At 51.4% G+C, this 213,015-nt stretch overlaps 56 protein-coding genes across 56 annotated transcripts; 33 read left to right on the forward strand and 23 right to left on the reverse strand.

Moving 5' to 3' along the window:
• Window positions 1-15,497: 15,497 nt before the first annotated feature.
• Window positions 15,498-16,676, forward strand: MIND_01393700 (MYND-type domain-containing protein; the record flags this gene model as incomplete). The annotated part of the gene is made up of 8 exons (XM_037370348.1): window positions 15,498-15,657; window positions 15,711-16,080; window positions 16,139-16,166; window positions 16,216-16,237; window positions 16,294-16,329; window positions 16,385-16,409; window positions 16,460-16,538; window positions 16,596-16,676. The coding sequence occupies 8 exons, from the start codon at window positions 15,498-15,500 to the stop codon at window positions 16,674-16,676; spliced, it is 801 nt and encodes a 266-aa protein (XP_037213349.1).
• Window positions 16,677-16,950: 274 nt separating this feature from the next.
• Window positions 16,951-18,846, reverse strand: MIND_01393800 (Ankyrin repeat family protein; the record flags this gene model as incomplete). Its single annotated transcript, XM_037370349.1, has 4 exons — window positions 16,951-17,579; window positions 17,632-18,244; window positions 18,287-18,445; window positions 18,490-18,846. The coding sequence occupies 4 exons, from the start codon at window positions 18,844-18,846 to the stop codon at window positions 16,951-16,953; spliced, it is 1,758 nt and encodes a 585-aa protein (XP_037213350.1).
• A 1,667-nt stretch (window positions 18,847-20,513) lies between these two features.
• On the reverse strand, window positions 20,514-21,693 carry MIND_01393900 (L30e-like protein; the record flags this gene model as incomplete). The annotated part of the gene is made up of 4 exons (XM_037370350.1): window positions 20,514-20,939; window positions 20,985-21,247; window positions 21,294-21,471; window positions 21,691-21,693. 4 exons carry the CDS (start codon window positions 21,691-21,693, stop codon window positions 20,514-20,516), a joined length of 870 nt encoding a protein of 289 aa, XP_037213351.1.
• An 865-nt stretch (window positions 21,694-22,558) lies between these two features.
• Window positions 22,559-23,849, forward strand: MIND_01394000 (uncharacterized protein; the record flags this gene model as incomplete). Its single annotated transcript, XM_037370351.1, has 2 exons — window positions 22,559-22,838; window positions 22,888-23,849. The coding sequence occupies 2 exons, from the start codon at window positions 22,559-22,561 to the stop codon at window positions 23,847-23,849; spliced, it is 1,242 nt and encodes a 413-aa protein (XP_037213352.1).
• Window positions 23,850-24,484: 635 nt separating this feature from the next.
• Window positions 24,485-28,105, forward strand: MIND_01394100 (Glycoside hydrolase family 92 protein; the record flags this gene model as incomplete). Its single annotated transcript, XM_037370352.1, has 24 exons — window positions 24,485-24,647; window positions 24,698-24,716; window positions 24,764-24,791; window positions 24,836-24,875; window positions 24,924-25,004; window positions 25,055-25,156; window positions 25,207-25,531; window positions 25,587-25,917; window positions 25,971-26,054; window positions 26,108-26,211; window positions 26,260-26,281; window positions 26,331-26,509; window positions 26,562-26,587; window positions 26,646-26,701; window positions 26,749-26,835; window positions 26,889-26,937; window positions 26,988-27,103; window positions 27,157-27,174; window positions 27,230-27,243; window positions 27,293-27,341; window positions 27,386-27,421; window positions 27,471-27,594; window positions 27,646-27,726; window positions 27,771-28,105. The coding sequence occupies 24 exons, from the start codon at window positions 24,485-24,487 to the stop codon at window positions 28,103-28,105; spliced, it is 2,469 nt and encodes an 822-aa protein (XP_037213353.1).
• Window positions 28,106-28,182: 77 nt separating this feature from the next.
• MIND_01394200 (Calpain catalytic domain-containing protein) lies at window positions 28,183-31,619 on the reverse strand (the record flags this gene model as incomplete). Its single annotated transcript, XM_037370353.1, has 21 exons — window positions 28,183-28,441; window positions 28,496-28,588; window positions 28,633-28,780; window positions 28,821-28,903; window positions 28,949-29,145; window positions 29,173-29,352; window positions 29,398-29,427; window positions 29,477-29,652; window positions 29,700-29,722; window positions 29,775-29,874; window positions 29,924-30,010; window positions 30,056-30,148; window positions 30,201-30,256; window positions 30,303-30,344; window positions 30,393-30,413; window positions 30,461-30,498; window positions 30,544-30,684; window positions 30,741-30,860; window positions 30,908-31,106; window positions 31,154-31,256; window positions 31,301-31,619. 21 exons carry the CDS (start codon window positions 31,617-31,619, stop codon window positions 28,183-28,185), a joined length of 2,508 nt encoding a protein of 835 aa, XP_037213354.1.
• Window positions 31,620-32,039: 420 nt separating this feature from the next.
• Window positions 32,040-33,445, forward strand: MIND_01394300 (uncharacterized protein; the record flags this gene model as incomplete). Its single annotated transcript, XM_037370354.1, has 9 exons — window positions 32,040-32,150; window positions 32,203-32,306; window positions 32,355-32,513; window positions 32,567-32,793; window positions 32,842-32,923; window positions 32,970-32,995; window positions 33,046-33,118; window positions 33,173-33,209; window positions 33,257-33,445. The coding sequence occupies 9 exons, from the start codon at window positions 32,040-32,042 to the stop codon at window positions 33,443-33,445; spliced, it is 1,008 nt and encodes a 335-aa protein (XP_037213355.1).
• A 374-nt stretch (window positions 33,446-33,819) lies between these two features.
• Window positions 33,820-35,124, forward strand: MIND_01394400 (Glycoside hydrolase family 76 protein; the record flags this gene model as incomplete). Its single annotated transcript, XM_037370355.1, has 1 exon — window positions 33,820-35,124. One exon carries the CDS (start codon window positions 33,820-33,822, stop codon window positions 35,122-35,124), a length of 1,305 nt encoding a protein of 434 aa, XP_037213356.1.
• Window positions 35,125-35,625: 501 nt separating this feature from the next.
• MIND_01394500 (L30e-like protein) lies at window positions 35,626-37,602 on the forward strand (the record flags this gene model as incomplete). Its single annotated transcript, XM_037370356.1, has 5 exons — window positions 35,626-35,659; window positions 35,703-35,780; window positions 36,002-36,132; window positions 36,178-36,565; window positions 37,151-37,602. 5 exons carry the CDS (start codon window positions 35,626-35,628, stop codon window positions 37,600-37,602), a joined length of 1,083 nt encoding a protein of 360 aa, XP_037213357.1.
• A 2,524-nt stretch (window positions 37,603-40,126) lies between these two features.
• On the forward strand, window positions 40,127-41,571 carry MIND_01394600 (Arrestin-N domain-containing protein; the record flags this gene model as incomplete). The annotated part of the gene is made up of 5 exons (XM_037370357.1): window positions 40,127-40,348; window positions 40,397-40,762; window positions 40,811-41,233; window positions 41,280-41,473; window positions 41,523-41,571. 5 exons carry the CDS (start codon window positions 40,127-40,129, stop codon window positions 41,569-41,571), a joined length of 1,254 nt encoding a protein of 417 aa, XP_037213358.1.
• Window positions 41,572-41,763: 192 nt separating this feature from the next.
• MIND_01394700 (F-box domain-containing protein) lies at window positions 41,764-43,482 on the forward strand (the record flags this gene model as incomplete). Its single annotated transcript, XM_037370358.1, has 1 exon — window positions 41,764-43,482. One exon carries the CDS (start codon window positions 41,764-41,766, stop codon window positions 43,480-43,482), a length of 1,719 nt encoding a protein of 572 aa, XP_037213359.1.
• Window positions 43,483-43,652: 170 nt separating this feature from the next.
• Window positions 43,653-46,404, reverse strand: MIND_01394800 (uncharacterized protein; the record flags this gene model as incomplete). Its single annotated transcript, XM_037370359.1, has 7 exons — window positions 43,653-44,048; window positions 44,100-44,809; window positions 44,855-45,057; window positions 45,107-45,243; window positions 45,340-45,901; window positions 45,948-46,248; window positions 46,302-46,404. The coding sequence occupies 7 exons, from the start codon at window positions 46,402-46,404 to the stop codon at window positions 43,653-43,655; spliced, it is 2,412 nt and encodes an 803-aa protein (XP_037213360.1).
• Window positions 46,405-47,647: 1,243 nt separating this feature from the next.
• MIND_01394900 (Ankyrin repeat family protein) lies at window positions 47,648-49,407 on the forward strand (the record flags this gene model as incomplete). Its single annotated transcript, XM_037370360.1, has 3 exons — window positions 47,648-48,004; window positions 48,053-48,211; window positions 48,265-49,407. 3 exons carry the CDS (start codon window positions 47,648-47,650, stop codon window positions 49,405-49,407), a joined length of 1,659 nt encoding a protein of 552 aa, XP_037213361.1.
• An 890-nt stretch (window positions 49,408-50,297) lies between these two features.
• Window positions 50,298-52,367, reverse strand: MIND_01395000 (MFS general substrate transporter; the record flags this gene model as incomplete). Its single annotated transcript, XM_037370361.1, has 16 exons — window positions 50,298-50,384; window positions 50,435-50,552; window positions 50,603-50,660; window positions 50,711-50,769; window positions 50,813-50,946; window positions 50,990-51,051; window positions 51,104-51,138; window positions 51,188-51,379; window positions 51,429-51,435; window positions 51,482-51,627; window positions 51,672-51,682; window positions 51,726-51,768; window positions 51,820-51,939; window positions 51,990-52,038; window positions 52,079-52,112; window positions 52,158-52,367. The coding sequence occupies 16 exons, from the start codon at window positions 52,365-52,367 to the stop codon at window positions 50,298-50,300; spliced, it is 1,365 nt and encodes a 454-aa protein (XP_037213362.1).
• Window positions 52,368-53,186: 819 nt separating this feature from the next.
• Window positions 53,187-54,093, reverse strand: MIND_01395100 (IZH family channel protein; the record flags this gene model as incomplete). The annotated part of the gene is made up of 5 exons (XM_037370362.1): window positions 53,187-53,407; window positions 53,462-53,564; window positions 53,615-53,765; window positions 53,821-54,022; window positions 54,069-54,093. 5 exons carry the CDS (start codon window positions 54,091-54,093, stop codon window positions 53,187-53,189), a joined length of 702 nt encoding a protein of 233 aa, XP_037213363.1.
• Window positions 54,094-61,903: 7,810 nt separating this feature from the next.
• MIND_01395300 (uncharacterized protein) lies at window positions 61,904-63,154 on the forward strand (the record flags this gene model as incomplete). The annotated part of the gene is made up of 5 exons (XM_037370363.1): window positions 61,904-61,963; window positions 62,020-62,026; window positions 62,077-62,384; window positions 62,439-62,535; window positions 62,583-63,154. The coding sequence occupies 5 exons, from the start codon at window positions 61,904-61,906 to the stop codon at window positions 63,152-63,154; spliced, it is 1,044 nt and encodes a 347-aa protein (XP_037213364.1).
• A 1,079-nt stretch (window positions 63,155-64,233) lies between these two features.
• Window positions 64,234-66,623, forward strand: MIND_01395400 (Palmitoyltransferase; the record flags this gene model as incomplete). Its single annotated transcript, XM_037370364.1, has 5 exons — window positions 64,234-64,338; window positions 64,390-65,229; window positions 65,274-65,403; window positions 65,455-65,716; window positions 65,765-66,623. 5 exons carry the CDS (start codon window positions 64,234-64,236, stop codon window positions 66,621-66,623), a joined length of 2,196 nt encoding a protein of 731 aa, XP_037213365.1.
• Window positions 66,624-66,929: 306 nt separating this feature from the next.
• On the forward strand, window positions 66,930-67,547 carry MIND_01395500 (uncharacterized protein; the record flags this gene model as incomplete). Its single annotated transcript, XM_037370365.1, has 3 exons — window positions 66,930-67,244; window positions 67,298-67,435; window positions 67,485-67,547. The coding sequence occupies exons 1-3, from the start codon at window positions 66,948-66,950 to the stop codon at window positions 67,545-67,547; spliced, it is 498 nt and encodes a 165-aa protein (XP_037213366.1). The 5' UTR covers window positions 66,930-66,947.
• A 1,372-nt stretch (window positions 67,548-68,919) lies between these two features.
• On the forward strand, window positions 68,920-70,611 carry MIND_01395600 (Serine/threonine-protein kinase hal4; the record flags this gene model as incomplete). Its single annotated transcript, XM_037370366.1, has 6 exons — window positions 68,920-69,384; window positions 69,433-69,519; window positions 69,563-69,718; window positions 69,769-69,945; window positions 69,997-70,114; window positions 70,166-70,611. The coding sequence occupies 6 exons, from the start codon at window positions 68,920-68,922 to the stop codon at window positions 70,609-70,611; spliced, it is 1,449 nt and encodes a 482-aa protein (XP_037213367.1).
• A 172-nt stretch (window positions 70,612-70,783) lies between these two features.
• Window positions 70,784-71,696, forward strand: MIND_01395700 (Clathrin light chain; the record flags this gene model as incomplete). Its single annotated transcript, XM_037370367.1, has 4 exons — window positions 70,784-71,050; window positions 71,099-71,223; window positions 71,279-71,431; window positions 71,483-71,696. 4 exons carry the CDS (start codon window positions 70,784-70,786, stop codon window positions 71,694-71,696), a joined length of 759 nt encoding a protein of 252 aa, XP_037213368.1.
• Window positions 71,697-72,174: 478 nt separating this feature from the next.
• MIND_01395800 (Hydrolase-4 domain-containing protein) lies at window positions 72,175-73,308 on the forward strand (the record flags this gene model as incomplete). The annotated part of the gene is made up of 5 exons (XM_037370368.1): window positions 72,175-72,849; window positions 72,895-72,945; window positions 72,990-73,019; window positions 73,068-73,142; window positions 73,192-73,308. The coding sequence occupies 5 exons, from the start codon at window positions 72,175-72,177 to the stop codon at window positions 73,306-73,308; spliced, it is 948 nt and encodes a 315-aa protein (XP_037213369.1).
• A 151-nt stretch (window positions 73,309-73,459) lies between these two features.
• On the forward strand, window positions 73,460-74,339 carry MIND_01395900 (Glutathione S-transferase; the record flags this gene model as incomplete). The annotated part of the gene is made up of 3 exons (XM_037370369.1): window positions 73,460-73,877; window positions 73,933-74,092; window positions 74,135-74,339. Exons 1-3 carry the CDS (start codon window positions 73,469-73,471, stop codon window positions 74,337-74,339), a joined length of 774 nt encoding a protein of 257 aa, XP_037213370.1. The 5' UTR covers window positions 73,460-73,468.
• Window positions 74,340-74,462: 123 nt separating this feature from the next.
• Window positions 74,463-76,208, reverse strand: MIND_01396000 (Ankyrin repeat family protein; the record flags this gene model as incomplete). The annotated part of the gene is made up of 4 exons (XM_037370370.1): window positions 74,463-74,944; window positions 74,996-75,605; window positions 75,653-75,814; window positions 75,870-76,208. 4 exons carry the CDS (start codon window positions 76,206-76,208, stop codon window positions 74,463-74,465), a joined length of 1,593 nt encoding a protein of 530 aa, XP_037213371.1.
• A 1,270-nt stretch (window positions 76,209-77,478) lies between these two features.
• Window positions 77,479-79,806, reverse strand: MIND_01396100 (Ferric-chelate reductase; the record flags this gene model as incomplete). The annotated part of the gene is made up of 13 exons (XM_037370371.1): window positions 77,479-77,485; window positions 77,537-77,654; window positions 77,703-77,930; window positions 77,986-78,087; window positions 78,132-78,565; window positions 78,614-78,673; window positions 78,725-78,736; window positions 78,791-78,852; window positions 78,898-79,019; window positions 79,069-79,163; window positions 79,211-79,322; window positions 79,372-79,639; window positions 79,687-79,806. 13 exons carry the CDS (start codon window positions 79,804-79,806, stop codon window positions 77,479-77,481), a joined length of 1,740 nt encoding a protein of 579 aa, XP_037213372.1.
• A 1,265-nt stretch (window positions 79,807-81,071) lies between these two features.
• On the reverse strand, window positions 81,072-82,619 carry MIND_01396200 (Cysteine synthase; the record flags this gene model as incomplete). The annotated part of the gene is made up of 9 exons (XM_037370372.1): window positions 81,072-81,211; window positions 81,260-81,528; window positions 81,583-81,643; window positions 81,696-81,958; window positions 82,018-82,028; window positions 82,076-82,266; window positions 82,320-82,385; window positions 82,440-82,479; window positions 82,533-82,619. The coding sequence occupies 9 exons, from the start codon at window positions 82,617-82,619 to the stop codon at window positions 81,072-81,074; spliced, it is 1,128 nt and encodes a 375-aa protein (XP_037213373.1).
• Window positions 82,620-82,886: 267 nt separating this feature from the next.
• Window positions 82,887-85,214, forward strand: MIND_01396300 (Efflux pump FUS6; the record flags this gene model as incomplete). The annotated part of the gene is made up of 15 exons (XM_037370373.1): window positions 82,887-82,979; window positions 83,026-83,159; window positions 83,207-83,299; window positions 83,346-83,403; window positions 83,452-83,550; window positions 83,598-83,668; window positions 83,714-83,812; window positions 83,860-83,923; window positions 83,970-84,105; window positions 84,152-84,319; window positions 84,376-84,428; window positions 84,478-84,614; window positions 84,668-84,733; window positions 84,782-84,835; window positions 84,890-85,214. 15 exons carry the CDS (start codon window positions 82,887-82,889, stop codon window positions 85,212-85,214), a joined length of 1,650 nt encoding a protein of 549 aa, XP_037213374.1.
• A 1,293-nt stretch (window positions 85,215-86,507) lies between these two features.
• On the forward strand, window positions 86,508-88,549 carry MIND_01396400 (Cysteine synthase B; the record flags this gene model as incomplete). The annotated part of the gene is made up of 11 exons (XM_037370374.1): window positions 86,508-86,576; window positions 86,624-86,723; window positions 86,775-86,974; window positions 87,022-87,032; window positions 87,083-87,203; window positions 87,256-87,346; window positions 87,399-87,459; window positions 87,513-87,790; window positions 87,837-88,325; window positions 88,378-88,455; window positions 88,506-88,549. 11 exons carry the CDS (start codon window positions 86,508-86,510, stop codon window positions 88,547-88,549), a joined length of 1,542 nt encoding a protein of 513 aa, XP_037213375.1.
• A 680-nt stretch (window positions 88,550-89,229) lies between these two features.
• Window positions 89,230-90,483, forward strand: MIND_01396500 (uncharacterized protein; the record flags this gene model as incomplete). The annotated part of the gene is made up of 6 exons (XM_037370375.1): window positions 89,230-89,408; window positions 89,486-89,523; window positions 89,711-89,883; window positions 89,955-90,166; window positions 90,218-90,404; window positions 90,457-90,483. 6 exons carry the CDS (start codon window positions 89,230-89,232, stop codon window positions 90,481-90,483), a joined length of 816 nt encoding a protein of 271 aa, XP_037213376.1.
• A 2,473-nt stretch (window positions 90,484-92,956) lies between these two features.
• On the reverse strand, window positions 92,957-94,441 carry MIND_01396600 (Arrestin-N domain-containing protein; the record flags this gene model as incomplete). Its single annotated transcript, XM_037370376.1, has 6 exons — window positions 92,957-93,005; window positions 93,056-93,240; window positions 93,289-93,720; window positions 93,771-94,136; window positions 94,181-94,235; window positions 94,281-94,441. 6 exons carry the CDS (start codon window positions 94,439-94,441, stop codon window positions 92,957-92,959), a joined length of 1,248 nt encoding a protein of 415 aa, XP_037213377.1.
• Window positions 94,442-96,765: 2,324 nt separating this feature from the next.
• On the forward strand, window positions 96,766-97,611 carry MIND_01396800 (RNA-binding protein; the record flags this gene model as incomplete). Its single annotated transcript, XM_037370377.1, has 4 exons — window positions 96,766-97,015; window positions 97,074-97,210; window positions 97,259-97,362; window positions 97,413-97,611. 4 exons carry the CDS (start codon window positions 96,766-96,768, stop codon window positions 97,609-97,611), a joined length of 690 nt encoding a protein of 229 aa, XP_037213378.1.
• Window positions 97,612-97,627: 16 nt separating this feature from the next.
• MIND_01396900 (uncharacterized protein) lies at window positions 97,628-100,804 on the reverse strand (the record flags this gene model as incomplete). Its single annotated transcript, XM_037370378.1, has 24 exons — window positions 97,628-97,705; window positions 97,756-98,060; window positions 98,116-98,175; window positions 98,225-98,430; window positions 98,479-98,515; window positions 98,571-98,701; window positions 98,748-98,786; window positions 98,834-98,856; window positions 98,906-98,964; window positions 99,009-99,103; window positions 99,153-99,166; window positions 99,220-99,353; window positions 99,400-99,440; window positions 99,491-99,567; window positions 99,615-99,649; window positions 99,699-99,717; window positions 99,762-99,864; window positions 99,925-99,985; window positions 100,041-100,156; window positions 100,210-100,361; window positions 100,409-100,425; window positions 100,476-100,531; window positions 100,578-100,698; window positions 100,744-100,804. The coding sequence occupies 24 exons, from the start codon at window positions 100,802-100,804 to the stop codon at window positions 97,628-97,630; spliced, it is 2,040 nt and encodes a 679-aa protein (XP_037213379.1).
• Window positions 100,805-100,942: 138 nt separating this feature from the next.
• On the reverse strand, window positions 100,943-101,954 carry MIND_01397000 (RAD26-like SNF2 family DNA-dependent ATPase; the record flags this gene model as incomplete). Its single annotated transcript, XM_037370379.1, has 4 exons — window positions 101,814-101,954; window positions 101,648-101,772; window positions 101,331-101,600; window positions 100,943-101,288 (listed from the first exon to the last, which is right to left on the reverse strand). The coding sequence occupies exons 1-4, from the start codon at window positions 101,946-101,948 to the stop codon at window positions 100,943-100,945; spliced, it is 876 nt and encodes a 291-aa protein (XP_037213380.1). The 5' UTR covers window positions 101,949-101,954.
• A 135-nt stretch (window positions 101,955-102,089) lies between these two features.
• Window positions 102,090-103,539, forward strand: MIND_01397100 (uncharacterized protein; the record flags this gene model as incomplete). Its single annotated transcript, XM_037370380.1, has 4 exons — window positions 102,090-102,351; window positions 102,401-102,814; window positions 102,860-103,410; window positions 103,459-103,539. 4 exons carry the CDS (start codon window positions 102,090-102,092, stop codon window positions 103,537-103,539), a joined length of 1,308 nt encoding a protein of 435 aa, XP_037213381.1.
• A 35-nt stretch (window positions 103,540-103,574) lies between these two features.
• On the reverse strand, window positions 103,575-104,207 carry MIND_01397200 (RAD26-like SNF2 family DNA-dependent ATPase; the record flags this gene model as incomplete). Its single annotated transcript, XM_037370381.1, has 6 exons — window positions 103,575-103,633; window positions 103,684-103,710; window positions 103,763-103,874; window positions 103,920-104,069; window positions 104,113-104,154; window positions 104,205-104,207. The coding sequence occupies 6 exons, from the start codon at window positions 104,205-104,207 to the stop codon at window positions 103,575-103,577; spliced, it is 393 nt and encodes a 130-aa protein (XP_037213382.1).
• Window positions 104,208-104,438: 231 nt separating this feature from the next.
• On the forward strand, window positions 104,439-106,476 carry MIND_01397300 (AA-TRNA-LIGASE-II domain-containing protein; the record flags this gene model as incomplete). Its single annotated transcript, XM_037370382.1, has 8 exons — window positions 104,439-104,777; window positions 104,824-104,974; window positions 105,004-105,200; window positions 105,247-105,557; window positions 105,601-105,694; window positions 105,744-106,298; window positions 106,344-106,402; window positions 106,452-106,476. 8 exons carry the CDS (start codon window positions 104,439-104,441, stop codon window positions 106,474-106,476), a joined length of 1,731 nt encoding a protein of 576 aa, XP_037213383.1.
• Window positions 106,477-108,635: 2,159 nt separating this feature from the next.
• On the forward strand, window positions 108,636-110,963 carry MIND_01397400 (uncharacterized protein; the record flags this gene model as incomplete). The annotated part of the gene is made up of 4 exons (XM_037370383.1): window positions 108,636-108,738; window positions 108,788-109,088; window positions 109,135-109,929; window positions 109,979-110,963. The coding sequence occupies 4 exons, from the start codon at window positions 108,636-108,638 to the stop codon at window positions 110,961-110,963; spliced, it is 2,184 nt and encodes a 727-aa protein (XP_037213384.1).
• Window positions 110,964-121,088: 10,125 nt separating this feature from the next.
• Window positions 121,089-121,538, forward strand: MIND_01397600 (CxC2 domain-containing protein; the record flags this gene model as incomplete). Its single annotated transcript, XM_037370384.1, has 4 exons — window positions 121,089-121,173; window positions 121,226-121,336; window positions 121,395-121,472; window positions 121,522-121,538. 4 exons carry the CDS (start codon window positions 121,089-121,091, stop codon window positions 121,536-121,538), a joined length of 291 nt encoding a protein of 96 aa, XP_037213385.1.
• A 16,483-nt stretch (window positions 121,539-138,021) lies between these two features.
• On the forward strand, window positions 138,022-139,775 carry MIND_01397800 (uncharacterized protein; the record flags this gene model as incomplete). The annotated part of the gene is made up of 3 exons (XM_037370385.1): window positions 138,022-138,546; window positions 138,596-138,653; window positions 138,703-139,775. 3 exons carry the CDS (start codon window positions 138,022-138,024, stop codon window positions 139,773-139,775), a joined length of 1,656 nt encoding a protein of 551 aa, XP_037213386.1.
• A 1,938-nt stretch (window positions 139,776-141,713) lies between these two features.
• MIND_01397900 (uncharacterized protein) lies at window positions 141,714-143,564 on the forward strand (the record flags this gene model as incomplete). Its single annotated transcript, XM_037370386.1, has 5 exons — window positions 141,714-141,820; window positions 141,865-142,315; window positions 142,370-142,427; window positions 142,477-143,123; window positions 143,169-143,564. The coding sequence occupies 5 exons, from the start codon at window positions 141,714-141,716 to the stop codon at window positions 143,562-143,564; spliced, it is 1,659 nt and encodes a 552-aa protein (XP_037213387.1).
• A 118-nt stretch (window positions 143,565-143,682) lies between these two features.
• On the forward strand, window positions 143,683-144,837 carry MIND_01398000 (uncharacterized protein; the record flags this gene model as incomplete). The annotated part of the gene is made up of 4 exons (XM_037370387.1): window positions 143,683-144,150; window positions 144,197-144,506; window positions 144,555-144,578; window positions 144,626-144,837. Exons 1-4 carry the CDS (start codon window positions 143,689-143,691, stop codon window positions 144,835-144,837), a joined length of 1,008 nt encoding a protein of 335 aa, XP_037213388.1. The 5' UTR covers window positions 143,683-143,688.
• Window positions 144,838-144,943: 106 nt separating this feature from the next.
• On the reverse strand, window positions 144,944-145,657 carry MIND_01398100 (uncharacterized protein; the record flags this gene model as incomplete). Its single annotated transcript, XM_037370388.1, has 3 exons — window positions 144,944-145,490; window positions 145,537-145,560; window positions 145,611-145,657. The coding sequence occupies 3 exons, from the start codon at window positions 145,655-145,657 to the stop codon at window positions 144,944-144,946; spliced, it is 618 nt and encodes a 205-aa protein (XP_037213389.1).
• A 999-nt stretch (window positions 145,658-146,656) lies between these two features.
• MIND_01398200 (uncharacterized protein) lies at window positions 146,657-147,499 on the forward strand (the record flags this gene model as incomplete). Its single annotated transcript, XM_037370389.1, has 2 exons — window positions 146,657-146,903; window positions 146,952-147,499. The coding sequence occupies 2 exons, from the start codon at window positions 146,657-146,659 to the stop codon at window positions 147,497-147,499; spliced, it is 795 nt and encodes a 264-aa protein (XP_037213390.1).
• Window positions 147,500-148,191: 692 nt separating this feature from the next.
• On the forward strand, window positions 148,192-151,157 carry MIND_01398300 (uncharacterized protein; the record flags this gene model as incomplete). The annotated part of the gene is made up of 11 exons (XM_037370390.1): window positions 148,192-148,475; window positions 148,522-148,936; window positions 148,988-149,228; window positions 149,275-149,906; window positions 149,938-150,042; window positions 150,099-150,167; window positions 150,218-150,474; window positions 150,523-150,757; window positions 150,810-150,882; window positions 150,932-151,030; window positions 151,084-151,157. The coding sequence occupies 11 exons, from the start codon at window positions 148,192-148,194 to the stop codon at window positions 151,155-151,157; spliced, it is 2,484 nt and encodes an 827-aa protein (XP_037213391.1).
• Window positions 151,158-155,597: 4,440 nt separating this feature from the next.
• MIND_01398500 (Kinase-like protein) lies at window positions 155,598-157,068 on the reverse strand (the record flags this gene model as incomplete). The annotated part of the gene is made up of 5 exons (XM_037370391.1): window positions 156,809-157,068; window positions 156,232-156,755; window positions 156,063-156,184; window positions 155,849-156,017; window positions 155,598-155,800 (listed from the first exon to the last, which is right to left on the reverse strand). The coding sequence occupies exons 1-5, from the start codon at window positions 157,063-157,065 to the stop codon at window positions 155,598-155,600; spliced, it is 1,275 nt and encodes a 424-aa protein (XP_037213392.1). The 5' UTR covers window positions 157,066-157,068.
• Window positions 157,069-159,143: 2,075 nt separating this feature from the next.
• On the forward strand, window positions 159,144-159,484 carry MIND_01398600 (uncharacterized protein; the record flags this gene model as incomplete). Its single annotated transcript, XM_037370392.1, has 2 exons — window positions 159,144-159,319; window positions 159,376-159,484. The coding sequence occupies 2 exons, from the start codon at window positions 159,144-159,146 to the stop codon at window positions 159,482-159,484; spliced, it is 285 nt and encodes a 94-aa protein (XP_037213393.1).
• An 82-nt stretch (window positions 159,485-159,566) lies between these two features.
• On the reverse strand, window positions 159,567-160,987 carry MIND_01398700 (Kinase-like protein; the record flags this gene model as incomplete). Its single annotated transcript, XM_037370393.1, has 5 exons — window positions 160,785-160,987; window positions 160,212-160,735; window positions 160,040-160,161; window positions 159,826-159,994; window positions 159,567-159,778 (listed from the first exon to the last, which is right to left on the reverse strand). The coding sequence occupies exons 1-5, from the start codon at window positions 160,910-160,912 to the stop codon at window positions 159,567-159,569; spliced, it is 1,155 nt and encodes a 384-aa protein (XP_037213394.1). The 5' UTR covers window positions 160,913-160,987.
• Window positions 160,988-161,548: 561 nt separating this feature from the next.
• On the reverse strand, window positions 161,549-162,858 carry MIND_01398800 (Kinase-like protein; the record flags this gene model as incomplete). Its single annotated transcript, XM_037370394.1, has 6 exons — window positions 161,549-161,754; window positions 161,803-161,971; window positions 162,024-162,145; window positions 162,194-162,255; window positions 162,296-162,679; window positions 162,731-162,858. 6 exons carry the CDS (start codon window positions 162,856-162,858, stop codon window positions 161,549-161,551), a joined length of 1,071 nt encoding a protein of 356 aa, XP_037213395.1.
• Window positions 162,859-164,117: 1,259 nt separating this feature from the next.
• Window positions 164,118-165,506, reverse strand: MIND_01398900 (SET domain-containing protein; the record flags this gene model as incomplete). The annotated part of the gene is made up of 4 exons (XM_037370395.1): window positions 164,118-164,745; window positions 164,780-164,916; window positions 164,968-165,404; window positions 165,452-165,506. 4 exons carry the CDS (start codon window positions 165,504-165,506, stop codon window positions 164,118-164,120), a joined length of 1,257 nt encoding a protein of 418 aa, XP_037213396.1.
• A 3,525-nt stretch (window positions 165,507-169,031) lies between these two features.
• On the reverse strand, window positions 169,032-170,154 carry MIND_01399000 (SET domain-containing protein; the record flags this gene model as incomplete). The annotated part of the gene is made up of 3 exons (XM_037370396.1): window positions 169,032-169,046; window positions 169,103-169,658; window positions 169,904-170,154. 3 exons carry the CDS (start codon window positions 170,152-170,154, stop codon window positions 169,032-169,034), a joined length of 822 nt encoding a protein of 273 aa, XP_037213397.1.
• Window positions 170,155-178,556: 8,402 nt separating this feature from the next.
• On the forward strand, window positions 178,557-179,128 carry MIND_01399100 (uncharacterized protein; the record flags this gene model as incomplete). Its single annotated transcript, XM_037370397.1, has 4 exons — window positions 178,557-178,733; window positions 178,785-178,892; window positions 178,958-179,069; window positions 179,121-179,128. 4 exons carry the CDS (start codon window positions 178,557-178,559, stop codon window positions 179,126-179,128), a joined length of 405 nt encoding a protein of 134 aa, XP_037213398.1.
• A 224-nt stretch (window positions 179,129-179,352) lies between these two features.
• MIND_01399200 (Aldehyde dehydrogenase) lies at window positions 179,353-180,779 on the reverse strand (the record flags this gene model as incomplete). The annotated part of the gene is made up of 5 exons (XM_037370398.1): window positions 179,353-179,416; window positions 179,464-179,589; window positions 179,647-180,249; window positions 180,330-180,409; window positions 180,465-180,779. 5 exons carry the CDS (start codon window positions 180,777-180,779, stop codon window positions 179,353-179,355), a joined length of 1,188 nt encoding a protein of 395 aa, XP_037213399.1.
• Window positions 180,780-189,137: 8,358 nt separating this feature from the next.
• MIND_01399300 (uncharacterized protein) lies at window positions 189,138-189,565 on the forward strand (the record flags this gene model as incomplete). Its single annotated transcript, XM_037370399.1, has 3 exons — window positions 189,138-189,314; window positions 189,366-189,489; window positions 189,540-189,565. 3 exons carry the CDS (start codon window positions 189,138-189,140, stop codon window positions 189,563-189,565), a joined length of 327 nt encoding a protein of 108 aa, XP_037213400.1.
• Window positions 189,566-190,225: 660 nt separating this feature from the next.
• On the reverse strand, window positions 190,226-191,374 carry MIND_01399400 (Aldehyde dehydrogenase; the record flags this gene model as incomplete). Its single annotated transcript, XM_037370400.1, has 3 exons — window positions 190,226-190,844; window positions 190,925-191,004; window positions 191,060-191,374. 3 exons carry the CDS (start codon window positions 191,372-191,374, stop codon window positions 190,226-190,228), a joined length of 1,014 nt encoding a protein of 337 aa, XP_037213401.1.
• An 8,352-nt stretch (window positions 191,375-199,726) lies between these two features.
• Window positions 199,727-200,295, forward strand: MIND_01399500 (uncharacterized protein; the record flags this gene model as incomplete). The annotated part of the gene is made up of 4 exons (XM_037370401.1): window positions 199,727-199,903; window positions 199,955-200,062; window positions 200,125-200,236; window positions 200,288-200,295. 4 exons carry the CDS (start codon window positions 199,727-199,729, stop codon window positions 200,293-200,295), a joined length of 405 nt encoding a protein of 134 aa, XP_037213402.1.
• Window positions 200,296-200,811: 516 nt separating this feature from the next.
• On the reverse strand, window positions 200,812-202,200 carry MIND_01399600 (SET domain-containing protein; the record flags this gene model as incomplete). Its single annotated transcript, XM_037370402.1, has 5 exons — window positions 200,812-200,826; window positions 200,883-201,429; window positions 201,464-201,600; window positions 201,656-202,098; window positions 202,146-202,200. The coding sequence occupies 5 exons, from the start codon at window positions 202,198-202,200 to the stop codon at window positions 200,812-200,814; spliced, it is 1,197 nt and encodes a 398-aa protein (XP_037213403.1).
• A 654-nt stretch (window positions 202,201-202,854) lies between these two features.
• On the reverse strand, window positions 202,855-203,598 carry MIND_01399700 (uncharacterized protein; the record flags this gene model as incomplete). The annotated part of the gene is made up of 7 exons (XM_037370403.1): window positions 202,855-202,888; window positions 202,935-203,018; window positions 203,067-203,116; window positions 203,168-203,236; window positions 203,289-203,387; window positions 203,438-203,506; window positions 203,557-203,598. 7 exons carry the CDS (start codon window positions 203,596-203,598, stop codon window positions 202,855-202,857), a joined length of 447 nt encoding a protein of 148 aa, XP_037213404.1.
• Between the last annotated feature and the right edge of the window lie 9,417 nt (window positions 203,599-213,015).

Raw genomic sequence — 213,015 nt, forward strand, 5'->3', positions numbered from 1 at the left:
GATGGGTGATAGGGAAGTTGAAGATGAAGATACGGATGGTATGTCTCTTCAACCAAGTATCATCGAGTCACAAGTTTATCGAGTTCTAGAAACTCGAGACCCTCCACGCCCTCGTGATTTCTTCATGAGATGGAAGTTTAATCGGATTCTTCGCCTCCACGAAGAAGGGAATATAGACGCTGCAAGTGAAGCATTCGCAGACGCTATCAAATTCTGTGCTTCACGTGCAGCACGACCCTTCCCGGCTCTCGAGGATTTAGACCCCAAAGACGACAATTATTTCTTCCACGATGCTGAGGAATCGGCGGGGGAATCTGAGAAGAGCGACGAGAGTTCTTTGGAATCTAGTGCTCGCGGAGCTGGAAATTATCCTCCAATGGATGTAGATGTCCTTCCTCTTCGCACACCCGACTATCCGTCGTCAAACATATTCGCTTACACACCGTCCATCTCCAACGACACCATTTTGGTGCGACGCTCAAACTCTGACCCACCCATTGCCGCCTATCGAATTCTTCCCATGGGCATGACTAACTCGCCTACCCTCAATGACATTCTTCTGCCTGCTGTGCGGCGCCGCACGGGTTTCGCTGTTGTCACCGACTCCGAAGACCAAACTGCCCCGCGCCCAGCTCTTAAGTGGAAGAGAACAGATCCCCGTTTCGAGAAATTTAACCCGGGATTCCGTAACTACCATCCGCCACGGGTCGTGGACCCATACTCCTTACCTTCCGATGCATCGATATGAAGAAGAGGGAGTATTTGTTATTGCACCCTACGACGGCGATACACTTCCGTCTCCCCGTCTCGATACCCCACCCAACTCGACAAACCCCTCATATCCCGACACGCCCGTCACCATGTACAATTCGGCTATTGGAGATTCAACGCTACACTCGCATTTGGAGGAGACTGCAGATGAAATCGAGGTACGAGAAGGATTTTATGGGCTGGTACCGGCGATGAAGCGGCATGTGCAAATTTATCGATATGTGCGGCAGCAAGAGATGGAGATGGTCTTCGCTCCTCTCCAAGAAGCCCACGACATGCTATATGGGAATAAGGGATTGGCAACCGTATACGACCCCGTGACGTGCCGACACCCCGATGGACAGAAGATCGATTTTGTCATAGGAGGACTGGTGCATATCGTAGAGGATGCTGAAATTAAGGAGGGTGAGCGTCGTGCCTTCGGTAAGCTGGAGTTATTTCAGAGGAAACCTCATTTTAAAGACTCTCCAGCTGGCCCGCATTTCGATTTATTGCGCAAGGCATACACGTTTAACCAACTGGCGATCGCAGGCATTGCGAATACTCTTTCTATGGGTGCGCGAGCAGGCTTGGACGTTTATGAAGACGTCTATCAGTACATTTATCACCACCAATCTGAACTCGCCACCGCCTTCCATTACTTGCATCCCATTCTCTCGCCATTGTATCAAGCACTTGGCGAACTCGCTTACCAACAACTCCATCGAATGGGCTTGTTCGCCCAAGCCGAATTGTTTCGACGAGTTCTTCGCGTGCGATTTCTGCCTCCCATCGAAGCTCAACTTCAAGAGTTACGTGACAATGGTGTCTTCGACCAACCTGACCTCCCAGATGAACAACAACTCTGGACACATTCTATCCCCCACTTCCGTAGCACACTCGACAACTCGCCTGCTACTCAAGCATCCGCTAAGGATGGAGATAAGTCTGAGAAGAATGGGAAAGCTGGCGACTCGGACGATGAAGGATCAGGCTATTTTCGTTTTGCCCCGACTCCAGACAACCCCTTCAACCCAAGAATTTATGGTGAGCCGCCTTCTCCGTTTTCTGACTATTCGTGGTTGGGAGGCGCTAATTCCGGAACAGTGCGGGACTCGCCGGAATCTCCAGGCAGCGATGGCGAATCTGTCTATTCGGTCCGCGATTTTACTAATGCCGAACTGGACGAGATGGCCTCGCAAATGGTCTATTCCCGCTATCCAATATCCGAAGATGAGGAAGACATTGCTTCGGAATCTTCCCGAGAGTCTAGCGCCAAGCCAGCAGAGGATGCGGAGAGCTATAGGTATTTTCCCAAGTTATCTGGCCACAATTCTGAGGCAGATGAACCGGGGAAGCACTGGGATATGGTATAAGAGTGAGTCGCTAACACATCTGTTCGCCGCGGCTGCTTTAACTTACCAAACTCCGAAGAACATCAACTCACTCCGAACAGGCGGCAATGGCAATGGCAAGTCCTATGCTATTCTGTTTGCTGCGGATACTTATTCTAATCCCAGAATGAACAATGAAGAAGTCTCTTTCCGTGCACCAATATTGATCAGAACACCTCCTTTTTACTTTTCACACCTTCCCAAACAGATATTCCCTTTCTTGACTCTGCTATCCCTTCTACCTACTACTTCTGCTTTTATCTTGACCCCATCTTGTTCAACCTCCTTTCATCTTGATTTCTTGAATAATACTTCCTTCACCTGCCTTGTTACAATCTTGTTCTTCACTTCTCTCTTTTTACTTACCTTTTTACCCTTACACACTAGAACACTGGTGTTCTTACTCAGCAAATTTGATATTTGTTTTGAGTATCTTGTGGTGAAACTAAGGGATCAGACTGGAACCAAACGTCCAACTCCAGTTTATTCCTGTTATGCCTTTTCAAGTCCAACTTGGAATCAATCCAGTATTGTTTCCGAGTCAAGTCATAAAATATTACTGAATAATCTCCAAGAATCCAGTGAATCACAGAGTGAATCATGGGTCAATATTGAACAAAAAGACAGACAACTAGGATTTACACCAGAAGGAGATGAAGATATTTTGGAAGATGATGATGAATTAATTTTCTATCCAGTTGAGATGGAGGATTCTAAGGGAAAGGCCTACCAAGCTTTTACCATGTATAAGCAGGTGGACAAGAAAATACGACCTGTATCAACAACATTCTCCCCTGATTACGAAGTCAAGCGACAAATTCCTGAAGATCCCTTGATCACACTTCCCAAATTACCCTTTCATCCCCCTGAATTCATACCCACGGAACGAATTACGGCAGAACGACTTCCTGTTTTGGAAGTAAACTCAGATGGGTTTCTCTCAAAAGAAGAAGAAAAACTGATTCTACACGTGCTTTCATTAAATGACCAAGCTTTAGCATTTGAGGATAAAGAAAGAGGTTCATTCAAAGATGAATATTTTTCACCATATAAAATAGCCACTGTTCCTCATGTGCCTTGGGAGTACAAAAATATTCCAATTCCACCAGGTATTTTGGATAAAGTTATTGAAGTACTCAAACTTAAAATGGAAGCAGGTGTGTATGAGCTTTGCCAGTCTTCATATCGTTCACGCTGGTTCTGTGTAATGAAGAAAAATGGAAAGTTACGCATAGTCCACGATCTGCAGCCATTAAACAAAGTTTCTATACGTGACGCCGGAATGCTACCTATTGTGGATGATTTTGTGGAAGGTTTTGCAGGACGACAATGCTATACTGTTTTTGATCTCTATTGGGGTTTTGATGCGCGAAAAATGGAGCCTGAGAGTAGAGATATGACAGCATTCATGACCCCATTAGGACTTTTTGCGTATAACTTCTATGCCTACTGGATACACAAATTCTCCAGCTGAGTTTCAAAAGTGCATGGTTTACATATTGCATGATGAAATTCCTCATGTGGCTAATGTTTTCATTGACGATCTTCCTATCAAAGGTCCAGCATCTGCTTACTTAGACCAACATGGACAGCCAGAAACCCTTCCCGAAAACCCCGGAATACGACGCTTTATTTGGGAGCATGCTAATGACGTTCATCGAATCATGCATAAAGTCAAGCTAGCAGGGGGAACATTTTCAGGTACCAAGGTTCAGATCTGCCGAAAAGAAGTCTTGATTGTGGGGCAGTTATGCTCACCTGAGGGACGCACGCCAGATCGGAAAAAGGTTTCATCAATCTTAGACTGGCCACCTTTGACATCCCCAAAAGAAGTTCGCCGTTTCCTGGGATTATGCGGAACCGTCCGAATTTGGATCCCTCAATACTCAACAATAATTCGGCCGCTAACAGAACTATACCGGAAAGATGTTGAGTTCATATGGGATGAGAGACGAGCACAAGCATTTGAAAATATCAAACAGCTAGTCGCTTCAGCACCTGCTCTTACTCCTATTGACTATAAGGCTGGACGTTTAGTCATTTTATCCATTGATTCCAGCAAGTATGGAACAGGCATGGTTCTTTCTCAACTTGATGCACAAGGTCACCGCCGTCCAGCGCGATATGGATCTATCCCAATGAGTGAGCGTGAATCCAGATATTCTCAGCCCAAGCTAGAGCTTTTTGGAGTTTATCGAGCACTACGACACTGGCGTCTATACTTGGTTGGTTTACCTCTTCTACGCTTAGAGGTGGATGCCAAATTTATCCAGGGTCTTCTTAACAGCCCCGATCTTCAGCCAGATGCTGCAGTAAATCGATGGATTCAAGGCATCCTTATGTTTCATTTTGAACTGGTGCACGTGCCTGCCGATAAGTTTCATGGACCCGATGCATTATCTCGGAGAGGTCTAGCACCAGGCGAGAAAGCAGAAGATGATGATGATACATGGTTAGATGAAATTGCTCTTTTAGTCCAGAAAGTCAAACCTGAGACCTATCCAAACCAAGCTCTGAATTTACCCTCATCAAATTTGGCTCGAAGTACACAAGAGATTGACCTACGCAATATTGAGCATTTTCTTAAAACATTAGAAGCTCCAATATTTTCCACTCCACAGAAACATCAACGGTTTTTACGACAAGCCACACAGTTTATGGTGAACAAAGACTGCTTATATAAGCGGAACCCCCATGGATCACCACTTCAGGTTATAACGGATCCCACTGTTCAGCTTCGAATCTTAACACAGTCCCACGAAGACTTAGGACATAAAGGCGTGCGTGCGCTATGGGAAATGCTACGGACCCGTTTCTGGTGGCCCCGAATGCATAATGATATTTCCCATCATGTAGCCTCATGCCATACCTGTCAAGTGCGTAATACACGAAAGATGGAGAAACCTCTAACCGTTTCTACACCAGTCGCAGTCTTTCAAAAGGTTTATATCGATGTTATGAATATGCCAAAATCAGGAGGGTTCACAAAGATTGTGGCCGCTCGAGATGATTTGACTGGTACTTGCGAAGCCATGGCTATAGAAGACGCTACGGCATCAACACTAGCACGTTTCTTTTGGACACACATTTACTGTCGCTATGGATGCCCTCGCCGCGTAATAACCGATAACGGACCAGAAGTTAAAGCAGGATTTGGCGAACTTATGCAGCGACTCAGGGTACCACATGTGCGCATCTCTGGGTACAATAAACATGCAAACGGTGTTGTTGAACGAGGACATTTTACCTTACGAGAAGCAATTATCCGATCATGCGGTAAAAACTTAGAAAATTGGCCAGAAAAGCTTCCGCTGGGCGTTTTCGCTGATCGCATCACCGTTAGTCGTGTGACTGGATTCTCACCTTATCAGTTACTGCATGGAACAGACCCCATCTTGCCTTTTGACCTGTTTGAAGCCACATTCCTGGTATCTGGGTTTAGAGCGAACATGAGTACCGTAGACCTGCTTGCTTTGCGAATACGACAACTGGCTAAACTCAATACTGATGTGAAACGTGCTGCTAACATGCTTGCACAAACACGGTTCAAGTCTAAAGCTCATTTTGAGCGGCGATTTCATCACCGATTACTGAAGAAAGATTATCGGCCTGGAGAACTTGTCCTTTTGCGTAACATTGGAATTGAGAATCAGATGAGTATAAAGCGAAAAACAGAGGATCGCTATTTGGGACCTTACCAAGTATTGCGAAAGAATGCAGGAGGAGCCTATCTCTTGAGCGAATTGGACGGAGCAGAGTTTGCACAGAACCCCGTTGCAGCCTTTCGTCTGTATCCGTACATCACTAGACGGCATCCATTTATGCAAAATGGCAGTGGCGAGAGTTCATCGGATACCGAAGGTTCCAGCGAGGCGGAAATTGACTCTGATGATTGAAAAGGAACACCACCGTCACTCAATCGAAGGCAACTAAACCTGTAAAGGCACCACCATTATTATAAAAGTAACCAGCACGAGTTCGTACCAGTATGGCTTCCGCTTCCCCAACTCCTGTTTTCAACCCCCCTACGCAATCACCTGAGACGGCTATTACTGTGTGTCGGCTACCCTCCACACAGTCCTCGTCACCTCCAGTTACCAAGCCCGTTCTCACCTCAGACCCACTTCCTTCGTCCCCAGACCAGGATACTTGCTCCCAAGAGGAGACCCCCGTTCCCCATCTCTCTACCAAACCGCTCCCAAAGATCATTCGACGTCGTAACCGTACCAAGCAGCCAAAGGTTCCCCAGGATGTTGCTGTTGAGAACGACTTGTGGCAGCAGTTATTATTCTCCCCAGGATCCTTTGCAGAACCTGCATTCCCCGGACAACTTGGGACCCATCGACATGACTCGTCGACCAATTCCTCTTCTGACTCTTTGACTTCGTCATCCACTGCCACTTGTATCGAACCTCCCTTGGAAATGGCCCGAGCCTCCACGCACAATGCCTATAACCTTGACCTTCCGGAAATGAACGCTTTTTGGGAAGCAAACGAAGAAGGACGAGATGAAGAGCATTGGCAGAGTCTGAGTGCGGTATGTCACAAACTACTCAAATTTGTCCGATTATCTGACATATACGGAAAGCTGTTGAATCCCTTCGCACAACAACTCACTGGGCTTTGTTCTTGGGAAAACAGAGTGGACTTGGCTGACATTTCTGGCTATTCTACCCCTCGTCCATCGCCCAACACCCCCGTTCAGATCAACACACAGACGGAGATCACAGAAACTAGCGAACCCATTTTTCAGTACAATATCGACACCCCTCCCGATTTACGTAGCTCAGAAGGAGGAAGTAAATGGAGTCATCCCGAGCCCGTCTGGCAGCATCGTTTCTTTCGTCCTGAAGCCACTGCAAGTGTTTACAAGCCAGTGTCCCGGGTCAATCGTATCCTTCAGGGTCAAGACCATAAATTCGATATTGTACCGGCTTCATTCGCCTCTCAGTCTCAACTCCCCGAAACTGTTTCGCCCCGCATGCGTTCACAGATATTTGGGCGCAGAAGACCAAACGACCAAGTAATCTACTCTGAAGCAGTGTTTCACAAAGGCTCATACTATGTGGCTGTTACTGCACGTGTCGACGCCAACACTGGGGATTCCTACTTCGTTATCGAGTCAACCTTGCCAAAATTGGTAACCAAAGGGATGAAATTAACGACGTATGACCACTTGTGGGGTACCTGGGACGTAAACGACGTCTGGACATACGACTTTTGGTGGGCCTACGTTGAACTCTTCAGACGCGACAGACAAGACCGAGTTGTTGTGCGCATCAGTTATCAACAAGCAGATGCACGCTTACGACAAGGAGTCATGGTGCGCCATTGGCTTCAAGACGAGGTGAATCGTACACTTACCTATATCTGTCGGGCAGGGAGAAAGTTAACAAACAAGGTATTCTCTATGATCGCATAAGTTGGATAGATGTTGTTTTTGTTCTTGACATTGCTTTATGGACGTTTACATATCAAATTGTCTTGATTTGAAAAAGAAGTACTGTTTTCACTAATGTTTTTCCCTCTGTCAACTGAGGACAGTTGAGAAATCTGTTTGCCGCGGATGTCAGGCCTGAAAAGTGTTTGGCATGAAGATGGAAAACATTAGTTACTACTGCTTTCTTTTTAAAATCACCTAATGATGCACACAAAGCCTTGAAAGTTATGAAAAGTCGTATTATTGAGAAATGATGTCATAGCTCCGCAATGACATCATAGCTCCACAATGACATCATAGCTCCGCAATGACATCATAGGCTGGCAACAGTATATAAGGGACTCTGTTTCCACTCACAAGAAATCATCCTATTACTAGCTTTCTTCTATCTACGCTCTCTTTCAAGTAGACACTCTCTGTGTTTTTATCTTGAATACATCTGATCTAGCACACAATTGTTTTTGATCCAATCATTGATCTCATCATATTAGTGGTGAACCTTCTTATTGGATATTGGATATTGGAAACTATCTTTGAGTTTTTCTGGTATTCATATACGTCAAGCAAGTCTATGATAGACTTGAACGAAGTACAAGTAAGATTTTAGTCTGTTGTTTTACAGGAACTACGATAGTTTTCTGTTTTACAATCTCTGCACTCCCGTTTCTTTTAAAGAATTCGCTTTGCCCTGGTGCGCATAAGGTCTTCTTTTGTCTTGGAAGTTATTGTCATATCATAGGCACCTAGTGGGCTACTTGATCAATTCATTAAATTGACTCATCATTTAGACTCCTGTGTTGTGGTTTTCATATATCTCCTTGTTTCTATTCAGAGTAAAATCTGAATAATTTCTTTACATCTTATCTCACGAACTACTCGTGAAGTTCTTGGACAAAGTCGCTCCCAGAGCTTTACGTTGGAAAACAAATTTTCCAGTCGACACCGTCTCCGTCGACTTCATCGTCGAAGCTTCCGGAGGCCCATGGGTACGACGCGATCATGGTCGTCGTCGACACCCTTGGGAAGCGTGCCCACTTCTCGGAGTGTCACACCACGGTCGACGCAGTAGGGGCGGCTCGCCTCTACTACCGGAATGTCTGGCGCCATCACGGGACTCCGGAGAAGTACGTCTCCGACCGCGGCTCGCAGTTCATCGCGGACTTCACCCGAGAACTCTGGCGTCTAATCGGCATCAAGCCTGCCACGTCCACTGCGTACCACCCGCAGACAGACGGTCAAACAGAGCGCGTCAACCAGGAGCTGGAGCAGTACCTGCGGATCTTTACCAACTATCAGCAGGACGACTGGGATGAGCTGATTCCGGCCGCGGAGTTCGCCTACAACAACCACGTTCACTCCTCCACGCAACAAGTCCCCTTTATGACGGACAGGGACGACTCCCGCGCATGGGCTTCGAACCCGGAGTCCGTTCCGCTATGGAGTCCGTGAACGAGTTCCGCGACCGGATTGCCACTGGTGTTGCCGAGGCCAAGGCCGCGCTCACTAAGGCCAAAGAGGAGTACAAGCGCTACTACGACCGGAGAGGCACTCCGTCTCCGGAGTTTAAGGTTGGCGACCGTGTTTGGCTGGATGCCTCTGACATCAGGACGACTCGCCCCTCGGAGAAGTTCTCCCACCGCCGCCTCGGACCATTCAAGATAGTCGCGGAGATCAGCAAAGGTGCCTACAAGCTCGACCTCCCTCCGCGCTACTCAAAGCTCCACCCGGTCTTCCCCGTCGTCAAGCTCGAGCTCGCCCAAGACGACCCCTTCGACGGACGCCCCGGCTACGACCAGCCCCCTCCGGACCTCGAGGACGGAGTCCCGGAGTGGGAAGTAGAGGAAATCCTGGACGCAAGGGTGAGGTATAAACGGCTGAATTACTTCGTCAGATGGAAAGGCTACGACGCGTCGCATGATCAGTGGGTCCGCTTCGACCGCGTCTTCGCCCCGGAGAAAATCGCGGAGTTCTACCGTAAGTACCCTGGCAAACCACGGCACATCGCCTCTGCAACCTTCGACTCGATTCCATTCCGGTCTATGCGTCGGGACGCCGCATTCAAAGGGGGGTGATGTCAGGGGAACCTCCCTTTCGGCCCCTCGGAGACGATTCCGATTCCGGTCCGACTCCGGCTCCGACTCCGGTGATCGCATCACCGCCTCCGTCAGGCGCATCGCCCCCCCCGCCTGGCGATCCCCCTGGGACCTGGCCTGCGACATGGCGCAGGCATACTGCACGGAGCAACGATCAACCTTGGCGCGTCAAGAGCGCAGTATATAGTTCCGCTACCTAGCAGGCGGACCCTTAGAGTTTCTTCTCTTTGGATCCTCCCCTGCTAGGTCAGCCTCACTTGTATTTGCTTACTTCTATTCACTCTTTGGATCCTCCCCTGCTAGGACCTTGATCTCAGGCCTCCGGGGTTGCCCTTACAGAGACTCCAAAACCGGGCATCAAAAGATATCGAGAAACTGCAAGTTGCTCCAGCTCCAGGAGCTCGTAACATCTATGTCCATGCCCTTCCAATTGTTCCAAACATGGCCGAAGGCAAAAAACAGCTTGGGGTTGCGGCACGGCAATTCACAGAAACAACAACTTTTGACGGTGCGTAATCTGTCTGTACCTGTTGGTCCATTTTCAATATATAACCTTGCAGAGGTTGCCACTCATCTCGTTGATCGTTGGAATGTTGGATGGGTGCGACACAGCTCAGAGCGTCTGACACCGTAGGCTTTGTTCGCTCACTTGACTATTTGTCTGATATTTTCAGCGAACATATTATCTGGCGCTTCCTTAATGGTATGGCGACTGAACCGAACAGCACGCTTGGAACACTGGGAGAGTTCTACGATATTCACAACAAACTACCCAATACTCACCGGAACAAATGTTTCGCATTGCCGTCGGGAATGAAGCTTCCGGGTCTTTGGCTTTATCTTGAAGGACTTATTCTGATCACGGAGGTCTGTTAGCTTTTTGCTTGCTTGCTCTCTTGACTTTTTTTCAGTTTCAAAATGATAAGAACTGTCTTGCACCGGATTTTGTTCTCAAACAAACAGCCCTGAATAAACGGAAGAAGAAGTTGCAGAACGAAGACGACGGTACCAAAAAACGCTTCCGATGTACGTTGCACTGTCTTGCGCATGGTAATGGCTCATATTATTGCAGCTGAAGTATCTTTATGCTCATCACTGCCACCTCTTACATCCTCGTTCCGCCCAACCGTTTTTGAGGAAATCGAAGTTCTCTTCGCCAAGATAGCGGTCGACTCATCTGGTGGGGTTACGATCGCACTCCCTGACATGAATGAGTCTCGAGAAACCACAACTCTTTCAATCTCAAAAGAACTCTTTGCTCAGGGAGAGAGTCAGTACGTTTATAAGGTCGGAACACTTCAATTTATTAGCGTTGGCTGATTTGGGAAGTAGGGTCTCTTCAAGGGCCAGGTTTACGCTTTCAAACGCTTCAAGAATACAGGTCTCGGAAGAGATGTAGTCTCACTTAAGCAGAACCAGTCGGAGCTCATACTCGAGGCAGAACGACATGTCCAGATTGGTTGGTTTTACTCTGAATTCAAGAAAAGAGCTCGCGAGGTCAATGTGGATATTGAAGGCACCTTCAGTTCTTCTGTTTTTTTTCTGTATCGTTGACGTGGCATTTCAGAGATTTGTGTGACCGAATGCCTTCTTGCGTTTGAGGTTACGCCTCAGAAGACCGACCCAAGCACTGCCTCTGGATACAAGGACGACGATATTGCTATTGAGGATACGCCAATGGTCTGGCTTATGGAGCCATTCCGTCCTGGAGCTTCAAAGAAGTGGAGTGGAACCAACCAACACCCTTCTTACTCGGACAATGCTCTAGGCAACACGCTCAATGCATTCGCACACTTCGTGTTTGCTACAAGCTTCGGGGGCATAGCTATTGCCGATATCCAAAGTCAGTCATATCTTCCCGCTTTATGCATACTCATTCTCATAGCTTCTCATGCTCGCCTTGGAGATAAGGCCGCTGATATCATGTTTGACCTGACTACGCACACTACCCAAGGGTGAGTGGTACTTGGTCAATTTCTTCTCGTATCTTATTAACTTGAGTAGCAAAAGCGGAGTCGGAGATCATGGATGTGATGGACTTGACACTTTCCGCAAGCAGCATATTTGCGTTTCTCGGTGCCATAGTCTCAATTTAGGTACTATCGAGAATGAGGAGTTGACGGAGACAGATGGTGATGAGTACAATTAGCTATTGTTCAACTTGTCCTCTTATGCAAGCATGCCCCTTGTTTCACAACAACAGAGACGCAGCGTCGAGGAAGAGCAGTTTTGCGCAAGCTTGGTATATGACATGTGACCTCTACACAAGCTTGCCACGAATGAGTGGCTGGAAGTAATATGTGGATTCTACTAGCAACTTGAACAGGAAGAAGAATAAGGGATGGACTCGGCAGGAATGACCAGTAGGCACTGGGGCATCTAGTGAATACATCTATCGACATTCAAAGTACTCCAGACTCACCATTATCCACATCTTCCGTCCACCAACAGTCTTCATGAGACCTCTATCCATCAAACCCTCAGTTTGGAGCCGTCATAGAGGAGTGTGGTTGACTGCAAGGTGAAGGGTGGCAAAGACAGATGCTCGTCCCCACGGCTGTCGTCCCAAAGGACCCAACCGGCTGGCTTGATGACAGGGTGCTTTCGCTCACTCGTTACGGCTACCCATGGGGAGATGAGCAAGTGGAAGAGAAAGCCAGCTCTTATATACCTTGTGTCACGGGTATGTGTGACTCAACGCGACGCGACCGACGTGTTGTCAACAAACAACAAGCTGCCTAAATTCTGGCGGAGTTGTCATGTGACTTCAAAAATCCGCCAGAATTTAGGCAATTGAAATGTGTCAGGCTACCGCTGTCAGCAGACTCCAAGAATCAAAAAGTAACCTTGGCCTTCCGGCCGACGGTACCCATTAGGACCCTTGATTATGCCCTACGAGGTCAGATCCCGGAATCCGGACAAATTTTTAAGATTTCTGACCAAGGTTTGACCCGAATCCGGACAAAAAACTGGCCCAAGCGAAAAAGGTCGAAACCAAAATCCGGACAAGACGTCTTGACACAAAACAGGTCGGATCATGAATCCGGACAAAAATTTCGGTTGCGGCTGCTCGCACTCGCAGCTATGACGCGCAGCGTTGTCGTAAAATAATTATGTACTAGGGTAGATCAGGCAATGTTGCTGGTGCTGAATAGTACGATTATTTTGTCTTGAGCTCACTATTCCCGAAACCAACACCAAACCAGCCAGCATGTCCATTGTCAACCCAACAAAGGACCGACTCGGAAGAGCCTTTCGATTTCAGTGCTCCAAATAGGGAATGGAATCCACAGGAATGGATTGGATATGGTCGAAAAATAAAGGCTTTGCTATTGTTCTAAGTTATATTACTCCTTTTCTTCTCCTTTCGGTACTTTTTCAGAGGTTGGAACCAAATCCGGACAAATTTCGCCCAGTTGGTACAGGTTTGTTCTGAATCCGGACAAATTTTCCTTTCATCTAGCGTCCAAAAAATCCGGACAGATTTTTGCCAAAGCCGATTTCAGAATCCGACCTCATAGGGCATAATCAAGGGTCCTGTCCCATTCCATTACTCTCTATCCTTGGGCTATCCTACAACTGTGAGCGCATTTGACCTAGAATTTTTCCCCAAGTCCACACGGCTGTGACTGATGTCGATCTGTCCATAATTCAAAATGGCGCCATATGACACCGTCACATTCCATTGCTCCTCTTCCGCTTTCCCCCACCATCTCTCCCTTCTGTCTTCCTCCAGCCTCCGAACTCGAAGCTGACTTGAGTGCTTGAGCTGGCGGTGCACATGTTAGCTTTGACCAGACAGGTAGGCTACTTCCAACGTACAATCTCCTGTAAGCTAACCAGAGCATCCAAGCTGTTACTCAACTCAGTCTCTCTTCCGACTTGCTGCTTATGTACCCATCCCAACAAGTGCCTCTCTGGTATGTCATACATCGCTGTCTGTCATATGCTCTTGACTAACTTTCCTTCAATTCAGTGCTCTGCTCCCCTTGCCTCGACCACTCCCGTTCACCCACACTACTGTCATGAACCACTGTCGGACTCGAAGAAGGTTAGAGTTTGGGACTGGGTATATAGCTATGTAGCTTTTCTTAAACTGTACTGTACTACATACCATGCAATATTAATGATAGCGATGGCCAGGTCCGGTTCGGGATTTCGGTTCGAACCCGAACCGGACCGGACTGAACGCGCGTTCGGCGTTCAGGTTCGGCGAATGCCGTTTCGGAACCGAACCTGGCCCTCGGTTCGGCCAAGTTCGGCTATTTTGGGCTAAAAAGTGCCGGTTCGGGGCCGGTTCGAACCGCCGTTCGGCGTTCACGTTCGGCCAAATCCGATTTTGAACCGAACCGGCGGTCCGGCGTTCGGCCAAACATGGCCAAGAACCGGACCGAACCGGACTTGGCCATCGCTATCGCTATGCAATGAATTCTATTCTTTTGCATTCTGTCCATTCCAATGCATGCCATTTAATTTTGACCAAATCATTATTGCACACATCACATGTCACCGCCAGCTATGAAATAAATGCTCGCATCGTCTCACTAAATCACTGGATTTGACATTCACCTCGTTTTGTCCCGCTGAATCACCAGATTTTCGGACATTTTTGTAACGGAATGCTACATATTGAGATCAACTGTGTATTTGACATGTGGTTTGAATTTAGTCCCATTACATCTCATTTGGTGACACTGACTTTTCACTGGGGTCGAAGGACCATTGATGTCACGCTGTCACAACTATGTCAACGTTAACTCTTTCCAGCTCGTCATCCTCTTTCGAAATACCAGTACTTCAGGAAGGACGGAAATATACTTGCTGTGACACGGAACTCTTAGACTCCGCGCGAGAGGCCTTAACAACTGCGGGACGCGAAACTTGATGGTGCTACTTGGTTGAACTGCTCAGGCACAATCGGCTGTTCATTCATGACAGTAGCATTACAAGTTCTCCTCAGTTCAGCCCGCTCTGAATGCCGAGCTAGACCGTAAGCTGGATAGCCATACGATGAGACTGTGGTAAGATGCATCATTAACATATAAACTATATGTCAGGCCAATTTTAGGCTGCGGGGCGTCCGGCGTTTGCTTTAAAATCTCTGCTTGAAGTCAGAGTCCACGCAATGCATGCTCCCGTGAATGTCGACAGTACAGTGGGTAGGCCGTATGCAGTACCTGTTTACATAGAGACTGACCGGAATTCTCAGGTTAGGGCTTGGTTTATATAGGGATGTTTGTAAACCCGTTTATAAACACCCCTGTTTTATTTGTTTATAAACAGGCATTCTGGGAAGAGGGTGTTTGTAAACAATGTGACACTAGTGTGACAGTCAGCCAAAGTGTGACATCTCTGCCATCAAAAGTATCCTACACTATAAAATTTAGCTGAGATAGTAGATATTGAAGGGAAACTTCTCAGCCTCACCTGGCACCACTATTAGTAGTATTTCACCTTGACAAACATATGAAAATTACATGGCGTGAGGCTGCTTAGCCTGAAGTGTTTATAAAACCTAAAAACCGGTTTATAAACAGGGTTTTGGGGAGATTTTTTTACAAACCGTTTGTTAAGGCCAAAATTTTTATAAAACCAAGCCCTATCTCAGGTGCTCTCCAGATCGGCACACTCGTGTCTTTCGCTCTTTATGGAGTCACTGTCGTTCAAGGCTATATTTACTATGAACGGTTTCCTAATGATTCTTTTTGGCTGAAGTCTCTGGTTTGTTCTCTCATTCACGGGAACTCCAGGTCCTCATTGACACTCACAGGTTGCAATCATGTGGTATAAGCTCTAGCTCCGGCGATGTCGCAGATATGAATGACCGATAGTGCCCTCGAGACTGGGCATGCAGCATGTTTCGGCCACTTGGCGTATTACTATTCAACAACAACCTACGGACATCCAGAGAGTCTCTTTCTCAAGGCCCCAGGCTCCTTGGGGGCTGCGATTATCCTCTCTGCCTTCATCGTATTCTGCGGTTCGGCGCTGAAAATGCTCGTGAGCCTTACAAATGTACTCACCCTTGATCAGTCCAGTCGTTCTTTACCTTCCGGATATACATTCTCTCAACGAGCAAGCCCCTTGCGCTATTATTCGCCGTACTCACCGTAGTCTGGTTCGTCATCAGTGCGGCAATCGGAGTGGGTGCCGCGTTGGAGCCAAGCATCCCTATTTATAAGGTCAAGTGGGGAAATGTCGCCCTTGCCTCCTTGGGCGGCAGTGCTGCAACCGACCTGCTCATTGCGCTGACCTTGGTTTGGCTGCTTAGTCGTGAGCGCTCAGGATACAAGAGAACGCACGATCTTGTTGCGCATCTCATCAAATGGACCATTGGTGTGAATCCCACTCATCTGTTGGTCTTGTCGCTAACTCTTGGTCTAGAGACTGGCTTGTTGACAAGGTTCGTGTAATTGAATGTGGTTTGTGCGTGTCCTGCTCGATCCTGACTCCTGCAACAGTTTCTCCAGCCTGTTGACAGCGATCTTGGTATGTGACTCTCAACGCGTTATAGGAGTCGCAGCTAACAACCAAAAAGTATGGGACGATGACAACAAATTGTTCGTTTCATTCTATCGACTTTCGGAGACACATTGACCAAGATGTACTTCTGCAGTGATCTGGCTTGCCTTGTTTGCCATCAAGGCTCGACGTATGTACTACTTCTACTTCCCCCACCTGTTGCCTAATACCAAGTTTCCGCCCAGTCTTTGCCAATTCATGTTTTGCAAGGTGACAGGTTTGGTTCAGTCGCATTCAAAATGGCTCTGACATTTCGCCAGTCTCAATGCTCGAGTCTTCCTCCGCACCCAGGCCGCATTGCCGATGTCCATCCAGGGAATCTCTGTAGCCGTATCAGAGGTATGGAAGCTACTCGGTTCATTTTTTTTCTCGACAAAAAATGATCCCACTTTCAAGATTGTGATATCCTCTCAACATAGTAGCAAACCTCACGACTCCGAGCAAGCAACGCAGAACTCAAAAGCTATTGCATGTTAATATTCAGAGTCCAGTCCTGATCAAGTTTTCGTGGCTGAAGCTCGCGCACACTTCTCGACTTCACTTTAAAATTTTCTGTGATTGCAACATTGTGAGCTGGCGCTGGATTCTGAGCCGATTTGATAGAATGCAAACCAAAGCATAGAATGATCAGCAGGTCAACTGTGCCAGAGCTCAATGTTATTCATGTCTTCGATTTTATTGGAGAATAGGTTCGCAGGTTGAACAAATCAGGACTTGAGCTCGAAGAACACTGAACGCGCTACTTAGTCTCTCAGTCATCGTCATCGTCTGTGTCAAGTTCCTCTGCTGAATCTTCTTCAGTCGATGTGTTTGACTCTTCCGACTCCATTTCCACGTCCGACTCTTCAGACTCCATCTCCGCATCCGACTCCTCCAAATCGCGATCAAGACTTTCTCTGAGCCCTGACGCAGTGGGTACATCGTACGGGCCCCATCGCTCTCGCGGATTCATACCCAGCATCAACCGGACAAGATGGAACTCGAGATCATTTGCGCAGGTCGGGAGAGTGGTCCAGTGTTCGTAGTCCGCGAATATGCGTTCATGCTCGCCATCGCCAAGGGAAGACTGCTGGAAGGCACTGTCCGTTATAGCGTCAAAAACATACTCCAATCGGCCACCCTTGCGGAAATAGAAGACAGAGTCGTTGGAAAGGTATCGTTTGACGTTGGCAAGCGAGAAAACTTCATTGGTGGAGCTGAGGAGCTCGTAAACGGCATTGAACACATCGCAGTAGCCCTTGTAGAACGAGAGATAGAAACTTGACTGGAAACGACGAGGGATGTAGTCTGAGTGCATATAGTAGTCAAAGCTAGCTGGTTGGCGGGGCGTAAAGTCGTCGTAAAGGTCCGGCATTGTATCTTTTGCGTAAGCCGCTTGACCTGAATGGATGCTATCAAGCGATGAGAGCGAAGACGCGGAAAGGTTACTCACACTCGAGCTGAAAACGCATGCGGGGAGACAGCCAGCCGCCTGCACAACGGCCGCAGGTGCAACCATACTTGTTCTTGGCAGTATACTGCTCGACTGTGCTTTGAACTAGCATACCCATACTTTGTTTGAGCAAAAACTCTGCCTCAAGCGCATCCGCCGAATATCCGCGCCAGTTGTCGAGCAACATTTCAGAAAAGTTACGGCTTGAGCTCATCGTTGACTGCAAAAGTTCCAAGGGGGTGGCGCCGTCCGAATTAGTGGCGTTCAAAAGGTCCGAGCTCATGTCCCAGCTCAGCAGTTTGCGAATAGCGATAACATTAGCCTGCCCAGCCGCAATGTGAAGAGGTGTGAAACCAGTCAAGTCGGATGTGTGGACACTAGATGGGTCGCTATCATAGCAGGATTGAATCAAGGTGGCGATCTGGCCGGTTTTATCATCAAAGATCGCGGCATGCAATGGATATTCTTGTCTCGTTTTGGCAGGGTCGGGAACGGAGGAGAAGATTTCGCTCAGTGCTTGAACATCGTCCTTGACAGCAACACGGCGCGATGGATGGTTGTTGTTCGGTGAATAAGCAAAGAAAACGGTGCGGCCAATTCGGCGGAAGTGGTTCTGAAATTGAGTATGCTACACCAAAGAAGGGTTAAAACACACCTTGCGAAAGAATGCAACCTGACGATTCTTGGCATCTTCCCAGAGCTCTCCCTCGATACCCATAGGTGTTGGCCAGCAAGTTACGGTATCATTTTCTTCGACGTGTTTGGAATGGAGAAACTTGTCAAGCATCCACGAGCCAATTCCTTGACCACGGAGCTATATATAATCAGGATTAACGACAAGGCCAAAGAAGCACTCACAGCCTCCTCCACAGAGACCCAAAAGATGTAGAACAACACTCCCTCATTCAACTCTCGGCCCCAGCATCCACTCCCGCTCCGGTACCCTGGCTCGACGAGATGTGGCTGGACGTTACCATACTTGTCGAAAAGCGTCGCAGAAAATTCATGCATTTCGTCTATTTCTTCGTCAAGTATTTGAAGGAAACGGTCGCAAAAGTAGGGCCGGTCGAGCCGCCAGGCAGATAGCGTTGCAACAGTTTTGTGTTGAGGATGAGTTACGGTGACGGAGACTTCTTGAATCGCACGTGGATGCTCACGGTGGTCTTGGAGTTTGGTGCGTATCTTGAGCTCGTTTTTATTGAGGATGGGGTTCATGATGAAGTTTTTAAGGATCACGTGGGTATCTGATTGCTTTCCCCAACTTCTCCCATTGCCTGTCTCTATGCGGATCGGCCCGGCAGTTCTCTCATCACACACGAATATGAGCTGCAGACTCGATTTTATACATACAAACAAACAAACAACACAATAAGGTTGAAAACGAAAGTGTAGTGTAATCTACGCGGTACTTACGATTCAGAGTAAGGAGGCCGCGAAACGCTTGTTGGGATTAATGGATCCTCTCACCCAGGTCGGAGAACCATGACTTTATGCCAGTTTGTTGTGCGTTTAATAAAGCTAAGCTTACCATCCAGCAATCACTCTGGAAGACTGCAATCGCACTCAAACAAATTGGGATTAGTGTCCGGACTCCACATTGTGCCCTTCATTCGTGAACACGTTTTAGGGGACAGGTGATCCTTCTGCTCTCGTCGCCGTCATCACACACGAATATTGAGCTGCAGACTCGATTTTATACAAACAAACAAACAACACAATAAGGTCGAAAACGAAAGTGTAGAGTAATCCACGCGCCAAGCGCGCAAAACCGGGTCGAGGAGCCAAATGCCGATTCTGCATTTCGTGTCGTTAGTGAACAAGTCAAGCAAGTCAAAGACGCACAGATGTTAACCGTGGTAGTAAGAGCGCTCATGCGATAACGCAGCTGCCGCTCGAGCCGTTTCCGCCGTCCTGGTTGACTGGCGCAAGGGAAGTGTCCTCCTTGCAGACGACACAGCTTCCGCTGGAGCCGTTGCCGCCGTCTTCGTTGACGGGAGGGACGGTGATGTCCTCGATGTTGGCGGGGATGATGGTGTTGGTGAACGCGTCCATTGAACAAGTGAGTGAGCGAGTTGTAGGCGAGCCTGGTCGTCCTCTCAATTCCGGCGAGGTTTTATACGCTGGAAGCTCGCAGCGGCTGGATGCGTTTAGCCGACGATGGCCAAAGCTTTGTGCGGTGATGCGCGAGAACAAGAGATTGAGGCTGATCGAATATTTGCGAAAATGAATGAGCAGACAATAACAAGTGGATCGAGTGTCCCCAGCCAAGTAACAAAGAGTGTGTCTGAAGATGTCGGGCTTTGAGGCGGGCTTGAACAGAACTGAGGAGCAAATCGGGGATTCCGTTACTCGTCGTCGATCGCAAGAAGCTCCCGCGGAAGCTTTTGTACTTCTCAGCAGTTCCTGGCTTTAACGATGAGATAGGCCGGGAACTTTCAGCAGAGCAACTGGAGTGCCAGTGAGCAAACGCGAGTCCGCGGTTATTGCACTTCCAACAATAATAAACGACGATCGTTGTGTTTGTACTTTGCGCCAGGGATTTGCCGGATATTCAAGCCCCCGAAAGGCCTAGCCTCTATGCGATCGGTCTTTGCGCCAGGCTGGGTTGCAGTCGTAATTGTTGAGCTCACTGGGAAGTTAATGTTTCAAGTTCAAGGACGAATGGCCCATCTAAAACGCGGCCCGGATCCACTTTTGACGTAAGTTCAGCTGCATCAGCAAAAGATACTAGTCAGTGGTCCAAAGAGCAACCAGAGAGTACACTTAGCTATTTTCACGTCACATGCTATCCAACGAAGTCCAAGATTAGACCAACTGGATAACATTGCTCTTAGGGCATACAGCAGATTATCCAGTTCAGAGTATCGTAGAAGCATAAATACTTATAGCTTGCCAATTTGAGCGGCAGTGATGGACTGACCAGAGGCTTTGGCACGCTTGCGCAGCATGGCAGCGGACTTGTTTCCACGAACACCTCCACCCCATTGACGACGCTGCTCCTCGTACTTGTCGGAAAAATTGGCCTTGGCAGCACTGACAATAGTAGCAAGTTCCCGTGCATCCTCGCTCTTGACGTCCTGGAGAGCGACGACAGCAGCGGTTTTCTTGTGGACAACGGTGCCGAGGCGTGCCTTTCCCTTGACGATGACATAGGGCACACCCATCTTGCGACACAACGCGGGTAGGAAAACAACGAGCTCGATGGGGTCAACATCATGAGCGAGAACGACAAGCGAGGCTTTCTTGGCTTCAATCAGTGCCACGATGTGGTTGAGACCGTATTTCACGAAAAGCGGCTTCCTGGTGTCCTGATGAAATGGTCAGCAGGAGTCCGAATCATCGACACAACAGACCTTGGAAGCATCTTTGCCATCAGCAACGGCAGCAGCAGTCTCTGTGAGGCGGGCTTTCTTCTCGGCCTTGGTTTCAGGACGGTACTTGTTGAGTAGCTTGAACAGCTGTGTCGCAGTGTTCTTGTCGAGGGTGTGCGAGAACTGAGCGATGGCAGGAGGGACCTTCAAGCGTTGGTGGAGGATAACTTTCTGGCGCTGAAGACGGATGTACTCGGGCCATTTGACGAAACGAGTAAGATCAGAGCTGGGTTGGATGTCCTGGCCTGAATTATCGTTAAGACAAGGGATAACGAGGGGATAGAAACAGACCGATTCCGAAATTCCGAGGTTTGGCTTCGAACAGAGGGTTCTTCTTGACCTTCGAGGCCTTGCTGGCAAAGGGTGACGGTGCGAGTTTCTTCCCGGTCTTGGCTTTGGGAGGCTGGTCATTGAGACGAAGATCAGTAACGAGTTTGCAAAAAGCAGCGTCGTCATTGGCCTCGGAGCTCTAATGTCTGCCGAGGCAGACCCAGCTGATTTGAGAGGTGCTTCATTGCCCTGAAGGCTCTGCATTCTCTACGGGGGTCGACTTGGACCAAGCAACTAACTGGACAAGTGAGTAAAACGAAAGTGTGCCAAAAAAACCCACTGATTACTCTTCGTCGATGTGTCAACAATCCCATAGAGCTCCGAGGCCAATACGACGAGAAGTAGAATGGGGTCTTACCATTATCTTGAGAGGTTTTGAGGTGTTTCGAATGGCGCTGGGTGATGGCTTTTAAGAAGTTTTTGTCGTGGGAAAATCTCTTCGGTGCCGTTTTGGAACGGTTCCGCAAGTTGCTTTCTGACTTTCACCACGACAAGCAAGCTGAATGTCATCTTTTGTCCGGCAGCGCGACAAACTCAGACCTAAATCTCCAATCGATCAAAGCAACCCACCTCCAACTGTGACGCTTGACTAAAGTTGACCAACCAACATTGCGTTATCATACTGTATACGAGTATGCAGATTGGTTGAAGAGGAGAAGGAGACGCTTTAGTCCATGACCACTGATAGTGACTATACTTGAACGACCCAATCTCCTCATGTACGCACCCAAGCTTGGCTTATCGACTCTGAATCTCTGTCACCTTCGATTCCACTAAAGGCTCTGCGAATCGCACAAATTCAGATGCTTCAGCTACCGCTTCTGCCGCAAACCATGAATCACTGGAAATCATAGAATTCTGCAGACTTCTGTAAATCTCGACAAACGCCACCTCTTCTCTGTTCCACTGGCACAAATCTTCAATGGCCTGCCGTCGGAAGAGCATCCCGACAACACCATCAGGATTTACTCTTCCGATACACAACAATCCTGGAGAAGACGCAAGAAAGGCTAAGACATCGAAGAGGCTAAGACAAACGACAATCGTCACGTGACCTTACTCGCTCAAAACTCCGTGAATCTATGCCACATTCGCCCTAATTTTGTATCAAAGGAAAGCCTTGGGACACAATTTAATGGCCGATCGCAACTTGATTGCAAGTGTTCGATCTTCTCCACGTTTGCGTCATCGTCATAGGTCAACAACTCCACAGTCCGAGCCGTTAAATGCGAAGGCGCCGCCATGACATGCTAGCATTTAAATACCAACGACCACCCAGCCACGACATGACGACCGCCTACATGAACCTCGTTCCTAAAATCTCGTTGGCTGCCCTACCCACACCCGCAGACGAATGGGCCGGGGACTTGAGCGACCTATTACGCGCTCATATCACCATGACTCCGCCAGCAGCCAGCAAACGCTTTGACTTTTCTCTGCGGCCAGAAATTGGCAGTAGGTCCATGAGCGCCGGAAGTGGAGGCAATATGAGCGTACGCAAACCTGGTGGGTTGGTTTAACAGGCTCGACACCGTAAAGTTAACTTGGTGTCTAGTGCTCATCCCTCCACCGCTTGTTCGTCGGGATAGCGACTTGGTTGACCCCCTGCATAATCCCATTCCACAACAACAACATCGGGAATCAACCAATCTTAGCACAGCAGTCCACACTGGCCATTCGACCTCACCCGTGGCACCACCACCCGACTTGGCGCATCTAAATGCGGCCACCGCATCGAAGGCATCATTTCCCCGTCAATACACCCAGTCTTCAGGCCGTTTCGTTGACTCTCCAGCACCGGCTTCGCTGTCGTCGCTCAGTCTCGAGTCCCACACAGAGTCTCTGGGCTCGATGTCAACTATTAGTCTCGAATCACATGCCATTCCATCCCCAGCACCGCTCTCTTCGCAGTCTTCGTTATCTCTTGACGCACCATCACCCCCCCAAGAACGCGAGCCAGAGATTTCGGCTTCCCTTGGCGCATCAACCCCTTCACTGGTCAAAGCCGAGCTCGGACATTCACAAATCAGTCTGGCCGATAGTGGATATATTGCCTCCAGCGAAGCGGAAGGCGATGTTGACCCTGGTGATAAGCGGCCATCGCTCGACTCAGTCAGGAACCTGAGCTTGGAAGATGTTGTTCATCTTGGCCCACTACCATCACGCTCTCCTTCGCTCTCCAGTCTTAACTCTAACAGTCGTCTTGATACCACCAGCGTCAACATGTTACCGAGCACGAATTCTCACACTTGGCGACATTCTGGTGCAGTAAGCGCCCCTCCTGAGGTGTCCAGCTTCTCCGAAGGCGACGATATGGGTAGCGATGGACCGCAGGCGAAGCGGACAGACAGCGGGAGCACAGCTTCGACTGCGACCGTTTCTCCGTCCCCCGTGACAGCAGAAGAACCCAAGCGCGAAAGACGAAAGTCGGCGCTGAGCCTGAACGGACTCAACCTAAACATAGGCTTGGTGCAAAAGATCAAGGGGAAAATCGGTAACGAGAAAGATACAGCTTGAAAATGTTGCTCGAAAAAAACGCGTAGATGTACTTAATCCTCTTGTACTTGTATTTCGTTTGGTAATGTTTATCGTATTCCCTAGTAGCCACTTGGCAATTATTCAGAGGTACATACCCAAGCTATACCCCTCGTCGTTTCGGACAACCACCTAACTTACAGTCTCAGCGCTGGAAACAAACTTGAAACAAAGCTTGCAGAGTTCATTGCTAACGACAGCCTACGAGCTCCAAACCATCATACCCGAATCAATTCCGTGAGAAGACCTAGTGATTGACACTCTCTTGTCTTCGCCCAACATCTCCAATGTCGGGTGACGCTTGGTCGACAAGAATAGCTCAGCTAAACACAGAGGCGTTATCAAAGTCGCAGAGCATGTGTTGCAGCGACAGAAGCGCGAAGACTGTCGCGTCCCACCAGTATCAGAACAAAAAACCCTTCTCGATGCCGTTGCGTACAATTCGACATTTGGTGGTGCAGAGTCACGAGTGTACAGATCCTCGAGAGATTTTGACGCGCTTTTGAAGCTGTTGACCCCATGCCATGTGCTTCGCTGGCTCCATTACGACGACCACGTCTTCCTTTGCTCGGTCATGATTGCTACTTAAACGAGGTGGGACTCTGCTCGCAAACGCCATGGCCCACTTTTTCACCGCTGCAGGGATCTTCCTGCTTTCTGGCGTTTACGCCCAGCCAGCGCCGTCAGTTCAGTCTGGTATTACCGCAGCGATCAAGGCAGCCTCCAATGCGACAGGATCCCTCGACTATACGGAGTTTGTCAATGTCTATGTTGGCACAGGTGAGTGCCAGCACACTTTGGTGGTTTGGCTGGGAATTCATCTTTTTCAGACAACTTTGGTGATGTTTGGTATGTTTCTGGGCCACGCAGCCGTCACCCATTCTAAGCAAGCACAGTCCAGGAGCCTCTATTCCTTTCGGAATGGTGAGAGCTTCGGGTCCGAGCGATATTGTTTACCCCCTTCCCAGGTCAAATTCTCGACCGACATGACTGGCTATGCGCCTGCCGGTCCGCCTCTCCGCCTTTCTGAAAATAACCATTGAATTTTTTTTCCAGGATACGTCACCGACCCGACACAGTTTATTCGTGGGCTTAGTCCCATGCATGATAGCGGAACCGGGTCCTCTTTAGGCACTTGTGCGTCCTTGTTTACTATTCTTGCACTTGGAAAGGTTAGGTTATGTTAGACGGAAACTTCGAAATTATGCCGCTTCTCTGCCCCGGTGGATTTGATACCTGCACTACTCGCCTGGCGGCCCGCCAACGAAAACGCAAGCCCAACACCGATGGTGAGTTTACTCTGTCCCATATATGAGCTCGGCGTTGATTGGCTCTGTAGTTGCATCGCCAGGCTACTTTGCTCAGACGTTAGACAATGGTCTTCGTATGGAAGCCACCGCGACTCGTCGTGCAGGTCTCGAGCGATTCACCTTCCCTGCCAACTCCAAACCCTACTTTGTGCTTGATCTCGCGAACGACCTGCCTGCGTCATTCGCCGGAGGTTCCCTTGATATCGATCCAGACAAAGGACGCATCACCATCGGCGGTCGTTGGGGATCCAGCTTTGGTCCAGGAAGGTTCAGCTACCAAGCCTTCGCTTGTTATGATTTGCTCGATGGCGGAGCCCAGAAATTGAGTGAGTATGGTGTCTGGACAGGTGATAAGTACGTGGCTATCTTTTCCCTCCACCCAATCTAGTCTGTGATATATCATCCATAGCTTCGGTCTCGACGCCAAAGGGCTTGGTCAAAAGCATCTCAACCTTACGCTCAACCTTATCGGCGGGGTATACCAATCTGGGGCCTTGTTCTCGTATGAAGGAAATCCCAGCACTGTCAACATTCGTGTCGGCATATCTTTTGTGTCAACAGACCAAGCATGCGCCAATGCTGAATCGGAGATTGGGAGCTCCTCGTTTGACGACATCCACAACAAGGCGAAGGCACTATGGAACGACAAACTTAGCAGGATTGAGATTGATGTTCCCAATACCCCCGCGAATGTAACCGAGATGCTTTATACGTCGCTTTATCGCGCATCGTTGACTCCGGTGAGACTGGTTGGGTTAACGCCTCCTCTGGATCATACTCAATAAACGTACAGAACAATGCTACTGGAGAAACACAAGGCGCCTTCGCCGGGACAAGCTCGTTCTACTTCGACTCGCTCTATTGCAGCTGGGACACGGTACTTGTTTCTCATCCCCAATGAACCTGCCAGTGATTAACATGCAACTGTAGTTCCGTACCTTTTACCCGCTACTTTCCCTGCATTCGCCTGTCGAATTCGCCCAGATCGTCGACAGCTACATCGATGGCTGGCGCAAGAACGGATGGATGCCTGAGTCAGTGTTATCTTGTTTTAATCGCCACTTCCCTGACGTGTGTCACAGGTGTAGAGCCAACAACTTGCCAGTGCGCTTCAGCCTTGCTTATCTGGATCTTAACTGAGAAATTGGTACAGGGCTGGACCCAAGGCGGTTCGAGTGCCGATGTTATTGTTGGTCACTTTGCCACTCATTACCACAACGAGGCTGCCGCGCTGGGCATCAATCTCGAAGAATTGTATTCCGCTGCGTGGACGGACGGCGAAGTAAACCCTCCGGAGTGGAATATCCAGGGTCGCCAGTCCAATGTTTACAAGTGGGCATGCATTCCCATTCGATAACCGGTTTCGCTTACTTTTACCTCTTAGTCAATTCGGTTATGTGCCTTTTGCTGGTGAGTTTCAAGCCCTTTACTACGGCCAAACTCGTCAGGGACTCACAACGTGCTGTAGTTCTGGATACCTCTAGCACAGGGCGTCAAACAAGAGAGGGCAGCCGCACACTTGAGGTATAGAAACGCTTTCCCCAAGTTACCTTGCTGAATCCGTTGGATAGTATGCTTTCGAGGATTTCGCCATCCGTCAGATCGCGCTTCTACTTGGCAAAACAGACGACGAGGCCAAGTTCAACAAACGTTCTCTGGTACACTTTCCCTAGTCTGCCTGCTCTCCGTCTCTGATTTCTGTTTGGCACAGAACTACCGCAACGTTTGGGACCCCTCCGTTGTCAGCGACGGATTCAAAGGTCAAAAGCCTCGATAATACTTGCCGCACGGCTGCTTGAACCAGAGACAGGATTTTCGCAAAAGCGCTACAGCAACGGCAAATTTAACTTTACCGACCCCAAGCATTGCTCGCCGGTTGATAATGTGACGACGGAATGCTCCTTACAATCGGATAACACGAATGGCGTAGGCTCTCTTTTGATCAACCCGTCCTTTATACACTCAAACTCTCTATTTAGTTCTATGAATCCTCTTCGGTAAGCGAACTTGTCTCCAAACAAGCTTGGTAATCAACTCACGTGACCGCGTTAGTGGGAATATAGCTGGTAAGCCATACTTATGAAAACAGCCAAACATTCGTGCTCATCTTGTTAGGTTTGCTCCGCACGACACCGCGCATCTCATTGAACTGATGGGTGGAAATGTTTGCATTCCTGGTGCTTATCTTATCGTGTCTGATTGATCTAGGATACTTTCGTCAAACGACTTGACCACTTCTTCTCTGTAGGTTATAACTCGTAAATTACAACCATGAGGCTTACTGTGACATCAGGCGGGCTATTACCAGGCCGGAAATGAACCATCGTTCCAAACACCGGTTGGGTACCATTACGCAAACCACCCAGCACAGAGCGTTGACCGCGTCCGCAACGTCGTCTTCGAGAACTTTGACATCAGTGAGCTCCTCTTATCAGATGATGCATAAAGACTCACCTATTCTCCCTCAGCTCCTGCTGGGCTCCCCGGAAACGACGACCAAGCCGCGATGGCATCACTGCTTGCATTCCATCTGTTGGGCATCTATCCTGGTAAGTAACCTGCTTTTCGGCTCATAATGCTCATCGGGGAACAGTTCCCTCAACCACACAATACCTCGTTCTCTCGCCATTCACGCCCAAGTACACAATCCACAACTCTTATCTTGGCGTATCCACCACCGTAAACGTTGTCGGGTTTGACGCAAAATCTGTCCAGCACACGATCCCGAAGGGCGTCAACGCCTACGTCGTAAACGTGACGATCAACGGTGTCCCTTCCGCCTCCCGCTGCCATTTCGACTTTTTCGATGTCTTCCGGGTTGGGGGTAATGTCACCATCGAGTTAACATCCGATAAGGCGGCTGCAGACAGCTGTCTAGGCGCGCTACCAGAGAGTTTGTCAACTGGTGGCTTTGCAAAGACAAGATAAACAAAAGTGTAGTTTACAATGAGTGTAACGCAGAGGAATAAGCGGAATGTTAGTCTACAGTGCGTAAAAAGAGTCCATTAGCGCCGCCTTTCAGCAACGTCAACTCGACCGGCGGTAGTATACACAAGAATTTGGAATGGGCCATGGACATTTGGCGAGTAGGTCGAAGGCACGGCCCAGTATTTACCCGGTGAGAGCTTGATCTGGGGTGTCACAACACCACAAACATTGTCGTCGTAGCCGCCAGAGGTCAATAGCTGTTGTCCCAACGACGCGGTGAACAGCGTGAGGTTGATCGCAGACGAGGGCGTCGGACGAAGTAATTGGAGCCGCATCCTACGTCCAAATTTCAGCGTGTGATCAAAGAGAGAGAGAGAGAGAGAAACTGACTTGATCTCGGTGGCGGTGGGCACCTCCACCTCGAAGACGGGGTTCTGTGCGTAATTCTTGAAGCTGGGGCTGCCCATCGCGTTCTGTCCATTCCTGTGGAGCATTGATAAGAAAACAACGACAACAACATTGCATACCACGCTCCACGGATCGACTTGAAGTACATTCCCGCACCCTCTTGCGGAATGGTCTTCAGTTCAAACGCCAGCGAACTCTCGACTTCCAGAGAGAATGGCCCCATCTGATTGGGCTCGAACGCAGACAGTATGACCGTGTAGTCACCAACTGCGGTCGATTAGCGCGCCGCCTTGGCAACAAAAAGAACTCGTGCCTTGGAGCAGCTTCGAAACCCGAGCTAATCCGTAGCTATACGCCCCAGAAGTCGCGGCAACATCTTTCTGCGTTAACCTAGAAAGACTGAGCAAAGTACAATTGACAAGAGAAAATTCATACTCGAAGACGCGTTGCCCTTGCGACCACACAACGACGATGTTGATTGGCACCTCACGGGCCATCTGCATCGTAAGCGCAATCTCCGCTTTCTTCCGCAGGTGGGACTGCTTGATGCGCAAGTGGTATTGCGGGTTGACCATGAACGTTGGATGTGTGCTGTTCCCGCCAGCATTTTTGTGCATCAACGTCCCTTCGACCTATATTCGCATTAGCCGCGGAGTGACAAGAAAGAAGGCACGTGCCTTGGAGGAGAAGGGTGGTGTCTGGACATGTTCATCCCACGCAACGGTGGCGCAGCTTGGAGCGTAAACAGAGAGCGTAAAGCCCACTTCAGTCGTCGGTCCATCATAAGAAGCAAACACCGAGAGAAGACCGTCACTTTGTGCTGGTACTGTTGTTCTCATCTAGAAGACATGAATGGTTGACAACAACTCGAGCAACGGACCAACCAGCACATGAGGGTTGTTTGTAAACAAGTCCTACGGTTGATATTAAACGGAAAACTCCCAAGTCCTATGTATCACGTACCTTTGCCGCGATTGTGTGGTGTGAGTCCCCGACATCACTTACTTGATCTACCAGTTGGACACGCAACGAGACAAAGTCCGTCGTCGCCCGAGTGTTGGATACGTGGCGCGTAAGCAGAATCACCACTTCACACTCGTCTGTTGACTGATATTTGAGCCGTAGGTTGCGCGTCGAGCCTGTTTATCGCGTCAAGCACAGACAAGACGCGGTGGTTATAGCTAACGTTGGTTTGCTTGTTTCCAAATCCTATTAAGATTTTGTCAGATTACTTGCGAAGGAATGTCCTTTACACACACACCCGTGGAATGTCAAAGAATTCGGCCAGATATGAGGGTCCCAGCTGAGATAAATGCTGTCGAATAACCCAACAACATCTGACCATGGAATGTGGCGAACTCCTGTGGGAACGATGAGAAAGGAGGCAAAAGTGGCTCGAGAGAATCGTACGACAATCTTGGGTCTGTGAATCCTGTGGAGGACGCACCCAGGAGTCGAGGACGGTTAGCGTGCGAGTATCTTCTGATTCCGTGATGTCTGGAAAAAGCATGAGCGAGACAGAGCAGTTGTCTCAAAACGCACCGATGACTGCGTAGCAATGCGACGAAAGCAGGCTGACCCCGCACCAGGTGAGATTGGGGTCAACCCCTGTACCAAGCGTGAGCATGCATTGGCCTAGAAGTGACTGTTAACTCCTGTGTTGACGGGTGAAATTTTGGGGGTTGACCCGTTACGAAAGCGTCTAGAATGCGTTTCCACGTGCGCTCGCGTTCGAAAAACGGGCTGGGCCAGCTTCAGAAAACTCTGTAGTTTGAGCTTTTGCGCTCACCTCTTGATTTCGAGGTGCTCCGGTATCCATCCGATGAGCGCGCTGGAAGACGGTAAGCCAAACAGGCAGAAGAATGCTGGACGAGCTCACTGTAAGTCGATGCCTGAGTTACTGTGTCTCCATTAGAGGGATTGCGACTATGGAACACTAAGGCGTACGATCCGGGGAAATCGTAACCACCCATGAGCTTCATGTACTACATCAATGTGAGTTTAGCTTGCAGGGAATAGAGCTCGCTGACACCCTTCTCGAGAAGACTCGGCCAGATCGCACCGGCTGAGCTGGACATGCAAACTAGAGCGCCGGTCCCGGGGTGATATGGAAGGGTATCGTCGATGACTGTTGCATGGTAAGCCGGGAGTCGGGAACGTCGTTCGTGTGCCTACCAATCTAATTTCATTGAAGATTAATGGTTGAATGGAAGAAACGAGTGCGTACCCGCCGCCAACCACCATTAAGAAGCAGTCGGAGATCATATCTTCCTGTAGTTGGTTGCGATATTATAGGAGTCACAATGCTCTCGTCTGGCTTTGGGTTGTGAAGAAGGACATTGCCAAACTGTGCAGTTCATGAAAAATCTCCGATTAGCAAAAGGTGGTAAGTACCTCTGAGCCAAATCGCGCGCTATGCTCGAGACACACGGAGATGGAAGCACAGACGGAGCAATCTGTGATGATATGCTGAAGAATATCTTGGGGCTGGAGTCGCGAGTCAGCGTCTAGGGTTTCTTCAGCAACGGGTCGACGCCATTGTGGCGAAAGCTTCTGCTGCTCTGGAGAAAGCCCTACTTCGCCATCAGGGTCGCTGCAAGAATGCTCAGTGAGGAAATGAAGCAGATAGGGAGGATGAACCGGAAACTGGCGCTGAACTCGGAGACGTCCCGTTGCTCATCCCACGAAGGAAAAACGCGCCCGTTTACGGTCTTGCCCCTTTGTAGGACATAAAATTGTTCATCTATAGACAGATTAGCTGCAGCTAATGATCGAATGACGACGCACGGGGTGAGAAATGGTCGACAGCGACCGGTGTAAGCGCCGACTCGGGTTTAGATTTCTCGAGAAAGCCCTTGAGTTTCTCAGCGCGTTCCAAAGCCTTCCCCGCACTCGATTTGTGTTTCGTCTTGTCGTGCTGATTGTCGACTGCCCGACTCAGATAAAGGAAAGCCTCTGCTGCCTTGACATAGAGGCGAAACGCGGTGTCAAAGTCCTTGTTGTACTCCCCCTTGACTGCCTTCGCATACGTGGACTGACGATGATAAGCAGCCGTCTTTGCAGATGAGCTTGGCAAACACACCTCCGCTTCAGCCAGAGACGGCATCGACAAGCGGCAGATCACGTGCCGGACAATGAGCAGTTTTCTCCTTGTTCTTGTCCTTGTGCCGAAAAATGGTTATGGCGAGCCTTTTCTAATCAGATGCGATTTTCGATATGCCTATGTGCTCGGACGCGTTGTGAGGTCGGCCTCAAGGTTTTGCTTTCGCCTTCCTCCTATAATGACGGCTGTGTTGAGACAAGCAGCGACGGCAACAGGCAAGCTGCGGAGCTAAGCGGGCTCCGAGGTGTCCCTTATTCGCACAATTGGGACTCCAATGCCAAGAAGCTTACACGCTCCACGACGTTTGTATGTAATGGTTGACTTTTGCCCCTTCACTCCTCTTCTTTTCCTCAACCATCACCACAAATCGTTGTACTTAAGGCCTGCCTCTACTCACTCGTTTTACCCCAGAGCAGCCTTCCAATGCAGTCCATCGTAGCAGCCGCCCTAGTCCTCGTCACCGCTCCTCTCGTTGTTGGCCACGGTCAGGTGAACCGGGTGACTGCAGGCAGCAACTCGAATAAAGGCCCAAACGTGAGCTGCTCCTCCTACCCCTCTAGTAGTCATAGCTCATTCTCACTTTCAGCAATACTGGTCGGGAGACGCTGCGAACGGCAAGACGGTTACGCGTCTGATGTACAAGTCGTCTGCCCCCGCCTACGTTCTTTTCGGTGATTTTGACAAGAACTCGTTGGTTCACCTTATTGTTCATATTCACGGTCCTTGACATACCAGCAGGAAGATGTCGTGCGAAGCATCAAGCAAGGCGCCAGCTCCCAAGACGCTCAAAGTGTCGGCTGGTGAAAGCATAACGGTCTACTGGGAAGGCGCTACCCCAGAACTTAAAGGCAAGGGAGGAACAGGCGGTCTGACAGCCTACAACCCTTGGGTTCACGCGTGAGTGTCTTGTTCCGTCAACCAGACCGCGGCTGAGAGGAGGTTTTTTCTAGTATGGGCTTCGTCTTCGACTACATCACGTCCTGCAAAGGCGACTGCACCTCCTTCGACGCCACGAATGCAGGGTGGACGAAAATCGCTCATGCGGGACTCGATATGAGCCAGACCATTTCGAGCTCGTTACGGCAGACGATGAAGGGGAAGCCCGAAGCTTACTTCCCCAAGAGTGGCCCTGGCCTGTGGGGAATGGCCAAGCTGGTGCAAGATGGTTCCAAATGGAGTCAGTATACGACATCGACCGTGAATCATACATATTGACTTGCTGCAGCAATCCGGGTTCCTCCTTCGCTCAAGAATGGCCAGTACATGATCAGACACGAACTTGCCGCAGTTCACAATCCTAAGACCAGGTTTGTAACACTTGTTTCTAGTCAGACTTGATCTCAAATCGCACAGCAACCCCACTTCTGGCCCTCAACTCTGTATGTCATCAGCAGCAGCGTGTTCAGCCATAGCCTCATTTTCTCTCCAGATATTGCGTGCATCCAACTAGAAGTCGTCAACGGTGGACAGACTTCGCTTCCAGAAGGCACTCAAGCCGGAAAGTGCGCCGTTTTTGCCTATCGCTTCCGGTTCGGCCATTGACACGCAGGTTTTAGATTGTACCTCACCAATGGAGCCTTTGCCAACACTGATGTATGAACCATTTCGCCTTCCAACTTGTTCTCTGACTCGTATCCAAGGTCTACAACGGTGCATTCAACCCGAATAACGTGAAGATTCCGGGGCCTGCCGTCTGGGACGGCGCCACGGCTGGTAAACGCGATACGATTCCAATCAGCAACTCGACCCTAGAGGTTGAAGAACGAAACGCCATTACGAAACGGGACGCTGCTGCGCGGCGCGCACATATGGCGGCTCGGTCCCACTAGATACATCTCTTTGCTTCTGACGAAAGCGCTAGTCGCTGAGCAATGACTGAATGATCCTTCTTTGTAGTTTTTGCTCCTGTTGTATTCCTTCCTGTACATTGCCTTGATAATTTGATAAGCTTGCATATCAGCCGCCCCAGACCCTCACACTGGGGTCACATTAGACTCGATTCCAGTCGCGTTTTCGGGTGTGGTTGGAAATCAGGTCACCCGAAAAGCTCCGCCCTAGGGTTGATCTGTTATTTTGGTCGTCACACTCACCCCCTCTCAGACCAAATTCACAGTCTGACTGCGGGAGACAAGGGTTGATCGACTGTCATCAAGACTGTTCTCTTGGAGTGATGGCAAGCGAGCCTAGGGTACTCCTCTTATTTATGCCCAACTACATTCTAGCAATCACTAGTACCACCGACGTCAACGACGATGAATGGCTCCTACGCGATACGTTGATGTTCAAGGAGCTATTGGGCACCACCACATCTAACCACTCTCAGTGGATCGTTGCCATCCACCCTCGTCAGCTTAACCTCGTCGTCGGAGACCGTCGTTCCGAACGATCCCCAGACATCCGAGATGGTTTCACTGTTGTCGAGCCAATACGCCTTGCTGACACATTCCTGTGGCTACTCAGCGATATGCTCAGGATAATCCCCCCTGATGGACGACTGATTCTCGTCGTTTGCGGTCACGGCGAAGAGTACAGCGGGAACATCCTAGTCGGACCGGACGCCAACGGTAACAACCCTTTTCCTCCTTTGCGCAAAGAGTCGGTGGAGACTTTTATCATGGGAGCGAACTTGAGGCCCGATCAGGTGGTCGTGTTGTCCACCGCCTGTTATAGCGAGTTGTGGGCAAGTCCGTGTTGGACACTCGTGTGTGGGGCGGAACACGACCAAGAATCGGTGTCCATCCCCATGTCAATCTCAGGGCACTACCGGGGCGGATTCCTGCCTTATTCACGCGACAACCCAGACTACTGCAAGGAAACTGTGGTGGCAGTTGACGCCAACGATCCCATTGCATTCCCGCGACCAACCCTTTCAGCAGCAGCGGCATGGATGGAGGATTTCCGCCGTACTATTGGCGGGATCGCCGACAAGTATGCGTCGACGTCAGCTCGCTTGCCGACTACTGCCTCTTTTCAAAGCAGATTGAAGATGATCCCAGCCGTCGTCGCTCATGAGGACCCTAGAGCGGCTCCTATAACTCTCAATCCTGTAGATGCCAACACCATCGTTGAGCTCAAAGAACTCTCACGTCGCGTCCTCGCTCACCACTTCCGGAACACAGGAAACGCAGTTCCCATTATGAAACTTGCCTGGATTGTTTCTCAAGGGGATGCTGCGACGTTGACGCCACCGCAACAGCACCGTCTTCTCAGGTCGCTTCGCAGGTGGTCCCGTGACTGTGCTCGGGCTGAGGGGATCGCGCACACACTTGGATGGGTTACAACCAATCCGTCACGAGCGGAGGAGTGGGACAAACCGCACGGAGTACGAGAGATGGATGAGGCACAGGCGGCGGGGGCTAGAATACGAGAGGAGTTCGGCACAAGTCTCGCCATCCACCGTTGGTCATTGGGCCCGGGATCGTGGCTAGCGGCGGCCTGGCGCGCAATGGGAAGGCCCATGGTAGAAGAAGCCGACTGGACGAGGGCTGTCATGTTATCATCAATATAGCCCGACAATTTTGGAAACCGAGTATCCTATCCCATCCACACCATCATCTACCCTACACTCCAAGTCAACATTGCTACCAAATGAGCGTAATTCTATGCTATCCTATCCACACCATTATCTACCCTACACTCCAAGCTACCAAATGAGTATGTATCACTTAACATCGAAGAGCTTGATATCATAACGTTCATGGTTGGCACCAGCAATTTCAAAGGCGGGTGCTTGCCCTGTTTGTGCACTAGCCTTCAACTGAATCGAAGGTGACAGTGAGTCGATAAGCCAAGCTTGGGGGCATACATGAGGAGATGATATTCAGCTTGCTTGTCGTGGTGAAAGTCAGAAAGCAACTTGCGCAACCGTTCCAAAACGGCACCGAAGAGATTTTCCCACGACGAAAACTTCTTAAAAGCCATCACCCAGCGCCATTCGAAACACCTCAAAACCTCTCAAGATAATGGTAAAACCCCATTCTACTTCTCGTCGTATTGGCCTCGGAGCTTTATGGGATTGTTGACACATCGACGAAGAGCAATCAGTGGGTTTTTTTTGGCACACTTTCGTTTTACTCACTTGTCCAGTTAGTTGCTTGGTCCAAGTCGACCCCCGTAGAGAATGCAGAGCCTTCAGGGCAATGAAGCACCTCTCAAATCAGCTGGGTCTGCCTCTGCAGACGTTAGAGCTCCGAGGCCAATAACGACGCTGCTTTTTGCAAACTCGTTACTGATCTTCGTCTCAATGACCAGCCTCCCAAGGCCAAGACCGGGAAGAAACCCGCACCGTCACCCTTTGCCAGCAAGGCCTCGAAGTTAAAGAAGAACCCTCTGTTCGAAGCCAAACCTCGGAATTTCGGAATTGGTCTGTTTCTATGTATCTCAAGAACACTGCGACCCAGCCAAGACCCAGCTGTTCAAGCTACTCAACAAATATCGTCCTGAAACCAAGGCCGAGAAGAAAGCTCGCCTCACAGAGACTGCTGCTGCCGTTGCTGATGGCAAAGATGCTTCCAAGGTCTGTTGTGTCGATGATTCGGACTCCTGCTGACCATCTCATCAGGACACCAAGAAGCCGCTTTTCGTGAAATACGGTCTCAACCACATCGTGGCACTGATTGAAGCCAAGAAAGCCTCGCTTGTCGTTCTCGCTCATGATGTTGACCCCATCGAGCTCGTTGTTTTCCTACCCGCGTTGTGTCGCAAGATGGGTGTGCCCTATGTCATCGTCAAGGGAAAGGCACGCCTCGGCACCGTTGTCCACAAGAAAACCGCTGCTGTCGTCGCTCTCCAGGACGTCAAGAGCGAGGATGCACGGGAACTTGCTACTATTGTCAGTGCTGCCAAGGCCAATTTTTCCGACAAGTACGAGGAGCAGCGTCGTCAATGGGGTGGAGGTGTTCGTGGAAACAAGTCCGCTGCCATGCTGCGCAAACGTGCCAAAGCCTCTGGTCAGTCCATCACTGCCGCTCAAATTGCCAAGCTATAAGTACTTATGCTTCTACGATACTCTGAACTGGATATGCTGCTGTATGCCCTAAGAGCAATATTATCCAGTTGGTCTAATCTTGGACTTCGTTGGATAGCATGTGACGTGAAAATAGCTAAGTGTACTCTCTGGTTGCTTTTGCTGATGCAGCTGACCTTACGTCAAAAGTGGATCCAGGCCGCGTTTTATTCTGTTCAGATGGGCCATTCGTCCTTGAACTTGAAACATTAACTTCCAAGTGAGCTCAACAATTGCGACTGCAACCCAGCCTGGCCCAAAGACCGATCGCATAGAGGCTAGGCCTGTCGGGGGCTTGAATATCCGGCAAATCCCTGGCGCAAAGTACAAACACAACGATCGTCGTTTATTATTGTTGGAAGTGCAATAACCGCGGACTCGCGTTTGCTCACTGGCACTCCAGTTGCTCTGCTGAAAGTTCCCGGCCTATCTCATCGTTAAAGCCAGGAACTGCTGAGAAGTACAAAAGCTTCCGCGGGAGCTTCTTGCGATCGACGACGAGTAACGGAATCCCCGATTTGCTCCTCAGTTCTGTTCAAGCCCGCCTCAAAGCCCGACATCTTCAGACACACTCTTTGTTACTTGGCTGGGGACACTCGATCCACTTGTTATTGTCTGCTCATTCATTTTCGCAAATATTCGATCAGCCTCAACCTCTTGTTCTCGCGCATCACCGCACAAAGCTTTGGCCATCGTCGGCTAAACGCATCCAGCCGCTGCGAGCTTCCAGCGTATAAAAGCTCGCCGGAATTGAGAGGACGACCAGGCTCGCCTACAACTCGCTCACTCACTTGTTCAATGGACGCGTTCACCAACACCATCATCCCCGCCAACATCGAGGACATCACCGTCCCTCCCGTCAACGAAGACGGCGGCAACGGCTCCAGCGGAAGCTGCGTCGTTTGCAAGGAGGACACTTCTCTGGCGCCAGTCAACCAGGACGGCGGAAACGGCTCGAGCGGCAGCTGCGTTATCGCATGAGCGCTCTGACTCATACCACGGTTAACACCTGTGCCTGTTTTCTTTTGACTCGCTTGACTTGTTCACTAACAGCACAAAATGCAGAATCGGCATTTGGCTCCTCGACACGGTTTTGCGCGCTTGGCGCGTGGATTACACTACACTTTCGTTTTCGACCTTATTGTGTTGTTTGTTTGTATAAAATCGAGTCTGCAGCTCATATTCCTGCCTGATGAGAAAACTCCGATCCACATCGGGCAGGCCAGCCTGAGGGTCCAAGGGAAAGGTTCACAATGTGCAGATGATTCTTTTCATGTCCACTACAAGTAAATATCTGAGGTGTTTTTTTTTTTTTAAGTTGTCAACTCTAGCACAGACTCCCTTTCACATCCCCTGGACGCTCTCCTTGTACTCTTGCTGGGTCCAGCCTTCAGATCTTCGGAAGTCAGAGACTCAGAGTTGCCAGTGACGTTGCCAGTGAATGAGGATTCGAGGAAGGTACTTATTATGTATTCTATCCCTTTTGGGTCCTTGCACTACATAGTACACTTCATTAAGACAATGCCAGCAACCATACAAACAAACAGCTAAAATCCGCTCTTGGACTTTCGCGACAGCCTGCGCGACAGGGGCACTGAATTATTGTCAATGTCACCACACCAAGACCTTCTCTTCCAGTAACTATGACCACTGAACATCCTACCCAAATACTTGGCGTCGTTGCAACTTCGAACATCAAAGCAGACGCTTGGATGTTTCGCGATATGCTCGCCTTCAAGGACTTGTTGGAATCCACGCCTGACCACTTCGAGTCTCGTTGGTTGCTTTCGGTCCACCCCCGAACCCTCCCAGACCTTGTCTTCGGCGATCCTCGTTCGGAACGGCTACAGCTGAACCATGACGTCCTCGACGGATTTACCGTCGTACCACCACAGGATCTCCTACAACGCTTTCTCTGTTCCCTGACTCGCTCCCTCGCTCGCGTTACCCACGACGGTCGAATCATCATTATCATCTGTGGGCACGGCGAAGAAGATACAGGAGACATTGTTTTTGGCCCCGGTTGTCAGGATAGCATCTCTGGCAACCATTACCTCCTCAAGCGAAACGTGGAATTATATGTTGAGGAAGCCAAGCTCCATTCCGATCAAGTGCTCGTTGTGTCGACAGCATGTTACAGCGGTTTGTGGCAGAGTCCGCATTGGACTTTGTTGTGCGCTGCCGAGGCTAACAAGCAGTCGATCTCATTGCCGACATCCCACTCTGGCCAGGTACGCGGCGGTATTTTTACCTATGCCATGTACGCCGAATCTGCCCACCAAGACGGCATCGGCCTCCCCTACTCCTTTTGTAACCTAGATGATGGTCCTCCATTCATCGTCGTGCCAGCTAAAGCCGATTACCAGTCAGACGAAGATGCCATGGTGTCTCCTCGGCCAACCCTCTCAGCTGCCGCACTCTGGATGGAACAGTTCCGCAAGACCATGGGCGGGATTGCTAATCATACAACCTTTCCCTTCCCATTGTCGACAACGGCTCGATTACCTACTCGCCGGTTCACTGCTTGCTATCAGGAAAGACTCCGAGTTGTTCCAGCCGTTGTCTCTAGTGGTGACTTGGATGATGGGGATGATAGGGTTTCCGTTGCCCACACAGCTCGTACGTCGACGGAAGCGGCTTCGAGTTCTCTCCCGATCCTGGATCCTACGACGATCAGTCAACTCGAAGAACTCTGTCGTCGAGTTCTAAAGTGCCACTTCCAAAATACGGGGAATGCTGTCCCGGTCATCACTCTCGCCTTGGTTGTCTCCAAAGGAGAGGTTGCAACATTGACACTGGAGGAGCAGCACATCCTCCTTGCATGGCTTCGTGGGTGGTCGCATGACTGTGCTCGGGCAGAGCGGATCGCGAAAGAATTGGGGTGGGGCATAACTCATCCGCCCCGAGCCGAGGAGTGGGACCGACCACACGGTTCGGACGAGATGAATGAGGCCCAAACATCTGGTGCTAGAATCCGCGAAGAGTTTGGTCCTCGTTTGCGCATAAACCGGTGGTCGTCCGGGCCAGGGTCGTGGCTTGCAGCAGCCTGGCGGGCAGCAGGAAGCCCAGTGGTTGAGGAAGCAAGCTGGAAGAGGGCCGTAGCGGTGTCTTCAGCACTATGAGGTTATCCAAGTGGTCGGTTCAGTCCTTGTAAGTTGTAGTCCTGGCTTTGTATTTTAGCATTCCTATCCTACTAGCACGTACTTGGTGTCCTTTAGTTTAAACACAGCATTACTACTCTCGTAGTAACTGCAGTTAGTGGATGGTGACGAGAAACAAACGTGCTGATTCGGAACAGGAGGCCATCGTTGGCTGTCAATCATGTGACTCGCTTTCCTTTTCTCGATTGACTTTCTGCCACGACATGCACCGATTTCTCTCCTCCCCGTCACCTCGTACCTTGAACACAAGGCTGCCTACCGCAGATCACCCTGATAAACATCTTCCATAAATTTATTCGCCTCCTGGAAGTTCCCCTGCGCTTCTGCACCCTCAGCCATCCGTCATGGCTAGCCTTATCGAATCCACCGACGGGCCTCTCACGCTTCAATTCCAAAACATCACCAGGGTTGCTGGCGAGACTGTCCAAGGGGTCATCAACATCGACTACCGACAAGTCGAAGATGACAACTTGGAGGAGCTCAGAGTCAAGTTTCGCGGCGCTTCCAACACGCAAATCACCGTTCGCACTGGACAGACGACTACGACATATCGGTCAACGGAACTGGTCTGTTTTTCCTCCCTCCGGCGAATGTTATGTGACTCACAATTGCAGCTGTTTCACACGAAGATACCTGTGTGGAAGCAGGGCTCAGCTTACCCCCCGCCCGGCTTGCACATCTTGTCGTGTCCATTCGAGTTCACATTGCCGTCGCCTCTACCGCCATCCTTCCACTGCGAGGCCTACCACCGTTCCGGCACAATCGGGTATTCATTGGAAGTCGTTGGCCAGCGTTCGGGCATATTCAGATTCAATCGACGGATCAGACGGCTGATTCCCGTCATCCCGGCAGCGACGCCTGAGCAGGTCGCGATAAAGGAGGCACTGATGCAGGGCTGGAATGGCGGCTGGAAGACATACGCCAGAGACGACAAGCTGAGGAGAGGGCTGTGGGGAGATTACGCGCACAGTCGTGCAAGGGTAAGTCGCATTGTTTAACACTTTTCTGGGAAGCTGACACTCGTGTAGCTCATATTGCCCGACCTCCCCTCCTTCCCCATCGGCACTCCGATTCCTCTGAGCCTCATTGTTGAGACTGACACCAAGCCAATGCTGCGAAGCGATGCTCTCGACGGACCAGCAGACAAAAAGGGCAAGCCATTATTTCCTGCGATCCCGACAGCGTCATCGCAAATCCCCTTCAAGCTATATCGCTGGGCACAAGTCAGCGCGCGGCGACGGACTCGTACCGTTGAAGACGAGTTCAGTCTTCTGGGAAGCTTGGGCGACCCTCAAGCTGTAGCTGCTGTCGTTCATACTGTCACCCCACCAGAGTGGATCCCCCAGGACGACAACAAAGGCAAGGGTATATGGCGGCGGTCTATCCGATTTGACTCGACGCTTTCGATTGCTTACGCGCCAACCTACAGCACCCAGATCATCCAGTGGCAGGCAAGTCAGCTAACTGGGCTGTTTGTAGTCTGCTGACGCTGTCCAGTATCAACTCCGTCTTCGCGTCGAATTTCCCGGTATTGGGAACGACTTGAAGATTGAGATACCCATCACACTTGACTCGTCTACGGCGTGCCCGCCTCCGCCGCTCGGAATTGCTGGCTCCAGTCGGGTGGGCGGGCAGACTTATGCCGATGTGCTTCCTGCGGGGCCGCCACCGCAAATGATGGACTTGCCTCCGTATGTCCTGACTGCTAATTCTCCTTCAAAGACTAAACAAGTGTTTCAGCGCTTATTTTAGTGGCGAAAACCATGATTGGGACGACGAGAAGAGATGACGGGCATGAATCATATTACGGACATGTTTCATACCATAACAGCCCATAGTATAGTAAAACTCTGATATTCAGTAGAATTCTTGGAATAAGTCAATTTTTGAGAGGGGAAGTGAGCTCATAAACTTCTCCCTACGAATTTGAGGGGCAAACAATGAGGACTTGGCTGATTATGTATGATCAACCTTCCTTCTCATGACTTCCACAATACCCACAATTTTAGACAGCCTCGATTCGCTCCTCAACTCGAACTATGCCTTGACGGCCCTCCAGAAAACCCAGTGCCAACTGGTTCTCCATGAGAAACAACACAAAATGCTCGACCTCGATTCCGAAATTTCCGAGGCCAAAGCTGTGTTGGCTGTGCTCGAGTGTCGAAGGAGCGACCTGGAAAAGGAACACGGGAAGTATAAAGCCGCTCTATCGCCTGTCCGCGACCTGCCACCAGAAATCCTCGCCGAAATTTTCCAATACCTCACACCCACGCTTCCGCTTGCCACCGACCTAGAGCGTGAAGAAGTAGAGCGTCCACCTTTCGCAATCGCTATTGTGTGCCAGTCTTGGAGAGCCACGGCCTTGTCTTTACCGAAACTTTGGTCCACGCTCGATATTAAGCTAGTGCTGGACGACTCGAATTTTGCTTATGATTCTGAAGACGAATTGGATGAGAGCTGGGGCTGTGGCAGCCCCTTTCGCCGTCGTCCTGCCGCGTCAGATGAACATCTCATGGATGGGCTCACCATAGAATCGGCGCTGGAATGGGTCATAGCCAGTATAAGTCGCTCTGGAAATCACCGGCTTTCTTTCCGACTGCACCCAAGCGAATCTACCGCCAACCTCCTGTTGAACCTTCTGTTCAAGTACAAGCATCGATGGTATCGCGCCATGTTCATTCATGTTGAAACTTTCCCCGACATTCCTGGGGTGCTAAACACCTGTAACCTCCCCATCTTGCATGAAGTTGCATTTTCTGGCCCCTGGGGCAGATACATCCATTTTAATCCCTCCCATGCCCCCAATCTGCATGTTTTGGGCGTCTACGGAATATTGAGCTCTCTGGATTTCCCTCTATCGACTCTGACTGAGTATTCTCAGACCACAGAACCCTATTTTGATGAAAGTTTACCGAATATGATCTACCCTCGCCTGGCAAGTGCGAACCTTGTGGTCATGCGGCTCAATAGTATGAGCTTGATGGATGACTCGGACACGGCCTCGAGGCGCCGCCCCCTCCTCTTTCCATGTCTCCGTATTGCCTGTTTTTATCAGCAAGAAATCTACCGATATGTTGGAGAGGGCCGCAAACTTAATCTTATGGCAACCTTTGACACGCCGTTTCTTGAGGCGTACAGTTTGGAATCAGACTCGCACGCTATACCGACCAAACTTGAGCCGTTGCTCCCTCGCTCTCCTCATTTGCGCATCCTCCGATTGCTGCTGCCAAATTCAACCAAGTTGCGCAGCCATGAAGTCCAGTCGACACTGCGAATGCGTACTGAGATTGAAGAGCTCTCGTTGCACATTCCCGCCCGAATCACCACCGAGTTCATCCGCCATATGGATCTCTCGGAGGACAGACCGATGCTCCCCAAACTCAAAAATTTGTACATTTCCGACTCCTCACTTGAGCCTGAGGCCAGGCCACTCGACCCAGACATGGCAGACGCCGTGGTTCACTTTGTCCGTGGTCGTTTTGGCGCCCCAGACCCGCTGCGAAAATTTTGCTTCTTAACTCACACATCGAAATACCATCGACCGGAGGACACACTTGATGATATGCCGACCTGGGCACGAACACAAGACATTAACTTGGACTTGAAGAAAATGCGTATGGAGAAGGGGTGGAATATCACGTGTGGGACAGAAGCCAGACTTCCTCGATGGGATAGTCTGACCTTGAATGACCTTTCTTAAATAAGCAGGCGACATAGCCAACGTCGTAAGCATGCGTAGTAATTTGAAGTCAACTTGAATTCGTAGTGTAACTGTGTAAGCAACAAGAAATGCACGACTAGAGTCTGAGGTACGACTCGATTGTTCCTCACGAAATAGAATTGATTGTTATGAAGAAAGATGTCGGCCAGTCAGTTCCGCTCATCCCAATTATAATGTGGTTCTGCGCGCCCAAAGTATTCCTCGTAATATATGGGGCTGGTGCTGGGTACAAGCTCCTTCACTCTCTTGCTGCCGAGATGTATTGCCTCGTCGTCCCATCGTGACTTGCGTTTCTGGCCCACGGCGGTGATTCCGTTGATGATGGCGCAAAACACATCCTCTTGCATCACTTGGTCTTCTCTCCCTCGAAGACCCTTTAAATTGACGCTGGCGACATCTCGTGTGCGTTTATCGACTGCCCGGTCAACGGAAGTCACGACAGGAAAAGATGATACTACCCGTAGCAGAGACGGCCGCGTTCTCAGACCGGGTAAAGAACGTAATTGGTTGGCGAGTTTGGTAGTCAAGGAATTAGATGATAAGTCCTGGAGATACTGGTTATAGCGAATTCAGAATGTAAGTGCGAAGAAACGCACCTGGGTGGAAAAAAGTTGATCAATATCCATTTTGGCCACGATGGAACTCAAGTCTGCATCAGACATAGGCTCATCGACAGCGCATGCGCGAATGCTGACCCATAGGAATGATTCATCTGCCAGTTGGAGCGAGAAGAGGATGTCGAAGTTGGGAAGGGAGGAGAGACAGAACGTGGTGCCATGACGATGTTCTAACCATTGTTTTGTGTCATCCAAAGTTGAGCATCTTGTTGCCAGTGGTAGACGTGATGCATCCTCCTCTGGATCAACTGTAGAATACTCAGGCTGGCCTTCTTTGTTACAGTACCAGCGGACAAGCCGCGCCGTTTGACGAGCCCACAGGGGTATCTGATGAGGGAATTTGAAGATGTCTGTGAACAGCCTGAATGTTCCGAACACCTGCGAGAAATAGAACACAAGACAATGTGCTACTCCATCAGGCGTACTTGGAGGATTGAGATCCAGCGTGCCAATAAAAGTCGCAGGCCAACGATTCGGTTCCTGCCTATAAGGCCGTTCTGGAAGCGGAAACCAGCTTCGAGCAGCGCTGGCAAGAAGAGATGGCTCATTTAGAACCCCGACTGTCAGTTTGTCGTCGGTCCAGTAGCCATATCCTCGATTCACGAGTTCCGCATTTTCAGCGCCAAAGGGAGAGGATTCGTGAGTGGCCATGGTACGATACAACGCTTCGGTAACGAATTCTTTGATATCTGGGGTGCGATGAGACAAAAGCAACATGGCCATGAAACACCGACGAGTTGGGGCGTTTTCTGTATTCAGTCGCCCAAGACGATTCGTCCAACCCCATCCAGGGGGGGTTTTCTCGGTTTCCTCAATTTGGACCACATCCAAGGGCCGAAGGTGAGTCATCGTCTTGAGGTAATCCGAGAGGCAGGTATGTGGGTAATCTAGACCCTCACAAATAAGGATGGTAAGAAACCCATCCGTTAGTCGATACCTGTCGTGTTTCAATGAATGTTGTCGCTGGATTCGGGAAATAAACATACCTTCCTCTAAGCCAGCGCCACATTCGCGCCATCAGTAGATGCCCGGACGAGCTATCGCGAAGAAGAGGGGGAAGGAATTTCGACACATAGGCTTCATACTCATCGGGGTCGTCAGACGCTCCGGTGTCTGAAGTCCACTGCCAGGAAAAGCCAGTTGGGACTACAGTTGTTTGCGGTATGCCGATTCCAGCACAAATAAAGGTACACTCTCCCTTGGTCATATCCGATCAAACTTGCAGAAGATCGACGAGCAGAGGCTGGCGACGTTGGTTGAGGGATTCTCCCATCGCAGACTGCTCGAGTGCCTCTTGAGCCTCATCGATGACAATAAAAAAGCCTTTCTCGAAGTCGGCTCCAATAGCTTTTTTTATCTGCCTCAGCGCATTGGCGATGTTCTTCGCCATATATGCAGAGTCATGCTCGATGAGCAGTTCCGCCAGACCGAAGAAGCATTCGGGACTGTCTTCGGTGTACACAGAGCGAGGGTGAAGTTGGAACTGGAGCCACTGCAGTTTATATTGGTCATTCAGTGCCGCGCCATTCACAGAAAGGATGTCCAGGAAGTAGAGAAGGAAGAGTAAGCGCGTCAGTAAGATGGCGCCAAATTGTTGAGTTACGAGTTCGTACGCTGAAACACTCCATGAGCCCCTTGAGCACTTTTCGACCGTGTTTTGAATATCGAGACTACCCAATCGTCCTCCGTCAACGACGATAGTGAAATAAAGGCCCCAAGCATTGCATAATCCTTCATAGCACAGGCGGGTTTTGCCAGATGCGGAGCCGTTGACGAGGAACCTAGACTTAAATCAGAAAAGGCCTCCGGGAATATAAACTGTCGAACTGATTGTTGTTTGGGGAGAAAAGACGTGAAAGACGTTCTTTGAGCACAGGTTCCCTTGAGAACCTGCCCAAGTCGTGCGTTGAAAGGTTGAAATCATCTCTAACATCCATCGTGTTAAGCCCAAGGGTCTGGATATGAGCCAGCGTGTCTGGACTCGAGTAGATAGCGCTTCGTGGTCGCCTTCTTCCCGCCCAAGGGACAAAGAATCCGCCTGTTTTGATGAGTGTGGCTAACTGGTCGTGCAAGCTTTCGAGATATACCCGCGCAGCAGTCGATATGAACGGGAACGCGGAAATGAATGCTGTCCTAGTTGTGAGTGTCATGGCTGAGAAATATAAAGGTTGGACAACGCACGAGGTCTAGCTGGAGAAGGTGGATCATGAGTTGGCTCTTTGGCAGCTACAATCTCTGGGGTGTAGTCCGCTTCCTCTTTCTCTTGAAGTGGCTGCATGGACATGAGACGTGAAGGTAACACATGTGGGTGCACTGTGTGGGTGTGTTTTGTACGTCCCTCTGGCGCCTATCATGGATGACTCTTTTCTCCTCCTACACTTGGCTCGCTATTGAAGCATCCCGCTTGTTGGGACGGACCACCGGAGTCTTGATTCCGCAGTGGAGAGTGCAGCTTCATCCAAGGCGCGAGGACATGTTTCGGGGGAGCAGAGACTATTCGATTGTGGTGGAACAGAAAATGTATATATCGTCACGTGCTAACGACTGTCTCCAAAAATGTATGCCGACCAGACTCCTTCTTCCATAGTCAGACTCGCATCTATACGCATCTGCTTTCGAGGGTAGCAAACCCGTATTAGCCATTACTGTACTCCGACTCGCTCTCCAATGATCCCGAAAGCGAACTCGGTCTCGCGGTAGGCTGATTCAAGTAATTTGACGACTATTAAACGTGGTTAGGTACAGGCTAAAGGGAGAGCGGCGCACAAACCGTCCAAATGAGCTATCGGAGATTTGGATTTACGAGTCCTTGAGAACTTGAACAGAGCCATCTTATGCACAGAAAACACGTTGAGAGCACATTCTTGCAGACATTTTGGCGGGGGTTCTGAAATACAGGAACCGAGGTCGTCGAAAGCTTGGCATGCAACATTGAGCTTTTTGAGTGGTGAAAGACGAGTTGCTGAGCGGTAGCCAAGCACGTTCAGTCTAACGGCAGAGTGCCACTTCAAAAGCAACGAGGGGGGAGCCGGGGGGGGGAGATGTTTTCAGCGCCTCGTGTGATCATGATGGAACTCGGTCAGAGGGGTGAGCGTGTTTGGTGGTGCGGTCAGGCCAGTGATTTGAGACGTTGGCCCGGGTGTGTTCAGACATGTGGGCGCTGGCAATTTTGAGGATCTTCGCCGATAGGGCCGCGCTAAGATTGGCTTGAAGAAACGAGAGATATGCGCGCATAGTTCTGGAGGAGTCGGACTAGATAGGTTCCTCTTCATGGTGCAAAAACTTAAAGAACAAGCATTTGTCACGCGAGCATGTGCTGGTGACTGCCCGCGATCAATCGAATGTGATGTCACTCCTTCGTTTCTTTTCTTCAAGTGAAAGTTGGGCGAAAGGGTGGGCGTCAACGAGAAATGGGTAAGAGCGATTTTCATGGGCTTGACCATCCTTATGACAGACTTTAGCGACGCCATAATGTTTGGCAAGGCGCCTTACCTAAGGACCATTGAAAATTTGTCGAAGCAACCGCCATGGTCATCCTGGACACAAGCAAGCTTGCGATAAGCATTGAGGTTAGGGATCACTGGCACCACCAGCATCCAGAAGCAATCCAAATCATCGATGTGACTGCCAGGCATCCCCAGCAAGGACAACTTGGAGCTATTGCTTCACTGACGGCGTGGCGGCTCGTCCGCGCTCACATTCGCGACGATTTTTTGCACATACTTGACGCAGACCACCAGGAACTCGCCAACGTCTTCGACAAATACGGGCAAGTCCGGCCGCACATAATCGAGCCAGTGTACTACAATGGAAGCGGGTGCTGGGGGAAGGAGTTGAATAAGGGAAGCCTGTTCTACGTCTTTGGGGTGTCTGTGGAGAAGAGGGTGCGCACTGCTGCTTCTATTGCTCACTGCCTAACTTGTGCTTTATAGTTTCGTGGTCAAGGGATCGGCTCATGGTTTCTCGACAAATTTCTTCATTCCGACCAAGTTCAGCAACTAGACGTTGTGACCTGCTGGCCGGCGCCCATGAATCGACACGGTGCACTGTGGGAGGCGACGAGGGACCGCCAGCTTGCATTCTTTCGCAAGGTGTGTCCAAATGCAATATTTACTCTACTTCCACAGCTTGAATTTCGCTCCAGAATCACTTCCGTCGAATCGGACGCACCAGCCTTTTTGGATACTCATCTAACGAAGTCCATCCCTCTCGCCGCATTGCTGTCGCACAAGATGTTGAGCAACTTGGTGCCGACTTCAAAGCTCCCGACAATCCCAAACTCGAGTTTCCTCTACATACCGCCATTTACCTTGATACAACTTCCCAAGTGATCGACACAATTCAACAGCACTACAATCGAGATCCCTCCAGCATCCACGTCTCTGACTGGGTCGGCGCGACTCCCCTCCATATTGCGGCCGCAAAACCGAATGTGTTCGCCTTGCGCAAGCTTCTGAGCTGGGACATGAGTGCAGACCTCGTGAATACGAAGAATGCCGAGGGTGAGACCCCTTTGGGAACATTGCGGGCCCATATGAATGCGGCTCGCATGGTTGCGGACGCCAATTTGTCGCTCGACTGGCAAGGATACCCGGAAGACGCGCTCGAAGCAGAGTTCTTGCTCAAACGGAGTATGGGAATACCGGTCCCCAGCACGTTTCAACAATATATCGGGAATAACCGATATGGCTGTACTTGTGGTCATTGTGGAGGCGGCTGGTTTTCTCCTCGCATGCGCTTTCAACTTACGAGTGCGTGCGACCATCACTGGGCCAGATTCATGGGCCTGATAGTAGAAATTTTGGACAAGGAGGTGTTCGAGTCGAAACAAGTTACCGAACTCGAAGACTTTCTGGACCCGTGTTGCCGCTACATCCCACCTGTCTTTAAGTCCAGCTTCTTCAAAACATTCTATGAAGGCTATTGCTCCGTGTTCTGCCTCGTGTGGCAAAGTCTCACCGCACCGGACGCAGTCCTTTCATGGGACTCTGTCCGCCATCAATCTGACTTCCCTGGCGCCCCCAACCGCATGGGCACGAACTTCTACTTCCGCAAGGGCGGCCTTGTCGCGTATGTCTTTGACGCCATAACGGACCGTGCCTATGAAGTGTCAGCCCTGCGCAACGGCGAACACGACGAAAAACATAAAGACAACGTGCGATGGACTGCCCTCCCCACATGTGCCAATGATCTCGACTTCCGGCTTGTTCGTTCGATGCTAGGCTTGTCTCGTGGGGCGAAATGGGGGCCGTATACCAGATCTGACTTTGAAGCACTTGGATACTGAGGATGACATAAGCCGGTGAAGTTGTGATGGGCAACATTGATACTTGTACAGTTCAGTGTGCAAAGACTGGTTGGAGTATATCATCATGTGAGACTACTTTTGACCCTTGTGATTAAATAATTCCTGTACTACGCGGACTGTCGCCCCACTAGACATCTCGCAACTGCGGGCCTTATCTTTGCGGGGGCGTCTATCGCGTCTAGTGTGCAACTCGACTGATTTCAAGTGATTTGTAGGCCTGCATTGACCGGGGCGGACCTCTGAGCTATCAAACTCTCCTTGCAACAAGTGGAAATGCTCGTGCGCGCCGAATCTACATTTAACAAAGTACGGCGCCGACTTTTGACTGACTACTGTGCATATCTTACACAATCCCGCCGTTGAAAATATATTGGCAAGGGAGCGGGAAGAACGATGATGGTATCCCGCGAGAGCGGGATGTTGTGATAACCTGGGTCCCGGAGATTCGGCTTGATAACCGGTCAGCGGAAGCCAATCTTCACCGTTATCATTGACATAGAGTTGAACACCGAATCTCACGGTGTCTCAACGGAGTGCCTTGTTCTTGCTTGTTGAATCTGATTGCCCAGCGGTAGGCGCCTATGACGGGCGTGCTTGGACTTCGAGGCTCTCCACTTGGAGCTTTGTCAAAATTGACTTTGGCGCCATGATAAGTAGGGGCCCGGGACAGTCACACACAATTGTGAAGTATCACTGTTCGCGCCGAAAGCAACAAACACCGTTGGATGGCAGTTGAGGAAGGAGATCGGGATGGGATCTCAGGCTCCGTGAAGGCGAGAGTGATCACAATGACACAGCACCAAATACCAAAAAGCAAATGTCTCTAGATTCAAGTTCTAATGAGATTCAGAGATTAGACATGTATCACATCACGCCCGCCATCCGTTGACTTTCCTGGTGCGCAGGTACAACGTACGCGTTATCATGAAGCAAATGGCGGAGCCGAACACCATCGTCTGACAGAAATAACTCAATGCAGATCTCTGCAAGGGTAGGTGGCACTTACCGCAGAGAACGCGACAGGCCGAATCCAGTGGTATTCGCCTGTGAGGAGGTGGCCCTGCAGCGGCGAAGAGCCAAGGACGGCGAGGCTGGTCAACGAGAGGGCAATCCCGAGACGAGCACTATCTTGTGTGTCAGCCACGGTATAGCCACGAGCGTATGTTCGATGTACCCAACCTCCTCTGGTCCCTTCGCGAGCGACGCAAAAGATGGGAACGTCAGGGCGAGCCCTGGGAAGGTTGTCAATGCTAGCCTTTTAACGAAAGATAATATTGGCTACATGCACTTGAGCTAGCACCATAGATGATGCTCACGACCATGAGTGAGCCGCCGCTGTTGCTAGTCTGCTTAAGCCTAGCTATACGCACGGAAGCCTACTCACATTCCGAGGAGGGCCCAAATCAGCGCGCCAGATATCGTGGAGCTCATGGTCATGGCGTTGAACGGACCATACACGTCTGCGAAATGATTTCCTGCGACACGAACGACAGCGCCGGCCGCATTAAGCACGGACAACTGAATCATATAAGATGCAAAAACAACCAGACAAGGAAATTACCGAATAGAAGGACAATGTTGGGTCCACGTCATGCTGGACACCGTAGAGCTGGATATAGATGGCTAAAAGTTCGCTGGATCAGCAAGCTGAAAGATACAGCCACAGGGGGTTCACCTGGGAAGAACAGCCCGAGCAAACCAAGCAACATGCTGCCAAGATAGCGCTCAGTGTAACGTTTGGAACCACCAACGAGCTCACCCAAGAATACCAACCAAATAAGGCGGGTCTTTGAAGAAAGACTTGATGTCTGGTGGTGATTGATTTCCTCCACGCTTGCTGCGCGGTGGCAGGCGAGTGCGCATCATAAGATTTCCGATAACAAGGCAAGGCGGGATAATGGCCGAAGAGTAACGGACCGCACGAGCGAACCCGACCCGGGGAAGTAAGTGACTAGAGGATGTTAATTACTCAGCAGCGAGCTACGACAAAAATGTCTAACTTGAGCACTGAAAGACTGAGCTCACCGCGACACTGACAACATCGAAAACTCACTGATAGGGAACAGAGTAGCTCCTACCGAAGTTCCACTCATAATGATTCCTGAGGCCAAACCGCGATGTCTTTTGAAATGGTGAACGACAATGCTGAGACTCGGCAGGAAGATCAGTCCAACGCCGAGACCCATCCCGACTCCTTGTCTATGGGGCGTCAATGACGAATAAATGATACTTTACACTCGTACGCAAGGAAAATCTATCCAAAGTTAAAAGAATTTTGCGTGCATGAGGGGGTTTACCTGGTAGTACTGATTTGGCTTAGCCAGTGACAATAGGAACGACCTGTTTCAGGCAAGGTGAATACCCGCGATATGGAAGGAGGAGGGCACGAACGAAACAGTGAATATTATTCCGCCAACAATTTCGAGAGCGTGAAATCCACCGTTGTCGAAGATTTTGCCCGAGACCGGTCCGCAAAAGAAAGGCATCATAAGCTGGAAGCTGCCTATCCAGCTACAAGCCAAGTTAGCAACTCGAGAGGAGGGTTGGAATAGGAAGCGAACGCGATGCTACTCGCACTGTGGTCCGTGAGGTAGACACGGACATAGTAATCTGCGAAATCTTAGGGAAAGGAATCAAGTTTGGAAATGACTGCACCTTCGTAGACTCCAAAAGTGAACGCAAATCTGTTTCACAAGTCATTTCTCATTTACTTTGGGGTGTCTAGAGACTCGCCCAAATGTTGAGAACAGAGTAAGCCATGCGCCTGCGACGGTCATCCAGGCTTGGAGGCCGCCGTCAGGTACTTCAAACTCTGTCTGTTCTGGCCCGGCTTCGAGGGTGAACGAACTTCGTGTGGTGACCGGCAGAGCGATGACTTCGCCCTTGTGTTCGCTGTTGGCGGGAGACGGAGGTTGGGTAGCTGTTGGAGATGCCTGCATACTTAGTGACAGTTACGGTGACTCGTGAGCGGTTCAGAGGGAGCGCGCCGGCTAAGCGATATTTTATGAGTCTGACTGTGCTTTGTGTGTATGCGGGGACTAGTTTGTTAGCCAGGCCAAGGCCTGCGCATCCATGAATGATCCATCGAATTCGGGGTGGTGGTTGAGGAAAAGACCGTTTGATGGATTCCCACGTTCGTTCGGTCCCTCGAAGTTCTTCTCCGAACAACACAGTTCTTCGTGGAGCTTACCGCAGTGGGACCCGGTCCTGCACTGGCAGTCTATAGTTAGTATTCAAGTTGAACTCGAAGCAGTTCTAGACCGGTCAGAACAAACACAAATTTTTTGAATTGAGATTGGCACTAGAACAGTATTAGAACTTCAACCCATAATAGCAACGACCGCCGTGCCAGTGATAAGCAGCTTGAGGTATATTGCCGGATTGTCTAGAAGCTGCTGGCAGCGCGTCCCGACCCAGACGGCGCGTGTATCAGTGTGCTGTGAATTGAGCGGCGTTCAACTGCCATTCCCACATCTGTTGAGACAACCTTCTCCATCACAATTCAGTCGCAAACCCGTCGAGGTGCTATAATTATTCAACGTCGGGGGTTGTGCATTCCTTTCCATGAGATCCTGCTTACTGTAGCACGATGTGTAGGCTGTAGTCGAACAAGATAGCCTGATGAACGTAATTACTAGTGCGAATGGCTCGAATATCAAGCCCAAGTTTTCCGAGGCCCTCATTTACAAGCCTCAGATGCGAGGCACAATTATCATTCATTCTGTGAATATGTCTAACAATGGAAGAACACAACCGAATCAAGTACGATTAGTGAAGCTATAGCGAACGACACGCATCGCACGCGCCCAGTCGAGGATGCTGGTCGCACTGAGGACATGCCAGATTGCATGGGACCCGAAACCCACGGAGTTGAACCGTTTTGCCCAAGCTCCATCGGGGTCAAGGAACCGCTCCGGAGAGTGAGTCGAGTAGAAGAAGATGCCCAGCGCGCTGATCAAGATAGGGCGGATGAAAGGAGCTAAGATTTTGGAGTATCAGCCACCTACAATCCAGAAAACACCAGTGCACTCACAGAAGAAATCGTCTATGCCCTGGAGGCCATATAGAACGTAGATTCCTATGACTGGTGTAATAGCAGTAATCTGCAGCGCGACAAAGAACGAGATACGCCAGTGCTTAGGGAGAGAAATCAGTTTCCAACAGGCAGCTGAACCGCCAAGCGTACTCGATATTCATGTTGATTGAACCACGAAACGAACGGCAGTACACTTCCCGCGAAGGTCATCATCACGGAGACTGCCACAAAAGGATAGGCGATGCTGGGTCGAGAAGCGTAGCCGTAGTACACGAGGGAGCCATTACAAGCACAAAGTAGCCTGTTCATGTGGAATAATTCAGCTCTGGGAGAGATCGAGGGCAAAAAGGACTTGCCATGAAATGCCGGCATAGTCCACGCGGTTACAGAGTTGCATTGTGTGCTGGTCTGAGCATCCGGACATGAGGTGGCCTATGACGCTCGCAGCAAGGCAAAATAGTCCAGCGACGAGGAGCAAAGTTTCCCCCAAGTCTTCGGTGCCAGACGACCAGTTCCAGCAGCTATACGCGAACGCTGCAATGTGGGTCTGGATATTCACTATGTTCTGATTCAGAAGAGCCAAGAGACATAGTGTTCAACCTACAAAATTCATTGTGGAAGGTGAACATAGAAACGAGGAGGAGGGAGAAACGGTCCAAAGGGATGAATCGATATCCAGTGGTGACAAAGGGCGTGCTTCGCCATGCAGGTGGTAAGTCGCTGAACGAGATGAGTTGATTGCCGCTCCTTGACTTTTTCAAAGCCGCTTCGACGGAGGGGTCGACGGTTCTCAATGCTTGAGGCTTCTTTTGTTGCTGGCGCTTTTCCGCCGCGACGGAAATAATAGATTGAAGACGGAAAAGGATGGTGGTGGGAAGGTACGCGAGTATTGAAGACACGAAGTTAAGGAGAGTATTCTGAGCAAGAGGTAGAACGGAAATAACTGTTGGGGAGGACGATCGCCTGGTGTTCCCGGGCCGCCTGTTGCTTTTGGCGCGGAAAGTCATAGAGAGGGGTTGAAATGCAGTGGATAGTGGTACAAGGCAATCTGGATATATGTACTGACATTTAAGTTAGGTTAGTTAAAATTCAAATAATTACTCACACAACTTGTTGTCGATAAGTGATGCAGTTCTCCGATCCATCTGTTCCAAAAGGCGAACTTGAGAGTACCTAGCCGAGTCTGTAGTGGCTGTAGCATCACAATCTTTATTTGGAACTCTATTGCCGCTGTGAGAGCCAACTGCGTTGTGATCTGTTTAATCCTCCGCCGTTGGGGCCACGGATGAAGTATCATGGTATGTCAGCATGACGGTCGCACCGGTCGGAGGCGGCTTGCAGGCGGGATTCGGAAAGATAGCAGCCCAGAACGAGCAAGTATAGCTGGCATAGACGCTCAGCGAGCAACCATGATGAATGCCGGAGGTTCGCCTCTGGGTTGGGGTGAAGAACCGCCAAGCCTCCAGTCCTTATTGGAAGAAAGTCGATACCAGCTATTTTTGTGGATTGTGTGGACCGGTCGTGGCCGAACTATCTTATCGAGAATTGTATGCCACTGCTTGCTATAGCTTGGCTATAGCCCTAGGGTGCGGACATTCAGCCCGGGCCATATTCCTAAGAGGACCAAGGCAGGCTACGAGCGAGTCGGCACCGCAAATGCGGATAGCTGCCGAAAGAGAATTCAGAACGTCCACGCATCGGCCTGACCCCGGCCACTGCGAAAGGTAACCCTGGCCCAGTAGCAGATGCTCCGCAGGCCGGGTCGTATTGTGGAGACCTGGGGATTCGGAAGCATGAGAAGCATATGATGGATCAGGATGTGGCAAGAGTTAAGAGACCTGGCGGTTGCCTGGCGGTGGATTGTTGAAAGGAAAACAACGTTGGATCAGTGACATGTGACACGACTGTTTACACCTTCGCTCAAGAGGTGTCAGATTCGTGAGATCTACCCACCCGCAATCAAACGTAAACCACCCCCCCCCCAAATGCGGAAATCCCGTGACTTCATCACACTGTCGTGACTTGAGGCTAAGGTTGGAGCCTTGGAGGTTGGGCCAAGGTGGCGAGCCCATCAGCTTGACAGCAGCTTTTAGAGCTGTTGGAAGCTTAGTGCTTGACATAGCTAGATGTGTGTTTATCTTGTGCTTAGGACCTGCTAGCACAATTTTTCAGAGGCTTGTCACATTGTCACTGCCTAGAGATTGCACTACAAAGTGGCCTATATACATATTGTTCTTGCATGATCGCTAGTTTTTTCTGCGGATTCTACCTTGATTTGGAGAAGGCAGTGCGTGATTCAATCAAAATGCCGTTTGATTGCGGGTGGGCAAATCGGCCAAATCTGACACCCCTTGCCTTCGCTTTTCCTCTGCCCTCATGCCTTTCGGCATCTCCGTCTCCAATCAAGATATATATGGATCAGACGACGCCAGTTCATCGTCTTTCGGAAGAAACTTTTGGGTCGCATTTTCATCTCAGCTACACAACCTCAGGCTGATGATACTCACTGGCAAGTGATGGATAGCTACCGGGGACCTTTGGCAGTGAGCGCAGTGTGTCGTACTTGGAGAAGGATTTCCTTCCGGCTACCGGAGCTCTGGGACACCATTCATGTCAGCTTCGTTCCGGTGTTCGCCGTTCACTCTGACAAGGTGATGGCCGTTGTGAAAGCGATGGTGTTTGCTGCTCGGAAATGGCTGTCAAGAGCAAAGGAACGGCCAGTCTCCATCTCCTTGGACCCGGTGCCGTCAGACTCTATATCACTGGACATTATTCGCGAGCTCGTAGTTCATTTCAATCGCCGTCTTTTGCATCTACGGCTGCGCGTGCCCACCTCTCAACACATCGAGTCTCTATTTGGCTCTCCCGCAAGCTATTATCCGAATCTTATCCGCCTGGACATCGAATGCCCCCCGGCAGACCTCAGCTGGAAGTCATCTACATTGAAATTTCCCCAGCTTAGAAGACTGGCGGTTTCCCAAACGGCCTTACGCGCCAACGAGCTACATACTCTCAATAAGCTCCCAATACATTGGAGTCAGATCATGCATCTCACCCTCCAGAGCGCCACTACGCTCTCCAACATACGCGACATCCTCGTTCAGTGCACCTCGATTGTTTCATGCAATCTCAGACCAATCGGACAGAGCTCAGTCACTTCCAATGGGAGTCGAACAAGGCTCACGCAGCTTAAATCGGTCACTCTACAGGTGTCTAACGGTCCCAGCCTGACCTCCTTCTTCCAGTGCTTCGACCTACCGGCGCTTGTCAGCCTTTCGCTTGGAGAAAGCATTTATATTCCTCAAAAGTCATTAGCAGAGCCGATGGAGAACTTGCTCAATACCATCCATTTCACCAAGATTCGTCGCTTATCTCTCTCGCTTGCATGTCCGGCCACAGTCTTCGCAAAAATAATCCAGCGTGCCACAGAACTTGTCGATCTTCGCCTCCGTGTGTCCAACTTGGAGATTGTGGAGTCTCTCGCATCCGCGCCATTGTCTCTGCGGTCCCTTTACCTTGTCATTCCAAAGAAAGAACCAGAACATACTACGGAACACACCGTCCGTTTTGTCTCTGAAATTCTATCACTCGGCGATGGAGCCCTGCTCCCAAGCAACGTAGCTATCGAAAAAGCGAGGGCACTGTCATCTTTCGGTGACTCAGTAGACGAAAAATGCACGAAATTGGCGGCTGAAGTGGGCATGCACTTTGGAGCAACTCTTTTTCCTCGAGAAATGGCATTCCAACACGATGACTGAAAGACCATGTAGAATATGCCTGTTGCTGTATTTCTACTGCTCTACATAGATGTAAAATGCGACCTACTAGTATTGAATTGGTCGGGACTCGGTACACCTACGAAGCACTCACAGTCGCAAGATATGCACAAAAACCGGGATTTCCGCACAGTTGCTACATATGAGCAGAGGATCATTCGCTAAGCGTGATAACAATGGGAATAACGAGCACGCCAGTGCATGGATTGTTTGTTCAATAATTCTACAGTAAGCAAGAGGTGTCAGATTCGTGAGATCTACCCACCCGCAATCAAACGTAAACCACCCCCCCCAAATGCGGAAATCCCGTGACTTCATCACACTGTCGTGACTTGAGGCTAAGGTTGGAGCCTTGGAGGTTGGGCCAAGGTGGCGAGCCCATCAGCTTGACAGCAGCTTTTAGAGCTGTTGGAAGCTTAGTGCTTGACATAGCTAGATGTGTGTTTATCTTGTGCTTAGGACCTGCTAGCACAATTTTTCAGAGGCTTGTCACATTGTCACTGCCTAGAGATTGCACTACAAAGTGGCCTATATACATATTGTTCTTGCATGATCGCTAGTTTTTCTGCGGATTCTACCTTGATTTGGAGAAGGCAGTGCGTGATTCAATCAAAATGCCGTTTGATTGCGGGTGGGCAAATCGGCCAAATCTGACACCCCTTGACAGTAAGTATTTCAAGTCAGTGTGACACTATGTTACTGTGACAATGTGACCTCACCCTACTAGTATCCGAATCCCGGTCCAATTCACACAAAATGCTTGTCCACTCTTCCCGCGCAGCCCTGCTACTTTGTGCTTCAAGCCGTCATGTCCCAGCATCCGCTTGACCCGCTCACTCCCGCCGAAATTAGTGATGTCTGCAGCGCGGTCCGCAGACACATCGCTACCGACACCGACGTCAAAGCACTCAAATTCGTGACCTGTTATTTATTGCCTCCTCCAAAGAAGGTACCATACTTAGATCCTCCTGCGATAAGGCATTAATTCGCCTTACACAGACCGTTTTAGCGTTCTTGGCCATCCCCATCGCTCCTGGGGCAAAGGCAGAGGATCCAGTCCCCATAACGCGCCGGGCCCAAGTCGATGTATGCTCTTTCCCAAGTCCGTTGAGCATGGTCGCTCACAATCAGCCAGTTTCAGGATGTCGTGAAAGGGTGCGCGTGTGTTCATTCTGCTATCTCGGCGCTGTCTCACCCCTGCTTAGCCGGAACTTCAATGTCATTCTTTCACTCAAAGAGAGCGGATGGACGGTAGACTCACTGGAGCTTCTCGACGAAGGGGTGCAGCCCTCCATCACTGTTGAAGAACTAGTTCATTGCGAGACGGTCGTCCGAGCGGATCCCCGTATTCAGCAGCTGGCCAAGGATGTTGGTCAGGAATTTAGTTTTCAGTTTATATCTCACTTTGAACGTGCGTTTAGGTGTACTTCCTGAAGAGATTCATTGTGAAGGGTGGTCTATTGGCTATGACGACAGGTTCCCTCCGACACAGAGGTTGCAACAGGGCCTCTTGTTCGCTCGCTTCTCGCGACACGATAATCATTATGCCCATCCAATGGTGCGACATCACGCTCTCCCTCCTTGCCAACACTAGAACATGACAGGATTTCACCTTGGTCTATGACTGTGTTGCGGAGAAGGTCCTCCACATCGAATTTGCGCCTCACTACAAGGCCACGCCAGATGGTTTCATCCCATCCAACTCCGACACGAAACTTCCTGCTCTCGAGGTTGACCAGCTCGCACATTCTGGACGAGACCGCATTCCCCCGCCCCGCAAGGCCTTCGACTTCTTGCCAGATCTGATGGGCGCCGCGGACAAGAACTTCCAACAACGCGACGATGTGAAGCCATTGCACATCTTACAGCCAGAGGGTGTCAGCTTCAAGCTTGTAGGCCAGCAATTGGAATGGCAGAATTGGAAGATGCATATCGGTATAGCGCTTCTCTGGCTTGGAATAGCTCTTCTGACTGCCCTCAAGCGTTTCATCATCGTGAAGGTATTGCGCTGTCTACAGTCACCTATAACGACCATGGTGAACTCCGACCTCTGTTTTACCGTCTTTCTTTGTCGGAGATGGTGGTTCCATATGCTGCTCCAGAGTATCCCCACCCTCGTAAATTTGCGTTCGATTCGTATGTCTCTTACTCTCGAGCTTGTGTTTCTAGCTCACTTCTGTTTAGCGGGGAGTATGGAATGGGCGTGATGGCCAATGAACTCTCTCTTGGTTGCGACTGTCTGGGCCAGATTCATTATCTAGTATGTATGTTCTTGTTTGAACATACTCAAGCTTTAACATTCCTAAAGCCTGGAGCGTATGTCAAACACGACGGAACGGCCCACGTCATCCAGAATTGCATCTGTATTCACGAGGAAGATGCTGGCGTTCTGTGGAAACACACTGATTTCCGTCCTGGAGGTAGAGGACAAACTGTTCGCCGTCGACGCTTGGTGGTCAGTATGGTCTGCACCTTGGCTAACTATGGTTCGTACTTTTTCATTTTCACTCTTGTTGTTGACTCGTATCATAAACCAGAGTACATTTTCAACTACATGTTCTACCAGGATGGCACGATCGAGCTCGAGATTCGTTTGACTGGAGTACTACAAGTGTACATAGCTGCCGATGGCGAAAAGCCGCCCAACGGGACTATCGTCGCACCGAACATCAGCGCTCAGTTCCACCAACACATTTTCTCCATTCGTGTCGACCCCATGATCGATGGCCTCAGTAATTCCCTGGTGGAAACAGACATTATGCCCTCGCCTTTCCCGACCGGTTCTGTCGAGAACTTTGCTGGCAACGCTTTCATTGCGAAAGACAACATTCTGAAAACTGAATCGGCGCGAGATTTCCCGCCTGCTGGTGTTGAACGTCGTTGGCGCATCGTGAATTCGGGCAGGCAGCATTATAGCACTGGAAATGATGTTGGGTATGCCCTAAACGTCAAGGCTGCGGGGGTACAGCTCATGACCACGCATGATGGATGGGTTGGCCGGCGCGCAACATTCGCACAGAAACCTGTGTGGGTCTGTCGTGATGTCGAGGGTGCGAAGGGAGGTCGAATGTGGCCTGCAGGAAAATATGTTCCGCAGACGAAACAAGCCCCAGAGGACTCGATCGGCGAGTGGGTCAAGGGAGAGAAGAATGTTGAGAATGAGGATCTTCTCGTATACTTAACCATTGGTCAGTTTTTATCCATTTGCTGTACCCGTCTGATCGTATAAAGGCACAACCCACATTCCTCGGCCGGAGGATTGGCCAGTGTAAGTCTTGCTGTTGTTCCCCTGCGCGCCACTTATTCGATGCCATAGGATGCCTGTCGAGCATGTCAGCATCAATTTCAAGCCCGTCTCCTTCTTCGCATATAATCCGAGTATGGACGTCCCTGGCGTTCATGACCCCAAGAGTGTTCTTGCTTTCAGCGCTGAGGAGAATCATTCATGCCATTAGGCGTATTGGGCATAAGTATATGTAGCAGATGTGTCGATTCGAAAAATGTATTTTTTTTCGCAGAATTTTCCACGAGATGTCACGATCACGTGCAAACTCTCAACTTGCAAAGCCGACTTCACAGGGCGCGAGCATTGGCTTTTTCTGTCAGGCGGGAGTTTCTCTACTTCCAACTCTCCACCGTCTGAATCGGCGTGCAGGCGGGCCAAGATTTAAGAGCCTCACTGCCCAGTTTCTTGGCAGCCTCACGCCGGTACCTGATTGACCTTGGGTCCTTACCTTGAACTTGGAGAGGATACTTATTATGTTCTACTTAGTCCCGACAACGCTGGCTTATCGTGCTCACCAGCAGCTCGTAGCAACCCGCTGACAAGGATCGCTGGAGTGGACTAACTTTGGCCCATTTACGGTTTTTCTCTTTTCAAGTTCTCTCTTAGAGCATCTTGATACTTGAAGCGGATAACTAACTAGATGGAGGCCAAGGCTAGCATTACAGCTCCAAGCCAAGTCCAAGCGGTTTTCCAGTATCCCAAGCCACCACTTGGGCGGTGCATACAACCTTTCAGTGTGGCGGCGGCGCATCTACGCAATTTAATGGTGAATCACTTCTCTGTCATGGGTTCCGAGCACGTTTGACTGTATGACCTCACCCACCTCCACCTCCAACCCTTCAAGTTCAGCGCTCGGATTCTGGCAAACGCGACTCTTCATTGACACTCGGGTTTATATTCCGGTCTTGTGTTCTGCGCTCTTGCGGGAGGGAATGGAAGGACAATAAGGCTACTGATAACAGCATTCACTCCAAATCTAACCGAAATCTGCAATCTGCCACTTGACCAAGTGGCTATATCTGATTCAGAATTTAGAAGCTGCATGCTCGCGATTACTTTCGGGCTATGCCGCAGGCTCCTCAAATGATTCCTTTTCGTCTCAACAAGGCTCCCAAGTGCTGTTCCGCATCATCCAAGGCTCAAGGAGAAGCTGGCAAAAAGAAGATCAGGATCATTCGGTGGACTTATGTCCGAATCACGATCGTTGTTGATGTCAAAATTTGCAACGCGTCTGTCAAAAAGTCTTTGGCAGGTCATACTGCGACTTATAAAGGGAGCGGTATTAGGTTTTGATTACCTCGTTCCTTTCCTTCCGTGATTGACGCAGGCACCCAGGCTTTCCAGCAGGAAGCAGCCAGCGGAGGACACTGGCAGGAAATGTCACCGTACTACGGCCCTGACGAAGACCAGAAGACGATCGAATATGAGCGGAACTTTGTGCGTTGACTCTTAAGGTGTTTCCCCAACGCTCTTGTTGACTTCACGCGTTACAGATCGCAGGTAAACAAGGATTGCCTGCTATCAGGATTGCACTCTGAACCCCTGCCAAGGCGACGTTATAGCGGGGACTGGGTATGGTGCCCAGCTTGTGCTCTATGTCAGCTGCGCGCTCTTCCTGTGGAAACGACGGAGGCATGGCCTCCAGCCCAAGATTCTCCTGGCCTACATGACCCTTATGCTCCTCATCGAGAGCCTTTTTGTTGCCGTGCAGGCGAGGACGGTGCAGATGGTCTACATCGACAATCGAAATTACCCGGAGGGTCCTTGGGAGTTTTTCTTATCCTCACAGACTGCTGCAGTCAATGTCATCTTTCTCGCCACACTCTTTCTCATGACGTTCCTTTCTGACCTTCTTGTGGTGCGCTTGAATCACTGCAATTAACCACAAGCTCGACTGACCTATCGACTGTAGCTTTGGAGATGCTTGGTTATCTGGCAGGCGTCGGGCCAAACGACCCTCGCTTGGGTTGTCACGGCCGTTCCCGGCGTAATGATATTCGGCTCCTTCAGTGCGTCTTATACCATCCGTCGCTAAACGCTAAAACCATGCTTCCAGTTCTTGGCACGCTATGGACCTTTTATTCGACCCGCCCCGCGTCCTCGTTCTATAACACGCTCCCTCTACACATCGGAACAGCCTACTACGCCGTCTCGCTCGGCGCTAATGTTATTCTCACCCTCCTTATTATCGGACGGTTGGTCGTATACCGCCGCACTCTGCTCGACTCCCTCCCGCCTGAACTCGCGAACCACTACATTTCTCTAGCAACTGTCATTGTCGAGTCGGCCGCGCTCTACAGCGTGTTTGCCATCCTCTTCCTTATAACGTACGCTCTCGACAACCCCACGAACCAAATCTGGCTGGGGGTGGCCTCAGCGTGCCAGCAAATCGCCAATCTTCTCATCATCTACCGTTTGGCTGATGGTAGCGCCTGGCAAAGGGACACACTGACAACGAAGACTGCGCCGATCCACTTCAAAAGCGGTGGTGGAGGCATGATCTCGACGCATGGCGGCAATACCAGCTTCCACATCGCTGCTCCCCCGCCCGTTTCTGCGGGCTCCTCAGATCCGGATTCCGACTTCACTGAGACCACTAACAAGCACGAACGCTCTGAAATTGTTTGATATGTAAAATGTACTGCTCTTTGTACCGCTATGTTATTAGTTAGTTTATAATTCACAGTACTCCAGCGCCAGTTCCCCGCTCGAAAAAGATGGCTCCGCCATCTGTAAGCTTGTACTGGAGGGCTGCACTTCGGGGTAGCAATTTTGCCGTTGTCGCCGAAACAGCCGGCCCAGCATGGAAAGCCACCTATGATGAGTTCAACGCTTTACGAAGCGTGCAGGAGAGTATCATACCTGACCGTTGACAGTGGCACTCTTTCCACTTGTGAGAGGTAGGACCTCCAGATGATAGGTGCACAGTTGGCGTAAAGCACGAAAAAGGTCGTCCAGAATCGGTTCTGCATCGGGAGGCGTGAGCACGTGTTGGCGGAGGAGTAAAGTCGCATCGAGCTGACAAATATGTGAGATAACTGAGTGCTGAGGTCTAGGAGCCGTTTGCCTTGCGACATGTCGCGTATAATGCACGACAGAAACGGGTGATGTCGAGCACGGAGAAGCCTAACCAGTCCAGCGTGGCTAGATCGTCGACGATGAGAAGCGTATTATTGCTTATAGTGGTGGCGACGGTGTCCAGGAGCGACAGGAAACGTGGCTCGGAGGCGTTGGGACCATCTGGCGGTTTGGCGCGTTCAAAAATGTCGATAAAGATAAACGAGCCGGTTTCTACGAGTGGATCTAGCTGTAAATTCTACTGGGGGCTCAGGATGATAGTGTGCTTCGCTTGGGGAACGACATACGGATTTGGCTGCAATGGCTTTCCAGCGAGCGAATTCAGGAGAAGCTGATAGAACGACAGCCCTGTTTTGTTTGTTGTTTTTGAGATGATCAATGAGCGCGCGATGGAGGACAAAGTCTGCGGGAGACGATAGCTGGTCGGTCACGAGTAAGAGGACGCCAGGAGGGAGATCGAATGGGGAGAACATCGTTTTGTTGAAGTCGTCATTGCCGCCGCCCACGTCAATCATTTGCCAGTGTCACCGTGACCCTAACCGACACCGCCTCAATCATTTACCTTTCCCGAACTTTGCTGCTTTGCCACGACCGTTGACGACCACGAAGTAACGAAGAACTAGACGACGATGAACCCCACTCCGGCAACGGCAACCACGGCCGTGTCGCAGGAAAGTTCTGCGGCGCCAGAACTCTCCTTTACTCAGGCCTTGGACCAAACGGCACCAGAAGACGTCAGTGAAACAATGTTTTTCATCCGACCGTTTGAAACTCATAATTGGTAGACCTCCATCTTCGTTGCTGCCCAGAGAGGCGACGTTGCAACCATCCGAGACCTGATACTCTCGGGAAAAGCCCAAGCCACTGACCGAGATCCACAAAACATCACTCCTCTCCATTGGGCTGCAATCAACGCCCAAGTCCCTGCTTGCCGTCTTCTTCTGGAGCATGGGGCTGAAGTAGATGCACTTGGCGGGGATTTAGTTGCAACACCGCTGCAATGGGCAGCGCGTGGTGGCTACCTCTATGTCATCCAACTTCTCATTGCTCATGGTGCCGACCCAACAATTACCGACTCCCAAGGCTACAACTCTCTTCATCTCGTCACTCATTCATCCAGCATAATGCCCCTTCTCTATCTTCTTCACCAACCAGTCGGAGTCGATGCTCGTGACGCTCAAGGCCATACGGCCCTGATGTGGGCAGCTTACCAGGGCGATGCCCTTAGCGTTGACCTTCTGCTGCGACATGGCGCATCTCCGACTACTGTTGACGACGCCGGCTTGACACCATTACATTGGGCGGTTGTCCGCGGGAACAGGGTTTGCATCAGACGTTTAATAGAGAAGGGTGCAGTATTGAGTGCTAAAGATAGCGAGGGTCGGACTGCGAGGGATATGGCTCAAGAGCTAAAGAGCTTGGGTGCGTGGAAGCGGGCCTTGGAAGAGGGTGGTTGGGACGATGAGGGCAGGAAACGACCACGGCCACTTAGCGAAAGAAACACCCGGATTGCGATCTTTGCGCTGCCGACACTCGTCTTCTACCTGGTCTTCAAAACCTTGGCGATTCTTCCGTGGTATACAGGGGTCTTGCTGGCGTTTGCAGAGTTCTTTGGAATGCACCATGTTTGTCACCAATTTCCTTTTCCCTCACCACTAACCAGCACTAGATTGTTACCCGTGTTTTGCTCAACAAGTCGAGCTATACCGAGAATCTGGGGACAACACCATACTTTGCCGGTGTCATTTGTGGATCGATGATCTGGGTGCTCTACGCTTGGTTTAGCAGGCTGGTTTATCGTGCGCCCATCTTTTTTTAATCCTCAAATCCGTATTCAAAGAATGCCCCAGATACCCCTTCGCACTCCCTCGCCCATCTTGGTTTCGCTTTGACCTTCATGCTCTGTGCTTATAATTTCTTCCGTGCCGTTACCCTCGACCCTGGCGTCTGCCCAGTCCCAAATTCTGATGCTGAGCTCAAGTCAATCATCGAAGACCTTGCTAGTGAAGGGCGGCTCAATGGTCAAACCTTCTGTGTCCAATGTATGGCGCGGAAGCCATTGCGAAGCAAGCACTGTCGAATTTGTGAGCGGTGTGTTGGGAGGCATGACCAGTATGTTCTGTATTCTCTTTCCGACAACGGGCCTCATGTCTTCACTAGTCACTGTCCATGGGTATGGAACTGCGTTGGTGCAAATAATCACCGCCAGTTTGTCATCTTCGTGTCCACCCTTGTGCTTGGCGTGATCCTATTCGACTACCTCACCTATTCATTCTTCTCCTCTCTCGATCTCACCGCTCTGCCGGATTCGATTCCCTCAGCTGAGCCATCCGCTTCCTGTGTCCTCCCGACGTCACTTTGCGCGCTGACTGCTATCGATCCTTTCCTCGTCAGTGTTGCAATCTGGGCAACCCTCCAACTCAGCTGGACATCAATATTGCTCGCTTCTCAGTTGTGGCAGATTGCCAGACAAATGACGACGCTTGAAGTGAGCAATCTCGGACGGTATGGGTTCATGGGTGGCCGAGGCGGGCTGGGCGGTGGTCAGATGGGACAGTCTGCTGCTCGGAATGGCGCGAGTCCCGAAACTCCGGAGGCTGGCGCTCCCCATACACACTCACACGGTGGATGCTCTGCATTTTTCATGTCGATCCTCGGTCTTGACCGGTTTACGCGTGGCCGGGCTGTCGACGGGCTTGCGCGGGCCGGGACGGCCCGGAACCCATTCGACCTTGGTGTCGTCAAAAATTGCCAGGACTTCTGGAGTAAAGGGCGGGAGCTCGGTGTGCAATACGAAAGGCTATATGATGTGCCGCTGGAGGGCTTCGCGGAGGCCAAGCGGCGGAGAGAGCAAGAGGAGATGGCGGATGGGGGTGACGAGGCGGGGGCGAAAGCCAGGCAGCAGTGGCGGCCTGTTCACCGCGCTGGGTTTGCGAATGGGCAGGAGTCGAGGCGGGTACGAGCCGCTCAGTCAGGTTTGAGGACGGGGTTCCCTATTTATCACCGTGTATCGCCATAATGCTTGCTATTCTTATTTACAGAGGATGTGCCTCGGCCAGGTCGAGGTCAATGACCATGAAATGATATTCCTTACGCTGAACGACTGGTTGCCATGGAATCATCGTTTCCCGTCCATGCCTTTATCAGACGATGTGGGTTGTTTGTAACGAGTTGGATTCTGTTGGAAACTACTATCAGGTACCTCGAGACAGCAAGCATCGATATATAGCGGGCACGCGCGGAGAAGCCGGCGCAAAGCTTGTTGCTTAGCGCAACAGTTTAAGTTGTTCAGATCTCCCTGTTGTTCAATCAGCGCCGGTCACGTGCTCTCCACAGCTCTCTCATGATCATTGACGACGACAGCAGCTCACCAAAGGCGGCCTCCTACCGACATCCTACTGCTCTTGATGTGGAAGCTGGACCACCACCTTATAGCGACACTCCCAATGCAGCTGCTGATGTCCCATTACTTAGTTCTCTGCCAAATGAAGATAGTGATCGACGACGGCGCAAGGGCCGCAAACAACAGCGGCGACGCAAATGGCTCATGATCATATTCGCCTCTGTGCTGCTAAATGTGCTGCTTGTAGTCGCGCTTGTGCGTGTTTTGCGAAGGGAGGATGAAGGATTGGAGTTCGAGGTGGGTTGTTCTTGTATTCGCATCATCGTTTTGGTTGCTCATTGTGGACATAGCACCATTGGGAGAAGCAAATGGCGTCACCTCTGCTGCCGTCGAGCCACGTGGACTCTCAGGACATGGAGACAGAACCAGAACATGAAGAGGTACCGCCCTCGCAGCAAGCGGAAGGATTTGGCATAGGACGAAAAGGCGTATGCTTCCATCGCGCGGATAGGATTTATCTTATTGACCAGCGGATAGGGCAGTAGTCGTGGCCGTAGCCGTCGACGTGGAGAGGGATACCGCAACCGAGGTTCTCGATAACTGAGTAGGAGTTAACTTTTCTGGTCTTCACATCGTTCTTACCCGGTCCAGTTGCAACTGTATTAATATGCATAGGCTGTACCTTGTGTAGGAATGAAACACACGACCCACAACTTGTAGCAGGCTGGGATGGTTCTGACTTCAAAGTTAACAACCCTTGGTCCTGGCTAGTTCTCTCTTTGCCACTTGCAGCCTCTTAGCTGCATATATATTTGCATTAATACTTCAAGTTGCCTCTGATTCCAGACTTATACCCCGCATTCTATTGCCCTCTCTTTCACCCGCCAATTGCAACAACTATGGGGGTAGGATGACCCTTGGCCTTGCTGCCAATTCGAACTTGTGGCCCCGCCACTTGTAGCTTTCGATGCCTAATGAGCGCTCAACAACACTCGGCCAATAATAGTATCAAGTACCGGTTGATTTTTCTCAAAGGCGGTAGTTTTACTTACCGCACTTTGGTCGATAGCAGCAGGCTCATTCATCTAGCCTCAAACGGAGCCTTCTTCCTGCCATCGGCCTTTCCATCGAGGAGGACGCTAAAAATGTGGTTTGTTCCCCGAAGTTAACGGCTTCTGACTACCGTAAAGCCCGGCCTTCGTCCAATATAGAGCTTCTATGATCGTCCCAGGTAGTCCTGTTCTGCACCGATCCGTCTCCGCTCTCGCAGACCTACACGCGTGGCGACTTCATAGATGCTTTAGGGCGTTTTCAACGTGGTCTGTTCTTTATCTGCATCTCGGGGGTCCATTTCTTTTTGTTTTCACTCCGCCTCGTCTTTTTTGTTGTCGTGGTGAATGACCGGGCACTCGCCCACCGGCAACTTACGGCTTCGACTCATTAAGAAGTTCATATCGTTTGCTATTTGCTTGGCGCGTCAATCTCAGACGGCGGACTCGGAGGAGAACCTGGGTGAGGATAGCCCTTGCCCTCCACGTTTCGACCACGGGGAGCAAGCACTTGGTACATCGATGGTCTAGACAACCGTACCAGCAAGCTCCGAAGGACACTTGAAGAAGGGGAGATCCGGAGAAAAAAAATTGAAGGAATGCCCAGGCTTATCTCATCTTGATAAGCTATAGGCTTGGGCAGATGCGATGTGAACATCCGCGACGATTGACGAAAAAATTGGCACGCTCTGTTGTGGCGACGATGGAAAGACGAGGCTGCGCTCTGCCTGCCGATGGAATATTCGGAATATAATAAAATTACTAATAATAATCATCTGCCGCATTTGGGCATAAAAGCACCGCTGGCGTAATTCGCGCAACGCACATTTGCACCTACTCCCTCCCGTCATGGTCCCACTCCATTGAAACTGAGTGTGTCGCCACGACGCCCAACTTACCAACCACAACTTTGCAACTCCTCTATGCCTACCTCGAGCATCCCACTTCCCCCACCCGAATCATCAGCTTACGAGAAAGAACCTGGCCACACTCGTCAGGATCTCGCTGCGAAGGCAGTCAAGACGCCTCCGATAAACACTTCCTCCCCAGCACCCTTGCCATCGGCTCCGAATTCACCCATTCCACCGCCGTCATCGGTAAAGCGGGCAGCATCAACATCGGTTCCGAATACCCCCGCCGTGCCCCCCAGAGCGCCTTCTCGCGCTGCCTCAATCGCTTCAGAGGCCTCCCAAGCAAGCCACAAGTTCACTCTCAAAGACCTTCTTGCCTCTGGCCCAAAACTCTCTCGAAAGGGTAGTGCTCGCAGCGCTAGTTCGAGACACAGTGCCGACAGCGGCAGCGAACGGAGTCACAAAGCCAAGAGCGCAAAGTCAGGTGGTGGAGAGAGTGTTGGAAGTCTATCACAGAAGTACGGTGTCTGCCAGAAGGTGTGTGTCTTCGACAAAGAAAACCGATGTTTATACGGTGTGCTACAGGTTGCCATTGGCAAAGGGGCTACATCCGTCGTCCGCCTTGCTCACAAATGGGACCGCAGCGATGGGGAGAAGATGTATGCCGTCAAGGTGAGACGGCTGCTCTCATGCGGTCGTCACTCAGTCATATTAGGAATTTCGAAAACGCCGTCGCAACGAGACTGAGAAGGAGTATGTCAAGAAACTCACTGCTGAGTTCTGCATCAGCTCGACCTTGCACCACGTCAACATCGTCGAGACGGTTGATTTGGTTCAAGATGAACAGGGAAAGTGGTGTGAGGTCATGGAGGTACAAATAGCGCCTGTCTCGCACTCTTTCTCACTGACATCATCGTTTAGTTTTGTCCGGGAGGAGATCTCTATGCGGCCATCAAGAAAGGCGGCATGTCGCCCAGTGAGGTCGAATGCTGTTTCAAGCAAATTCTCCAAGGCATTGGATACCTCCACTCGCAAGGTGTAGCCCATCGTGACATCAAACCGGAAAATCTGTTCTTTGACACAGTTGGGCATCTCAAGGTCTGTACGGCGATCTCCGTTCTGGCTTCGGGCTGACTTCGGGCTTTGTAGATTGGTGACTATGGAGCGTCAACGGTCTACCGGCTGCCATGGGAGGGCACAATTCATATGTCAACTGGTTTATGTGGAAGCGAGCCATACATCGCGCCAGAACAGTTCCTCGGAAAGCGTATGTTTTGTTCTACATTGGCTAAAAATAAGCTTTGACCACGTTTGTCAGCCTACGATGCACGTCTTGTCGACATATGGGCCTGTGGAATTGTTTATTATTGCTTGCATTTCCAGGAGCTTCCTTGGCGGGCAGCGCAGCCCACTGACCAGTTGTATGCTGCATATGCTGCCGCTGCTGCATCGACTCCTGGCCCTCCTCTCCAATCCGCGGTTCCCAACGGCAACGGACACACTCAAAGCGCGTCAGAAAGCCGGGACCGCAACCATACCAACTCTGCTCTCCTTTTCCCTCCGACAATCAACAACCTTTCTCCGCGCGCTTGCCGGCCGCTGATAAGAAAGATGCTCGAGCCAGACCCGAAGGCGCGTGTGACGATTGAAGACGTATTGGGATCGGCGTGGATTAGTGGTGTCGAGGTTTGCTGGGATGTGGAGACTGCGAGCCATGTTCATGTCAACGCGAGAGCGATGGCAAGAGCTGTTGAGTACCAGTAACGGGTTGTCGAGCTTGACATAGTGTACATACGTGTTATCGTGACTGCTAGTAATGTTTTGTTTACAAGGAGTAGCTTTTAGATAGACTGCTTTCTGTTGTATTTTGACTTCGTAGTATAGCGTGTGAACCAACTTCCTTTTTTGAGCGTCACACCCAAAATTGCCTTTTTCTATGGACGACTTTGACGACTTCACTTCGTCGAGCAACGCGGGCGGAGAAATCGACTTTGACGCAGCTGCTGCCCAGTTTCCGGACATTTCTCTCGATGGCGACTTCACCGTAGCCCCAGTCCCCACACGCAACCTGACACTAGGTTCCTCGTCATCCAATGATTTCCTCGCATTCGACCCCCAACCACCGGCCCAAACAGCACTCAAGGTTACCGGCGACGACGAGATCGAGAAGTTCTCGAGCGAGTTCCCCGATATTGAGGTCCCGGTGAGTTGTGCAAGTTGCAAGAGTCAAGTGCTAAGCTGACTACGCTAGACTTCCCCCCCGTTCATCCAGCAACAGGCACCAACGTTTGGCGCCCCGCGGCCACAACCGTCGGCATTCACCTCGACCCCCATTTTGACGCAGGAGATTGAAGAGGACGAGCCGCAGGTGATCAAGTGGGTGGTGGCCAATTCGTTTGCGTTTCACCCCCTCCAACTAACTGTTTTGTAGGGAATGGCGCGAGAAACAGGCGGAGGAGATTGCGAAGCGTGAGGCAGCGGCGAAGGACCGCCGGCAAGCGACTATCACCAAGGCCGAGCAGGCCATCGACGAGTACTACGAGGCGTACAACCAGAAGAAGGCACGTGCGATCCGGGACAACAAGTGCGTGTTTTTCTGTCCTTATTCGTCGTATTCTTATGGTCATGAAAACAGAGACTCGGAAAGCCACTTCATCGAGACACTTTCTGGCGCGCTCTCCAAGGGAACGACGTGGCAGCGCATCTGCGAATATGTCGAGCTTGAAAACTCCCAGAGCAAAACCATTGCGCGGTCTGGCACTGGTACGACAGACCTGACCCGCTTCAAGGAGGTGTTGTTGCGACTTAAGCGGGAGGGGGACAACGCGCCCGGTGCAGCGGGTTTCTAATTCATGATATAATCGACTTCGACACTCCTTCTTTGAATGCATTATTTGCTTTGATGAAAAGGAAAGAATGGTTCGAGCAAACTGTGCCAAAATCTCAGGATACCGCTGTCTTGGTGTAGAAAGTGAGCCTGAGGGTTTTCTAACTAAAAGGGTCGTTGCACGAGTGTAAGAAAACGACAATTCCCCCCAGAATGAAGGTCAGGATACCGCGGACGAGGCCCAACCCAGCTTTGTAGTTGTGGGCATATAGCAAGCGAGGGTTGAGCCAAATATGCAGAAGATCGTTGCGTTGAAATGAGAGTATTCCTTTCAGACCAACGGAGGTCGCTTCACCTTGGAGATTTGATTCTTCATTCATTGCAAGCTGCACTGGCAAGCCAGAGACAGATTTTTTGCAGAAAATTAGCATGACATCAAGATTGGCAGAACATCGCATTTCTATTTCGGGCTTGGTTCTTTCTTTCTTTCTTACCCCACCATGCCTCTCCACAAACTTGACGACATGAAGTCTGACGCGTATACGGAGGCTTGGGTCGAGGGCCCACAGTCAACCAAGTTCTACACTCGGGTCTACAAAGCGAAAGAAGAAAGCAGCAAGGCCGTGCTTGTCTTCGTTCACGGCTTCGCGGAGCATGTTGGCCGCTATACCGAGGCCCACCCCGTATTTGCAGAGCATGGAATCAGCGTGTTTGCCTTTGACCAGCGCGGGTTTGGGCGGACCGCACTCGACAAGGCGAATAAGAGCAAGTCAAGCGCGTATGGGAAGACGAGCGGGCCTGACCAGATGGGCGACATCAAGTGGGCAATCCAGCACGCGCAAAAGGAGTTCCCGGGCCTGCCTGTCTTTCTCGCGGGCCACTCGATGGGGGGCGGGGAGGTGCTTAACTTTGCGACACGCTACGCAGACGACGCCAAGGCGATGCTGACAGGGGTTATCGCTTGCAGCCCCCTTGTCCACCAGACCACACCCGCCTCCAAAATTCAGCGTTGGGCAGGCGGAATGATCGCTAATGGTGTCCCCTATTTCACAATCCCCACCCCGCTCAACTACGACGACCTGTCGCATGACGAAAACTACAACAAGATGTGCAAGACAGACGAACTCTCCAAGCTGCAGGGCACGCTGCGTGGGGTGTCGGATATGCTCAGTTGGGTCGGTGGTTACCACTGATGCAATGTTTTGCTGAACCTTTGTCAGGGCGAACTCTTGCTCACTGAACAGTACAAGAAATGGCCCAAGACACTTCCTGTTCGCGCTATTTTCCCTTGTGCCATCTGCTAACCGGGGTACAGGTACTACTCGTCCACGGTACTGGAGACAAGGCTCGTGTTCTCATATATATCCACTCAGTGGTTTTAACGCTGCAACAGATCACCTCTTCGAAAGCTGCAGAGAACTACATCGAGAAGCTCGCTGCCGACGACAAGGAGACTATTCTCTACACTGTACTGTTCCCATTCTACTATAGTCAAACTATGCTAACCCAATGGACAGGACGGATACCACGAACTGGTGCATGAACCCGCGCACCGCGAGAAGTTGCTCAATGACATGATTGCCTTCATTGAGAAGCATATACCCAAACCGTCGGCAGTTGAGGCGAAGCTGTGATTTAGTTATATTTCTTGTAATTCACTGGGACAAATCTGACAAGTGTTTAACTTTGGGCTTCAAAAGACTGCATTTACAAACTCGCGCATCCGATCGACGACGACAGCATGATTCTCAGCTACCCTGGTTCCTTCGGCTTCCTACTTCTTCCGAAACCACCATGTCCTCCCCCGACTCCGACTCGCCCAAGATTGTGCTCCACTGGCTAGAAAAGTCACGCGCGCAGCGTATTCTCTGGTTGCTTGAAGAGCTCAATGTGGCCTACGAAATCAAACGATACAAACGCGACCCCAAGACCGCGCTGGCCGATCCGCAGCTCAAGGCCATTCACCCGCTCGGAAAGGCACCAGTGATCACTATTGGCGACATGGTGCTGGCCGAAAGCGCATTCATCACCGAGTACCTTTCTGACCACTTTGGCGGTGGCGCGTTGGTGCCAAAGCGGTGGAAAGACGGGCAGGAGGGAAAGCTGGGCGGCGAGACAGAGTCGTATCTGCGCTACCGCTATTTCATGCACTACACCGAGGGCTCGCTCATGTCGCTGCTCCTTGTCGCGCTCGTCCAAAACAGTGCATCATACTTTTTTTCTTCTGCTTCTGCTTGTGATTTCTGAGCTCGTATCAGACATCAAGACCGCGCCGGTGCCCTTCTTCATCAAGCCTGTCACCTCTGGCATTGCGGGCAAGATCGCGAAAGGCTACACGGACCCCAACTTTGTCGCCCACTTCCAATTCCTCGAAGACCAGCTTGCGACTGCACCAGAGGGCGGGCCTTATCTTTGCGGGTGTGTCTATCGCGTCTAGTTTTCAACTTGACTGATTCGTAGGCCTACATTGACCGGAGCGGACCTCATGATGAGCTATCCCACTCTCCTTGCAACAAGTGGAAGTGCTCGCGCGCCTGGAGGCCTAACGAAGGAGAGCCACCCCCGGTTGTTTGCGTATGGTGAAAAGCTGCAGGAGAGCGAGAGCTACAAGCGAGCGGTGGAGAAGATCATTGCGTTGGAAGGAGAATATTCGCTCAGTCCTTGAACTTGAAGGAGACTCTTTTTTTCTTAAGTATTTGCCGGTCTACCCAGACTCAAACAAATTTCATGCAATTCTTGCCAATTATATATCAATTTGTATCCGCCCGAGTTCGCTCAGTTGCAGGTGTTATCGATAACTTATAAGTTGGTAAGGACCCCATCTCTTGCCTGGAATTAGGCCCAGCACCGTGCGGACGAGCTGGAAATCGAGATCGTTGGCGCAAGTTGGTAATGCAGTCCAACCCTCGTCTTCCCCAAATATTTCCTCGTGCTCATTGTCACGAAGGGCGGACGCTTCATAGGCAGTGTTCGTTATAGCATCCAAGACAAACTCGATGCGGCCGCCCTTCCGCAAGTAGTAGCTTGTGCCAGGAAGACGGCGCTCGACAGTCTCGACTGAAAGAATTTCGTCCGTGGACTCCAGAAGCTCATAGATAGCTCTAAACACGTTGCAGTAGCCCTCGTAGAACGACAGGTAGAAGTTTGACTGAAATGTGGGCGGAATGTAGTCAGAGTGCAGGTAGTAGAGTTGCGTGAGGTCACCAGGCTTGCCCTGGGTGAACTCGTCGTAGAATTCTGGCATCGTGTCCATTGCATAGGCAGCTTTACCTAAGTTGAGAGAGTTAACAAGACGGAATGAAGCCGAAGAATCACACTCACAAGAAAGCTGGAAACGCATACGAGGAGACAGCCAGCCGCCGGTACACTGACCACAAGTGCAGCCATATCGGCTCTTCTGGATGTATTCTCCGAGCGTGCTGGGAACCGGGATTCCCATCCTTTGTTTAAGCAAAAACTCTGCCTCGAGTTCGTCTTCTGGGTACCCTTCCCAGTTGTACACTAATTGCGTGTCCACATCCGTACGATCGCAGTTCATCTGGAGTTGTAATGCTCCTAGAGGGGTTTCGCCGCTGGCATTCGTTATATTCACGAGGTCCGCGCTCATGTCCCAGCTCAAGAGCTTGCGAAGGGCGAAGAGATTAACGTTGTCAGCCGCAGTATGAAGGGGAGTAAAGCCGGCCCAGTCAAAGGCGTGGATGCTGGACGGATCTCGATCGTAGTATTCTTGAATTGTGTCGACAATTCGGGATGTTTTATCACACCTGATAGCGTGACGCAGAGGATACTCGCGTTGGGGGTCCGTGGGGGCCTCCTTGAACCCTGCGCCCAATTCTTCAACATCTTCTTCAATAGAAAGGAGACGAGAGACATGGCGATTATTGCGCGAATACCCGAAAAATCTCGTGCGTCCGATCCGACGGAAATGATTCTGGGGGAATGTTATGTAAGCAAAGCAAATGTCGCATTCGACCATACCTTGCGAAAGAACGCAACCTGACGGTCCCCCGTCTCCTCCACTGGATCGTCTATATCATTGTACGTTGGCCAACAGATCACAATATCCTCCTGCTGAATGCGTTGTGAACGAAGGAATTTGTTGAGAAGCCATGAGCCGATCCCTTGCCCATTGACATGGAGCTAACAAAGCAGTATTAAATGTTGAGAATAGATTTAAGAACGCAGCAATGCGCACCTCCTCTTTCACAGAGACCGAAAATATGTAGAACAGGTCTCCCTTGTTTAACTCTTCTCCCCAGCACATTGTTCCACTATGGTACCCAGGTTCGATGATGCGTGGCCGGACTCGTCCATATTTGTCAAAGAGCTCTGAGAGCTCAAAGAGTTCCTCGTAGAGTGTGACCAGGAAATCGTCGCGGAATTCGGTGCGAACAATTTTCCATATTTTCAACGACGCAATGACTTCATTCCCGTGTGTGGCGGTCACCTTGAAGACTTTTATGTGTCGGGGAGACTCTATGTGGCGTTTTGATTTTACATGTATCTGGAGCTCGTTTTTGTCCAGGGAGCGCATCGTGGTTGGTTGGAAAAAACGTTGGCAGCCCAAATGGATGGAGGAGGAAGATCGATGACTCGGACATCGCTAATAATAACAATCGGTGTGAGTATGTATGACACGAGAAATCTCTCACCCATTTCTTGAGGTCGAGTCTACGATGATGGCAGATGAAAAAATCCCAAATCGCGGGCGGTCACCAGCACATGCTCGTGTGACAAGTACTTGTTCTTTTCGCTCCACCATGGAGAAATTCAAGAGGAATCATATTCGGCCAGATCCCTCCAGCATCTTATCCACGCGCCACACAACCTGTTAGCTAGAAGCGCCCACCCCAAGTACAACTCTACCATTGGCAGTCTCAACGGGCCGGGCCCATTGCCCAATCAGCGACTACTAGTATCATGATTCTCGACAAAATTGCCAACGCAGACACGTCTTAGCACCTCCTAGTCTCACAATCAACGCCTTGCAATAACCGACGCACCACCAGGAGCGTTTACCGTACCCACTCGGAATTCAAAAGCAACTGAAGACACTGGGTACAAAGGTGCTCAGGCTGAACTCCTTTGCAATGACCGCCCCCACTTATTTTTTCACTGGCACGATGTCGCGCTCGGAACCTTTAGGTTGATGTCAAGCCTCAAGGTTGCGTTGTCAATGCTTCCGCCACCCGGCTCCTTCAACCCTTCGATTTCAATTTTCGCCTGCTTTTTCAAAGAAATTTCGTATCACTTTCGTACCGCCCTTGCTCGCTTACACTGTAGTGTTCTGGTACTTTTGTCAAACCGCAACAGGTTCAAGTTGAAGTTCAGTTCAACCGCGTTTACAATCTTCAGCACGACTACAAGTAACTTTCCCCACTCGAGGATCTCCAAAATGGATTTTTCCAGGATTAACATTTGCACCCGCCAGGCTTGCAGTCACATCTAACACAGTCTGACTCAGAACGACTGCAGCTTGTCCCCAGAAGAAACACCTACGAGGCGCCGCAACTGCACGAGGAGTTGCCGCAATTGTGCGAGACAGGGATTTGGGTGTTCTGAGGAGGAACATGGTCAGCGTCTTTTGTCATCGGCAAGGAGGAGATACGCACGGTGGTCATTTTCAGTGTGTGTGTTACTAGTATGATCATACCCTCGCTCCCCTTTGCTCCTTAAATACGCCTATAGATTCTTCGGAGTTGTGCCATGTATTCAACTCAAGCATACGGCATACGGCATACTCTGGATTTAGAAAACTAAAACAACAAACTATACTAGAATTGACGCCTTCCAGCCCCACACGTTTACCAACTAGAAAACGGTTAGCACCAAGCAATCTTATGCTTTAGATGGAGGCCCCACCTATACGTTTCGGTGTGCAAGAAAAGGTCCCTGCAGACTCCAAATCCATCAGCGATATCAAGCTCGCAGCCAGCAACGCTATTGCGGACGTCATAAAGGAAGCCATCCGGGCCGCATGCTGCCAACAGTGTCACACACAACGAAAGTGGGCAAGAGCAATGCTTACCAACGATGGCAACACGACTCGCACTGGCGTGGGCCTCACGAATAATGTCGCCAAGAATAGGACGGCCGTAAGCCACGCCCTCTGGGTTCGCGTTGTGAATATCCGACTCATCGTCTTTGCTGGGAATGTCGGCATCGCCAGACCGAGTAAAGTGAACTCGAATGTCCACGGTGTCTCCGTGACTTGCAGTAGCAGCAGCGAGGTGAGGTCCCATCCAAGCATAGTTGTCTGGGCCGCATCATCAAAAGATGGTCAAGGAAAAAGAAGACCATAGATATCCCACCTGCATCTGGGACGGCGACAACAAAACTGATGCGCTTCAGCACCGATTCTTCTGTTAGCTTGGGAAGCAGGTCCCTGAAGATAGGGAGTGTGAAAGTCGTGCCTACAATCACTGAGCTATTGAATAACCATGCGCATAAAACAAACCTGTTCCCCCACTGAGAAACACGACACGCTCATAGCGCTCCAAAGGAAGTGGCGCATGCAGCCCGCCATACGGTCCATCCAAAACAATTCTACTGGACCAGCTGGCCTTCCCAGCAACGCGTTGTTGGAGTGCCTGGGTAAGTCCGCCCCGAGCGCGCAGAACCAACTCAACTACTTTATCCTTTTCTGCGATCGAACTGATTGTGAACGGGTGAGACGTCAACGCATGGACACCGAGACCGAGAACACGAATGAAAACGTGTTGGCCGGCCGCCCAACTGAAGCGACCTTGTATCGGGATGCTGATTTTGACGAGGTTGGGCCCAACGGACTCGATGGTCGACGGCAGTCCGAAGCCGGTGGTGTAAAGAGTACGAACGACGCGGGTCAACCAAGCAAGACCATACAATGCCAGCGTTGCCCAGAAGTAGTCCCTGAAATTAGGTCAACAACACAATGACTCATGACAGAAAGAAACGCACCAAGAGGTCAGACGGAAATTGACATGGATAAAGAGGGCGGCCATAAAGATACCAGAAGCTCTGTCCAACTATGTCAGGGGAAAAACAGCTGTGCTCGATGAGAAGGCAGACATGAAATGAAGTCTAATAAGGTTCGTCAGATGGAATATCAAAGACAAGTTTAAGTGGATTTCGCACTTCTTGAAGGTCTCATAGTATTGGTTGCGGAAAATGCCCCACGACATTAAAATAAGGTACGTCTACCAACCGTTATTCTTGAAAACAGGGCAAGAACGTGGACTGACCTGGGGTATTAATGCAGCAATGCCACTCCAGTACCACGGAGACTTGGCATACTGCGATTCCATGATGCCCAAAGCGACATTGTTGATGATGAACGGGAACGTGTGGACCAAAGAGGCAATATCTAAACGATTTATGATCATCCACTCCTCGCACATAAAAAGAGAATTTACACATGAAGAGTGCCGACCATCGATGGAAAACTTGCAGTTTTTCGTGGGACGTCTCCGTGACCAAGCCGATGAAGTTTATTTTGGTTGCAAAGGCGCTAAGATGCCCATGAATACAGAAACGCAAGTGCGAACGAAAGGTCACATCATAAACGGCATGATCGCGATGGCGATCCAGCCAGAACGGGTGGCGAGTGGTGGACTATGTCCCATTTGTTCGTTAGGCCAGTAGAATGGTCGGGCAGAGAACATAAGTGCTAGAATAACGTTGTTTGAAGGGATTCAACATGAGTGAGAAATGAATACCGAGAATGAAGATTGACATGCCACACACTCCAACGACAGCAGCAAGCGGCGGTGTGTACCAGCGAGTGAGGCCGAGATAAAACTGGCGGGCTGTAGCATATCGCATTGCTGCCGTGAGTTTGTCGCCAAAACCCGGACGATTCCGAGCGACGTGCATCAAGTTTCTTCCATGGAGCCACGCAAGCTTGTTCAAGACCGCAGCCACAAAAATTGCAGTACAGAAAAAGATGACGGTCGTTTGTGCGTAGTCCCAGTCCGCTGTATACCACTAGCAATCCATCATAGGAATGCGAAGGAAACGACAGAGCAACTCACGTTGTGCCATCTGGCGACGAGGAGCTTCCTCTCCTCAGCGGTCATGGCATTATAGTTGTACCCACCAGCGACACGGGACGAGTGCCAGAGGACAGGATGCCTCAGCCAGATGAGACCCATGATAGTGCGAGGACAGGAAGCCGCTCGGAAAAGTCGTTTGCTCGGAATAATATGTTGGCGCTAGCCGGTCACTTGTCGGTCACACTGATCCCCAAGGTTCGGTTGAAAAACCCATCTGGATTTTGGTGCGGGCTAAGATTTACGGAGATAGATCCAGCAGGTGGAAACAAGGTCCTTCCGTGATGCGACACGTCGGACGGGGGTGCATGTGGACATCAAAAGTGTTTGGGAGGGAAAGGATTCAGAAGCAGAGAGCGGGCAACAGCCACAAGCGGTGGTTTGTGAACCGTGGCGAGCTGAGCTGGCCCAGGAGAAACACGGGGTGATAAGGTAGGAGAGTGTGTCGGGTGGGGTTTGAGGTTTGCGGGTAGTTTAGTTGGAGGCTGACTGCGGCCAAGGTCAGCTCGATGCGCCATAGAACAATTGGAGACAGACCGCAAAGGCTATCATTATGGGAGTTTCTTGATCGTAATGGGAAGGCAAGTTGGACGAGGCTGAAGTTCGGTTGGCTGGAGAGGCATAGCATAACACAGTATTGGGGAAATGGAATTAGGAGGGCGCGGAAAGCGAGAAAGTGATAGCAGCGTGACAGGCGCCTTTTATATCGAGTTTGATGATGTCGACCAGAATGATGAGACATTTGTGCGTTGGGCATTTCCGCGATTGGTCCATCAAGATCCGACATCCATCGCTTCTTGCTCTCATGGTCGCATTGCAGTAAGTACGTCCTCGCTGCACGCAAATGGTTGGCGAGTCTCGAGGGAGGAGGGAGGTCAAAGGTGCGCCTAAACAACTCTAAACAATGACTTTTACAACGTCGCTAAGCTACAACTCTGTTTCCACAATCCCTCATTCCCCTCCACATCCTTCCAGGCATCAACTCCCCCGATAACGCAATGAGCAGTGACACCCCGATTTCGCAAGACACTCATTGCAAGGCGCCCCACATGTCCCTTGTACGACAGAGTCAAAACCACATCACCCTTGCTGAGCACTGCTTCTCCAAATTGCGCATCGTCAGCCCCCAGCCGTTTATCGAGAAATCGGAACTGTTCTACCATCGTCGGAGGGTGCTTGTATGGGTTGGCTGCTTCACGAATGCTGAATGATAGAGACAACGAACAAGGCAGGTGGGAGACAGCGAAGTCTTCTGCATCCCGCAAGTCGAGGACCTTCACCTTTTCTTGACTAGCAAGCATTTTGTGTCCGACCACTGGAGTTATCTCCCAGTCAACGTTGTAGCTAAGGTGAGATGAGGTGAAAAATCATGCAGGATCGTAGCCATACTTGTATGAATCAACACCAATGAGCTCCTCGTTGCGAATAGGTAAGAAATACGAAGGGCCGAGCTTGTCAAAATATTCGGAAATATACTGGAAAGGCTGGTCGCAGCAAATAAAGACACCTAAGTGGTGGTCAGTTAAACGTCAACGATAGGAAAGCGGCTTCTGACAGGGAATTTCGCGGTCGTCGTTGCGAAGAGACTCGAGTTCTCCTTGGGCGATTTTCTTGTCGAGATAGTGGAAGAGCCCAAGTAGTGCCAAACCCGACGATGGGCCCACAAGCAGACCATTGCGACAAAGTTCCAAACTTTTCTCGTAGGACTCGAATGTTCCTACTTCCTCGATGGTGTCAACAGCCTCGCGCCACGGGAACTCAACCGGCGCCAGTAGGCTGACCATACGTGGGCCAGGAACACGTTCACCGGGATTTGGGCAAACGCTGCAAAGCAACATCAGTCCTGAACTGTCGAGGCGAGGCAAGTAAAAAACCAACCCGACCCGCGCAACAGAGGGTTTAACCGATTTCAGGTAAAGACCTGATCCCGTCATCGTGCCTCCAAGATGTTAAAACAAGAAACTTGATGTTTGAAAGAGTCTTAAACTGACCCGATGTCCCAATACAGGCAGCGAATACGGAGATGCCGGGAAGCTGTTTGATGATTTGTGGTCCTGTCCAACGCATGTGGGACTCATAATTCTGCATCAACGCTACGTTAACTTGCATCGAGCTACATAAATCAGGACAAGCCTCTGGGTTAGAATACTGGTCGGGGTTGTAGAAGCCATCTTGCGCTCCATCGATATTGGCGGTGAAAATACCGCCATTAGGGTCAAGCGGTTCTGGTTGACCGTGTCCGCCAAAGAGAGTCCTTCAGAGTTCCGTCAGGATGGCAGGTGCCAGTGTCTCTATGTCAAAATGGAGACGCACAAATCCAGTCCCTACTAGGTCATCAGTTCTGTGTATGCGGCGAGGACGGGGGACCTACAAAAAACCTGAGCAGCTCTAACTTGGTCTGGCTCGTTTTGTTGGAGAGATAAGCGTGAACGTTGGGAATGCCATAGATGTGGGCGAGAATCCCGAGCGAGATGACGGTGCTCCCGGACGAGTATTCGACAAGAGTATGTGTGTCGGAGGTGATTTTGCCCTTTTCCTGCCCACGAAGGATGAAATTTAAAGCTGAGAGACAGAGTTAATCGGTCTGCGAGGGAAAGCGAGAGTGTTTCACGAACCAGGGATGGATTTGACGTTGGTTGCGGGAACGTGGCTCATTAGCTTTGCATAGATGCGAACCCCGTCTGAGTAGCAATGTATGAGAAACGTTGGTAGATGATGGACTGAGCGACGATTACCTTTGCGGTATGGGTTTAGGCGTTCCGGAAGCTCAACGAGCTACAACACAAATTTTGAGAAATCAATTTGAAGACGGAGTTGGCTGTTTTTACTGGTATAAGAGGGCCTTGGTCAGGATCGTAGAAGTCATGGAGTGCACGTTCTCCAGAAAAGACATTCAGGAGAGGGTCGACGGGCATGCCAATGGTGAAAGTGGGAGGTTATTGAAGTGGTAGCTCAGTAGTGGTTGCAGGTCGGATTCAAGTTTAGAACGATGAACAATCTTTGACAGCTCGGCTTGGCGGTGGTCCATCTTAAGGCGGTAAGTCAAGTCGTGCCGGCTCGATTTAAGCGCCAAGGACAAGAAGTCGCGATGAAAACTTCCGAATCGTGAATCGAGATCAACGTGTGACAGGCGGCTGTGACTAGTCACTCATGGGTTCTCCAAGTCTGGGTGTCGGGCTGCAATGGTCCTCCAACTCCCCGTCTCCGACATGGTCTCTGGACCCAAAGAGCTGACCGACCAGACGCGGTACCTTCCTCTTCACAAAATTGTCACCGTACGCCCTCCCAAACCCAACGTCTGTGTCTGAGCCTCTTTAACAGGTCTTTCTGGCATGCGCCACTGTAGGCACTGTTAGCTTGCTCGATGAAACGATGATCTCCGTGGCTTTACCCGTCATAAGCTCCGACCTCCATGCTGGCACTCAAATTAGCTGGGTTGCAGCTGCGTTCTTCGTGTAAGTAACCTCAACTCCTTCCAACTAGCAATCCTAACGCGTCTCAGAACGAGTACCGCGTGTCAGGCACTCTATGGTCGTTTGTCAGACATTTGGTCACGAAAAGTGGTCCTATTTGCTCTCATGACCATCTTCTTCATGTGCGCCTCGCAAAACCCGACCCCATGATTCTAATGCACCCACCAGAGGGAACCTCGCGTCAGGTTTTTCCAGCACATTCATCCAGCTGATTGTTTTCCGAGCTGTACTAGAACTCATTGCACATTCGTTCCATTAACTGATTAGTTTCCAGCTGACGGGCGTAGGCGGCGGGGGTCTGTCGACAATTGCCCAAATTATTGTGTCGGATGTCGTATCTCTGCGCGAGCGGGGAAAATATCAGGGTATACTGGTACGCGCGCCTCGAAAATCACATTCAGCGCCAAGCACATTCTATAGGGTGCATCTGTTGCGATTGCATATGGCTGTGGTCCAGTCATTGGCGGTCTTTTTGTCGAACACTCGACTTGGTAGGGTCTCTATGGCTTATGGAGTTCTCGAATGACGGAGATCAGGCGTTGGATCTTTTGGTTGTGCTGTCCGCTTACCGCTGCCTCATCCATCGCCGTCTACTTTTTCATGCCTCTGAAGTCTGTTGAAGGAGACTGGAAACTGTATTCGCTATTTACTAACCGAATCGCTATGACTGACTCTGTTTCAGCAAACTGTCTCGGATCGACTTCGTCGGCTCGTTCCTCATCTTGGTATCCTCAACACTGTTTGTGGTATGTACAACCTCTTGGCTGAGACTTTTCTCTGAATTGGTTACAGCTTTCCCTCACATGGGCGAGTGGCTCGTACGACTGGAACAACCCTCACGTTTATGCTGCGCTTGCCGTTGGATGCGTGGCTGCTATAGCGTTCATTTTGTGGGAATGGAGGATACCCTCATTCCCCGTTCTTCCTAGTTCGTCAACCTCATGCGACTCCATCTCGCTGACTGTCTTGTTCAGTGTACATCTTCAAGCACCGGATTGTTATCGGCGCCGCGATAACTCAAACCATAAATGGTTTCCTGACCGTGGTCCAGGTTTTCTACTTGCCCACATTTTATCAGCTGGCCTACGGCTACAGCCCTGTGAAATCGGGTCTACTAGTTCTTCCTCTCACCATTGTTCAAAGTAAGTTCGTTCTCTCAGCGCCATTGAGGTGATTATTAAAGTTTATCCGTTTGTAGCGGCCACTTCAACCGCCTCCGGTCTAGTCGTTACTGCTACGGGACGATACCGCGTGCGTCTACATTGGGCCGTGTCTCGCATGGACTTGATGGTTGGATCAGGAGCTTATACTCGCTGGATGGGCCATCTGGGCAATCGGTCTTGGACTGATGGCGACTCTGACCGAACGTTCTACTCTGGCTCAGCAAATCGGTTATGCATTGCTTACCGGCATCGGTGTTGGACAAACCTTTCAACCGTGTGTATAATCTCCATCACATATACGTTCAAATTCTCACCCATGGCAAACAGATCATTGGTTGCCGTTCAAGGTGCCCTAGATCGTAAAGACATGGCTGTCGTGACCGCCATGCGGAGGTAATCTAATGTTTTCCTCTACTATTCCATCTTACGCCTGACGTCCAGCTTCGCGCGGAATATCGGCGGTACCCTTGGACTGGCCACTACAGGCACCATCGTGTAAGTGAAGTCTATATGGACCCAATGCAAACGTCGCATTGAATCAGTTCACAGAAATAGCGTTTTAGAAAGCCATCTCAATCGCCTCAACATCAGTCCCCAGCTGCGCCGTGATATTCTGGACAACCCTGTTTCTGCTCGCACGAGCGGCCATCTAGCGCCTGATGTGTTGTCCCAGGTCGTTGTCGGGTACCACGCGGGCTTCAGGATCACATTCATCATCCTGGCTACAATGGCGGCCATTTCCTTCTTCGTTGCGTTGACGCTCATGACACATCGAGATCTGCATCGAGAAGATGATGCGAGGTTGAAGGCGGAGGGAGAAGCTGCATTCGTACAGCATCAACCCGAAACTCCAAGCCTAACCAAGGAGCAGTAGATCAAAAACACACCAATGTGATCAATAACCGTAGATAAATCTTAGTTTTCTTTTGACCATGTCTATTGTCTACCTCAACACCCAGAAAATTGTGCCTCGGGCTGCACCACTCCTTGACCAGCTTCACGAGGCGACCCCAGCAGCGGAATATGACCTGAACAGTGTTCTCCCTGCGCCGAAAGAGGCATTGGAAACTGCACGCGTCAAGATCGAACCTTTCATTGCAAGTCGATCCTGCCTTGCTCTGGCGTTTAGCTCACGCAGTCCCTCACCAGCCTTCGCTCCATGCAGACGCATTAGCAAGTGCGTTCTCAGCAGCGCCTCCGCCAGGAACTGACGGCGACATCTGGTTTTACCCCTACCCAAAGGGCAAGCCGTTCGGTCAGCCTGAGTGCAACACTGTTTTTTTATATTGGTTTTTCACGATCTATCCAGAATCCAAGCAGGAAACGCTCATCTACCTCGAGAAGCAGCGCCTTCGACCCAATATCCTGACGTTTGCCGTCATCGACCGCGCTTCCGACGAGTTGGCCGCAGTGATGAGGTTGGCGTCTTCATTATTCAACACAGACATGACTAAGTAATTCAGTCTTGGCTGCGACCCGGCGCAGGCGACACTCGATGTGAAACTCATGGCGCTCAAAGTCTTCCCCAAATTTCGCCGAACCCACGTCTTCGTCCATGGCTGCTATCTGCTTTTACGCTACGTGCTCGACCCCACTGCAAACGGCGGCCTCGGGCTTGTCCGGGTCGGATGGCGAACTCCGCCTGCGAATATCCAAAGCCAGAAAGCGGCTGAGAAAGCCGGGCTGATCCGGGAGGGCATTATGAGGTCCGATTTGGACTTGTTGGGCTGATAACGTCGCGACTGATACACGCTCAGATGCTATGAAGTTTCGCCCAACATGGGCCCCGAGTCGCCTTACCCGGGGCAACCCGTTCCAGACGGGTCCGGCAGAATAACGGAAGATGCGGTTGTGTATTCGATGACTTGTCATGACTGGTTGGCAGGCGGGAAGCGTGCGCGATTGGAAGCCCTCTTGTAAACATGTCAGATGATCGGAAAAGAGTAGCACTGGCTGTCACAGTCGGTTGATCCCAAAATCTCGTCACTCCGACATCCTTCTATTGCGATACCGCAGATGGGGGTAACTTTTCTCGGTCTCAGCTCGATTCCAAGTCCAAACCAAACCTGATTTAGTCGCAGAGCAAAGCCGCATGGAATGAATGATCGTCCTGCAATGATGTCAACATATAAGTTCTTCACGACGATGAACCTTTCCTCATCCCAAAATGAATGTCTTCTCTGGAAAGAACGCGCTGAAGGATTTTTATGACCCAGACAAGTGCCCGCCGCTCCCCGTACGCATCAATTTTCAGTCTGCCTAGTCTAATGGGTACCTCTCCAGTTAGTGGAGCTCCCCAGCCATCCATTCGAGGCCGATGGCGTTGAAATATACGCCAAGATGCTCACGATGCTTCCGGCCGCCAATGTCAAGTCACTGCCAGGTAGTTGCACCATCCTACACGCCATTTGCGGCCACCTGACGAGATTCCCAGCGGCGAACATGTTGCTCAAAGCGGTCGAAAGCGGCGAGATCAGCGACGACACGAAACGCATTGTCGAATGGTCCTCCGGCAACACTGTGATATCATTGGCCATACTCAGCCGCATTCATGGTTTGGCGCGGGAGGAAGGAGTGTCGGCCTATATTTCAAACAAGAACCCGGAGTCGAAAATGCAACTTCTGCGCTTTTTCGTGAGTGCGCCTGTCATCGTTGATCAGCTTGATCTTACCACGAGCAGGACTTGGAGCTGTACGGACCGGCAGCACAACGCCCTGGTTCATTTCACTGACGAGTTGTAGGACACTATTTGGGGGGCCAACCCAGGTCACCTCTGTTGACGTTGATGGCGGGATTCAGGCGGCGATTAATGATGGCAAGCGCCCGGGATACTATAACCCGTCACAATACACCAGTGCTCGAGTAAGCGGCAAACATTGACTATGTGGGTCAACATCATCTAATGAGTTATCAGAATCCTGAGGCGCATATTCGATGGACTGGCCCACAGTTACTGAAACAGCTGCCAGATGTGTCGGTATTTGCATCTGGCCTGGGAACGGCAGGTGAGGAGCCTATATTTGTCGTCAGCAAAAGAACCGATTGGAGTATGGACAGGAACGATTACCGGCGTCGGGACATACCTCAGGTCGATGAAGCCTGACATCGTCAATGTGGGGTGGGTCTTTTGTCACTGATTTGATTGAACAACTAATGCCTGAGAATTGCTAGGGTTTTCATCGCTCCCGGAGACAAGGTACCAGGCCCGCGTCCGATGGATCTTATGTCGCTGCCAGCAGAGATGGACCTCCCCTGGAAGGACGTTATCGACACAGCAGAATTCGCAACATCATTCGACTCGTACCGCACCAGCCTCGATCTGTGCCGCCAGGGACTGCTTGTCGGGCCGAGCTCTGGCCTCGCGCTAGTTGGGTTATACCACTATCTGGAGAAAGTAAAAGCGAATGGGGAGCTCGAGAAGTTGAGAGGACCAGACGGGAAAGTCAAATGTCAGTAACGGCTCCATTTTGCTTACCTGCCATGACTGGTATTTAGGTGCGTTCATCTGTTGCGACCAGCCCTTCCAATATATCAGCGAGTACTTCGACAAACTGCCGGACAGTTTCTTCCCACGTATCCACAACCAAGAACTCCTTGAGGTCGACCAATACGCATACAACACGCTTTGGAGCATCAGCGAAGAAAAAGCCCTAACAAAAGTCAAAGCAGAAGACGCTATCATTCTCGATCTGCGTGACACTTGCGACTTTGACTCCGTTCGGGTGTCAGGCTCTCTGAATCTCAGCTTGGGCTGTCGGGAGGAGCCAAACCCATTCAAAAGCCCGCCCGTGCTGCATCGCCAGTGGCTAGCGCTTGACAAACGTTTGAGGGCCGATGATGCTGAATTTGGTCGACGTTTGTTCACATCCGATCGACCCATCATCATAAACTCCTACGATGGACGCACTGCACTGGTGGCGAGCAGCATCCTTCGCAAGAGAGGCGCGGAGGCGTACGCGGTTGTTGACGGAATAAATCTTTGTCGTAAGTCAGACTACGCAGCCAGTGCCATGTGCTGTTCTGAGCGACAACACAGCGGAGAGCGGGTTTCTGCTGGACTATGGGACACCGTTTTCCAAGTTTTTGATCCAGGTCAATCGGATTGACCTCGAATGTAAGTCATTGCTGTAGTTTGCACCAGATATAAGTAACGCAGCTTTGCAGCTGGCAAAACCAGTGTATTCGAGTACGAGCGACGGGCAATGTAGTTTGTGTCTAATTTAATGTTCTGTGGATTGTCTCGTCAGTAGTCTATTCTGTGCGATGAGGGATTTGGATTAACTTATTGACTACACACGGTCCGTCTGGTGAACGAATGCTGGAGGCTTGGGACAACACATGTGGTGGCAATCAGTGACGGTCACATGCATCGACCAAAGGACCCCTGATTATGCCCCAAGAGGTAGGATACCAAAATCCGGACAGATTTTGGAAAATTTCAACCTAGGTTTGACCAGAATCCGGACAAAAATCGGGTTGGAGCCAAAAAAGTTAGAACCAAAGTCCGGACAAGAGATTTTACCCTTAGACAGGTCGGAACCAAGTCCGGACAAATTTTCCTCAGTTAGGTCAGTTTGGTGGGCAATTCACATTGAAATAGACCACATTTAAGAAAAAATCAGGTGGCACATAACGGCTATCAGAGCCTGAAAAACTGTTCTTTAGCTATAATTCCACCTTTTCTCGGCTAACTTTCGCTAATTTAGCGCTTTTTGTCAAGGTCGGATGCGAATCCGGACAAATTTTGCACCTTCGGGGTAGGTCGGATCAAAATCCGGACAAAACGATATGCGTTTGGCGTCCAAAAAACGCGGACAAATTTTTCATTTCACCGATTTCAGAATCCTACCTCTTGGGGGATAATCAGGGGTCCTTCGACCAATGGCAAATGTGCGATCCGCGAAAATTACTCACGGACTCGGTCCGAAGACAGATAAAAGCGGGACGCAAAATCGGCTCGCTCTTCCTTCCCCCCCTCCATCTCACTCCTCCCCAACTTTACACCTACAAACTTTGCAGCTTCCCGGAGCTCCGCCTGTCTCTTTCTTCATTGCAATATGGATCAAGGTGTGCCATAACTTCCTTCCCTACTCTCCCTCCCAGTTCCCTCCTTGTCTGACGCTCTTACGCCATGACCCAAACAGGTTCACTACCAACCTCGGGGATATGGTCACCGTCTCCGGTAGCGACATGTCTATTTGACTCGAGCCAGACCTGAGCCAGCTCGTCCCCTCGCTTCAAGTTCCCTAGCCTCCCTCATGCTCCGCAAGAATGCTACTGCCGTTGCGACGTGTAGCCACTCGCTTCTCCCATCTATCCATCTCCACATGGCCGTCCCTGTCGCATCTCGGCGCTCACTCACGTTTGAGGGGTGTTTGTTATCGCAAATTCTCCACGACCGTTCACGCGGTCTTGGGCGACCTTGCGCAATGATCGCGACGCGTCGCATCTTTACCTCGTGTTGACCCGAAACAATGGAATACAACTTGATGCTGCTAGGCGCCGTTCCAAGCAAAGACGGTTTCGGCCCAATGCGGGCCAAGTGGGCCTTTTTCACCTTCCCCTTCGCTTCAATATGCAGATGGGTGAAATGGATGGCATGAATATGACCAGCTCCTCGGTGGCTGGCTCCCATTCGATGGACTCCATGGCGATGATGAAGCTTATCTTCATTTTACTCCTGGCGACACTCTTCTCTTCAGCTCCATCGCTCCCACCTCTGCTGGCGCCATATTCGGAGCTTGCCTCATTCTCTTCCTTGTCGCGGTTGGAGAACGCGCTCTCATGGCTTTGAACCGTGGTTTCGATAGACAAATTAAGACTAGGTACTGTTTTCTATGCATTTTTCTGCGGCCAAACTGAGTGATGTTTTTTAGATCCCAGCGTCTTTTGCTGACTTGCGAATTTGCTAATAACACTGCCGAAACTGGTTCCGACAAAGCTGCCCTCAGACTCTGCTTACGTGCCCACGAAGATGATGTTCATTCTCTCTCACGAGGTCGCTCGAGGTGGCCTTGCTGGTTTACAATCGGTTGTTCAATATCCACTCATGCTGGTCGTCATGTATGCCACTCCGTTTCTATCTCCGTCAACCAAGCTCACTCAAATGACGCAGGACGTTCAACACAGCTTTTCTCATTAGTGTCATCATCGGTATCATTGTTGGCGAAATAGCATTTGGTCGATCCAATCGAGAGCTTCACTCATTCGAAATGCATTTATATGGATACTACGAAGTCTACTTCTTCTCAATGCCAAAGGCTGCCTCGATGCGAGCCAGCGCAAGCTGTGAAATTAGGATGTGTTCAGCTATCGATAGACCAACGCACCAACATAGTCTCTTTCGGACTGGAATACACCAACCGAAACCGTGTTGGGATAGGATCAGCACCGCTTGTGGTTGGTTTCTATTCATCTATGATGAGCGGGAGAAGCCACCAGCACAGATACTTGCAAGAAAAACTTTGTGCTGACTGAGAGTCGAGACAGTTGACTGTAGTTTCTTGTCCAATGATGTGTTCGGAGGGAAATTCAAGCGCTCAATGAACGGCGCCAGGTCGACAAGGATGTAAACCCCGGCATTGGCACGTGTAAATCTCCATGTCGTGCTCAGCAGTTGAAGTAGGGGGTCAAGCCACTTACTTCAATCCGTGGTGAGTGGACCATTGAGCGACGAGCTCGTAGGCTGCGCGTAATGCCGCGCGGTTATCGGCCAGGAACGTCTCAACAAATGCCTTGTCCTGCAATACACGTGTGAAAAGGACATCACTCGCAGAGGATATGGGCGTCGCGTTGAACAAGGGCCGGAGAACGTCGATTAATTCCTGATTTCCAGGCGAGATAATTAGCCCCACTGTGGAGAGTTAGTGGCAGGGCGTGATAGGAAAGTATAAGAACGCGCGTTTTAGACCACTAGCACCAAAGTCCTTTGTTGGCCCAGCCAGCACATGGACACGCGCTGGGTCAACACCTAGGGCGGGAAGGTCGTAGGAGAGGATGGATTTGAACGGCTCGTCGTTAGCGGGTGTGTAGGCGGAGGGGCCAAAGGTAGACAGGCCAAAGACTTCGTCGACAATAAGGTGGAGATTGTACTGAACGTCGAGTTGATATCAATTGACTTGTCCAAAGGTTTCAAATTATACTGACCTTTTCAGCCAGAAGTGCATACCCTTCGATGAGCTTCTGCGGGACGACCTGGGGAATCGGATTCTGTGGATTCGGGGTCAGAAGCACGCGAATGGGTGCCCCCGCGGCCTGACTCTCCACGATTTTGGCTTCCAGGATTGGCAGGGCATCTGTAGAAAGCGGATCTGTCGAGGGTGGTATGTTTGCGAGAACCAGAACAGCGGCAGATGGGTGGACGATGTCGCGCACATAATCGTCTATACCCATTCGCATATTATATTCGAGTTGGCGCCGACAAAGACGACGAACCATAGAAAGGCTGCCAAAGCACTCGTTAACGGCGCATTCTTGGCCGGGAAAGCGGCATACGGTGGTCATAAGAATGCCTTCCCCTTCACCGACTAATGCCCAAATCAGTTGGGCGAAGCAGGCACCGATGCCGGGTCCCGCAACGGAGTTCACTCCTAGTGAGCGTGTCAAAAGACCACCACAGAAAGGGAAACTAAGTACGCATGATAGGCTGCCTAGGACGAAAGAACGTGTTGACATAGTCAGGCAGCAGGTCTTCGACGGTCGGCAGCCCGCTTTTGGTGAGCGTGGACCGGTAGCGGAGGTGTTGGGTTCGGAGTTCAACAAGCGGAGCGGAAAGATACTATGCAGTTCAGGCCCAGGTCGCAGCTTCAACTTGAAGGCAAACCTTGAGGAGCCGTGGACTGAGAAGAGTATTTTCTGCCGTCGATAGGTTGATAACGCCGTCAGGAAACAAATCAGGGTCGTAATATGGTCCGGCGGGTGGAACGCTGGCGAGCAGTCACAAAATTCTCAGGCTGATGAAAATCGGCAGTTACTATTTCGGGGGCACAGTGTTGCCAATACGCGTCGACGCCCGCTGGGATAAGGTCGGACGCGCAACACTCATCGAAGTCCAGATCCAAGATGTGACCAAACATCCGAGTCTGGCCATCATGATCACGCCCCCAATACCAAGTTCTACTTCGCAAACAACCTCAGACGACCTCGTTTCGCTCCTCAAGTCGAACCATGCGTTGACGTCCTTACAGAGTCTAAGAACTCAGGTCCAATCGATTGTCCACGAGAAACAGCAAAAAATTATGGACCCAGAGCTGCATTGACTGGGATCATTAAATAAAAGAGTGACCGAGAGAATGAACACGCGAGGTACAGAGAGACTCTCTCTCGCCTGTTCACGACTTTCCACCAGAAAGTCTCACCGAAGTTCCGACATGGCAGACACTCTGCTGCTTTGCTTTCTCCAATGCCCCAAAGAACCCTTTGTGAATATTCTCTTTCGACGACCGCAATTCGGACATTAAATTTGGTATTCCGGGCTCAAATACGAGACATCCACTTGGAGCCACAAATATGCAGAGGGGGCGGTATATCAAGTTTGGGACGGAAGCCAGACTTCCTCGATGGGATGATTTGATGCTAAACGACCTGTAGCATTACTGAGATGATCTGGATAAATGCTACTTCTTGTCGTCTTCCCACCCGTGGTGATCCCCTGCCCAATACGCTCTGTTGCCACAGTCTAAGAGGTCTATTTCATGCATTCGACAAGAACTCACGGTGGTAAATCATCCAACATCGGTGGTGGACCAGGCGGAAGGACATCTGCATACGAGGGACCACTTGAGCCCGCGACGCCTTTTGGAGGCGGTGGACATGGTCTGCTTGTATCTAATTGGATCGGAATGAATATCTTGAAGTCGTTCCTAATTCCGGGGAAGGGGATTGTAAAAGTAAGTTGATACTAAAGAGAAGTCAGCCTTATGTCAAGAGAATAACCAAAAAAACTTGCATGCCACCGAAGAGTCTCGCCTTGCCATGTCGGCGCATAGTTAATGGTCACCGCCGATTCGAACTTGATCGCGCGACGCCAAAAACCCTTGCCCTTCTCATCCTTACTGCCTGGCGCTACAATCCACTCAGGCGGACTCTCGGTATGGACAACAGCAGCGACACAATGCGGGTCTCCAAGGCTGTTTGATAATTTGTACGTGTCTTCGACTTGTCGCACTCTGGATTTGACGCGCAACTGGGTCCAGCGATATAAGCTAAGCTTGACTTCAGAAGAAAGTGTCGGTGGCGCGGGGAAGAGCGGTTTGCCATTCTTGTCGACTGGCTTGTCGGGACAGTCCTCTCGGTCCATTGGCTTAGTGTCCGTTTCGATTAGCAAGCTGAAAGGAATCGGCGTTGAGATCGGGTAGAACCCAAGGTGGGGCATTGTGAACTGGGATTTGGCGTGTGAGCGAGGAACAAACGAGAAAGAAAAAAACGCACTGTGGCCCTGGCATGCGAATAGTCGCCCCATATCCCTCTCCGTAGTTTCTCCTCCCTGACCCAAGGTTTCCAAGCACCTGTCCACGTTTGCAGCAACGACTCTCGGGTGAGCAATTGGCGCGGTGTTGCAGCGGGGACGATGGAAATGGCTCGTCGTATGCGACGATTGAATTTGAACATTCCAGGCCGGTCCCCCACAACCTCAAGAGAGTAACCGATGGTAGCATGACGGTTGACGGCGTAGCAGTGAAATGACGGAGGCAAGTCGGCGGGGAGAGTGAATTCGAAAGGGAGGGAAAGGATATGTGAGCCGGGATCAGGATATGCAGAGCCTTGGGTCCACAACGGTGTTTTCTGGTGAAAGAGCTAGAACCAGGTGAGCTTAGTTGAGCAAGTACGACGAAACACACCGGGATAGTCTGCTTATACGTTGTGGACGATTGTCCATTTGACTCGGTTATACTCCTGGAGGAGGTTAATTAACTGCCTAAGACGTGGCAAGAAACTAACGTATGAATGCTGCCCCGAAACTTGATCCTGACCTGCTCTATCTTGTCTTCTTGAGCCAGCTGCACGTTGACAAGTACGGTCCCTTGTAGGGTCTCCCCCGCAACCCTTGTGATGTTTCGGAATTGCAAGGTAATTGGCCCGTCGTCAGAAGGGGGAGACATGATAAGTTTGGTCGACTTTTTTCTGAGGTGGTGCCTATATATACCCTATACTGTAGCTTCCCGACAGCTTTTAACAGCTCTTTGCTCTTCCTTGTGCCCGTGATCGTCGAAGAAATATTTGCACGCAACCACCCGTGGCATTTGAAGTGAAAGTAAGAGCAAAGCAGTGTTGATCAAAAGGTTGTTACCCAACTTGCCCAACACGGTCCGTGTTCCTCACAAGCTGCCCATCCTGTTGGCCCAAAATACCCTACGGGCTCTCTGTCATTTCCGCCCAGCTCCTCGCGTCCGGCCTAGGCAGCCAGCACGAAATATATCATATTTGTCAGCCTACACTTCGTGCCGCACTCTCACCACCATGTCCCAGGCCAACTCTTCACTCGAAACATACATTAACAAGGGCAAACACACCTATTAGATGCTCTTATCTCCGCCGCTGACTCTGTGCAGACGGGATCAAGGTCATTGAACGCTTCTTCGACCTCCCTCTGGACTATGCCGACCCATCTGGCGAAAAAATACGCGTTTTTGCGCGTAATCTGATTCCTAAGAACAAAGCAAAAACAGCTGAAGAGGAGGAAAAGCTGCCTTATAGTGAGTATTCATCCAGAAGTTTGATTTGAGCTCAACGGACAAGTGCTATACCTACAAGGTAGGCAGTGATCCATAGCTCGAGGTTTGTCATTTTGACAATTAGGTGGGCCTGGATTTGAGGTGGACTTGCAAGGGAGCTCCGGCTCTGCGGCAGAGGTAAGTAACCCTCAAAAAGTTCATCATGTATTACCATTGCTCACGGTCAGTTTAGATGCATGAGCGAGGCTATCAGGTCCAGCCAATGATTCAACTTTCATTCTGCTAACCAAATGCAGACACTTTGGTTGGACCAGCGTGGAACCGGCCTCAGCACAACTCTTGCTGCAGACACGCTTCCGAGCCGTCTCATCTCAGATCAGGACAAGGCAAATTACTTCAAGCATTTCAGGGCGGACAACATTGTTCGCGACGCGCCGACGCCGAAGAAATTCGCAAGATCCTTCTTGGACACAAGACAGATCCGGAAGACCAAAAGTGGTCGGTAACTGGCCAGAGCTTTGGTGGTTTTTGCGCTATCACGTATCTGTCGTTCTTTCCACAAGGCTTGAAGGAAGTTTTTCTCACGGGCGGACTCGCCCCATTGGATGAAAGTCCGGATCGGGTTTACGAAGCCCTTATTCGTGAGTATTATACTCTATTCATACTTGGGCACATGGTTTGCAGCGATCTTGAAAAAGCGGAATGATGTGTATTACCAGAAATACCCCCAAGACATTCGACGTGTGGGTTGTAGCGTCTTGCTTGATTTTGCACTGACTCTGTGAAGGTTCGAGACATTGTCAAATATCTCGAAGACAACGAGATCACGCTACCAAACGGGGGTCGTCTGAGCGTTAGCCGTTTCTTGCAGCTCGGAATAAACTTTGGTGGTACTGGTGGAATAGATCGCATCCATCGTAATTTTTTGTCCTTGCGCTACATGGAGTATGGTGCTTAAGGCCATTGTAGAGCTGGTCTTCCGTATTACGAACGACCTTGAGCTATTCGGCAAAATCAGCTCTAAAACGCTACAAGTTGTCGAGTGCAAGTACTCATTCGATGGCAACCCCATCTACGCTATCCTCCATGAACCCATCTACTGTCAAGGGTAAGTAATCCAAGTATCCGTTTTCATCTGACCTGTTTTGCAGCAATGCGCCGAAATGGTCAGCCGCGCGAGTGATCGCAAAGCACCCACAGTTCCTGTGGGCCCATGTCAAAGGGCTTGCTGACACCGAACCCATCTATTTCTCTGGCGAAATGGTCTTCCCTGATGCGTTTGACGACTTTGTCAACCTCAGACCACTCAAAGGCGTCGCCGAGCTTCTTGCCAATGACAGTTCCTGGGGTAAACTCTACGATATCGAACAGCTGCGCAAGAACGAAGTCAAAGTCTCCGCTGCTACGTAAGCTACCTCGCCCATAACTTCCTCTACTCATATGGCTGTCAGCTACTACAACGACATGTATGTCCAATTCGATCTAGCGCAGGAAACTGCAGCCACGATCAAGAATACGGAGCAGTATATCACGAACATGCTGAACCACGATGGCTTGAGGGTGGACTCGAAGGATGTGATGAAGAGACTGTTCCAGCTTTCAAAACGTGAATACGATTAGCTGTAACCATACAAATTTGCCTCCGATCTCACTATCTTATCGCTCGTTGCCGCGGCCAATCTGATCGCTCTCACAAGGTGCCAGTCACAGAAGCGTTACACTTGCCCCGACACGACTCTCACCCGACGTCCATGGCACTCTCCTTCCTCTTCCCTAAGCAACCCCTGCAGTCCCCGAATGTTACCGACGACGGCGCATGGGTCTTTTTTGGCGGCGCCTTTCGGACTTGGGCAATCTCCAACAACGACGATGGGAGTTTCACGTCGCGTCAAATATTTGCACACTCCAATCCACACACCGGGCATGTACCCCTTCTCACTCTCCTTTCACGACTTTCACTCATAGAGGTCTCTAGTGCTGGTCGCGGATCGACGGCTACGCGTAATATTTAGCCTGCCTCGGCAGCCATATTCGCTCACTCGTGGGTTATAATTCACAGCGCCGTACCATTGGCACTTGTATCAGACGGAAACCTTCGACGTCAACAGCGGGATTCTCTGCTATCTTCTGGACGGCAAGGAGGGGAAACTCCGAGCTGGCGAGAGCGTCACGATAGTTCCGGGGCGATGGCACACGGTTTACTCTTTCAAAGTTGTCTGTCCACCCAAATCTGAATTTGCCTAGTTCTGGTCCGACCCCGACTCTGGCGTGGATCTAGACGTGAATATCACAGTACGCGGTGGACCAAATCCTGGTTTCGATGAGAAGTTCGTCAGAAACTTCTACGGGTACGAATGCTCCCACTATCGTTTTTCCGCTTTGCTTGAGTAAGACACAGCTATCTCTCCTCATGCACAATGCAAAGTCTTGCGCCAAACCCGATACAAATGCTGACCTTTATGTATTCTGCCGACGTCGTTCTCGATATGCCATTGGGGCTTGGACGGCCAGCCAATTATGTCTTGGGTAATTGGTTAGGCTGGCTTGGGGGTTTCAAGACCGAATACACCGCCTTTTCAGAAGAGAAGGCGAAATAAACCAACATATATGCGTTTACTTGCTATCGCCCTGTTGTTCTACAAACTTTTGAATCTGTACTACAGGGAACTCGCTAATACGCAGCTTGGTGGCCTATCTTCTGCATCAGTGGGAGCCTGGGTGTGTATACAACAAATACTAACGCCAAATGGCCAGAGAGTTATATTTCTCATGCCACCCAAGCAACTCGGATTCTGTGGTGGTGGGGCAGCAAACATGTCTCCCGCAAGCGGCCAGTCGATACGGCAGGCAGAAACGCTGAGCGTCACTGGCGGCAGGCCAGAGTCGAATATGGGTGACGGAAGCATGCCTGATCTTGGTGGGTTGTTCACGAAAGCGAGTGTTGACGGGTCAATAGCATATTGCCACGCATCTGCCGGGGTAAACTCGAGATCGACCGCACGAGGCTCAGCAGGATGGACTGCGAGTTGTCTCTCGACGCGAGGGACTGTGCAAATCAGCTGTAAGTCATCATGTCGGGACATTATTGAAAGTCTTCGTACTGTCAAAAGCGTAGTTGAGTGGGCCGCGATGAACCGCGACGGACTGGTGTGGGCGGCTTTCTGGGCTCGTGTTATAACAAATCTTGGCACGCATATGTGGATTGCCCACCGATGCGAATGTCTGAAGGGAGTTCAAGCACAAGCGTTGTGATCCCAGCCTGAATAGAGACTTGATGGAGGCCATTCTTCGGGGCGACAGGCTGAGGAAGATCTCCGTTGATTGAGAGGGTCCCCCTGGAAATCCAACCTGGAATCCGGACGAAATAACTGAATGCTTTGCTCGCTGTGATCGTGGTCGTTAACTTATCACCAAAACTACCAAGTTATATCAAGATGAGGGAGTAAAAGGAGCAAAACACAGACGGATATAGCGTTTCTACGCTGGCGGTAACAACGTTATCTGGGCTCACGTATGGGTTAAAGCGTCAAAAACAGTTGGATCGGCTGATAAAAACCTTGTGAAAGGATAACAGAGGTGCGAAACGGTCCTAGATATGCATGGACGAGTGATTCGTTGTTCGGCGTCGTTACGAAGGCGTTCGTGATGAACTTAGGGAATCCTTGAGGAAAGTCAACAGTACAGCAACTGCCAAAATGATCAAAATGGGCAAAAGTGATTGTAAACCACCAACGGATAGTTAGGCTCGAGTCCAAAAACATTGCTGTACGGCCTGTGACACATAAATGAAGATTCGACCAATGCACAAGGCTAACATACCCATCCTCGGGAAATGGATTGGGCTAGCAGATCGGTCCATAAAAGTTTCGGACAAGCCATGAGCACACTCACAGTCATGTTCTTGCTAGCCACTTGATTTTGCTGTTGCAAATACTGACGGCCCCACATATCTGGGTTTTTAGGACTATTGGAAACGGTTGAGGTAACTACCTACCTCCCGTAAGTGTTGCAGGCAAAGCATTGTAGGCCATCCGTTCGACCTGATCGGCGTATTTGGGATCGCCAGTCACTTGGAATAAGTAAGAGCCGCTGGATTGTACAAATTAGATGCAGCGTTCTTAAGCCAGAAGTAACATACGAGAACATGGCTTCCTAAACATCGATGGGTCCCTTTCAAGTTTTACCAATGATCGCAATCCACATACCACAACAAGACAGAGCTCAGTCCTATCAAGTGTTAGGCAAGTTGGCTGCATAGTATGGAAACATGCCCTCTGACGGCTTCGAGTCCTGCTAAATATTCGTCCGCTGCAAAAGCTCCCGACGGTCGACCATGATACTGGAAAAAAGTTAAATAAAAGATCTTATCACGAGAGTTTTCCTACCTTGAAGAGCATATCCCAGCCGCTGCTTGCGATATCGAGGTCTGCATGTCAAGAATAAAACACTCAACTTGCCGAATTTTCGGTTGACAACTGACCAGTCTGATTGTGCGTAAACCGATATGTAGCTGGGAGCCCTTTGAGTCCTTCAGCAATGTTGACACCGTGCCACTACCAAGGCCGATTAACAATAGGCTCTGTGATTGGACCGCACTGACAGACAACTCTGGAAATGGATTTTCAAGCTTTTCGGCTATCGAATTTATTCGCAAGGCTTCTTGTCTGATTCCAAAAGAGAATACCTTCGATCTTAGGGAAGAACTAGATGGGCGTCAGGAAGACAGAGAAGGTATAGGAATATCGACCTTTTCTGAGAAAACAAGCTCCCATGGGATTCCACTCCATTTGGATTCTTGCATGGTGTCCAGCAAGAGCTCTTCTTGACCGTTCGGATGATTGTCGTAAAGCCTGATATGGTTGGTCGGCCAGTGAACCTACAAGAACTTGAAGATGTGAATGGTCACGCACCACTGTAGTGTCACGACAAAATCTTCCCAACGAGTTTGAGCCCATTCTTCAGTACCCACTCCTGTTAAATTATTATAGTTCGGGCGTCGACAAAAGCGCGATCATGATCAAGTTACCTGCTTTCAACATTTTGTTTGCGAGGGGCACAAAACGATGCAACGCGTCGACGACACGCGAAGTAAGCTCGGGATAGACCTCCGTCATCTGAATAGCTCCGAAGAAGAACGGGTACCTCGCCAAACAGTCAGTTACGGGTTCGATTAGAGAGAAAATTTGCCGATGTACCGTCCCCATAAGACACGTCGCTTGTCTGTACCCACTTCTGGCCCAAGCCAGCCCGTTTCGTCTTGCGTGTCAAGCACGTATTCGAGGAACTCCAGTGTCTTTTGATTGATGACAGACGAGTTAGCCAGAATCCCATTTGGAACCATCGAGTTCTGTGTTGGTTCTGATGACCAGAAAACAAGGCATCCCAACGACATACAAACCAGTAACTTCCGGCTACATCTAACCGTCAACGGCACAGAAAGATAAGCCCAACTGACGCGCACCTTCTTCCAAATACGAGTAAGCCGCCGGTCCGCCAACCCAGTCGGTGTCCTTCACCCTGTCCATTGTTTTGCCACCAGAAGAAGCGGCCGGGGATGGTTTACCACTTGTAGAATTCGTGCTCATGTCCTGCGAGTCCTTCTGTCTGCACACGCAGCTGGTCCTGCAGCCATCCGACGGGCAAAATCTTGCCCAGTGGAATCGAATGAAATTTCTTGGGGGCAACTGGGATGGGAGGTGAATGATGAAATCGCGTTGCAATGAGCTTACGCTTCGCTTTGCACAGATCAAGAGCCAATGCACAAGTCAAAACGAGGTGGGAGAGCAGCATGAAGGGTCTGTCCTGTGACTGGTCGATAAGCGAGATGCGGCGCTCACACGGGTGTCAAAGAACTGCTACATTGTTTGGTACTTGATACAGGACTGGAAGTATGCTTAGTCGCGCTTTCCATAGCAAGTTTCAACTTACTTAGTCTAATGCACATCCATAAACACCACTCGCGACGCTCCGCCATCGCTCGCGGTCTACGGCAAAAGTCTCTGCGTATTCGACCTCCAGATGATGCAGTCGCTTGCCGACGATGACCAGACTGTGTAGAGGCTGGCCAAAGACGTCTTCCGGCTGGACAGCAAGGTCAGCGAGTGTCCCTGCCACTATGCGCTGCTCGTCTCCCCCACCAACACGAGATAGTGCGACGGCGAGTGTGGTTTCGGCGGAGAGAATGCCCTCCTGTCGGATTGACTCGATTTCGAGGAGTTGTTTAACGGCGACTGGAATGGACATGTAGCGCGGTGGTTCGTAGATTTTGCGGCCACTTAACACATTAGGAAAGGCCAGATAAAAACGACAAACACACCGTGCCAAGTTCTCGTCGCTTTGCTCCTTGACCTTGATGTCCAGCAAAACCAACGTGTGGAGACCCAACTGAGCATTTTCCTTGATGCGATCGTAGAAACTGTCGGGTTTCCATGTTTCGGTGAAGAACACGAGTGAAACTGTCTGGCCGAACTGGTAGAGTTGCAGACCCGCAGCGCCGACGGCATTCATGATGGATGCATTGTGAATGACTCGTGTTGGTATCCCAAGAGCGCGGGCACGGAGGATGATGTCGGTATGGGTTGTAGCTCTGAAACTCGTCAGACGAAGAATATAGATAGGACGGAAAAAGCAAACCCAAGCGGGTCACCAACAACGAGTAAGGCAACATCCACCTCGTCAGCCCTGCTCAAGATTTCGTCGCTTTGTGTTTCAACCATGTCCCGATCGGCGAGGATGAGCTGTTTTCCATAGAATGCTTCCTTCCCAAGTCAGTGGAAACTGTCCGGAGTAAAACACTAACCAAACGCTCTTTTTGGACCATCAGAATGCTGGTATATGCCTCGAGATAGACACGTTCTGCGGCCTTAACAGCTTCAAGCCCGCGCACAGTGATGTCTTTTTCATCGCAAAGACCAAGGCCAATGATATAGAACATGGTTGCCGCTGGGAAGTTTGTGGAAAGCCGTAATGATGTCAACAATTCTTAGGTGCGCGTGTCCCTGACGGTCGGGGAGCTCGGCCTGGAGCTGGCAGGTTCTACTTAAGTAGGGAGGGGCACATGCGAGACCTGGAAGTCATGAAACAGCTTCCTCTCGATATTCTTATCCCAATTCTTGAGCCACTGATTGCGGATTCACGCGCTGATCTTCTCAACTGCAGTCTCGTCAACAAAAATTTCTATCGCATCGCCATTCCTCTCTACTACAGGGTTCTTGACGCCCGGGTGAGCAGTGAATCGCAGCTGAACTCTTTTGTGAACCCCCCTCGTCAGGATTTAACGATCCCGCTCCGCCAACAGTCTTGTCTGGCCAAATATATTCACCATCTTACCATACGCGGTCAGCAACGCGGTTTATTTGCCTGGGAGAGAAACCGACCCACCTACAGGTGCCATAACACACAAGACCCTCAGTATCGTCCTCCAGTGCACCAACTTGAACTCATTAACCTGGATCGACGACATACCCAGCTCGCCGAACTCACAGAGTGCATTTGACTGTGACCGCAGTCCAAACAATGAAACTCTTGCCCTCCTTGGTGTCGCGCACCGAGTTCCTCGCCTTTCTTCGTTGACCCTACGCACATACAACGACCTCAGCTCAGATGCATGGGTTCAGTTCGTGTCATTCCCAGGACTCCGCAAACTTTCGCTGTGGTGCTTCTCTATCAGTGGATGTTGGAACAATGGTTCAATAGTGGAGTCACTCACACACCTAGAGCTTTGTGTGGGTTCCATCAATTCCACCGAATATATCTCCCTCTTCGTCAGTCTTCTCAACTTAGAGTACCTGCGGCTGAAAGGTAATTAATCCCAAACTTAATTATGTTCACTGAAAATAATGTCAGGAGCTCCATCCAGCGCCATCGCTTCCCTTGCTGCACTTCTGCCCAAGCTTCGAAGCTTCGACACTGACTTTGTGTCGGCGCCGTTATCAGCAGTTGACGACCAGCAAACATTGCAACTCCATCATCTTACGGTGCGAACGAGCACAGACGCGTTGACCCCCTTCTATTCGTGGCTTCGACAATTGGCTGGCCGTGGTCCTGACGAATCGTTCATACTACATGCATTTGCTGTCCGCGCGAAGCATGTTGTACCAAGCGAATTCGTGAAGGGCCTGCCTCTCACACTGAGAGAGTTCGTCGTCGGAGAGGCAGAGCTTGCGCTATCGGATGTGTCGTTCCTTTGCAAGTCGATGTGCAACTTGATCAGACTGGAGTGTTCTGTGCAAACGCAGGACATTTTAGCTGTTGAACAGGCCATTGGGATGGGGCAGAGACTTCGCAGGGTGAAATTTCGAGGCCGAGGAATCAAGATGAGTCGAGTTCAGGCTCGAAAGTGGATGATAGAGCATGCTGAACTGAGGAATATTGGCATCAATTCAGACATGTTCAAGGTGTGCCCGTTGAGGTGGTGCTTAACTTCATTCATTCAATTGTTTCAGGGAAAATGGGTTCTTGACGCTGAACAAGGGCTGGTATTGAGGGTAGATGTGGCCGCGGATGGAAATAGATGGGGTACTTGACGCACTAGAATAACAACAAGCTCACCAACGATATACTAGCCACCCCGGCCACGTCCTCTGCCACCACGCATGGGACCGCCACGGCCGCCACGACCTGAAATCCATCTTGAGAAATTTGAAAGTAGTGACAGAGTAGTAGCGCACCTCCTCTATAACCTGGTGCTCCGCGACCTGAACCAACCACTGGCTCAACAAAAAAGTAACGCTTGTAAACAACACTCACCGCGGTTTCCACCAACGAATCCACCACGCCCGCCCCTTCCCGCATCTCTTGCTCTGTTTTGCTCATCCTTGACTGCGTCCAAGAGCGCATCTGGCACGCGTAGATATTTTATCTACGAAACAGATTAACGATCGAATATAGCAAGAAGAAATCGTACAGTGCTTCCCCGGATGTAGCACTCCTTCAGTTTCCAGAAATGCTCCCCGTCGCTGCTCGTCTGATATACCTCGCGGAGAGTGATGTTCATGAAGTTGTCGCAGTTGACCAGGTGTCCGTTGAATGTCTCGCCGTTCTTGAGCTCCACCATCTGCACAAGTTAGAAGGCGGAAACAGAAAAGCGGTGAGATTACCATGGGCTTGTTCTGGGCGGCATTGAGCAGGGATAGCGGGAGCTGCGAAAGTTGAGATGAGCTGTGGATTACAAAAACCGCTGTTTGCGCACCATCTGGTCGTGGTTGTCGGCGAGACCGCGTTTCGGTCACGTTTTATTTTATTTTTTCCGCAATATCTAACTCCGCTTGGACCACCACCTTGCGATTGCTCATTGGCGGGCTCTGACGAGGCGCAACATCGGGCTTATACCGGCGATCGCAACGCCAGGTCAGATTGAGGTGTGGTCGAGTCATCTTCTCGCGAAACAAATAGCTTTATCTTTTCTTATCACCGTAACGACAGCATGTCCTCCTCTATCCACATCGACGAAGCCACTGGCTCAGACACATCTGGGACTGGTACCACAGACCAGCCATACCAGTCGCTCGGATTCGCTCTATTCAAGCATGGCGCATCAGCATCGTTTCTAACACGCAAAGATGCCTCTGCTACATTCGAGGAGCCCACCCAATCGTCCGTTAAAAAGGCTAAGAAGACCGCTGAAGGCTTAGAGAAGAAGGCAAAGAAAGCAGAGGAGTTGGAGCGCAAAGAGGCGGAAGAAAGGGAGAAACGCCAACAAGTTCTTGAACAGAGCAAGAGCATCGTGCTTGTCGAAGATGCCACTCTTCCTAAAGCTGTCAAGGTATGTAGCTGCGGGAAACCTGGGTCCATGAATCTAATCTAAATAGGCAAAAATTGTGCATCTCGAGCCATTGCGGGGACAACGAGTACGAGTATTCGGCTGGGTTCACCGTCTGCGTTCACAAAAAGGGCTTATTTTCATCGACCTCCGTGACGGTACTGGCTACCTCCAATCCTTGCTCTCTGGCCTTTCGGCAAGTTACTCTACTTCGTCTTAATCGCAGGAGATCACACCTATTCCCAGATCCAAACATACGAAGCCCTGACACTCTCGGTCGAATCGACGGTTGAACTTGTGGGTACGCTTCAAGCTGTCCCGGAAGGAAAGACAGCGCCAGGCGGACATGAGTTAATCGTTGACTTCTGGCGTCTCGTGGGCGGCTCTCCCAGCGGCGAGGACTCTTTCTCGACCCGAGTTAACGAAGTATATCTGCTAATGACGATTCACCAACTTTCTCACCCAAATTCAGCACTCCGACCCTTCGATTAAGGCTGATTTGCGCCATCTTGTCATCCGTGGCGAGACAGCCTCCAGCGTCCTCCGTTTACGCGCTGCGATGCTGAGCGCGTTCCGCAAAGTATATGCAAACCACAACATCTTGGAGGTTACACCACCGTGCCTGGTACAGACCCAGGTAGAAGGTGGTGCAACGCTTTTCAAGCTCGACTACTATGGCCAAGCAGCTTTCCTTACTCAAAGTTCGCAACTGTACTTAGAGACATGTCTTCCTAGTCTTGGAGATGTGTTTTGTGTGCAAGAAAGTTTCCGTGCGGAGAACAGGTGCGTGAGTTTATGAGCGTCAATCAATACTTAAAATCGCCAGCCACACACGTCGACATTTGAGCGAATACACGCATATGGAGGCCGAGCTAGCGTTCATCGACTTCAATGACTTGATGACCCATCTTGAAACCATTGTCTGTGGTCATTTGTTTTGATAGAAGCGCGCTTACTTAGTCGCCTTAGATTTGCGAAACAGTAGATATATTGCTCGCAGAGCCAGCTTCTGCTGCACTGATCAAACAACTCAACCCTGACTTCCAAGCTCCAAGCCGCCCATTTATGCGCATGTCATACGAAGACGCTATTGCTTGGCTGGTGTCGCATGGAATTCAGCACGCTGCCGAAGACGCCGATGGAAACACCATTCTTGATGCCAACGGCGCTCCCAAAATGGTCGACCATGTCGTCGGTGACGATATTGCTGAAGCCGCAGAACGACAAATGACCGATATTATTGGCAAACCCATCTTCTTGCACGGCTTCCCCGCCGAACTCAAAGCTTTCTACATGCGTAAAATTCCGGGCAAGGACGGTACCCCTGGCAAGTTTACGGAGAGCTGCGATTTATTGATGCCCAACGTTGGAGAAATTGTTGGTGGCTCAATGAGGATCGACGATATAGACGAATTAGTGGCTGCCTATGGACGCGAAGGAATTCCCACGGAGCCCTACTATTGGTTTACGGATCAACGCAAATATGGGACCTGCCCACACGGTGGATATGGACTTGGTGTTGAGGTGAGTGAGGCTCAAACCACTTTCGCTTTTTTAAGTCTATCATAGCGTTTCCTTGCGTGGCTTGCGAACCGTTATACTGTTCGCGACTGCTCGTTATACCCTAGGTGAGTAAAGATGTTCTCGTTACTCCTGTTGCATTAACAGTCTGACTAGATGGCCCGGACGTGCCACGCCTTGAATTCGGAATATAAATAGTTGTAACAGAGATATTCTTGTACTTGGAAAACTACCTACAACATACGGCCAGCCGTCGTCGAAAGGAACCACCGTGAACTCTTGATTCCTACTTCAACAAGTCTTGAAGTTCAAGTCGTCATTAAATCACTAGTAGCATGACAAGTCATCTAAGGTCAAGTCATCCCAACAGGGAAATCTGGATTCCGCTCCAAACTTGATATCCCGCCCCCTCAGCAATCGCATTCTTTGCAACTCTAGGTGAATGTCTCGTACCCGAGCCCAGGTCGAAACATCAAAATTTTCCCTCGCCTGCCAGACCGTTTCAGGGGCTGGCTTATGATCTAGAAAGTAAAATTTTCGCAGAGGACTCTCCGGTGCACCAAACCGACCACGGAGAAAGTGAACGAGGGTATCGGCCATGTCTGGATCGAGTGGTCTGGTCTCCGGTGCGAGTGAGCAGTCGGAGATGGTGAGACTCTTGAGTTTGGGGAACATAGGTCTGCTCTTGGCACGATCCATATGGCGGAAGAAATCGGGGGTGATTCGGCCAGGGAGGTGCAAACAAAGCTCTTCAATTTCAGGATGCATTCGCAGTGTTGACTGAATTTCATGGTCACGGAGACCTTGCGGATCCAGCACCGACAGTCGAAGAGTGCGCAGGTAAGGAGAACGAGGGAGCAGCGGCTCAAGCTCAGTCAGAGAACCTTCATATTCCAGACTGTATGCCTCGAGAAACGGCGTGTCAAAAGCGGCTGTAAGATCGACCAGGCTTTCTCCATAACCTCGGTCCACATCTTGCTGATAGAAACATGCAATGCGGAGACTCGGAAGAAGCAGTGGTTGGACGGAGTTTGGTTTCATGCGTTGAAGAACGTTGAGACGCAAGACCACAAGACTCGCATAAGCTAGTTGGAGAATTGGCGTGAATGGCGATACATGATAGTAAGAGTAGGGTGAGATTTCAGAGTACTCTGTCAGACCGGTCGTAGGAAAAATCGTGAATGTAGAAGCGTCTGAGATACCCACAACGCGTAGGTGAGGGGCCTGGGAGCGGTCGAGGTTCATGGATTGGCCGGGGAAATGGACGCGGCAAAGTACAAGTTCATGCAGGACGGGGAAATTTTCGGTGCTTAGTTGCTCGAGACGTTCTCCGAGAATTGGAGAAGATCCAACAAACATAGCACAATACCATCTATGCGTGTACTTGACCAGGAGGTCAAAGAAAGTGTTGACAGCATATTCGTCAACCCATAGACGGAAACAGAGAGGATGGTTTCCGGCGCGTCGTATGCTCGCGATGACCCACTCCAGTACTGATTCCATAGCTGGACCACCAATAAGATGTTTATTCGACGCGAATATGGAGGAAGCTTGATTTCCTCGATTAGGGACAAATCTCGGGATCCCATTCATTTCGTCTTCTACAAATCCTTCGTCAATTTTGCCCAACACCAATTTTATGTCGAGGGTGGACCAGAGCATTGGTAGAGACAACGCCGTGGCTCTCCAAGACCGGCACACGAGAGCTACCGCAAAAGGGGGACGCTCAACCGGCGCACGGTTTGGGTCGGTGGCAAGCGGAAGTGTGGGCATGAGGTATTGAAAAACTTCAGCTAGGAGCTCGGCAGGAAATTCACGCAGAGGCGAGAGAATGGCTGTATACCCCACGCTTTCCTTCTCTAGCTCACTCTTTCGATACTCGAGCGCAGTCAACACAGCTCTGGCCTCGGAAATTTCGGTGTCGAGGGCGAGTATTTCCTGGTGTCTCTCTTGGAGAATAAGTCGGACCTGAGTTTTTTGGTGCACTGTGGACGCGTCGTTTGACTTGAGTAACGCATCCCAGCAGGTTGTTGACATGATAGTCTCAGTCTGAGTCCTAATTGACGTGACCAAAACTGCCGACCCGGCCCGGATCATTCCACCACAAACAAACGGTCTCTGCTCCTCTGGAACATGACCTCGCGCCTTTCGATGAAGTTGCACTATCCACCGCGGGAATAAGGATTTCGGTTGTCCGTCCCGACAAGCAGGATCCTTTACATGGCGAGCCAAGTGTAGGAGGAGGAGAAAAGAGTCATCCATGATAGGCGCCAAAGGGACCTACAAAACACACCTACACAGTGCACCCACAATGACACACATGTGTTACCTTCACGTCTCATGTCCATGCAGCCACTTCAAGAGAAAGAGGAAGCGGACTACAACCCAGAGATTGGAGCTGCCAAAGAGCCAACTCATGATCCGCCTTCTCCAGTTGAACCTCGTGCGTCGTCCAACCTTTTATATTGCCAGGACACTCACAACTAGGACAGCATTCATTTCCGCGTTCCCGCCCATATCGACTGCTGCGCGGGCATATCTCGAAAGCTTGCACGACCAGTTGGCCACACTCATCAAAACAGGCGGATTCTTTGTCCCTTGGGCAGGAAGAAGTCCACCACCGAGCGCTACCTACTCAAGCCCAGACACGATGACTTTTATTGAGGCCCTTGGGCTTCAAACGATGGATGCTAGAGATGACTTCAACCTCTTAACGCACGACTTGGGCAGGTTCTCAAGGGAACCTGTGCTCAAAGAACGGCTTTTGCGCCTCTTCTCCCCAAAGAACAATAAGTGCAGCAGTTTATACTCCCGGAGGCCTTTTCTGATCTAAGTCTAGGTTCCTCGTCAACGGCTCTGCATCTGGCAAAACCCGGCTTTGCTACGAAGGATTGTGCAACGCTTGGGGCCTTTATTTCACTATCGTCGTTGACGGAGGACGATTGGGTAGTCTCGATATTGAAAGCACAGTCGAAAAGTGCTCAAGGGGCTCATGGAGTGTTTCAGCGTACAAACTCGTAACTCAACAATTTGGCGCCATCTTACTGGCGCGCTTACTCTTCCTTCTCTACTTCCTGGACATCCTTTCTGTGAATGGTGCGCCACTGAATGACCAACATAAATTGCAGTGGCTCCAGTTCCAACTTCATCCTTGCTCTGTGTACGCCGAAGACAGTCCCGAATGCTTCTTCGGTCTGGCGGAACTGCTCATCGAGCATGACTCTGCATATATGGCGAAGAACATTGCCAATGCGCTGAGGCAGATAAAAAAAGCTATTGGAGCCGACTTCGAGAAAGGCTTTTTTATTGTCATTGATGAGGCTCAAGAGGCACTCGAGCAGTCTGCGATGGGAGAATCCCTCAACCAGCATCGCCAGCCTCTGCTCGTTGATCTTCTGCAAGTTTGGTCGGATATGACCGAGGGAGAGTGTACCTTTATTTGTGCTGGAATTGGCATACCGCAAACGACGATAGTCCCAACTGGCTTTTCTTGGCAGTGGACTTCAGACACCGGAGCGTTTGACGACCCCGATGAGTATGAGGCCTATGTGTCGAAATTCCTTCCCCCTCTTCTTCGCGATAGCTCTTCTGGGCATCTACTGATGGCGCGAATGTGGCGCTGGCTTAGAGGAAGGTCTGTCGATTGTCCGAGTCCAGCGAGAACACTTATTGAAACACTTCAGGCATCGGCTAACGGACGGGTTTCTTACCATCCTTATTTGTGAGGGTCTAGATTACCCACATACCTGCCTCTCGGATTACCTTAAGACGATGACTCACCTTCGGCCCTTGGATGTGGTCCAAATTGAGGAAACCGAGAAAACCCCCCCTGGATGGGGTTGGACGAATCGTCTTGGGCGACTGAATACAGAAAACGCCTCAACTCGTCGGTGTTTCATGGCCATGTTGCTTTTGTCTCATCGCACCCCAGATATCAAAGAATTCGTTACCGAAGCGTTGTATCGTACCATGGCCACTCACGAATCGTCTCCCTTTGGCGCCGAAAATGCGGAACTCGTGAATCGAGGATATGGCTACTGGACTGACGACAAACTGAAAGTCGGAGTCCTTAATGAGCCATCTCTTCTTGCCAGCGCTGCTCGGACCTGGTTTCCGCTTCCAGAACGGCCTTATCGGCAAGAACCGAATCGTTGGCCTGCGACTTTTATTGGCACGCTGGATCTCAATCCCCCAAGTACACCTGACGGAGTAGCGCATTGTCTTGTGTTCTATTTCTCGCAGGTGTTCGGAACATCAAGGCTGCTCACAGACATCTTCAAATTCCCTCATCAAATACCTGTGTGGGCTCGTCAAACAGCGCGGCTTGTCCGCTGGTACTGTAACAAAGAAGGCCAGCCTGAGTATTCTACAGTTGATCCAGAAGAGGATGCATCACGTCTACCACTGGCAACAAGATGCTCAACTCTAGACGACACAAAACAATGGTTAGAACATCGTCATGGCACCCCGTTCTGTCTCTCCTCCCTTCCCAACTTCGACATCCTCTTCTCGCTCCAGCTCGCAGATGAATCATTCCTATGGGTCAGCATTCGTGCATGCGCTATCGATGAGCCTATGTCTGATGCAGACTTGAGTTCCATCGTGGCCAAAACGGATATCGATCAACTTTTTTCCACCCAGGTGCGTTTCTTCGCACTGACATTCTGAATTCGCTATAACCAGTATCCCCAGGACTTATCATCCAATTCCTTGACTACCGAACTTGCCAACCAATTACGTTCTTTGCCCGGTCTGAGAACGCGGCCGTCTCTGCTACGGGTAGTATCATCTTTTCCTGTCGTGACTTCTGTTGACCGGGCAGTCGATAAACGCACACGAGATGTCGCCAGCGTCAATTTAAAGGGTCTTCGAGGGAGAGAAGACCCACCCGTCTCTGTACGCGTTAGACTAATGTCCCCGCAATTGAAGCAGATGCAATAGTCTTAAGTCCCGTTGCTCGGCGGTCTTTCAACTGAGCGCGCCATTAGCCTAATGTCCCTTCCCCATTTGGATTGTCACGGTGTTACCCCTCCTCTTTTGGAATCCAACCATATGCTCGCAACACCACTACATCCTATGCCAATCCTCCGCGCCGCGGTCCGCTGCCCTTAGAAAGTCCAAGGGGCCACGACTCCCAAACTTGGACATGGCTTACTTTCCATCATCAGTGCATCAACTGGTCTCTGTCTCTTCATATGGAAATTCGATAATTATTTCTGCTCTCCGTGACTGACTTTGGGTTTTTTCAAAGTCACGGGCGCGCCATGCGCTGGTGTTTCTCCCTCTCGTTTGACTGAATGGCCGGTACGTCTTGGTCCCCATTTCCTCGCCTCCCATTGATACCGTTTTCAGGAAACCGATGCCCCTCTCACAACCAAGACACCTTCCTGCTCATCCTCCATGCGTTCCTCAACGAGTCTGAGGGCTGGAGCGAGGACGCAAGGAAAAGAGTCGTCGCCCGCTCCGTCTCCCGCGCGTGGAAAGTCACCATCGACGCCAATCCGACTCTCTGGACGCGCATTAATGTCGCCTCCTGCATGAGTCCCCTTTACATCGACAGCCTTTTCGCGCGAGCCTCATTGGCACCAAAAACCATCGTAGTCAACCTCCGCAGCAAATACATCCAACAGCTCTACGACCCTCCTCCCATGAAACGTCGAGCACTGAAGCCGCACCCAAGCTTCATTACTGCGCTTGCCCAAAATATCGTCGTCAACGCGTCTACCGTGCAGAAGCTTGCCTTTGTGATTGAAGACGGGCTCCAGTGGAACTCATTAGTGCTCTGCATGGGGGATGAAGTCGCATTTCCGATGCTCTCGTCGCTGACCCTTGGCGGCGCTTCTTCCCGCTATCCTGACGCCCTCACTGTCCGCAGTTTATGCGGTATCACTCCATGTCTCCGCGAGCTCGTATTCGACGACTTGTCCTACCAATTTGTCATCGCCGACTACCAGAATCTCACCTCCCTCACTTTGGATGGCATGGCGGAGCATTATGGGAAACACGAGGGCAGCATCAGCTCTGCTATCCTCAAGGCTCTTGAACAATGTTCACGGCTATACACTCTCCGGCTCTCCGACAGCGATTGCGCACCCGAAAACGAATCTCTCCTTCCCGTCGACCTTCCGCGTTTGTCGGTGCTTGCTTATGCATGCTACGGCAATTGTCACGCGACACACAGCTGTGGTCGTTTGGTATCCCTACTCAATACCCCTCGACTTCATTCCTTGGCTCTCTCTATTGACGACAATCCATGCGTGGCCAGCTTCACTCAACTCAACGATTCGAAGTTGAGCAGAGTATCCATTCTCCATTTGGCGGGGAACTGGATGCATTTCGCGTCGATCAGTGGGACTGAAACCTTCCTCGAGCGCCTACATAATGTTCGAGAGCTCGACCTCACTCATCTAATGCGGCGGCGTGGCATCACCGACTCTTCCGATCCTGACCTGTTCGAAAGCTTCGTCTCAGAAGCTTTGATGCTGCGATCGCTGCGTACCCTCCTCCTTTCACACCGCAACACAGCACCTGGAAAGCGGGATCGAGCAAAGGTCAATCATCAATTGGCCCTCGTCTCACAAGCAGGGCATCAGTACCAGACAAAGCTCGTCAATCAATGGTCGCTGGGCCGTTGCGATCTGCGCCGTTCTTTCTTCTGCCCCAATGCCATACACATTCCTGGCTATTCTCAAGAGTTCATGCCTCATCAAGAGTGTATTCCTGTGACCACTTGGGCTCTCGTCTGCAAGCGGACCAACGATGACGCGACTGTCATGGCGTAGTTGGCGGGCCAGGTGTATCATTGACGTGCTTACTGTAAACATCCTACTTATCAACGCTGTACTGATTGTGTGCTACGAACCTAGTATGTCCAAAGTTTGATGTCTCGTTGCGCTTGAATCTTTTGTGCTCCTTCGTCCGCATCTCATATCATGTAATAAGTATGACCCAATGCAAGGAAGTCACATCAGTCGCCTTGGATACCATCTCCGAGATGGGTTGATCCCTTCAGTGTTGAGTCAGACTGATTGACTCTCTCCTCCAATATGATGCACCCACCTGTTCAACCCCGAGCACTGCGCTGTGTCGAAGACGATGAACTGTGCGGCCGCTACTTGTCGCTTTTCCTTCGGATTAATCAATGTATACAGGCTAGAGCGGAAACGACTTCGCAATCAAAAGGCAAAAGAGTATATGGCTGGGTCCGTACTCATGCTTATCCATTTTTTTTTGGCTCTGACTTGCCCATTTTTACAGTCGGAGAGCTCAGCTGAAGTTCCAACCAGCTGAGATCCAGCGGAGGGTTGCGGAAAGGTCTCGGATGTATCGGAAGCGATACAAAGAACGGTCTGACAGGTCTCAATTATGTCTGTCTACTGATAGACTGTAGTCGTCGAGCTGCCACCGCCCAAGCAGAAAACTTCGGTTCTTCCGAGTATCCAGCCTCCCTTCTTAAATCTACGCTTACATTCTCCCGATGATTTCGATTACCCCTTCACAGAACTCTCAGAGTACCTAATTCCCTCGTCATACACCCCGCCGCTTGTACTTCTCCCCCCTTTCTCACCATTAGATGTACCATCATGCCTACCCTCACTACCTCCATTCTCCACCTTTGACGCTCTCATGTCATCCTCACTACCCACGTTCCCCTCACCCACACTCGGTACTTATGAATGAGACCTGATGCCCCATCACTAGACGCGTGACAAATTGGCGTGGCAAAACCCATGCATCGACATTGACGACCTGGTATAAACGACATTAACTAAAGAACCGCCCCAACATCCCCCAACTTCATGAACAGCTTACGACCAATACTTCCCCGATTCTCTCGGGCTTTCGTCCACTCGTGCAGAAGGTCGACATACTTCTTTTCGCGCAGTCTCTTTGCTTTGAACTCCAGTTCATAGTCAGATAGTCCGCCCTTCTGGAGCCAACGGACTACCGATGAGTGGAGGAACTGCGACACGAAGAATTGCTTTTCGCCCTCGCCAACTGGCGCGAAGCTGTACATTTGAGCTCCAGCGGGAAGCAGCAATGTGTCCCCAGGCTTCAGGGAGACCATTCGCCCTTCGCCATGCATCAACAGGTGGCCGCCAGTATTGGGGTTCCATTTTCCGACAACTGTCATCGCTAGCAGATCGCAGAATCTGACGTCCCACCGTTTTTGTGGTCGGAAAGACGTCGCTATGTTGCGGCTGAACTCGCAAGTGCAAAACACTGAGTGCGGATAAGGAGGCGTCAAGTGGTCGTGATCGAATAGCCTCTCCATTTCGGATGCCATGGATCCACAAACCGCGGGGAAGAATTGTTTCGCGCACTCTAGTTCAACGTCTCCGTCAGGGAAACAAGTAGATGGCGGATGACGAACCTAGTTGATATTCCGCAATACGGTTCATCGGTGCGAGCTCCGTGATATCGCCTCCAGGGAAACTAACCATTCTCAAGGGCTTTTCGAGGGTTTTGGCTGTCTGCAAAAGCATTCGTGAGATGACCAACTGAGAAAATGAAATACAACTCACGGCATATGGCCCTTCTTGAAAGCCTACCCCCCATCTCATTGGAATGACATCTTCGAGGACCGACAAACAAGCACCGAGGGATTTGCAATCGGCTTCCCATCTCTTGTTCTGACTCGAAGGACCATGTAGAACAACTGCCGTCAGGACGTTGTGAGAGTCGACGAAGGGAGTCGGCAACGTTCTGAAGATGATACGGTGAGTGAGCATCACTGAAATAAGACGAGAAACTAACGGATGGAGGTCTGCGTTGACCAGGCCATACTGACGACGTAGGAGACCTTTGATGCGATTTCGCGGCAATGCCGCGCGGGGCGCCGCTGGAACGACACCGACGGCCTCATTGGTACTGTCGCCGCTCTTTGCCTTTATCAGTCTCGACGATCGACGCAGCTCGAGCTGAACATCCCAAATTGGCCACAGGTTCCGGCTCGTCCTCATCCTCGGTGTCATCCGAAAATATGGAGTCGGGTTCAGAACGCGTCGTCCGATTATGGCGTCCAGCATAGGTCCGTTGTGGGCTACGAGTCGAAAGGCTGGGAATGTCGAAGAACCCCGCGAATGCCTCGGCAGGACCAGACATGACTGATAACTCGCCGGTGTCGGAGCGTAAGTTGGTCACTATCTCCTTTTCTTGCTCTGAAGTCAACGGCGCGTAGTCCTCGGGAATGAAAGCCTTCAAGTAAGTCAGCTCCCTGAAATCCCGCATAAATACCATTCTTCACTGACCTCCCCTCGATAGAAATCGTCACAATCCTCCATGAACATAGTCAGGCGATTACCGAGCTCCAGCTCATCTCCCAGAGCCAAATATGAATTCGCTTTAACTGCATATGATGGGGGGTCGCGACGCAGAGGACGGCGTCCACGGTAGTGGGGCAACATGGACGGGGGACGCAAAGCCGACTTGAGAGGGCTCAAGCGATGGTGGTTGCCCTTTTTTTTGAGAGGGGATTGCCAGTGGGAATGGTTCGACATGCTGGTAAGATTTTTCGCTTTGCTTGAGGTCGTTCTTAAAGCTTTTTGGAGGTCATAATATGCGGCAATCCAATCAGATGGATGTTACCATGTATGCACCTGGACGCGCCGGTGGGTTTTTTTTTTTTTCTGGTGCGCCAGATCAAGTTCCGCTTAGCGAGACTCTCTGCGTGTTTATCTCTTTCCGTCATGAGGGTCAGTCAGTATTTCATCATTTCGCGGGTTCATACTCATACTCCAACTGCATATAGTTGTGGGTCGCATATGTTATCGACGCATTCACGCCGTATTATCCATCCTTGTCGGCCTCGTCCCGTTCCTCTAGTTCTAGTGCGTCCAGACGGAGAAGGCGTCGAACGACGCTGGGCCGACTAGTGAGCTTATCGCCATCGTGCCGTCTCGACATTGACGCGATTTTCTCTGCTAGCCTTGACGACCCTGGTTTTCATTAACCCCGTAAGTTCTATTCCATTTTTGACCATTTGATCATCTGCTGATTATATGACGATCTCGGATTCAGCATATCGCCCAACCTGTTCTGTAAGATTCCTCGCACCTCAGTCAACACAAGCTAACATGGAATTCAAGCAAGATTAGATTGAGTTTTGACTTGGAGGGGGAGTTTTACGAGGGAGTTTTCGAGGGCTATCCCTTGCGATTGATGGAATCGTTCATCGAGATCGTCTGTTAAATCTGCCGTGAAATCAATGATCAATAAACAAATGCTTTTGAAGTTCGAACGGCCAATTCACAAACTCTTGGTTCCCTCCCATATTCAAGCTGACCTATGCCGACGATCAGGCTTGGTCGGGCAGAGAGCGTCGTTCGACACGCGCGCCATCCCAGCCCATACAACGCAAAGGACGCGATGATCTTGAGCCTTGGCTTCAAATTCCGCTACCACGTTTGTGTATATTCTGTACTACCTGCACAACTGATTCACAGAACTACAGCTCCCAAACCATACGTGACTCTGGGCTCAGACTCCAATGGCCGCGCTACTCTGCTGTTTTCAGACTTCGCGCCGCGCACGCAACTCCGGCTGAAGCGACCCAAATCGAAGTCCCTTCATCACGGCTGGCGTCTTTCCACGGCCCGAGGGGTCGTACAGGAGCGTCTTCTTCTCCCTGGCCCCCGTCCACCATACCTTGAGCCAGCATCGCCATCTCACCAATGCACCATTTGTCACGGAGTACAAACTCACCCAGTAATGTAGGCGCTCGCTGGCCTCTAAACCGGAGTACTCATTTCTTCCTTCCCTGTCAGTTCCGCGTGTGGACACTCGGGCTGTTACTTATGTATGCGCCTATGGCTCCAGCGCAACTGGCAGTGCCCTACATGCCAGGCCGTGATCAGAAACTCACCAATCCGCAACGTCGACCTAGAGGCAACACTGAAGGCAGCATACCCGCCAATTGCTGCTGACCTGAGTCGCGTTACTTATTCATGGAGTGGACTTCTTTTCCCAACGGCGTAGGGCGGCGATTGGCAGTGGAGATAGCTACCCCAGTAGTACTTGTCTAATGTCATTCTCTTTTGGTGCTCGCATTTGCCCCGCATTTGATTCGTGTTTGCCTCGGATATCGTGACCGCGTACCGCCCCCGAACGAGCGATGGATGTGCGTGTGTCACCGCGTGACCTGGACTTGGCATCATGCCATTTGCCTCTTGTCCCTCAATTGAGACATCAAGCAAAAACTTCACCAACGGTCGGCGCTGTTGCCTCGTTGATGCACAACGCGGATTCCTGGTGACTGGGTCTTTCCATGTGGAGGGGTTTGATCGGTGGGCGGGCGACGCCATTTGTCTCTCGTCCCCGCAATTGACACATCACCCAAACAAGACCATTCAGTTTCGCACCGAGTTGGAAACGACCCGCAGCCCAGCACACCACTCATCATCAATCCTTGGGACTGCGTATTTCCCCGGGTCGCACCAAGGCACCAACATGATCAAGGTCAGCACGTCTGACTCCACTCAGCCCGGTTTCACCCAAAGTTACAGCTCCCTCGACGCTTGCGGGTGAGATGAGTTCGCGCAAGCGGGCAAAACAGGACATCATCGAGCTCGGTACTTCCAGAAGCTACGTTCCGACCAAGCGCTTTCCATCTCGCACCACTACTCGCAACTACTATATCACTGACGACGGTACAAACCGAGTGACAACGACAACACTACACGATGTTCAGTACCTTCGACCCGAACTGCCAGTAGGAGACGCATTCGCGGCATTCGAGCCTATGCCAGCGGAGCCATCCACCCAGCGAGAGCCAGATGTCGACGAGCGAGAAAATGTGGAGGGAGAAGAAGTGGGGTCCAAGCGCAAAACATACATCAGCTCAGTACGGAGGAGTGTCCCCTCATACAAGCGCTCTTATACTGATATTTCTATAGACCAATCCAATGTCCCAATGGCGACCACGCATGGCTCTTTTCCTCGATGAAATTCTTCGTCACGAAGGTCTCGGAAATGACCTGCAAGACCCACATTGCGCCCATTGCAGTCAGTCACTTAGCGCCAGCCCTACCGACGTCACTGCCCCACGTTTCTTCCGTTGTGAAGATTGTGGAAGACACCTACAGTGTCTGACCTGCTGTTTATCGGTCCATCAACGTTCTCCTCTCCATTTGCTCGAGGTGCGCAAAACCCGTTTTATCGAAACAATTCCTTAAGTTCCACAGGAATGGAATGGAAATTATTGGTTCCCCCAAACCCTTCGACAATTGGGCCAGGTCTATCAAGTAGGGCACGGTGGTTTCCCTTGCGCATTCCCTGATGTCTCCATTCACACGATGACTGTCATCGACCTCCCTCACGTCCACTCAATCCGAATCCGCTACTGTAACTGTGCCAAATCTAAAGATGCGGACAACATGACCCAATTACTGCGGAACGCTTGGTACCCGGCAACCGTAATTGAGCCAGCGACTTGCGCCACCTTCCGCACACTCAAAGCATATCGACTTTTCAACGTCGAAGGGAATCTTAATGTATCCGACTTCATATCTGCCTTGGAACGAATGACGAGCAGTATGGCCGTTTCGGGCTTGGTAGCCGTTCCGGTGGGTTCTCCCTCTTTTGCGTTGCTATGATACTTATAATCAATTTTCAGGAACGCACCCGACAATTCCATCGAATGTCTCGACAGTGGGCCTTTCTTGCCCGTTGTAAGCGTGCAGGTCGTGGCCATGATCCCGCTGGAGTTGAAAGGACACAGCTCGGTGCATGCGCTGTCGCCTGCTGGGCATGCCCCCATGACGGCCGCAATCTTCCAGCCGATTGGAGATCTGTCGACCCTCGCCTCCAGTCAGTGTGCCTGAAAACTGCCCAATCATGCTAACTCGTGTCTTCGCAGATTCCTTTACATGCTTATTGTGGCGATGGATGCAAATTTCCGTCTCAAAAATCGCCTTCGCGCAAACGAGATCAACGACCCGCCACTAGGACCAGGATGGGGATATTGGGTCGAACCGACAGGGTACGAGGAACATGTGAAACGCTATGTTAGTGAAGCAGATGTAAGTGCTCACTCATTAATTTTCTCTGGTGAGCCTTTTTGACACCTTCCCATTCAGATGAGCACCTGCATCGCATTCGCTGCCCTTCTCCAGAAAGACACTCGCATGACCACGGGGCTGCGAGTTTCTGGGGTTGGGGCTTGTGTCTGTGTGCGCGCCATGAGTGTGTACGCCCCAATGGTATGGGTAACCTGCAAAAGGGCGAAAGGTATTGCTATTAACTTATCTTATTCCTCCATTAACTGTATATCGAGGTACTGCAACATGGATTGGATCCTGTTCTCGGCCATTATGACCATCATGATTCTATTCATCACCATATCGTACGACATCGCCTGCCAATGGAAGGTGAACCTTCAAGAGCGAATGCAGCGACTACCTCCATCGATGCACAAGAACTTTAACGAAGTCAACGTCCAGTTTGGCCTGCCTGTTTGGCATGCGGAATCGCACAAGGACAAATGCAGGGATAAAAACACCATCTCTTACAAACGTGGCGTTGCGAAAACCGATGGGGAGGGAATTGAGCGACTCTGGTCCAATTTGAATCCAGCGGCTCTGGCAACGAAGGAGATGGGGCTTGGAAACCGAGCTGATGTTCTCGATGATCGCATTGACAATCATAACTTCCTGAAGAATATGACTCTGGGTAAGTATGTCATGATTTCACTGTGCGCGATCTAATCACCTGTCCGTCCAGGGAAAACGCTGCAACGTCGACTCGTTGTTGCTCGAAATGAAAGAGCGCAGCAAGTCGGCGCATTCCAGGCGGTCAGCGATGGCATCGCTCCAGAACTTCAAAGGCAATGGAAACGCGACATTCGTGCATGGGAAGAGGACGATGGGCAACCCAATCCTTTCGTGCTGCCGACGAAAGGTATGCAACAAGTTCTTTTTTCGTGGCATCTAATTTGACACTGATCTTGATCTCACCCAGACTTTCCTACTGAAGCGGAAATTCGTCTAGACCTTCAACGAGAAGAGCGACAGCAAAATATTGATGGACGCGCATTCGTAGCAGGTGGCAGCGCTACTGCTTTCCTCTCGGCAGGGATACAAATCGAAGACTCTCAGTGAGTCCATCGAACAACTTTTCTTCCTTGCTGAAAGCTGAGCTTCCTTCAGAGCCCGTATCAAGGACTTCACACAAGAACACCCCGTTCTGACTGCCGATCACGAAGAGAAATTGGATGAGCTGCGTGCTTCTTTACTGAGAAAGATTGCTCGCTTCCGTGAATTGCAGCAGGTGTATATGCCCGGTGCCGCCCGCCGTCCTGGCCGAGATGGAACTCAACCGTGATTCGAATGCCGCGCCGCCACTTCCCGAAGAAATCGCCTTGTATATGCCGAGCCAAATGCCTATCAACGTGGCTTTAGGCGGCATACAAGGCTGCCTTGAAGGCCTAGTCGACATCGAAGAGAAACTCCGGGCCTCCCAGTGCCAAAATGCTCTGAGTCAACTGCGCTTCAAGCTTCATGGCAAGCGATGGTTGATAGCGTATCGCAATGCCAACATCACCGGTCAAAACCAGACAACAAAGGCGGCCAAGCTCTTGGAGTCGGGTTACAAGCAAAGTCACATTCATCTCTTTGCGGTATCGACGGGGGCATTCGGCGTTGGCGGGGTTGAGTGCTTTGTCAAGATACCCGGCCCTCCGGGGAACTGAAGAAGGAGGATATCAGCCTCCCGGGAGACAACGAGCAGAAGGATCTAGCAGCTCGGGGTAAGTTGGCAAGAATCGGTGTTGGACGCAGTGCACGGCCTTCTCGCAATATGCCTGGTAACACAAAACGGATCATGTCGTGGATTTGGACTGCCCCGGGCGCTTTCGATGATGAGGAAGAGCAACTTCACACGAGTACGTCTTTCATGTTTTGGGCTGCTCAAAAACCTCAAAAGTCTATTCACAGCTATGCGCGTGGAGTGGTGTCGAGCGATGGCACGCAAAACACGATGGAATGAAGAAGTTATGCTGCTGGAAGAAGAAATGCGACGCACTCTTCGTTATCTGCAATGGCAAAGTCAGTGGTGGAGACAGCAAGCAGAAGGGCGGGGGGACGTTGAAGATGAACTGAACAGTGGTTTTGCGTGCTTATGCTGCTCGTTCTGCGGCGGCAAAGCGAGCAGGTGCTCACACATTTTCAACTGAAATGGGGTGTCAGTGAACGTCGTGCTCTGAATGAATTGGAAACCTTAGCTAGTATAGCGGAGCTCGAAGAATAACATCTGTTTGTAAACAGTAACACAATGATTGACCTCAATCATAATTGTCGGGAACAAGTAAAAGTCGGGAACTGATGCATAAAAGTCGGGAACTGACGTATAAAAGTCGGGAACTGATGCATAAAAGTCGGGAACTGACGTATAAAAGTCGGGAACTGATGCATAAAAGTCGGGAACTGACGCATAAATGGGTGCCTTTCCATAAGGTAGATGAATAGTTGTATAATATATGTATCGCGGTGCCAGTGATCTCGGTTAGAAAATTCTTTGAAGAGTTTATTCTGTCCTGTTTCCCGTAACGACTTGCTACTCAATAAATCATTGCTCGACTCACATCTAATCACACTTGCCATCACCATCGATAACAAACAACGCGCACACGATACACAATGGATTCTGGCGCGTTGCTCCTCATGCTGCATGCCCAAATGCTCGAGGACGAAGACGATGATGATGAGCAGGACTGGGAACATGTTGTTGCTGTCATGGGCTTGACACTGGCCGGGATACTTCGACGACGGGAATTGCATGCAGCACGACGCCGCAAAAGTCGTCACTACCTCTCCCGCCCACAGCTTCTCCCAAATCCAAGGAAAGACACACCTTGGCAGCAACTATACAGCACGAAAGAAGACCGTGCATTTATTACAACAATGGGCTTCGATGTTGCTACATTCCAATTCATCCTCAGTGCTGGTTTTGCGAACGCGTGGTATACAGTTCCCATTCCTCGTCATGACACATCACGGACCGGAAACCCACGACCCGGAGCTCGTTCATTGGATGCTGCAGGTGCTCTTGGCCTTGTACTCCATTTTCTTAATTCAACGATGAAAGAAATTAGCCTCCAGCAGATCTTCGCACTCATTCCTTCAACGGTGTCTCGCTACATAACTTTTGGGTTGCACATTCTCCTTGGTGTCTTAAAGAACATCTCCGACTCATCGATTAAATGGCCTGCAAGTATCGACGAGTTCACAGCCTTCCGAGATCTCATCATTCAGCGACACCCACTCTTAACTGGTGCATTTGGAAGCATTGATGGTCTTAATCTGCCTGTGCAGACAGCTGACGATTTGGAGATTGAGAATGCGACCTACAATGGCTGGCTATGTGAGCATTTTGTTAGTTCAGTACTTGTGTTTGCTCCCAACGGTAATACATCTTTTTGCTGCATTAGCATCGTGCTCAGACCTTTATTAGGTACAATAATTGCAGCGCGACTCAATGCTCCTGGCAGCTGGCATGATTCACGCGTTGCTCGCCCCATCTACGACAAGCTATGCGATAGAACACCAACTGGGTTCTATTTATGTGCAGATACCGCCTTTCCACGTGGAACAGCTCAAATCGATGGCAAGATTCGTGCTCCTGTCAAGACGGGTCAAGTGCTAGAAGGGACGGAGGAGGAGATAGAGGAGCAGATTGGTTTTGGAAATCAACTCGTGTCTTATTGCCAGACAGCGGAGTGGGGAATGAGGGCCTTGCAAGGCTCGTTTGGCCGGCTCAGAGTTCCGCTTGACATTGCTGATGATGAAGGACGGAGGGGATTTGCTCGAAATCTGTGTCCGCCTGCTCAATCTGCGTACTAATCGGATTGGATACAACCAAATCCAAACAGTCTATGCACAGATATGGACGGAAACCAGAGAGGATGAAGCTGTCTGGAGTAATTTTGAGGATATGATCTTTTCGCAGCAACGTCGCTCAGATCGTGTTGCTCGCTTTCACAATTTTGCCATGTATGATGATTAGATATTGAGATTAGATATTGAATCAAATTAAAATGTAGCTGAACATGTAAAGTATGAGAAGTAAACAACAAGAAAACAGTCGGTAGAGAATTAGTCAGATTGAGAGCAAGGAAATATGGTTCTACTTTGCTTCGGGGTTGGGTGATTTGAGAGTCCCCGGGCTGATGATGAAGGAAACAGGAGGACCCCGTTGCGGAGTCATGACCAGCTGGACTGCATTGCCAGTGACTGTGGCAGATGTCGCATCGGGAATGGCAGGTGACGGCGTTGGTGTGTTCCTAGAAGGACCTGCACCGCCGGGAGAGGGTGATCGAAACCAGGCAGGAGTTGGGTCACGGCGGACATGGGGAGGGTTAGCGCGTCCGCTTGATGGCCGGATCCGAGGTTTTTTGACTGAGCGTTGGTGACGATAATCAAAGTCTGTTGCATCGGAAGATGCATCTGTGACCCAATAAGTGCATACACCACCTTCTGGGTAGAAAGTCTCACAGCGAATCTTGCCCCCGACCCGCTGCAGACCTGAATAGTCTCGACCAGATTCTATGTGACGTCGGCCCCGTTTAAGATTACGCCGAGGAGAGGGATCACGTTCCCGCGAGAGATCTCGCTCCCATCGTGAGATAGACTCTCGATCCCAACGAGAAAGTCGTCCATCACCAATGTTCTCCAACCTCATCTCAGCGGAGTCACGCTGGCGACGTAGACTCTCATTATCTCGTTGCAGCCGATTGGTCTCTCGCCGCAGCTCTGTCATCTCCTCCCGCAAGCGTGCCAGTTCCTGCGACATGAAGAAACCCTGCGTCATCTCGGCAAATCGTCGATCGCGCGACTCCTGGCGTGTAGCTGCTGCATTTGGATCAAGAACACTTGAAAACTTGGAGATCAGATCGTTGGCAGTAGTGCGAGGAGCTCGGCGAGATGGTATAGCTGGACTGGGAGCCCGCTTTGCGACAGCAGTGCGAACGTGCTGTGTGACTTTGCGAGGACGACAGTGTGCACTATCTGAGTCCTCATCATCGTCATCACTACTGTTGCTGAGGTCGTTGGAATGGTTGATGTCGGAGTCGTCACTGATGTCGCGCGTCGCAAAGCGATTGTTGATGAGAGACTCGATTTCGTGAGCTCGAGTGATATGAGGCTTGCGTTCACCAGAACCTGTCGGTTTCTTCTGTCGTAAGTTCTAGAGTAGACGTTACTGTACTGCGATGAAGATAAGAACTGAATGACATACACTTTTATGCTTGTCATCGCAAGCTTTTCCTGTTCGCAGGACACGGCCGGTCGGGGTCGCATATGCATCGTTGTATTCCCTCGCCACAGACTCCCACCCTTTAGCTCCACCTGGAACTCCCACCCGCTCTGCGGCATCGTACATAGCCATTTGGTCAGCCGGACTCCAGTTCTGGGATCCAGCTGGACGCCCTGCCTTTTTGCGCCGTTCTCGTTCACTATCGGAGTCCGACTCACGACCCTTTCCCTTTCCTTTCCGCTTCTTCTCCTTCTGACGCACCCCAGCAACCTTCTGAGCTGGCTTAAGATCGTCGATGCGCGAGAGATCGATCATGGGGTATATTGGCTTGGTAGGTTGTTGTGCCAGAAGGGAGGGGTCAATGAGCGGAGTGGAGACGGGATTGGTGATCGGTTGAATGGCGAACTGGTACTAGTGCAGTGTGTCAGAACATGTAGGTCAAGATGGATAGAATGGAGTGCTCACATTCTGAGTGTTGTTATACGCTTGCTCAATTGGTGGATCAGGACCACGATTCTGCCAAGTGTTAACACTGGAGAGAACGAGAAACACCAAGACCTACGAGAGGTGGATGGGCTTGAAATGAAGGAGTTGGCACCTCAGCCTTCGAGTTTTGTCAGTGAAACAGGATAGACAGGTACACAAGACCACGCACCATGTTCCCAAGAGGTGGTAGCTGGTGCCAAGTCCCGTTTGCATCACAATAGGAGTAGGACCCATTGGCTTCTTGACGAAACTGAACAGAGGCAGAGGACATGTTGGCCTGGGAAGACATCGGTGGGGGGTAGCAAGTTAAGAATCGATGCTGCGTACCTCATAGTGTGTCCCAGCCTTATATACCCATATCTTTTCGGCACATCTCGGACTCCATCCATCGTACGACCACCGTCTGAAACACCAGCCAGCCTATCCCATTGCACCCCATCCCGCCTGGCCCTGCCAAGGTCGGGGCTCTTCGGTTGCTGGCCCTCAGCCGTGTCGAATGGGTCGATATTTCGAAGATTTGCATGACCATATGAAACAGGGCAAGTGGGTGCCTAAGGCGGGCCCGCTTAAGCGGCCGGGACGCGTTTTCGAGTGGTTTTAGAGTCGATTAGGAGTTGTAGCGAGAATTGAGAGAGAGCACAGCATGTGACCACTTTCCAAATTTGGTTTGTTTAGAGCATTTTGGTGGTGCGTTTAGCTCTATTTGAGGGGTCAAGACCCTCCAGGTAGATTCAAGAAAACAAGGCGTCTATTCGGGGGTGTAAGCGACGCTAAAGTCCTTCGGGGTCCTGATGCGACCATCGGCATCGCGGAAAAAATTTCAAAATATTATATATTGTATATATTTATCTTGCGGAAAGGCACCCAATGTCGGGAACTGATGGAAATTGCAGTTTTGCGGATGTTACACAGCACCCACAAAGGTGAAATTTTGCTGGATGTTTGGCTACATAAATTGAATGGATTTGAGAAATTTTCATTTTTTTTCACCACTAATAAATTCATAATTAATTCCACCATTTTTCCCTTCGTAAGAAACTGCACTAGGCTACGGCCAGTCCCAGCGGCCATGTCTGGAAATATTTTTGGAATTTTACGCCGAGGCACAGTCCTGCAGTGTGAGCAACTCTTCGAAATAAATGTCGGGAACAGTGTATCAAAAGTCCGAAATGAAAGCAACATGAATCAGAGTTCCACCTTCAAAGTCACCACCATATCGTCTCTCCCGTGTGTACTCGACAACTTCACTTCACATAATTTCTAGGAGCTCATGTGCACAACTTAGCAACTGGAACAGCACTCATGGTATTTTCACACTAACCCTCTACGTGTTGAAGTTGTCTCGCGCACCACCAGTCAGTTGTGATCGACTCACCAGGTAAATATTTGATCGCATTCAACTCTTGACTCTAACTCCCACTATGGGACGTAAAAAGTTACCGCCCGAAGTGCGTCTGCGGCGCCGGCGTGAGACTCAAGCACTTTACGAAACTAAGTATGTGCCCATCTCAGTAAAAGCTTGACCTTCATTCCAATTGGCATTGTAGGAACCTCAATAAACGTAGGCAAGCAGCGAAAAACCGGATGACAAAGTACCTCTTCCACTGCAGTACATTCTGATGTGGTACATGCTGACTCGGAATGGTCGACAGAAAGCGCGAGGACAAGAAGCACGAGAGTGAAGCTGCAGTGAAGCAATACAAGTCCAGAGAACGAGCAGCGACAGCTAAATATCGGCGAGAGTAAGCCTCCGCACACAGCATCCACTGGGCTCATTTCTTGACTATAGCCACCCAGACCGCATTGAACAAGCTCGAAGAGCGAAGCTTGAGAAAACTACTAGTAGTAGCCCAGCAACTGGCTTCGTTTCAAACGACTCCGACATGGAAGATACCTCTGGTTCCCAAACGACATTGTCCCAGACCACGGCGAGCTCTTCATTCTACAAAAATCCATCGACACCACGCTCACGCGGCCCACCCCTTGCCACGATGGGTACTACTGTCACCGGGAGCAGCCAGCACATTTCGGTTCTTGCCCCAAAACCAAGGCCACATCTACTTTTAAAGAAACCACGTTCGCGTTCTTCTCTCGTGCTGAACAAGAAGCTGCGCCGTCCGATTTCTACCAAGCCGCACAAACCACCACCCGCCCTCAAGCTACCGCAGCTGGCTGTTCCCCCAGCACGCGCTAAAGCTCGCACTCATTCTTCGTCAGCACGCGACAAACCTCGTGCCCATCCCATTCGCAAGACGTCTGTCCCAGCCAAATCAGGCCTTCAGACGGCAGAGCATCATGATAGGTCGCCGTCGCCCTCCGAAACGGATCGGTCGCCATCAAGTTCTCCCCTCAACCCAAGCTTTGGGGATACCGCTAGCAGTGAAGAAGAACAAGACGACCCGCCTTCTCCCCTTGCTTCGAAGAGTCGCAACGGAAAATCTGACTTGTTTTCCAAGCTGAGCGCCGATCGCAAGGCTGTCACCCAGGAATGGCCAGGCCGGACTCACGGTTGGGTCGACGAACACGCGGAGTTCAACCGCCTGAAGTGGAACTTTGACCAGAAACCGTCGGGAGTAGACGACGGGCCATGCAAATTTCCACTGTGCGAAGAGAAGTCGTGCCCGGGATGCGCGTGCGTTTGTGATTCGACAACAGTATGGATCAAACATTGGGGTGGACACCATAGACTGCCACGTCGAGGCGCCATATTTGGGTAGTCGTGCTTGAGCTTATAAGTAGTTTACAAATGTAAGTCATTCACAATTGCAAACACTATTATTTCAAGTTCTATGCGCATAAGTAGCAGTATGGGTTAATACTTCAAGTTCTCTCCATTCTGCACAGCCTAGAGGAATCGTGCGAGCACCTGCAGTCCTTGGTTGAATACTACAGTAGTCGAGAGAATCATGCGATGCGCGGCCGAGACCTAGCACGTTGAGCTGCGATTCAAGGCTAATGTGTAATCATAGATTAGCGAGTAGAGACGAACTGATGCTTGCCTTTGAAAATGAAATATCGTCAAGTGGATCGATCAGTGGATTGGGCCCCGGGCTCGCTGAAAAGAAAAGTGTTTGGATCGGCTGTGACGACCGGAGATGGAACGACAACGGGTACCAATTGCCCGAATGTAGGAATGAGACGCGGCAAACTCGAAAACAGCGTATGCGGCAGCATATGGACAATATTTCCGGTGTAAAGACCATTCGATACGATCAACTTTCGACTTCGCGGAAGTCCAATTTGCAGGGGTTAGCAATAGTTAGCTAACTGGACTGTGGTTGCGGTACAAAAGACGCACCGGTCACTGTAATTCCCGGTTCAGAATCATGGAAAACCACCCATGGCCAGCAGTGCCAGTGGTCTCCGGAAGTGCTGGCTTGCTGTTGACAGCGTCCACCATTAATGCCAACGGCATGGGCACCAGGCACCCCTGAGTAGCAACTACTGTAGCATGCGCAGCAGAGAACCCACTCAGTTACAACCCCATTTCTGGTGATGAATTTTGATACCATGGCGGGCGGTTGTGCGAGAGAAGCGGTTGAATTGGCATATGGAGGCGGGTCATTTGCAAATCTGGCCTGATGTGTGCGCGACCGGCATTGCGAGTGTTGCGAGCTTGGGCCGCGAGGGCAGATGCATTCCTGCCTTCTGTCTGATCCCGCGGCTGATTCCACGAGTTCAGGGCGATCCAAGAATATGATCTGGGCGAAACGCTCGGGCTCAGAAGGAGCGAATCACCCAGAGAGACATCCTCAAAGCGGTTCAGAGATATTTTGTACTGCGTCAACAGGGTTGACGAGATGGAGGGAGTTGGCTGCCAAACAAGACTGGGTAAGTCGGGATAAGGAGTTGGGCGAGTTGAACGTCAAGCGTCAAAGAAAGAGTCGAGGTGACATCAATCTAGTACGTCACCTTCGAAATGATTTCGGAAACCTTAATTCTGCTTTCAATCAAAAGTTTCGCTTATTCTAAGTAGCCTTTTGGCTGGATTGATTGGAAACCAAGATGCGCCATTTTGTCAACAATTGAGCACGACAGATTGAGTTTTACATCCTACTACCTATACACTCTGTGAACACCATATGTACGTGGATGAGGACACTGCTGAAAGCCAATCACTGGGTACTAGATCAGTGCTCAGAACACTCATTTTGAGAGATATACATACTTTATGCAACCGCGACAACGCGTTGAAGATCGAGCAAAGAGTTAAAGTGCTCGATAGCCGCCTGCTGGCTGGAAAACCCCACCATCGCGCGTTGCCGGTAACGCCGGTGACGCAGGACATGGCAAGTGCATTGACGCAGGTGATGCCGACCTTATGGCCAGTGGAGATCGCATACCAGCGGAGGCCTTCGGTGGGGAGACCTGCCTCCGAAGCTGCCTTGAGGTGCGCCGCCGGCGCACAGTTGTAACAAGCGCCCAACGACCCAGGGCCCCTCGATACGGAACGGTTGACGCGGGCGGGCGGGCAAAAGGCCATCCTCATTGGGAATGTTGTCGCGGTCGATATCGTCCTCATCCTCATCCGAGTCGTCAGACACGGTGACTGACGAGCCCGGTGAAGGGGGAGACACATTGTCGACATTGTCGACATTGTCGGGAGACATATTGTCGAGCATGGTCTCCAAATCAAGAAGTGCTTTGGCTTGAAGGGCCAGTCAAATTGATGAAGCGATCGATGGGAGGGACGAACCGCTGAGACCACAGGTGTCGCTGACAATGGCGCGAATCGGGGCATCTGACGATCATGAGCAGGATTACATCGATCGCTGTCGTCCACTTACTCGGTGCTGTGTCGAGGCACGCGGCCAGAATAGTCAAGAGCTGCTGCAGAGCAGCAAATCCTTCTACAAAGAAGAGTTTAGTGGGAGGAGAAGGTTGGAGACGTGGACGAACGCAAGGCTCTCGCAGGAGGATGAGCTCCTGCGGCAGCTGGGATATTGAGATCAGTCATGGTGGGAGGAAGAAAGATGCGCAATGAGACAAATACACGCAAACAGGCTTTTATACATGCGCAAATGACCACATGCCATTGAATCCAGATCTAGAGTACGATCTAATGAGATCCTTGCCGGCAGCGGAAACACTCTTACCATCGTTGGACGTTGGAAAATCTGGCAAAAAATAAGCAAAAAAAAAAGGTTGGCCATTCCTTATAAGAACATAAGTCGGCTACAGCAGCAGTAATTGCCGCCTTCCTTGATTCCCTTCTTTTGGCTCGCTCAGCGTCGCTCGCTCCTCACCGTGGTATTCAGGTCTTGGTATGTGTATGTTGTCGAATCTTGAGTGTACTGACTATTGGTAGTCAGTCAATGACACGCACGCGAAAACGGACTAATCGCCATTGGTCTGTGGGCCACCGCGAGGACGTTCTCATTCCGTATATAGACCAGTATACCGCCCGCGCTGGAAGCCCCCGACAGCGCCACCGAGAGGAGACTTTTGACGCAAATCATGCGCGAATACGTTGGGCGGATTGACTGGCGCACACCAGACAGTGTAGACCCTGTTCTGAGGGATTGGGACCCAAATGGCATCGTAATTCGCGGAAAACCTGTCAGCAGAGGAGGAAGTGAAAAAGAAGGAGTACATAGTGACGACGCAAAAGGTCTGCCCGCGACTGCAGCTTTATTCCAGCTAACCACCATCTACCAGCGCATTCGCCGTTGGTTCCGGTATCGTATAGTTCGTCCGTGATTCATGTACGATGTAAATGGGGATATTTCTGGGTAGATCTGACCTGGTTGGATGAAATGTTTGCCGGGAGGAAGGGATAATCATTCGTCATGCTTGAGTGGTCGTCAGAAAAAGGGTATATATCGGCAAAAAAAAAATGTGCAGTCTGTTGTGTTGTTAAAGTCGATCGTGCAAGGGATAAATTGCTTGATTCTTCTGTTCCTCTTCTTTCCTTCCAGTACCAGCCTCCCATTCGACACCCAAGCATCGCGTCGTCCCCTTGCCCTACTGCTGCTGCCTATTGTGAATCAAGGCCTTGCAATTGCTGCGTTCTATTGACGCGCACCTTCTCATATTTACCGCTTGGCGAATTCTTGGGTATGGGCTAGCTTCATTTCTATTGCAACCCAAGCCTGAAAAGAGCCCCCTAGCCCGCGTTCAACAATGCAGTCGCAAACCACCTCTAGCAACCCGAAGAACAGCAAGAAGCGTAGGAAACCAAGAGCCCGAGTTCCTAAAGACCAAGTAAAGAATAGTCGATTATGGGCCGAGGGAAACCGCGAGTCGTTGCTCATGAAATACATGGACGACTACATCGCAGTGCGAGAACGCGGTCCCGAGGCTGAGAAAGTGCTTCTGAAACGCGTCGTCCGCGAGTACTTTGGGCGGATTGACTGGCGCACACCAGACAGTGTAGACCCTGTTCTGAGGGATTGGGACCCAAATGGCATCGAAATCGAAAACTTATCAGCGGAGGACCAGCAGAAGAAACAAGATTGCATCACCTGGATGACGAAGGTCAGTCACATTTTGTGACTGACGCGCAGACCTGACTCCCATTCAGCGAATTCGTCGTTGGTATCAATATCGTTACAAACAGCTCACGGATAATCAACAAACGCGAGCCCGCAAGGACCCGAATGACCCTTTCAACTCGTTTCTCGACACCCTTGGCAGTGGCGAGAAACCGAAAGTCAAGAGGCAGCGAAAGCCTGTTCAGCAATTTATGAACGAAGAGCTGGCCGCCGTCACTGTGGCCACGGACCGCGCTTGGGCTCAAGACCAACTCTCTAATCCTGCACTCATTGGAAGTTTCCCCGATGTCCAGTACAGAACACGGGTTGCCCAAAAAATGTTTGACCAACTACCCAGGACAGAGCAAATGGCGTATGAGCAGCGAGCATATGATTTGAAACAGAAGGATTTGGACGAGCTCGATAAACATATAAAGGCGACCACGACGATGCATGCATCGTCTCAACAAGCAGGCAACAGATCCCCACAAGAACGGCACGAGTGCGTTCCTTCTCACTTTCGTTGATTTCACATCGCTCATCACACCTGCAGCGCACTTCGCCGACTGGTAAAATGGATTGGACCAATACTACGCGAGATATTCTACGCTACCAATTGCCAAGCGACGCTTCTTGTTGGTGGACCTCAACCGGAATTCGGAGGGGATATCAGTGTACATACGTGAGAGCAAATCGTGTGTCCTATTGGAGTTTAACTGACGCTGTGTTTTCAGTATATCGTTCGGCCAAAACCTTACCTCTGAACGTCTACACTGGGGCGAGTGGCAGCCTGAACGCTTCAAGAAGCAAGTTCTCGAATTTTTCGTTCAGTTTTTGCAGACATGCTTCAGTAAGTGGTTGACTATTCTTCACGCAACCCGTTTCCTAACGGATGTTTAGCTGCTGAGCAATGTAAGAAATCTGCTTTGGAAACAACGGAGACCAACTTCGATATAAACAATCCTCCTCCTCGCGCTGTTGGGACAGCTCAAGTTGGCACATGGGCTACAGAGCAGGAAACCATAATGAAGGACCCGTTCCAAGCTTGGTCAGAAGACGACGACAGCTCGGATGATGAATCGGGTCCTTCTACGTCCAAGCAACCGCCCCGTAAGAGGGTCAAACGTTCTCATCCAGCTAATTTTTCTGTCAATCCCCTCTCTACCCCCCACGACGTCTACCCCCACGGCTAACTACTCGGAACCTTTGACCTCCACGTCTACATTTGCGTCATCACGAACAACTGGACTGACTGGAACGGCCAGCAATCTATTTCTCCCCGAGTTACCCGAAACCAATGTCGCAGACGAGGAGACTCCTTCACCATCTCTTTCTACGGCTCAGAACACACTTGACTCAACCACTCCGGCTCCGATTTTCCATGCTCCCACGTCCAACGCAGAGCAGCAAACCTTTACACCAAATGGCCTGCTTGGTTCGACATCTTTCGAAACTTCCCATACCGCCCATTTCCAGTCTGGCCAGACTTTCGACTACAACTACCACGCCTCCTACCCCTCCTACCCACAGTCTGGTCCAAGTTCAAGTTCCGCAGACAACAACTACTATGGTGATCAATCGACACTTGGTTCAGCATACTCTGAGCCAAGTTTTGGCTACTACTATAGCGACCAATCATCTTACGACTACTATGGCAACCAACTCCCACAACAATGGCCTCCGATCCAAAACCCCCCTGCCGTTGAATGGGGAGAGTTCCAGCCAACGGCTTCTTTCCCTGTCAATTATTCGGTGAACGACCTGGTTTCGTCGATGGCGCAGCCCCCCGCTCCTCCTTCGGGAGCCCCGTTTTCCAGCTCACTTCTGAACGCGATGGGGAGGGCAGCTCGGCCCGGTAAAGGCGACAGCCGGTGATGCGAGTGGCCAAGCCGTTTCGGATCCGACGTCACAGGCCGTTTCGACCGTTTCGACTCCGACGTCACAGGCCGCTTCGGATCCGACGTCACAGGCCGGCTTGGCATCCGCCAACCTTAAAGTCGCCAAGGCACGTCGCAAACCGGTATCACAGGCCACGGCCGAGCCTCGCCGAAGCTCACGTTTGGCGGGACCCAATAACGACTTCGACACCGAGACGGAGAGCAACGCGCGCACCAGGCTGCAGTGTCCTTCAGATGCCCCGCCATGGTTGGTACGAATGTACAGCCTCGTCACGAGTAGCGACCTTGGCCCCCATTTTGACGCCATAATCAACGCCTGGTTGCGGATGGAGATCGCGTCTCTTTACGAGTCATCGATAGAAACGATCCCGACGGGGCATTGTCCGACTACTCTATCATCATGGTTTTATGACGACGACGGGGTGCGACTTCCTCCACGACTTCAAGGGAAAAAGAAGGCGAATTATATCAAGGCGTGGAAAGGGTGGTGGGATACTTTGCAGCCCTCTTGGCGGCGGCGCGGGCAGGATGGTGAATGGAGACTTGACATGGCTTATCCGGAAAACATACTCGAGTGGGAAGACCTCTACACATGGGGTCAGGGGGGTGTTGGATGCATTGTTGCAGGTCTCTTCCTGTGGGGAACGAATTTGGATGCCAACGAAACGAGTGCGGAGTGGATCGCAGCGCTGGCTGATGTATCATGGGTTTTGGAAGGTATAGCTACATTCTACGAGAGGTTCAGGTGGAAAGAAAAGAAGAATAAAGAAGTGCGAAAAGGCAAACAGAGGTAGCGTAGCAGTAGCAGAATTAGTATTGTATCTGCTCTTGAAGACTTGGAAAAGTGAAGATAACTTGACCAAAGAGTCGGTGACTATATATTTGTGAACTCGGAATGTCTAGAAGAGAAAAGAAGATTACGGCGGGATTCGAACCCAGAGATTGTGGACTTAGAGAAAGAGGCCTCACGATAAAAGGTGAAGATTAACGCGGGATTCGAACTCAGAGATTTTTAGACTTGGAGAAAATAAGCCTCACGATAAAAAGTGAATATTGACGCGGGATTCGAACCCAGAGATTTTTGGACTTAGAAACTGAGCCTCGAAATATGTGATACGAAGGCGCATCAGCCTGCGCATCAGCCTGCGCATCATTCATGCGGAACCTGCGCATGCTGCATAATGGGGTGCACTACACCAAGCTAAGGCAGTGATGCCTTCCGACAAATCACCACGGCATGAATGGTAAGCCGAGCGAGAGCCAGAGGGGCTACCATCACATCAAGCCGAAAATGATGCTAGATCAGTGCCGATGATGATGCCGCATTATGCGCTAAAAAGCCTTTGAAATGGCTGGATTTACCCATGCCATTTTCACTGTGCATCCTAAGGGCCAGCATAGCTGATTCATTCCAAAAGCCGGCAACCGAAGCCGGCCAGGATCGGGATCACCATATGTCACGTGATCGAGTACCTGGGAAATGACGGGCCGAAAACATAGCATCACACCAGATTCTACAGCACTACAATATCCTTGCAGGGAAGACACAAATAATAGTCCCTGAACTGCTATGGATATGCAGATATTACTTTTTAGTGCTGGCACTGAAAGTGGGCAGCCAGCCGAGCGACGCCGGGAATTCAGCAGAATTGATGAATTGATAATCAACAACAGCCGAAATGCCTGCGCTGAACAAGCAATGTTGATGAGGCGCAATAGTGGCTTTTTGTACAAATTTTACCCACTGTGGCATGAACTGAAAATTCTATGAGGCTTCCTAAATGCCCAGGTGAGCTGCTGTACAGGCCGGATTGTCGAAGGGACGAGCCGGCGCACGGACCGAATTGCGTAAGGGTGTAGCCAAGCACAACCAAATAGTAATCGGCTGTCATTCGATTCCATCATTAGGTCGGTTTTTTAGAATCAATAGGTATGCGACTGACCCCCCCCCCTGCTGCCTAAAGGAGAATAGGGAACGTCCCAGAGCGTGCACGAGAAGTCCATGTGCAACGAACAAATCATCACTGATGCGTTCCCAGTATAGTAATCCCATCTTGCCACACCCTTCAATTGCGGGACATTAGTCTAATGTACCTCTTTCAATTGACAGGTCCATTAGTCTAATGGGTAGGGTCACGGCTCGAAGACCAAGTGATGCAAGAGGATGTGTTTTGTGCCATTATCAACGGAATCACCGCCGTTGGCCAGAAACGCAAGTCACGATGGGACGACGAGGCAATACATCTCAGCAGTAAGAGAGTGAAGGAGCTTGTACCCAGCACCAGCCCCATATATTACAAGGAATACTTCGGGCGCGCAGAACCACATTATGGTTGGGATGAACGAGTCAGACTGGACGACGTTTTTCTTCATAACAATCAAGTGTCACCTCCCCCTCCTAAGCCAGCATCAAAGCGCAAAGGCAAAAAGTCGCCAAGGAAACCTCGAGTCGTACCACCGCCTCAGTCCAACTCATCAAATCACGTCCCGCCGCCCACGACAGTTCGTCGCAATGAAAATCTCTCCAAATAGACGGGTGGCGCCTGCGACAGGTCTGGAATATTTGGTGGGTCATAATGTTCGGGTCGGCCGGGACCATAAGCAATTCCGGCGGGAACTTGGAGTAGTACGCTTAACAGACGCTATCAACCAGCGTGCTGTCTGATTGTAATGGCTCAGAATGTAATGATTTGTCGCCGCGAATTCGAAGGATGACTCAGCAATGAGTTAGCATCAATTGTCTCTTCTTCAAGTTCATTGCCTTTGAGCGCACAATGAGCAGGCCGAAATATGTTTTTGCCCAGTAGGTTTCTAGCGCACTTTGCCTCCGCCAAAGCTTAACCAGCGTCAGCTTCATGGTGGGCAATACATATGTCCGTAGTGTTGCTGGCAAGAAGTGGCGCCGAAGTCGAACTAAAGTTTTTAGCCGTATACTATGGAAGACTGGGCTGCCGACATAGACGACGCCCTCGCAAATCACCTGTCCGTTGTCTTACTTGATCCAGCTTGCATATACTCACTGCATAAACGACCAGCGACGGATTTGTCCTCAACGTGGGCAAAGAAGACTGGCAGCGCAGTCGCGTCGTGGACTGTTTCTCAGCGGCTTCCGCCTCCCGGCTTTCTTCAAAACGATTTCATTTTTTCCTGAGCTTTGATATGAGGTATTTTTGCAGCTCTCTTCATGGGTTGAATGCACTCAAACGTGTCAAGCTCGATCCCATCTTCCAACGCTTCGGACGTACGCTTGCTTTGCGACTTCTTGTCTGCCATCGGGAATCACCCTAGAATGCTCAAAATCCACGACGAGGGCATAACAAAGGTTGTTGTCTCGACTTTTGCGGGGGAAAACAGTTTGTTTGGACAACGTGATTTGGACTCCGCTTGGATTTTCGTGAAGAGGGCAATGGAGGAGAGTCTGGCCCAACCAGTAATTTGCTGCTAACACACCAATCTTGTGCGCTAAACCATTCCAAGGTCTGTTTCATACCTGCGTTCTTCATCGATCCAGCACGCTACTCGACCCTTTCCTCTTTGGACGGCGCATTCAACGTCAGCATTTGCACACATCAGGTCGTTCATTGACGAAGCATAGTGGAATGGCAGTTGGCCGATACACCTTACGCCTTCGCATTCTCGTAGCGAAATCGAAAACCCTAGTCTGGACGCCGACTGGAGCTATCTGAACAATCTGGACGGCAAGCTATTCATGGCGGCGGTTTCCCCGTGGTTCTTTACGGTAATATACCGTAATGTCACTATTGAGATGGCGGTTTGACTGTGAATCTAGCATTATGGGGCCGAGAGCTGGAACAAAAATGTAAGCTGAATTCAATATTCAAGAACAACAACTTACTTTGGCCCAGTGGATATACCGCTCCGACGACTGGCTGCTAGTGCGACGCTGGGAAGAGCTCATACCGCTTCGTTCACGCATAGATATTGTGCAAGTGATTTCATGGAATGGTAAGTGTCAACGAATTTCTGTTTACTTCAAACTGAGACGCTTCCAAGACTACGGCGAGTCTCACTACATATGCCCCACAGTCCGCGGCGCGCAGCCCAACTCTCAAAAATGGGTTGATGGGTTCCAGCATGGAGGTTGGGCACGACTGTGTGGCTATTTTGCCCGCGCGTTCAGAGACGGTGTCTACCCGCCCATCGAGCGCGATGAAATTTTTTGTGTGGGCTCGGCCACATGCGCGTCAAGCGAAGGCTGCTGAGGATATGGTCCCTCGACCACAGAGTTGGGAGCTTGTGAGTTCATCATGATTGGCTTTCGCAATGGAATTCGGATGATCAAACTTCGTGTAGACAGACGATAAATGCTGGGTGGTCATTCTGTCTACTGAGCCTGCCGACGTGTACATGTACTCAGGGGAAACAGACGTCGTCATCGCAGAGATCGATAAAGGATTGTCGCGCTTGTCACGTCCGTTGGTGGTCGGGCAGGGCATGACTGTCAGGCTTCAGCGTCGCGGAAAATTTGTTGCCGAGTGTGATGCAAAGGGCTTTATATTCTCAGATACCCCCGCGATGTATAACTTCAACGCGTTTGTAGCATCTCAATGAGGAGTGCGCATCACTACCAAGCACGTGACCGTGACCCGCTTCCCTTCCGACATGAGCCCGAATCCCAAGGTCCCGCAGCGCTGTCCGACGACTGGTAGCAAATACACGGGATTTGACTTACCGACCGAGCTGGTCTTGTCTATTGCAGGCTTCGCCTCGCGACAGTCCCTTGGTCGCCTTTGTTGCGTTTCCCGTCGCCTCTGCTCGATTTTGGTGTACCCCCTTTACGAGACGATCCTCCATTTGGACGAAAGGCAGTCTGTGTTGCTAGCGTGCACCCTTCGGACCGCGAAACCTCCAAACTGGAGACCCCATCCTGCAGAAATCATTAAGACAGTGACCTTCACCGACGATGAAGGGACGACCGCGAATGGATGGGACGTGAGCAATGCCACCAAGGCCCTCGAAAACCTCGTTCGTTGTGTCCCAGGCGGCACTGGGTCTCCGTTAAGGACGCTACATTGGAGCGTCTGCTCTTTCATGGATCGCCTCGGTCCGCTTCTCATGGCCCCTGGCAATTTCCCAAATTTGAAGGAGCTGTTCGTTATATCGAATGGGACGAATCGAAACTTTATGGTGCGTATATCGTCGGCACACACCTGTTCCACAATTTACTTCTGCTTAGTTCATGCACAAAGGTGGCTTGGAAACATTCAGCTTGGAGTTGAGCATAGATTTATCCGGTGCGTTCCATACACACTCCAATTTTATCTTGTCTCACAGACCTAACAGACGAAGACGAAGCTTGTCTGCTCTACAAGCTGGGCGAATCGATGCAAATGTTACCTATTACGAGCCCCGACCTTCGTTCTCTCCGAATCAAGCTCGATATGTGGTTTGAAGACCTTCCCTTCCATGGTTGCAGTGAATTCACGAACTCTTTCAACCATGTGCGGTTCCCAGTACTCGAAAAACTTGATCTCTCCGTGTCCTTCAGAGCCGACTATGGGTTCGTTGGTGGTGATGAAGATGAAGAGGAAATGGACTTCATGCCGTTCTTGACTGCTCACCCAACTGTTGTTGATCTTTCCTTGTGGGCAATGGGAACGGAGCCTCTGGAGAATATCCCGATGTTCTCTAATCTACGCTCTTTCAAAGGAGTTCCTGCAGACCTTACTCTCCTCCTTCTTCTCAAGCCTCAGCAGCTTAACTCGATCTTCATCACGCTCGTCCATCGCACCGATTACGAAGCCCCGTCTTTCTACATCCCTCTCCTTGACACCCACATGGGCATAACAAGGCTCACCATCGAAGCCTCCAAAGCGGACGGCTCGATTCTCAAAAGTCCCGATGAAGTGTCTCCGACGACCCTCGCAGCCCTTGCTTCGTCATTTCCTAACCTCGAGCACTTGGACATCCCCTTGACCGAACCAATGGCCCAATACGTCAAGGCACTGAAATCTCTGAAAAAGCTCGAGACCATTCGATTGCACGAATACCGCCGCAAGAAAATAACATCGAAACGACTGCTTGCCAAGGCCTTCCCCCACACGAAATATGTCCAACCTATCCTAAACCAGCTCGTTCCCTTTCTCCCGCAACTTACGTCCGTCGAAATCTGCATTCTGGCAGACGACCGCGGGCCTGGCAGAGAGGTGAGGTGCACATGTGGCCAGTGCGAGTCGTTCGATGAAGATGAAGATGAGTCGGAGTTTATGCTCCAACCTGCGGAGATCGAAATCGAGTATCACTTCCAAATTGCGCGGCCCAAGGATGGAGAGGCCAAGGTTGTGTTGGAGCGGTCCGCGTTTATCGATGCACGACCTGCCACTATGTTTTTCAACGCCTTAGCGGCAATGTTGTAGTCTTTTTGTCGACACAATTTTTTTACTATGCACATAATGCCGTTTTTTGATCCGTTTCCCATATCTTCACTGGCCACAGCGAACCTTCACCTTGGTCGCAGTCGGACTGCATTGTCACTGCAATACCGGAGTGTCTGATGTTGATCTAGCTGGCCGAAAGCGCCGAACGCTTCAACGAACCCATGACGACTTGTAACTTGAACATGGAATGTACATGCTACGAGGCATTGCACTCGAACTAGGCTCCACCGCCATCCATCGTTTGGGATCCCTTCCCCGTTGAAAGGAATTCTAGGCTTGACACGAGTTCTTGTGGGTCCGGCGCCGAGGTAGCTTGCGTTTTCCTGTCAATCGTCTCCAGGCTTGAAACATTGCGACAGGAATAAGTGAACCACGGCGACGAAATCGAAAAGGCATTGATGAAGCAGGAACGGACTTGTCGGCTCGAATAGTTCATTGGCTTAAGGGTCTTGACTCGGACTGCAATCCTATCTTCAACTTGACTTGACACAAACTACAAACTTGAACCATGTCAACCGAGCCGCAGTCCGCTGCCTCCCACCACCACTCGCAGCCCTCTACCACTCCACCACTGACAAGTCCATATGTAGTCCACGTTGTTCTTACCCCCAACGCAACTCCTCCGCCTTTCCTCAAAAACACTTATTCTCTACTGCTTTCGGCTATCCGACTACTGAATGACGATGAGATGTGCTACCTTTCGTACCATGATAGCTATTGTCTGGTGTATTCGAAAATGGCGTGGAACAGAGACGCATTCCCGAACCCTTGCTTCCCCGAGAACGTGTTCATGTTCAAGCGATACATTGAGCAGGAGCATCGTATAATATGCGTGAGCAATCGGACCGAGGTTCTCGAGACGGAAAATGTCATTTGGGGCACGACAAACGTATCACCCACGGTGACCCAACGACATTGGCTATCTCATTCCCACTTTTGACGCAGTCTTCGTGCAGAGCTATGAATCTACCGTGCGTTACATGAAGCTCTCAATCTTTTCCCTGGACTAATATCATGATGTTACTTCAGTTCTGCTCTGCTAATCCCTCCCCTCAAGTCCTCGCTCGCCGCGAAATGTTGGGCATCATGCTCTGTGTTACCCTCTACCATGAGTTGGCATGTACATGGGTAAAGAGTTTGGCGACCCGAGTTGTAAATTGGGCCCATTAATATATTGGGGGCCCACATTTGATCCGGGTACAGAGGTTGGTCGGGTGGTGGGGTACTGTTTTGTGGATCGTTCGCAATGCAGTTTGAGCAAAAGGAAGACGCCGACAAGTCGGACCGATTCAATCGAATCAGCAAAATGTGGTTCAAACACTCAAGTGAGCGAAAGACATTTCCAAGGTGGCTAATAGAAATCACAAGACAATGCCAACAGGATCTATTATGAATCGGGTTCGCCAGGACAATCGTCGTGTACCTCTTTACTAATCCTAGATCCAGATTTCGAAACAATCAGTCGATTTTACCAAGGTCTTTCAGGATCCGCCACCTCGCTCAAGCTTGATCAAATTATTGAGCAATTTACTCATAACACCCCCCGAACCAACCCCCTTCCTCAGAACGTGACCCACTTGGTATACTGGACGCCACCTGCCGAACTTAGATCACGCACGGAGCCTGAGGTTCATGTCAAGAACAGATACCCTCTCCGAGTCCAGTGTGCGACCCAAATCGTATAGTGGATGCTTATCAAGAATGTTCGGTGGTACGAGCTGGATATGGTGGGACTCAAACAAGCGACTCGCGTCGTAAGTTGGCAATGGTGATTCGGAGAAACTTTGGTTTCGAATTCTCTTGTACTCTTCCAGCTCGATGAATGCAACATATCTTTCTCGAGCCCCTAAAATCTCAGGCGCATGTTACATAATACAGAGTCACGCCATCGTCACCCGCCTAATTTTGGTCCATACCATGACGAAGAAAGCCAAAATCCACTCCAACTCCTGCTCCAGCCTCCTCACCTTCTCACCAATCCCCAAGAGTTTGTGCGAAGTGTCTGTTCTCGACATTCCAGCGCCGTACGCGTGTAGTCCGTGTCTCTCTAGTCGCTAACCTATAACAGAATAATACATGCAGTCCCTCCCGAAATCTGTGCTCAAATCGCTCAATGCTCTACTCGTCAAACAGTGTCACGACTCTCATTGTCTTCTCACCGACTCTACTATGTCTTCTCCCCATTGCTCTATGAAAACATCGGCAACCTTACATCAACCCAAACCGCCCGCCTTCTACAGACACTCAACGCCGGTTCATGCACATGGCGAACAAATCCAGCACTCTTCATCGCCAAACTTTCCCTTGTCGAAGTCCCGAAAGAAAATCTGAAATTTGACGCGTCCCAAACGGCCCTCCAAAACATGCATGCAGCCTCAGCATCACGTCTTCGCAGTTTGCATTGGGGTATAACATCTGGCATCGACAAGCTAGGCGCCGTAATTTCAACTGAAAATTTTCCGCGTCTGAAGGAGCTGTTCGTGTCGTGTGGAGATGGCGGAGAAGTCAACACTTTCAGCGTGCGTTTTCTGCAATGTTATGTCCTTCTCCCTAATCCATATAATCTTGTGCAGTTCATGAATAAGGGCGGGCTAGAGGCATTGGGTATCACACTGGAGCTCGACCTTGAGAGTGAGTGCTCTTTTCCATTTCTGCAATTGGGCATTGATAGGTGCAACAGGTCCAAAAATCAACCATGTGACCGCAGACCGACTGCTATACAAACTAGCCGAAGCAATACGGGCTCTCCCTCTCACTTCCCCTGATCTTTACACACTTCAACTTCATGTCCAAGTTCACTATCCCTTAGATGAACTGCCCGACGCTCTCTCAGACCTCGTTGATGCACTGAACAGCCTAAAATTCCGCTCTCTTCAAAGTCTTGACGTCTGCCTCAAGTGCATTCCTGTATTTGACGATGATGACTACCTCTGTATCGACCTGACCACTTTCCTCAATGCTCACCCGCAACTCACAAAGCTGATTCTAAATGTTCCTGATACCAAACTCGACAAACCTGCTTTTATTTCCTCTCTCCGCTCTTTCAGTGGAAGTGTTGTCGATGCAACACATCTTCTTCAACAGAAAAATATTCGTCTCGAAGAACTCAACGTTGTTCACATCCACGATTCTTTCTATGACCCGCCTCTTTTTCTTGTTCCGGTGTTTCCGTCGCTATCCTCGCTAACGAAACTTTCGCTCTCCGCCAATAACCATGGCGGCAATATGCTCAAGCCATTCAACCACGTATCACCGTTATCACTTCAATCAATTGCTACGTCGTTTCCCAACCTCACACACCTCAGTGTTCCAATCAGCGACTGTATGGTAAGCGTCTTACTTTCGTTCCCTTCTGCAGCTCAGAGAATATAGTCGGCATATAAAACTTGCTTGTGGTGTCTCCCTCGTCTCCAAGAACTCCGTTTATGCGAATACCGCGTCCAAGATATTCCGATGGGTTGTCCACTTGCTGAGCTGTTCCCAAGTATCATGTTCGTGTCTGAGATTCGTCTTCTTCTGGGTTCGCTGTCAGAGTTAAGGCTGGTTGCGGTCACGTTACTCGTGGACGATGGGAGCATGGACGACTTTTGCCTCGAGTGCGGCTGCCGGTCGGACGTGTATGTGGCGCGGATGCTGGATCACGAGGAGATGCGTGTCGAGTACGAGTTTGTTGTGTTGCGCCAGGAGGAAGTGGTGATGACATTTTCGGAGTTCGTCGACAAGAGAGTTAGGCGGAGACCAAGAACTGTTCCAAGTCATGCGGAGTAGACAATGCACCAACAGATAATGCCATTCGGATTGTAGCATTGAATTTTGGGCGTTGAATTACGTAGTCTGGAGTATGTACTTGGGAGTGTGACAGGCTTCTCTTCTCTTCAACTCGTCTCTGGTTATGCAGGCGACGTCTTCCTCTCTCTCACAGCCATTAGGCACCCCCAGATCATCCCAACTCCCTGAACCTGCACGAAGCCGTTACGCACTCCATATCGCTCTTTCTCCCAACGCGGTACCTCCTGTTTTCATCAAGCACACATATGCTTTGCTGGTGTCAGCAATTCGGCTCCTCGCTCAGGACGAGTCTAGTTGCCGCTCATACGACTGTCTCTATCATATCGTACACACGCGATTGCCGCAGCCAAGGACCCCGTATCCCAAGCCATTCACCCGCGAAGCCAGATTCCAGGAATATGCTGGCCGTCAAGAACACCCTGTGTGCATCACCAACTGGATAGAAAAACCTGAGACCGGAGTCGTAACCTGTGGCGAAGTAAACTCGTCGCGCGCCAAACAAGATGAACTCGGTTATCTCGTTCCGGCACTCAACGCAGCTCTCGTGGAAAGTTACGAAGCGACGGTGTGCAACTTCACTCATCTCGCCCTTGAGACTCATGTTCCCTTAGTTCCACTCCACCGATCCCTCCACACAAGTCCTCAATCGCCGCGCCATATTGGGCATAATGCTATGTCTCACTTTATACCGCGAACTTGCCCACACATGGCTCAAACACCTACTTCGTCATGTCATGAGTGCAGATGAGTTGCAGCAGTGGAAGGAGCCCGATATGGGGGATACTTTTGGTGGAAATGCCGGGGAGCAGATTGAGACCCTCTTATTCCGTGGGGCCATGGCCTTCCAGTTCCAAGCGCGGGAGGACAACGAGAAACCCGACCGTTTCGACCGAATCAACACAATGTGGTTCAAGCATACCGGTAAGTAACGAAATTCGCAAGCGTCGAGGTGGCTGATGGTAACCGAAGCGGATACTCCATACTATGGGCCTGGTTTGTGTGGCTGCCTCAGGTTCTTTCTTCGCTGATTCCATGTTTAGCTTCTGACGACGTTTTGCGGTTGTACCGAACTTTGGCAGGTCTCGATACGGCGAATCAATTGGGTGGAATCATTGATCAGTTCGTGAAGAGTATTGTGCGAGGTGGGATGGTTGTTTTGCCGACGAAGGAAATAGCCATGGCGAGACCCAAGGTTAAGCAGGAGACCCCACTTGTATATCCCATCGGATGTGGGACCCACACCATCAACTAGATATGCCGCAAATAGCGCTAGATATCGAGAGTTGCAACCGGCTAAAGAGTACTATTGGGAAGACAATTGACAAGAATTTGAGGTGCGACTGAGGGGAGTATACGACCTACGACCAAAGATGCACAGTCCGCTTCCCCAAGAAGAGCCACATTTCCAAACACTCAGTTCCTGCTGTCAATGTTGCCTTGAATGCATCCCAGCTGTCGAAAAGCGTCGTGATATCCACAATCTTGATAATTGCCTCCCAGTCGGAAGGCGGCAGTTTACAGACCCCATTGTCGACGTAACAGCCTGCATGGCTTGCGAACGCCTTGTCTTCGAGTTGCTGGCAAGTGGAAGTCGCGTTGGGCCGGCCAAGCGCGTCATCGACAAGTGCGAGCTGGAGACAGTGCAACGTGGCGAGCATCCATTTCTGGCCAGCTGGGCTGAGCGTCGAACGCGCGGCCTGGAATTTGGTGCAGTAGTATTGCCCGTAACCAAGAGGGTAGCCGCTGGGTCCACAATGGTAGCGCGATTCGAGGCAGTCGGCGTAGAACGAACACGTGTCTGGTGGTGGGGAGGCGCAGTCGGGGCTGGGATTGGGTGGCGAGAGCTGTTGGCTGGAGCTGGGGGTGAAGAGAGCGAGAATGGCGAGGGCTGTCCCGAGCACAAGGCTGCTCGGTGTTTAGAATAGGTTCGGCGAGGGAGGAGCAGACTCACAAACGCGTGGTCAACATGCAGATGCTGAATGGGTTGGGTGAGTGAGTGGAGGGACAAGAGGACTGAAAGCGCACCGCGACATCTTGTCGAGATTGGTATTTGAAGCGAAGAAGCCTGTCATCTTGTGACCGTGCTTCCTGCCGAAGCCGAAGAGGCTTGTCCGGGTTATGCGTCCCGCTGGAAGCTGGAATGGTGCCAGATTCCGACTACATATGCACCATGAGTACAAGCAATACGATTTGGGTTCCACTCACCGACAGGAGGACTAGGCCTGCAGTTTAAATAGGGCTCCATCTCGCAGCAAATGGCTCTGGACATTTGGCATGGTGGTTGAGACTCTCATTGAGAGATTGAGAGATGCGCTGTGGCATGTCAGCGTCAAGCTGATCGTAACATTGCGGAAGTGATCCGAATTCGATTCAGAATATCCTTTTTGGGAAGCAGGCGTAGATACAGCTAGTAAATTCAGTACACCTACAACTTCGTTGTAGAACAGCTCAAAAGAGTAGGTGACAGCGTCAATATTGCTCTGCAGGTTGATTAAATACGATTGTTGGACCATTTTGGTTGTTTTAGTAGCCCCGACTGATGTGTAATCAGGAAGAGATATAAAGGCATTACATGCAATCTATTCCATTTCAATTAGGAATATCACTGGATTTTGCCTCTAGATACTATCCAGATTACTAAAACTCATACCAATTTAATCTCACCAACTTATTAAAAAATCACATTAATACTGAATATTCCACCGTCAAAATGAAAGTATTTTAAGAGCCAAAGCAACAGCATAAGCTCAAGGACTCAGCTTCGGCTCGGTTCTAAGCTGAGTACAAGGTAGATATCAGACACATATGACCTTCAACAGATGACTAGGAGTCCTAAAAGTTTCCAGCGCCGAGAATCAATTTGGGACTCGGAATGTGCACAGATACAACACGCGCTGATTCGAGGGCTATTTGAATATGCAAACCTGACCAGCTGACATGACGAGGCGGTAAGATCGGGCTTGAAGTGATGGGCCATGCTGCCATATAAAGCAGCGAATACCCGGCCACTGGCATTCGCCGTCTGATGCAAGCTCTGCTTCCCTCCACTCATCAGTAATACTCAGGAAACGATGGAAATATCCCTCGTCTTCGATTTATTTGATGATATGAGGGCCGCCTTACAGCTCAGCGTACCTACCATTGCACGCGCTCTTCTCCGGTCTCCGTCATTGCTTTTTCACCCCGCGGCACTGTCGCGGATAGGAATGGCGGCAGTTTGGGTTGCCTTCGGCGAAGGTGGTGATGAAAACTCGCGGAAAATGAAGATAGAGCTTATTACACCGCACGCGGAGGGCGTCGTCCTCGACCTCGGGGCAGGTGGGTAGGAATGATACCAAAATATTGGATTTTTATATTTGTCAATAGGACATGGACATGTTGCACAGTATCTGGACCGCGAAAAAGTCTCGAAATACATCGCACTCGAGCCCAACACCCTGATGCATGCTCGACTTCGTGACAGAGCCCGGTTGGCGGGGTTTGACGAGGAAACAGGGACACTGGCGATCCTCTCCTGCGGAGCTGAAGACACGAAGACGATTTTGTCATCGCTTGAAGAGCCGGTAACGACGATCGTGTCGGTGTTGACGCTTTGCAGTGTGCCAGACCCGCAAGAAACGATTCGCAAGCTCGTGGCGAATGTGTTGGCGCCGGGTGGAACGCTGATCATGCACGAGCACGTGCGCAGTTATCGTCGGGACGTGGCGTTCTGGCAGGGCTGGCTGGGGGTGCTGTGGAGGATGGTCTTTGACGGGTGTAATATCGACAGGCTGACAGATGTCTGGGTGCGGGAGTTGGTTGACGAGAATGGCGAGAGCGTGTGGACAGAGGGGTCGGAGGTGTGGAATCCAGCGATGGAGGCGGGAGAAAGCATGCTCCCGAGGAGGAATGGTCGATTTGTGAAGAAGGGATGAATGTGTGTTTGTTTGTTTCTGTTGTGTCGTGTTTATGTGACTTTCAGGGATCAGAATTTAAAGCTTGGTGGGCACACACCAAGACGAAAGCAAGGCACAATTGACGCGTACGTTTCGTTCCTGAGTTTTTATGTCGTTCTTGGCGTCTACCGGATGAGGGCCAGAGTGAACGTGGAAACGGATGAGCGGCTATCATACATAGCGACTTTGGAACTCCGTTCATGAATGGGTTATGGCTGATCGGAGAAGATGAGTTCCTCCGTCCGTCGATACTCCCGGGCGTCGATACTCCTCCGATTTCCTGATGCGCCGTCTGGAGGTAAGTGTGACTAATAATAACTGCTTATCGTCGTGTCTGACAGTGAGAAATCAAACCTCTGCCAACGCCACGACCGGTAATTTGTGAAACCTTTCAGTTTTTATACAGTCCGATATTCGGTTTCGGTGTACGTGAGAGAGGAAGAGAAGTAAGTCGCAGCAATTGTTTTCAAGTTGATGGAGAGTGGGTCCATTGCTGGTTCATTCTACCATCCAAAGTCCTCCTTAGTAGCGGCTAGCGAGACGTAGATTTGCCAACAGATTGCTGTCTAGTTTGAATATAGCTGGAAGCGATGTTTGAGGCAGATAATATATGTCACGCGCATCACTAGGCTCAGGCACACCCATCAACTACCCTTTCCCCCCTTCCCTCCATGTCGACAGCGACGCCCTACTCCCAGGACGACGACCGGCCCGCCCAGTACACCTTCGAGACAGAGTACGACGATGACGATGAGAGCAGCGCAGAGGATGTCTTTGCCTTTCTCCCTCCGAATACCGCCGATTCCCAAAGACACGAATATCCGCCACTCGAGTACCCAGCTCCAACCTACGACCCGACAACACCAGTGAGGGTGTCACTACCGAGTACGGGGGAGAAGAGTGTTGTTCGGCCGGATTCATTTGCACCGTCAGTAACGGAGGAGGGCTCTATCAAGTGCGTACCCTTCTAGAGCTTGTTTCAATGCCCTTAACCCGACCAGGATGGAGTTTGACTTCGATGCCATTGAGGAGGAGGACTCGCCCTTCCCAGAGGTCCGAGCATCGGTGTCAAATATCGACGACCCAGACATGCCCGCAATGACCATACGAATGTGGTTCATTGGTCTGTTTCTCTGCACGATAGCAGGCTCTCTCAATGTATTTTTCAACTTCCGCTCACCCGCGCCATCTGTGGTCCCAATCGCCCTCCTCCTCATTGCCTACCCGTTTGGCAAATTTCTGGCCTTCGTTCTACCTATCACAACCTATCGAATTCGTTCAATCGAATTCTCATTAAACCCTGGCCCCTGGAACATCAAGGAACACGTTCTTGTCTTCATTATGGCAAACGTCGCGGTCGGAAGCCCTTACGCCCTCAACGCTGTTGTAGTGTCGGAGTCTTTCTATGACATCAAGGTATGTTCCTTTCCAGCGTCTCCTTTCGCTCCTTTCTCACGTTCATGTTAGGTCGGATACTGGTTCGCCCTTGTCTTAGTTCTCGCCACACAACTCACCGGCTTTGGGCTTGCTGGGATATGTCGACGTTTTCTCGTCTGGCCAGCGAGTATGGTCTGGCCCCAGAACCTTGTCGCGTGCACCCTTCTCAACACTCTCCACGCTGAAGACGATGAGGGAAGTGGTGGAATGACACGCTATCGATACTTCATGCTTGTCACCACAGCGAGCTTCTTTTGGTTCTTTTTACCTGGTTGGTGCATTTTTATCTCATCAAACTTCATCTTGACCTTTCACAGGCTTTCTGTTCGAGGCACTCTCCATCTTCTCGTGGGTCTGTTGGGCAGCACCAAACAACGTTCCGGTCAACCAACTCTTTGGAGTTTACTCTGGCCTTGGAATGAGTGTTGTGACATTCGACTGGACAGAAATCTCGTGGATAGGGTCACCGCTCATGGTCCCATGGTGGGCACAAGTCCACGTTTTCCTCGGATTCGTGCTCTTCTTCTGGATCCTCACCCCTGCACTCTATTATAGCAACACCTGGTATCTGGCCTACTTCCCGATCTCCGCCAATGTGCCTTACGACCGCTTTGGAAACCAGTACAATGTTTCCCGAGTTCTAACCGCTACCCACACGTTTAACGTGACAGCCTATGACGGATACAGTCCGCTCTACTTGCCTGCAACGTACACAGTGACCTACCTCCTCGCTTTCGCGTTGAGCACTTGTGTTATCGTCCACACTCTCCTCTATCACGGGCGCAGTCTGCTCAACGGCTTCAAGAAAATGCGCGTGGAAAGCGATGACATCCACGCCAAACTCATGCGCAATTACCCCGAAGTACCCGATTGGTGGTACCTTCTCGTTTTCTGCGTCTTCTTCAGTCTAGCGATCGTAGCTGTCGAGGCAAATCAAAGTCTTTACAACGTTTCGATCCAGGGCTGACCTTCGTTACCAGGTTTGGCACACTCAGGTCCCCGTCTGGGCTTTATTGCTCTCAGTCGCCCTTCCCATCATCTACATCTTACCATCAGGCTTCATATATGCTATGACCGGGACCGAGGTGAGCAGCCATTAGCTAGCAGTGATACATGAAGTATTTAATGCTCACACCCACAGATCACACTCAATATCCTAGCTCAGATCATCCCAGGCTCGTTGCTTCCTGGAAACCCTCTCGCCAACATGGTTCGATCTGCCGCTTTTTGCCTTGGATCAATGCCTCAATATTATTGCAGGTTTTCAAGGCCTACTCGGTTCAAACGCTGACAGAAGCGACATCATTTATTCAAGACCTCAAGCTCGGGCATTATATTAAGGTTCCTCCGCGAGCCTCGTTTTTGGTTCAACTCGTGGGCACCCTTGTTGCAGCATTCCTCCAAGTTGGAGTTAAGACATGGATTTTCGCCAACGTTGAAGATATTTGCCAGCCTGGGCAAAAATCACAACTTGTTTGCCCACACAATCAAGTGTTCTTTACCGCATCTGCTATTTGGTGTGTTCTTTTTCCATCCGTGATATTTCGATTTGACCTTGGAGCTAGGGGTCTTATCGGACCCGTACGACAATTTGGACCAAGCTCTATCTACCACACACATCTATATGCCCTTGCTATTGGCGCAGTCTTACCACTTCCTTTCTGGTTTTGGCAACGTCGTTACCCAAACAGCTGGATCAAGTATATCAGCACGCCAGTTATTCTCAACGGTGTGTCTGGTATTCCACCAGCGACCGGCATCAATTATTCAGCGTGGTTTGCGGTCGGTGCTTTGTTCCAAGTATGTGACCCGCTCGTCAACTCTAACTTGCCTGCTCACATCATCTGGGTAGTATTTCATCCGTAAAAGGAATTTTGCATGGTGGAGTAAGTTTAACTATGTGACGAGTGCCGCTCTGGATAGTGGTATGTGGTCTACGCTTTTTTTCAAGAAAGAGCTAACGCGGCGCCACAGGAACGGTTATTTCATTGATGGTCATTTTCTTCACGCTACAATTTCCGAGGGATGGGAAGATCAGCGTAAATTGGTGGGGGAATAGTGTGTACAAGCATAGTAAGCATATTTCGAGTTGGTACTGGGTGTCAGATCCTAACTGAGGCACTTAGCGGCCGACTACAATAGGGCGCCATGGAAGAAAGCTCCTGCAGGCGGGATTCCACTTGCGAACCCACCACCATAGCGAGCATCAACTGGACGATCTATTCGCGGAGGTCTCCGCTACGCATCTCAACGACGACTTCTTCTATCTACTGCTACCATCATATCTAGTAATCCCTCATTTTGGTTACGCGCTCCACACATTCGTTTTGTCTCGTCGAGCATCGCGATTCCCCCCCACACATCCTCAATGTCGATTGTCATGCGTCTGCACCCTCCAACATTAGAGATTATTCCTTTCTCCTTTCGGTGGTGGTACCTTTCTCTGTCTCTTGTAGTTTATAGCTGGAATGCAACAAAATAAAGGGCCTACCCCAATGTTGACAAACAAATGTGACCGTTGTGACACATGCCCTTCGGTGGACAAACATCATGCAGATTCGCAACAGTCTCAGTAGAGGTCGCACGGCCGTCACCAGCAGCCTTCCTCTGGCTGGCACAAGCGTGAAGAATGGAAACGCCTCCAAAGCTATCCCAAGACACTCAAAAGGAGGATATAGTGGCCGAGAATGACACTGTCTCTCGCGACTGGAAGTTCTGGGCCATTATCGTGTCTCTTGCAATCAGCCAGATGCTCACTGCTATCTAGTTTGTGAGCCGCTCTTTGTTGCCGTCGCACGTCCTGACGATGTTGTAGACTTCTGTGGGAACTGCACTTCCTGTGATAGCGGAAGAGTTGCATGGAAACAACTATATCTGGTCAAGATGGTCATATTTCCTGGGCGTGGCTAAAATAAGCGCAGGATTGGATCAGCATACACACTCTCGTCAACGGCTTTGTTGCCGTTTTGTGGTGGCTTGGCGCAGATACTGGGGCGAAGAACCGTTATGCTCGCCTCGATTCTGATATTCATGGTCGGCAGCGCACTCTGCGGTGCTGCAACTAGCATGAACTTCCTCATCGCCGGCCGAAGTGTGTCATCCAGCTTTCTCCGCCTTTTAAATAATAATGCTCAATATTCCGGGCAGCTGTTCAAGGCCTTGGCTCGGGAGGAATCGTCTCCCTCATCCAGATCATCATTTCCGACCTCGTCACTCTGAAAGACCGTGGAGCCTTCAATGGTATCACTTCGATGGCGTATGGTATCGGTGCTGGCGCTGGGCCAGTGATTGGCGGAGCCCTCGCGCAACGCGGTCAATGGAGATGGCTTTTCTACATGAACTTGCCTATTGGCGGATTCTGTGGTCTCCTCATCGCGATTTTTGTACGCCTCAAGACTCCAAGAACCCCTTTGAAAGAAAAACTGCAAAAGTTGGACTTTATGTGCGGCGCAAAGCATTGTTAAGTATACCTCTTGTCTGATCATTACAATAGTGGAAACGCACTCATTGTTGCCTCCACAGCATCCGTGGTCATTGCACTGACGTGGGGTGGAACAGTCTTTTCATGGAATTCAACGAAAGTACGTCTGCTTCGACTGTTACTAATATTCACTGAACGAATCGTCAGGTTCTTTTACCACTTGTCATCGGATTTGCTGGCCTTGGCGCATTTGTGGTATACGAGACTCTCGTTCCCAAGTATCCCATAATACCACTCTCACTCATGAATACTCGAACGGCCACGAGTGGTTACTTCCAAAACTTTATCTGTGCACTGATTCTCGCTGCTGTTGCCTGTACGCACTCCCAGTTCCTCGTATGGATTTTTAACTGATCATGCAAAGATTGGCTGCCAGTCTACTTCCAAGCATGCAAGTCCGCAGGGCCCACCGCTTCTGGCGTTGATGTTTTCGGCATCACATTTACCGTTGCCCCCATGTCGGCTGTTACAGGGGTCCTCGTCAACAAAACCGGCCGCTATCGACCCCAAATGTGGCTCGGCTGGACGCTTGTTATCCTCGGTGCCGCTTTGCTGGCTACTGTTGACGAAGACGCTAGCCGCGGCAAAGCGATCGGATACCAAATTATGCTAGGTTCTGGTATTGGTCTAACCTTCGTCGGCACATACTTCCCCGTCCTGGCCCCGATAGACGTCAAACTCAACGCACAGGCTTTGGCTTATTTCTTCTTTTTGAGGCAGTTTGCCCTGGTCAGTTTCCGAGGAACACATTTTCATGCTGGCATTTTGAACGTCAACTACAGATATGGGGCATCACCATTGGGGGCACCATCCTTCAAAATAAACTCACCGCTTCGCTGCCCTCCGAATTTGTGTCCCAGTTTCCCGGCGGAACACAGATTGCGTTTGGCATCATTCCGTCCATCGGGAGTCTGTCCCCCGAACTTCGCGATCAAGTACGAGCATCGTTTGCCAGGGCTTTCAAGCTGTTGTGGAACGTGATGGCCGCTATCGGTGGGGGAGGACTGTTGATCAGCTTTGTAATGAAAGGACTGCCGTTGCATACGCAGGTGGACAAAGCTTGGGGAAGGAAAGATGCGGTCCCCTCCGGAGAGGACAATTCAAAAGAGGCGTGAACAGACGAAACTACTTTAGACGTGAGCGCCATCATAGAGCACGGAAAATTTTGTTGACAATCCGCAACAGTTGCGTAAACGCTGCGCGATGCGGGAGTTGCCTCCTCATACTCAAGCCGTGCCTTTTCTTGACAATATGGACTAAGAGCGGTTCGGGAGCATGTATACTCGGCAACGCCCGATCACTACCTCGCAACTTATAAGTGGTTCGGAATACCTCGCAGCATTCCTTCTACCTTCGATGGCGACTGAGTCGCCAGCCCATTCCCAGTTTGTGGACCATGATTTACTGCGTCAATGCCTTACGCCGTCATGGTACACGCTGATTGTCTATGCGGTTTGCGTTGTCTCGACGCTGGTATATGTGCAGGCACCTCTCGCCTACTGCATCAATGGCGCATATGTGTTCCTCGCAATCGGACATATTCTGAAACCGCTCGTCGTGTCCATTACAAACGCATTGCTCAACCTGGCTGGCCTCAGCAACGCCTCAATCGTCCAATATCTGCCTCCAGTTGAATTCCGGACACAAATCGTCGCCAAATCGATTGTTGCAGCCCTCGTTCTTCCTGCTTCTGTGCTTGCAGTCATCGGCTGGCAAGACGCCATGTTGTGGCACGGGTCGCTCTTCCATGGCGCGATCTGGTTGATCGTATTCGGTGCAAAGTATATGCTCACGTATCAGGTGCTTGGTTATGTTGGCTTGACGGTGTTAGTGCTGGCACCACCGCTCCTCCTGCGGTATCAGGTTAGGGCCGCTTGGGCTTTGAGCTATGCATCGCTGGGTTGCAAGGTTTTGCTGGTCCACGCCATGGTGCTGAACGTCCTCGGAAGGCAACACCTGCGGATATGGTCTTTCGTCTGGCTTGGTGACCACCTGCGCTGGCAGGCGAGCGTTGTGGCCCCGACCAGCGTTGGCCTGGGAACATTTGTATTCTTTATGGAGGCATTTTCCGTGTTGAATACCGACATGTGCGACGGCTTTCTGCGCCGGGCTTTGTGCTTGCGACCAGCGAGCCTTTCGCGCATAAACGACGGCTACATACTACCACCCAGGTGGAAATATTCTTCTTTCGTCTCCGAATTTGGGCGGGCAGCACTCCTTTCAGCAATGCTGGTCCTCGCAGGGCTTTTCCTGGAGGAGGAGAACGAAGGCAGCGAGCTCCGCATATGGGGCCAGCTTATCGGCGCTGCGATGGCGCTCAGCGTGATTGTGCTGGCTGTCTCTGTCGGTTTCGGGCTGTTGATGGTCTCTGAATACATCGCCCCTTCTTTGGCCGGCACTGTCGACTCATTCTTTATTTGCGCTGGGGTGTTTGTGCTGACGAGCCAAAACGGACATTCATTCCTGGCAACACTGGCTCAGGTGGAGCGGGAGATGGGAGAGAAGGAAGCTGAGGAGAGGGAGGAGTCTAAATTAGAATGGCAGCCTGAGGGCCCGGGGGGAACACAATTTTATTGCATCATAAGTTAGCAGAACCCCGAAGAATGCCTTTATACTCAGTGATAGGTACTAGTATACTTAGTTGAGAGCTGCTAGTACTACTTATACTTAGATGATGAACTCGCGACAGCAATAGACTCACAATTGTGCACTGTGGCTTAAAGAGGCACGGGAAAAACACTACATAATTTCATGTTCACTGCATGATAAAAGCAGATTGACTCTGATCAAGTAAGTACTCCCACCGGCTCCCCCGCTGTGCACGTGACTGAACAAGCTTTGAAATTGTTTGGAATTGACCAGCTGCGTGCGACGGACTCCGGCGTTCGCCAGCCGGACCGTGCTGTGCTTTATCCAATCTAATGCAACTTGCGCCACAGCAATGAATGAATATCTGGTCCAATAACGCTCGTAAATCAACAAGACGACCTCGGTGCGACGGTGCCCGACGCGTAGGACTCGGTAGGAGTACAAGAAATGTAGAGGTAATCGAAAAAAAAATTAGCATACTTAACTTCAAGGCACAGCTCAACTTTTCGGAAACTCGCTGACTTGCTACCAACTCGACTCATTCTACGTATTTCCGTACTTGATCTAATATCAACTATTCCATGCCTTCATAGCAAAACTATGCTTCAAAAGTTCCCCCGCAGTCGGTCTCTTCGTATGGTCCAACTGCAAACACGCGCGGATAAAGTCCGCGCTCTCCTTGATATCCTCCTCTGCTAAACCGGAAATGTTGTAGTTCTGCATCGCCTGCTCAATCGACACCGGTATCAGCTCCGGAATACGGACGAGGGCGCCTGTCGAGTAATGTCAGCACTTGTTAGAACAAAGACGGATGAATTTGCCTTGCGAATCGAAGTACTCTGCTCCTTTTTTGGCCCGCACGAGGACGTCAGCGGAGAAGCGCTGGCCAGTCAGCTCCTGCATCTTAGCAAGATGGTCTTCCTCTATTGTCCAGTCGTCTCCGCCATCTTCGGGATGGAAGAGCCATCGTCCAACAAGGAGCTCGAATGTCTGATGGAATGTCAAACGAGCAAGTGTGAACATGAAGTATCTCACCAGACATCCAACGGACCATATATCAATCGCCGTTCCAAACCCAGACGAGAGCAGAACTTCTGGTGGGCGGAGAGAGAGAGGGCAGAAGTTCTCGCCAAGCGGCGTGCCTTCTGACCATTCCGCTGGGAACCTGGCATCAGACGGATATAGCATCCAAGTGCAAGCGCACCGTGGCCGTAATCGATGAGCGAGACCGTCATTTTCTCAGCTTCGAATGCAGAAGTGTCGTATGTCCAGCTGTGAGGAATGGGTTGTGGCTCAGGATTGCTCAGTTGCACAGGGTACTGTTGGAGATACTTGTCGAGGTTGGCGTCAAGGAAGAAGCGGTCATTGCTGAAAAGAATATTGTCGAGCTTGACGTCGGTGTGGACAATTTCAAGGTTGTGCAAGACACCAAGGGCATGAAGGGTCATATAGATGATGCTGCGCACCATATAGACTGGAAGACATTTGGTCGGGGCGGAACGGCGCAAAGCAGAGACAGAAGTGCTGTATAGTGACAAAATGAGGCAAAGGTGGGGTCCTTCGTTGAAGCTGTCGAACAGTGCAGGTAGATAGCCAAGTCCCTCGTCATCGTCCACTTTGTCAGCATAGTCGTTTATGGATTGCAGGAACTCGCGTTCGCGTGCTGGCCCGTTGGGCTCAGCAGTAGCTTCAGCGCTGAGAATTTTGGCAGCAAAGTACTTCTTCGTGCTGATAAAAATGCCTGAATAGTGAACAAGCTGATGAAGACGACAGCTACACACCTCCCAGTTGCTGTGGAGTCGCGCACCAGCCAGCTGACCGCCGTGATTCCCTCCCCCAACTTCCTCAACAGTGTGTATCGTTCATTTTTCAGTGTTGCACCAAGCTGTGGGTTATAGTGGGTGGAGGCCATTACACGTCTGGCTGTGCAGACTGATTTCGCCGGAGTATAAGAATGGTGCGTGAGATGGCGGCGCGAGGAGATGGAAGTTGAGTGGACAATAATAGTGTGGGTCAAGTGTGGCCCAGTCTTTCTCATTGCCGTGATGTAAGAATTGCCAGCGGCTATGAGGGTTCATTTGTACAAAAAATAATTTCCGCGCGCGCACATGATTTCCGCGCACAGAAATTTGGTCAAAATTTGGTAAGTTACACAAGTACATAACTCTATAATAAGACCGCCCAGTCCACTGCTATGGCTGCTGTCCACTGGGAGGCAGCGCAAGAGGGAGGTAGGCGGGTGCTAGTGGTCTAGGATCGGGTGTAAGGTCGTGGTCGTCATGGCTCGTGGCCGTTAGCAAACGGCCCCAGGGCCCAAGCGAACGGCCTCAGGCAACGTCCTTGCAACGTCCGCCGTCGAGTGTGATGTGGCCGGAGGAGAAGGGCCGATGTGACAAGCAAATAAAATGTCACACTCCCCAGACTACAGATGAGGTTAGCGCCGAGCAGAGAAATATAGACATACTTACTCAGTTCTCTTGCCGTCTTTGGAAGCCTGAATCAGTACACTTTCTTCTCTGAAGGTGGTCCTTTTGCTGAGCGTAGTACTTGAAAGTCGGATCAATTTGGCCCAGCCGATGACGTAGCCTGAGGACTGTCCATAGCCGATGGCCGCGCACCGTCCATTAAAACTTGGGGGCAAGCTTGGAAACAGCACTGAGACCGCATGCTATGGCCAAAGTATCAACGAGTTAATGGCCAGTTTGGGCTGGTTTTCCAATTGTAGGGCAAAATGGGACAAAAGATGATGTGCGCGCGCGCGGAAATCATTTTTTGTACAAACGAACCCTCATAGCGGCGGCTAAAGCTCCTGGTCTGACGTTTTGCAGGATTGGCGCGCAGGCTGAGCTCAGTTGCGCCAGGTTGCGCCTACCAGAAATTTAAACTCTCCGACTTCTTTTGCAAGGGGGGTTCAAGATCCTTATCAGGCACATGGGGTAGGGGGGAGGGGGGGTCCCCGGGGGGTAAAAAAAAACTTTTTATATATAAAAGATTTGGGCCTTATATGGGTGTAAAGACACTGAAAATATAGTGTATACACTCTCATTTCTATAGTTCACAACCCCCATACTTATATCTATATACTTTCAGGCCCATGAGCCTGGATAGTACACCCTATCACAGGCCCATCACCCATCATCAGGTAATGGATGAGAGGTGAACATATTGAACAGTGATATGGCCTGCCATGTGTATTTAAGGGTTCCAGGTATATAGATACCTACACACATACATATACAAATATATAATTTTTTTTGAAAAACAAAGTTTCACAAAGATTAAATTTTTATGCCAATTTTTTTTGATCGCATCAGTGGTCACATGATGCTAATTGTGGGAACATATTACCCTATATGGCAGGAGGGGGGGAGGGGGGGTCCCCGGAGGGTCGGAAAAAAACTTTCCGACCCTATATCCGTGATTCGGATCTTGAACCCCCCTTGTTCTTTTGTAATCTAAGTTTCATCAAACTTATGTAACCAGACCACCGACTCGGATCGAAACTCGTACAAGCAGAACACCAGTGTACCACTACTAGATCTTCCGTAGAAGAATCTGTGACGCTCAGCAAGACCGTAATTTCAACCAACCATCGTGGACCAGCAGTTCTGATCATATTTATAGAGCCATGACAAGCGTCTTCCTGAATCACTGGCATGGGCATACCCATGGCATGCCCATGGGTACGTGCACAGGATCAGAGTCGGTCTCGGCATAGCGCTCACTGAACTCAATTGAACCAGACGCTGCAAACTCTGTAGTCTGTACCCGTTGCGATATGCTTCCATTTCCGAGTATCTTGAAGTTTTGCAGCTCCAGTGGCAGCAACCCTCTTGATTGGCCATGGAAACTCGGCGACCATGATCTGATAGTTGGATCCGAACTTCAAGTCAAAGGAACGGTATCACAGATGCACTGCTATCTTCTCAAGCTCTGAGGAGTTAAGACCTCTGGAAGTGACAGTATCACTGTTAACACTGTACTGTACACGTATCCTGCCTCTTCCATTTCCAAGTATCATGTAGCTTAATTTGGTCCTCAGGCTTTAGTGCGCCGTCATTCTCAAGGTAGACATACTTAAACAACTGCAGACAAGTTAGTAACCGTCTGTCCGAGATGGCTTCTATCCCCATCAAATGGTCAAGCGCCGCTGAGAACGACATTGCGCAGATGACCGCAGCACAATTCGGAGGGACAGACCCCCGCGTCTACCATGAATATTTGGTGCAACAGTACTGGAGCAGCTACAAGACGTATCCCTCTATCAGCCAGGCTACTGTGGCGCGTCTACGGTGAGCATCATCGCTGTTCGCCACATCGATCAGACTGGCTTACAGCCTACCTGAAGACGGGGAGCACATGTGGGCGGCTCAGACCCCAATGCACCCGACCATATCACTGTGGCGTTCGAATGGAAACGCGAGAAATATACCGTGCACATCCCTACTGGCCGTTGAGTCACGGCGGGCGACGCAGACTAATGCTTGCTTGAGCAATCTATATTTCAAACTTGAATGCTAAGAACCCAATTTGAGTATTTCAATCGCACAACCAAGCCTTCTTTGCGAAACTATACTTGAGCAGCTCTTCCGCCGTGAATCGCCGCCTGTCATCCAGCTGCAAACACGCCTGGATGAACTCTGCACTCTCTTTGATATCTTCCTCCGCCAAACCAGCGATGTTGTGGTCTCGTATCTTCTGCTCGATGGAAAGTGGTGTGTGCTTTGGAATGCGCCGGCGGAGGAGGTTGCCTGTCAAGATGTTTTTAGAGACACGAAAGAAAGATAGGTAATATTACCTTGAGCATCAAAGTACTTTGCTCCGTTTTTGGCACGGGAAAGGACATCGGCAGAAAATCGCTGGCCGGTCAGGTCTTGCATCTGGGCAAGAAGATCATCCTCCAATGTATAGCCGTCTCCTCCGTCTTCTGGATGGAAGAGACACTGTCCAACAAGAAGCTCGAATGTCTGCACGAATGTTAGATGGGAAAGTTGGGGCGTGGGATGGCTGACCAAGCATCCGACAGCCCATATATCAACTGCGGGTCCAAAGCCAGACGAGAGGAGGACTTCTGGTGGGCGGAGGGCGGGCGGGCAGCAAGTCGTACCAGATAGAACGCCGTCTGACGATTGGGCTGGGGGAATTTCATTGAAAACAGGACACCATCCAAGTCTAAGAACCCACCATGCGAGTAGTCGACAAGCGCGACCGTGATCAGCTCCGCCTGGAACGCTGAGCTGTTGTACGCAAAATCGTGTGGAAGCGGCTGGGGCCGACCCTCGAGTTGCGATGGATAGTCGTCGAGGTATTTTTCAAGTTTGCTCGTGTCTGAGAAGCGAGCGCCGGTAAAGAGGATATTCTCGGCCTTGACATCGGCATGGATAATCTTGAGGTCGTGCAGCGAGACAAGCGCGTGGAGCGTCATATGAACTACGCTGCGCACCATGTAGACTGGGAGGCATTTGTTTGGCGCGGAGTGGCGAAGGGCGGAGACAGAAGTGCTATATAACGCCATTATAAGGCAGAGTTGTGCGCCTTCGTCGAAACTGTCGAAGAGCACGGGGGCATAATCCAGTCCTTCTTCCATGGGATGTTTATCGCCGTGAACCTTGATGGTCTGCAGGAAACCCCGTTCGCGCGAGGGCCCGTTGGGCTCCGCGGTAGCTTCGACGGTGAGAATCTTGGCAGCGAGATACTCGATGCCTTGGCTGGAGAGAAATGAGTCATGAAACATTGGGTGAGGACAACACCACCTACTGCTTCACGAGCGATGAATCATAAACCAGCCAGGTCGTTGCTGTCGTTCCCTCGCCCAGTTTCCGCAGCACCACGTATCGTCCATTTTTCAGCGTCGCACCGGGTTGGGGGTTATAATGGGTGGTCATCCAGGATGTGGCACTGGAGTATGTGAAGCCTTGACTCCGAGGCACGAATGACTCGGATAGAAAATCCTGGTCGATGTCAACATGATCGCCGTGGCCGTGACGACGTGACGTGAGATGACTCGGCTTACATACACTTACACCAAGCTTACACCAGAAGAGAGAGAGAGAGAGAGAGAGAGAAAATATTCAATTAGTTCGACTTGTCGGAAAACCGCTGACTTGTTCCCACCTCGATTTATTTCGAGTCCGATACTTGATCTTAATCCCATACACTGCTGTGTATCCGCCAAGTATCCGCTACATTTTTCTTCTTCCATTTCCAAGTAGCATTGAGCTCCAAGTCGATCCGGCCCTCTAGTGCGTTAACGGTCCACATAATCTTGACCTGGAAACGAACAAGTAACCCGGCACCGTGACCACAACCCAGAGGGATGAAATTGCCATCAAATGGTCGAGCGTGGCTGAGAACGACAACACAGGGATGACCGCAGAGCAGTTTGGTACTCAACACTGTTCGCCGTGGAGTTACAATGCTTGCTGGTTCATGTCATCACTTTTTCACTGGCATTTTGCATATCCATAATCAGCCTGATTGTTTGGTTCTAGAGTCTAGACAGCAGATTCGGATTGAGTATTTCAATGGCACAACCAAGCCTTTTTAGCGAAACTATACTCGAGCAGCTCTTCTGCCGTGGGTCTCTTCCTGTCATCCAGCTCTAAACACGCCCGAATGAAGTCTGCGCTCTCTTGGATATCTTCCTCTGCCAAACCGGGGATGTTGTAGTTTCGCATCGCCTGCTCGATCGACACTGGAATCAGCTCTGGGATGCGGGCAAGATGGCCTATTGATTGTCAGCATATCTCTTGTCAGAGAAAACAGAACAGAATACCGTTTGGATTCAAATACTTGACTCCATTTTTCGCACGTGTGAGAACGTCAGCAGTGAAGTGCTGGCCGGTCAGCTGTTGCATTTTGGCAAGATGATCCTCTTCATTGGTCCAGTCGTCGCCATCGTCCTCTGGATGGAAGAGACGGCGGCCGACAAGAAGCTCGAATGCCTAGAATTGATATATAAATGACGCAGCAGTACATTTATTTTGGAAAAGGTACCAGACATCCGATGGCCCATATATCAACCGCGGTTCCAAAGCCATACGAGAGTATAACCTCTGGCGGGCGGAGGGCGGGTGGGCATAAAGTCGTACGAGACGGTGTGCGGTTTAACCATTCGGCTGGAAATATAATATTAAATTGATAATGTAGTGTTCACCTCAACATACCGTGGCCGAAACCGATCAGCCTGAAACGCAGAACTGTTGTATGCAAAGTCGTGCGGAAGAGGCTGAGGGGTATCGAATTGCGCATGGTGTTGCTGGAGGTACTTTTCGAGGTCGGGCACGAAGGAGAAGCGCGCGTTGGTAAAGAGGATGTTGTCGGGCCGAACATCGGTATGGACAATTTTGAGGTTGTGCAGCAATTGAAGGGCATGGAGCGTCATATGGATAATACTGCGCACCATATAGACAGGAAGACACTTGTGGGGTCCGGAGTGGCAAAGAGAAGCGACTGAGGTACTGTACAATGGTAAGATGAGACAGAGGTGGGGTCCCTCGTTGAAGCTGTCGCAAAGATCGGGTACATAGTCATGCCCCTCTTGCTCGCTGGAGTCTGCGATGGCTTGGAGCATATCGCGCTCGCGGGCTGGCCCATGAGGCTCAGCTGTGGCTTCAGCGCTGAGAATTTTGGCAGCGAAATATCGGAGTCGACTAGAGAGAGAGAGATGAATGACGAGGCGTTGTGTGGACAAAACCACTCACTTGTCCGTTATCGACTTATCATTCACCAACCAGGTCACCGCTGTGATTCCCTCGCCCAGCTTCCGCAGAACTGCGTATCTTCCATTCTTGAGCGTCGCTCCAGCTGTCGGGTGATAATGGGTGTTCATCTCTCAGAGTACTTAGAATGACTCAAAATAGGAGTGGTGTGACACTTGTTTAGCAGTGTTAACACTAAATAAAGATGCTTGAATGACGAACGGTTCAATGAAGACGACAGCCATATACCTCCCAGTTGCTGTAGAGTCGCGCGCCAGCCAGCTGACCGCCGTGATTCCCAACTTCCTCAACAGCCTCAGTGTGTGTATCGTTCATTTTTTTTAGTGTTGCCCCGAGTTACGGGTTATAGTGGGTGGAAGTCATTCGACGTCTGGCTGTGCATGTGAGATCTCAGATGTCGCCAGAGTGCAAGAATGGTGCGTGAGATGTGGCACGGGGAGAGATGGAAGTTGAGTGGGGGTTGAGTGCCGTGATGTGACACGCCAGCGAATCGCCATTGGCGACCAAGGCTACCGGTCTGACGCTTTGCAGCATTGACGCGCAGGCTGATGTCAGTTGCGCCTACCAGAAGCTCTCTGTCGCCGGCGTTCTTTCGTGAGTCAAGTTGGTGGTCCATGATGCTGAATTTAGAGTCATCTAATCTAATCAGATCACTGGCCGAAACTCGCTCCTTCCGTCACTGCCAGTCAGAGACATCTTCCAGGGAAGAATGTGCCAGTGGCGCTCAGCAAGACCGTAATTTCAACAAGGTCCATGCGGACCAGCATCTCTGCTCATATTATTAGAGCCTCAGGCGTCTTTCTGAATTATGACGCTCACTGAACTCAATTGAACCAGACGCTGCAAGCTCTGTACCCGTTGCGATATGCTTCCATTTCCGAGTATCATCTACCCATCGCTGTCCAGTGGCTATTATTGCCCATCTCTGCGGTATAAAAGATACCCAGTCGTCTAGCCAAACTCAGTACCACTGATGTCGTCCGGAAAAATCACCGTCGTCTGGTCGCAAGCCGCTGAAAATGACATTGCGGGCAAAACTGCTGCCGACTTCGGCGGTGTTGACCCAAAAACCTTCCATGAAAACAAAGTCCAGGAGCACTGGAACGCAAACAAGACCGATGCCACGATCTCGAATGCAGACAAGGCTCGTATTCGGCGAGCAGCTTTTTCTACATTGTTTGTTCAAAGCTGCTTACCCCACCGTACAGTCGCGGGGCACATACTGGGGGCTCAGTCGCCACCGAGCCAGACCACATTACTGTTTCCTACCGGAAGGGCTCGAAGGAGCTCGCCACGAAGCACGCCTACACCGGTCGTTGAGCAAGATATTTGTTAATCACTGTTGTACAATTTTATCGGATTGGTTGTTTTACGCTCCTGCAAACATTATGAGCCCTCTTCCGTTGTCCGTCCCGCCCGCGAGTGCCGCCAACCGCTTGAGCTGCGACGCCATTTCTCCCTTTGGCTTGTCGTCGACCCGCATGCGCCACAGCGGGTGGCGACTATGCGACTTGAGGGCAATCAGCACATCCAAGGTCTCAATGTTTGCCGCCCACGGGCATTTCCGTGCCCGTGCCGCCCAATGGCGCACTTTAGGAGAATTTCCCAGACAAATATATGCCTCCATGATGGCATTGATGGCGGCGTGGTACTGCGCCTCGCCCTCGAGCTTCTCCTGCTCTAGCAACGCCATTTGCTCGAGACACTTGTTGATGAGCCAGTCATCAGGCAAAGACCGGTTGACGGCCCACAACTGGACGGTTGGAACGAACGAGCGAATCTTGGCACGACGAGCGTCGGAGTTGACGGGGTCAAGACACGCATCACACGCGCAAACGAATCCGTATGGCTTGAAGGTCTGCTGGCGATTCGCTGCAGTGTCCCAGACGTCGGAATAAGCCAACGTCAGTTCTTCGCCTTCCGCAATGTCACGTGCTGCATAGATCGTATAGGAGATAGACGCGTCGTGGAAGTTGGTGCTCGTATTGGGACAGCAACTGTAAGAAGACTATCAGAGAAAGACGAAAATACGATAGGAAGACGTGCCTATTGTTCATGCGCGAAATAAAATGTGGGACAGAACTATACTGTGCCATTGGACCACTCATCTCAGGGCAGAGTCCATCCAGACCGATGCTATTCGTTCGGATTCGACCAGCTATAGGTCCCTTGCAACAGGACGAGTTAGTGCCGCAGAAGCAATGTGGGTGACAACTCACTGATCCATCGGTCGTATGGCTGTTTGCAAGGGACATGAAAGCATCCCGATCTGCAGGCCGCATTTCCTTCAAAACCACCTCTAGGTACTTCTCAAACTCTTTCAGCTGGTATTTTGTCGTCTGCTCCTGACTATACCAGATGGGCACTGCGACGGGCACCCCGCGAACGCTGATGAGCAATGGCCGCTCATCGATGATAAGCTCTCCTTGACCGAGAGCACGAGCAGCAAAAAGACCAAGCCCCTTGCTTCCCGCCTCTCCAACTCGGAACGTGGGTTTGGACACCGTGCGTAAGGGCTGAGGATAGCCCGGCATCTTCGTCAACACCTCTTTTGAGCCGGGCCAGAAGAAACAGACGGTGACGGGCTCATCGGGGCCTGCGTTTGCTGGCAGGACGACAATCTCGGTGGAAGAGAAATCGAGTGGGGCAGTTTCGCCTTGAAAATTGAATTATGAACACATTTTGACCACACAAAACACATACTACTGGCGCCATAGCCAAGGAGCGCGGCGGCACCGTCGAGAATACCTCGTATCATGGTGAGGGGACGTGAAAGACGAGAGGCGCGATGGCTGCTTCTTTTTGCGACCCATCTAGTGTCCACACATCTGACTTGGCTGGTTTCACACCTCTTCACATTGCTTGAAGTAGAGTTTTTGCTCAAACAAAGTATGGGTATGCTAGTTCAAAGCACAGTCGAGCAATATACTGCCAAGAACAAGTATTGTTGCACCTGCGGCCGTTGTGCAGGCGGCTGGCTGTCTCCCCGCATGCGTTTTCAGCTCGAGTGTGAGTATCCTTTCCGCGTCTTCGCTCCCACCATTTGATAGTGTCGATTTAGGTCAAGCGGTTTGTTTGCGCAAAAGTATGTCCTGACTCCATTTGAAGACTAAACAGTTTCAGCGCATATTTTAGTGGTGAAAACCATGACTGGGAGGACGAGAAGAGATGACATATACATGTATTCCATGAACAATACACTACGTCTCAGCGCCCAAGGCGACGCCTACTCCTTCTCTTCGTCTGCCCAGCAAATAGCTCCTGACCACAAACCTGTTGCCCATGCTCCAAAACAACCCCAATCCTGTCTTGCGCGGATGTTGATCGGAACTGATGTGTGACACGCTTGCGTTTCTCCGTCATGTTGACGACATGGACTAGCCCACCGTCTTTACGTGCGACCTTACGACAGTGCTTGGCAAGCTCCCCAAGCGTGTTCGCAACCCTCCCTCTGCGTGCTGCAGAGGCCAGTGTTGACCATTTGCTTCAACGAAACTTGAACACGCAAGACAGCCACATGCCGCCTGAAGTTCAACATTACTTTTTCCAGTGAATACTGTCAACAATGTCGCTTACGCTTAGAACTTACGCGCAATGTAACATCAAGTCACACTGTCGCCCTCTTTCCTCTCTCTACCACCACTGAAGTCCGTATTGCCCACTTCCACCCAGCGACGCCTCATTCAAGTTGCCTCTGGCACTACTGTGAGTTCGTTTCTGCTCCTTCTGCTCTCCTTTCCTCATCATCCTTGTGTAGCGCCGTTTGGGTGCCGCTCGTGACTGTCTTGACGCACTTGTAGTGTAGACCAGTTCCTGCAACCTTGTGAGGTCGTTTTTCACTCTGTTGACGGCGACTCGTACTCATAATCCTTGCAGCGCTGAGCGCCCTCCAGTTATGGCTTCACCAAATGCCTCAACGCGTAGCACTGGCGGTCCCGACTTGAGGGAATTCCTCTTGACAACGGTAAGTAATAATGCTTGAGGTATGGCTCAAGCAACGACGACTGACGAGACATATCATTAGACTTAGCGGGCTTTCGCGTCCGGTATCAGCCTCACCGCTTCAATCCCTTCATCACGCAGCCCTCTCGAAAAGCGCCTCCAACAAGCCTCCAATTCCATGCTAGCGGCGACATCCTAGCGCTGGCCAGCTCAGGTTCCAGACGGTGGCCATGGGTTCAGTCTCCCCGCCGCATTTACGCTCGTTGCAGTCGTCAAGTCTTGGCGCTCAACTAGCAACGCGCTCACTCGCGTGTCGCCCTGATTATTAGGACGGTAAGTAGCGTGTTTCAGAGCATAAACAACGACTCACAATGCACATTATCAGATTCGGCACGTCAACACATCAGTCGTGGCTGACAGTGCTGAGCTTGGGCCCGCTCTCGTGTCTGCGTGCTCTCATTCACGCCCCATGGTCTTCGGCTATGCCATACCAATACCCTTCACTCCCGCCGCCATATTCTTTCACCCCGCCGTCTCGACAGTCCACCATGATCTCGCACTAGCAAGAACCGCGCGGTGCTCTATATGTACCTGCCGTCCCACGCTCAACTGCACCCATGCCGATGCTTGCGACGAGCGCGTGTTGGCGGTCGGGGGTTCGGGCCGCCAACCAGCTGTCTATTCCCTTGACATTCGTCAAGTCCAGGCTCCCCATTCACCAACTTCATCAGCGGCCAGCGTCCGAGCCCAACTTGGGCATTGCACAACTCTTCTTTCCCCCACCATGGGCCATTTCCTCTTCCCCTCGACCTCGTCGTTAAACTCTCGGCGCCATTACTTCCCGCGTCTTCGAGCAAAGCTCAACGTCGCCATCATGGATAACTTCGAGTTGGCCTGGCCTTGACTTCGCAGATGGCTTGGCCGACCAATTTGGACATTGCAGTTGCGCACAACGCTTGTCCGCCCACCATCTCGCACGCTCATTTGTGATTCCCCGGCCCGGCCTGTCTCTCTCGGCGCGGCCATCTATCCCGCCTGTCCACCCCGACTCAAGCGCGAGACAGAATATCACACACGTTGTTCGACGCCACTTGAATTGAGGTAAGACTCGAAGTTGATATTGTGATTGTGCCCTTGCTGATTCCTTTCCAGAAGCGCTGTTCCCCCTGGCCCTTTCCTTGCACCACCTGATGTGACCGCTGCCAGCCCCTTCCCTTGTTGTTCAACATCGCGGTCCCACCCCAACGCGCCTTTTCTCGTCCACGATCCTTCTACGTCTTCGACATTCTTAGTCCCGCGACCACTGCCCCGCCCACGGCGTCAAGTGTATCAAAGTCGGGCGGCGACCAAGCCCGAGAATATCCTTCCCGAATATCGCACGCGTGGTATCCCGCTGCCTGCCCTCGGAAATCAGGTAAGACTCAAGTTTACATTCTGCTTGTGCTCTTGCTGACTCCTTTACAGAAGCGCTGCAAGCTATTCCCCCGGCCTTCTCTCTGCTTCCGGCCATCTCCCTCGACCGGCCTGTCGGCGCTAGCCGCCATCATTCGTGGCTTTACCTGGCTCGGGCCTGTCTCTGCGGCAACCATCCTGTCGACTGCCGCCATTGCCATCCCATCCCCGCCTTTTTCTGCCACCTTCCTGCGCTTCGGAGCAACCGACAGCGGCTATGATGATGTCCATTGACACGAGATGGATGTGATTGCAGGTCAGAGTGGACGGGTCGTCGAGCGGATCCGAACGAGAGGGCGCGCATAGGTCTCGGATGCGCCAGCTGCTCATGTGGAGGAGTACTCGCTTGGACAACGGACATTGACCAGCCGTAAGTCTATTCTCCCTGTGGTTTCTTGTGTGTTTGCTTATTTCTTGGTAGAGGTCCTGCACGCGCTGTCTTGGTCGTGATGACGGCAGCGGTGAGTCGTCCTTTTTTTTTTGTTGCCCTCGCTGCACTACCTTCGGGAGGGGAGACCACGCACCGACAGTGTAAGAACTGCAGAATGGGATTCTCTTCCCAGAAAACGCGTTGGAAGGTGTTAATTAACGCGTTTAAGCCACGAACCGGACACTGACCATTTTTCAGGGCCAAAATAAGAATCTGTGGAAGGAATGCTAACTGCGAATCTGTGAGATTTAGCGTCACGTGACCGCGTTTGGGAGCGGCGAGGCAGCGGCGGAGGAGCCTGCGTCGGAGCAGGAGCAGGAGCCGGCGGCGGAAGAAGATCCGAGGCATGCGGCGTGCGTGCCGAGATGCTTATATAGACAACATCACCGTTTCATACTGCAAGGGCTCGAAGGACGCCTACACCGGTCGTTGAGCAAGATAACACTGTTGTACAATTTATCAGATTTTACGCTCCTGCAAACATTATGAGCCCTCTTCCGTTGTCCGTCCCGCCCGCGAGTGCCGCCAACCGCTTGAGCTGCGACGCCATTTCTCCCTTTGGCTTGTCGCATGCGCCACAGCGGGTGGCGACCATGCGACTTGAGGGCAATCAGCACATCCAAGGTCTCAATACTTGCCGCCCACGGGCATTTCCGTGCCCGTGCCGCCCAATGGTGCACTTTAGGAGAATTTCCCAGACAGATATATGCCTCCATGATGGCATTGATGGCGGCGTGGTACTGCGCCTCGCCCTCGAGCTTCTCCTGCTCCAACAGCGCTATTTGCTCGAGACACTTGTTGATGAGCCAGTCATCAGGCAAAGACCGGTTGACGGCCCACAACTGGACGGTTGGAACGAACGAGCGAATCTTGGCACGACGAGCGTCGGAGTTGACGGGGTCAAGACACGCATCACACGCGCAAACGAATCCGTATGGCTTGAAGGTCTGCTGGCGATTCGCTGCAGTGTCCCAGACGTCGGAATAAGTCAACGTCAGTTCTTCGCCTTCCGCAATGTCACGTGCTGCATAGATCGTATAGGAGATAGACGCGTCGTGGAAGTTGGTGCTCGTATTGGGACAGCAACTGTAAGAGTATCAGAGAAAGATGATAGGACGCCGTGCCTATTGTTCATGCGCGAAATAAAATGTGGGACAGAACTATACTGTGCCATTGGACCGCTCATCTCAGGGCAGAGTCCATCCAGACCGATGCTATTCGTTCGGATTCTACCGGCTATAGGTCCCTTGCAACAAGACGAGTTAGTGTCACAGAAGAAATGTGGATGATATCTCACTGATCCATCGGTCGTATGGCTGTTTGCAAGGGACATGAAAGCATCCCGATCTGCAGGCCGCATTTCCTTCAAAACCACCTCTAGGTACTTCTCAAACTCTTTCAGCTGGTATTTTGTCGTCTGCTCCTGGCTATACCAGATGGGCACTGCGACGGGCACCCCGCGAACGCTGATGAGCAATGGCCGCTCATCGATGATAAGCTCTCCTTGACCGAGAGCACGAGCAGCAAAAAGACCAAGCCCCTTGCTTCCCGCCTCTCCAACTCGGAACGTGGGTTTGGACATCGTGCGTAAGGGCTGAGGATAGCCCGGCATCTTCGTCAACACCTCTTTTGAGCCGGGCCAGAAGAAACAGACGGTGACGGGCTCATCGGGGCCTGCGTTTGCTGGCAGGACGACAATCTCGGTGGAAGAGAAATCGAGTGGGGCAGCTTCGCCTTGAAAATTGAATTATGAACGCGTCCGACGCCGCCGCCGCTCCACCTGCATCCGCACGTTGATTCCCTCCGCTGTCCACCTCAACGCTTGACTCACCCATCGCAAAGGCTCGCAGCTCGCTAAGGCTCGCAGCTCGCGCTCTTATTTTATGCACCAAAAGACAAAATTTTTTACAGGTTATCCGACGTGTAAACAAGCTATCCGACGCGTACTACAAGTTCACAAAGGTACCCGACGCGTGCAGAGAAGAAAAAAACACGTAAAAAGAAGAAAAAAAACTACTATCCCCGTCTAGCTCCCCAGATCCATCGAGACGCGCTATCCCGATCCAAAGGCCAGGTCTTGGCGCGTCGGAGCTGGCTGCCGAGAATGGCGCCATTGCCAGGCAGCAGCCCAGTTGGCGCTGAGTACGCAGAAATCAAGCCCATGACCAGATTCAAGGCAGACCCTTCCTCCGCGTTGTAGCCCGGGTGCCCTGCCCAGCGTCACTTGCCGTCGTGACAGAGATTTGGCGGGCAAGTTCACGAGGGTTTGTCTGGACGCTAACGGCGCCCCAGCGAAAAAAAATGGGTGCTCCCCGGGCGAGTTTTGGCAAGCCCGGCCAGAAAAAATGGCAGTTAAAGCGCCGGTCAGTGCCAACGCGCCGCAGGCGAGCTCTCGCGAAAAATGGAGTGGTGCGAGGCAACTTTTGAAGGGAAAGTCGCGATGGGCGCTGCAGTCTCGGGAGGGGGGCCGCGCTCTCACCAGAGCAGCTTCAATGGCGCCGCAGGCGAGCTCCAGCGAAATATAACTGGTCCAGAGGCAAGTTTTGAAGGCAAGTTGGAAGTCGCAAGGAGACTGGACTGGGGACTTGCAACAATAGCAGTGAGAAGCGCCAGTTGCTGTCATGCAACTAAGTCCATCGTAAGCCGGCACGACGCGCGTGGCGTTTGACTCGTGACGCGCGGCAGGCGAGCTCCACCGAGAAATCAAAGGTGCGGAGGGGAGTTTTTTTGGGGGGAAAGGGATTGAACGCTCAACGACAGAAATTTGGCGCCGCAGGCCCGCTCTAGCTAAAAATGGCTGTTGCGGGGGCCAAATTGTGGGCATGAGCCCAGCGCGTTTGCAAGCAGGTGGACCCGCCGAAGGCGTTGACGACAGCGAGACCAAGCTGATGGACAAGGCAGCTAACGCTGCACTTTGGTCGTTGGTGATGATGTTTGGGGGAAAGAGTCGGCCGTGCTCGCCAACGCGGAGGCGCCGCGTTGCGCTGGTCGAAATAGATCGGTCCGTGGTGGTAGAGTTCTGCCCAGCCAGGTGCCGTGCCAGACGCGCGTTTGGTCGGGGTGGGCGCACAGTTAATCAGCGCGTTTGTCGTTGCCAACGGCGTTGTAGAGGGCATTTAAGACCAAGCGCCGGCGAGTTGAGGTCAGAGCAAATGCATAGTGACTTGGCGCTGGGGTAGTTGGCTCAATGTGCATGGTGGTAGGAAGGAAGGCCAATTCGGGCACGTGCCGCCGGCCCATGGCCCGGTAGGGGCCGCGGTCAAGACTGGCTCGTCTCGTAGTCGTTGGATGCGTCGCAGCCCACAATAGAAGACGGGGGCGTCGGAGTCAAGGTGTGGGGACAAGGCCCTCGCGTCGTTAGAGAGTTTGGCGTGGTGGGAAGATGAAGGCCGGTTCGGGCACGTGCCGCCGGGTCGGAGCCGCGGTCAAGACCGGGGAAGCCCGGCGTTGTCGACTGGAAGCCGCAGAGCCCTTGGGAATATGGCAGGTGGCGGAATCAACGCGGGGGGAAACGACGTGCCGCCGGCAGAGGTCGCGGTTGGCCGGAGTAGGGCCCATCGTTGAGGAAATTTGGGATGGGTGATGAATGGACTATGTGATAGTTTAAGCACTGGCACTGGGAAACAAAGAAAACCAGAGTGAAAACTCACAGTGGGGGGATTGGCAGCGCACTGCTGCCAATGATTGCGTTGAAAGTCCTCCTGTTTTTTTTCGCCTCCGGCGGCAAAATCCTGGAAAAAATGGCGTCTTGAATCATGTTTTTTGAGGTCCAAATGACGACCCGGAATCATCGGATAATCCGGTGATCGCATCAAAATTCGGTGATGGGAGCGATTTTTCGACGACAGGCGCAACACGTTGGGGACACTGAGATCAAGGTCAGTAATAGCACAATGGAGGGAAGGAGCAAGAGCTCACCATTATCAAAGACCACATGAGGGTCTCGGCATCGACACGCCTGTGCTAGATGCGGGGATAGCAGAATGCGTTGGGCAGGGTTGGTGAGGACAATGGCCACGAGAGGGAAGCCAGGGAGCAGAGCCCTGGCTCCGAGGCGTTGAAGTCCAGAGGGACGCTAGGCCTCCGGCCGTCAAAATCCTGGCGCAAAAGTGAGTTTTTTTAAGGCAAAGAGTGGGTCGGAAAGTGCTTACGTAAGCATCAATTGATTCATCATTTTATACCAATTTTCAGCAAGACTATCGCGTTCTGCGAAGCAAGTGAGTACATCAGCGAGATTCAGCAGGTGCGAGGCTCACTGATGCTGTGCCTCAGGCACAAGCCAAAGCCAGTGCCGCGCAGACAAGGCCGCAGATACAGGCGGTTACTACGGAAGCAATGCAATGTCGATGGGGCCATTGGCGCGTACGCGAAGACAGGGAGGGAAATGAGATGGTTATAATGCCGAAGACAAGTCTAAACATTGCAGTGAGTACTGATGCTTCAAATGCAGAGGCGGGGACTCGGACGTACGCAATGTGACAAGGCCTTCTCGCGCTCGTCGTTTGAGTGGTGTCCTCAAATGCGGGAACAAGTGCCGTGACTCGCCCACTCGCACTTGTTGCTGATGGCAGAAGCGCTCGAGATACCGCCAGTTGCACGGAAGCCAAGTCGCGAGAGCAGCAGTTGTCGTGCTGCTAAGAGAAAAAAGCTGAGGCCAAGAGCCTCAGCACGAAGACTTCCTCGTTGCATAGAGTCAAGACTGTGGGTGGCTTGTAAGCAAAATTATCAACAAAACCGCAGCAGGGAACACACATCTTGTAGGTCGTCTGGGAATTGAGGGGACGGTGGTGGTTGACAGCAGTCGAGATGGCAGCAACGCAGCCGCCAAGGCCGCGTGAAGCTGTTGATGCGAGCAGCGCGGCCGCCAAGGCGACAGTACAGTGATGCTGTCGATGGCGCTCGCGGCAGCCAACGCAAACTCTGGGGGGAATTAGCACAATACCAAAGACGAATGTGGCAGCACGTACAGGGCACTCGAAGGCCGACATCACGCAACACGACGCCGACTGAGAGACATAGTTGGTGGGTTTGCTGGGCAGCAGGCGCAACGTCTTGGTGGGTGACTTTGCAAAGGGCTCGTTGTGAAGTTTGCGGGGCGGCGGGGGCAGGGAGGAAGACAAGGGAAGGAGAGGGAGGTGGTGGTTATGAGCAAACCCTAGACAAAGTGTGACGCTGGAAAAAAATTGCCGTCAGATGGGCACGCGTCGCAACGCGTTGTTGACTTGGTCATGACAGTGGGAAGAAAAAGTGTGACAAGGCGTGACGAGTCCGATGGCCAAGGAAAATTTTAAAAAATAATGGCGCCATGTCGGCGGCGCGCGTAAGAAGTTCCTGAGTCATCAGGGGCAATTCCCCGAGTCAGGTCGCAAGCGAGGTTCCTGTGTGACGCAGACAGCGGCAAGCGCAGGGGTAATACGACAAGTAATGTCGGCTACCCATGACTATCGTGGAATCCTCGCTTGGCTGGCTTTTGCCCTTATGCCGTCTGCGCACTTTTGTTCGAGTGTGTCATTTTTCTAGCCCATCGCCTCATTTTTTGCCCTGCAACCATCACCCCAAAAATGTTCGTCACATCCCACCCTGCATCCAGGTCTGCTCTCTGGAATTTTTTCAGTGCTTTTCTGAGCGCCACACACAGGGTATCCCAAAAAGGGAATGAGCACAACAATTGCTCGTTGCACTGTACTCTGCCCGGGATCGGCAGACCCCGAAGCGTGGGAAACATTGTTGAATACACATCAGTACTATCTACGTCTTCATCGCCGCTATCCAGCGTCTTGTACCCTCTGTATTCACTGCAAAGCTCTCTATGCTGATAATACTGTGTCCGCTCATCGCCATTTCCGATTGTGCCGAGTGTGTGAGAACATTATGTTACCATCACCCCTGACCCATCACCGCGAGGATCGGACGGGAAGCGCAACGCCGCGCGTACTGTTTCCTTGGAACTTCACAAATACGCGATTTTCAGTCGCATGGTGTCCACTCCCGCCCCAACGGATCAATATCACGCTGGGAAACCTTTCGGAGGAATTTGCTCGTGTCCATAAAACAAAATGCGCGTCAAGTTACGCGCAAACTTTCCCCCCATTATCCCTCCATGCTTGTCGACACTATTATTCCCTCATACTCCCATCTATTCATCTGTTGTACATACAAACTGTACTTATGTCCTGTCCCACCCTTCTCCGCCGCCCTTCTTGTCATAGCCAAATCTGCTGGCTGGACTTGAATCGTTGTAGCATGCAACGGTGAGTCAGTTTCAAACTCCTCGACTGGATTCATTTGGCTTACCTGTTTCCCAGTACCCTTACGACCAACGCGGTGCCTTTGTCACATTGTACCTTGCTCTAAGTAAGTTTGGGAATCATCCTACTTAAGTTTCTTGCTTACCTCCCTGTCAGTACCAAAATCGGTTCCCGCATTTGCGCGAGCAACACTTGTTATCGGAACTATGATCTCGGTGAGTTTTCTTAGTACAGTATGATGACGCGGACTGACCTTGGTTAACCATCAGGTTGGAGGCCGCAAGTTGCGTGCGGTTCGGACGAGCGTGATCGTCATTCGCAGGCTGGTCTCTCAAGGTGAGTGATTTGCTGAAATTGACTGAAACTCGCTTACCTGATTGAAGTTGAGCTGAGGCTGGCCTTGTCAAGCGCGGGACGTTCCTCGTTGTCTACCAAGGTAAGTACCACTTGTTTTTGTTTATAAATGCTTCCGCTCACCTTGATTGTTCTGTCCAGCTTGGTCTTGCCTGTGGACACACCGTGTTGTCATCTGCAAAGGTAAGTATAACTGTTTGTGTTCGCATTCGCTCAGGCTTACCGTTCTTCTTTTGCTCAGCACGAATCTTCACGCGCTGTTCGTTGCAGCTGCAAAAGTGAGCTTCTTGTTCCCAACTCGAAATTTGACTTACCCATGTCTAGCGCGTTATACGAGGTCGCGCCGCCTTGGCCGCGCAAGAGTCAGCAATTGCAACGTTTCCTGCACTTTTGACTCACCGATTCAAGCCAGCGCGCCGTTGCGCTCGCCGTTCCACCTTCCCTGGCCCACTTTCGCGCCGATCGAGCCGAACTATGCATTGAAGTGAGTTTGTGGGGCGAAACGAAGGGAATTAGTAACTTGCATGCCAGATTCAGGCGCTAACGGCGCCATAATGACCCGCCCGCGGTTTCAAGTAAGTGTTTCCCCCGTCTCCCGATGATTGACTTGCATAGTTGTCCTTGTCGTTGCGCGAGGCACTTGCTGGCGTTAATAGTCGGCGCAGAGAGAAGGCAAGGGTGTCGTTGGCGGTAACGGGTCGTTTGGGCGGCATTCCGCGAGTTGATGATGTTGTTGCCTCGACGGCGCGCCGGCCCCAGCCGCTTGCCCAGAGATTTTGAGGCAACCGGGTGGACCGGGGGCAGTCCTGCAATTCGGGTAGCGCGCCGGCCCAGTCCGTATCCAGTTGTTAGTCGTGAGTTGCCAAAGGGGAAAGGGGAAGCCGGATAGGCGCCGGCATGAGTTTTTGGTGGTTTTAGAGCGCGCGGTTGGCCTGGCCAGGTCGCCGCTAAATGCTGGGCGTGGCCCGGTGCAAGTTTGATCGCTGGGGATAGCGGGCTGACTGGGCCGGACTCACCGCTTGCCTCGATATCCCCGCTCCCCTTCCGCCGTTTCTCTTCCCTCTCCCCGCTATCCCCCGTCGTTTGAGGCGCACATGCCGCTTATGAAAGGCTGTCGTCGTCGAAGAGGTCGTCTGCGCTTGTGCCGACGATCGAGATGAAGGAGAAGAGGAAAAGATACGAGTCACGAACGATGTGACGGCACGCGCAAAGGTGAGCAAATATTTCGTTGTTTCTTCTACTTAATACAGCGGAGTACTGACATATATTCTACTAGGGGGATTTGCTGACCCGTCATCCAGTCCACGCGCCCCATTCCATTCTGGCTGGCAAATCAAACTAAAGGTAAGTTATCATTGACTTTATATAATTCAATCGTGCTTACCTTGTTGTCAGCTCCAGCAGCACTATACTCTGGGCTTGTCGTTGCCCGCGCTGACGTCGTCTCGTTCCACGCCGAGCCCGCAAGCAACACTGAAGGCAAGTGAGTATTTTATTTTTCCATTCATCGAGCTTACCTTGTTAGCATACTGGTTGTTGGCGGCGCATTCACTGCTTTCGCTCGAGCGCGAAGGCAGCATTTTGTCCAGAGTTATATTTGCCAGGTTATGTATATCCACTGACTGAACTTCAATTTTAGATATCAAACTACGCGCACCTGCTGTTCGGCCAGCGCAACGCTGATTTCCGCAAGCGCAACTAAACGTAAGTCAGTTCGCAATTCATCTGCTTTACATTCTGGCTCACCTCGTCATCGAATAGGTTCATTTGTCGCTGCCGAAGACCTCTGAACACAAGTAAGTTCATTATCCAACCTACCAGGCTGACCTTGTCCTCAGCAACCATCCTGGTCGTTGGCGGCAGCGCGAAGCCATGATTGTCTTCCTAACTTGGTCAGTTGCATTCCCAAGGTTTATATCCACTTACTGAACTTCCACCAGCCGAGCTTCAAGCTCGCAGACGAAACTAAAAGCAAGTGAGTTAACAATTCATTTACTTCGAGTTCTCGCTTACCTCGTCGTCGAAAAGCTACGTTTGTTGCGATCGAAGGCCGCTGAAACGATTAGTGAGTAAGTTAACTTGGTTCTGCTGCTCATGCTCACGTTTACAGCCAAAGCAAGCGCCGAGCGCGAATGGGCTCGCAAGTGACACTAGTACTGAAGGCGAAATCCCTCGTTGTCAGTAGACGCCATCAAAGGCCTTTGGAACAAACCTACGAGTCCGCGCGCTTACGTTCGCTGCAACCAAACTATGTTGAGTTGTTGTTACTAGTACTGTTCGCGCTCACCTTTGCAGCTCAAGCAGGCGAGTGCGAGCCCAACGTTCGCTTCTAAGCCTCCAAAGCAAAACTGAAGGCCAGTAAGTTTGTAATTCATTTACTTTCACTGTTTGCTTACCTCCTCGTCAACAGTTTCACTGAAACAAATCAGTAAGTATCCGAGCTTGTTGTTGGCGTTCGCGCTCACCGTTGCAGCGAGCGCAACAGGCGAGCGCGCAAATGTAAGCCCATCGTTGGCCAGTTGTCGTTTTGCGAACGACGCTCTATCAAAGCAGTAAGTCGAGATACAACAAACTTCAATCTTACCAACCAGCCCTCCTACATTCGGCGTTCTAGATGAGTCGTGGTCGTCGGAGTCGTCCCAGGTAAGTGGTTATTTTTGCCGCTTACTTGTTTGTTGACACCCTTCCGAAAGCAACCATATCGCTCCCTTAGTCGCCTTCAACAACGACAACGTCGGGATTTCTGTTGTCGCGGGCATTGTTGAGCTCGAGTTAACGAGCTCTAGAACACCCAAGGCGGAACCATAGTCGTTAACGCGGTTTCGAAGTACGGATTTGGCAGTTGCGGGAATTGAGCTTGACTGGGGCGGAACGGCAGGTGAGCAAATCATGTCTTCCCGAATCTGCCCCAACTCACCCGCTCCCCAACACTGCATTCGGCTCACCTTCCCGGCCAGAACGAGCGGTTGCGCCGTTTGGGTGGATTGCTTCAGCGGGAGGGATTTGCCGTTCCGGAGGTCCCAGTAGCCAGTATGTAGTCGTGAGATGGAGGGAAAGCCAGACGCCGGCTGTGCCGCCTGGCCTGAGTTTCGCCGTTGCCGGTGGTGGTTGCTGCTGCGAGAGCTGGGCCGGCTGCAAAGACGGTCAGCGGGCCAGTCGGACTGACACTCACCGTGTTCCGCAAAACGGTGCCGCCATCTCCACTTGTGCGAGGCGTGCCGGTTGTGATCGGAACCCGTAGCTGGCTGGACCCGCGCGGAATGAAGTGGTGGTTGCCGTAAGAATGTCGCAGTAGACTACTGCTGATGCTTGTCGGAGGGCTGGAAGCCAGAGTCCTTGGCCGGCCGGCCACGCTGCCAGTTTGTGGGAGCTCGGTTTCGGGATGGAAGAGAGTAGTTCGTGGTGGTCGTGGAAAGAGCGTCGGTCCGGGTCCCGGCGCCGGGCGTCACAGCACTGCCAAGGCGTGACCCGACCTTCAAGCGCCAACGCCGAACACCACAATGCACCGACCAACCGTCCAGCTGGCGCTGCGTTAGCCCTACGACTGCTTGACAGCCAGGTTGGTTTGCCGCTCGCTGTCACCATTTGTGTGGCTCACCGTGTTTTGCAGAACTCGTCTACTTCCTTGAGCTTGAAGCTATCCTCGACCACTGCCGACATATACCAACGACGCGCGGCCGAGCTGGAGACAAAAATTCTCCCTGATCGCGTCGCTTACGTGAGCACTTTCCGCGGTACATTTTGCTCAACTAACTTTTTTTTTTTTTTTTTTTTTGCTGCCAGAACCGCGAGCAACGCCTCGGGCTTGAACGGAAGGGGTGTAGTCTGGACTGTGGAGGTCGTCGCTGGCGTGCGCGAAGGACGTGCTGTGGTCCTCTCGATCGATCGACACAAAGTACGTGTTGAGTAAAACTCGGACGAACATGGGCAAACCTGACCGTTGTAGCCCCATGATTTCGCCCAAACCAGCCCAACAAGTGTTGCTGAATGCAGAAAACACACTCCCTGATTCGCGTCCGCTGCTTGTGATAAATGGCTTTCCAAAGACCAACGTTGCAAAACTATGAATTCACGGAGATAACGCTTACCTCGTCGGTTTAGTTTACTATCGAGCTCTCCGCCCTTAGCTAATGGCCCAGCACTCCCGTTTCACGTAGAACGTCAGCGGGAACACGCGCTCACTTCCGGCCAGCATACCCAGCCTGGCAAGTGCTGCTGAATGCAGAAAACACGCTTGCACCGCTGACTACTCGTCAGTTTCCTTAGCAAAATGGGATAATCTGCCATACCTGACCAGTTCAGCGTTTGGGAGCGGCGAGGCGGCGGAGGAGGAGCCTGCGGCGGAGGAAGATCCGAGGTACGCGGCGTGCGGCGTGCGTGCCGAGATGCTTATACCGCAAGGGCTCGAAGGACGCCTACACCGGTCGTTGAGCAAGATAACACTGTTGTACATGTTTTACGCTCCTGCAAACATTATGAGCCCTCTTCCGTTGTCCGTCCCGCCCGCGAGTGCCGCCAACCGCTTGAGCTGCGACGCCATTTCTCCCTTTGGCTTGTCGTCGACCCGCATGCGCCACAGCGGGTGGCGACTATGCGACTTGAGGGCAATCAGCACATAAATGTTTGCCGCCCATGGGCATTTCCGTGCCCGTGCCGCCCAATGGCGCACTTTAGGAGAATTTCCCAGACAAATATATGCCTCCATGATGGCATTGATGGCGGCGTGGTACTGCGCCTCGCCCTCGAGCTTCTCTTGTTCCAACAGCGCTATTTGCTCGAGACACTTGTTGATGAGCCAGTCATCAGGCAAAGACCGGTTGACGGCCCACAACTGGACGGTTGGAACGAACGAGCGAATCTTGGCACGACGAGCGTCGGAGTTGACGGGGTCGAGACACGCATCACACGCGCAAACGAATCCGTATGGCTTGAAGGTCTGCTGGCGATTCGCTGCAGTGTCCCAGACGTCGGAATAAGCCAACGTCAGTTCTTCGCCTTCCGCAATGTCACGCGCTGCATAGACTGTGTAGGAGATAGACGCGTCGTGGAAGTTGGTGCTCGTATTGGGGCAGCAACTGTAAGAGTATCAGAGAAAGATGATAGGACGCCGTGCCTATTGTTCATGCGCGAAATAAAATGTGGGACAGAGCTATACTGTGCCATTGGACCACTCATCTCAGGGCAGAGTCCATCCAGACCGATGCTATTCGTTCGGATTCGACCAGCTATAGGTCCCTTGCAACAAGACGAGTTAGTAACACAAAAGAAAGAAATGTGAGTGACAACTCACTGATCCATCGGTCGTATGGCTGTTTGCAAGGGACATGAAAGCATCCCGATCTGCAGGCCGCATTTCCTTCAAAACCACCTCTAGGTACTTCTCAAACTCCCTCAGCTGGTATTTTGTCGTCTGCTCCTGACTATACCAGATGGGCACTGCGACGGGCACCCCTCGAACGCTGATGAGCAATGGCCGCTCATCGATGATAAGCTCTCCTTGACTGAGAGCACGAGCAGCAAAAAGACCAAGCCCCTTGTTTCCCGCCTCTCCAACTCGGAACGTGGGTTTGGACACCGTGCGTAGGGGCTGAGGATAGCCCGGCATCTTCGTCAACACCTCTTTTGAGCCGGGCCAGAAGAAACAGACGGTGACGGGCTCATCGGGGCCTGCGTTTGCTGGCAGGACGACAATCTCGGTGGAAGAGAAATCGAGTGGAGCAGCTTCGCCTTGAAAATTGAATTATGAACGCGTCCGACGCCGCCGCCGCTCCACCTCCGATACCCTCCCGCATCCACCTCAACGCCTTACTCACCCATCGCAAAGGCTCGCAGCTCGCTAAGGCTCGCAGCGAGCGCTCTTATTTTATGCACCAAAAGACAAAATTTTTTACAGGTTATCCGACGTGTAAACAAGCTATCCGACGCGTACTACAAGTTCACAAAGGTACCCGACGCGTGCAGAGAAGAAAAAAACACGTAAAAGAAGAAAAAAAACTACTATCCCCGTCTAGCTCCCCAGATCCATCGAGACGCGCTATCCCGATCCAAAGGCCAGGTCTTGGCGCGTCGGAGCTGGCTGCCGAGAATGGCGCCATTGCCAGGCAGCAGCCCAGTTGGCGCTGAGTACGCAGAAATCAAGCCCATGACCAGATTCAAGGCAGACCCTTCCTCCGCGTTGTAGCCCGGGTGCCCTGCCCAGCGTCACTTGCCGTCGTGACAGAGATTTGGCGGGCAAGTTCACGAGGGTTTGTCTGGACGCTAACGGCGCCCCAGCGAAAAAAATGGGTGCTCCCCGGGCGAGTTTTGGCAAGCCCGGCCAGAAAAAATGGCAGTTAAAGCGCCGGTCAGTGCCAACGCGCCGCAGGCGAGCTCTCGCGAAAAATGGAGTGGTGCGAGGCAACTTTTGAAGGGAAAGTCGCGATGGGCGCTGCAGTCTCGGGAGGGGGGCCGCGCTCTCACCAGAGCAGCTTCAATGGCGCCGCAGGCGAGCTCCAGCGAAATATAACTGGTCCAGAGGCAAGTTTTGAAGGCAAGTTGGAAGTCGCAAGGAGACTGGACTGGGGACTTGCAACAATAGCAGTGAGAAGCGCCAGTTGCTGTCATGCAACTAAGTCCATCGTAAGCCGGCACGACGCGCGTGGCGTTTGACTCGTGACGCGCGGCAGGCGAGCTCCACCGAGAAATCAAAGGTGCGGAGGGGAGTTTTTTTGGGGGGAAAGGGATTGAACGCTCAACGACAGAAATTTGGCGCCGCAGGCCCGCTCTAGCTAAAAATGGCTGTTGCGGGGGGCCAAATTGTGGGCATGAGCCCAGCGCGTTTGCAAGCAGGTGGACCCGCCGAAGGCGTTGACGACAGCGAGACCAAGCTGATGGACAAGGCAGCTAACGCTGCACTTTGGTCGTTGGTGATGATGTTTGGGGGAAAGAGTCGGCCGTGCTCGCCAACGCGGAGGCGCCGCGTTGCGCTGGTCGAAATAGATCGGTCCGTGGTGGTAGAGTTCTGCCCAGCCAGGTGCCGTGCCAGACGCGCGTTTGGTCGGGGTGGGCGCACAGTTAATCAGCGCGTTTGTCGTTGCCAACGGCGTTGTAGAGGGCATTTAAGACCAAGCGCCGGCGAGTTGAGGTCAGAGCAAATGCATAGTGACTTGGCGCTGGGGTAGTTGGCTCAATGTGCATGGTGGTAGGAAGGAAGGCCAATTCGGGCACGTGCCGCCGGCCCATGGCCCGGTAGGGGCCGCGGTCAAGACTGGCTCGTCTCGTAGTCGTTGGATGCGTCGCAGCCCACAATAGAAGACGGGGGCGTCGGAGTCAAGGTGTGGGGACAAGGCCCTCGCGTCGTTAGAGAGTTTGGCGTGGTGGGAAGATGAAGGCCGGTTCGGGCACGTGCCGCCGGGTCGGAGCCGCGGTCAAGACCGGGGAAGCCCGGCGTTGTCGACTGGAAGCCGCAGAGCCCTTGGGAATATGGCAGGTGGCGGAATCAACGCGGGGGGAAACGACGTGCCGCCGGCAGAGGTCGCGGTTGGCCGGAGTAGGGCCCATCGTTGAGGAAATTTGGGATGGGTGATGAATGGACTATGTGATAGTTTAAGCACTGGCACTGGGAAACAAAGAAAACCAGAGTGAAAACTCACAGTGGGGGGATTGGCAGCGCACTGCTGCCAATGATTGCGTTGAAAGTCCTCCTGTTTTTTTCGCCTCCGGCGGCAAAATCCTGGAAAAAATGGCGTCTTGAATCATGTTTTTTGAGGTCCAAATGACGACCCGGAATCATCGGATAATCCGGTGATCGCATCAAAATTCGGTGATGGGAGCGATTTTTCGACGACAGGCGCAACACGTTGGGGACACTGAGATCAAGGTCAGTAATAGCACAATGGAGGGAAGGAGCAAGAGCTCACCATTATCAAAGACCACATGAGGGTCTCGGCATCGACACGCCTGTGCTAGATGCGGGGATAGCAGAATGCGTTGGGCAGGGTTGGTGAGGACAATGGCCACGAGAGGGAAGCCAGGGAGCAGAGCCCTGGCTCCGAGGCGTTGAAGTCCAGAGGGACGCTAGGCCTCCGGCCGTCAAAATCCTGGCGCAAAAGTGAGTTTTTTTAAGGCAAAGAGTGGGTCGGAAAGTGCTTACGTAAGCATCAATTGATTCATCATTTTATACCAATTTTCAGCAAGACTATCGCGTTCTGCGAAGCAAGTGAGTACATCAGCGAGATTCAGCAGGTGCGAGGCTCACTGATGCTGTGCCTCAGGCACAAGCCAAAGCCAGTGCCGCGCAGACAAGGCCGCAGATACAGGCGGTTACTACGGAAGCAATGCAATGTCGATGGGGCCATTGGCGCGTACGCGAAGACAGGGAGGGAAATGAGATGGTTATAATGCCGAAGACAAGTCTAAACATTGCAGTGAGTACTGATGCTTCAAATGCAGAGGCGGGGACTCGGACGTACGCAATGTGACAAGGCCTTCTCGCGCTCGTCGTTTGAGTGGTGTCCTCAAATGGGGAACAAGTGCCGTGACTCGCCCACTCGCACTTGTTGCTGATGGCAGAAGCGCTCGAGATACCGCCAGTTGCACGGAAGCCAAGTCGCGAGAGCAGCAGTTGTCGTGCTGCTAAGAGAAAAAAGCTGAGGCCAAGAGCCTCAGCACGAAGACTTCCTCGTTGCATAGAGTCAAGACTGTGGGTGGCTTGTAAGCAAAATTATCAACAAAACCGCAGCAGGGAACACACATCTTGTAGGTCGTCTGGGAATTGAGGGACGCGGTGGTGGTTGACAGCAGTCGAGATGGCAGCAACGCAGCCGCCAAGGCCGCGTGAAGCTGTTGATGCGAGCAGCGCGGCCGCCAAGGCGACAGTACAGTGATGCTGTCGATGGCGCTCGCGGCAGCCAACGCAAACTCTGGGGGAATTAGCACAATACCAAAGACGAATGTGGCAGCACGTACAGGGCACTCGAAGGCCGACATCACGCAACACGACGCCGACTGAGAGACATAGTTGGTGGGTTTGCTGGGCAGCAGGCGCAACGTCTTGGTGGGTGACTTTGCAAAGGGCTCGTTGTGAAGTTTGCGGGCGGCGGGGGCAGGGAGGAAGACAAGGGAAGGAGAGGGAGGTGGTGGTTATGAGCAAACCCTAGACAAAGTGTGACGCTGGAAAAAAATTGCCGTCAGATGGGCACGCGTCGCAACGCGTTGTTGACTTGGTCATGACAGTGGGAAGAAAAAGTGTGACAAGGCGTGACGAGTCCGATGGCCAAGGAAAATTTAAAAAAAATAATGGCGCCATGTCGGCGGCGCGCGTAAGAAGTTCCTGAGTCATCAGGGGCAATTCCCCGAGTCAGGTCGCAAGCGAGGTTCCTGTGTGACGCAGACAGCGGCAAGCGCAGGGGTAATACGACAAGTAATGTCGGCTACCCATGACTATCGTGGAATCCTCGCTTGGCTGGCTTTTGCCCTTATGCCGTCTGCGCACTTTTGTTCGAGTGTGTCATTTTTCTAGCCCATCGCCTCATTTTTTGCCCTGCAACCATCACCCCAAAAATGTTCGTCACATCCCACCCTGCATCCAGGTCTGCTCTCTGGAATTTTTTCAGTGCTTTTCTGAGCGCCACACACAGGGTATCCCAAAAGGGAATGAGCACAACAATTGCTCGTTGCACTGTACTCTGCCCGGGATCGGCAGACCCCGAAGCGTGGGAAACATTGTTGAATACACATCAGTACTATCTACGTCTTCATCGCCGCTATCCAGCGTCTTGTACCCTCTGTATTCACTGCAAAGCTCTCTATGCTGATAATACTGTGTCCGCTCATCGCCATTTCCGATTGTGCCGAGTGTGTGAGAACATTATGTTACCATCACCCCTGACCCATCACCGCGAGGATCGGACGGGAAGCGCAACGCCGCGCGTACTGTTTCCTTGGAACTTCACAAATACGCGATTTTCAGTCGCATGGTGTCCACTCCCGCCCCAACGGATCAATATCACGCTGGGAAACCTTTCGGAGGAATTTGCTCGTGTCCATAAAACAAAATGCGCGTCAAGTTACGCGCAAACTTTCCCCCCATTATCCCTCCATGCTTGTCGACACTATTATTCCCTCATACTCCCATCTATTCATCTGTTGTACATACAAACTGTACTTATGTCCTGTCCCACCCTTCTCCGCCGCCCTTCTTGTCATAGCCAAATCTGCTGGCTGGACTTGAATCGTTGTAGCATGCAACGGTGAGTCAGTTTCAAACTCCTCGACTGGATTCATTTGGCTTACCTGTTTCCCAGTACCCTTACGACCAACGCGGTGCCTTTGTCACATTGTACCTTGCTCTAAGTAAGTTTGGGAATCATCCTACTTAAGTTTCTTGCTTACCTCCCTGTCAGTACCAAAATCGGTTCCCGCATTTGCGCGAGCAACACTTGTTATCGGAACTATGATCTCGGTGAGTTTTCTTAGTACAGTATGATGACGCGGACTGACCTTGGTTAACCATCAGGTTGGAGGCCGCAAGTTGCGTGCGGTTCGGACGAGCGTGATCGTCATTCGCAGGCTGGTCTCTCAAGGTGAGTGATTTGCTGAAATTGACTGAAACTCGCTTACCTGATTGAAGTTGAGCTGAGGCTGGCCTTGTCAAGCGCGGGACGTTCCTCGTTGTCTACCAAGGTAAGTACCACTTGTTTTTGTTTATAAATGCTTCCGCTCACCTTGATTGTTCTGTCCAGCTTGGTCTTGCCTGTGGACACACCGTGTTGTCATCTGCAAAGGTAAGTATAACTGTTTGTGTTCGCATTCGCTCAGGCTTACCGTTCTTCTTTTGCTCAGCACGAATCTTCACGCGCTGTTCGTTGCAGCTGCAAAAGTGAGCTTCTTGTTCCCAACTCGAAATTTGACTTACCCATGTCTAGCGCGTTATACGAGGTCGCGCCGCCTTGGCCGCGCAAGAGTCAGCAATTGCAACGTTTCCTGCACTTTTGACTCACCGATTCAAGCCAGCGCGCCGTTGCGCTCGCCGTTCCACCTTCCCTGGCCCACTTTCGCGCCGATCGAGCCGAACTATGCATTGAAGTGAGTTTGTGGGGCGAAACGAAGGGAATTAGTAACTTGCATGCCAGATTCAGGCGCTAACGGCGCCATAATGACCCGCCCGCGGTTTCAAGTAAGTGTTTCCCCCGTCTCCCGATGATTGACTTGCATAGTTGTCCTTGTCGTTGCGCGAGGCACTTGCTGGCGTTAATAGTCGGCGCAGAGAGAAGGCAAGGGTGTCGTTGGCGGTAACGGGTCGTTTGGGCGGCATTCCGCGAGTTGATGATGTTGTTGCCTCGACGGCGCGCCGGCCCCAGCCGCTTGCCCAGAGATTTTGAGGCAACCGGGTGGACCGGGGGCAGTCCTGCAATTCGGGTAGCGCGCCGGCCCAGTCCGTATCCAGTTGTTAGTCGTGAGTTGCCAAAGGGGAAAGGGGAAGCCGGATAGGCGCCGGCATGAGTTTTTGGTGGTTTTAGAGCGCGCGGTTGGCCTGGCCAGGTCGCCGCTAAATGCTGGGCGTGGCCCGGTGCAAGTTTGATCGCTGGGGATAGCGGGCTGACTGGGCCGGACTCACCGCTTGCCTCGATATCCCCCGCTCCCCTTCCGCCGTTTCTCTTCCCTCTCCCCGCTATCCCCCGTCGTTTGAGGCGCACATGCCGCTTATGAAAGGCTGTCGTCGTCGAAGAGGTCGTCTGCGCTTGTGCCGACGATCGAGATGAAGGAGAAGAGGAAAAGATACGAGTCACGAACGATGTGACGGCACGCGCAAAGGTGAGCAAATATTTCGTTGTTTCTTCTACTTAATACAGCGGAGTACTGACATATATTCTACTAGGGGGATTTGCTGACCCGTCATCCAGTCCACGCGCCCCATTCCATTCTGGCTGGCAAATCAAACTAAAGGTAAGTTATCATTGACTTTATATAATTCAATCGTGCTTACCTTGTTGTCAGCTCCAGCAGCACTATACTCTGGGCTTGTCGTTGCCCGCGCTGACGTCGTCTCGTTCCACGCCGAGCCCGCAAGCAACACTGAAGGCAAGTGAGTATTTTATTTTTCCATTCATCGAGCTTACCTTGTTAGCATACTGGTTGTTGGCGGCGCATTCACTGCTTTCGCTCGAGCGCGAAGGCAGCATTTTGTCCAGAGTTATATTTGCCAGGTTATGTATATCCACTGACTGAACTTCAATTTTAGATATCAAACTACGCGCACCTGCTGTTCGGCCAGCGCAACGCTGATTTCCGCAAGCGCAACTAAACGTAAGTCAGTTCGCAATTCATCTGCTTTACATTCTGGCTCACCTCGTCATCGAATAGGTTCATTTGTCGCTGCCGAAGACCTCTGAACACAAGTAAGTTCATTATCCAACCTACCAGGCTGACCTTGTCCTCAGCAACCATCCTGGTCGTTGGCGGCAGCGCGAAGCCATGATTGTCTTCCTAACTTGGTCAGTTGCATTCCCAAGGTTTATATCCACTTACTGAACTTCCACCAGCCGAGCTTCAAGCTCGCAGACGAAACTAAAAGCAAGTGAGTTAACAATTCATTTACTTCGAGTTCTCGCTTACCTCGTCGTCGAAAAGCTACGTTTGTTGCGATCGAAGGCCGCTGAAACGATTAGTGAGTAAGTTAACTTGGTTCTGCTGCTCATGCTCACGTTTACAGCCAAAGCAAGCGCCGAGCGCGAATGGGCTCGCAAGTGACACTAGTACTGAAGGCGAAATCCCTCGTTGTCAGTAGACGCCATCAAAGGCCTTTGGAACAAACCTACGAGTCCGCGCGCTTACGTTCGCTGCAACCAAACTATGTTGAGTTGTTGTTACTAGTACTGTTCGCGCTCACCTTTGCAGCTCAAGCAGGCGAGTGCGAGCCCAACGTTCGCTTCTAAGCCTCCAAAGCAAAACTGAAGGCCAGTAAGTTTGTAATTCATTTACTTTCACTGTTTGCTTACCTCCTCGTCAACAGTTTCACTGAAACAAATCAGTAAGTATCCGAGCTTGTTGTTGGCGTTCGCGCTCACCGTTGCAGCGAGCGCAACAGGCGAGCGCGCAAATGTAAGCCCATCGTTGGCCAGTTGTCGTTTTGCGAACGACGCTCTATCAAAGCAGTAAGTCGAGATACAACAAACTTCAATCTTACCAACCAGCCCTCCTACATTCGGCGTTCTAGATGAGTCGTGGTCGTCGGAGTCGTCCCAGGTAAGTGGTTATTTTTGCCGCTTACTTGTTTGTTGACACCCTTCCGAAAGCAACCATATCGCTCCCTTAGTCGCCTTCAACAACGACAACGTCGGGATTTCTGTTGTCGCGGGCATTGTTGAGCTCGAGTTAACGAGCTCTAGAACACCCAAGGCGGAACCATAGTCGTTAACGCGGTTTCGAAGTACGGATTTGGCAGTTGCGGGAATTGAGCTTGACTGGGGCGGAACGGCAGGTGAGCAAATCATGTCTTCCCGAATCTGCCCCAACTCACCCGCTCCCCAACACTGCATTCGGCTCACCTTCCCGGCCAGAACGAGCGGTTGCGCCGTTTGGGTGGATTGCTTCAGCGGGAGGGATTTGCCGTTCCGGAGGTCCCAGTAGCCAGTATGTAGTCGTGAGATGGAGGGAAAGCCAGACGCCGGCTGTGCCGCCTGGCCTGAGTTTCGCCGTTGCCGGTGGTGGTTGCTGCTGCGAGAGCTGGGCCGGCTGCAAAGACGGTCAGCGGGCCAGTCGGACTGACACTCACCGTGTTCCGCAAAACGGTGCCGCCATCTCCACTTGTGCGAGGCGTGCCGGTTGTGATCGGAACCCGTAGCTGGCTGGACCCGCGCGGAATGAAGTGGTGGTTGCCGTAAGAATGTCGCAGTAGACTACTGCTGATGCTTGTCGGAGGGCTGGAAGCCAGAGTCCTTGGCCGGCCGGCCACGCTGCCAGTTTGTGGGAGCTCGGTTTCGGGATGGAAGAGAGTAGTTCGTGGTGGTCGTGGAAAGAGCGTCGGTCCGGGTCCCGGCGCCGGGCGTCACAGCACTGCCAAGGCGTGACCCGACCTTCAAGCGCCAACGCCGAACACCACAATGCACCGACCAACCGTCCAGCTGGCGCTGCGTTAGCCCTACGACTGCTTGACAGCCAGGTTGGTTTGCCGCTCGCTGTCACCATTTGTGTGGCTCACCGTGTTTTGCAGAACTCGTCTACTTCCTTGAGCTTGAAGCTATCCTCGACCACTGCCGACATATACCAACGACGCGCGGCCGAGCTGGAGACAAAAATTCTCCCTGATCGCGTCGCTTACGTGAGCACTTTCCGCGGTACATTTTGCTCAACTAACTTGTTTTTTTTTTTTTTTTTTTGCTGCCAGAACCGCGAGCAACGCCTCGGGCTTGAACGGAAGGGGTGTAGTCTGGACTGTGGAGGTCGTCGCTGGCGTGCGCGAAGGACGTGCTGTGGTCCTCTCGATCGATCGACACAAAGTACGTGTTGAGTAAAACTCGGACGAACATGGGCAAACCTGACCGTTGTAGCCCCATGATTTCGCCCAAACCAGCCCAACAAGTGTTGCTGAATGCAGAAAACACACTCCCTGATTCGCGTCCGCTGCTTGTGATAAATGGCTTTCCAAAGACCAACGTTGCAAAACTATGAATTCACGGAGATAACGCTTACCTCGTCGGTTTAGTTTACTATCGAGCTCTCCGCCCTTAGCTAATGGCCCAGCACTCCCGTTTCACGTAGAACGTCAGCGGGAACACGCGCTCACTTCCGGCCAGCATACCCAGCCTGGCAAGTGCTGCTGAATGCAGAAAACACGCTTGCACCGCTGACTACTCGTCAGTTTCCTTAGCAAAATGGGATAATCTGCCATACCTGACCAGTTCAGCGTTTGGGAGCGGCGAGGCGGCGGAGGAGGAGCCTGCGGCGGAGGAAGATCCGAGGCACGCGGCGTGCGGCGTGCGTGCCGAGATGACAACATCACCGTTTCATACCGCAAGGGCTCGAAGGACGCCTACACCGGTCGTTGAGCAAGATAACACTGTTGTACATGTTTTACGCTCCTGCAAACATTATGAGCCCTCTTCCGTTGTCCGTCCCGCCCGCGAGTGCCGCCAACCGCTTGAGCTGCGACGCCATTTCTCCCTTTGGCTTGTCGTCGACCCGCATGCGCCACAGCGGGTGGCGACTATGCGACTTGAGGGCAATCAGCACATAAATGTTTGCCGCCCATGGGCATTTCCGTGCCCGTGCCGCCCAATGGCGCACTTTAGGAGAATTTCCCAGACAAATATATGCCTCCATGATGGCATTGATGGCGGCGTGGTACTGCGCCTCGCCCTCGAGCTTCTCTTGTTCCAACAGCGCTATTTGCTCGAGACACTTGTTGATGAGCCAGTCATCAGGCAAAGACCGGTTGACGGCCCACAACTGGACGGTTGGAACGAACGAGCGAATCTTGGCACGACGAGCGTCGGAGTTGACGGGGTCGAGACACGCATCACACGCGCAAACGAATCCGTATGGCTTGAAGGTCTGCTGGCGATTCGCTGCAGTGTCCCAGACGTCGGAATAAGCCAACGTCAGTTCTTCGCCTTCCGCAATGTCACGCGCTGCATAGACTGTGTAGGAGATAGACGCGTCGTGGAAGTTGGTGCTCGTATTGGGGCAGCAACTGTAAGAGTATCAGAGAAAGATGATAGGACGCCGTGCCTATTGTTCATGCGCGAAATAAAATGTGGGACAGAGCTATACTGTGCCATTGGACCACTCATCTCAGGGCAGAGTCCATCCAGACCGATGCTATTCGTTCGGATTCGACCAGCTATAGGTCCCTTGCAACAAGACGAGTTAGTAACACAAAAGAAAGAAATGTGAGTGACAACTCACTGATCCATCGGTCGTATGGCTGTTTGCAAGGGACATGAAAGCATCCCGATCTGCAGGCCGCATTTCCTTCAAAACCACCTCTAGGTACTTCTCAAACTCCCTCAGCTGGTATTTTGTCGTCTGCTCCTGACTATACCAGATGGGCACTGCGACGGGCACCCCTCGAACGCTGATGAGCAATGGCCGCTCATCGATGATAAGCTCTCCTTGACTGAGAGCACGAGCAGCAAAAAGACCAAGCCCCTTGTTTCCCGCCTCTCCAACTCGGAACGTGGGTTTGGACACCGTGCGTAGGGGCTGAGGATAGCCCGGCATCTTCGTCAACACCTCTTTTGAGCCGGGCCAGAAGAAACAGACGGTGACGGGCTCATCGGGGCCTGCGTTTGCTGGCAGGACGACAATCTCGGTGGAAGAGAAATCGAGTGGAGCAGCTTCGCCTTGAAAATTGAATTATGAACGCGTCCGACGCCGCCGCCGCTCCACCTCCGATACCCTCCCGCATCCACCTCAACGCCTTACTCACCCATCGCAAAGGCTCGCAGCTCGCTAAGGCTCGCAGCGAGCGCTCTTATTTTATGCACCAAAAGACAAAATTTTTTACAGGTTATCCGACGTGTAAACAAGCTATCCGACGCGTACTACAAGTTCACAAAGGTACCCGACGCGTGCAGAGAAGAAAAAAACACGTAAAAGAAGAAAAAAAAAACTACTATCCCCGTCTAGCTCCCCAGATCCATCGAGACGCGCTATCCCGATCCAAAGGCCAGGTCTTGGCGCGTCGGAGCTGGCTGCCGAGAATGGCGCCATTGCCAGGCAGCAGCCCAGTTGGCGCTGAGTACGCAGAAATCAAGCCCATGACCAGATTCAAGGCAGACCCTTCCTCCGCGTTGTAGCCCGGGTGCCCTGCCCAGCGTCACTTGCCGTCGTGACAGAGATTTGGCGGGCAAGTTCACGAGGGTTTGTCTGGACGCTAACGGCGCCCCAGCGAAAAAAATGGGTGCTCCCCGGGCGAGTTTTGGCAAGCCCGGCCAGAAAAATGGCAGTTAAAGCGCCGGTCAGTGCCAACGCGCCGCAGGCGAGCTCTCGCGAAAAATGGAGTGGTGCGAGGCAACTTTTGAAGGGAAAGTCGCGATGGGCGCTGCAGTCTCGGGGGGGGGCCGCGCTCTCACCAGAGCAGCTTCAATGGCGCCGCAGGCGAGCTCCAGCGAAATATAACTGGTCCAGAGGCAAGTTTTGAAGGCAAGTTGGAAGTCGCAAGGAGACTGGACTGGGGACTTGCAACAATAGCAGTGAGAAGCGCCAGTTGCTGTCATGCAACTAAGTCCATCGTAAGCCGGCACGACGCGCGTGGCGTTTGACTCGTGACGCGCGGCAGGCGAGCTCCACCGAGAAATCAAAGGTGCGGAGGGGAGTTTTTTTGGGGGGAAAGGGATTGAACGCTCAACGACAGAAATTTGGCGCCGCAGGCCCGCTCTAGCTAAAAATGGCTGTTGCGGGGGGCCAAATTGTGGGCATGAGCCCAGCGCGTTTGCAAGCAGGTGGACCCGCCGAAGGCGTTGACGACAGCGAGACCAAGCTGATGGACAAGGCAGCTAACGCTGCACTTTGGTCGTTGGTGATGATGTTTGGGGGAAAGAGTCGGCCGTGCTCGCCAACGCGGAGGCGCCGCGTTGCGCTGGTCGAAATAGATCGGTCCGTGGTGGTAGAGTTCTGCCCAGCCAGGTGCCGTGCCAGACGCGCGTTTGGTCGGGGTGGGCGCACAGTTAATCAGCGCGTTTGTCGTTGCCAACGGCGTTGTAGAGGGCATTTAAGACCAAGCGCCGGCGAGTTGAGGTCAGAGCAAATGCATAGTGACTTGGCGCTGGGGTAGTTGGCTCAATGTGCATGGTGGTAGGAAGGAAGGCCAATTCGGGCACGTGCCGCCGGCCCATGGCCCGGTAGGGGCCGCGGTCAAGACTGGCTCGTCTCGTAGTCGTTGGATGCGTCGCAGCCCACAATAGAAGACGGGGGCGTCGGAGTCAAGGTGTGGGGACAAGGCCCTCGCGTCGTTAGAGAGTTTGGCGTGGTGGGAAGATGAAGGCCGGTTCGGGCACGTGCCGCCGGGTCGGAGCCGCGGTCAAGACCGGGGAAGCCCGGCGTTGTCGACTGGAAGCCGCAGAGCCCTTGGGAATATGGCAGGTGGCGGAATCAACGCGGGGGGAAACGACGTGCCGCCGGCAGAGGTCGCGGTTGGCCGGAGTAGGGCCCATCGTTGAGGAAATTTGGGATGGGTGATGAATGGACTATGTGATAGTTTAAGCACTGGCACTGGGAAACAAAGAAAACCAGAGTGAAAACTCACAGTGGGGGGATTGGCAGCGCACTGCTGCCAATGATTGCGTTGAAAGTCCTCCTGTTTTTTTCGCCTCCGGCGGCAAAATCCTGGAAAAAATGGCGTCTTGAATCATGTTTTTTGAGGTCCAAATGACGACCCGGAATCATCGGATAATCCGGTGATCGCATCAAAATTCGGTGATGGGAGCGATTTTTCGACGACAGGCGCAACACGTTGGGGACACTGAGATCAAGGTCAGTAATAGCACAATGGAGGGAAGGAGCAAGAGCTCACCATTATCAAAGACCACATGAGGGTCTCGGCATCGACACGCCTGTGCTAGATGCGGGGATAGCAGAATGCGTTGGGCAGGGTTGGTGAGGACAATGGCCACGAGAGGGAAGCCAGGGAGCAGAGCCCTGGCTCCGAGGCGTTGAAGTCCAGAGGGACGCTAGGCCTCCGGCCGTCAAAATCCTGGCGCAAAAGTGAGTTTTTTTAAGGCAAAGAGTGGGTCGGAAAGTGCTTACGTAAGCATCAATTGATTCATCATTTTATAACAATTTTCAGCAAGACTATCGCGTTCTGCGAAGCAAGTGAGTACATCAGCGAGATTCAGCAGGTGCGAGGCTCACTGATGCTGTGCCTCAGGCACAAGCCAAAGCCAGTGCCGCGCAGACAAGGCCGCAGATACAGGCGGTTACTACGGAAGCAATGCAATGTCGATGGGGCCATTGGCGTGTCGCGAAGACAGGGAGGGAAATGAGATGGTTATAATGCCGAAGACAAGTCTAAACATTGCAGTGAGTACTGATGCTTCAAATGCAGAGGCGGGGACTCGGACGTACGCAATGTGACAAGGCCTTCTCGCGCTCGTCGTTTGAGTGGTGTCCTCAAATGCGGGAACAAGTGCCGTGACTCGCCCACTCGCACTTGTTGCTGATGGCAGAAGCGCTCGAGATACCGCCAGTTGCACGGAAGCCAAGTCGCGAGAGCAGCAGTTGTCGTGCTGCTAAGAGAAAAAAGCTGAGGCCAAGAGCCTCAGCACGAAGACTTCCTCGTTGCATAGAGTCAAGACTGTGGGTGGCTTGTAAGCAAAATTATCAACAAAACCGCAGCAGGGAACACACATCTTGTAGGTCGTCTGGGAATTGAGGGACGCGGTGGTGGTTGACAGCAGTCGAGATGGCAGCAACGCAGCCGCCAAGGCCGCGTGAAGCTGTTGATGCGAGCAGCGCGGCCGCCAAGGCGACAGTACAGTGATGCTGTCGATGGCGCTCGCGGCAGCCAACGCAAACTCTGGGGGGAATTAGCACAATACCAAAGACGAATGTGGCAGCACGTACAGGGCACTCGAAGGCCGACATCACGCAACACGACGCCGACTGAGAGACATAGTTGGTGGGTTTGCTGGGCAGCAGGCGCAACGTCTTGGTGGGTGACTTTGCAAAGGGCTCGTTGTGAAGTTTGCGGGCGGCGGGGGCAGGGAGGAAGACAAGGGAAGGAGAGGGAGGTGGTGGTTATGAGCAAACCCTAGACAAAGTGTGACGCTGGAAAAAAATTGCCGTCAGATGGGCACGCGTCGCAACGCGTTGTTGACTTGGTCATGACAGTGGGAAGAAAAAGTGTGACAAGGCGTGACGAGTCCGATGGCCAAGGAAAATTTTAAAAAAATAATGGCGCCATGTCGGCGGCGCGCGTAAGAAGTTCCTGAGTCATCAGGGGCAATTCCCCGAGTCAGGTCGCAAGCGAGGTTCCTGTGTGACGCAGACAGCGGCAAGCGCAGGGGTAATACGACAAGTAATGTCGGCTACCCATGACTATCGTGGAATCCTCGCTTGGCTGGCTTTTGCCCTTATGCCGTCTGCGCACTTTTGTTCGAGTGTGTCATTTTTCTAGCCCATCGCCTCATTTTTTGCCCTGCAACCATCACCCCAAAAATGTTCGTCACATCCCACCCTGCATCCAGGTCTGCTCTCTGGAATTTTTTCAGTGCTTTTCTGAGCGCCACACACAGGGTATCCCAAAAAGGGAATGAGCACAACAATTGCTCGTTGCACTGTACTCTGCCCGGGATCGGCAGACCCCGAAGCGTGGGAAACATTGTTGAATACACATCAGTACTATCTACGTCTTCATCGCCGCTATCCAGCGTCTTGTACCCTCTGTATTCACTGCAAAGCTCTCTATGCTGATAATACTGTGTCCGCTCATCGCCATTTCCGATTGTGCCGAGTGTGTGAGAACATTATGTTACCATCACCCCTGACCCATCACCGCGAGGATCGGACGGGAAGCGCAACGCCGCGCGTACTGTTTCCTTGGAACTTCACAAATACGCGATTTTCAGTCGCATGGTGTCCACTCCCGCCCCAACGGATCAATATCACGCTGGGAAACCTTTCGGAGGAATTTGCTCGTGTCCATAAAACAAAATGCGCGTCAAGTTACGCGCAAACTTTCCCCCCATTATCCCTCCATGCTTGTCGACACTATTATTCCCTCATACTCCCATCTATTCATCTGTTGTACATACAAACTGTACTTATGTCCTGTCCCACCCTTCTCCGCCGCCCTTCTTGTCATAGCCAAATCTGCTGGCTGGACTTGAATCGTTGTAGCATGCAACGGTGAGTCAGTTTCAAACTCCTCGACTGGATTCATTTGGCTTACCTGTTTCCCAGTACCCTTACGACCAACGCGGTGCCTTTGTCACATTGTACCTTGCTCTAAGTAAGTTTGGGAATCATCCTACTTAAGTTTCTTGCTTACCTCCCTGTCAGTACCAAAATCGGTTCCCGCATTTGCGCGAGCAACACTTGTTATCGGAACTATGATCTCGGTGAGTTTTCTTAGTACAGTATGATGACGCGGACTGACCTTGGTTAACCATCAGGTTGGAGGCCGCAAGTTGCGTGCGGTTCGGACGAGCGTGATCGTCATTCGCAGGCTGGTCTCTCAAGGTGAGTGATTTGCTGAAATTGACTGAAACTCGCTTACCTGATTGAAGTTGAGCTGAGGCTGGCCTTGTCAAGCGCGGGACGTTCCTCGTTGTCTACCAAGGTAAGTACCACTTGTTTTTGTTTATAAATGCTTCCGCTCACCTTGATTGTTCTGTCCAGCTTGGTCTTGCCTGTGGACACACCGTGTTGTCATCTGCAAAGGTAAGTATAACTGTTTGTGTTCGCATTCGCTCAGGCTTACCGTTCTTCTTTTGCTCAGCACGAATCTTCACGCGCTGTTCGTTGCAGCTGCAAAAGTGAGCTTCTTGTTCCCAACTCGAAATTTGACTTACCCATGTCTAGCGCGTTATACGAGGTCGCGCCGCCTTGGCCGCGCAAGAGTCAGCAATTGCAACGTTTCCTGCACTTTTGACTCACCGATTCAAGCCAGCGCGCCGTTGCGCTCGCCGTTCCACCTTCCCTGGCCCACTTTCGCGCCGATCGAGCCGAACTATGCATTGAAGTGAGTTTGTGGGGCGAAACGAAGGGAATTAGTAACTTGCATGCCAGATTCAGGCGCTAACGGCGCCATAATGACCCGCCCGCGGTTTCAAGTAAGTGTTTCCCCCGTCTCCCGATGATTGACTTGCATAGTTGTCCTTGTCGTTGCGCGAGGCACTTGCTGGCGTTAATAGTCGGCGCAGAGAGAAGGCAAGGGTGTCGTTGGCGGTAACGGGTCGTTTGGGCGGCATTCCGCGAGTTGATGATGTTGTTGCCTCGACGGCGCGCCGGCCCCAGCCGCTTGCCCAGAGATTTTGAGGCAACCGGGTGGACCGGGGGCAGTCCTGCAATTCGGGTAGCGCGCCGGCCCAGTCCGTATCCAGTTGTTAGTCGTGAGTTGCCAAAGGGGAAAGGGGAAGCCGGATAGGCGCCGGCATGAGTTTTTGGTGGTTTTAGAGCGCGCGGTTGGCCTGGCCAGGTCGCCGCTAAATGCTGGGCGTGGCCCGGTGCAAGTTTGATCGCTGGGGATAGCGGGCTGACTGGGCCGGACTCACCGCTTGCCTCGATATCCCCCGCTCCCCTTCCGCCGTTTCTCTTCCCTCTCCCCGCTATCCCCCGTCGTTTGAGGCGCACATGCCGCTTATGAAAGGCTGTCGTCGTCGAAGAGGTCGTCTGCGCTTGTGCCGACGATCGAGATGAAGGAGAAGAGGAAAAGATACGAGTCACGAACGATGTGACGGCACGCGCAAAGGTGAGCAAATATTTCGTTGTTTCTTCTACTTAATACAGCGGAGTACTGACATATATTCTACTAGGGGGATTTGCTGACCCGTCATCCAGTCCACGCGCCCCATTCCATTCTGGCTGGCAAATCAAACTAAAGGTAAGTTATCATTGACTTTATATAATTCAATCGTGCTTACCTTGTTGTCAGCTCCAGCAGCACTATACTCTGGGCTTGTCGTTGCCCGCGCTGACGTCGTCTCGTTCCACGCCGAGCCCGCAAGCAACACTGAAGGCAAGTGAGTATTTTATTTTTCCATTCATCGAGCTTACCTTGTTAGCATACTGGTTGTTGGCGGCGCATTCACTGCTTTCGCTCGAGCGCGAAGGCAGCATTTTGTCCAGAGTTATATTTGCCAGGTTATGTATATCCACTGACTGAACTTCAATTTTAGATATCAAACTACGCGCACCTGCTGTTCGGCCAGCGCAACGCTGATTTCCGCAAGCGCAACTAAACGTAAGTCAGTTCGCAATTCATCTGCTTTACATTCTGGCTCACCTCGTCATCGAATAGGTTCATTTGTCGCTGCCGAAGACCTCTGAACACAAGTAAGTTCATTATCCAACCTACCAGGCTGACCTTGTCCTCAGCAACCATCCTGGTCGTTGGCGGCAGCGCGAAGCCATGATTGTCTTCCTAACTTGGTCAGTTGCATTCCCAAGGTTTATATCCACTTACTGAACTTCCACCAGCCGAGCTTCAAGCTCGCAGACGAAACTAAAAGCAAGTGAGTTAACAATTCATTTACTTCGAGTTCTCGCTTACCTCGTCGTCGAAAAGCTACGTTTGTTGCGATCGAAGGCCGCTGAAACGATTAGTGAGTAAGTTAACTTGGTTCTGCTGCTCATGCTCACGTTTACAGCCAAAGCAAGCGCCGAGCGCGAATGGGCTCGCAAGTGACACTAGTACTGAAGGCGAAATCCCTCGTTGTCAGTAGACGCCATCAAAGGCCTTTGGAACAAACCTACGAGTCCGCGCGCTTACGTTCGCTGCAACCAAACTATGTTGAGTTGTTGTTACTGTTCGCGCTCACCTTTGCAGCTCAAGCAGGCGAGTGCGAGCCCAACGTTCGCTTCTAAGCCTCCAAAGCAAAACTGAAGGCCAGTAAGTTTGTAATTCATTTACTTTCACTGTTTGCTTACCTCCTCGTCAACAGTTTCACTGAAACAAATCAGTAAGTATCCGAGCTTGTTGTTGGCGTTCGCGCTCACCGTTGCAGCGAGCGCAACAGGCGAGCGCGCAAATGTAAGCCCATCGTTGGCCAGTTGTCGTTTTGCGAACGACGCTCTATCAAAGCAGTAAGTCGAGATACAACAAACTTCAATTACCAACCAGCCCTCCTACATTCGGCGTTCTAGATGAGTCGTGGTCGTCGGAGTCGTCCCAGGTAAGTGGTTATTTTTGCCGCTTACTTGTTTGTTGACACCCTTCCGAAAGCAACCATATCGCTCCCTTAGTCGCCTTCAACAACGACAACGTCGGGATTTCTGTTGTCGCGGGCATTGTTGAGCTCGAGTTAACAAGCTCTAGAACACCCAAGGCGGAACCATAATCGTTAACACGGTTTCGAAGTACGGATTTGGCAGTTGCGGGAATTGAGCTTGACTGGGGCGGAACGGCAGGTGAGCAAATCATGTCTTCCCGAATCTGCCCCAACTCACCCGCTCCCCAACACTGCATTCGGCTCACCTTCCCGGCCAGAACGAGCGGTTGCGCCGTTTGGGTGGATTGCTTCAGCGGGAGGGATTTGCCGTTCCGGAGGTCCCAGTAGCCAGTATGTAGTCGTGAGATGGAGGGAAAGCCAGACGCCGGCTGTGCCGCCTGGCCTGAGTTTCGCCGTTGCCGGTGGTGGTTGCTGCTGCGAGAGCTGGGCCGGCTGCAAAGACGGTCAGCGGGCCAGTCGGACTGACACTCACCGTGTTCCGCAAAACGGTGCCGCCATCTCCCCTTGTGCGAGGCGTGCCGGTTGTGATCGGAACCCGTAGCTGGCTGGACCCGCGCGGAATGAAGTGGTGGTCGCCGTAAGAATGTCGCAGTAGACTACTGCTGATGCTTGTCGGAGGGCTGGAAGCCAGAGTCCTTGGCCGGCCGGCCACGCTGCCAGTTTGTGGGAGCTCGGTTTCGGGATGGAAGAGAGTAGTTCGTGGTGGTCGTGGAAAGAGCGTCGGTCCGGGTCCCGGCGCCGGGCGTCACAGCACTGCCAAGGCGTGACCCGACCTTCAAGCGCCAACGCCGAACACCACAATGCACCGACCAACCGTCCAGCTGGCGCTGCGTTAGCCCTACGACTGCTTGACAGCCAGGTTGGTTTGCCGCTCGCTGTCACCATTTGTGTGGCTCACCGTGTTTTGCAGAACTCGTCTACTTCCTTGAGCTTGAAGCTATCCTCGACCACTGCCGACATATACCAACGACGCGCGGCCGAGCTGGAGACAAAAATTCTCCCTGATCGCGTCGCTTACGTGAGCACTTTCCGCGGTACATTTTGCTCAACTAACTTTTTTTTTTTTTTTTTTGCTGCCAGAACCGCGAGCAACGCCTCGGGCTTGAACGGAAGGGGTGTAGTCTGGACTGTGGAGGTCGTCGCTGGCGTGCGCGAAGGATGTGCTGTGGTCCTCTCGATCGATCGACACAAAGTACGTGTTGAGTAAAACTCGGACGAACATGGGCAAACCTGACCGTTGTAGCCCCATGATTTCGCCCAAACCAGCCCAACAAGTGTTGCTGAATGCAGAAAACACACTCCCTGATTCGCGTCCGCTGCTTGTGATAAATGGCTTTCCAAAGACCAACGTTGCAAAACTATGAATTCACGGAGATAACGCTTACCTCGTCGGTTTAGTTTACTATCGAGCTCTCCGCCCTTAGCTAATGGCCCAGCACTCCCGTTTCACGTAGAACGTCAGCGGGAACACGCGCTCACTTCCGGCCAGCATACCCAGCCTGGCAAGTGCTGCTGAATGCAGAAAACACGCTTGCACCGCTGACTACTCGTCAGTTTCCTTAGCAAAATGGGATAATCTGCCATACCTGACCAGTTCAGCGTTTGGGAGCGGCGAGGCGGCGGAGGAGGAGCCTGCGGCGGAGGAAGATCCGAGGCACGCGGCGTGCGGCGTGCGTGCCGAGATGACCACATCACCGTTTCATACCGCAAGGGCTCGAAGGACGCCTACACCGGTCGTTGAGCAAGATAACACTGTTGTACAATTTATCAGATTTTACGCTCCTGCAAACATTATGAGCCCTCTTCCGTTGTCCGTCCCGCCCGCGAGTGCCGCCAACCGCTTGAGCTGCGACGCCATTTCTCCCTTTGGCTTGTCGCATGCGCCACAGCGGGTGGCGACTATGCGACTTGAGGGCAATCAGCACATAAATGTTTGCCGCCCACGGGCATTTCCGTGCCCGTGCCGCCCAATGGCGCACTTTAGGAGAATTTCCCAGACAAATATATGCCTCCATGATGGCATTGATGGCGGCGTGGTACTGCGCCTCGCCCTCGAGCTTTTCCTGCTCCAACAGCGCTATTTGCTCGAGACACTTGTTGATGAGCCAGTCGTCAGGCAAAGACCGGTTGACGGCCCACAACTGTACGGTTGGAATGAACGAGCGAATCTTGGCACGACGAGTGTCGGAGTTGATGGGGTCAAGACACGCATCACACGCGCAAACGAATCCGTATGGCTTGAAGGTCTGCTGGCGATTCGCTGCAGTGTCCCAGACGTCGGAATAAGCCAACGTCAGTTCTTCGCCTTCCGCAATGTCACGTGCTGCATAGATCGTATAGGAGATAGACGCGTCGTGGAAGTTGGTGCTCGTATTGGGGCAGCAACTGTAAGAAGACTATCAGAGAAAGACGAAAATACGATAGGAAGACGTGCCTATTGTTCATGCGCGAAATAAAATGCGGGACAGAGCTATACTGTGCCATTGGACCACTCATATCAGGGCAAAGTCCATCCAGACCGATGCTATTCGTTCGGATTCGACCAGCTATAGGTCCCTTGCAACAAGACGAGTTAGTAACACAAAAGAAAGAAATGTGAGTGACAACTCACTGATCCATCGGTCGTATGGCTGTTTGCAAGGGACATGAAAGCATCCCGATCTGCAGGCCGCATTTCCTTCAAAACCACCTCTAGGTACTTCTCAAACTCTTTCAAGTTCAGCTGGTATTTTGTCGTCTGCTCCTGACTATACCAGATGGGCACTGCGACGGGCACCCCGCGAACGCTGATGAGCAATGGCCGCTCATCGATGATAAGCTCTCCTTGACCGAGAGCACGAGCAGCAAAAAGACCAAGCCCCTTGCTTCCCGCCTCTCCAACTCGGAACGTGGGTTTGGACACCGTGCGTAAGGGCTGAGGATAGCCCGGCATCTTCGTCAACACCTCTTTTGAGCCGGGCCAGAAGAAACAGACGGTGACGGGCTCATCGGGGCCTGCGTTTGCTGGCAGGACGACAATCTCGGTGGAAGAGAAATCGAGTGGGGCAGTTTCGCCTTGAAAATTGAATTATGAACACATTTTGACCACACAAAACACATACTACTGGCGCCATAGCCAAGGAGCGCGGCGGCACCGTCGAGAATACCTCGTATCATGGTGAGGGGACGTGAAAGACGAGAGGCGCGATGGCTGCTTCTTTTTGCGACCCATCTAGTGTCCACACATCTGACTTGGCTGGTTTCACACCTCTTCACATTGCTTGAAGTAGAGTTTTTGCTCAAACAAAGTATGGGTATGCTAGTTCAAAGCACAGTCGAGCAATATACTGCCAAGAACAAGTATTGTTGCACCTGCGGCCGTTGTGCAGGCGGCTGGCTGTCTCCCCGCATGCGTTTTCAGCTCGAGTGTGAGTATCCTTTCCGCGTCTTCGCTCCCACCATTTGATAGTGTCGATTTAGGTCAAGCGGTTTGTTTGCGCAAAAGTATGTCCTGACTCCATTTGAAGACTAAACAGTTTCAGCGCATATTTTAGTGGTGAAAACCATGACTGGGAGGACGAGAAGAGATGACATATACATGTATTCCATGAACAATACACTACGTCTCAGCGCCCAAGGCGACGCCTACTCCTTCTCTTCGTCTGCCCAGCAAATAGCTCCTGACCACAAACCTGTTGCCCATGCTCCAAAACAACCCCAATCCTGTCTTGCGCGGATAGCGAAAAAAACTAATTCACTATCCACGCCGTCCTCTCGCGCTTGCGCTCCCCGCCATTGGGTCAAACATTGGCGGTGCCCAGTCAAATTCCGTTACCCGGCGTTGTCTTGGGTGTTGAGGCGGCTCCTGTTCTTGAGATTACAAAGTCCAATAGAGAGAGAAACTCACTCACTCGCGTTCGCAGACATCAGGGGATGAGGCATGCTGATGCGAGTGCATGCCCTGGGCGTTATTCACGCCTCTGGCAGCAAAGAATCTGCAAAAAAATGAGTTTTGAAAGGCGAAAAGATGGTGCAGAATGTACTTGCGTAACATCACATCCCAGCAAATCTTACTCTCGTTTTCGCGCGGTGTCTGGTGCAGGAAATGAGCGAAAGTGGGAGTAAATGAAGGCTCAAAACTGACCGTCGCGTCCCGGAAGGCTTTCAAGCCTGTCCTTGTATGCATCTGGGGGGCGGGCAGCAAGAGTTGCACCTGCAATGACTTGTTGAAGAGGTTTGAGGATGGCAGCAAAAAAGGGACTCACCTTTTGCCTGCCGAGCTCTCTCAACCGCGCCGGCCCAACAACCCACCTGTCAAAACCTTCTGCCTTTGAAGACTGCGCGGCATTGCCAACGGTACTTTGCTGTAATTCGGTCAGGCATTAGAACGCCAAACGTCAAGGCGACAACTCACGCGTTGTTGTTGTTCTCTACTTGCAATGGCGCGGCGTGCTGTACAGCCTTGTAGCAAGAGCAGATGGGTCTGAATCGAAGTAAACAAGTGTCACAGTAAGATGCGAATGCAAAACTTACCTTGAATCCATGGTTCCCCATGTTCCCAAACAGGCCTGGCATTTTCTCGGGTGTTGGGCATTGGCTCGTGCTCCATATCTGCCGAGCTCGTTAGATAACAGAGTCAAGTAGCGAACAACTCACTCACTATCCACAATGTGATGCGCCTAACGGCGCATGGCTCGCGTTCGCAAGCGACGGAGGCCACCAGAGGACAAAATATGTTGCTGCGAATGCGTGACTTTCATGTCCAGGGCGTTATTCACGCCTCCGGCGGCAAAATCCTGCAAAAAAGTGAGTTTTAAAACGCAAAAAAGTGTCCCAGAAAGGGCTTACGTAAGCGCAGTGATCCAAGCAAATTCACCGTCCTTTTCCAAGTTTTCGCGCGATTAAGGGCTGTCTGCCGCGAGAAATGAGCCAAAATTGCAACATAATCAAGGCAAAGACTGACCTCGTTGGCTTGGCAGAAGGCTTTCGAGGCCGATGGGGGAGGGCGGGTTCGTTGAGTGTAGTTCGTGCCTGTGCAGGAATTGGGGCAAAACTGTGTTGACCTTTCAATCATGTTGTTGATACATGAACGAGTAACGCACCTTATGATAGCAGCAACTATGCGTCCCCGACCATCCTTCACTCCCTCTAATTGGAACGTGGTGGTGGTAGTGGTGAAGGATGATGATCGAGCTGGAAGAAGGTAAGCACACTCCGCTGTTGTCAATATGCTTTGGCCACGTACCTTGAAGCCGAATATCGCTGCTATCCTTCTCACAGTATCAGTCCCACCTGTGCCTATCGACAGTGTTGCTAATTTTGAAGTCGAAGAACGCGCTGCAGAAGACTTGAGTCAAGAAAACAGAGAGAGTACAAATCCGCACCTTGCAGTTTAAAAGACGAATAAGGCGAGTGCTGGGATGTCGGAGCGTAATAAGCAAGCATGTGTGAATGTATAGCCGGAAGACGGACCAAGGCCATAAGGAACGACTGTGGACCAGTGTGGTGGTCGAAAGACAAGTCACAAATTTGTGTGACGGCACGCGATAATCTTGACTGCGACCTCCTCCTAACGCTCAAGCCGTATCTAGCAAGCCGGAAAACACTCAGGCACCGTCTCAAACTCACTCGGCAACTCCGTGCCCTCTCGAACTAAGGCTACGGCTACGACAACATCAATCCCGCCTCTTCTGTGCCGATTCAACTCCCGGAGACGATGCAAGTCTTGTGCTAGCTTGAAACGGGTGAGTTGTAGACAAATTGTAGCGGACCAATATACTCACTTATCCCCCAAACAGACTGCAACGACGACCTTTTGCGAAACTCGGCCCGCAATTTCGCTAGAGTCAAAATGCAGACAAACGCCGACCAACAACCCAACTCCAATAACGACCACCGTCCACCCGAGCGCCGATTTAGACCAAGATCTTTCCAAAAAGAGGTCAAACGACGGTCAACGGCTATCTCAGGCTTTTCACCAGGCGGGGACAACAACGAACAAGGTCTTCTTGACTTCTCCACGGCCACTCATGACACCACCTCCGACAGCTATTTCAAACTAGCGGATACAACAACAAGCTGCGCGCTGTTGCAGATGACGACGACAACAACAAGGAAGCGGACGTTGGGGAGGGAAAATAACTTGCGAGTCAGGTCAGTCCAGACTGTGAATGTGGAGAACGACACCTTACTCGTTGTGAAGGGCGGGAACAACGACAGCGCCAATGTCTTTAGCCAGCACCATCCTGTATGAACTCCGCCTCTCCCGTCGTTGTTTACGACCACTAACACCTGCTAAGATTCAAGTTAGCACAAAAAAACTCGGCGAATAGCGTCAAGACACACTGCCAAAGTCAAGGCCTTCAATCTGACGACAAGGCTCAGCGCTGTCGGGCCAGTACCGCACTCGCGACCGTCAACCACCTACTGCCCGACTCCAATCCAATTTACGCCGACTTCTCCGGCAACCCGGCGCAGACTTGTTAAGTCAGCACGGAAACGGCAACGGCAGTCTAACAACTCACGGATACCTTGCCGCAAAACACGGTTTTGACCCAAAACACGTTGTCGGCCATGGATCCCGAACGCGGCAGAACTGGCCAACGCGACGAGTCAAGACTGGGCTGCAAATGTAAGCCCATCACTTGGAAAACAAGTAGCCGCAACCCACCTGCCGCAAGAACAACTCCGGCCAGCCGCGAACCCGACGCAACACGCCCCCGCCTTATCTCGATATCGCCATCTTCACCTTTCTCGCGTCGTCGTAAATCGATTCCGGCGCACTCAAGTAGGCAAACGCGGCAGAAAGTGGCAGCACTTTGTGCGCCGAAAGGCCCGTCTCGGCCTTATTGATAAGTGAGTGATCCCGAAATCGAAGTGAAACCCACCAAAAACTGACTAAGGCAATCAGACTTCATCGTGAAACTTGTTGGCCATGCGCGGCGCCGCGACGAGCTTGAGGGAGATGACGGTGGGATGGCGACAGTGGGGAGGGAGAGCGCCGTTGATGTCGACGACGAACTCAAAGATGGGAGAGAGGGAATCATGGGAAAAGGTGAAATCGGTGAGCCTTTTATATCCTCAGGCTTCGGAGCGCCCACTAAGCGAGTGACAGTAGCGGTGGATACCGCTTGACAGATGTTCCTAAGGGCGGGATTCGAGTCAAGTCGGAAGATGTAGATCGTGTGGGAATGATATCGGGGCAGTTCAAGGGATTCTGACGCTATATTATACTATCTTTATGTCCATACCACTGTACTGGATGAAATTGGACTGGTTCCAGCCTCCACAAGCTCTATAATACACAATAAATGTAAGTTTTCAGAAACCACAGGAAATGCAGCATTGGCAGGGCTCGGAACGCCCATGGATAAAGACCTGACAGGTAGCAGACATATGCCATGATGCTTCTAGCGCGTTTGCTAAGCGCAGGGCCAGATGGCCGTTGAAAACGGCAGAGGAAACCAGAACATCTAAGCATTCTAAGCATTGGCTTTAGTCTGTGAGGAAATCGGAGAATACGGGCAGATAACCGCTTACGTAATCATGATTTCTGTGAAAATTCAAGGTAATCGGCGCAAAATAGCATGCGTAGATGGCAGAAAACTGAAATTTGTGGTCTAGAGAATATACAGATTTTGGAGGCTATATATCGCGGGACAACGCGTCGCCGCCTGACTCAGGAGCTTACGTAAGACATTTTCTGAAAGTTTCTAAGCAATTGGAGCATTTCTGAGGCCACACGTCGCGAGATACTGCGCGAATTTCCTTTTTGGTCGAGTGGTGTTGGGTCACGTGACCTGATGTTCAACGACAATGTTGCGCGTCAAAGTGCAGGAACAGCCCTTATAAACTGTGAAACTGGCACAATTTCTCTTCTGGGGGAGAGCTTGAGAAAAAGGTAAAGACTGAGTGGAACAAGGAAAACAGCAGAGGCCAAACCCTGCAGCATAACCACTGCTCTATTGTTCGTTTACGCTTACTCTTCACAGCATTACATCTGCAGCACCCCGTGTCGGCAAAATGGCAAACTCCAGTTCGCCGCTCTGTATTTGCATTTGTGCGCGGGCTTGGCTCGCCGCACCCATTCTCATTCGTCGCGCCCAAACGTACATGACGCGCGCCGGAGTCGGATCTCCGCTCATAGTAGTTTGGTATCACAACGGCATTTGCTTGCCGATATCAAATTTGATGGTTTGGTGCCGAAGCTTGGGAAAGCTCCAAAAGCAGCCAGTCTTGGACTGGTTTGTGTATTGACCAGTGGACTCTGGAGGTCTTTGTTGTTCTCAGTCTAAGGTTCTGCATCCACTGCAAAATTTTGCGTGAAGACGGCATTGATGTTGATCGGAACTGATGTGTGACACGCTTGCGTTTCTCCGTCATGTTGACGACATGGACTAGCCCACCGTCTTTACGTGCGACCTTACGACAGTGCTTGGCAAGCTCCCCAAGCGTGTTCGCAACCCTCCCTCTGCGTGCTGCAGAGGCCAGTGTTGACCATTTGCTTCAACGAAACTTGAACACGCAAGACAGCCACATGCCGCCTGAAGTTCAACATTACTTTTTCCAGTGAATACTGTCAACAATGTCGCTTACGCTTAGAACTTACGCGCAATGTAACATCAAGTCACACTGTCGCCCTCTTTCCTCTCTCTACCACCACTGAAGTCCGTATTGCCCACTTCCACCCAGCGACGCCTCATTCAAGTTGCCTCTGGCACTACTGTGAGTTCGTTTCTGCTCCTTCTGCTCTCCTTTCCTCATCATCCTTGTGTAGCGCCGTTTGGGTGCCGCTCGTGACTGTCTTGACGCACTTGTAGTGTAGACCAGTTCCTGCAACCTTGTGAGGTCGTTTTTCACTCTGTTGACGGCGACTCGTACTCATAATCCTTGCAGCGCTGAGCGCCCTCCAGTTATGGCTTCACCAAATGCCTCAACGCGTAGCACTGGCGGTCCCGACTTGAGGGAATTCCTCTTGACAACGGTAAGTAATAATGCTTGAGGTATGGCTCAAGCAACGACGACTGACGAGACATATCATTAGACTTAGCGGGCTTTCGCGTCCGGTATCAGCCTCACCGCTTCAATCCCTTCATCACGCAGCCCTCTCGAAAAGCGCCTCCAACAAGCCTCCAATTCCATGCTAGCGGCGACATCCTAGCGCTGGCCAGCTCAGGTTCCAGACGGTGGCCATGGGTTCAGTCTCCCCGCCGCATTTACGCTCGTTGCAGTCGTCAAGTCTTGGCGCTCAACTAGCAACGCGCTCACTCGCGTGTCGCCCTGATTATTAGGACGGTAAGTAGCGTGTTTCAGAGCATAAACAACGACTCACAATGCACATTATCAGATTCGGCACGTCAACACATCAGTCGTGGCTGACAGTGCTGAGCTTGGGCCCGCTCTCGTGTCTGCGTGCTCTCATTCACGCCCCATGGTCTTCGGCTATGCCATACCAATACCCTTCACTCCCGCCGCCATATTCTTTCACCCCGCCGTCTCGACAGTCCACCATGATCTCGCACTAGCAAGAACCGCGCGGTGCTCTATATGTACCTGCCGTCCCACGCTCAACTGCACCCATGCCGATGCTTGCGACGAGCGCGTGTTGGCGGTCGGGGGTTCGGGCCGCCAACCAGCTGTCTATTCCCTTGACATTCGTCAAGTCCAGGCTCCCCATTCACCAACTTCATCAGCGGCCAGCGTCCGAGCCCAACTTGGGCATTGCACAACTCTTCTTTCCCCCACCATGGGCCATTTCCTCTTCCCCTCGACCTCGTCGTTAAACTCTCGGCGCCATTACTTCCCGCGTCTTCGAGCAAAGCTCAACGTCGCCATCATGGATAACTTCGAGTTGGCCTGGCCTTGACTTCGCAGATGGCTTGGCCGACCAATTTGGACATTGCAGTTGCGCACAACGCTTGTCCGCCCACCATCTCGCACGCTCATTTGTGATTCCCCGGCCCGGCCTGTCTCTCTCGGCGCGGCCATCTATCCCGCCTGTCCACCCCGACTCAAGCGCGAGACAGAATATCACACACGTTGTTCGACGCCACTTGAATTGAGGTAAGACTCGAAGTTGATATTGTGATTGTGCCCTTGCTGATTCCTTTCCAGAAGCGCTGTTCCCCCTGGCCCTTTCCTTGCACCACCTGATGTGACCGCTGCCAGCCCCTTCCCTTGTTGTTCAACATCGCGGTCCCACCCCAACGCGCCTTTTCTCGTCCACGATCCTTCTACGTCTTCGACATTCTTAGTCCCGCGACCACTGCCCCGCCCACGGCGTCAAGTGTATCAAAGTCGGGCGGCGACCAAGCCCGAGAATATCCTTCCCGAATATCGCACGCGTGGTATCCCGCTGCCTGCCCTCGGAAATCAGGTAAGACTCAAGTTTACATTCTGCTTGTGCTCTTGCTGACTCCTTTACAGAAGCGCTGCAAGCTATTCCCCCGGCCTTCTCTCTGCTTCCGGCCATCTCCCTCGACCGGCCTGTCGGCGCTAGCCGCCATCATTCGTGGCTTTACCTGGCTCGGGCCTGTCTCTGCGGCAACCATCCTGTCGACTGCCGCCATTGCCATCCCATCCCCGCCTTTTTCTGCCACCTTCCTGCGCTTCGGAGCAACCGACAGCGGCTATGATGATGTCCATTGACACGAGATGGATGTGATTGCAGGTCAGAGTGGACGGGTCGTCGAGCGGATCCGAACGAGAGGGCGCGCATAGGTCTCGGATGCGCCAGCTGCTCATGTGGAGGAGTACTCGCTTGGACAACGGACATTGACCAGCCGTAAGTCTATTCTCCCTGTGGTTTCTTGTGTGTTTGCTTATTTCTTGGTAGAGGTCCTGCACGCGCTGTCTTGGTCGTGATGACGGCAGCGGTGAGTCGTCCTTTTTTTTTTGTTGCCCTCGCTGCACTACCTTCGGGGGGGAGACCACGCACCGACAGTGTAAGAACTGCAGAATGGGATTCTCTTCCCAGAAAACGCGTTGGAAGGTGTTAATTAACGCGTTTAAGCCACGAACCGGACACTGACCATTTTTCAGGGCCAAAATAAGAATCTGTGGAAGGAATGCTAACTGCGAATCTGTGAGATTTAGCGTCACGTGACCGCGTTTGGGAGCGGCGAGGCAGCGGCGGAGGAGCCTGCGTCGGAGCAGGAGCAGGAGCCGGCGGCGGAAGAAGATCCGAGGCATGCGGCGTGCGTGCCGAGATGCTTATATAGACAACATCACCGTTTCATACTGCAAGGGCTCGAAGGACGCCTACACCGGTCGTTGAGCAAGATAATACTGTTGTACAATTTATCAGATTTTACGCTCCTGTCAGGGGAACCTCCCTTTCGGCCCCTCGGAGACGATCCCGATTCCGGTCCGACTCCGGTTCCGACTCCGGTGATCGCATCACCGCCTCCGTCAGGCGCATCGCCGCCCCCGCCTGGCGATCCCCCTGGGACCTGGCCTGCGACATGGCGCAGGCATACTGCACGGAGCAACGATCAACCTTGGCGCGTCAAGAGCGCAGTATATAGTTCCGCTACCTAGCAGGCGGACCCTTAGAGTTTCTTCTCTTTGGATCCTCCCCTGCTAGGTCAGCCTCACTTGTATTTGCTTACTTCTATTCACTCTTTGGATCCTCCCCTGCTAGGACCTTGATCTCAGGCCTCCGGGGTTGCCCTTACAGCAGAAGAAACTCTCTACGGGATCAACCGGACAAGATTGCTAGGTTCGGCGCTGACTCAGGCTCGGAATACGAGTCCGTTCCCCTCGTCACCGCCCCTACCACTTGTCCCCTCCTCCTCTGTCACTCCTGTCCCCCCGCACCTGTCATGCCTTCCGGAGCTACTCCTGACGCTGACACTCGGCTGGATGCACTCGAGGCGAAAATCGACCGCCTAACTGAGGCCCTTACTCTTCTCACCACCCAGGCTTCCGCTGCCGCTGCCGCCGCTAATACTGCTGGCGGACCCCAAACAACACCACCCCCGGAGACGTCGATTCCGACTCCGACTCCGGTTCAGGGCGATTCGAAGCCCTCTTTGGCGACATCAACCTCGCCTCAAAATTGGTCTTGCGACCAAACCCTCCGTTCACCTTCAACGGCGATCGGAAACGCGGCCGCGCGTTCCTTTACGCGGTCCGCACCTACGCCCGCCTTGCCCCTGAGGCCTTTGTGGTCAACGGAGAGGCGAGTGAGGAAAAGGCCGTCCGCTATGCCATGTCGTTTATGGCAGAAGGACCCGCTCAGCAATGGGCGGAGCGCCACGGAAGCAAAGCCCCGTTTCCGTTTCCGTCCTGGGGCTCGTTCGTTTCCGAGTTTCGACTCCGGTTCGTCGAGGAGAACGAGCAAGATCATGCTCTCTCCAAACTGGAGACTTCCGCCTATCACATGGGCACAAAGGATGTCTACCAGTACACCGACGACCGAGGACCTGATGGACCTCGCCGGATTCGAAGACGCGTTGGTCAAGGTGACCAAGTTCCGCCACGGACTTGACCCCTTGATCAACAACGGAATCACGTCCTCGAACGACCCCCCGGACCTCCGGGACTACCTTAGCTGGCGCACCCGGGCCTTCCGTCAATACGAGGCCCTGGTCCGGGCCAAGCTGATCAAGTCAGCCGCCCCCAAGACGCCTGGCGGTTTGATTCGGACTCCGTTTCCGGTCAACCGCATCCCGGCTCCGGCCCTTTTCCGCCCGGTGGCTCCGGTCGTGCCACCCGCGGCCCGCGCCCCCGCTCCGGCGCCTCCAGCTCCCGTCCCCATGGAGTTGGATCGCACTAGGGCTCGGGGTGCCCCTCGTCGCGCCTGCTTCAGGTGCGGCGACCCAAACCATCTCGCCGGGATTGCCCCCTCCCCCTGGACGTCCGCTCAATGGACATCCTCGACGAGGTGATCCAACAACTCGGTGACGAGATGTTAGCGGAGTTGATCGCCCGCTACTCGGACACAGCTGCGCTGCCGGAGACAGCTGCGGAGTCGATGGCCGGAGAGGATTTTGTCCCCGCGACGAGTGACTGGTGTGCCCTCGTTCGCGTCCATAAATCGTTTCGCTTGTTTGTATGACGAATCAATTCCTTTGCCCTACAACGAGCCTGAAACGAAAGACATACCCTCCCCTGCCCCCATTTCGACTCCGTCTCCGACTCCGCCCGCGACTCCGGTTGTCGTCCCCGCCGCCTCACTGCCTGGGAAAAGAAATTGCCCAAGCAGTACACTGTCGCTGCCTCCCCCGGAGTAAACTCCCTCCACCTCCCGTTGGAGCTAGAGTCCACCACCAGTGCGTTGAAGCTCTCCCTTTCTGGGCTTGTTGACTGTGGTGCCACCTCCGACTTCATCGACACGAACCACGTCGCTCGGAATGGCATTCCGGTCCGCACCCTGGCGCAGCCGATTCCGGTCTTCAACGTCGATGGCACTCCGAATGATGCTGGCTCCATCAACCAGATCGCGGACTTGGTCCTACGCTACAAAGGCCATTCCGAGCGCGTTCAACTCGCCGTCACCCATCTCGGTAAACAAGACCTCATCCTGGGGTACTCTTGGCTGCGGAAGCATAACCCAGAGATCGATTGGGAAACCAAGGAGGTCAAGATGACGCGGTGCCCCCGCGGCTGCTCCACTTGCCGCGAGGAAGAACGCGTTGAACGGACTGAGCTACGGCGACTCCGGCTGCTCCAGAAGCGACTCCGCTCCGGCCCGTTCCCCTCGGTCTGCGCCATGGACCTTTCTGGGTCTGATGACGGAGACGATTCCGTCTCCGGCGACGACTCCGGCCTGCCTGATCTGACGCCGGACTCTGACGACGACGATGACGATGGTCAGCTTGAAGATGGTGACCGCATCTTCTACACCTCGTTCCGTCCCTCGGAGGAGATACGCGCTGGCAGTACTGTCTCGCAGCGCCTGGCTGAAGCCTTCGCCAGGAACTCCGCTCCCCCGCCCTCCGAGATCCCGGACTGGGCTAAAGAGTTCCAGGACGTCTTCAACAAGGAGTC

The sequence above is a fragment of the Mycena indigotica genome, assembly GCF_014461135.1.
Source record: "Mycena indigotica strain 171206Taipei chromosome Unknown Mind.scaff0017, whole genome shotgun sequence".
Classification (NCBI taxonomy): domain Eukaryota; kingdom Fungi; phylum Basidiomycota; class Agaricomycetes; order Agaricales; family Mycenaceae; genus Mycena; species Mycena indigotica.